Source organism: Accipiter gentilis, chromosome 30, assembly GCF_929443795.1.
Source record: "Accipiter gentilis chromosome 30, bAccGen1.1, whole genome shotgun sequence".
Taxonomy (NCBI): Eukaryota; Metazoa; Chordata; class Aves; order Accipitriformes; family Accipitridae; genus Astur; species Astur gentilis.
The window spans coordinates 20606902-20844260 of NC_064909.1; the positions used below are offsets into that span (position 1 = coordinate 20606902).

General features: G+C 45.6%; 5 protein-coding genes across 20 annotated transcripts; 3 read left to right on the plus strand and 2 right to left on the minus strand.

The window, feature by feature from the left end:
• Positions 1-4438: 4438 nt before the first annotated feature.
• CST7 (cystatin F) lies at positions 4439-11989 on the plus strand. 3 transcript variants are annotated; one of them, XM_049833847.1, is made up of 5 exons: positions 4444-4762; positions 4888-5017; positions 9434-9606; positions 9905-10021; positions 10503-11989. In XM_049833847.1, exons 1-5 carry the CDS (start codon positions 4709-4711, stop codon positions 10578-10580), a joined length of 552 nt encoding a protein of 183 aa, XP_049689804.1. In that variant the 5' UTR covers positions 4444-4708; the 3' UTR covers positions 10581-11989. The 3 variants fall into 3 exon arrangements, with proteins under 3 accessions (XP_049689805.1, XP_049689804.1, XP_049689803.1); XM_049833846.1 differs by having other exon boundaries at positions 4445-4762; positions 4849-5017; XM_049833848.1 differs by lacking the exon at positions 9905-10021 and having other exon boundaries at positions 4439-4762; positions 4849-5017.
• Positions 11990-18775: 6786 nt separating this feature from the next.
• APMAP (adipocyte plasma membrane associated protein) lies at positions 18776-35139 on the minus strand. Of its 6 annotated transcripts, none has more exons than XR_007510153.1 (10): positions 31446-34950; positions 31033-31149; positions 27274-27389; positions 25411-25503; positions 23287-23403; positions 21863-22037; positions 21271-21405; positions 20709-20901; positions 20277-20456; positions 19536-19625 (listed from the first exon to the last, which is right to left on the minus strand). XR_007510153.1 is itself a non-coding variant. In XM_049834034.1 (10 exons), the coding sequence occupies exons 1-9, from the start codon at positions 31538-31540 to the stop codon at positions 20391-20393; spliced, it is 1107 nt and encodes a 368-aa protein (XP_049689991.1). In that variant the 5' UTR covers positions 31541-34950; the 3' UTR covers positions 19536-19625; positions 20346-20390. The 6 variants fall into 6 exon arrangements, 5 of the variants coding, with proteins under 5 accessions (XP_049689990.1, XP_049689989.1, XP_049689991.1 ...); XM_049834034.1 differs by having other exon boundaries at positions 20346-20456; XM_049834033.1 differs by lacking the exons at positions 20277-20456; positions 31446-34950 and adding an exon at positions 34976-35139 and having other exon boundaries at positions 18776-19625.
• Positions 35140-37738: 2599 nt separating this feature from the next.
• ACSS1 (acyl-CoA synthetase short chain family member 1) lies at positions 37739-75949 on the minus strand. 6 transcript variants are annotated; one of them, XM_049834026.1, is made up of 14 exons: positions 75625-75949; positions 72177-72273; positions 61333-61532; positions 59648-59823; positions 56762-56914; positions 54880-55027; positions 54444-54581; positions 53774-53866; positions 49136-49248; positions 48092-48218; positions 46284-46411; positions 44737-44800; positions 44049-44167; positions 37739-42228 (listed from the first exon to the last, which is right to left on the minus strand). In XM_049834026.1, the coding sequence occupies exons 1-14, from the start codon at positions 75914-75916 to the stop codon at positions 42055-42057; spliced, it is 2022 nt and encodes a 673-aa protein (XP_049689983.1). In that variant the 5' UTR covers positions 75917-75949; the 3' UTR covers positions 37739-42054. The 6 variants fall into 6 exon arrangements, with proteins under 6 accessions (XP_049689983.1, XP_049689982.1, XP_049689984.1 ...); XM_049834025.1 differs by having other exon boundaries at positions 61333-61550; XM_049834027.1 differs by lacking the exon at positions 75625-75949 and adding an exon at positions 74798-75543 and having other exon boundaries at positions 61333-61550.
• A 9443-nt stretch (positions 75950-85392) lies between these two features.
• On the plus strand, positions 85393-207301 carry TTBK1 (tau tubulin kinase 1). 4 transcript variants are annotated; one of them, XM_049833559.1, is made up of 15 exons: positions 85393-85561; positions 102442-102600; positions 111055-111202; positions 126332-126405; positions 129901-130041; positions 131148-131252; positions 147921-147986; positions 149509-149601; positions 150333-150458; positions 161879-162033; positions 163025-163244; positions 166881-167056; positions 169801-170359; positions 196772-198366; positions 199465-207301. In XM_049833559.1, exons 2-15 carry the CDS (start codon positions 102493-102495, stop codon positions 199889-199891), a joined length of 3993 nt encoding a protein of 1330 aa, XP_049689516.1. In that variant the 5' UTR covers positions 85393-85561; positions 102442-102492; the 3' UTR covers positions 199892-207301. The 4 variants fall into 4 exon arrangements, with proteins under 4 accessions (XP_049689516.1, XP_049689517.1, XP_049689518.1 ...); XM_049833560.1 differs by lacking the exon at positions 85393-85561 and adding an exon at positions 85931-86006; XM_049833561.1 differs by lacking the exons at positions 85393-85561; positions 102442-102600; positions 111055-111202; positions 126332-126405 and adding an exon at positions 127219-127322.
• Positions 207302-217620: 10319 nt separating this feature from the next.
• On the plus strand, positions 217621-235544 carry SLC22A7 (solute carrier family 22 member 7). Its single transcript, XM_049833569.1, has 10 exons — positions 217621-218020; positions 219920-220023; positions 224026-224180; positions 225603-225771; positions 228810-228927; positions 232392-232501; positions 232588-232802; positions 233299-233407; positions 234861-235067; positions 235247-235544. The coding sequence occupies exons 1-10, from the start codon at positions 217643-217645 to the stop codon at positions 235308-235310; spliced, it is 1629 nt and encodes a 542-aa protein (XP_049689526.1). The 5' UTR covers positions 217621-217642; the 3' UTR covers positions 235311-235544.
• Positions 235545-237359: the final 1815 nt, after the last annotated feature.

Below are 237359 nucleotides of genomic sequence, written 5' to 3' on the forward strand. Positions count from 1 at the left end.
AACTGAGAGCCAGAAAAAAGCATCCTCTTGCTCAGATCCTTCATTAAAGCAAAGCCAACGAAATTAGCTGCCCTGGGGATCAGATGAAGGCCTTGAAAATGTAAAAAAGATTAAAGGGAAAAAACCCTCCACAACTATTGACACTAGTAAATGTATCTCAATTAAAACTTTCAAAAGCACAATTCAAAAACACTCCAGCCATCCTCCAAGTCCCTGCAAAAGTTAATGAGGTCGGGTTTTTTCTTACAGCCCCCCATTGATCCGTGAAGTGCAAAACTGGAGGCAGAACAAAAAATGAAATATTGTGGGTACAGAGCTAGATACTGATTGCATTTACAGGAACATAATTCCAACATGACCCCTTGCAGACCCCGCTTCCAGGAAGCCCTGGTAGCAGCTGCTGGGTTTTGCTGTGTGGCCAAAGGTCTGCCTCGAATGACAGAAGCAAAAAGCGATGCTGAAGCGTGAGAGACCGAAAGAGTTAACGACAAAATGACAGGGTTATAAAAGGACAGGAACTGAAGCCCCAGGGGCGCAAGCCCACCAAAACTGGAACCCTTCCCCTTTCCGTCCCTCTGTAATCCCTACACCTCATCCGTTTTAAGACATAAAACCTCCGACCAAGTCTGGGACTAGGAGCAGGTCCAGCCACCCCTGGGCTTCTCGCCGAGAAGGAATCTAAAAAGCAAGGGGGTCTGCTCTGAACCTCGTGACCCAACAGGAGGGCTGTCCTTATTGTTTTCCCTGAACTGAATCTCAAATAAGCAAGGCCTGTAGTATATGTTTGGTTAGCACATTACAGTTTATTGACATAGTTTCATGCCAATTTTTGTTGTGAGCATACCAATTTTTGTGGCGAGCGTGCTAGTTCTTGTTGTAAGCAAATAAAAGTTGAGTTTTGTGAGTTAAAGGATCCCTGGTGCTGTTTCATCTTACTCCTGACCTGGGAATCAGCAAACCTGAGTTGTCATCCTGAGAAATTGGGACGTGACATGAAGAAGTCCACATCATGCACCAAACGTCATGAAAATCAAACTTTGGGTACCGTGGGTTTTGCTTCTTCAATAGAAAAGGAAGATATAATTACATCTTTAATTTATGAATAATAAAAGTTGGGGTGGGTTTGGTTTTTTTATTTTAATCAAAAATTCCCCACAGTTTCCCAAGCCTCTAGTAACCCACCTCAACAGTGTGATAACGAACAGACTCTGCAAATTCCCTTGCAGAAAAAAGAGCAGACTTGGTATCCCCTGACTTGCAATACACATCCCCTACTCACGCAAAAACAAACATGAGGGTTCTTCACGCGTGCAAGTCTTTTAAGATCTGTTTAACCCAGCTTAATGCAGAAAGATCACAAACTTGATTTAGACTGGGTCAGGGCTAGCTATTTGCTTAAAGCAAATGCTCTGTTTACCCTGGGATAATCAGCAAGCCTTTCCTTGCCCACTTACTCTCATCTTCTCCCTGTTCAGGATTTCTGCTCACACAGCAACAGCCACATAATGGGAAATTTAGAGAGTGAAACTTACCCCATGGATTGCCCCACATGCCCTGTCCTGGTGTGGAGGAGATGGTCTACATATGCATTCCAGGGAAAGTGAGTGAAATTCCCACCGGTGACCCTGAGGGAGCTTCAGCAAGAAGAAATTCCCCGAGAAAAATAACAAGTATTTGCATATTGTGGGCTTGGAGGAGTTTGCTATTGTTTGTGAGTTATTTGGGTAAGGGAGTTTTTTTGGTGGGGTTTTTGGTGTTGCGTTGTTTGGGTTCTTTTACATAATAGTACCTAGCGCTATTAATACTAGTGCTCACTAGTGAGTACTCTTACTTCCTAGGAGAAAAGAACTGGAGAAAAGTCCTCAACAGAATCATAAAGGGGTCATTAGAAAAAGGAAAAGTTGATTTGGAAGAGCTGCAAACGAGCAATTTTATGGAAAGAGGTGGAGAGGGAAGGCGGCAGGAAAAACGTGCCCTCTGCAAACACACGCTAATTTCTTTAAGTCACTGTCTGGCTTTATAAACCCTATTAACAGTGAAACAGTGCTTTTCAGGAAAGAGCAGGTCCTAGAAGCAGGTCCTGAGCTCCCCGGGACGAAGTCCATAGCAGCACAGATGCCACCGCAGTAGGACAGCAGAAGGCAAGCACAAGCCAGGTTTGCATTAGACCATGGAGTTGGGTGCCCTGGGCCACCAACCATCAGACACCCAAGAGCATCAAAGCCACAGGCAACCTCCTAGGAAAGAAAAAAACCAAAAGCATTGCTAATTTTGGATGGGGTCGAAACAAAGCCACTGCCCCTGGGGTCTGTTCCCAACCCCACTGGGGACAAATTCTGCTCTGCATGAGGTTGGAACTTGCCTTTGGCTTCTGTGCAGAAGAAGGGGCTTCACACAAGGGCACCCCAATCTCCCCAGTACTCAGGTCGGAGATAAAGCAGCGGCAGCTGCTGGGGATGCTCTGTGGGTGCTTGGACCAGGCAAGTTTGGGTTCCAGCACAGTGAATTACCTTTGGGTGCCCTCTAGTGCCAACAGCTAAACAAGGTGGCCTTGGCAACTCCGGCACCCATAGCCTTCTCCTCCCACCCTGCTCTGTGCATCTCACCACCCTTCCTGCCTTCGTTAGTCATCGTCCCCGCTCTTGTCTTAAGGAAGGAGAGCATCTATACTCTAGAAAGATCCCCCCAAATGCCTCACGCTGGGACCCTTTTGACTCAAATCAAAAGGCCGTGAGCTCACCTGGAAGCAAAGAGAGAAGAGACATAGGTCCTGCAAGAAGCCTGAAGCCCTTTCTGGTGCATCGTGTGACCAGGTGACAAACAGGCTCTTGCAACACATGGGAGATGTGTTGGGATCTGGTGACGAGGGTTCCCAACCAACCCTTTCTTTGTATGTCGGAGGACTCGACTACAGCCTTCCAAAGACACTGTGTTGGAGTCTCTTGGTGAGGTAGAAACTGTAGAGCACAGTTCTTGAAGAGAAAGGGAGGGCTGAAGATACCCGATCCAGTCCCTACCTGTGCCACAGTTGAGGGACAGGCCACTGTGTGAGCTCAGAAAGAAAATAAAGGAGGGGTGAGGAGGCAAAAAAAACCCCAATATAGTCACTCTCATTCCCTTTCAATGTTCTCCACGGGCTTTGGAGTCTGATTCAGAAGCTCTGTGCAAGCAGGACTGATGATAAATGTGACTTACCACGCTTGCCCCATTCCTTCTTGGTGGAACATTTCAACAGAGGGTTTACCTAATCCCTTCCTAGAAGGAAACACTGATTATTTTCTTCAGCTTCTTATACACCACCCACACTGCCCTGCATTAGGACTTTCCTTCAGGCAGTAAGATGTCTTTGCTCAGAAAGGAGCACAGTTCATTGCTGGGGCGAGCGAAAGGCAACCATCACCTTCCTGCTCACCTGAAACAAATGCACACACAGACCGAGGTCCACCACTCTCAGCCCTTCAGCGAGACACCAGTTCATCTCCCAGTCTCCTGAATCTGGCAACCAAGCCCCTTCCCCAGACTTGCAAGCTCCTCAGCGTGGACCTACGCTGCCTGGAGAGGACCTCTCTGAAAACCAAGTACCGACCCTGCGGAATCCAACCCCAGAGCTGGAAAGCTCTGCAAGCCACAGAAAGCCAAACTACCCCTCTCCCCGTGTTTCTCTTGCTCTCTGGGGAGCACCGTCCTGGTTTCAGCTGGGATAGAGTTAACTGTCTTCCTAGTAGCTGGTACAGTGCTGTGTTTTGAGTTCAGGATGAGAAGAATGTGGATAACACGGATGTTTTCAGTTGTTGCTCAGTAGTGTTTAGACTATAGTCAAGGATTTTCCAGCTTCTCATGCCCAGCCAGGGCACAAGAAGTTGGCACAGGACACAACCAGGGCACCTGACCCAAACTGGCCAACGGTGTATTCCATACCATGTGACGTCCCATCTAGTTTTAAGAACTGGGAATTGGGGGCGGGGGATCTCCGCTTGGGGACTGGTGGGGTGTGGGTCGGTGGGTGGTGAGTAATTGCCCTGCGCATCATTTGTACATTCCAATCCTTTTATTACTACTGTTGTCATTTTATTAGTGTTATCATTATCATTCTTAGTTTCTTCTTTTCTGTTCTATTAAACCGTTCTTATCTCAACCCAGGAGTTTTACTTCTTTTTTCCCTGATTTTCTCCCCCATCCCACTGGATGGGAGGGAGGGAGGGAGCGGCTGCGTGGTGCTTAGTTACCAGCTGGGGTTAAACCACGACAAGCACCTAGAGAAAACCTCACCTCCTCTGAGCCTAACGCAGCCCTTACCTGTTGTCAAAACACCTTTTGTAAGTGTGGGGCAGAGCGTTCTCCTCTGCCACCGAAATCAAAATCCTCTTTCTACCAGCTCTGCTCTACACAGCCCCCTCGGGTAGATACCCCTAAATCTTCCTTGTCTCCCTCACCCGAACCCCACGTCTCCACCTCAGGGGAAGCAAAACCCTGGACCCCATCTTCTCCGTCAGGCTTCCGCCCATGCAGACACCCACATACGAGTCAAGAACCACATCCCCAGGGCTCGCCGCCCATTTCTCAGGGATTAAATTTCCCCGTAAACCTTAAAGCACATGACCGTTCCTCTCCTCACCCCCACACCACTTCGCGGTGTCACGTCACACGTATCTGCCCACGCTTCTGCACAAGCCCTGAGGATCACGAAGCAAAAGTCCCCTCCCGTCTGATGCGCGGCCGGTGCCGCGATCACCAAGCCAGAGCTTTGTGGCTGGACTTTGAGGTACGTGATCATCAGCAGGAGACGGTCTGCATCAGAGCTGTGATGATTCCGGGGGTTTTAGGGTGATTTTTTTTCTTTTCTCCCAGCCAATAAGAGCACTCGGAGAGGCACATCTTCCCTTGCAGGAAGAAGGGCGGTCGCTCCTTTTGCTGGCGGGCTCCTCTTCCGAAGCGGTGGAGATGGCAGCGAACTTCACCTGCAGCTTCGCCACACTTTGCTGTTTAGCGCTCTGGAGCTTCACCGGGACTTCAGGCGGTAAGAGCGGAAAGTAATTTCTGTTTTCCTTACGCTTTAGGTCCCGTGAGTGCTGCTTTCTAATGCACCGGTAAGTAACAGCCCTTCTCCACCTGCTGCCTATGCTGGCTCAGCGCTGCAGGGTTCAGGCTGCAGCTGAAAATCCAACTGCTTAAAAGACTTTCTCCCCTTGCAGCAAACCACGTTATTCAGGGACATTGTCTAAGGATTTTAAAGTCAACTTACGGTTTTAACTTATTTGTCAGTGTTTAAACTCCGCGTGACCTTGATTATTAATCGACTGTGGGTAACAATTTGACTGCTAAGTACAGATGGGCACTTGAGGGCCGATTAGCTGACTTCAATGAAACATTACTCCGTATCATTTTTTTTTTTCCTTTGCTGAGCAAGGAAACTCTCTTGATTGCAGCTGGCCTTAAATCTTTAGAATGGGAGCTGCAGACAGGAGTGTTTTCTCTCTGAAGGTTTTAGTTCTACTTCAGTTTTACTTTGGCTCCCATGCACAGAAAGTACTAATGCACTCAGGGATGGTGTTTGGTTAGCCAGTAGCTTTTTGTTTCGCCTGTGGTTTCCTTTGGGGGTTGCAAAGGCACGCAGGAACTCTGCTGTGTCTTCAACGTAAAGATAAAGCCTAGCCTTGCTCCTAGTAATGGGGAGGAGGTTTTGAAAGTACCTCATGGGAAAAAAAAAAAAAAAAACAACAAAAAACAAAAAACCAAAAAACCAAACCAAAGAACAAAAAAAAAAACCCCAACCTGTTGCAGTCAGCCTATTTGCTTCACTGCAGGCTGGGAGAGAGCATCCACAGGATTGCTCTCTCGTACTGCAGGAACAGGGCCCCCAAATTATTCCTTAATGAGAAACGCACAAGAGAACACCTCTTAATACAACATTCAACTCGTCTCTGCAAGAACAGCCCTCTCTTGCTTAATAACAGGCAGTTGCCTGTTAACTCAGAGCAAGAAAAGAGTCTACCCTACTGCCATCCAACAGAAGGAGTGGGGCCAGGATTTTCCCCTCTCTCTTCACGTTTCCAAACCCAGAAGCAAGGATGGGGTCCGAAATACAAATGCTCTGGCCCTAAGCATCTCCCTGTAGAGCAGTAAGAGCTGTTTTCTCAGGTCGTGAGATCAAATCGTCCGGGCCTCCGAGTATTGCAGATGCCTGGCCAAGCCATGCAGCACCTCTGCTCTCACCCTGGCCTGGACAACAAGTATTTCAGCAGTACTGGTATGTCTGCAGCCCTGCACTGTTTTCTGACCCTCTGGGCTATTCTGCTTTGCTCCTGGAGTGGGACCATCACCTTAAACACATTCAAATTTCTAAGGTAATGGCCATCAAGGGCCAAGCTAGGCAAGAAGCTGTCAGGAAAGGTTGCAGTGCAGAAAATCAGAACTACAGGTGCCTCAGACCAGAGAATTTCTGGGTTTTGGAAACAGAGTGGTACAAACTATTCCAAAGAGCAAAAGCAATTTCAGACCAGCGTTGCGTGCCATGCAGCGACCACCTTGAACGAAAATCAAAGCACCTAAAGAAAAACAAGTCCTAGCCTTGGGGAATCTGTGTCACCAGAGAAAAAAGGGGGTAAAATTCTCCCACAAGGCCTTGGGAGATTTTATACCCACTTTACTCTGGTACGAGTCATTCTTAACACCAAGTTACAGTGGGGGAGGAGGTGAAATGCGTGGTACCCCTTCGTGAAAGCTTGGGCAAAAATATAGTAGCCTACCACCCATCTACAACACACAGTGTATTACAAGCCTGCTACTTGTCTACAACGCGTGGTCCAGCTTACTAGACTGTGAGCCCACCTCTCCAGATGAGCATCTCGGAGGCTTTGCCATGTGTGACAATGCTGGATCTAACAGGCACTAGAGTCAGGAACAAGGACACTCAAAGCAAGAGTCAGAATCCAAAGTAACACATTTCAAAGTTTTCTTCCCATACACACAGTGTGACTTCAGCCAGCCTCACTCACCCTGCCAGCCCACACCTAAAAAAGATGTCACCACGACTCAAGATGCGTTGAGGGCTATTATGCTGAAAAGGAACCGTGTGCTAAGATTGAAAAAGCCTGCGGTTATCTCTTCCTACTACAAGGGACAGTATCTGCTCTCAACACCCCCACCACTGCCACGTCTGACTTTCCAACAGGCATAAGAGCATAAATTCAAGCAGGGTCCTGGAGAGCAGCCAGAAGAGCCCAAGCCAGGGACCTGCTCTCAGCCTGGCAGCCTCAGTTGCTAGATGAGCTTGGGAAAAAGCTGGTTTCTATAAGTTCTTGGGTTGGTATTGATGGTGCAGGAAAAAACATGGCATCCCTGAGGAAGAGGACAGCTGGTCTTATGGGCAAGACCCAAACCAAGGTCCTGCTCTGCCCCAAGCTTCTTTTCTGACTTCAGGCAGGTGCTGAATAGCCTTCTTGAATCACCTGTGGGTCCCACCACCTTACGCCCCAGGCAGAGTCCCTGTTCAGAGGACAAACAGATGCTTCGGAAAGTCTTACCCTTGAGCTGAGCACTGGGTAAGATGTGCTGCCCGACAAATACCTTCAGTCCTAGGCTGTGTGGTCATGAGTTTCTGCGAGTCTTGAATCCCACTCACCCCTGCTGCAATGGGAAAAATATAATCCCATAGATAATAGTCTCAGGCCCTACAAGTGGATTCTGGGCTGTTAAGTGAAAAAAACACTGCCAGGTTGCTCAGCACTGGCTGCACACCCGGTCCCAGCATAGATCAGATATGTGGGACACAAAAGTTTGTCACCCTCACACCAGACACAAAGCCACTTGCAGAATATCCGCTCCTCTCAGACCCATGGTCTCGGTCTCTCGGCTCCCACCTGCAAGAAAACATGGGGGGCATTAAGGTAGCTGGGGTATCAGCCTGGAAGAGATGTGAATTTGGACATTCTTGGGTTGAGGAGGGACATGGAATCGAGTCTCTCCTTTGCAGGTCAACGCTTGAATCCCTGCACAGTGTTACAAGGGGGTGCAGCAATTACCACCTGCAGGGGAGGATGTGATAGTGTAACTAGGACATACATAAGCAACCTGAAAGCTGAATTTTTGCAGCCTTCTCTGCTGATGATGCCATGTAATGCTGGGTTTGGGGTTTGTTTTTTTTTTCAAAAATACTCTGAATCACCAAGTTGCCCCTCCCTCTTCTACTCAGGCTTCTCAGTACAAACTGGCTTAAATACACAGTCTATGCTCTGTGCTTGGGTGTTAGCGAGAGGTCTAGCTGTGAAAAAAAAAAAGCTGGAGGTGATAAAAAGCTTGACTTTCACAGCAAATTTAGTACAAGCTCTATGCACATTTGTGTGCACCTGCACACGCAGGCTCACTGCCTACCTACACACAGAGCGTGAACTCCAGGGGCCACCTCCTGCATTGGCAGGTCTTGGCATCAGCGGTGGCTGCACAGTAACTTGCACAGGTTGAGGATTTTTTTCCTTTTGTTTGTGTTTCAGAAGTGGGAAAATGGAGATGAAGGCAAATGTAAAAGGGGGAGAAATAATGGCATCAACTGTAAGCTGCAAGCTGCTTTTAAATTATTGAAAAAAAAAACAAGCAGGGCATGGGGAAATTAGCTACACAACCAAGAATATACAGTAATAAGGGCTGTGTGGAAAGAAGTGCTCAAATTTGAAAGCTCATGGGTGTCCCCCGTCCCCCCCCAATCTGCATTTCCTACACACCTTGCTCCTCCACTTCATGGCTGTGCTGATAAGATGGTCCTTGGCATTTGGGTCAGGGCAACAGCACTTCAGCACCCAAAGCAGCCCGTTGCGCAGGACGGTGGGGAGCTAGTCCAAGTTCTGCCCCAGGCCCTTCCCTGTCCAGCTGGAGAACAGGGACACCCTCTCCTTTGTCAGCATGTAGAAGGAAGGTATCTTCCCCTCACCTTTATCACCACCTAAATACCCCTAAAATACAAACCTCAAGACACCATCAAAGGATTGAGGAGAGTGGGAAAGATTTACGTCTGCAAGTGAAGCTTGGCACGCCAACTAAGAACAGCAGGACTCTGCCAGCCAGTGTTTGATATGTTATCAAAATTATAGTGTACTCTGAGCAACACGATCTAGCTTTATAACTAGATTCAAAGTTGGGCCTTCTACGAGACAACAGTCATATCAGAGACTTTCTAAATAATATTCATGGTACCCTGGCTTCTTCTAAGTCAGTTTGAACTCTGCTACCACTTCTAGCAGCGTCTTTTTATGTCACTTCATTCCACAGCATTGTTTCACCATTTCAAACATATAAAGGAAAATTACTTTGTAATGGATGCGAGCAGAGCCCTTCTGAAGCACAAGTGCACTAAGAAAGTTTGGCACTGGTTCCGAGGGCTGAAGCTCCCACCATTTCAGGCACCTAACGTGTTTTGCACTCATGTCTTGTGTTGTTTCAGCTACGTATGTCCCACCACCTCATTCGACCATGAAACCTGGCTCCCCCGTCCCAATGAACACCAACAACCCTGGTGTTCGCAAGGCAGCTCGCTTTGGGGTTTACAGATACAACAACAGTTCCAATGACCTCTTTCTGTTTAAGGAATCGCAAATAAACAAAGCCATGGTACAGGTAAGTAGAGCCCAGACTTCTGGTGGTCCTCCAAACCGTTTACCAATTCACCATCCTACAAAGCACCCAAGATGTGTGAGCCCTGATCCTCCTCAGGACTGCAATGCATGCCTAAAGATAAACAGCACATGTTCCTTTATCCCATTTTTCTCCCCGACCCCCTGCCAGTAATTCAACACAAAACACTTCAATCCGCAACGCCACACACAATTCACAGATGCGGCACTTGATTCCTAGTCAAAATTTCGGCATCCCTTTCCCCTGCCCTTCCTTTAAAGGAGGAAATTACTTTCTCTAGATTGTCAGAGGGCTGAAATACATGCTCCACGTGGAAATTGGACGCACCGTGTGTGAGAAGAGGGAGCACTCCAGCCTCGACAGCTGTCACTTCCAGAGGGAAAAACCCCTGCAACAGGTCTGTGTCCAATTCCTTTGTGGTACCCAACAAGTGCAGGTGATTCTCGGCCATCTCTAGCTGTACAGTCACCTTCAGACCAGCTCTGCCATGTCCCCGTAGATGTACGAGCCTCCTCCATGCAGAACCAGCTGGGGCGAGGCAGGGTTATCAGTATAAGCAGCATAGTACCTCTCGTGCATCCAGGGCCAGCTCCTGTCTGCAAGGAATTGAACAGACACAGCCATCTAGCCCATATTCCTGGGTAACCTGAGTGAAAGTATGCAGAAATAGAGTAGATGATAAATAGCGAGATTTCCTGGGCAGGGGGAAATCCTTACACAGGCTTTCCCGCTAAGGTGTGATTACTTAGCAAATAGTACTTTTCCTAGGATAAAGGAGACAAAGAGATGCTGTTCCCTCCTGCCCCATCATGGCCCACAATGCTGAGACCAACCAGCAGCCACCTGAACTTTGTCACCAATTCCCCTTTTATTTGCAGATGCTGAGATGCTATTTTGAGGTCTGGATAACGCCTTGGTTACATAAAGCATTTGTCCCCGTTGCTCGCTGTCACTGAGTCACCTTTCCCCGTGAGAGCCTGACTTACAAGGGATCTACCACTGCGCCTTTTTCCTTGCCTGGACTGTTGAGGCCAAAACTAAAGTGGAAAACGGCTGTACAGAATCGCCACAGAGCTTTTCTCTCAAAGCACACAGTTGTTTCCCTCCCTGAGAAAGATGTTCAAAAGTGACAAAGAAAAGACCTGCCTCAACTGAATTTATTGCTAGCCAGTTGTGTATCTGTTTTTCCAAAACTAAACTGCAGATGAGAGTATGTTGTCATTCATTTAATAGAGAGCCATCTATGCTCTGGCTGAATTTCCAAGCAGTGTCAACACACCCAGGAAGCTCTGTTGGACTTACTTTATTCTGTGATGAATCTTCATGCAGCTATAATGTAAAAAAGTCTAAAACCACAGCACACGTGGCTACAACGCTGAGGAAAGCTTTACAACTACGGGATAGTTTGCCTGGGGATAGCCCCCCCCCAAAAAAAAAAATCTTAAGAGTCTCCAGTGCTAGAGAAAAGATTAGACCTATCTGTCAGGAACGCATGAGGTAGAGTTGTTCTTTCTTCAACACAAGAACATGGATAAGGTTGTCTTGAAACACACCCACAGCCCAGAAATGACACACACTAACTAGTGCTTCTACTTTAATCAAAACCTAATCTATACTACAGAAGGGCATCATTGCAAATGCTGAGACACATAAACCCAATCGTATTCCCAAAGCGTATTTTTGCTGAGATTAAACAATGCAGTTTCATTCAGGTTAATGCAAGACATTTAATCTCTGGCTGACCACAGCTTATATTCAAGCTTAGTAGAATGATAGTCATCTCTAGGTGGGCATCTGCCATTCCTTCAGGCTTCACTCTTCACGCATGGGCAGATTATTGCTTACACTGGACTAAAGCTCTTATATTTGGGATGATTTGGGTAACTGCTCCCTTAAAACAGCAATAAAGTCTGGGCCCATGTTCAGTCATACACAGACCAGCACTTAAAAATGGACAGGGCCCTGACCTAAGCTATGAACACTTTCTTTCCACAAACACCCCTTTTCTTCTGATAGTTGTTGCCTTTCTGCAGCAATATTGCAACACCCATTAGCAGTGACACTCCCGCTTTCAGCCTTTATAACAACCATTCAGTCAAGAAAGGCCAGTGAAGGGCCCCAGGCCAAAGTCCAGGGATCTTAAGACAGATATATCTATTAACAGCAGAGCTGAGGTCTCCGCTCCAAGTAATCCCAAAGCAAACCTTTGCAGGCTGGGCAAGTCTGAACTTCTGCTTCAGAAACATCACTTGTGATGAGCAGGTGGCCCAGCAGCAGCTCAAATTCAGCATCCAGTGCTGGAGAGCCAGCTGTGCTGCATCTTGTCTTTGGGGACAGCTATCTCTTAGCTGGAAAAAAAAAAGAAGTGCTCAAAAGAAACCTCCAGAAGGGCCATGAATGGATGTAGCATGGTCCTACATTCATCCATCACGCAAGCCACCACTGACAGCCTGATACCAGAGACAAGAAAAAGAAAGCCAAGTATGGTGGCTCGAGTTGTCCACAAAGCAGGAAAGCCAAGCCTCAGCTAAGTTTATAAGAGGGCAAGAGGAGCCAGGAGGAGCTGCTCTCCGAATCTCAAAGGGGTTAGCAATGGTCTCAATCCCTCTTCCACTTCAGCCGTGTGTTTCACACGATGCCAAGGGCTTACAGCCAGGCTATCAGCTCCAGCCAGCCTGGGCCCAGAACACGCCAGACAGATCCACGCTTCTTCCTTCAGCCAGCACGACAGCCTGGTGCTCAGTAGCAGATGTCATCAGCCTATCCACACGCCACAGCAGGGGTGAGAAGGCAGCACAAAATTATCTTAATTCTGTCCAGCAATTCATGCAGACAGTAAACACACCTCAGAGCGGTCTCCCACGTGTGACCCTTCAAGCCCCTGGCATAAAGGGCTTCATCTCCATCTCCTCCCCAGGTCAATTCCCCATTTGTCAAAGAAACAAAAGATAAAGCCAGGTGAACCTGGCGTCATGCAGTCTGACAAACCCAACATGCTCTTGCTGCTCTCTCAAGGAAAATGCAGCAAGATCATTTAGACCTCTCTATCCAAACAGGATACATAAAACTGTTGCCAGCATTTACTGCAACACAGATGAGCTGATTGCAGCCAATACTGTGGGGAAAGGAGACAAGCGCCTTCCGAGAAAGACACATTAGCTTTATGTTTACAGCCGCAAAGTGTTTACTCTAAGATCACAGTAAGAAAGGCACCCCGGAATGGCAGCATCCATCATCCCCCCCAGGTAGATAACAGAATTATCACGAGCACCAAAGAAAGGAGCAGAGCTAAAGTCAACTGAGGACTTTGTACCACTCCCGAGCACTCGGCTCGGGAAGGATTTGGGCAATTAAAGTCTTGCATCAAGAAGACACTGCTAGCACTGAAATAAGGAACTGCAGCTAAGTACCATTTAATCACAAGACATACAGCAGTCAAAAAGCCAACATCTCTGCCCTCTGCATCTTTGCTAGAATTTACAGCAAGGTTAACTGTTCACCAATTCGCTTCAGGGAGTTCATACCCTTGCAGAGGCTCTGACATCTACTCCAGGCTACAAAGGCAATTAAATAAAAATAAATATTTCTAGTAAAGATTTAGGGCATAAGGAGAGAAGGACAACTTGCTCCTGGCAGCCCCAGATGCTGGAGGAAAAGGAACAATCTCAGCAGTGACATTAAGAGCTTCTGGCGCAACCAGAGCTGGTGCTTCAGAGGTATGGGTTCCCGCAGGAGTGAACCCGTACCTCCAGCAAACAAGCTGAACGAGTGGCTTCCTTCAGCTTCACGTCTCTCTCCAGTATCCTGGAAGCACTGGGCTTGGTGCATGACATACTTTTGCGGCTCACGTATTTATAAGGATACTCAGCCTCCTCTGAACAAGAGTTCCCTAACAGTCTGCCACACGGAGGGACTGGCTGCACACCGAGACGACCTCCATGCACACAGCGCTACCCGAACCAAGCTACCCCGAGTTTCATCAGAGCTTCACGGTGATCCTCACACCCAGACCTGCGTTTGCTCAAAAGCTTTGCTATGCAAATATTTCCTCTCACACTCCCACTTTTTAAATTGCATAGGAAACAAACTGCCTGCCACCAAAATATAAAGCATTGCTGACTGACAGACTTTCCACTTTGCATTCTCTTCACATGAGCAGCTCCACATTAAAGACCTGGGAGGCCTTTCTGTACCTGTTGTACCCAATTTTACAACTTAACTGACTTCAGGACCCACTGACAGCTGGGGGAGTCATGTATACAGCTGTACAGAACCAAGACAAGTTTTAACTGGCAGCAGCCAGATAAGGAGACATTACTTCTGCTGGCTGGGAGGAAAAAAAAAAAAATAATATGTAACTACAATCACTTACTGCTAACTTTTTCACTCCCTACCTCAAACAAAGCAGCAAAAATGAGCTGCCCCATATGCTTATTCTTTTACAGCACTGTTTTCCAAGCAAGCTAGATGAGAAGGTCCAAGTGTCAGCATTGTCAGGTCTCTGCTGTGATCACTGAGCAGACGGACCCAGAAGCTTAGGAGGTCATTATCTCACGTGGAAAGGTTACTGCCACAAAGCAGACTCAGATTTAAAGGAATCGGATTTAAGTCAAGGCTTTGCAATCACTTTCATCAGCTGTTTGCACTGAGATAGCAACCTTTGCATAAAAGTGTCAGGGGCTATCTTCCAGCATCTCTGCTCCAGGAGAAGTCAGCTCCAGAAAAGGGACAGAGCAGTTAGCGGTGGAGTAGCATTTTAAAGGGCTTCAGCAAAATCTTCTTGATACTTGTGCCCTGCAGAAGCATCTGTTCCACCAACAAGGCAAAACAAAACATATCTTTAAAATGCACAGCAGTGGTGTACTCCACCTCAGTTCCTTTTCCTCAGGCTGTTTTACTGCAGGGCTCTATGTTAAAGCAAAGATTTCCCCAAGCCCTGCAGGAGACAGGGCACTGTTCTCTCAGTCTGTCCCATAAGAAGCTTGGGTAAGACACAGAAAGCACTCTCAAGCTCTTGTGGGAGTTGTGCAGAGGGTTTCCTCCCTTCGTAGGGAACCACAGCCCCTTTCTCCTGCCACCAAAACACAATCTTGCCCTGACAAGATCTTTGGGTACTGCTGTAAATGCTCCTGCTTCTTCCAGTGGGGAGATGTGGCCACACTAGAGAAGAGCCAGAGCTGCAAAGGTGTCATGTTCCTGTACTGATACCATCAACAGAGAAGACATAGCTTTTTTTTTTTTTCCAAGCCTGACTTGTTCCACCTTTCCCTGTTGCTCAAGGCAGATGGGTCACCATCCATCTGAAACCGTAACATGCCACTGACTCACACTTCTGTGGAAGTGGAACGAGCCTGTTAGAAGCAGTCTTCACAGGAGCACCAAGAGGAATTTATGCCAGTTTGTTCATTCCATAGGCATTTTAATGCTCCTGCGTTACTCTGAGAGGACTGCATTTGAGCAACTGTCAGATTAAATGCACCTGAGCTTCTATGAAAATACTGTTTTTAAGCACCCCTTATGCTGAGTAATTAAAAAGCTGTATGTCAGTCAACCTGTTTCATCTGGCTTCTACAGCAGACCACCCCACTTCTGCATACAAAGGTTGGACTATCAGGATCCAGCACTGCACCAGGAATGGGAATCAACACCATCTGAGCTCAGGAATGGCACTCCTTTCAGCCTCTGCAGACTTTGGGTATCCTTGGACTGGAGATACGCACGCCCTGCATTCGGATCCATGTCATAAGATCTTTAAACCGCAAAATGGCACCTCTGCCTGGTGCTGCACTTCCACCCTGGGCCCCCACCAATGTTGCAGCCATCATGACAGTAATTGGCCTCCTTTCAATTTTAGTAGCCATGGAGGCATCAGCAGTTTTGGGCCAGACATCTCTCTCACCTGGAAGCATCAAGTATACTGATTTTCTCCTAGACCTTGGTGCCTCACACACCACCACTCCACTCTTGCAGGGCCAAGCACAGTGCTGAAAAACCTTGCAGACAAGTTTCAGGTCACTATCAAAACACAGGAGATCCTCAGAAGGAGGTGATCTGGGTAAAAGACTGACCCATATTTATGTCTATAAAGCTCCAGCTAAAATGAAATGTTAAGGTTCTTATGACAAATGAAATACCAATGGCCTGGTTAAGCAGCCTGTCAACATGCAAAGTTTGTTGCTTAGAATGATATTAAATTGTGTCACCTACCACAGTTTGCATCTGGTGCTTTACAGACTTCAGTGGTTTGGGTTTTTTTTTGTTTGGGGTTGGTTTGTTTTTTTGGTGGGGGGTATGTGGTTTTGTTTTTGGTTGTTCGGGTTTTTTTTTTGGGGGGGGGGGGGGTGGGGGGGGGTGGTTGTTTTGTTTTGTTGGGTTTTTTTTTGGGGGGGTGGGGGGGGTGTTTGGGGTTTTTTTGTTGTTTTTTTGTTTGTTTTTTTTTTTTTTTTTTTTAAGGGAACTGCTGACTGACTGGACCTGTACCCAGTGAACTCTCTATTTGTAGAGGCTGGACAGATGGGCTTTATTCATTCTGAGAAATTAAATTGAGAAGAACTGAACACTCTGTCCAAAGGCTTAACCTTTAGACAAACTCATTTGGACTGACAGCTATTCAGCTACTTTCCAACAAAGCACAGACAAGAACAATGAAAAATTTCTGTTGGCCAGGGCAGACACAACAACAGGCAGGGCAAGACATCAGAAACTATAAAGATTTTTATGGGCACAAATTTCTGCTTGTCTCTGAACTCCACTCCCAGAATTCACCTCCTGCCCTCAGTGCAGAGCCTGCCTTCTGTCTGCCTGCAGTTATTTCTAATGCAGCTGTAGCTAGAGGCCCACTCTTCACAGCTGAAGAGGTCTGGCCAGCAAAGAACCCACACCACCAGCCAGAAAGAGAAGTAGCAACTGAACTCCCATCAGACACCAAGGCCAACAAAGAACTCAAGTGCCCAAGGCATTAGCTCAGCTTCCTCCATGCTACAGCACTAACCTTCACTACTGACTTTCCGGATTTTAGAGGCAAATTGCTCCCCATAGTAAGACTCTTGAGCAGAGAGCTCCAATATCCTCATGGTGTCCAGCCTCCTTTCCTGACCATGGCACTTGGCAGAACAACCCTCTCTGCTACCACAGGATTAAGAGAAAAGCTCAGAAGGCAACAGCCCCAGTGAATAAGGGCATTAATTGTCTTCAGGTTAGGGGCAGCTGCTTCTGGGCTTCAGTTCTGCCATGATTAATTGTTTCTAGACTTCTTGCACTTGCACCTGCCCCTGAGATACTTATGCCTGGCCACTGTCTGACAGTTTGGACTAGACCACTAAAAAGTCACACCAGACAAAGCCACACTCTGTTAGATCCCTCTCGTATTTGGCATTCTCTTTTCCCCTTCCCAAGAAAAGCCAGTTATGCACATGACCTCTGGGTCTGCTGTACTTGCTACAGAGGTCAGCGAGAACTAAAAAAGACTCACGAACTTTCTGGTGGGACCACAGGATCATCAGTGTACTAAGTTAGTCTCCAACAGCAGCCAGGAAGGAGTGAGGGGGTGGAAGAGTAGACAAAGGATCAGAACCAAAAAACTCCCAAGAGACAACTCTTCCTACATCTTACCCCTCTTGACCATCAGCAGCACTACAACTTACTTTCTTTACCACTTCATAACTTCAGGGACAGCGTCTTAAAAGGGAACTAGCCACACAAACGCCATCACATTTGGCATGCCAAAACAGCAGATGTCTACTTCACTACAAAAGACAGCACAAGTTACTCAGATACTTTGGCAAATAAATCACTAGAAGTAACAATGCAACAACAGGCAAAACTGTGCTTGCCCCAAGCACCAGCCCGAAACAAGCCCCAAAAAAGACTTGCTTTTGCAACCCAATTTAAGGTCCCATCAAGTTCAACTTTCATATCTCACCAGAATGGGACAAATAGCTGCAGGGGCTGGCAGAGCAACGCTAACCAGCTGCTGTTTAAACAGCCAGCCCTGTGCTGTGTTTTCCCAGAAAGAGACATTACAAGCATGTCCCATTTTCAGCCCTTCTTCAGAGTTCCCACAGCAACAAGTCTGTCCGCCCACGCATAGGTCACACCTCTCCAGCCTTTCAAACTTATCACAGTATCACTCCATCTCTGTCCACAAACTACTAAGATGGGGCTCAGCTGAACCATAGGTCAGAGCCTGCAGCAACTCATCTACTAGGCTTCTTTTGCCTCTTACTGGGCTCCCTCCCAAATCCAGTAACCACCAGGTCAAGCAAAAGGGCTTGCAGCTTCCCGTACAGGAACAAGTCAGCCTGATCCAGCAACCATCAGCTACTTGCCACAGGACTGCTGCAGCCTGGTAGTAACACAGAACAAGGTGACTCATTTCCATATCCCTCCATTAATAAAGACAAGCGCAGAAGGCCAGTGAAAGCAGATGACATTTTTAACATCATCTTCCCCTTCTCTGGTGCTTTTCATTACATATCAAGCAAATCTTGATTATTGCCTTTTCAAAGGTGAGGAAATTGAGCAATAGCGTAAGTTTATGTTTGACTATCACCCAGTGGCAGAAAGAGAGCAAAGCAGCAAAGTCTTCAACCCCAAAGCATGAATCAATCCACTAAATCACACACCTGCTGAAGTAACCCCTTTAGTTCTTCAAGATGCAAAACCTTTTCTTTAAATTGTACAGCCTTTCCTTTGTAGTGGTTGACAGAAAAGCATTCTCTGGATTTACCAAGCAGAGTATCCGTAAACAAAGGAAGTAAACCATTTCCTCTGGAGGTGCCGGAAAGCACCCATGAGCTACTACCATGTTCCAAGATTTTTCTGTCAAAGCCTTCCTCATCCACTATTACTAGATCTTACAGGGGCCTTTTCAGTCCACTTCTGTCTAGAGACACCAACCTTCCGTAAGATTGGTTCTCCATAAAAAACATGCTGAAGAGGATTCCTGAAGCTGGCCCTCTTCCCTCCCACATCTCTCAGGAATGGCCACCTACATAATGAACAGGAGACTTACAGGACCTGGTAATCACGGAGAAAATATGGCAAGTGACCCTTTTTAAACCCGCTGGAACTAGTCTTTAATAACATAGAAAATGCAACTTTCATTCATCATCTGACTACAATGCTATAAAGAAACACAGAAGTCCGTACGTAATGATCAAATTTGATTCCGCATGTTGATTAACAGTTAATTGTAGTGTCTGATGTTGATTACACAGGCTGGAATTGAAGAAACCCAAATGGTATAACTAGATTTCTAGGCATGTTCTGGATGTTGCTGCCTCTACCACAGCACCATGGTATGACATTAGAACATGCAATGTAATCACTCCTAAACAGGAGGTTCTAAAACACAAATAAACACATGCAAGACATCCTTTTCAATCCAAATCATATACAATTAAATTCTATACATTACAAATCCTTCCAGTGTAAGAAGACATACAGTTGCATTAAAGGTGACAGATGATGTCTGTTTAAGACGACTCCAAGCAGGGCTGGGTGTGGAAAAGTAATGGGCTTTCTTTAAGGAGCACATAACCATACAAAGATGCCCCACCATACTCCTCAGATATTAATAATTATGCATGCCAACTCCAAAGCAAGAGCAGTTAAACCAAGGAAGAGGACAGGTACAGCAAGCTGTACATTTCCTTATGGTAACAGAACAGTGCTACTGCACATTAACAGACTTTCACATTTTGTCCTTGGTCACACGCTGCCTCAAGCACATGCTTCCTTCGTACCTCTGGAGTATTACAGGGCAGTGGCACTTTATCATGGATGGACAGTTAAACATGCTGAAGATTAAGTCTGCAAATAAATGGAGACCGGAAGGAGCCCAGGTAAAGATATCCATTGTGCTCATGTGCCTCGCTAACATAAGCTACTGTCACTCCATTGGGATCATGAAAGCTTCTTCTGTAGGATCCCGTCTCACTAAGTTCAACAACAAGGCTATATTTTGGCACAAACTTTGTCACAGTTTCCTGGCTCAGCAGCTAAAAGAAAGAAAAGAAAAAAAGAAAATTAACAACAAGAGATTTTGTTCTCCACAATTAGATCTCAGACACTTATACAGTCAAAGACCATTCCACACTCCTTGGAAGAAGCAGCTAAGGACATAAGCACACATTTTGAGTAAACACTATTACACAGGCTTAACACATTAACATCTGAAAAGCCAACTTTAAAAAAACACCAAAAAACAAAAACCAAAACAAACCAGCAGAAGCATACTCTACTCCAGCACTAGGCTGAAAGGATGTCAATGCAGGAGACATCAGCTTGTTCTGGTGCAGTTGATGCCAAGCAGCAGACATCACGCTCTGCTCCCTGTAGCATCAGTTTGTTAAGGCTCCTGCACTGCACCAGGAGAGACAACAGGTTTTTACAGGGACAGCGCAGTTTGTTTAGCCGGAATGGCACTTCCATCCTGAACACTGCTTGTTGATTTTTTTTTTTTTTTTTGAGAGCAGAAGTATTTTCAAAGTCTTTGTATTGTTTAAAAAGCACCATGCCATTTCTTTAGCATCAGGTATCCCTTACAAAATACATCATTCTTGCTCATCCTCATCTTAAAGGGGGGTGTGACGTAACAACAGGCATATTGAGTCAGAACAAAATGTCACCTAGCAGCATACATAACATACACACTGTCTCCTAGGATGCCTAGGGTAGTCATTAGAACAGGCCAGACTTCCCAAATACTCTCCAGACACCTGGCAATAAGTAGTTTAGGCACTTCGGGTATAAAGGTGAAGTCTTCACATTTCCAAATGTAGATCCTGTGTTGCTGCATGGCTAGGGCAGAGATAGTCTCTTTTTCTTTCCTGAGATCAAGATGGAAGGCAACTTAAGAGATGTGTACCTGCTGCCCAGAGAAGCAAATGTTAGTTCTATTACCTATGAATATATAAGGACTGTTCTACCTGGGGACAACCACAACAATTTTAACCAAAGCACTAAAACAAAAATTTAAAATCTTCCTGCAAAGAGGAAGAAACAGGACAAACAAATATTTATCACTTCCATTCCTATACTAAAGGTGATTTTTTGAAAACTCTTTTCAGCTTTTTTTTTACCTTAAATATCATCCTTTTAATCCATGGTTTTTCAGACAAGAAATCCAACAAAGAAAATCCAGGATTGGGCCGGACAGCCGACATAGCTACCCAATATCCTCCAGAGCTGCTTAACCTGATATTATCTGGAAGACCAGGCATATTCTCAACAAACATATCTGCTCCACCTTTCATCAGCCCAGACACATAATACCTGAAAGTTATAAACAGTAGGATTAGGACACCTTAACTTAAGCAGTCTAAGTCATAAATAAAAGTCCCCAGAAGAATTAATTTAAAAAAATAAAAAGAAGGCGGGGTTTTTTTCCTTATTTTGGTACATGGAAATACAGCATTCCTCTCCCCAGAAAAAGTCAGCTTACTCCACTATGCTCAAGGAGCCCATGATGGAAAGATTATGCAGTCCAGATGTTTAAAGAAAAAATTAAGTTTTGAGGAAGGCCACCTTCTTTGCCATTGGTAACTAGGCATAAATAGAGTGTAGGGTTTCTTTTGTCATTCAGCTCATTTATTTAAACAATCTCTAAACAGAGAGTAATAATTTCAGCAAAGTCATACCCACCTCCTGATTCTAGCCATGGTTGTCTCCTGCACCAGGACAAAGTCTTCCGCAGGAGAGAGCTGGACTCCATTGGGAAACCTCAGTCCCACCATCAAGACTTTCACTTCTTTTGTTACTGTGTCATATTCAAGCAGGCTAAAAAGAAAGCATTATAAATGGTTTTGAGAGAAGACAAATATTTATTCACCTTGGTTTCCTTCTCCAGGCATTCTATCTTCTCTCACATGCACTTCATCTAAGTTAAAAAAGGCAGAATAGCCAGGAAGCATTTGTTTATGAACACAGGAGAATTACTAAGCCACTTGAGACTGGCAGCATTCATGAAGGATTTAGGCTGATTGTAATGCTAACTCCTTCCCTTTTAAAATAGATGTTCCATGTAAGTCCTCTTGAAGGAAGAAGAGGAATCTCATTTATTTTGCTGCAGGTCTCATTAGCAACATCCATACATTCTCTCACCCTCTCCTGGGCATTGCAGTGTTTGCACAGGTAGTTTATAAAGAGAAAAAACTTGAAGACCAAGAAAGTGGTGAAGTTCATTCCTACAGCTGAGCTTACAATAACTTAAATTCTTTGGGGAAGGGATACTTGCCGCCCATCATCTGTGCCTTCCATAATCAAGAATAAGTAGTCTCGTCTTTGCCATTTGCTACTGGAGTCAGTGAAGTAGATTTTCCTCCCATCCTGAGTCACTGTAAGATCATTCACAAATGACAACTTCTGACCTTCAATTAGTGTTTTGGTTGACACAAGCACTTTTGTTTCACCTGGTTACAAAAAGAAAGGGGAGGGGAAAAAAAGACACACAAGACAAGCTTTTGTATGTCCTGCCTTGGAAATGAGTTAAATACTAACATGAAATTAGCAGGCACTTTGCACAGAACAACTCAACACTGAACACGAATGACCAGGAGAAAATACTTTTCAGAAAAACTGACACAGTAGATGATGTTCCCTATTGATGAGTGCCAGACTTTTCAAATCTCTGAAGCTCATATGAAACAAAGAGCAAACTCAGGGCCCAACCTTGTAGAAGGATGCAGGCAACCCAATCACTACTCCCTCTTTCCCCATAAATCTGTAAGAACAAAGAGTAGTACTTTCTAAACATTAAAACATCAGCAGGTTCACTAAACTGCTCTGCCACAGTCAGCTCTGCCACATACTACCAGACAAATTAAGGTCAAATCTCTAAAAATTAACCAAAATCTATTGAAGTCATCTTTGGGCACAGGGCTTGGGTTTGTTGTTTTGGTTGGTTTTGCTGTGACTGAGCTAATATGGCAGCAGTTTGCCATCAAAAAGCAAGACCTTGATCGTACCTTTCCAGAGCCACACAGTCTGAGCCCTTCGGTTACATCTCACCTAGCACAAGGCTAGCCTCCTCCTCCCCACCTGAAGCTAATCTGGACATGTAAACTGTCAGAAAATCAACCCCACATGAAAGCAACTATTGCCTTCTGACAGCACGGCTTCTAGAACCAAGATCTGGCTCAGGGACATACAACAAAGGGCACAATGCAACAGTGCCTCCATCAGCAGGAACAAGCCACTTGATCTTCAGCTGCACCAAAATACATCTTCCTTCGCTTTCTCTAGATTGGGGTTACAGAGAAGTCAAGAGCTCTTCGCTACCACACAGTGAGGTCAAGGCAGAAACAAAAGTACAGCGAACATGACAAAAAGTTTATGTAACAGCATTTTTTTTTCTTCCCCTTATGAAAGCTAAAACAGCTACACAGAGCTTTATTCATGGATCCTGAGGTACCAATTTTGACAACCAAAAGCACATGTCACCAGAAGATAAGCCACTGGTAACGCTGATCCAGACAGAGAGATATAGAGAGGAAGTGATTGCTACAAGAAAATAAATATCAAGTTCTGGTATGGCATATTTCACCAGACAGCTCCAAACCACTTTACAAAGAAGGCAGGCATTGTTTTGCCTGCAGTGCCTGGCAAAACTGCAAATGAAGCCCAGATTTGTCAGAGAACTTCTGAGCAGAAAAGTCATACCTGTACCAGGATTAACTTCATAGAGTCCATAATAAGCATCTGCCACAAAAAGGGTGTTATTTGGCCCCACTCTGATGCCAAGTGGTCTTCCACACGTTGGCTCATCTTCACGGGTTCCTTAAGAAACAATTTTAAGATGGTTTTCCAAATAGAAATAAATACAAGGCTACCTACATAGGTCAAACTGTATCTTAAGAAAACTCTAAGGCCAGCACCACACACATTCATTAAAGAAATGATTCTTACTTTCCTAGGTGTGAGTGAAACAGATATCCCCAAGTTTTCACCAGTCTAGAGATAATCATATAATTTGCCAGGCTTGTAGCTAGTTAATAGCTGCCCCGAGTAGGGCTGAATGTCAGAAAATTGCATTTAAATAAATGCTTCTTCTCAGAAAGAAATCAGTTTTACTGCAGGTTTCCTTTACTTTTCTTTTTAAAATGAAAAATAAAAATACACAAATCTTAGAACTTTCTTTTTCTGGAAAGGTCCAACACTGTCATGAAACTGCCAGTTTCTCAAGACACAGACACTGAAGACTTCTACATAAGGAGGAAGGGTAATACTGCTCATCCAAAGAGTTTCTCTATTTGAGTCCTGAAGAACTAAGAACTTCAGAACATCTGTAGTTTGAAAGATTAGCAAGAGAAAATTCTGGAGAAGGTAGTCAGCTACAGCCTTTTCACTTCCCTCCCCAACTCAAGGAGGGCAAGAGAGAAGTCTAGGCTCCTCACCACCTCTTTGGCCCCAAAGAAATAGGGCAGCATAATCTTCCCGCCTCTCCCAAGCTTTACAAGTCCAATGGAAATAAGTAGTGGAAAGGCGATTCTTCATATCCATCCCAACCCACATTCACGCCTAAGGAGCAGCTGGAAGGCCAGCTTCCTCTCAGCTGGGAGCAGACTTTGTTGGCTGTCAGCACCAAGACTGTCCTACCAGTTAGGCAACCAAGAGAGCGCTTCCAAATCAGTCCAGAGTCTAATCACGTGAACATCCATGTAAAACTACATAGCTAAAATGATGAATGTGTCAATGTGAGCTACATAGACAAAACCAGTTCCTGTCCATAATTTCTGTCTAACTGGCAACCAGCGCAGGGCTGCAGAACCTCATGGAAGCTTCTACATCGTTACCTCAAACAAAACCACCCACAGTTCCAACAAATACCAGCCAGGCTTCTCAGACTGCCAGGCAGTACTGAGATAGCCAACATTAACCGTAGAACTATAGAAACGGTTCTGTTAATAAACAGGCCACTACCAGTTTTTCTCACTCAGTTCCAGAAACCTCATTAAATGAAGCAAATAAGTGGTTCAGAAAGAGGTGTGGAATTCAACAAGAAATAACTGCAGTTTAGCAGTGAGAAAACAGAAATATCATGACCAATGGAAGATCTCCGCTAAAGCAGGTGCAGCCATCACAACCCCCCACTGTACTTACAGAGGAAGGCAAATCAGTACAACAAAATGCAAGGCAAAATTCTGTAGATGGGGAAGGTGATATTTATTTTTTGAAAATTTCGAAATAAGTTGATCTTTCCCACTCACACATTATCTCAGAGTTCATTCACTCACACTTGTTTAGGAGTCCTCAGTTTCTATGGGTGGCCCTTCACCTCAGAATCTTGCTGACTTCAGCTTCCATAAATATTAGGCCAGGTTGCTGCCCATTTTTTTCTTGTTTAGGATACGTGCTTTTTCTAGATGGACTAACAGGAAAAGGAATGTTATTTGTGATGCACTTCAACCTTGTCTTCCTCCCGGTGTTAAGATGCAGGATCTTCTACCAACAAGCCATCCATGCTGCAGCCTTACAAGAGTGCAGGCCTTGTAGTCAGACCTAGAAAACCCGCATTCCTAAATTTTACTGCTGGGAACAGTGTTCTTTGTTATCAAGAGCACCCATTCCCATTCTTTTGGCCCTTTGCTCTGCTGTTCCTTCGAGTGCTTATATACATATTTCCACTCACACTTCATTCATACAAATATATTAATATTTCTGTTATAAATCTCTACAGAGGAAGATATGCACTTGCATGAGCAATCCAGAGAGAATATCAGTTTAATCAACATAAGCCCTGACCCAGACATTTTCAGGTACACTATGTTCAGAGCTGTCACTCACCACAAGGACCATGGCCAATTCTGGCTATTGTTTGTATTTCCCCATCTTCAATTTTGATAATCTTCCCATCAGCTGTCCCAGTAAATAGCACATCTGCAAAAACAACTGGTGTGATTAGCTTGATCACAAAACTGTAGTGGCAAACATCCTTCTATGAGTATGAAGTAGAATACGTGTTTAAGATAGAGTGAAGTAACAGTCATCTTCAGTCATAGGAAAAGAACAAGGAGAGAAGGGGAAAGATGAAGGTAAATAAAAGCATTTGGTTAGATTTCTTCTAACTCAAAAAGAAGAGGAAGGATTTAAGCCTTAGGAGTTGCGAATACAGGATATGAAGCTTTTCATCCCTAAGCGGACCAAATCCTTGGTTAAAGGTGGATGTAACAATTTAATGGCTAGTCATTGGATTGATCCCTCCGGGCAAATTTCTACATCATCATAAGATGCAATCAGGCACTGCACCCATCTTACCACTCTTCAACAACAGACTAACTAGATAAAAGTTCTCATTCTGATACAGTCCACATAGGCTGCTGGACACCTGCCAATGCTCATATTGTACCAGTTCTGGAGAAGAATTACAAAAAACATAGCAAATGAACAACCACCCAAATCAAAAGCATTGCCAAATTACATGTGATAGCATGAGACAGATTCACTAAGTACAAACAACACACAAACTTTTTCATACAACCAAATTAAGTGAAAGACCATTAGATTAGTAGAGCCCATGGCTTGGACTTTTCCATCTCCAATTTAATTTAAGTTTTCTAATTACACTGTTAAAAGGGAATAAAAAGACTTCAGCATTTATTCATACAAAACTTAATTCTTAGGGTGATTATTTCACCCATAGGTCAGTTGTCCCTTGCAGGAAGGTTTCCTTAAAGAGTTTCCAATGAGATTGACAAAACCAGGTAACAGAAAAGAATCAGTGGCTTCAGGTAATCACTTTAGCACATTGTTAACAGAGATAGGTAGAAAAAGCATAATCTGAGGAAGGAATTTACAGTAGTTTGTTGCTGGGTAAAATAATTTTTAAAAATATTTTACTAATTTATTAGACTATATAGCAGAAGGAAAATAAATGATATGGCTACTGAGCACCTCTTATACTGAAGTATGTTTCAGTAAGGGCCTTGCTTGCAACTCCCACACCCTCTCCTTTTCATATTAAAACAGTCAAGGACCCAAGTCAAGGTAGTTTCTAGCCTTACCCCCTTTAGGAGGCACAGGGAACAACAATCCCTGCACAAAGCCAGTTTCCTATTAAGTGGGTGTCATGCCACTACAAGTCTAGCCACCTCATTACAAAACTACTCAGAGGTGGCATAGGTTTGTGATTTCAGGAGAACACATATGCCATAAGATAAGTATAGGATGACGCCTGTAACACATGCAACAGTACTAAAATGTAAATATGTTATTCACCAACTTGAGATTTTTTTCTGTCATATAAGCAAAAATTAACACCACAAGACTCAGCTCCCTCAGAGGCAATGAGCATTAAAAGAGCAGGTAGTACCCTGTAAATATTAATTCCCAGTTAAGAGCTAGCCAAACAAAAAATGGGACCACTTCCTCCAAACATAAGTAGCCCCTGACTACACTGCTGATGGTTCAGTCCTGGAAGACAGAGATTGTTAATCTGGCAACAAGATTTATTTTATACTGGGGAACAAAGAGAAAAGCAGTATATAGCAGCCAGCTTCTGCTGCATAACACAATTATTTTTGTAAAAACCTGCATACTCAAAGGTAATGAACTCTGGAAGTTATTAAAAGCTATATTGCTGAACAAACCCTTATCAGCAGAGCAACATTTAAAGACCCTTCTTTAAAAGCTTATTTTGTCAGTGCTTACCGCCAATATTGACAATGGACTCTGGTCCGACCAGCTGATTTTCCCATAACCGCTCAGCTTTTCGTAACTTGATATTGGGCTCTAGCAAACCCGTCAGGAGGGGAGGTTCCTTCAAACTACAAAACAGAACACAGACCTCATGATCCTTTGCACAAACCTGCAAACACTCTTGAGCAACATACTGGATCAACTCCTGCAAACCTGACCTATGCTTTCTTTTTTGAAATATGCTGTATGTAAAACACAGCTGACAAGCTGAAAAATTGACTCTTGTTCATCAAGGATCATAATTTTCTGGTTCTGCTGATCAGAAAAGCTGCAGTTATGTGTTCCTAAGACAAAGCTGTATAGATTTACCAGATACAAGTCCAACAACACATTCCCAGTTCATCTATCTTACACAAAGGCAAAGGATTTCTGCATTGCCACAACACAAAAGAAAAAATGCTTTCTTACTCAGCTGAATGAGTTTGTACCAGAACATTTTTCCTAAGTAGATATATGCAAATTCCTAAGGAAAAAGGTTTTAAAATTTAAAAGCCTGGCATTTTACAATACACCGAAGTCTGATACTGTATAGCATTTTCATCACAGAAAAAAAAAATTTAAATTACTAAATAGCATACAACTCAGGAAAAAAGTGTTCCAGTAGTTTGAGCATTAGGATACACATGCTTTCGTACCATATTGAAACATATATTCTCCTTTGTGACTTGAATACATTTCCACAGCGCAAGACCAACTCGAAGAACTAAGTTGCACATAAACATAAAGGGTATTGAACTGAAATCTCAAAATGACAAAATAAGGCCCAATTTTGGAAGCCTTTATTCACATAAATAGCCAGGTTCAAGCCAACTGGAGTACCAACCAACTACAGAGATATGGAGAAGGGAAGTACTAAGATGCCTACACAGCTTCAACTGAATGAAGCACTGTGCTTCAAAACCAGCCTTAACTGTGCTGATAAACTCAAACACGTTTCAGCCTTTTCAGTTCTTAAAAACACACACATAAGCCACCTCAGTCTCCATGAATTAAGGATTTCAAGTTATTACTAAGAGCTGCATATATGCCCAGGGTGGTAAGCTCAGTAGGTGATCATTCACAAGAGGATGCTAAAGCTCCCTAGGCCAAGTTTTGAAAGAACTTTTCAATTCTTTTTTTTATTTTTTTTAAATAACTCCTTATATGACCATAAGCAAATGCCTTCCACCTGTAGAATCTTAAAAAGACAAGGTTTGACTCCAAAACTTGCCCAGGTTCACGGGATCCAGGACCTATTTGTCACCAATTACATTGCAACTCTATTGCTCATATGGGGAATATCGTTACAATTTCTAGAGCTTCAGTGACTGGGGGAAAAAAGTCAACTGAAACTGCGAACTATAAAAGCCATGACAATTAAGGAAAACAGGTTCACAACACAAATAATTCAGGAGAGAAAAACACATACTTTTATCTGTCTGGTTACAGACAGCAAACTTTAAGTATATACTACTGCAGTGGCAAAGGCAACTGAACTACTAGCTCCAGTCCACAGAAGATTTACAGCAGAGTTGTCTTCACAATGCTAACACAAATTCATTTTCCATCCCTTCTTCCAAGCATTAGAAAGTTTCAAATGAGGATAATAGGCTTCAGATAAGGAATTAAATTGCTGGGAACTCTGGACAGTCATGTTTGCAAGCAGAAAATCCTCCCTGGGATCAATATTATCCAAAGACAAGCTCATAGAGAAAGAACTTGAAATAAATCAAGAGTTGCAGGAATGTCACATGGAGTTTCACAGATCACATCTGCTTTCTTCTCCCCCCTCTTATTCCTCATTATTTCTAGTGGCTTACAGGAATAACATCATTATTGGCAAATGAGATTTCTATGTGTTCTTTCACTCGAGGAATTGATTCAGACAGCATCTACTTCCTCGAGCTTTTTCAAAACATTTCATAAACATCACACAGAATCATCCTATCTGTTGTACAGACTGGAACCACTTCTAGCAGTGAAGCTAAAAAGCTAATTAAGAATGTACAGCAATACAAGCCAGTGATTTGGGCAGGAAGAATAGTTCTCCCGGTCTTGTAAACAGGGACTTAAAGTAAGAAATGGAAGCATGCAGAATACTGTTACCCTGGACCAGAAGCAGACTAGCACTATATAATAGCAAAAGCATTACAGACATATCCTATCAGCTTTCAGAATTACTGCTCAGTTGCAATGTGTTTCAGGGAATTGGATTTTGTTAAACCCAACTGTCCTGGTTTCAGCTGGGGTAGAGATAATTTTCTTTCTAGTAGCTGCTATAGTGCTATGGTTTGGGTTCAGGACCAGAAGAACATTGATAACACACTGATGTTTTCAGTTGTTGCTAAAGGAGTGTTTATACCGAGTCAAGGACTTTTCAGCTTCTCATGCCCAGCCAGCAAGAAGGTTGGAGGGGCACAAGAATTTGGGAGGGGACACAGCCAGGACTGCTGACCCCCAACTGGCCCAAGGGGTATTCCATACCATGTGACATCATGCCCAGTATATAAACTGGGGGGAATTGGCCCAGGGGGATCACTGCTTGGGAACTAACTGTGCATCGGTCAGCAAGTGGTGAGCAATCGCAATGTGCGTCACTTGTTTTGTATATTCCAATTCTTTTATTATCATTATTGTCATTTTATTATTATTATCATTATTAGTTTCTTCCTTTCTGCTCTATTAAACTGTTCTTATCTCAACCCATGAGTTTTACTTTTTTTTTTTCCCCAATTATCTCCACTATCCCACTGGGTGAGGGGGGAGTGAGTGAGCAGCTGTGTGGTGCTTAGCTGCTGGCTGGCTGGGGTTAAACCATGACACCAACCACAGTAGAAAGCATTTCGTTATGATTTGCAACGAGGCAGCTTACGTCTAATAGCCTACCAGCAAGACTTGTAAGTGCTACCCTACCACATTAACAGTTTCTTTCAACTCTAAGAGATATTTACAGTGTTGTTCCTTTTCATTAAGGAATTATCAAGTTGATCATAAATATTTAGCAGACTGAGCATTTTCACTTACTTCAAAATGCCAGGAGCACTAAACAACCCGACTCCACCCTATGCTATCAGTCAAAGCATTTCACACACAACTTCTCCCAACACAGGTCACATCTTCTCATGTAGTTGATTCACTATTACACTACACAGTTGACACAGACCTCGATTCAGATGTTTATCAATTCAGACAGGGCAGAAATCACCTAGCTGCGTTGCTTTATGAGCTCTGCATTTAAATATAACATCACCATATGGTTGTGCTGGTATAAAGCACCAAATCAACCCAGAGAGGTTATCCATTTCAATTTCCATCCTCAGATAAACAGTCTTTCATTGACAGAACTATAATAGCAGGGCTACAGCTTGGTCCTTAGTGAAAATGCAGTTCTTGTCTCACAGAAGGAAGAATGTAAGAAATCACAAGCTCCACTGACAGCTTGGACAGCAGAAAATCATTTTCTAGATTAACGATCAAAGAAAGTAATTCAGCTCCTTCAACGATCAGTAGTGACACACAACTGCACAAGATGGCTCAAGAAACAGACTGGGTATGCAGAGGAAGCCATGGCAATGGATAATACTGCAATCACTCCCCAATTTCTTAATCCAGTTAGAACCACTTTACATGGCTGACTCTTCTTTGCTGAAAAAAGCCCAAAACTAAACCAAGAGAACATATAGGAGAATTTACACTTCAATAACATTTATTTCAAAACAAGCAACAATCTACCTTATAGGCTGAGGGTCTATAGGACAATCCAGTAGAACAGTTACTCCGAGCAGGGGCACAGTTAGAGATGCAGCCAAAGTCAAGAAGGTAACACGGAACACCTTGCTGCTGTAAGTACTGCAAAAACCAGACAAGAAATAGGATTAACATGCTAAGCTGTTTTAAGATACAATAGTCTTTAAAAATTCTTTAACAGCCTATCTTCTTCACAAAAGGAACCAGAAATACTTTTGCCCAACCACCATCCTGAATGACCTTTAAGGTCCATTTTGAACTTGTTAGGATAAAAGAAAGGGATATTTATCCAGTCTCAGCATACTGGCATCATATGAGGCAGAGTATTATCATGTACAGGTTTCATGCATGCTACAAGTTACAGCTGACTATATAAAAAACAAAACAAACAAAACCACCAAGAAATGGGGGAGAAGTGCTGTTGTTTGGTTGGTTGTTTTTTGGTTTCTTTTTTTTTTTCACCTTGATCTTCAGTTTTGGCAGTAGTTTCCATCCCAGCACAAACTGGATTAAAAGTTCAACTAAAACAACAAACATTAGAGGAAGTTAAATGAATGCTTGCTTAACTTAGTGAACATTGGTTTGAAACTCAAGCCCCAGCACACAAAAATTAAATATCTGCCATTTACCCATCAAAACACACCCAAAAAAAAGTAAAAACTTTTCTTCCACAGGAGAAAAACAGGTTTTGTTCTCAACAAGTTTAGAGGCATCAATCAGGCACTTACAAAGGAAAGCATAGAGCCACACTCAACAAATCCTAGCCTGGAACTACAAAGCAGCTCCCACAATTTTAGCTACTCTGAACCATTCATTGGCACAGCCAGCCAGTCTCCTTGTAGTATCAGTTAAATAAAGGCAAACAGCGCCTGATGGTTATGCATTAATCCTTGGACCACTTCCACTGTTTTGTCCTTCGTTAGCCATTCATCGAGACAGTAGGAAATATGAACTACTGCCCAGAGCACAAATTTCACAACTGGGGAGCTAACAACATGTGCTTGCAGTACCAATATCAGCATCAAGGTAACCTTTGGGATTATCTGCTGGAACAGCAAGGACAGAACTAGGATTTCATCACTGCTTGCAAGCACAATGTACAGAAGTTGCAATATTCATAATCCATTACAGCTCTTTCTTGACAGCACAACTGCTGCCAGCAGACGTAGGTGGTTAGGATGGAGGCCTGCCCCAGGTTCCCCAGCTCTGCACAGTACCCAACGGGCCATCACAAGCCACCGCACAGATCACCAGGCTATGCCGAGGTGACTGCTACAAGTGTGCTGACAGCCTGCCATGACAAAAGGTGCTGCTGCTGCTAGTCCAAAGCCACAGACAGTTCAGCCTGCTCCAAGAAGCGTTTTTAGCACTGCTGCTGTTGGTCACCAAATTTTCCCCAGCTCCCCCAAGGCACTCACCACCTCAGCCTACTTCCTTTCCACCAGCACGCCCAAGTATTCCTACTCTCAGATATATTAAAAAATAAATATTATTTCTCACGCTCAAGACCGGCGCATTCCCATCATGGACTTCAGCAGTGTTACAGCACTAAGCCCGTCTCCATCTGAGCTGGACCAGGCTGCGAAACCGCTTCAAAGAAGCTTTCTCATCTGCACTAACTTCTTCATACTTCCCAAGAGTCAGACTGCCCTAAAATTGATTAGAAGAATTCAGCGCTTCCTGCTCTACCAGTAGATGTCTTGAGGAAGCAACAAACTCCCAGCCTGTTTCCCCTTGGGTTTGGGATCAAGAGCAGGTGGTAGAGACACGAGGTGATCCCCAAGTTTACACAAAGACTTCAGCTGTCAGCCTTGTCTTTCCACTGTCCTTCAAAAGATGAAGGCTCAATACTATAAGATTAAAAGTATTGTCAGCAGACACCTCAGCATCTTTGTGACGGCTGAGAACAGCTCACACAGAAGAAAGGGGATAAAGATGAATGGGAACTCATCTGCCGAAGCCAACTTAATTAAAGCTCCTGAAAGCATGATTTAAGTAAAGGTCATATTTCTGATCCTCATCCAAACTTGCAAGGAACTGACAATAAAGGAAAAAGGCAGGAAGAACGAGGTGACAAACAAACTCACACTTCAAGCTGGCAAACTGCAAGACCTATTTTAGACGCTGCTAAAACCACAAGAATTTAAATAAATCCCCAAAACTTAAAAAAAAAAAATTAAAATGTCAGCTGCTCTGAATCCTTATAAAAGCAAACGAACAAAACATACCTGATACAGAATACTAACAACTGTAAGTTACTGACTGGTCACTGGAAAGAATCACAGAAGTAATGGTTCACCAAGACTGATAAGCAAAACAGAAATCCTTAGCTAACTGTGTCTCTGATAATTAACCCTACACAACTTACCAGGACTCCAGCTATAACAACAGCAATTTAGTTGTCACTAAGAACTAAAAAGAGAAGCCCTTGCACCAGCTTTTGGAAGACAGTAGGCTGGCGAGACAATACTATGGGTCACCATAGTCAGGGGTCCAGGCTGCCTCATCCTCGGCAGAGGAACTACTGGGGGGCCAGAGGGGAAAACAAATGTCATCAAGAGTTTCTGCCACAGCTCCCAGCCAGAAAAAGGGCAGCCTCCAGAATTTCCTCCACTGGTTTCATGCAGGACAGACTCATGAGAACAGGACCTGTGGATACTCTGGATCATTACTGGAGCGCTACAAATTCAACTGATTTGAGCAAAGCTACCAAGGGAGGCTGAAGCCAGGAAGAGCAGTCTCTCAAGCTGAGAGATGCTGATACTCTCCTTCAAAAAACAGGGGTTACGCATGCAAGCCACCATACACAGTCTTTCATTCTGATGACGCTGAAGGGCAGAGATAAGAATCTGCAAGGTACTCAAATTGGAAGAGACATAATAGATGGTGAACCAAAGCATTACAAGTCATCAACCACTCTATTCCGTGGAAGGCAAACACCACCACTTTCTTATTGCAGCTACTACCCTCAGTTACAGTGCAGCTAATTTTTTATAAATTCCTAAACAGAAAATTGTAAATGGAATCTTCTTTAACTTAGCCACAAACAAATGGACTGTTTATATGGTTATTCTACCTCAGACAAATATACACTTGTCTTTAAACTGCAGATTACTCTTTCAACTATTGCCAAATACAAACAGACTAACCAGAGTTATATAGGAGTTAATCACACCCACAATAAATCTGCGCACACCACAATGGGATAATTGTTCTTTCTTGATTAGCAAAAGATAAACTGTACTTAAAACAGACCCACTGAAAAAAAAAAAAAAAACCAGCCACAAAAAGCCACAAATAAATTTTTTGTGGTTAAAAGCTCTTCCTGCAGCTCAGCAGAAGCAGGTGTGCAGGCCCTGCCCCGAACCCTTCCCCGCAGAAGCACTGGGGAGGGAAGGCAGCCGCTGCCAAACCGGGGTGCTGGGAGGTCGGGAGGGGGGGGACCCACAGGCTGAGACCCACGGGTGCCCCAGCATCCACCCGCACCCCCAGCCAAGAGAGGGGAACGGAGGCCTCGCTCCCCACGCCCGCGGCGGCCTCCTCAGCCCCTTCCACCCCCCTCTCGCCCAGGACAACCTCTCCCAGGGCACTCTGACCCGGCCCAGCCCTCCCTCACCCGGGTCAGGCCGGGTCGGTGGAGCCTCCTCCCTCCTCCCAGCATACCTCCCAGCCGGATTTCCCTCAGGTCGGGCCTAATCCCCCCCCATACAGCCCCAGGTCAAGCGGGACCCCCAACCCCCTCGCTACGAACCCTCAGGTTCTCCAAGAGCCGGGCTTCTTCCCTCAGGTCAAGCCGAGGCCCAGCCCGGGCCCTCAGCCCCCCCGCCCGGCCTTCCTCTCCCCTCAGAGTAGGCCTAGCCCCACAGCCAACGGTCACGGCTAGGCCTCTCTTCCCTCCCCGTCTAAGGGGACCGCTCCGAGGCCCCACCTGCCCTCTTTAGCCTCCTGCGCCGGGCTATCCTCGGTGATGACCTGCGGGCGGAACGGCCGGCGTTGCCGCAACCCCTCCGCCTCATTCATCCTGCCGCCGCCGCTCACCGGCGCTCCCGGTCCCGCCCTTTCCACACATCCCCATGGAACCGCCCCCCCGTGGCTCCGCCCCAATGGCTCCTCCCCTACTGACCCTAGGCCACGCCCCCGCTCTCCCTTCAGGCGGGCGCCGCCGCCGCCGCAACGGGCGCTCCCGGCCCCGCCCTCTTCAAGTATCCCCCCCATGGAACCGCCCCCCTGTGGCTCCGCCCCCACGGGCCCCAGGCCACGCCCCCGCTCTCCCCTCAGGCGGCAGCCCCCCCCCCCCGCCCCCGGAGGTGAAGGGCGTCCCGGTCCTTCGGCCACCGCTGGGTTTATCTTCCCATCCCCGCCGCTACGGGGATCTCGGCGAGATCCACTTCTGTCTTCTGGGAGGCTTGGGGGTCCCGTGGGTAGGGCCGGTGCTGCTATCGTCCCTCCCCCGGGCGCGGCTTGGGCACGGAGAGCCCGAGCTGCAGGGCCCGCAAGATGGCGCCAGGAAACCGCGAGGGAGGGGGAGGTTGGGAAATGGTCTCCGGTGGGACGGGAGAGCGGAGGGCCGGCGGGGACCTCTGGGGGGCGGAAAGCAAATCCCTCGCTGGCTCCCGGAGCCGGTTACGGGGGTGTGAGCTGGCGGAGCAGCCGGACGCCCGTTGATGTCTTTTACGTCCCCCTCAACAACTCGTGTGCCCACGGGGTGAGTTAACCCAGATGCGAGGGGTGACACCCGCTTTTTTCAGCTCCCAGAACATCAGCTTTGCTCCTCTCTCGGTCTTTTGGGTAACACAACGTGCTGAGATCTTTCTGGTTTCTTTCCCTTGCTCAGGAGTAGCGGTGTTACGGGAAGGACCCTGCGTGCCAGCAGCGAGATCAGACCCACCACTTCGTTAACGCTGCAAAACTTGGCGTTTATCAAGTGCAGCTGAACAGACAAGGGCTGGAACAGGGGACCGCCCCAACTGCGTGCTGCCAAGGAATGGGAAAAGCTGTTTGGCATCACGCCTAGTAGCAAAATGTGGGTCTTCCACAGAAAGGGGCTGCAGCCAGGAAAGGGAGGCGCGGGATGGCTTTTCTCTCTGTTCGGGTTGAACTCGGGCAACAGGCCCAGCAGCTGCAACAGAGCTTAGCAGCACTGTTCCCGAAGGCACCCGCTTTCCTGAACAACCATCTCACCCAAGAACCTTGTGAGTAACATTCCATAACCTCTCTTCCCAACTCCTGGGGGTGCAGAAGGCTGAGGCACAGAGGAATAAAACGGCATCCCCAAGGTTCAACTGGTAGAAAAAAAAATAAAATTGAGTCTTCTGCATGCCAGGTGCAGGATGAGCACTAAAACGCACTGGGTTTCCACTCTCCCAGCTTCAACAGACCAAAAAGCCAAAGTAAGCTTTGTCACTGCAGACACAGGGAGTGCAGGCAGATACACACCAGCCACAGAGGAATATAGAAGCAAGAGTGAAAAAGCTGCTGTGGCAGATCATTCGTTACCAATGTTTGCATAGCCGTGATCATTTCCACCCCAAAAGATGGTTACGTCCCCAAATCCTTCTGGGACAAAGCAGGGCTAGGCTCACTGCCATGAAAAACATGCTGCACCTCTAGGCTCAGCCAGAAGACAATTTCTGGTCCAGAATTGTCTTGTTTTCAAGCTCAGAAAGAATCGCCTGTTCCAGCTTAGTTTAAAAACAGAAACTTGTTGCCGAAATCAGTTTCTGTGGCTTTAACTGGCCACAGAAACAGCCCCTGAATATAATTGTGTTAGGCTGGAAAACAGTCTTCATTTTACGAATAAATTTTCAGTAAATAAATCAGGGCAGCTGCAGTAGAGAAACACAAAGTGAGGAGATGGGCACCTGCCTTTCTACCTGGCCCTTTCCGTAACTTGTCAGAGACATTTGCCAGAAGGTTGCAAGAGCTAAGAGTGGCATTGGAAGCTTTCCAGAAGCAGCTGCTTGAGGCAACAGAAGTGGCTAACGAGGATATTCAGTGTCCAGCCCTGCATTACAACTATAGTGTTATCCGTGTGGTACGCAGAGAGTGAATCACAATCTTCCTCACTTCTCAACGGACAAGGCACCCTGCAGAGGATGTGTTCCTGGCACTTAGAAAAAGATCCAAGGCACCTGGAAACAAATTTCTTTTCATCTGCTCGGCTCTGGGACAGCTACACGGTCACGTTCTACACAATACTGTCTCTCATGTCGTCCCCCCATCCCATTTTCACTCCTTTTCTACTTGTGCATGCTGTGCACAAGACAAGATTAGTAGCTGAACTGTCCATATAAACTAATAGTCATTAATTGTTCCCACCAATTGTTCTCTGTTTACATCACACAAGAAAATGAGTGTAGAGCAGTGGAGCCTTGGGATTTACATGACACATGCAGCTTACTGACATGCAAATGCTAGTTCTTCAACTTTTTGAGTTGTTTTGCAGTGGCAGTTTTCTGGCCATAACTGATTTCCTGTGAGCTACTGTTTAGAGAAAAGCAGCAAAGTAAAACAGCAATTTGGACCACAAGATGACTCATCCTGATATCGAACTGTTTTGCCTTTCTTTGGTCTGTGCTGCCAGACTAAAGTAATCAGGACAGGCAGAAGCAAGTCCAATGAACTGAAAAAGTCCCAGACCCTTTAGGGGATGGAGGGCTGGACACCTATGATGCAAAGCCAACCCATCACACAGAGAAAGATATTTCCTTTAATGAAAATATGAATACAGAGATCATTGAAGAAACTGGTTTTGGTCAAGGACAATAAATGTGTTTAAAGCATGATTACAAGGAAACATAATAATGATTAAAGGCTTAACATTAGACCGTACAACACGCATCTCTAGAAAGATGGACTTTCCCTTTCTAAAATTAAAAAAATTGTCTGTCTCCCCAGTGGGGGAAAAGGCACCATGACTGTGTCTCACTGGCAAAACTGAGTGGGGAAAAAAAGCAAGCACATTTGCCCTTTGCAACAAACTGCAACAGGTGAAATTGACTCTGGATCTCTTTCAATGAAGCTACAAAGGTGATCTGGCAAATAACCCACACATTACTCACGGACACACAAAAATTTAGAAGAATTCAACACTTCTGCTTTTCTAAATGAAACAATTACCCCCAAGTTTGTCCCACGATCCTACCCTAAAGTATTCCATACATCATTACCTCTTTCACTGATTAGTGAAGATCAGCTCTTAAGACTGCATGGGGTCTTTTGCAAGCTACCTCCTTTCTAGCATTTCAAGAACTGAGGACATCAGTGCCAGTTCTGCAAGTTGAACCCCTTCCCAAACCACAAGCCTGGTGGGGGGGGCAAGGCTGCTGCGTGCAAAGAGGAAAGCACTGTTGCCACGCACCAGTGCTGATGTTCGCGACATCCGGGGAATAACAAAAATGCAAAGCTCGACTTAAGGCTTGCACTGAAGATGCAACTGCTGCAGTTAGCAGAGATCATGGGGAAAAAGAAAAAAGGGGGACTTCTCTGGCTGGAAAATTTAATCTGTTTGGCAAAGCTTTCTATGAGTAGCCTACCTGGTGAAGTACAGTATTCTTCTTTTTGTAAGAAGTACCAATTCCAAGCCCTGCCTTGATCTGTTTCTACCAGCCTCAGGGTCCTATTAGATGAACTGAGCATGGGATGTTAGCTCCAAGAGCTGATGCTGGTATACTTGGAGAAGTCCAGTTTTACCAGGAGAGGTGGGGGCTGAGGCTGCCCAGCAGGAGCTGTGTCCACTGCAGAACACCACGTGGGCGGCACATCAGCACCACGTGCTCTCTCTGAATACCCCAAGGGAGCCTCTAAGCAGATGGACATCCCAAGGACCACAGCTCAGCTGTGGAAGTGTGCAAGGAAGAGAGCAACCATCCGCGGTACTGGGTGGCAGGCATGTGGCACTCTAGTCTTGCAAATGCTGGTGACATGATTTTAGCAAAGGTGCTTGTAAGGCTTCAGAAGTTCATGGTATGAAGCCTGTTTGTAACTACAGTCTGCCCACACCATAGCTGGCATGGCTCAGATTTATTGGGGTGCTGCAGCTACCTGGTCAGTCTGTAACCTCCCTGGCAGGCATGGTCCCCAAGCCCACAAAAGTTGAGACAATAAGGATACAGGTGAGGGAGTGCACCTATCTCCCATTTTCCCTGAGCAGAGGAACTGTATGGCAAATGTCTCAATGCACCAAAGCACATTGCTCCTCACATAGCTAGTCTTCATGAGGCAGTTCAGATGAATTAGACCACGTGTCTATGACCACTGCATCACACCTTAACAAGGAAATTTCATGTCAAGAGGACAAGGAAATTCTTTATCCATAATATAGGAAATGCTTTCTTGATTAAAAGAAAAGCATATAATCTTGTTCAAAAGTCATTTTTCTTCCTCCACACTGTATTTCAGACTGCGTGGAAACAACTTGTTTAAACAAGGGACTCTACTTCTTTTGTCACAAGCACTAACTCCTGGCTACTTCCCACCTGAAAATCAGTTAAGGAAGTTGTTTTTTTTTTTCCTTTTGCAACGGCAATAGAGGATATATGTAGTGGCTGTCTCCTAAAATATTAACATCCTGTCAACTCTATCAAACCTTCCGATCTTCAACTTCCCACAAAGTCCACAGGGTGTCTATTTACCTTAAGCAAAAATGGATTGCAGTCAGAAGGATGGGAATTTTAATGAAGGATGCTATTCCCTACTGTATTACCCAGTCCCTAGAGATATTTAAAATAAATTTAAAAAAAACAACAAAAAAACAGCAAATGCAGCTAGTGTACTCAGAGGAACTATGGCATCTAAGACAACACACCTGTCCTGGGGAACACATCGTACTGCAAGTAGCCTGCTTCCCCGATTGGTACCAGAATCTCTGCTGGCCAAAAGACTCGCCACCCCTCTACCAGTCCTAGAGGATCACCTAGCCGTTTTCTTCCTGCCTTTCCTGCCTCCAGTTAGGTGCACAGATTGTCTTCCCAGTACACAGTTCCACTGGAAAAGATAGTTAAATTCAGTTAAATTAATTCAAGTTTAATTCAGCAATAAGTCACCCCTGTAAAACTAGGGCAAAAATTGGCCAATTACTCTGGGGTTTGGCAGGCCAAAACACACAGCTCCGTGAAACTAAGCAGACTGTCCTCTGAGAAAGACAGAGGCAGGACTGCAAGGTTTGATGGAATGACACCAGCCACAGCACCGGAATGGTGGTTAGCAGTCACTTGGCTTAGGCAGGTTAAGATGGAGAAGCTCTGCCTGAGCCCTTGTGGCACACACTCCCAGGATCAGCACTGCGCACGCTACACTGGCGTATACCTTGAGCTTTTGCACCCAGGGAGAGGGCAGGAGTCCTCTACCAGGCCTTCCTGGCATGCTCTGTGGCCCCTTCAACCACTCTGAACCCCTTAGCCAGCTTAACCGAAATTTAGCAGTGGCAGAAGTCTCAAAGGCATTCAGCACCTACAGGTTTTTCCATGACCTTCAGTGGTGTAGTAGAGGACAGGAGACCTGCTAGCAAACTCTTCTGAACAGCCCAAATATAAGGAGTGCTTCAATCAAAATGTGTTTGTGATAAAACGAGTCCAGAAATAAAACACTGACTATATTAGTTGCAATTCTGAAAGTATATGAAAGACAAAGGCTATTGTTCCCTGCTATTCTAAGGTTGCTGGACTGGAATGCTACCATCACTTTCCAGAAGGCATCTAAGAGACACTTCCTTCTTCTTTGCGGATTGTGCAATTTGCAGGTATGCACCTAGTACTTAACTCTTTGGAAGATCAGCACGGCAGAAGGCACAGACATACCAGCGATAAGCTTTAAGTCATAACTTTTGACAGGAGAACCAACCTACCTCCAAACTGGGTGCCTGTCTTTGTTGGAGCAAACAAAATTACAGGCCATTCAGCAGTGGGCTAAAACAACCATTCCCTGGTCAGAAATCACACAGTGCAGCAAGTCACAACAAACCCTCCAGCACATCTCTCTCAGCTTCAAACTCTCTTGAGTGCTTCAGGATTTTGTTTCCCAATGCTTCTCTGACAGACAGCAAGCAAACATCGTCCCTTATTATAGCAACTTCAAGAAATGAAGGCACCTACACAAATCACCAACTGGCAACAAAGATCTACCAGCTGTAGATCCTAATATCACTCCTAATATATAGAAGTGAACCACAATGGACAACATTGATCTAGTTGTCATCACCGATGAGGAAGAGGACAGTTACTTTAAAGATCCAGTTGGTGATTCAGTTTCTCAAGGCAGAATAAAAACATGTGGGACCAGACCCCTCCTGCAAAAGGCAATGCATCGAGGACATGTAGGAAGTCCAGCGGTAGGGTTTGTGGCTCAGTTTTGCAGCTGGAAGTGCTAGTCCTGGGTTGCCTGCATGGGACATGAAGGGACACAGGCAAGTCGCAGGACATACATATAGTGGTAGGAACAAATCCTTATGAAGAAAGGCAAAGGAGGTATTAGAACAACTGGGTAAACACAAGAAAGAATTATCAGACTAGCCACGTCTTTCTCATTTCTCTAATAACACATGTGAGACATCGACTTGCATACCCAGCACTGCTGAAAAGGCACCACAGTTGCAGTAAAATACAACTACTTGAAACTCAGGTATCCAAACTGAAGGAAAAATGGAAGAAGTGTATTCCAGGGCTTCTTTTAAAACAGCAAAAGTATTGTATAAAAGCATTTCCCTGTACAGTAACATTAAAATGAGAAACATTAATGCCTGCATCTTGCTTCAGCTAGTATTAAATTTCACCATAGCAAATGGAAACCATCAACGGCTGCTCTACAACAGCCTTAGAAGCAATGAAAGGGAGCTCACTGACTGTGCAAAACTGCAGATTGCTCCTAGCTCTGTGCATCTCAAAATATGTTGTGGAGCGGAAAATCTTGTTCCCCTAGAAGGGAACAGAGTTTTTAAAAAAACACCAAGAGAGAACTATGTTGTTTGCAACATTCCACATTTCCAGAGGAGAGAGATCCCAGAGCTGCCTGTTATGAGGAACTCTTCTCCTTGTATTTCTGGTAAGCATCCAATATCTCCTTGACAACACTTGGATCATCAAGTGTGGTGACATCTCCCATGTTGCTTGATTGTTCAGTGACTACTTTCCTCAGCAGCCTTCTCATGATCTTCCCTGATCGGGTTTTAGGAAGACGTTTCACTACCTGCACAGAAGGAAAAGACACACCTATATTAGAACCTGGGTCCTGCTGGAAACCACAAGGAAATTTGCCTGAACTGTCCTAAGCCTGGCATACTATCTCATGGTCACAGCTCCTGTGAGGATCCTGGGAAATACTAGACCTTTGAGCATAATAGTTTATGTCCAAGGAAAGAAGTGTCACTAGCATCAATTCCTTGTGCTATATTTTATTCTTATTTAAGTGGACTTTGTTCCCCATTTATGCATTGCTGTGTATCTCCAGGCTGTGTGCTGCAGGACACACAGCTCTTTGGAGAATCAGATCCTCAATAAGCTGTCAACTATTGAGCTGGAAAGCTAGTTACTCTTGAAAAATCAGGCACTGATGATGACACAGATCTCAATGCATTACCAGAACAGACATACTCCCCTTTACAGGGCAGGAATATAAAGCACACAATACTGCACACCAGTTACAGGGTCTCCTACTCAAGGGATAACACCTGTCTGCTTATGTTTCTCTTTGCCTGATTATATCTGTCAGCCTACACGCCTTCCTTCATAATCAGAAGAATGTTAAATGTCTTGGCTACACTTCCTGCAAAGGACTTAGCAGCAGATTCAAAAGCTTCAGCGTAAACTTCAGCCTGGTTGAGTTCTCAGGCACTGAACAGACAATAGCAGGTCTCATTTTGCTACAGTATCAGGCCAGCAGGCTACAAAACTCCAAAGCATTAACTAACATGCAAGGAAGGAGTTGTTGGACTTCCCTGCAGGACTAGCCCCAAACACAGGGAAACAGAGGTGTTTCCTTGCAAACCTGCAAGTTCTGGAAGCTACTGCAATCCACTGAAGATGTCCTGGGCTGTTCCAAGTTGAATGAGCCACCCTTGCCTGCTCCTGTTGTATTCTGTAACCCGTGTCTTGGTGTCCACCTTCCAAGCACGTGGCTAAAGCAGAGTCCCTCAAAGAAGTGGTCTGGTCACTGCCTCCAAGCAGAGAGTGGAATGGATACAGGAGAGCCTTGGGGGGCAGCTAAGGGGCAGCTTTGTGCACTCTCCCCAAACACACAAAGGGAGCTGCTGAAAAGTGAGGAGAGTTGAAAGAAAGCCTGGAGTTCATCAGCATTCCAGGTTCAGGCTGAACAGCTGTCAGTTATTCAACAGAAACAGCCAGTTCTTTGAGATTTGGGGTTGATGCTAATTACCAAAGCAAAATACCTGGGCAGTGGAAAGTGTCAGTCTGCCTTTCAGTGACACCGAAGATTGTAGCATCTGTCTACGGTTTGGTGGGGTTTTATCTGATCCATTGCACAAGGCCACAGAGAGCAGTGCTACATTGCTTCAGCAAGGGGTTAGCTGAGGGCAAGAGCTGTATGGAGCAGTAATGCTGTTGCATGGTGAACAGGGACATCAAGTGCATCTTGAGGCACAGGGTAGGTCTGGGGTTCCCCTCTGCCAGAGCTCTTGCCAAACATGGTGCTCTCAACACGCTGTGCATCCCATTTAAAGGGTTGTTCAGCACTTGGCCCAAATAGAGAAGCCTCAGGGTAGCTCTAAAACACGCTCTGTAACAGCCCCACTGAGAAGCTGCTCTGCAGGCTGGAGTAGCTGTAATATCCCAGCCACCCTCTGGGTCACTGCTGATCCTCAGGCATGGAGAAGGAGCACATGCACACCACTGCACCTGCCCTCCCCTACCTAGAGATCCCTCCAGCTAATTCTGTTTTCCTGCTTCTTTGTCCTGCTGGAGAGGGACAACAGCAGCACTCTAGGCAGGAAGGTGAGGCTTGCTCAATGTGACCATTCCTGCTCCTGGCACCAGTTACAGTCTCCCACTTACCAGAATGTGGTCAGGCACAGCGTATTTTGCTATCTTGGAAGCCACTATGGTTCTGAGCTCTTCTTTGACACGGTCTATATGAGCTGTCTGCTCCTTTAGCACTATGAAAGCAAAGGCACCTGGAAGACAAATGAGCAGAAGCCACATACCTCATATTAGATCCTGGCCAGAAAGACCAGGGATGCTCATTCAAATGCTAAGGCAGGTTTCAAATCATTCCTATGCGCAATCTAGGGACTGCTAAGAATCCTGTTTACAAACGGGAGTCAGACTCCAGTCCTGAAATGATGGCCCAGCCTTGTCTTGGCATCTATGGACCAGACTGATCTCAGTGACAATGACAACTCAACATAAATTACCAAAGTGTCATTGGGATCAAAAGCTGGCCAATGCAAATCAGCTATTCCCATTCTGTTCAAAGGACATCTCTGAGCACAATCGTTTTAAAGGAAGCTCTACCACAAATGGAAACACTGTGTGTGAAAACAGCTTAAGGAGTAACACCTGCACCCATCTTAGGAACATGCAGTTTATTTTCATGGCTGCCTTTGCCTCTTAGGGCTGAAATGCCAGTCAACCTATGGATAACTGCCCTCCCATTACCTAGGCACCTCCTGACACGCAGCCCAGGTTAGAAATTAAGGAAAGTGTATGTAGATGTCATGTCAGGACACTGCTTTTCACATACCTTCTCCTTTGATCTTGTGTGGATACCCAATCACAGCTGTCTCAGGGACCTCAGGGTGATCAGCCTTCACAAAAAGTGAAACAAAAATACACAGAGCATAACAACTGCTTCAAGCCCTGCAGAGTTTGCGCCGGTTGCTCTAGGAACAAAACACCTTGCCATATCTCACCCTCCCCTTGGCAGATCCTGCTGAAAGCACAACAGGAAAGCTGGACATCTCTGGGAGTAGCATTTACTCACTGGATTGGCCCTGCTTTTAAACAAACAAATAAGTACTCTTACATACACCACTAAGCCCACTGCACACCAAGCTGAATTTGCACCAGCTGGAAACCTGCTTTCTCTTTCTTTGTCTGTGCTCTTGTGTGTGCATGGCTACGGTCCCAAGTGGTGACTGGCCATGGCCAAATCAAAAGCAAAACCAGTCCTGCATTGCTCTGTGACACAGAGAACTGTTGCCAGCAGAGCAAAAATGAAGCTGCCAACATCACAGTCCACATTTGACTGGTGTTTATAAGTGCCCAAAGCACACCAGAAGGCAGAAAGAATCAGGCTTCTTTATCTTCCCAGAAGGGGGAAGGGTTGTTTTGCTGAATGCATATTTTTATTATACTACACAACAATGATTTATTCTGTCACACTTCAGTTTAATTTAACATTCTTCTGCAGTAAGAAGACAATTTGGGTGTACAGACTGCAAGAAATCGCAGATCTGAATCCCACACCAAAGACTGGATTACACTATCTTAAATTAGATTAAAATATGAAACAAAACATCACAGAGCAATCTAAGCATATAAATATATTTGCATATATACATGCATACACATACATAGAGCAGGAGAGGAACTGGATCCTCTATCTACAATCAGAAACCCACACAGACAAAAAAATTACTCACAGAGGAGAAAGTAGGATCCTGTGTGCTATGCAAAAACAGCTCAGGTTTATCAAATGTCACATTTAAGCGCCATTTGCAGGCAAGACACATAATATAAAATAAATATTCAGGTCAAGCTTTGCAGATAAATGCTCTGAGGACTTTTTGTTTTCAATTCCCTGTGCTAATATTATTTTCTCTCAAAATGACAGGCTAGCTTTGCAGCTGACATGAATCAAGGTTGCTTCATATTTAACACTGCTGAATTCTCACCCATACTCAGCTAGTTCGGATGAGCAAGAACCACAGATTTGGGAAGGAGAGGTTAGATGGTAGCAGAGTGGAAGGAAAAAACAGGAGAGACAATCCCTTATGGAGACTGCACCAGCATCCAAAATTACAGCTGCAACAGTACAATGTCACTGAGAGGAAACACAGCTCTGACAGTTCAACTGCATGGACTGCCCACAGTGTGACTCCTCTTCTTTGTCTCCTTAATAAGGGAGCTGTTTCCTTTTGCACATTTGCTGTGCATCAAGCTGTGTGTATGCAAGGGTTTGAAGGCAAGAGACCATGTGCTTGTTTAAATTCACAAAGCTTCTTTGAAAGGGCCGCCCTGCCCCACAGATATGCCCTGTCAAGGGACATCCACCTGCTTGGTACTTACCATTGCGTCTTCTATCTCTGCCGTCCCAAGCCTGTGTCCGCTGATGTTAATGACATCATCCATCCGCCCTGTTATCTGATAATAGCCTTTCTTGGTCCTGTAAGCACCATCCCCCGTGAAGTAGTAACCTACAGCAAAGACACGCGGGTGGTCAGCAGCAGGAAGTGTGCCAGCCTGTTGCTTTGGGCTCTGATGCAGAACAGACTACGCTCAGGGATGGCAAAGAGCTTAGGGTGGATCAAACAGGTCACAGGGATTCCTAAGCTTACAGCTGCGTGACCTGCCACACACCATTTCCCACTTCTCTCTGCCATCCCCAACCTTCGTCTGCTCTGCCTGGGCTGTGCTGGCTCCTGGTAAGCACCTGAGCAGCACCAAGACAGCGGAGCGGAGATCTTTGCCAAGATGGGCAAAATCACTGCAGGCAATCAGCAGTAACCAGTGGCTGACATCCCTGTAGTAAAACCAAGTCCAGCAATACAACACAGTGATGGTTTGTTGGATTTCCAAAACCAAGGGAGTCTCTCTGATCTCCCTAGGCTTTACAGGCCTACAGCTGCACAGCAACTGTGGGTTCAGGCCTGGTGCATACAGCACTAAGATAAAACCATTTCAAATGCCATTTGCCATCATGCTGTAGGCTACTGGTCAAACTCAGGCCTGCTGCTAGCTACACCTCACCACTCATGGAAAACTACAACTGTTCAGCTGAAAAAGAAGGGTTCTATTACATTTTGTACATGGGAACACTGCCAAGTTTTTTTAATCACTTACACTGGTATGGATGAAAAGCCATTTTCCTTCCTGGCTAACAAATATTCAGATCTCAGATAACAGTCCCTCTCCAGCATATAAGCATCGCAGAAACACTGCTATCAGATTAGCTGAACCCCCTCCCCACTACAATAAGCATGGTGTTTGGAGGGTCTAAAACATTTGACGGAAACTGAAAAAAAACCAACAGTGGTTCCAGTTAACTCCAGTGTCACTGAGGACACATCTGGTGACACAGATTGTGTTGGCTCTTCATCAAAGCCATGCCCGCATCTGAATTGTGGCACTTCTAAGCAGCAGCAGGCAGCTTGTGCTGTGAATCTGAAGGTGGTTTTTGCCAGGACCCATTATTGGCCAATTAATGGACTTCCAGTCATGCCTCCTGCCCTTCCAAATCAATTAAACAACTATCAACTAAATATCAACAAAATTTCAGATGCGAACATGTAGTCAGTAATAAGGGACTATGGGGTCATTCAATTTCTTCTACCAGTTTCTCATTCTTATTTTCCAACTCATTTTGTACAATTGGCAGGATTGTCTCTCTAATTGTTGTCTACTCTGTAGCTTTCAAATCCCTTTCAGTTGCTCCCCTGAGTGAAGACAGCAGTCTTGTCCCATCTCCTACAAAAAATGTTTCCCTGCCACTTCTAATTACTTGCCAGATACAACTTGACCATGTTTTAAGAAGGAAGGATGTAACACAGTCTGTGACAGCAGGGGTGAGATTCAGTGACGCAGCAGGTACTTTCCCATCCAATATGCCTATTTCCAAGTGAGACACAAATGGCCCCAAAGAAAAGATATTTGGACTATAAAATTTGGGCATTAAAATTTTCTAAAAAAATACATTCCCTTTTGACAGCTAGAAAGGTCAACACTATTTAGGACCATTAGGGCATGCTTGCAACATGTGACACACAACCCCAAGCAACCAAGATCTAGCTGGTACAGAAATATCACAAAATTCTGCTGAAAATGTTCAGTGTGCTTATACCGCAGTGCAAACTGCCTTCCCTTGGCACTTTCCTTACCTGGGTAGGCTTTGAAATAGGCATCAACAAATCGCTGGTGATCTCCATAGATTGTTCTTGCCATGCCAGGCCATGGCTGGGCAATGCAGAGCGCACCAGACACATCATTGCCTTCTATAACCTTTCCCTGCAGGTTCAAGCACAGGAAGGACAATCAGGTGAACAAAATAGGAATGGTAAGGGCTTCTGTGTCATTGACTTGGCAAGAGTCACACTGTTGCTCACTGCAGACTGCTAGTGGAGGGCCACAGGTGAAGAAAATGAATCCACTCATGTGGCTACTTACACTGCCTGTATCATGCCTTCCTCACCCCTTGAGGCCAGCAGCACAGCAGATAAGACTAAAAGAAAAGTGAGTCCTGTGATTCTCCGGAAGGCAATGCCAGCAAAGATGTGCCAAGCAGCCAGAGGATGCCTGGGATGAGGCTAGCAGGGAAATGCCTGGACCCCTGCCTTCCACTTTCTCTTTTGTTAACTGCCACATTCCCTTACCAAACTCTCTTCGGAAGAGATTACATGCTTTACTGTTTAACAGAGCACTGGAGCGCAGATGGGGATCGCTCTGCACAGCTTCACAGACCAGCACCAGTTTTCTCACAGACACACACAGTTGCAGGGCCTCATGCCTTGCATTTCTCTTGGAAACCTCCACCAGTCCTGTCGGCTGCTCCAGTCTTGCCACGTCACTGGATGTTGCATGCGCTGCTCCAACTGTTCAGCTCCCTGGTTCCCAGGAGCTGTGTGACTTCTGACTTCTCTCATAAATGGAGGCAGCAGCTCTTAATCAGAAGCAGTGTAAGACCATAAAAGTGGTGCTGAAAATGCAAACACTCCTCTAGAGATTTGCAGTCAGCTTGCAATGCCTAGCTAGCAATCTGTACGGATATTTGAGATACACTCAATACATAAATTACTCATCTATTCTACCACTTTAACGGAGGAACAAGCATCTTTCCGGATCCTGTTCCTCTGCCATCGAAAGGTGATTAAGGCAGAAACACACACCAGCTTCTCTTTTGGGCACCCAGCACAGCCTCAACTCACATTCTCATCCATCAGCACAGGCACAATCCCAAAGAAAGGTCTCATAGCCATAGCTGGAACGATCTCAGCTTTCTCCTCTGAAGGCCGTGGGGCAATGCAGATGCCACCAGTTTCTGGAAGAAGAATAACGAAAAACAAAATATGTGGGGTCCATCCAATGCTGGATGAAAGCAAATGCCAGCTCTTCTTAGTTAAAGAAAAGAATAGCGAAGCCACCTTGCAAGAAAAAGCCACTGGGAAGGAATTATGCAACACCAAGTAGCACAGCCATCTGAAAGCAGCACAGACCTGATAAACCAAGAGCTCTTTGTGAATACAAGAAAAATGTCTGGCAAGCCAGGATGACACCACTAAGGCCCCTTCTGTCTACAGGGGACATTGTAGCAGGTAGACAGCGGAGAGCTGCAGGCAGGTCCCCCCTGGTGAGCTCAGATCAAGAGCTACTCCTACTCCCTATTTGCATGGTGCCTCATTCAGTGCTGGCTTCAGAAACCACTGCCCCGTGTACACCAGTGACAAACCACAGACTGTGGCCAAGCACCCACCTCAGGGAAAGAGCAGCTCCAGAGCATCAGGATCTCTGACATCCAGCTTAGCTCTTCAAAGGCTCAGAGGAGAGCAGTACGTGGTTCTACAGTGGCTGCCTTTGCACCAGACAGCCTGCAGACCCTGCAGCAGCAGCCATGACGTGTGCGTTCAACAGCCTTCCCACACTCCCATCCGTGGCAAATCCATCAGGCACAGGGAATACCCCATTGATTCAGCCCACACGCTCTGTTCCCTACATCTGGCCCTATGTCAGCTCACAGATAAACCCATTCCCCCAGCTACCAACCAGCAACGAATGTGGGCAGCTCTAACACATACTTACACCCTTGCAGGTCCTTCTCACGCTAACAGGGCTGCCTGGTGGCGGGGGACAGTACTTACCAGCCCCATTTCCTACCCCAGAAGTGATTTGACAGGGAAAGTATAATCATGTTAGGAGATTTATCTTCCAGTGCTGTTTTTACAGCTCTCTAAGGTTAGCATGAAAAGCACTTCAGGAGTCTGAATTACTATTACTACAAAGTATGAGATTAACCCACCCCTTACAGGCAGCTTGTGCTTATTTTCTATTCAAAATGGAACCTTTTAATCACCCTTTTTCATTCCTGCTGGGATGAACACTAAATCAGATTCCAACCTTAATCAGATCTTTTCTGTTCTAAAACTAATTCAGAAACGCAAGAGAGAAACAAAAAGAAAGGAGCATTAGGCTTTTAAAAATACAGCTCTATAAATAAAGGTATGTCCTGCCATGTGGAGAGTGCATTCCTCTACCAGCTTTGCTGAGGTTGTGAAAACTGAACCCGGGGTTTGGAAAAAGCTGATTTTGACCCTGATTTTGCATCCAGCTGCCCTGACGTAGCTATGAGGAAGGGTCTCTTTGAGGAAGCCTAAGCTCCAGACTTGTAGAAAATTTTCACATGTGGCTTACACATAAAATTATTTCACATTTCATTGATGGGCATGCATCTACTTCACATGTTTCTGTTTATTTTGAAAGGGTCATCTTGAATTTTATCAGAAAAAGAAAAAAGCACCCCAGACACCTGCTGTTCTCTGTTTGCACAGACAAAATCTGCATCAGAGCAGGGAACCTGATTAAACTGATGGTTACTCTTCCTAAGCCAGTACTCATTCTAAATACAACACTCCAAGCTATGTTTCTACATGGGTTTTGCCACATCCTACACATCCTGCACACAAGGCAGTAAAGTCATATTCCTGAGAGAGCTGCATGGTGGCAAGGATGCTTTAAAAATTATTTGCATGGTAAAGACCTATTTTAAACTGGTTTGAAAGTACCAATTTTAGCCACTGACATAACAGCTAGCAAGACTTCTAGGCTCTACCCTGCCCTTATGAAGTCTGTCTCGTTAGAGACAGAGCTGGCAGAAGAAAAGCTGTATTTCCACATTACCTGTGCCCATGCTGTCACCGTAGTGCAAATCCACACAGATTTTAACCAAGGACAGCAGAGTCTGAGCAGGGAGGGTGATGTATCGAAACAGGCTCCCCTCTGCCGTGGGTAAATCACCTCTGGCAGCAGGCTGGAGCATGTACTCTCTGCCATCATTGTCTTCACCATCACAAATAGATTGGACTGACTACTTTGGGGGGAATCCATCTCAGAAGCACCAGCCCAGTTTAAATTGCTGTAAGATGATGCCAACAACAAAAGCTTCCGGGACCTATTCAGAGATGTCTTTCAAAACCAGCTTTTGTTCACAGCTGCATACAACAGCTGTACTTTTTTTATAAAACCAATGACAAAAGTAAAAATACCTAGTGTCTCTTCTGCACTGTGAAGAAAGAACTACCCCTGAAACTCAAACACAGCTTTGGTTCTATTAGTGTTAATCATAGCACAGCACTACCCAATATTTTAACAGTAAGAGCCACTGGAATTTTTCATCTCTCTCATCTGCACATACCACACTACTTAAATTGCTTCTCATAATTGCTATCTCACTCATTTGCTCAGCCAAAGACTTTCAAGTGGATTCTTAAATTGCCATTTGCTGATCTTTACGCCTACCAGGCTTTATTAGCTGGCAACATGTTGCTGCTTCGGAGAGCAACACACCATAGAGGACACTGCATAAAACAGTACAACTAACAAGCTGTATTGAAACTGTATACCAGAGGTGACACTGCAGGACCACAACCAGCATCCATCAAACTGTTTCTATGATCTCCTTCCACGCTCCCTTTATATTCAAACGGTGTATATAATGTTTCCAAGATTAATTTGGCTTCCCCTTCATTGGAAGCATCAACTGTGGAGAAAGACTGATTCTACTTTCTAACAAAATCAATTTCATGAATATTTATCATTATATTAAGCTTCCAGGAGCTGGTAACTGTTTACCTGCAAAACTATGCCTGGATCAAGGTAAAATCAAGCACTCTGCACTTACAGACTGTCCAGAAAATGTTCTTTAACCTCTCACCTGACAGTTGTTGCTCCAAAAACCCAGGAGAAATTCAGTTTAATATAAGATCTAACCCTGTACTTAAGATGAAATAGAAGACACTGCATGCACACTGCACGCACCAGTTAACTGAAGACAGACAAACAAAAAAAACGTTAAGGCAAAAAAAGATTCTTCTCAACACCGTCACTGTACAGTCATCAATTGCTTCTCCATGGTGTTTTATTTCAGAGCAGTGAGGAGGAAAGCACACAGCACCTAGCCAGTCAGCTTTCCTTCTGCTCAGCATGTGAGAACCCAGATGGTTTAAGAGACCAGTAGTTGAAGTAGATAGTACTTAACATTGCTGCTCTGAATTCTGAGGTTGTTTTATTTCAAATCTGAAAATAAAAAGAGTCTGCAAGTCTGGTCTGGATTAAATGGAACTTGGTTGTGTGCCAGAAGCTAATTCATCACATTGAGATGGGCCACAGAGATCCTGAAGAGAAAGCCTGCTAGCAGAAATAAGAAGGAAATCAGGAGCAGCTTGACTGGAAAGGGAATGAATATTCTGCCCAACAGCAGCTAGAAATTTAAGAGCAGGGATGGCTTTTTTTTCAGCAGAGGCAGAATGCCAGCAGCTGTGCTGCATCCTTTAAGTCCATGGCTCCGTGGCAAACTGTGGTTCATGACTTGAGAAGGATGTATTGCAAGACACCTTTAGCAACTCTTGAACGTTGGTGCCCAGAAGAGAAGACCAGGTGCCGAGGAAGGAGCTGGGAAGGACCTGTAGGACTTCTTCAAGCGTGGGGCTCCACCAGGCAGCACAGCCCCAGCTGAAGTGCAGTGCTGTGGCCTCTCTCCACTGCTGGCTGGGGAGGGCAGGAGGCAGGGACCAGCTCCAGGGATCTATGAGAGCCAGTCACGCTGTCCAGCAGGTCGTAAATGGAAAACAAGCCTTAACTGGTGCACACAGCGGGGCCAAGAATGTTGCCAAAACAGAAGCGCACTACTTTTTGAGGCATCAAAGGTCCAGGGCCAAAGCAGCTACAGCATACTACTTCACTCCTGGGAGAAGCTGCTTCCAGGCAGCCCTGCTGGGTGACAGCCACTGTCCCCTACCCACCTGATGCACGGCCAGCAACCCTCCACTCGCGCCCTTCCAATCTGCCAGAGCAGCTGCACTAAGGTCCCTTTGACTACACAGCCTAGTTTTCCATCCTCCTCTGACCATTCCCAGGAAGGGAAAGCACACCTTTGTACAGATTATGGCTACATGGTGCTATAAATGCCTTTTCATGTTAAGAGCGTGTCAAGGTCAGTACAGTTGGATAAATAATTGAAAATGAGGTTTCCGATTCAAGCTGCCTACTCCCAGCTTTGCCCAGAAATTCAATCTCTGCCTCCTGCTTCTAGAACCAATTAAGATTTTCCAGCATTCAAAATACCAAAGAACATTTAGAGGGGAAAAGAAAAAAAAACAACATTGCTATTGCTTTTTTATGCTGTTAAATTACTATTATGTGCTGAACTCCCCAGTGACTTTCAAAAGCTGATCAAAGTGCCAGGAGGGTTTTTTTGACAGACTTGTTGGGTTGAATTGAAATGAATTAATCCTTCCCTACCCACGACCTGTCAATGGTCAGGGCCCTCCACACTCCCCAAGGATGCCTTTTACCTGTCTGCCACCACGTGTCCACGAGGGTGCAGCGCCCTTCTCCCACCACATGGTAGAACCACTGCCAAGCTTCGTTGTTGATGGGCTCTCCCACTAGACCAAAATAAGAAAGGAAGCAGCCTGAGACTCAGGGGGTTGCAGGCAGTTCATTCTCCCTTTTGGTGCACAACACCCTGAATGCGTGATCTTTAAGCAGAAGGCTTACAGCATTTTTGCTGGGACGTGCAAAGGACTGCAACGCATTCATGTAACCGAGCACTGTCTTTTTCCAGAAAGATAAAAAGGCAAGCAATAAATATCACTGAAAATAACTAATCAATGCAGGTCATATATAAGAACCTCTAGAATCCTAAATAGTGCAGGAAAATGCTGCTTGGGTCACCTACGCCAGTAAAATTCAAAGTGATGTCATTTACCATTGGATAAATATTTTGAGCAAAGAATGTGATCCTGCAAAATAAGCTAGGAAACAGGCAATCACACTACGGTTCAATGGCCCCAACTTCAGTTTATTTCTCCTTCTGCTGAGAAAATATTTCAGCAGACAGGGAGCCTGCTTTAGCATCTGTTTTTAACCACATCCCATCTGGTCAGCTGAGCTCCTCTGGTACCTTCATTTCACCAGCTAGAACCCCTTGTCTTTTTCACATGACGATTTCACACTCCTTACCCGATCCCAAGGTCCTCAAGGACGATCTGTCATATTTCTTCACCCACTCTTCTCCATAATTCAGCAGCAAGCGTATAGCCGTAGGTGCTCCATAAAACTGATTAATTTTCAACCTTTGTACCACTTCCCAGTAACGACCTGCAAAATCACAAACAGGCTTTTTATCTGTCTAGTACTGATGTACCACTGCAAACACTCAGCAGGAAGGTTAACGGCCAAAGCTAAAGCCATGACTACTGTGAGTACAGAGCAAAACCAATGGCAACTTTTTTTATTTTTCACCCTGGATGCACAGATGTTCCTGAATGTCATAGACACAAGTTCCAAAGAAATGGAGCTTACCTCCCATGAGCAGGCAGGTCACACTGGACAGGTTTCTAAATCTCCTTTGCCACACTGCCATGTCTAGCCAAACCTTTGCCCACCACTTCCTCACCTGGGTCAGGGTACACTGGAGTGCTTTCAAACAGGACAGAGGTGGCTCCATTGCAGAGTGGTCCATACACAACATAGCTATGTCCCGTGATCCAGCCAATGTCAGCCACACAGCCAAAAACATCGCCTTGCTGGTAGTCAAATACATACTGCAAAGATAAATGTAAGGCCAGCTGACTTTCTGTTGGCAGGTGCACAGAGCTTAAAGGTAAGGTGCTGGACTGGACATCCAAGTAGGAGCAGGAGAGTGCACAGGGCAAATGGAGCCAGGCATGTAGGACGGAGCAGCACAAAGGCCAGCCCAAGGTGAGGAAGCAAGTCAGAGGGACTAGTACCAGAGCTCCCAGGCTCCTGACTGTTTCTGCAAACATACAGGGAGCATGACTGTACGAGCAGCTGCTCAGATTGGAGCAACAAAGCTACAACCAAAGCCCAGAGCCCTGGATACCTAAGGTTGCCTACTCCAGGCAGTTCACGTGGGACAGCTGACCCTGAACTGCCAGGAAACTGCAGGCCTTGGAGGCTCAGACCCTTCACCAATATCAACAGGTTTACATGAGAAAGCTGGAGAAACTGAGAGGTGTCCATGAAACATTTTCTGAGAAATGTTCTTAGCTGCTCAGCTTCTCTACCAGTGTATATCGCTTGCCAGGTGCTACACTCTCCCTGCTCATCAAATTGAAGATAAAGATCTTGGAGAACTCATTGTCTTGTCTTGGTTATGGAAAATGCTTCCCACTGTAAATCTAACTCCTCTACCATATGGTGAAGAGGTCCTGACTCATAAGGCAGAGTCAGCTTTATGTTTTAAATGAAAGAAAGTGGATCGGAACTAAAAGAAAACCCCATGAGTGTGTGGCGAGTGCCACACATGAGTGTGCAAAGACCACAGAGGCCACACAGGTCAGCTGATCCCTCTACCTAGGAGAGCCAATTCTCACCTTACTTTTGCAAGTGCCTTTCCCTCTCAGGCTCTGAAGTACCTCTAAAGGGACCACAGCTGCATACGGTGTCTCCCTGCATGTCTGCACCAGGGTGCAGGACCTACCTTCTGGACTAAGAAAGAGATGCCTTGGAGATTACACTGTCACTTAGAAAAGCTGACATAACAAATACCCTTCATGCAGAGAAGTCCAACACTCACACATTCAAATCTTCTACAAATTCAATTGTGCCAACCTAAAGAAAGAAAGCCTCTGCCTGAATTGTGTGTGATTACAAACAGGGTGATACCCCTAAAGCTGGATGGAGATCTTTCACTGCAGTCCTCTCCACGTTTCACTGTTACCTTTTCATATGCAGAGCTCAGACCAAAAGCTTCAAGAAGCAGTGCCTTGACTTTTTTTCTTTTTTCATGAGAAAGAAGGTTAAAATATTTAGACTAGACCACATAGAAAAGCAGCGCAAAGGTGCAACCACAGAGCATGAATGTAATTTTCAATCTTCAGACAACAAATGCTATGCAAAGAGGTTGTTTTAAGAGTCCAGATCCTCTCTGAAATAAAAAAGGCCAGCATGCCACTGCAAAATACTACAGTAATATCCACATTACCAATGCCAGTGAGATACTTACCAGAACCTCCTCAGCTGCATAACTTTAATGTCCACACATTCTGGCCTGCAACACTAGCATGTTTTAAATGCAAAAGTAGCAGCACTGCAGTTTCCCTCCCTTCGTAACTCCAGGCTCCGGTTTGCATAGTATTATATTCCCCAGGAATAAATCCTGAAGATTAATTACACATTCTCAGACATTTGTCAGTTTGTTTACACCCAAATTGGACAGCAAACACAGAATACAGCACACCTCACCAGTCCAAGCCCTTCTCATTACTACTGTCGGAAGGTAAGTGAACCTCTTCCAGAGGATGCAGCTGAGTTACCTTGTGCGTGAGAGCAGCATACAGCAGGTATCCAGCCTGGGTATGAACAATTCCTTTAGGTTTCCCAGTGCTGCCCGAGGTATACAGCATGAAAAGCATGTCTTCACTGTCCATACTCTCTGGAGTGCATACAGAAGCTGCCTTGGCCATCTCCTAAGGAAAAAGAGGTGGTAATGACAAAAAGACTTTGGCTATATGGAGCCAACCAACACTCCATCTCCAAGTATGTCAGCAGTGTCCAGAGACAAGAGCCACTGTTGCTGCTGCCCCCTCACAAACATCCATGGATCTATCATAGGTTATATGCGCTCACCTTGTGTAAAGGTTCCTGCGGACGCGTAGCACCTAGCCTTTCCACCAATACCTCTCCTAGGTGCAGAAGTCAAGGGGAATTGGCCAGATAAAGTAACATTTCAAGAAAAAAATGGTAGGTCATAGCTTACATTTCAAGCCTTTGCAAGCTGCTGGTAGAAAACCAAAGTGCAACTGCAAACATGAACCACACTTGACAGCAGCAGCAAGGCTGACTGGATACTGTTTAGGACCCTCCTTTTGCTTTTACAACTGCAGTGCTACAGTTAAACTGTGCGTTCTTCTCCCTTCCCTGGCCCCAGCAGTGGATGACCATCCTGTCCATTTGATCCTCAAATTCTAATTGCTCCTGCCCGTGAGAAGGAGAGTGCTTTACTCTCCTGCCTCTGTCACTCTCCTCATACTCCATTTGGCCAGGTGGGCGAGATCCTGTCCTCATCCCTGCAGTCAGAACCATGGGAGAGAAAGATGCAATGTCCTACTAAGCCACAGCAAACTTTTGGTCCAGCTTGTGTGCCCAGTCCAGCAGAGGAAGGCAAAATAATGTGGTCTGAAAGAGATGCTTGTGGTCACTAAACCTTGTAGCAGCAGAGGGCTTGTCTGCCCAGACCGTAGATTTTTCAGAACGAGGTTGAACATTTTTCTTATGCATGTACAAACTTGGAATAATCATTGTGTGTTCCAGGTGCTCAACATATGGCTGTAAAAAAAGCACAGCTGGCTTGGTTCTCTCAAGCTCTGTACTGTCCTACATGAATAGTGATTCCTGCAAGCGTTATTAGGTGGCTCTTTGAAGGCATGTCTAGGTACTGCCTTTTTACAAGTACACACTGTAAACACGCTGTATTTACAAGTGAACACCACCAATGGCAGGTCCAGTTGTTTAAAAGTGTCTGACAAACAAAGCTTAACAAAATATGAAGAGCTGATAGGGTCAGATGTAATTCTTAGCCTCTGAGTTACAGCACTCCTGCTCATCTCAGGTATTTACTGTGACATTTCAACACTGCTAATTGAGACTGCCTTGCCAGTTTTTGAAACTAAGATGGAGTTCTCATACTCTCCATTACAACATGAACTTAAATTTTGCCGTAAGCCACTGCACAAGATCTGGAAAGCACAACTGCTGTAAAGATCAGTAATGTCAGAGTTCACAGCATTAATGGTTTAATTCTTGTTACGTTTCACACCCTACAACTGACAACAGGCTGAGCTCAGCTCCTGGATCACCAAAGCACCTCAGGCTGTTTACAGTCTAAGGAACATCATCAGAATGTGCTTTGTGGAGTAAGAAGGAGTAAAACAATTTCCGAATAAAACCTGCCTTGTCTGTTTAACTTACCCTAGTAGTTGCTCCTATCTCATGTGACCAGCACAGGGACTCCTGAGTAATTATCTTGGCTGCACATGGGTGATTTCCAGGCATTATTACAATGAGTAGTTTCTGTTTACTGCTGCCGGCAAACTGATAAAACTACTTCTGCGTTAGGCTGCAGTCCCATGTGTACCAGCCAAACAAATTAGAACAACTGTTGTTTTCTTCCCCAGGAAGCACAAGTTCTAAATATTCCCAAGCCATCACTGTCCTCCCATCATGTGGTAACCACGACACTGCCCAGAGGCTATATTAAGCTTCTCCAGGAACTTGATTATTTCTGCCCTGCCTTTCAACAGTGTCCAGTCTGAGAGTGCATATGACAAACCACAATGGAGTGTCTGAACACAGTATATACCACCACCACCAATGGTTATCAGTGCACTCTAGGTCTCAGGAAACACTCATTCCTTAAATGTCAGCACTGTTTGCAAGACTACTAAAATGGAGCAGCATACCCCCTGCCCATGCTGAGATGAGTCAGACGCAGATTGAGCTGCTTCAATTCACAATCCTAGCAGACTGTAAATACAGGCAATCCATTTGAGGATGAAGATCCAGATGCCATAAGGGGCTCCTCTTCATCTGCAGAACTCAAGTCCAAAAGGCAGAGATGGGGAGAAAGATGGTCTAGCCAACACTCAGGCCTCAAAGGAGTTATCCAGAGTGCCAATGGGTGTCTGCAGAGCTACGTGACTGCAGGGACATACAGATGCTGTCACTGCAACACAGCTGTATCCACTAGCCCACTGGCATTCTGTGGCAGCACGGGAAGAGCAGCATACACTGAAAACCTGTTCCAGAGGCAGCGTAAAGGCTAGTCATTGATGGCAGGTCTGGTGCAGCTACATTAGAGTCCCAAGCTGCAGTGCAGTGGCTGCTTCATAGGCTTTTAGCCCAGCACACATACGCAAGGGAAGTATGGAGGCTGCCTGATTTTCCTTGGCTGCCGATTCCTAGTGTAGCCTACAGCAGATCAAAGACCAAAGCCAAATACCAGAGTGTGCGTGATCTACACATTCAGCAAGACTCTCAGGCACATGTTCTGAACAGCCCTGCATTGGGTCTCTCAGAGATATCTGTGTTAGCTGGTCCCTACATTTATTAGTGCACCATATTTCTCTCCCCCAGCACAGTAAACATCACATACTTCAAGAAACGTCAGGGGAAACAGGCAAGGTTTACCAACACCAACATACCTCCTCAAGGGGAATATCATGGTCACCCATCTGGACTTTGTTATCTGTCCTCTGAGCAACAAAGACATGTTTGACACTTGGACAGTTCTTCACAGCTTCATCCACAGTCGTCTTCAGCTGTACGATTCGGCCTCCCCTGACTCCCTGGTTGTAGGTGATAATTGCTTTGCATCCAGCTAAAAAGAGAAAGAATTAGCAGACATACCAGCCTGTCTTCAAGGCTAGTATGCGCACCCTGCTTTCATTACTTCTGGGGATGATGTATAGGACAACATGTGTGACAAATACTCAGAACTTCTATCAATCAAAAACCATCAGTGCTGCTGACGAAAACACATTAAAACCCGAGACTCACAGAGATTAGGGGTAGCTGGAACCTCCATAGGTTATCTAGTCCATCATCCCCACCCCAAGGCAGGGTTCACTCCAGCTAAACCATTTCTGACAGCTGCCAGTTCAATCTTCCTGAAACACTCCAATGGTAGCTCTTCCACCCTCTCCCCACCAGTCCACTCCAATGCCCATCAGGAACATGAGAAAGTCTCTCCCAATGTCTAGCCTAAGTATCACTCACTGCAATTTAAGTGCCTCCATTCCTGCCTAGCAAAACGAACATGCAGAACAGTTTCTTCCCAGTTACCTGTGTTACAGTGAATACTGCTGCTTTAGTCTAACAGCTCACACACCGAAACCAGTGCAAGACTTCCTACGACCTTAGTGAACAAGCACCTTTGCCCCTCTCTTATCCTATCTCTGGGGCTGCATATAAGTGTCCGTTGCAAACTGAAGCAAACAGCACCAAACTCAGCACCTCAACTCAGAGGCGTTACCCTGCTCTGAGACACCTGCAGCCTTCTGAAACTCACCTGTACCTTGAGGGGAAACCTCCTGGAAGCCACAGCACACAGCACCACTCTGGCAGAGCACTTCAAATTGTACCACACTACGTTATTACAGAGCTGTGGCTGCGGAGAAAAGGTTCTTTAGCCCATCACCTCCACACCTCCACACAAGTGGCTAAAAGCGAAGGATAACTAAAATGTGTACTTGTTCTCTATAGATTAACACTAATAAAGCAGAAAAAAAAAGCATGAAAATTGCTGTAAGACTTATTCCCTCACACTAGCCATAAAGAAACTGATGTGACTGCTAGGACATGAGCCACTTCACTTGCTATTTTGTTCTTCTGCTGGTATTTTTAGCATTACTTTTTACCTAATCACACTACAAGCGCTCTGGGCTAAGAACAGTTCTGTTTGTTGGTACAACGGCTAACAGAGCGGGGGCAGGCTGCCAACACTTCCAGTGCTATACATAAATCACAGTATCACAATCAAGACTGCAGAATTAGCACTGTGCAGGAGTATCAAAGAAACACTGCAATAACACTGCAAAAGAACAAATCAGGCCCCATTCCTAAGCTCTGGTTTTCCCTCCAACTTCACTGCTGTCTGCCAGTAACCCAGTGCAGACTGAATGTTAAGCGATTTATAAAGTATTTTAAGGCCAGAGGATTCTGCATCTGCTGCTAAGGAAAAGGCTCTTCACAGTACTTTGCAAAGGAGAGTGAACTGTCCCACCAGCTGAGAATGAACCTTTTCTCTTTCTGCCAAGAAAACACAGCATTGGGATATGTCTTGGAGCACTGTCCAGAGAGTTTTGTTCCCCGGTCTGCATCTACTTACAGTCTATGATCCTCCCAGCTAAGGACTCCGCGCTGAATCCAGCGAAGACCACAGTGTGAACAGCACCAATCCTGGCGCAAGCCAGCATGGCTGCCACAGACAAGGGAGACACGGACATATAGATGGCCACCTTGTCCCCTTTCTGTATCCCATATTTCTTCAGGGTGTTGGCAAGACGGCAAGTCAGATCCAGAAGTTCCCTGCGGCACAGAAGCAACCTGGTTTACGTGGGGGAGCAAAAAGAGGATGAACTTGAACTGAGCAAGGCATCGCAATCGCCTCAGGACCTTGTCATTTCAGCAGTATAGGGCACACCAGCTTTTGCATCTTAAAGAACGGTGGCCTGGGGTGCGGTGAGAGCCAGACTGCTCCTGCCATTGGGGAGAAAATAAAAGGGGGGCAGAGAGCCATGCTTGCTGCAGAAGGACAAGCGAGCAAGAGCCACAGGCACTGCCCAGAGCTGCCGGACTCTGGCATGGGTAGAGCAGCCAGCAAGCCAGTGGCTGTCCTGCGGCCTCCAGAAGTCGGTGTCCGTTTTAGCAATCCTTGATGCCTTTTTTACCTACGAGGCTCGGTCAGAAGCTACTGAGAACACATGTGGGATAACATGTTGTCCCAAGACCCCCAGCACTGTTTATGTTGGTGAACTACTGGAAGTGTTTCACAACTAGTACTTTCTCTTTAAATTGCAAGGGTAAAAAATGCATTTGCATGCATAAGGAAGAAAAGGAGAAGTCCCGAGACTCTCATCAAAGCCTGATCACCCACAGCCCTAATTCCTCTATTGTCACTTCACCCTGCAGTGCTGCAGACCACAACAGCCTTGCATAACAGAGATACTACTCCGAGTAAAACCACAGCCACTCTTGCATAGAGAAACTCAGGAACACCGACAACAGGAACAAAGGCTCTTTTCTCAGGGCTTGCCGCTGCGACGTGCTGACTTAATAGCAGAAACATTCTTCTAAGGATTGAAAAAGCAGTTTGTGGGCAAAGACTTGCACCTACACTTATTCTCATGCCTACATGGGGGATAACACGATTGCAGGCATGCCTGGGACCAAGACGCTGTCATGAACTGAACAGCTGTGTGCCTGCAGTGGAAGGGCTTTGAGAAGACAGATAACTGCACCAGGTGAGGATTGGTCTCACACCAAGGAAGGAGGTGACCCTCATGAGGGGCTGCAGAGTACCGCTTACCGGTGCCAATCATCAGCTCAGAGGAGAAGACTTGCAGAGTCTGCCAGGAATGAAAATTGTCCTCTGGGTTCAGGAACTCGCTGAGTATTGAGGCCCAGAGGAGCAAGATATCTTCTACTTGCTAGCACACTCATCTTCAACCTGTCACCTCTGAACCCTTAGGGGTCTGTAAGCTATGCCACCAGGGACTCCAAAAAACTGTTAATAAACAAATGAATTTTGGGAGTCTGCATTCCACAATAAGCTGTAAAGCATGAATCTACCAATGTATCCTTATCTCCCAGAACTGGCCATAGCTGTGAAAAAACAAACAAATTAACAAAGCCAGTTTTCAGCAGGTGGCTAAGCTGCAAATAAAATGAAATGTTGTTTCTGGTCCATCAAAAATTGTTTTCTTTTTTTAAATCAATGCAAGTTGGAAATAGGCAAAGCCCAAGTGTTCCACTTTGGAAATGTTGTAACAAAACCATGGGCTGAGAATAACTTGGCATCTTACTTCTTTAGGATAGAACTCCATCTGCACTGTGAGGGCATGAAGCAACACAGCCATAGAGGAAGTATGAAGACAGATACAGTGATGGCTGGAGGGATACCACTTCCCTGCAATCTTTTGGAGGAGAAGGAAAATTAGCCTCAAATCCCAGCCACAGCACTTTGTGTTATTTCTCTTAAGACTATTCCTGTAGCATGAAGTAAACAGACCACTCCTCAAGCACAGAAACTGAAGAGAGGTGGCCAGACATGCTCAGTGCCTGCTCTCTGGCAGTAGCTGGCAACAACTACCACCACAGAGAGGTGGCAACACTGCAGAAAGCAGATATGGAATGGCTTTACCCCACCCCAAATTTCCTCCTAATCTCTTACAGCTAGAGATCAGCGTAAACACTAAAGCACAACATTCAGTACTTCTTCCCAAGCGATTCATGACCATGCACGTTCCTGCTATCTACATAAGTGCACAGTCTGTTAGATGTATTATCTTGCTTACTTTTAGTAAGTTCATGAACTGAGCAACTCCGTGCAATAACAAATTCCCACCCAATGCTTGGTTTTGTGCCTTGTCCTAAAAGGTCACATTCTCAGGTCCAGATTTCATCTGTTGCTGCATTAGAGAAAAATCTCCTATGTGGATAAGTAGTAAAGAGCCAAAACAAAACTAAGCTGCTCAACAGCAGAGCACAGGAAGTGAAACAAGCCCCAGACAGCCACTTGTGAGAAAGCAAAATAAAAACCGCTTATCTGTGATGGAAAATACCCAAGTGCTTTCAGAGCTGCAGCCTCTTTCTCCTGAACAGAAATGCCAGAAGAGCTCTGGCTAGGGGATCCTTTCTGAGCAGCTCCATGGTTCACTTGCTTACTCAGGACTCGGTGACCGTGATGGCAGAAGCTCTCATTGTTTTTTGATGATTAACCCCAATTTAACATTTGCTTAATGAGAGTGTGTGAGCAAGCCGATAGACAATAAGGACCAAGTCTTTACCCCCAGATCCATTTGCTTTGCCTTCTCTTCTTCATGCTCTGAAAGGCTGAGATAGGAAGGTCTCAGCAGTCCCTTAGTGATGCAGCACATGGGGGAACGGGCACAAAGGCAAAAAGAAGGTGAAGCCAAGAACTCCAACAAAGAAATCCACAAATCCCTGAGCATCAGGTGTGTCTTCTGGCCCCTGTAGCAGCAACTCAGGCTTCCCCTCCAGGTCAAGAAAGGGAGTTAGCAGAAATGGTGTGTCAGGAATCCTTCCCTTGACTCCCTCACTACTTCACACACTTTGCTATCTAACAGGCATGGCGATTAGCATGCCAGCAGGTTACACATTTCCAGTACTTAATTAAACACATCCTCAGGGTGGAACAAGCACCCTGCAAGGTCACTGGCCCACAGAACTGAGTGGGACAAACCTAAATGGACTGAGCAGAAGGAAACCATGGCTGTTACCCTCTCCCTGGTACTGCTGCCAAGCTTGGTGTTGCAGTCCCTCCAGCACACAAGGTTAAAAGAGCCAAGAGCAATTCTGGCCTCAAGCCCAGCAATGCCCCACCCTTGGCACAGAGGCAATGTCACCGAATGCTGGCGGGCCGTGCACAGGGAAGGACCTGCCTCCCATCCACACCCATGAGGTGTGTTGGTAGCAAGGCATATCTACTGAAAATATACATCAGATGCTGAACAGAGCTAGATGCGGTCACCCTGGAGGCGGTGAGAGTGCAAAAGAAGGCATCTTCACTTAGCTTCTGCCCGCACTGTCACATGGGGTTTGGAAAAAGGGTAGAGGAAGCAGAGGCTTAGAGTGAAAACGTCTACCCTGAAAGGGCTCAGCTGTTGCCAGTGAAGGACAGAGGGTGGCCAGAGGCTCGGAGCAGATGTGCACTGCTTCTGAAAACCACAAGAAGAGGGAGAAAGGCAAAATCCCCAGCGATGCTTGTAGTGTTGCCACCTGCCCGCACGCCAAAGGATTTCCGTGCAGCCGCCCAAGTAGGCGGTGCAGAGCAGGGAACTATGCCAAGCAGAGACAAGCAGGATAACCACTGGAGACAGACAAAGCTGTGGGGCACACGGAGGGTCCCAGGGTGCCCAGCTCCCTGCACGCAAGCCAGGCAGACAACAGGAGGATCTCAGCAGAGCCACAGCAGGAGAAGGAAACGTGCCGCAACGAAAGGAAGCGCCCGGCCCCCTCTGCACAGAGACAGCCGAGAAACTGCAAAGTCAGTTCATGGCACAACAGTCTGCAGATCCTCTGCAAAACCAGATTGTAAGAGCTGAGAGCAAATAAAAGAGCAAAGTGGGCAGCAGAACACCAGTGGGTAAAGTATCAGGGTGGAGCTGAGAAACAGGGAAGCAGCAGCCAGTTGGACCCAGGAGGCGAGGCCGTCTGCACAGAACAAGGAACAGTATATATACTACGTGCTTTTAAAACAAAGCAAGCCAGGGAGATGGTAGGTGCATTAATGAACATAGGCAGGGAAGGACTTGCTTTTGGAAAATGTTACCTTCCAACTGAAAATGCGGACAAGTCCAACCCGTTCATTGTACTGCAGGTGTGAGGGTACACAAATTTACCCATCCCAACCATGCACCTCCAAAACCAGAGGGAAGCACCATCTTACCCCAGTGACATGCCTGCTCATGGCGCAGTTGACACACTGGCAGGCTTCAAACACCATGCACCAGAGCTCTGGGGAGAGCCAGTTCTCCCGTTGTGCCAGCAGGAAATCTGAGCAGCCCACTGATTTCCGTCAGCTTCGGAGCAAGCCCTTTGCATAGCTGTGTCATGTCACAACCTGCTGGAAAACCATCTCCTTTCAGAGACAAAGCAGTCTGCTCCTGTCATTTCCCTACAGCCCTGTAACATGGCACTGCCGTGGCAAGCAACATGCCACACATTTTGTACAGAGTTTGCAAGGTCTCAGCTTGTGATGATCACTCTGTCTGAGCTCTTCTTGAACTACCTGCAGCCTGTTTCGCCTGGTTTAGCTGTAACAGTGATTCTTCTAACTGAGCAGGTAACCATGGCTAAATTTTTTTATGCTTCTTTATTTTTTTTAAGCTACCGTCATGGGTTTACAACCCTAACATAATGAGGTAGTGTAAACAAATACAGGCCTGGTATGATAGGAAGCCTTTAGAAATAGAGGCACAGGACGTGGCATAAAGGAGAACAGATGTGGGACAAGTGATGGAGCACAGGCTGGCACTGGTGGCCCCGTGCTGCAAATGACTTGTAAAACAAAATGTGTACCTGACACTGGACAAAAGTGTGTCAGTGGTAACCAACAGGACCTCTTTCTTTCTTCTTCTGTAATAATTAGATCTTGACGAATAAGATTAGAATGTTAGGCGTTCAATTATACTAAGAATAAACTCTTGGTTTTCTCCATATAAGGTGTGCTGCCTTTTTGCCCGTAAACAAGACTTTGAGCGTTAACACTGTTCTCTTCTAGAGAATCATCACCCTTTATGCAGGCATCTCCTCAGCTATCACAGCATCACTTCTAAGCACAAGACCTGCAAGGCTGGCCCTCCAGCAAAGCGAGCAGATCACTGTTCAGGGCAGTACTTCTGTTTAATCTAACAGACGCAGCATTTCTCTCCCTATCTTTACAACATCTCTGTTCAGAAACTACCAGACCATATTTTTCCCAGATCCCTCCCCAGATACAGTGGTGCCTCTGTTTCCAAAGCCCATCACTCAGTGTCTGGAACAACGACTCCTATAAAATCCACCACCAACACATGGCATTTCTCTGACGCATTTTAGGGATGCCTGGCAGAAACATTTTTCCAAGAAGTCTGATGCTATCTTTTGCCACAGCAAGACAGCCTGCAGCTTTCTAAACAAAGGAAGCCAGTTCTTTTTACATCCAAAAAAATTGCATCAAGACCTTCTTTGGGAAGCAGCCTTTTGCAAAGCATTTCTAGACATTTTCCTAATCTATTCAATGCCGTATATGGGCTTTGACAGTGCCTGTTTAGGAGGCTCCGCACAAGCCATGTTCTCTGCTGTCTCAGCGTTACAGCTGGGTTGAGTACCTCTTGCAGCAAACAGTTTACTTCCTGGAACCACAGTTTGGATCAGGCTGAAACTATTTGAAAATTCAGGTCAAATGCCCCAAACAAGTTAGCGTAAAAAGAAAAAAAAAGAAAAAAGAAAAGAAAAAAAAAAAAAAACAACAAAAAAAAACCACAAAAAACTGAAAACCCCAGATCTGGGCATCTCTCAGCCCAGCACCCTTATATCTCACCTCCTAGCTGTTGCTCTACATGAAATACTGTGGAACAGCGGAGTTCAAAGCCTGCCTCTATACCTTGCGATCACAGCACCATGGACACTATCGTTTGAGATGTGGTTTCAAGTCCCCTGGGACACAGCAGATCTTCACACCCATCCTTTCTGCCTGGGTCGACATTCTGGCCACAAGGATAATGCACAAACCTATTCACCCTTCACTGCAGTTTCTGTGACAGTGCCCTAGTTTAACCTTTCATTTCCCTAACATTTTGCTAAATAGGGAAAACATGTGTTTCCTTTTTTCCACCAAAAGGAAAATTCAACTTTTTTTCCATTTTAGTGAGAATAGCTGAAAAATATAAAGCTCAATGTGAGGCTTTTTGGCTGTAGGTTCAATTGCTAAGCCAAGGACAATTGTCCAGCCTTCCTGCAGATATCCTGAACCCAAGGCAAGGAAAACCCCTTGTGACCTCTTTCAGCTGAGAAAATGAAAGGTCCCTGAGCTGCCTTGCATGGGGAAAGCCGAAAGCCTGGGCAAGATTACTTGCAACTTCAACTTAGGAAGCCAACGCTGGAAAGAAGGAAAAGAGTTTGCTGTCAATGAGAGACACCTTCCACATTGCACAGCCTGGTGAGTCCCCACACGGCTTCCAGCTGCAGTCTTCACTGTGATCTCTAATACAATTTCAACCATTTCAGCTCGGGCTGAGGAACCACCATCTGTTGGCTTGTTAAAGGCATAGCTGCAATGTGGCTAATGAAGATGTCCAACCACTTCTCTCCCACCTACCTAGGACCCTAAGAAACGCTACCAAGGACCCTAATTTCTGGCCCCTCAGCTTCTGCTTTTCACTCCCTACTTTGTATTTTGCATTTTGATCATTCCCTCTGCCTACACCATTTTCTGCACCAGAGCAAGCTCCTTTGTAAATTAAAACCCTTCCACTGAGACCCAACCTGCAACCCTTTGCAAAAATACGTTAGCTAACATGTACTGTTGCCCACTTCTTTGCACAGTTCCCTTTGGCAATATCCGTAGGATTTTGTAGTGCTAGGAAACACTGACTCACAGGTGGCTAAATTGTAGAGACAGTGGTAAACAAGGGAACACCAGAGAGAATAAATAACCCATGTCGGACAGGGGGAGGTCTGGCATAACTTTAGCTGCTGTCTTTAATATTCCCTGCTGCTGAGCTTATAGAAGCTGCAACCCAACAGCTTCAGCCACCAACTCTGCCTGCTTGTACAAGGCACTTGATAATATAGTGCCCTTTAAAACGCAGGGCTCAGGAACACATTGGGGAATTCCTTTGCAAGGTTTCAAAGCTCCTGGGCCCTGACAACATCCACAGAGCAGGACAAAACACTCCTAGTCGGGTTGGACCCTTCCGCCAATAAATTCAGCTGGCTACTCAGAGCAGTACACTCCTGTGGGTTAACTGCTACTTTGCCACTGTCCTACCACTGAGTTTAGCCTCCAGAGAGCCAGACCTCTTCATAACAGATTGCCATGATCTGCCTCCACTTTGCTGACTGCAGCCACCAAATCCCAGGAGGACTGAATGCCCTGTTGTCACAAAGCAGTAAAAAAACCAAAGTCTCCTGCCTTCCCATTCAAAACTGGAGATAAATTGAAACTTAGCTGAATTTCTGCATGATAAAGAGGAAATCCAGAGAAAGGAAAAAGCACAAGAGAGGCCAGGGAACTTTTTTCCCCCGAAATGCTGAGTTGCATCAGCTGGAGAGATGGCACAAAACTCAGCAGTGAAAAAGATCATCACAACTGAGCTTGTAAGGGCAGCAATCATCATTCAAGCAAAACTGAAATGTTTCACCCATGGCTTTGTTTATCTTTGCCAGTAAGGAGATGTTTGGACTCCTCTCCTAGCACGGAGCACTTGAACTCAGCTGCATAAACACAACCCACCCTGCTGACAAGCATGTATAGGGATGCAGGCTGACATAGGCACAAGCCCACCAGCTCTTTGCCCGCTGTCAGCTAGGCAGTTAGTGGGGCAGCAGACGGAAACAGAGGCTCTTGCTTCTCCCAAGGATGAGCAAGCTGGGACAGGACTTTCCAATGAAGCTGCATTTCTTGCCAGTGCATGGCAGAGGTCCTGCTGATCGAGGATTTCCCCTTCTTCAGGGAGGAGGAGCCCTTTTCCCGCACAGCCACCTGCTTGCTTTGCAGGCTGTGATGGGAACGGGGCCAGCGCTCAGCTGTTTTCTTGCCCCTGACAGCTCCCCAGAGAAGGGAGAGCACCCACACCAGCAGCCACATCTTTCCTTGTGCCACCCAGGGCTTATCTATAAAGAGAAGAAGCTCACAGCAGCAAGCTTGGCAAAGTAGATAATGCAAAAAACCGGTGCCTTGTATTTCTCTGCACGTAAGCCCTGGACACCTCCCAGCTGAGATTTCAGGACCTTCCTCAAAGCTGGTCCATTAAGGCAGTGGCCAAATTAAAGCCTTTACCTCCCTAGCGCACAACTTTAAGACAGCTGTCTCATTAACAGCACATCCAGATCCTAAGGAAACAGGCATAACTCCTCTGCCACAGACACCAGAGTTTGGGTCCTTCTGATATCCAGCATCCCTCTCCTTCCCTCTTTATACTGGGGCTGTCCTGCACTGAGGCTGGCGTGCAGAGACCACCCTGCTACAGAAGGCTCTTGGAGGATTACTCAACCAGCATCACAGCTTCTGGGCCACCTCTTTTTCTGATATGCCTTGCCTCACAAAACTTCTAGATAAAACAAGATGCTACTGCAAAAAGTTTTCAGCTAAGCTCAGTCTCAAAGGGAGGTCAGTGCCACCACATGTTGGAAAACCTTACTGCCCCATTTAAAACCTTTAAAAATGCAGCCCAAAGACCACGGAAAGGGCAAAACTTTTGATTCTCTCCTTGCATACAAACCCATATAATATCACTGTTTTCAACAAAGCTATTCCTGGCTTAATGAGAGAAGCAGAGAACCAAGTGACCTGTTTACCATGTCATAGGACCAAAGTCTCTTGAGAAACTGCGTCACTCGAATGCAGTCACATCTCACCAAGAATATCAGGCAGAAACAAGAACATGGCTCTCAAATACAAGGAGAAGTTTGAAAATAGAGGTTGCCAACTTGCCTTTTACTTGCATGTTCTTCCTTCAGGTTGCTAATTACCATATCTTTGTAAGACTGCGCAAAGAGGGATTCAATTTTCAGAAGTGAGTTACTTCTCTCCAAGCCACACAATCACAAATCCACAGGCTGAAAATGTGCTTTCTTCCAAATACATTTTGGCATGGCCAAGAGAAAAACAGTTCTGTTGCTGTTCAGAAAGGCCTTCTCATATCTCCAGAGATCCCAAGAAGATAGTTTGAGGGTCTGGAGCAGCTCAGCACATTTCAAGTAGCACAATCTGAGAGGGAGGTTAGAGTTGCCTCAAATGAGGCTGTGCCGATGGGCTGCTCTCCTTCTCAGGTTAGTAAGAGCACAATTCCCACCTGTGACCTACCCCCAGTTTCACAACTGGGACATGAAGAGAGCAGTAAAAGTACATACACCACCCCAAACTTTGTGAGAAACCTTCGATTCCATCTCCTTTTCTACCACCTGAATGGCAAAAGCAGAACTCAAAGCATTTAGCCAAGCTACCCAGTTTGTTACAACACATTTATACCACAACATGCCTACATAGCCTGTCAAATAACAATACCAAGACTAAAACTAATCCAATTCTTCCACAGCTTTACATCAGATTGTGTTTATTTCTGTAGCATGGAGCACTAACCTCTCAAAGCTATTTGTACACCCACTCCTCCCTGCTGACCAGCTTCCTCACTCCAATGAATAATGTTTTCAGGAGCTTTAATAAATTCTGGAGGTGAACCAGACCACCAGAACCTATTTAGACTCAAGGAGCTCCAGGAATCCCAACTATCAACAAGGTACAGAAAACATTTTGTAAAAGAGTCAGATGTCAGGACTTCCTATGATGCCTCTGCTTTCCAATCTAGCAGATCAAACATGTGGCTCCCCGAGATCCAGCAGATTAAACATGTGGCTCCCTAAAATAGGCACTGAGGAACGTACAAGTCTGGGAAACCTTTAGCTCTCACTAGAGAGACAGATGAGGTAAAAGGCACTTTTGCAAGCAGGCCTGCCTCCTAAATGAGGGCACATAGCAGGGAGAAGAGAAATATGCTTGAAAACTGCCATATTCTAACAAATCCTACAATCTATAGCAGCAATTACAAGTCAATGTCACTCAGAGCAGCCTCAAGGTTGCTTTAAACTGCACTGAGGATGGGGAAGAGGAACACAGGGAGCTTCACATCCCCTCCAGCCAGGACTTGGTATCATGCCATTGACCATCAACACAAGATGTTTGCACCAAGACATTTGCTGCTGTGCTGAAACCAAAAGCTGCTCACAGAAATTTTCCCATGAATGCTTCTAACAAGCAAAAAGAAAACTGGCAGGTGAGAACATAAGCCAGAGATAAAAAACAAGCCTTTCTCTTCTAAAAGCCCCCATGTAGAGAGGGAATTGCCAGGCAGGCCTGATTAACACCATAACCAGAAGATGATGCCAGATCTCAATCTGAAATTTTCAGCAGCCATCAGTAACTTACATCCACTGTACCTCTCACCCTGTAATATGTTTATTATACAAGTGCCTAAGATCAGGGAGCCCTCTCTGTGAAGAACCCAAGGGAAGAATGTAATTTCTCGGTGGTAACACGCCTGAGTTATTCAGGAGCTGTCTCATCATGACACCCCAACCTAGCCACAGCACTGCGGCTGCACATCCTGTGTGCTGGAGAACCTTGGGAGAAAGCAGAGTTTCACATAGGTCCAATTTCAGAGCAGCGTCTCTTCTCCCCACCCCACCACATTGCCAGGCATCGTAAAGCATTGTGAGAAGGTGCCATACCTGTACGTGACATGCACTGCAGTGCCAGGCTCATCTCTCTCCCAAATCAAAGCCACTTTGTTCGGAGACTTTTCGACGTGTTGATCCAAGCAATTTACTGTAAGAAAACAGAGGTTTAAACAAAGCCTGATCATATGCAATGTGCTCTGTAAACTCAGCTTGGTCAAGCGTAACAGCAAGCTAGCGTAAGATGAAACATCGTTTGTTCGCTAGCTAGCCGCATGCTCATTTATAACACTGAAAGTAACAGCATTTGTAGCACTGGTAAAGCTGTCCTTTGCTCTACCTGTAGTATGCAAATACTACAAATACTATACTTAATTGGTACAGCTGCCTTAAGAAATGGCATCACTCAGCTGATTCAGCTCAGCTTAGCTCCACTGGCTAAACTTAAACCAGCCCAAATCTCAACCCTGCTCCCAGCAGCACAAAGACAAGACACTCTTTTGATGTTTTTGCTCCCTAGAGCAGCATTTCACTACATAAATCTGACAGACTGTCTTACCCAGCTTGCATTTTTAGCACTGCATCATTTGAATTTTCTAATTAAAGCTCATATGAAACACTTTTATTCCAGGGTGTAACAGAAGAGCTGAATCTCAGCTAACTGAAAATATCTAAAACTTTAGGATCTAGGGTAAAATCACAGAGTAGACACCTACACATTACCAGACATCTGGGAAAGATGAGCATGTCTCGAGCTGTGTACTACACCTCCTAAAACTTAAAGGTTTACCAAATTACCTTTTGAAGGTGCATCTCTCCCCCCAACAACTCGAGGTGGAAGAATCCTGAACAACTACGCGAGATGCTCAAGTGGACTTAGGGAGAGCACCCACCCTGAAGAAGCTTATAGAGAATCCAACCAAGAAACCTGCCTGCACGTTCAGTAGCAACTTGCCTGATGGTTAGAGACTAACCTTGTAAAGTATTAATTCTAAGCCTAAACTATGCTTACTTATTTCATTATAATCTTCCAAATGCAGTTACTTTATTCCAATAGACAACTATTAAAAACCAGTCAGGCACACTGCTGTACATATAAGTCAGAGAAAACCCCTAAAAAATTGTTGAGTTTCAGATCATATTTCCTGGAAACGTTAATACTGGCAGGGGAGGATTTCATTTTTTCCAGATAAACTAAGTGCAAGGAAAGCTGCCTATTGCTGTCACAATTTGTGAAGTTTAAGTAAACTGCAGCCCAGGAGTCAGCTTTGGCTGTTTTATGGTCACAGCTGATTTACATAGAGGGTGGAAGTGAGCCCCTAAAGGTGCAAATCCCTCAGAATTCAGCATATTTCATTACAAGAACAACACTCAATCTCAAAAATATGAAAAAGCACTCTTCAGCTGTTTAAAGTCTTTTATATTTTAATGTAAATCTCTGCAGCAATACTATAAAAATAAAGGAGATAAAGCCATTCCTTAGACCACCCTAATATGATATGGGAGGACAAAAGCTCTAAGGGGAATGTTTTAAGCAGTTATACACTGGTTCCATCTGTCCGTAGGTAATCGGATCTGCTGCGGCTTGGTCTGTGACCCTTAGCAACTCCCACCTCCAAGCTCTTTGCAGCAACACCCTCACACATTGCACCACACTACAGTAAATCACATTAACCGGGATTCATTGCCCAAGCAGCACTTCTAACTCATGAGCAGCCATACCAGCCTTCAGAGGGAATTTCTGTTGCAGCGAGCCCCAGCTGAGCCAAGTGAGAGCTTTAGCTCTTTGCTTAGTAAGAACTGGCAGGTGAACCAGGGCCAAATGCTATTATTTCCTTCCTGATCTTAGGCTAACAAGAGCCTTTTGCTCATTTTACAAAATAGAATTTAGTGACCTTCCCCTTACTACTATATCCTAATGGTTTCTCCATGTTTTCTTGCCTCCTCAACAACGCTTGGAAACAATTCATTTTGGTAAGACATGCTCCTGAGAACCCAGTGCCCTGGTTGGAAGTGAAGTAGTTAGCCGGATTATTCTCCTGGACAGGAGTTACAGTGCAATAAACCCAGAAGCGCTGAAGCTCGCAATTGCCCCAGATCCTACCACAAGGTCTCCCCAAGCAAAAAGCAGCAGATGACTCAGTTGCCTGTGGTCCAGCTGTGTTAGGAGATGGGTACACAGGCTGCTCTGCATCAGGGACCCGAACTGTTGCCATGTTTCTGTAACCAGTGTTCAAATCAAGAGATCAAGGGACAAAACCAGAGCCTCCTAGCAGAAAACAAGCCATTCGGCTGTGGCCGAGTACCATCTTGACTGTGCTTTAAAAGAAGAAAACCATCAATAGCAAAACTGTTTAATTCTGTGCATCTGTGTTTCAGAGGTCTACGGTTTCTTTTTACCTATGGAAAGAAAACTAAGTGGCATTTAGTGCCTGCTGAAGAGCCAGATGCAAGACATGACCTAAAAGCAGGCCTAGCAATATCTGAATTTCAGACACCTGACCCACAGGGGATCTAGAAGAAGGTGCTGATCCCACTCTACAGAGGAAAGAAACAGCTCCCTGAAAGTCTCTGTGCTCAGCCAAGATTTTCCTTTCGACAGGAATCAATGAAAACAGAAGTCTGGCTACAATCCCTCTGATTGCTGGGTGCTGGAAGCAGGGCTGTACACACACCTCCATCAACTTGGGATCCACTGCTGGGAATCATCTCCTGGGAGGAGACGCTTCCCTACGTCCTCTGGAAGATCTGAGGAAGGTTTGCTCTTTTGCTGCATAAAAAGGTGGCCAGAGAGGTTATGGTGATCAAGCACTCTCCCAGGAATGGGAAATGAAGATAAGAAACGTACATCCCTGTTAAAAGACTTTGCCACCGAGTTGTACCCCGGACGGGGCTGGGACTTACTCCCACCAGATGAAGCAGAGCCACGGCACAGAAGAGCCTTCACGGCAGATACGGTGAAGTTGGAGGAAAAGACCAAGCCCCTCATTTAAGACAAAAAAGAAGCAGCAGCTTCCCCCCGATAAAGCACTGGGGTTCGCACCGTCCCCCACCTTCAGTTCACCTTTGCGTCACCGCTGCGGAGCCCACCGCAGGCCCAAGCGGCACCCTGCAGCCGGCCTTGAGGCCGACACGGCCGATGTTGAGGCATCCCTACTGGCGTGGCACCGGGGAAGCCGTGCTCCAGACATCGGGGCTGCCGCAGGGTACCCCCAAAGAAGGGCTGAGCGGCCGCCGGGGAAGCAGAGCCAGGGCGAGAGGCTTAGCCAGGTTCATCCCCTCTTCCCAAGAGCGCTTCGCAACACCCAGCGGACGCGCTCCCAACGCCGTTCCGCCAAACTCCTCGGTTTTTCCCTCAGAAGAGGAGCGCTGGTGAAAACTACCCCAGTGGGAAGGCCCTCGGCAGGCCGCGAAGGCAGAAGCGGGCAGCCCCCGGCGGGACGGGCCCTCAGGGCGGCAGGGGATGCCCGGGGTGGGGGAAGGACGGACGACGACGCCTTACCCGAGACGTTGAGGCGGCCACCGAGGAACCAGCGGGCGGCGGCGGGCTGGCCGACCTCGCAAGCCGTATGGAAGGGGCTGTCCCAGCGTAGCACCCCCCTCGCCACCTCTGCCCAGAAACCGGCTGGGTCGCGGGCCGCCCGCTCCTGCCAGACCCCGTAGCCGCCGGGCGGGAGGGAGACGGAACCCTCCGCGTCGCTGAGGTAACGCCTGGCGCTGAGCGGGAGCCGTCCCGGTGGGAGAGGGCGCCTGAGGGCTCGCAGCACCCGCGCTCGGGCCGCCACCGACGCCATCGGGGTACGGCCCTGCGCCGCCGTCGGGGCCCCGGCACCGCCCCCGCGGCCGCCGGGAGAGACCGCCCGCGGGGAGGGGCTGCCCCACAGCCGGGCGGCTCCGGGAGCGGCCCCCCGCGGCCCCCGGACCCGGGGGTGTCCCACACACCTCAGGACACCCCCGCACCCGCATGGCCCCGGGAGCGGTCCCGGAGACACTCCCGCACCGGCATGGCCCTGCGAGAACCCCAAGAGACACCCCAGCACCCACAGGGCCCGGGAGAACCCCAAGAGACACCCCTGCACCCATGGGGCCCCAGGAGAACCCCAATAGACACCCCAGCACCAGCATGGCCCTGCAAGCACCCCAAAAGACATCCCAGCACCCACAGGGTCCAGGAGAACCCCAAGAGACACCCCAGCACCCACACGGCCCAGGAGAACCCCAAGAGACACCCCTGCACCCATGGGGCCCCAGGAGAACCCCAAGAGATACCCCTGTACCCACAGGGATCCAGGAGCACCCCAAGAGACACCCCAGCACCCACAGGGCCCGGGAGAACCGCAAAAGACACCCCTGCACCCATGGGGCCCGGGAGAACCCCAAGAGACACCCCCGCACCGTCATGGCCCTGCGAGAACCCCAAGAGACACCCCAGCACCCACAGGGCCCGGGAGAACCCTAAGAGACAACCCTGCACCCATGGGGCCCTGCGAGAACCCCAATAGACACCCCAGCACTCACATGGCACTGCAAGAACCCCAAGAGACACCCCAGCACCCACAGGACCTGGGAGAACCCCAAGAGACACCCCTGCACCCACAGGGCTCCAGGAGCACCCCAAGAGACACCCCAGCACCCACAGGGCCCGGGAGAACCCCAAGAGACACCCCTGCACCCACAGGGCTCCAGGAGCACCCCAAGAGACACCCCAGCACCCACAGGGCCCGGGAGAACCCCAAGAGACACCCCTGCACCCACAGGGCTCCAGGAGCACCCCAAGAGACACCCCAGCACCCACAGGGCCCGGGAGAACCCTAAGAGACAACCCTGCACCCATGGGGCCCTGCGAGAACCCCAATAGACACCCCAGCACCAGCATGGCCCTGCAAGCACCCCAAGAGACACCCCAGCACCCACATGGCCCCAGGAGCACCCCAAGAGACACCTCAGCACCAACAGGGCTCCAGGAGCACCCCAAGAGACACCCCAGCACCCACATGGCCCTGGGACCACCCCAAGAGACACCCCCGTACCCGCATGGCCCCAGGAGCACCTTGCACCCAGTGAGATACGCCTGCACCCTCCCAGCCTTGGGAACAGCCGTAGCACTCACACAGGTACGCCGGACCCAGAGAAACGCCTACCCAAATGCACCCCGGTGTCCGTACAGCCCTGGGAACAAACCCCCTGCATCCCCAGAGTCACCCGCGGAGATACACCCTGCACCTACACCACCCTGGAAACATCACCCGCACAGACGCGCAGAGAGATTGCACCCCTGCATGCACCCTCATCACCACGCACACAGGTACAGCCACGCGCTTCGGCACACGCGGCAACGCTCGGCACACAACGCGCGCTGTCCTGCCGACAAACTGACGTCCGTCACCGCACGCCGACCACAAAGTCAGCACAGCGGCGGCACCGGCCTCAAACGGCGTTCCCGGCCCTCGCACGCGGACGCGTGGGGTGGTGGTAAACGCGTCGTGCCCTCGCGCACTGCCGCGTGTCGTACGCCTGTCCGCCCTTTGCTCAAAATGGGGTAGGTCTCTCCAAGTGGGGACGCGTCCACCGTTTTGCTTGGCAGCCCTGCGAGCATTGTCATTAACGCAACGTGGAGCTCCTGGCTTTGGTATTGTGACGCTTCTTCCTCCATCTTAATCTCAGGACCAGGTTTAACCCTGACTTTATAGGGCAAACCCTCAATAACAAGCAGTGAGATTTTACAGCAAGTAACACAGAGCTTCTTCCCCGTGCATAATGGGGACCTCTTTGCTGGCATGAAGAAACGAATTCTTTTAGGCAGTTTGGTCCAGCCTCCCAGCACCGAGTTTGAGAACTCATATTAGAGCAGCAAGGTCTGTGTATCCTTAAGAAGTGCCAAACTACCCGTGCACCAACTCGACTCACTCCCAGAGTTTGGGCAGACAAAGCACATTTCACGTTCAAGATTAAAAACTTGAAGCTACTCTTTACGCTAAGCTGAAGCTTGTTCTGGCAGTGATAGAGACAAGTAGTGTTTTGTATAACTTTTTCCTATCCTAGAAATATCACCAGATGCTTTATCTAGGTAAATAACACAGATTTTATCAGGATTTGGATTTCTGACACTTCTGACGTTTGTGGCTGTGTTTTATAGCTAAAATACGAGAATAAATATACTCTTAATTTCCTTGGAAAGTAGGTGTTACCGCACTGCTGATAGAGCTTAGTATTCCTTCCTTATGTTTTAAATGCCAGGGTTTCGGTTTGCCTAAATGTTCTCTTACAAACAACAGCACGTATGCCACCTGGTGCCAGATAGGAGTATGGAGAGCTCTTCGGCTTTCACTTGGTTTGCTTATGGATTGCTCAAAAGTTTTCTATCAACGATTACTTACATGCAAACCACACACCACCAGCACTCCCCCCAGGATTGCAGAGGAATGCTTTTCACAAAACGAGCAAATGAGTTGTCAAAAAACCCTAAGCCTGAATTTAAATTCTTTGGCCTGAAAAGCTAGCTGCTTCACTTGCAGACCTCGAAATCTTCTGGGAATGGTGCCCTTCTCTGGTTTTCTTCCACATAAAGTTGATTTTCCTTTTCCACCACCAAGTTTTATTTTTCTCCTGCTTCATCAGACCACACCCCCCCCCCCCCCGCCCCCCTTCAAGTTTTGACTGTCTTTTTCCTCAAAGAAAGCCATGACCATCATCAACACAACTCAGATGTAATCCAGCTTGGAGTCCACCCAATCGCCCTGTTCAGCTGGGCTGCTGGGCAGGACAAGCACAACCCCAAATCTCCTTTCTTGCCTCCAAGAGAGCTGAGGAGAGGGGAGATGAGTCCCTGAGATTTTGTGATGCCTACTTGTCCTAGCTATGACTTTCTGGCAGTGAAGGCTGGCATCAGGCTGTTGACTTTTGAGAACCAAGGGAATTCTCATGGCAATTCTCATTATTAAGTATGGCGCTTGAGTATGCCAGGAAAGGCTGGTGCTGGATAAAAGACAGGTTATGGAATTGCTTCCTACATTCCCTGTGTATCATAGAAGAATCGTAGAATGGCTTGGCTTGGAAGGGACCTTAAAGATCGCCCAGTTCCAAACCCCCTGCTGTGGGCAGGGACACCTTCCACTAGACCAGGTTGCTCAAAGCCCCATCCAACCTGGCCTTGAACACTGCCAGGGATGGGGCATCCACAACCTTTCTGGGCAACCTGTTCCAGTGCCTCACCACCCTCCCCATGAAGAACTTCTTCCTTACCTCTAACCTAAATCTACCCTCTTTTAGTATAAAACCATTACCCGTTAGTCCTATCACTACATGCCCTTGTAAAAAGCCCCCCTCCAGCTTTCCTGTAGGTCCCCTTTAGGTACTGGAAGGCCACTATAAGGTCTCCTGGAGCCTTCTCTTCTCCAGGCTGAACAACCCCAACTCTCTCAGCCTGTCTCCATAGCAGAGGTGCTCCAGTCCTCTGATCATCTTTGTGGCCCTCTTCTGGAATTGCTCCAACAGGTCCATGTCCCTCTTGTGTTGGGGGCCCCAGAGCTGGATGCAGTCCTGCAGGTGGGGGTCTCATCAGAGCAGAGGGGCAGAATACCCTCCCGTGACCTGCTGGTCATGCTGCTCTTGATGCAGCCCGGAATGTGATTTGCTTTCTGGGCTACAAGCACACGTTGCTGGCTCATATTCAGTTTTTCATCCACTAATACCCTCAAGTCCTTCTCTGAAGGGCTGCTCTCAAGCCACAGGCCCAGCCTGTGTTTGTGCTTGGGATGTTAAAGTGAATTATGTATATTAACGGTCTTCTGTGCTGATATCACGGCAGGCACTGATGAACCAAGCCAGTAGTGGTCTGAGCAGGGGGTGAGTTTGGCTGTGGATATCTGTTGATCAGAGCTGTAACAAAAGAAAGAAAAACAAAACAAAACAAAACCCTCAACCTCCCACATCTTTCTACTCCTATTCTTACTGCTACCAGCAGTTAGATATTAGCCTCATCTTTGAATCCTGCCAACATATACGAGGCTTATTCAATGTGGCGTGCAAGCCCTAAAAGTGCCAGCATAAAGCTGAGGTGTTTGCCGGATGGGGACCTTTGACTGGAAGCACTCGGGCACAGGATTTTCATCCCTGCCGGGTTAAAGAGCATCTGGCATCCTAGCAAGCCTGGCTGGCTTTTCCACATCCATCTCTGGAGACAGTTTGAAGTCTCAGCCTTCAGGTGAAACCATCCTGGTTAGAGCCAGAACTCCACCAGGCAGGCTAATATCCTCTCAGTAACTCTCCATGGGCTCATTTTCCATTTACCCCACAGACTACCTCTTGCTCTCTCGGGTGTGACAGCCTGGAGAGCACCAGTCCTGTGCCACTGGGGAGAGAGAAAATAGCAGGGGATTTCTGCTTCTGCCCCTCTCCCAGGCACAGCTACCCTACATCAATCCCCTTTCACTGCTTTGCTTTGCCTTTTTATTTTTTCTGTCAAAGGAGGTATTTGACATGAATTATGTTTCCCAATTGCTCATCTCGCTATTTTTTCCTTATTTCCATAAAAAGGAGAGGAAGAAGATGGTGAAATCCATGACTGCTACTTGGTTATCACTGTTCCACACCTAACTGCACTTTCCAGCTGTCTTCCCACATGGCGCGCACACAGCTGATATCTTGCCCCATAAAGAAAGGCAGGGCCATGCAAAAACATCATTATAGAGCCATGTACATGCTGGTCTGTGTTAGAAATCTTCCCAAGTCACAATTAACCCAGATCTGTCGCAGTGGGTTTGTGGGTCCGTTCAGTTCCATCTGCAGAGGCGAAGGCTCAGGGGGAGGTTTAGAGCAGGGATGAAATAAAGCTAAAACGCAGTTATTCAGGTACCACTTTAACTCAGTGGCACAGATCAGCATGGACCTTGGGTCCAAAGCAGCAGGAACTACAGCGGGTTTGAAGGAGCGGAGTACTCGAGCTAATCAGGGATATGAATCTTTGCCAGATCTGCTCACATCTAGCCACACCTGAAATAAAAGTCTAAACAGTGCGAAAAAATAAAGATTTGCTGCACTTCCATTTATGAATGTTTAATAAATGCTCAGTAACTGACAAGGGAGAAGAATAATACTTAGAAATATCCAGATAACTAAAGTGCTTTTAGACAGATGTAGACTAAAAAACATCTCTAAGATCATAGCACCGTCTTTCGAACATTTAACTCACGAAATTGCACATATTTCCCTTAAATTGGCTGCAAGGTTCGCATCTGCTGTACACAGTACAAACAACACTTCAAAGTGTTAAAAAACTCATGAACAAAAATGCCTTTCTCCCCCAAGAATGTTTCAAGATGCGTGATATAAATGCAAGATAAGGCTGTTGGGAGACCCAGTGCCCGGCTGAGCCCAGAGGCAGGTGCAGCACCTGGTGCCTGCCCGGGTGCAGGGGGCAGCACGGGACCAAGGCGCAGAACCCAGCCTTGCACCAAGAAGCAGGAAAGCGCAGAAATCTGCTGTGCAAAGTCCGGCTGCAACGTACGGCACGGGGCACGACTGCCACGTGCACAGTGGTGGCTGCACGGTGCAGGAGCACCCCGAAGGGTGCGGGTATTGGGGTGTCTGGTGCTCCTCTGCTCAGGAGTCCATGGAGGTCGTGTCATGTTTGGCATCAGAGAACCGATGTCTCAGTGGCACTGCTCAGAGCCCAGTACCTAGCGCAATTTTGGCTTCCTTCTCCTCTGAAGGCTCCTTGCCACCGCCGGTACAGTATCACGCTGGAGCAGTCAGTAGCAAAAGAGATCACCGCTTTTTCTAGGTATCTTTCCCTGCTCATGCCCATCCTCTCCATCGCACTCGTCATTAGCCTGACCAGGCCATCAGTTGCCCCATCCTCAAGAGTTTCCTGCCCAAGGCTGGATTTCAAACCAAAAGGATTCAGTGCTGTTGTTGCTACTGATGAACACTGAATAATTCCTTGCCTTTTGGCTCCTCTCCTGCACGAGCACAGTCTGCACTGGTTTTGCTATGTGCTTTGTTTCAGAAAGTCCTTGCTGATGAACCATCCCATCATGCTGCTTCTTGGGCAGCAGCTGGGGGTGCCCACGCTGAGGGGGGACTGAAGGCTTCAGCACCAAACTCTTCCAACCCCTCCAGTTTGGTATTGATGCTCTGGGCTCACTGTCCACATACAGCAGAGGTCCACTCATGGGCAGACATTTGCCTGGTGGAAACAACTGAGGAAGTCGGGAAGCCTCCAGCTCTCACTTGGCTTCCGCTTCAGCTCATCAAGTGGTATTGCCGTCCCCTTTCCATTAAGGTCAAAGAGGCACAAGTTGCAACATAAATGTGATTACGTGAAAAATTACTTTCCCGGGAGAGGGGTGGAGGGATCCAGAGAGGCTGTGGTCTCTCCATCCCTGAAGATTTTCCAGACTGACCTGGACAAGTCCCCGTTCTAATTCTGAAGTTAGCCCTCCCAGCAAGGCAAGGTTCTCCCCAGCCGGGGCCCAGTAGCACGGTACCCAAGCAAGGTGGGTGCAGCGGTGGTAGCCAGGTTCAACCAAGAGCTCAAGTCATCAGACAAGTTTGTGGTGATGAGGCAGGCGTGATGTCGAGGCAGGCGTGATGTCGAGGCAGGTGTGACGTCAAGCCAGGCAGTCAATCTACGCACCAGGATCAGGTCCAGTGATGGCAGCCTGGCTCAGATGCTGTCCAGTGATTCCTGGGCATGCCTATAGTGAAAAGACAGCTTCAAGTTCGAGCCAGGAATTCCATCCACAGGTCAGGGGACATGGACAGGTACAGCTGTGGCTGAGCTGGAGATCAGCACAGCATTGCTCAGGCAGGGACTGAAGACTAAGCTGAAATGGAGCTCATGGGCCCATGGGCAGGGTGTGGGTAGACCCCCCGTGAGGCTGGTAAGGTCCAGTAAGGCTTATTAGTGCACTCAAGACCATGAAAGTCTTTTCCAATCCAACTCTGCTGCTGGGTCTGTGCTTGGAGCTCCACCAGCCTGCCGAAAAAGGGGTCTGAAGGGCACTGAGAAGCATGTGAGAGGGCCTTTGCAGGGGTAGGCGGCTCCCCCACCTTCTCCTTTTGTTTTGCCTCCCTCGAGCCCTCTCAAACGCGGCACCAGGAGCCAGTACTTGGGGGTACAACTGATGGGGACTTGAGTTGCAGCACAAAGGGCTCATGCAGCAACTGTCAATCATCCGACAATCATAGACCTAGAATGACAGGGGCCTCGGCATGAGGATGCAACTGCCTGTGAAGGGTTGTGTTACACCCTGGGACCTGCGAGATGAGCTGCTGCAGGGCTGGAGACTCCCCAAAGTCTCTGCAGGATGCTTCTACTGAGCAAGCCCTCAATGCAGGGAGCGCAGGGCCACCTCTAGCCAGTGGAGAAACATCACGGGGGCCTGGTAGCCCTGTTCTCCCTAGTCTGAGTGGCTGGGGGTGGCCATGGTTGTGGTGGGTCTGCCTTTGCACGAGCATGTCTTCAGGGATGTCAATCTTCCTAACATATCCCCTTCTTTACCACCCTGGCCCCAAGTGACTGCTTTGGGAGGGGGGAGACTCCTGGCTAGGAGATACGTCCCACAAAGGATTTGGGAGCACTGCAGCCCTGTGGAAGCTGGTGTGACATCCCACACGTGAGATCAGATGGGCATCTCCAGCTAGGGACCAACAACAGGTTGGGTCACTCTGGTGGGGACAGGGAGAAGGCATGGGTGTGTTGCAAGTCTGCGGAGAGGGTCTGGGAGCAGCACCCCTTGCAGTGTGTTGGGTGAACATCTATAGGGCACGGGGCAGTGCACATCCACAGTTTGGGGCACAGGTACAAGGTACAGCTGGGGATATGAGTGATCTGCAGTGCACATCTGGGATGAAAGGGAACAAGAAAGCCCAGCCATGCGCGCTGCACAGCACATCTGTAGGAGCCGTGTGCTTATCTGTGCTCTGAGTACAATGTGAGTAGCGGTGAGCTGGAGCGTGGAGAATGGCACATCCCTGGAGCAGGGGTACAGCTGTGTACCTCAGGGTGGGGGAACAGGGGACTGTATGGGGACAGGCACAGTGCTCAGCTGTGTGCAGGGAGAGGCTCACTCGTGTGAGCCATTTCTGTGTGTGGTGGTTATGGTATCACTGGTGCTGTGCCCACTTGTGGGCTGTTGGGCTTGTTCCCAGCCCTGGCAGGGCAGGATGTGGCCCCGGTGCAGATGGGGACGGTGCTGGTCTTGATGGTGCAGCATCCAGCCCAATGCTGGTGGTGCTGGTCCCAGTCCCACGGTGGTGTCCAGCCCAGACTATGCTGGTGCTGGCACTGGCAGTGCAGTGTAGTGCCCCAGTCCCTTGCTGGTGGTGCTTGAGCTGGTCCTGACCCCAGAGCACTGGAGTAAACCCCAGGCCAGCCCTGATGGGGCTGACCACTGCCGGCTCAGGGCAGTGCCATCCCCACGCTGGCGACGCTGCCAGTCCCAGTGCAACCCAGTGCCCAGCCCCAGGCAGATGGGCTGATTCTGGCCTTGGTCCCAACAGTGCGGTGCCCACCTCCACACTGAAGGTGCTGGTGATAGTCTCAGGCCCAGGGGGAGAGTCCTGGTAAGACGGTCCCAGGACCAGGGTGCTGGTCCTGGTCAAAATGCAGCACCTGGCCCTGTGCAGACAGCGCCAGTATTGGTCCCAGTCCCCAGGCCGTGCAGTGCCCAGCCACATACTGGCGGTGCCAGTCCCAATCCCAGGACTGTGCAGTGCCCCCAGCTGCATACTGGGGGTGCTGGTCCCAGTCCAGGGACCGGGCAGTGCCTAGCTGCATACTGGGGATGCCGGTCCCAATCCTGGGACCATGCAGTGCCCAGCCGCATACTGGGGACGCCGGTCCCAATCCCGGGACCGTGCAGTGCCCAGCCGCATACTGGGGACGCTGGTCCCAGTCCAGGGACTGGGCAGTGCCCAGCCGCATACTGGGGATGCCGGTCCCAATCCCGGGACCGTGCAGTGCCCAGCCACATATTGGGGATGCCCGTCCCAATCCCGGGACCGTGCAGTGCCCAGCCGCATACTGGGGACGCCGGTCCCAATCCCGGGACCGTGCAGTGCCCAGCCCCGTATGCCGGCAGTGCGGTCGGTGCCCGGTGCCGGTGGCCGTGCGGCGCCCAGCCCCACGCCGGGGCCGGTTGCCGGTTGCCGGTGGTGGTGTCGGGGCGGGCCCGGGGCGGGTTCGGCCGGGCGGGGGCGGCCCGCGGGTGATGTCAGGCTGATGCTGTCGGTGCGGCGCGCGGTGCATTGTGGGCGAATCCCGCCGCCCGCCGCGGCTCCGAGGGGGAGGATGAGCTCGGGGCCGGCCCGCCCCACAGCCGCAGCCGCAACGAGCCGGGCCGGCGGCACCGAGCCCGGCGAGCCGCACTGAGGGGCGCGGGGTATGCGCTGCCCACGCCGGCCGAAGCGGGAGGCGCCGGCGGCGGCGAGGCCAGGTGAGCCGGGTCGGACGGGGGGGGGTGCGGGGGGCGGCGGAGGCCGTTGCGGTCGTTGGCGGGGGAAGGGGGCGTCCCGCTGGCGGCTGGGGAGGTGTGGGGTCGCCGGTCGCACCGGGCCGGGCCGGGCCGCTCCGCTCCGGGACTGCGCGCGGGGCATTGTGGGAACTGTAGTTCGTCCCTCCGCCCGCTGCTGGCTGCGGAAGGGGTCGGTTCCCGCGCGGAGGACTCGATTTCCCAGCGTGCCCGCGGGGCTGGGCGGTCCCGAAGCGGAGTGACGGGTGGGTCCCGCCAATAAGAAGGCGGGCCGGGGTGGGGCGAACCATCTGCCGAGAGGGGCGGTGGGGAGGTGGTGGAGGTAGGGGAGGGCGGCAGCGTGCCGGCAGCTGCAGTGCAGGGGCGGACGCGGCCACCTCCTCGGCGGGGGGAGGCGGGGCGGCCCGAGGTGAGGGGCAGGGCCGGGCCGAGATGGGGGGGCCCCAGTGCGGCGGTGGCGGCGGTTCCCCCCTCTCCGCCGCCTGCTGCCCGGACCGGCGGGTTCCGGGGCTCAGGGCGAGGCCCGGGGTTGGGGGGTGGGATGCCCGCCGGGGGAGGGGCGGGCGGTGGCCTCGCAGGGGCGCGGACGACGGTCGCGTCGTGTGAGGCCCGCGGGCGGCCTGAACGGGGGGTGCCCCCGTCGCCGTTTCCCTCCCTCCCGCTCCTCGAAAAGCTCCGCTGAGGAAGGGAGCGGTGTGTGTGTGTGGGGGTGTGATACCGGGGGGCTCCGCCGCCCGTCACGGTCCCCGGTGTCGGCGTGGGGGGCGAGGTGTGAAGGCAGCGGGAGGCCTTGGGCCTGCGGGGAGCTGTGAGGGGAACTGAGGGAGGGTGTCGGTTATTTCGGGGAGGCCAAGCTGCCCCCCCCCGGGGCGAGGGGATGAGCATCCTTCCCGGTGTCACTAGGTGCTCGTCTAACCGACTGCTAGCGAGCCAGCCGGGTTTGGAGGGGCTTTTTGGGGAGGGAGCGTGTTCAGTGTGTTATTTTGGGATAACTCTTCGGTGCTTGGGTTTGAGGCGGGAGGCTGAGAGTTTCTCCTCGTTACCTTTGGCGGGGTGGGAGATTTCACTCTGGCGTGCGTTGCCGTCTCTTCCGCAGCTTTTGAGCGAGAAGTCTTCCCGTCATTGTGCCCAAGTTTGCATTGGCGAATGTGACTAGTCACTGTGCTTTCCCTGCGTACCGGGAGAGGAGGTATCCAGTAACGTGGGTCTGACCCACTGAGAACTTTCAAGATGAACACCGTGACCTTGAAGTGCATCTTGTATTCTAACGAAGAACCAGTACGCTATATGAAGCGCTGAAGTGACACTGCCGCTCCATCAGTGTTGCTGAACTACTTGCATGCCAAGTTCAAGACCCTCTGTGTTTTTTTGGGGGTAGGGATTTCAGTACCTGCCGGTATCATTGTTTCTGAGCAGTCCAAACCAGCTGTATATTAAATTCTTTCTTCTATATTTTTTAATTTCCTTAGCCTTACAAGGAGGGAGTATAGACAATTTGAATTATAGAAGGAAAGGTTTCCTAATTTTACCATTGCACATGATTTTCTTTTATATTCCTCATACTGTCACTGAAAATGCTACCTTTCAGCAACAAACTTCTAAGTGAGTCACAACAGAGATTTTCAGCCTGAGAACTTTTTCTCTGTATGAGTGAAATTTCGCCTGATGTTATGTGTGAGATAGGGTGTGCTAATGCTCCCTCAACACTAATGCTTATAGGTGCTGTGCCTATACAGGTGGTATGACTAAAGGGGAGTGTGCATCAGCACTGTCTCACTAATAGTTATTCACCACGTTTCAGTGTATTGGCTTCTTTTGAGACTACCTCTCAGTATAAGAGGGGCAGGTTACGAATTATGTGTTAATGTTTTGGCTTTTTTTCCTTTGTGTGCCAGTGATCGTCCAGCTCATAACAAGCATTCTCATGCTGATGTATGTGGGATCAGAAACTTTTGAGATGTGATGCTCATGAATGGTGTATGTGGTGTCCACTGCTGTTACTTTTGTGTTCTGTGTGCTTTTGCATGCTTTACAATAATCTCACTCCTTCAGGAATGGGCAAAGTTCCTGGAACTGGAATTATCATTCCCTTGTAGGACAATTTTATTGGGATCAGACTTGTGGATACCTGCCTAACCTTTTTTTCTTGGAATAGTTAGCAAGAAGAAAGTTGGATCCCCATCAATGCCCTTGGTCCTCCAGAAGGGACTGTCTCTGGTGTTAGGAAATCTATTTCAACAGCTCCCAGGGTTGATGCTAGCGAAGTGGTGCTCATGACTCGTGTGTGGATTTCCTTCCCTCTCCATCCCTCTCCATCCCAACCCCAATGTTTGGTGGTGAAGGCAAGTGTATCCCTACGCTGCAGCAGGCAGCATGGAGCTCTCCTCTGATAGAAGCAGTTGGTACTCGTTGTTTTCCAAACCGTGAGTGATCAGAGAGATCCAGGAAGAGCTGAATCCCTCCTTCATCTTTAGTGCTGGGATCCCTTCATGCTGTATCTTGCCCTCTTTTACAGAAAGATTGCCACATCACTTCATAGCTTACTGGGTAGCCCGCTACTCTCTTGTGAGTTTTCTTGTGGCCTCACCTGTTCAATTGTGTCCTGTCAGTTTTCTGCCTTGGTCTTATTTAGGTATGTATCAATGTGCAGGGTCCATGTAAACTCTGTAGGAATGGCTCCCCATCCTGGGAAGGTCCTAGATTAGACTAATTTGCCAGAGCTCCATAATGACCTTCCAGTAACATTGGTTCACTTTGAAAACAGACCAAAAGACAGAAAATAGGGCCTTATAGAGGAACATGCCTTGATAAAGTCCTCAAGGGCTTTGTAAACTGTTCCCTCATTTTTAAGGGTTTGTTGGTGTCTTCTCCTTTGAACATTACGAGGCACAGCCCAGTATTTGCTGGGGTGATTGTGGAAGCGTTTGCTAAAAGGGTGTTTAAGCTCTGCTAGTTTACTCAATAAGATACAGAATGGGCACAACTAGTGCTTCCCTCCCCTTCTTCCATCAGAATTAACCAAAAAGTGGGTATTCCTCTCAGACATTCTGAAATCCCCTTAAATGTCATTGTGGGACACCATCCAATTGGAATAAATGTTAAGGTTGCTTTGGGAGAGAGCAGTAAGGAAGGCCAGCTATACGGCCTCGCTCCTTAGGGCAGAAGAAGAATGGGAGAATCTGTTGGACATTTATTGAAGCGTTAGGAAGGAGAGGTGGGAGGTGAGGAAGATGATGTGATTCTTACACCGTGTGTCTGATCCCAAATTGAGACTCCCTTGCCTGTAAGAGTCTCACCAGCTATAAACTGGGCAATAGCAGTCCTCCATGTCATGCAGGACCAACTCTTGGTCTTCTCCACAACAGTGCCCTCGTATTGATGTGTGACCCGCGACAGTTATCCCAGAAAATACAGGAAATAATCTAGCAATAGCAAATGTGACTTGGAAGTCAGTGTATCAAGTGTTTTTTCACATGAACTCTTCTGGTTTTTGGAGACCAGCAGATACACCAATACATTATACTTGATGGAGGAAAAAAAAAAATAATTGCCACCCTAGCTTTTTTTATCAGACTCCTAATCCTTTTTGGTCTTATCCAGTTCCATACTGTTTTCCATCAAGTCTTCTTTACTACTCAAGAGCTGTTTACATGGTCAAGGGTCTCTTTTGTAGTTGAGAACGAAAATGTTGACAGCATGATGGACTGTAGGTGTAATCAAATAAGATAGGCTTGGAAACCCTTTCCTTTTGGTGTCAAGCCGTGTCATCTTTAATTTGGTGAACAATATGAAAGGAACAAACCGCAGATCATAGGCTAACTCCAGCCGTACAGGCACAAGGGGGAACAGAGAGTATGCTTATGGGTGCAGGCTTCCTCTTCTCTGGAGAAATGGGACAGCCTAGCCTTAAGAAAGAGATTTAGTGTCAGCCGTGACAGATGGAAGTAAATTCCTCGCCCTCCATGCAACAGTAAATGTTAGGAGGCTCACCGTCAGCCCGGAGGCTGTATGCGTAGAAAGCTTTGGTGGCCTACCAATCAGATACGAAAAGACTGCAAAAGGGATAAGGAGAAGTTGATGTCTAGTGAAAAGGTTTTGATTATAGGATTATAAACCCGACTGCTCAGGCCAACACCCCGTATTGCACCAGTCCTTTTTCTACCAGTGACCAAGAGATGATGCTTAAGGAAAGGCTAAGAGGACATATATAACATGCTTGCCCTAGTTATACCCTTCTCGGTGTTGCAGTCTGCAGTTTTTCAGTCTTTTTATTTGTTAGCCTGAATAATTTTGTATGTACGCAAGGTGTGTAATTCCACTGGTAACAGCACTCTGTTGTGAAACCTAGCTATGCATTCCTGTGTGTTTTCCTCTCTTTTAGCCAGTTATTAGTTTTAGAGAAACTTTAGTTTTATCCTGGGACATCTTAATTTTTAAGGCCTTTGGTCTGATACCACACCAGAAGGTTTTGGCTATCCAGAGACGTTGTTAGTGAGATGGCCCTATCTGTGTGCTTATTAGGTCTTACTAAAAGCACCTAGCCTTTCCTAGTAGGTCTATAAATCCTGACTTCTCCCCCCTGCCTGCCAGTTTTATTTTTCATTTTCAGTTTTCTGAAAATGTCTGGTGCAGAAGTAAGACTGATTTTTCAGATCCTCTGTAGAGCTCTTTAAAATAAACAACCACCAAAAATCCTTGGCATCTTCTTTCTTATCTTTTCTCTGTTCACTCTTGCTATTTCTGGTCTGTCTGTCATCCAGCAGACTGGCTGGCTGGCCTCTGGTCAGGTATATGTGGCAAATATGCAGTTTTTATCTGTAGAAATTTGCTTCATTTCTTTAAAATCATCAGGAAAAAAATACCATATATAACTTAGAAGAATATGTGCTGTTTTCTTCTTTTGCACATATCTTCTATTTCTAAAAGACTTTTTGTTTGTACAGTAAGTCAGTTACAATTAAAATGAAGCAATTTAAAGGACCAAGCAGAAGTTGCACTGCAAAGACTTTTTTTTTTTTTTTCAAAGGTGATATATTTCTGTTCTTCCTCAACAAAGTTGAGTTACTGTTGAGTTATAAAGTTACTATTTAAAATTTCATCTTGGTGACATGTCCTGATCTCTGTAAGGAAACTGAAGTTCCCCATTGCTGCCTGTTTGCTAAAGGCACAGCCCATCTGTTCTCCCATGGCAAATCACCATTGCTGCTTTATTCTGGTCTGATGGGGTAGTTTTACTACTACATTTTTTCCATTTAGGCTTGATACAATTCATTTTTCTATCTCCTTTGAGTCTATTTTTTTCTTCACTATGTAGTACTATTCCTCCCCTTGAGTGACCTGGCTTTTTTCCATGTATCTTGTTCCCTGGAGCGCCGGAGAATGCCACCCTGTTAACAGGTTCCTGGGGTACATGTTACCTCCGTGTTCTCCCTTGAATCTATACATCCTAGTTCCCTACGTTACTTCTGAGACCTGTTTCATCTGTTTGGTTTTTGGGGTCCCGATTAAATATCACATACTGCTGAAACTGTTCTTTGGAAGGGGGAGTGTTTCTTCTAAAATTCTGCCTGTTTTTTCCATACCCTGCATCAGAAGTTAGAGAACTTGGGATTTCATCCAGGCTATCGTTCTTGGCCTTTATACCATTGAAAGCTATATGGATCATGCTTGCCAGCTTCTCCCTGGGGTGATACAGAAATGGTTGTTGTGGATTAAAACCCCCGGGATGTTACCTGAGACTGTGACCAACGCTGAATGCCCAGGGGAAAACTGGAGGTTGGAGTTGGTGGGCAGTGCCATTTTCCCGGAGTGCTCTCTCAGTGCTCAGTTGCTTTCAGTTTGAGGATTTTTTTGGTCAGAAATTTTTGTCATCGTATTCAGTTGCCCTCTGCTGGCTGTGTTGATGGGGTTTTTTTTGTTTTGCTTTTCTTAGTTGTTTTTTTTCTATGAATTTGTCCAGTTCTTTGGACTCAGTGTAAATGCTAACTTCCACTGTGTCCTGCAGCAGGGCGTTCCACAACTCCTCTGTGTTTTGCATTCGTTTCAAACATGCCACCTGCTAGAGTTGCCTGCTGCTGCTTCCTTAATGCATTGGAAAAAGTGGTGAACAGTCATTTCTTGTGCATCTGCTCCATGTGGAACTTCGTTGTGTAGACCTCAATCATACCGCACCTCAACTTGTTCTTTATAAGAACTTGCTGTTCTTTCACCTCGCAAATTCAGCTGTCTGCTGCCAGGTATCTTGAGCTGCCTCTGCAGCCTTCCCTTTCCTCTGCCCACTCAAACAAGGGGACGGCGTAGCTGTCTTATCCTTGTACCTTCATATAGGCATCAGCGTACTGCTCCTTTTGATTGGACACGCCATTAAATTGTGTGTTTTGTTTCCCTCATTTCATGAAGAAGAGAAAGTTGCTCATTGCTTGCTTGCTGAAGTACCTCAGTCAGAGAATAGGAGTCACCTTTGCGGTGACATTGTGTTAGGAGACTTAGAGCTTTGTGGTTTAATTACATCTTGAATTATTTAAAAAGAATCTAGCTTCATTAGACTCTAAAATGTACTGGTTTAGGGGTTATGCAAGTAAGTTATCGAAACTCACTGGTTTCTTTAAATTTTGCTTTCCTTGGATAAAAAAAAAGTTGCCCTCAGGCAGAGTTACTCCACTGCTTTTAAGCAGAAGTGGCTGAATCCTGTGATTTCATGGAAGGCCGCAGGCTTCCTGCTGAGGAGATAGACATGGAGCAGCACAGCTTGACAGAAGCTGAAATGGATCAGAGGTACCACTCCTCCGTTGTGCTGGCACTTGCATTTGACTGACCCTACAATGAACCAGTTCAAGGAGCTCTAAGCCAAGGAAATGACTTTATTTATTAGGAAGGGGAATAGTTTTTCTGCTGGTACAAGTCACTGAACTGGCCCATGGTGAAATCCTGTGTGCAGGAGTTCAGAGCTGGCAGAGAGAGGGGAACTGTTTCTCTTCATTGGAGGTAGGTTTTCAGATTGGCTAACCAGGAACCTGAAGGTGTGGATCCAGGATCGGTGTCTATAGGCTTTATGGAGAAGAGAATGTAGGTAATGCGGTGTAACAGTGCTTCCGTTGATTCTCAACTTCTGTTCCTCAGTGTCGAAGCACCCAAAAATGTGAGGTTTGGTCTTTTGTTGGTTTTGGTTTTAGTAAAATTTGCAGTAGCTAAAGCATGCCTTTTTAAAGGTGCCAGGCCTTGATGAGGAAAGAGCAAGAGGTGCCCAACCTTGATCTGAAAAGAGCAAGGGATCTAGAAACCACCATCTCTCTTGTTCTAGGTCCTGTCCTTAAGGAAAACTCCCATGAAAAACTAATTTGCAGTTGTCAGGCTTCAGCTTCTAGCAGATGAGCTGGAATGGGAGAGCCCTTCAGTTTCTTACATTTTTGTCATTGGGAGATACTTCTACACTACATTCATTTGCTTTTCAGTGTGCCTTTTGGATAAGATACATGCATTTTAAAGAGTTTAGTTTTCAGGTGGGTGGAAGGCATTTTTCAGCTGTTGTTCACCTCCGACTTTTCTAGTGACTGTAAGGCATGGGTGCTGGCCCTTTACTGGACTCCACGGGCTCTCCCCAGTTGTAGGCAAGGACGGAATTGCCTCCCTTTTTTTCTGCTTCTCTCTGTAGCGATGCTGTGCTCTGTATGCATGACCTGTATGACTTATTCATAGATGTCTGAGCATGAGTTGGTTGTATTAAGAAGCATTTTGTGGAAGATGCACTTTTTCTTTCTGCTGTTCTCTATGTGTAGAAAGAATCGGGAGTGGTTGCTTATCAAGCAGAGATGAGGCTTAAGGGGCTTTGTCTATTGAGCTAACAGGAAAAAAAAAGAAATTTTAAAAGGTGCAAATGCAAAGGGCAGGCACTAAGAGTATTTTCTTACTCTTGTGACAGTTGATGTGATGGAAATGCTAGGAGGCATTTGGGTTCTAGGGCTCAGGGCTCTCTGGTCGCGTGGGTCTCTGCAGCCTATTTTCAAGTTTGATGGCAGCTCAGAAGCTGGTATTTTTAGTGTGGTTGTTGCTTCTTTTGTGAAACAGATTTTCTTTAACCTTGCTACCTGTGTTTCTGATTGCAATGAAATGATACACATATTTTTTTTCCCCTCCAAACATCCTAGACTGGACTTGAACCAGTAATTGTTCTGTCTGTGGAGTATTATTAGAAACGTTTGCCAGTAGCCAGCTCATTCTGGCAAGTTGAGCATAGAATGCGCAATTACCCATTTCAGGTTGAGACCAGTTTGAAAAATTGTTATGAGCTTTGGCCAGCTGAGGTACAAAATTTACTTTTCTATTACTTTATTACAGCTATGAATAGAATTAAAATTATTTTTACATTCAAATATGACATAAGGTTTATGATGCTTTTTTTATATAGCAACAAATTCTGACCATCTGTGTTCTGTAATAGGAAATCCTCAGGATCCAGTTACCTGGCATAGCACTGGCAAATTAAGGCTCAAAGTACAAATATGATTTATTACAATGCATCTGCCCTGAAGAACACATTTTGAAGACTTTTTTTTTTTTTTCCCCCTGCAATTAATACTCCAAGAGATTTTTCTGTCAAGCACAATGAGCTGGTGTAAGATCTGATAGCGGAATGAGAAGACACATGCCTAAGTCATGGGACTGCTTAACTCAACAGATAGGAAAACTTATGGATGGGAAACAATTATTTGCATGGGCTGGGAGAATGCAAGCAGATACTGACAGTTGTGGGCTAGATGGCATCATTGACACATGTGGAAATGGCTTGTATAGAGGCAGCCCAGACCAGCTTGTAAAACTCTTCCATAATCTTAGTAACACCATTTCTCCTTGGAAGCTGACTCACTCACACAGCAGTGCAGAAAGAAATTAAACAGTCCGTGCTTGCATTTACAAGAGTTTTCATAATCTTTCTAGGATGTTCAGGCATAGAGAGAAACAGGTGCAGGCCACAGCCATTATCTGCCTTGATGTTATTGTCGTCTTTGTTAATACTATCTTTAGATATTAACTACAAAGGAAACAAATTCCTGAAGAACTGTAGATCCTTCAAATAGCAATGAAATTTGAGCTTCCAATCTAAAATCAAGTTTTACACCTCTGGGGGACTTTTGTCTTTGAGAAAAAAACTCGGGGAACCATTGAATATGGTTGAGAATGCACTGGGATTTCCCAAGGGTAGCAGAAAAAGTGGGTCAGCTGTGAGGACATCACCTTCGGGCAAATCACCAGCTGTCTGCAAACTGAAAAATGGTGAGGCTGCAGATCAGAGAATGAAACTGTAGATTTGCAGGGGGCAGAGGAAGGTTGAACATGCTTCCCTGAGCGTGCTCCAGCTAGGGGGGAGAGTTCCTTACAAAAATGGGAAAAATGGTTACGGAAGGGCTGTAGGGAGATGATTTAAGTGGCTAACAGTTGGCATGATAAAAGGTTTTTGCCAATGCCAGGAAATCTCTTCTGTGTAATTACAAACAGGATCTCTGCTGTGATCAACAGTGGACTTGAAAACCGCAAAAATTTTGTCCCGCTTAGTCTCTCATTTAGTCCGATACAGCATATCAGTGCAGCAAGTGGCAGTTACCTCACTAAGTTGCTAATTTTTATTAAATTTCAGAAAGTGCGTGGCAACAGGAAGTCTGTGGCAAATCTATAAATACGTGATTTTTCCCTGCAAAATGCCCTGTCTTCCAAAATTTCAATCAAAATACCAAATCTCTGATCAGGAACTTACTGTTAGGTTCCTAACCTCTGATTAGTTTTTTCACAAGTTTGTTTGATCCTTGATAATTGTGGTGACTGCATCTATCATAAAATTATTTGAATGGGTAAGATGAGCACTGTTTTCCCTGGAATGGAGGTTTAAAATGATTGATCTCAGGCTGTGAGCCTTTTAATAACCTAATATAATAGGTTATATAGAAGACCACTGAGCAACAGATGTTATCATTTTGTGGTATGGCTGAGTCGGTTACCCAAGGTAAAATACTCTTCTCCAAGAATAAGGACTCGAGGAAGATGCTGTTGACCACAGCTATGAAAAGCGACTTGGAGCGGCCACGTTTGAAGGAGGATGAGTAACAGGCTCCCCACAAAAGCACTCTGCAGGGAGAAGGGAGAGGACTTGCCTAAGAGGGACAGTTTGCATTTCCTAAGGATCAATTAAACTGGTCCAGGATCAGGCGATGAAAACATACCTCTGTGTGGTGTTTCTGGTGGTGTCAGGTGTAGATTGAGTCTGATACCATACGTATAACCTCTGCTTAGTTCTTGCTTTCATTCAGGTATAGTTGTTTTGGCCACCAGCAGACGACTCAAGCTTTGCAAGTAGTGATCTATATTGACTTTGCAGGTAGATATACTTGAGCTGCAGTTAAATGTTTATGGTAAGCAGACCATAATGTTGCCTGTTAAATTAGCAGAGGTTAAGCTGGTTATGATATTAGAGGGATTTCCTGGTGATGGATTTAATTTTCTGCTCGGATCAAAAATTGGAGCAACTGTGTCAGGGAGACTGGGGGAAGGTAATAGACTTCCCTCTCAAACTCTCCTGCTCCCCATTTTTTTAGCTTTGCTGCTGAAATGTAGTTGGAGAGGATTAGAATCACGTAAACTGCCAGTAGTGCAGGCGTGCTTATCTGGTGTGCGTTCCTAATGATTTGTTGTCGTAATTAACTGTGCTGATTCTCCCTGTAGATACGTGATTTTGGCTCAGAAATCACTGGTGTATCTGACTGCTCTGTAATGTATGTGAATGCAGTCTCTGACAGTATGAAATTATGTGTTTGGGGGTGGTGGTGTTTGTTTTGCTTAGGTTGTATGCTGTTACTTGTGTAATTGCACTGTGCAGGCAATAATACATTCAGTTGGCTGTGCAACCAGGTTGCCATAATAATGCTGTCAAGGTGCGTCTGTTGTCATATTTAATATATTTATGTACGTTCTGTTCAGTGCAGCCTCGTGTTAGGAGATAATCCGGACCTGTCTGTCTTGATTGCAGCTTTTTTGGGGGGTGTTTTTTTGTTTTGGGTTTTTGTTTTTCCCAGTCATAGCCACATCACCCCTTAACAGTCATAAACCTTTCAAAGGTGAAAAACAGTCCCAGTATCTTGCAACCTCACCTTTAGATGTTTTGTTTTTTACAGAAATGAAATGCTGTGAATAGCAAATCCAGAATTTCTAAGGCTGATGCCCTTGCATGCCTATGAGAAGAATATGTCACAGAGGAGACTTTAAGCCGCAGCTGCTAGGAGTTGAGCCGGCTCTCTAAGCAGGGTTTGCTACAGCAGAGGCAGGCAATGAAGGAAGATATGTGTCTTCAAGGAACAATTCAGAACCTTTCGAGCTCCTGCTGTCAGACCTACCCTAACAGCGTATGACTTGTTTTTAATTGCTGTTCCAAGTTCAGCAGGAGGTATGATGTATTCCAGGGCTGAGGGGCTGTTAGTCCAGTGCACTGTATTTTTCTTAATCAACTTGTTTCCTGTACTGTCATATGCATTTCTACCCTAATAACAGAACGCTAGTGCATGGTACAGCTTATTTATACAAAGATTTAAGGGGGTTTTGTTTGTTTTAATGTGAGGGATTTGATTTTTATAATTGGTATTGTGTGTTGGAAGCAGATGACGTTTGTAAAACAGTGAGGGACGCCGAGTGTGCGCAGTTAATGCTGCCATTAACTGAGCCCCAGTTCTGCTGCTCAGTTGCACTTGGAAGCTCCACTGTTTTTCTTTCTTCCTTCTGAGCACTCTCAATCCTACTTGTTATATTCTCCTCTTATTCCCCACCCCATCTGTTCCATTTTGACTTAATGCCAGTAAAGTTCATGTTGGGAACAGCTAAGTTATGCTTAAATTCTGTTTACAACATTTTTTGTTTGTTCCTCCCGTGCAAGTATTGGAGGGGGAGATTGATCTGATTTCTAGACTGCAGGTTACTGCGATTACTGATTTTGTTTTTGCAGATATCCAGCTTTGTCTCACCTAAAAAGCTGTGATTTGCATCAGCTTTCTCAAACAGCCACTGGGATCTGCTCTTAAGGTGGATCTTGTGTTCATGGTGGGGAATTTGATGAAGAGGGTCACGCGCTACAGCAGTCTAAATAAACTTCACTTGTTCTAATTGTTCTAATTTGTAGGCTTCCAGAGGTGAGGATGTGTCCTGAAATAAAGTGGGATATTGCAATTCCTCCACAGTGAGATTAAGGCACTTAAGATTATCCAAGACCTTTAGTAAGATGGTGAGAGACAGACCTCCGTAGCTTTGTTCTGCTGTTTAATAACCACCTTGCGTCTGATGAGTTTCCAACTTGATGTTTGTTTGAGTTTGGCTGTATTTTAAGCGCTGCTACCATGGTATATTGAGACTGAAGTAAGCTAACATAGGAGAGATCTCACATATACGTTAGGAATTTCCACAGGGAATGCTCCGTATTTATGAGTTTAATTTTAAGAGTGCTATGATCCTCTAAAATTAGGAAATAATTTTTCTAGTAAAGCTATTTAAAATGTTGCTTGCATGAACAGGAATGTTATAAGATAGGCAATTGGCTTGTTTATATGAGACTTTTTCTTTGATTCTTTATTTTTTGGTCTCTGACCTCCTTGAAGGGATAAAGGAGACATATATATTATTTATGCACTACTTCCTCTGAAAGTAACTGGTAAAAACCCAAGTCTGGCCATGCTGAGTCATATCACAGGTCCATCTAGGCCAGTATCCCATCCTAACTTGGCCAAGAGTGGATATCTAGGGTAGAGAATAAGAGCAGGGAAAGCATATAAAATGACTCTGCAGAATGCTCTTGCCACCTTCAGCGATTTGTGAATTGAAGGCTTCCTAAGCTAGAGATGGAATATTTGTATGTAACTGTTTAATGGTTTTTTTTAATTATTATTTTTAGTGAATTTGTCAAGTCACTTTTTGAATCTATGTAAGCTTTTAGCATCTGCAGCGAAGATTTCTTCAGCTTAACAACTTGTATGAAGTTACTTTTGCTTGGTCTAGTTTGTCTCCTGATGAACACGCGTGTGAACAAGGCAAATGCGTTTGATGTAAGACTCTGCCACACTAATTGCAGCATCAGGCCTTGCACTGAAATTCTTGCAGACTTTACTCCTAAGTTTGTTACTGTTGCCTATCCCAGTCATGCTTCTCTGCCGGGTCTTGATTTTCATGTTGGCTAAATAATTGCTGCTATAGTGCATCAGATTTTTGTAAGCTGCCTTAAAAATGAAACCATTTACCTGTGAGTGCTGTTGAATTGAAAACTGTCTTGATGCCAAATAGAAGGAACAGCTAGCAGAGCAGCAGGTCAGAATATGTAGTGGGGCCTATTAGCCTGTTTAAGCATGTTTTTTTGAATTTCTTTTTTTTAAAGTCCAAGACTAAATTTATAAAACTATGAAGATTCTCCAGTATGGGCTGGAAGAGATAGCAGTATGCAAGAGCTGATTTCACACTTCTTCATGCTGAGGTTGGCCAAGAGACAGGATTTGGTCCTCTTGTTGTCACTGTTTCTTTCTCACAGCTGCTTTCATTTCTGCTTCACTTGCTATTTCTAGGAAGCCAGTTTTACAGTATCTTAGGATTGCTCAGCTCTCTTGCCTGTCTTCATGGGAGAGGGCTACAATAATTTCTTGACATCCTGTACGTTTCCTACAGGAAAAGACAATCTGAAAGTTCTTGTCTTCTCAGTCACTATCTTCAAAATTATGTATCTTTACATTCTAAGGTCTATATGTTTTAAAGTCTTGATCACCCTTTGAATCAGGAACAGCTTTACTGGAGTTCGAGTGATGTAATCCTTCAATCTTTCCTCCAGTTCCCCGTAACACCTCTTAACGTTTAGCATGCAGAAATGATGCTCTCTGCTGTGTGTTGGGAAAGAGGCGGTAGTGCCTTACCTCTCTCCCACTGACCATCCTTCGCCACCTCCCTTCTGTAGCTACATCAGTGAATTCGGCTCTAGCAGGGGGCTGGCTGCAGGCTTTGATCCTAGTCAAACATTATTTACACTATATTTTATTGATTTAAAAGGAATTACAATAATGCAGAAGTTAAAAGCATCATTTAAATGTGCTTATGTTTTCTGCACAAAGGTAACTTTATCCCTTCTTTTGCCCTTTCTTTGTGACACTTCTGGAGATCTAGGTGAACATGTGTTACATCACGCCAAGGGTATAGGCAATGCTTCAGCGTTACTCTGGTAAACCTTGGTGCATAGGCGTGAACATGTTTCTGCAGTATTAGTACTGCCTCAGGAACAAATTTTTGATATGCTAACACTGCTTTGTGCTGCTACTGTGATCTAAAACAGCTTGAAATTTGCCTCAGGCTGTAATAAAATTGGCTTTTGGTTTGGCTGCGTCGCTCTGGCTGTACCAGAGCATATCCGTAAACTTAGTTCTGTAATTCCGTATTGCCAAATGGCTGCTATGCATGGTAGTGCCCAGGGGGATTTTGTTCTGTTTCAAAGCCAGTGAAGATTTATGTGACTCCTTTAAATAACAAACATGTTATTTTTGTACACATGTATTATAAGGTTGATAAAGGACAGTGGAATAGTGCACCAGGGAAAGCAGGCCTGCCTTGTCTAGTTTTGAGTGCTCGTAGACTTTCATGCTCTGTTTCTCCTCTAAAATTATTCCTTGGGATTACTTTCCGCCACAAGTCACTAGACTGAAATTGTCACACACATGCGTGCACTAATGTGTACATCACGTACCATACTTTTTAGGTGTTTTGCTTCAAAGCGCATGGCTGACCTTCTCTGGAAAACTCCTAAACTCCATTCTATCTGTATTTGTTGCTATTACTACGCCACATCCTGGACCTGCAGCTGTCTTTGTATCCCCTGCAATCCAGAGCCTGCATTGTGCTGTACTTGTCTTCGTGAAGTCATGCCAAGAGACCTTCAACACTAGGGAGGGGATACCTGCCTCTGTACCTGTATGTTAATGTTGGGTTTTTTGTCTTTTTGTGATGTTGAGGGTTTGGGACAGTCTGTAATTACGTGACTTTTCTTTAAATAACAGAAGAAAAGCCAGCCTTAGAAGAGATTTTTGTGGGGATTCTGTCTCCTGTGCAGTCTGCAGTGATGTGCAGGGAGGCTGGGTGCACAGCATGTGCAGAGCTCACTGGTAGCTTAGGGATATTCTAGTGAGCATAAAGGAGCCTGCGGATGGCATTAGACTTGCTTGTTAGGAGGAAGCAGCACAAATGTTGTGCTGTGAAACACAGCGTGTACTTTCTCATTGGAGAGCTTTCCAGTTTCTTACTTCAATACCTGGCGACTGAAAGGGCTGCTACCCATACAGATGCAGGACTCTTTCAATGAGAATTCGGAGCATTTTGCAGCACCTTTCTTCTGAATTTCTTTACTATTCAGTTTCTTCTTGTTTCTCTTCTATCATTTTGATTGTACTTTAGCAGATGGATCGTATGAACACTTCTCAGCAGCCCTCTTACTGCATTAGTCTGCTGCTCCTTTTTTCCCTGTAGTTATCCTCTATATCTAGAATGGAATCTTTTGTGAAGATCTTTTGAGGAGATGTCTTTTGAGATCTTTTGTTCATGTTTTGTTTGATCATCTTCTATGTCTTGCACTTTTGACATACTTCTGTCTGCGGCTTCTGTGTGCACACTACATGCTGGTCACTTCTTCCTTCTCAGTCCTTTTATTGCTAAGGAATGAGCTCTTTTCTCTACTTGAGCTTGTAATTCACTGGTGACTTTTTTCCTTTTTTGGGGCCTGAAGAAGTGTGATGGTTGAATGACCAGCTCTAGTCTTTTTTTTCTAATTTGGTATTTATGTTGTTAATCCTACTTAAGTCTGCAGTCAGAGTGCTACAGTAACGCTCATTTTTAGGAAGGAAAATATGTCATATTTTGGGGGAGGAACAATAGAACTGCCAAAAGCTTAATAAAAGATCCATGCTTAATAAAAGATCTGGCCTGCTTCTAAAGCCAGAAAAATATCTTACAGGAAGAGACAAAATGCATTAGGAAGATCTTTTATTAGTCCTGTTTCAATTCATTTTCTTCCAGGAAAGTGCAGTTAACGTGTATCTGAAAGTCATTTTTGTAGAAGAATTATAACCAAAAAACCTCAAAACAAAATTAATTTCAGCATAGGCTATCTGGAGCTCCCTATAAAAGTAGGAGAAAGGGGCGTGAGGTAGAATGCAAACACTGTAGGAACAAGGTATCTCTCTGTACTTTAATTTGATTAGTTTTAGCACTGCGTGTATGCTGTGAGGACGACTAATTAATACATGGCTGAAGCCCTTTCTAACCATCCCCATCTTCTTTGCTTGGCTGTTCATCACAATGATAGTGTCTGTAATCCTGGCTCTGTAAAGGCCCTTCTACCCTATTCAGATGCTTTTAGGCTTATTGGATGCAATACCTGGCAAACCTTTCTGATTTGTGTTGGATGTCGTCCAATGAAAACCATAAAAACTGCCTATGTAGCAGCTGCTCTGTTAAAGCAAGACCTTTTTGCCTGGTAACAATAACGCTCTTGCAGCATTTGGCATTAGGTTCTCTTTGACTTGTTGGCTGTCAGGCTCAAGAGCACTGGACTCCTGCATGGTATAGCCGGTAATTGTCACCCTTTTAGTTTGTGCTGCTGACTTGAAGCATGGTTGCGTCTGCCAAGTTTATGCATGGAGTGAGCTCAGGTGTTTGCAAGGTGAGTTTGCCTTCTTCCCTAAGAGACCGGTTCTGATTTAGTCATAAGCAAAACCTGTGGAAATGTAGCATGTACTTCTGCCGTGACCTGTACTAATTTTGTCATTCCTTCCCCCCACCCCTTTTTTCCCCAGATAAATGGCTCATTTAAATTGGGAGCTACTAAAATATTCTCTGGCTGGCAAATGCAGTGCCTAGCAGCAGTCATCAAGGACGAACCAAACATGAGCGGAGGAGGGGAACAGGTCGACATTCTTCCGGCCAATTATGTGGTCAAAGATCGCTGGAAAGTGGTGAGTAGCTCCGGCTTTGTGCTTCCTTTGGTGGCCCAAACAGATCTCCTCCTCCTGTAGTAGTGCAGAAACTTGTCTAGTTAATCCTGGGCTCTAGCAAGCAACAGTGGCGTGGTATGGTTTGACATGTTAGTAAGATAATGCAAGAAGATGTTTAATATTGCTCTAGTGCTTTTTAGACTGTCTGGTATTTTTAGAAGACTAAACCTGCCAAGGATTTTTAGGTAGGATTGAACTGTTGCAGCAGGCTGAGTCATCTTTTGGTAAGAAACTTAGATTTCGAGTCACTGTGGCAAAGAATACTTACAGGCATGCCGATAAATAAATTACAATAAAATAAAATAGTTTAAAAGCAAATGTTTAAGGCTGAAAGGTCAGCTACTTCAAAAGTCAGAAATTCCATAATTAGCTTGTTGGTACAACTTCTGTGTAGATTTATTAGGATACTTTTTAAAGTCATATCATCACATGTTAAGGATTTTAGTTCTTCATGGGACAGCTGTCTCATCTGTTGTGCAACCTGTATGGGGTACACTAAATTAGTAGCCATTTAATGTTTTATGAATTCATTGTATGGCTGGAGATCTCACTAGCCATTTAAATTCATGGCATGAGTTGGCCATTTAATCTCAGATCTTTATGTTTCTTACTGTTGTGGTGTCTGTGCCAGATATATATATAGATATAGATATATTTACTCTTTTTTTATTCATGCTTTTACCAGGTGATACAAGAGCGAACTATTTGCTTGCTTTTACAGATAGGGGTTCAAGGTTAGTTAGATCTTGATTTTTATTATTTTTTTACAGACTGGTTAACATTTATGACCAAAGCACATCTCCACTAGACATCATGGGCATCTAGGCATGCTCACCACTTCTTCTATAGGTTGGACCTGGCTGTCTTGCCTTAGGCACTCAGCAGATGAGCATGTGATTAGTGATGGCTTGTGATTAGAGACTTCAGCATCTTGACCAGAATCATGCAAGAATGCTGTGGTAGAGACATGGGGAGAATCTCGTCCTCTAGACATGTGTTTCATTGCCACCAGATTTGTTCAGAGGGTGCAGTTCCTCTTATGTATAAGGCTTTCTCTTTAGTCATAAAATGAGGTCTCTGGGATGGTGGGGGAAGTAGCATTATATTACCACCTCAGTTAAAGAAACTAGAATATAACACGTGAAAGGATCATGTACCTTTATACTTTTTGAAATTCTGTACGTGTTTTCGGAGAGTTTTTGTTTTCTGGCTTTAAAAGCTTTGCTGAAAGAGCTGAAGAAAAATTTAAATCCTATGTAAGCCATTGTGTCCGTTTTATAACTTGGATTACCAGCAGTGTCTGAATCATTAAACTCGCAGCAGAAGCCTTACTCATTTGAACTACAAGTGATTTGTAGTAGTAGCACCAAGTCATTTCTCTGTGCTAACTAGCTACGCTACAGCTGCCCTGTGAGTTTTGCAGTGGGCTCTGAAGAGCAGAGGACTAGAGACACTCAGGACTCTGAACTTGCTTCAGTTCCAGGCTGTGGATAGGTTATTTTCAACAGCCTGCTTCAGACAACATACTACCCTTTTGTTAGACTTGCCTGGTGCCTGTATCTCTTTATTGCCCTGGACAGTTCCACCTTGCTGTGTTCTTGTTACTCCCCCATTGCCTGCCTCTCTTCATCCAAGCACTTTGCTCCTGCTTTGTCCACAGCCTTAACTTTTCTGTCGGGCCTACCCCTGAACAACCTGTTTATAGTTAAGCAATTCAAACTGCTCTTCATTCTCCATGCTTCCTGAGAGCAGATGGAGAATCTCAATTTTCTCTGTGATTAGATATCAAAATGGAGACAACCCCTATCCCCCTCCCAAAGCTTTCTGGCACAGCTGAAGGAAAGTCTTGCTGTGCTCTTGCAGCTCTGGGCTGGAGCACATACACTTGTTTTGGCAGGATGATACGTGTGCAGGTTAACTGACATATAGGACTTGAAACATGCTCTGTGCTTATGGACTTCTCAAAAAATACCGCTTGCAGCTTTCATCTGACCCTTCCTGCACAAACAGAAATTTCCCAATGGCCTACAATTTGGTCAGATTGGTGCGTGTTCTTTGCAAAGCTGAATTTAGACACTGTCCTGATGCCAAGCCATTGCTTCAGGTGCATGGCTGCTAATAATCATTCTTCTCCATTCTCCTTTACCCTAGCTAGCTGCAGCTTGTACCGTTCCTACTGTTCGTCAAACTTTTGAGTTTCTCCTTCATAGATAGGAGTGCTGAAACTTCTGTAAATGGTGGGAGTATGTTTTTTAACACAGTCTAAACAAAGTAACTTTGTTCTTGGAAACAGCAGAACTCTTAAAAGCACCAAAAACTCTAAATAAAGCCTAAAATATGCTCAGTTATGCTCATAGGGGAATGTTTCAAACTAATTTTAAATTTGGTAGAGGCACTAAATGTGGGATTCAGTGACTTCATTGTTGCATGAGTCTGTGACTGGGGACTGCTACAAGCTCTACTCAGTAGCTCTGCCTTAGAAAATATAGAAATGTGCAGCTATGTTGTTAACAACAACTACCTCTAACTAGCGAAATAGCTTTTTATGTTTTATACTGTAGGCTTACAGTAGTCTTCAATACTGCGGTGAGGTCATTACCCCACTTGAAGGCCCTGGGAAGGTACATGACTGCTAAAGGGCGTAAATAGCAACGAGAAATTCTAATTCTCAGCTCTGAGTATAGCTGGGAATTTGGCCTTTTGCTGGCTCAGTTGTGTGGTGTGAGCTTTCATTGAACAGCCATTTCTGCCCCCCTAAAAGTGCACACCCTTTAGGCAGGCCTTCTGTGCTGTTCCCTTGCTGCGCTTGATGTTGGTGTGGGACCAGTCAGAATTGCAAGCTGTATGGGGCTCAAAGTAGTCTGGAAAAAAATATAAAAATATCTCTGTTGGCTCAAGGAAATGCATAGCATAGGACCAAGTGGCAGATGAAAAAGGGAGCGTATCTTAAAATGAGCATACAGCTGTTAACATCAGTAGTAGCATTTTTTATTTTATCTTAGACCTTTCAGAATCTAACCCATAGCATGCAAGCCAGACAGTCCAAGCTTTGCTGTGAGTGATGGATCCTGCTCAAGCAGGTGTGTGGCATATTTATGTGATGCTGGGGTTCAGCTGCCAGAAGGTTTTTTGTGTAATTTGTCCTCCCATTGTGACTGTCTTTGGCTGGGCATCTGCTTGAACCTTGTAGTTCTTAGTGCTGGCATACTTCCAGTATTGAACCGATTTCTAATTTTAGATCAGTGTAATGTATTCCTTGAATTCCTTTCCTCCTCTCCTCCTATATGCTGGCTGACAAAGATTTGACAAATGAAGATGTTAGTTCTCTGCAGTTAGCCTGTTGGTAGTTCATCTTCCTGCCGCTCCAAGTCAGTAAAGTTTGGCTGTCTGACAGCAATGCTATTTTTGTCTTATTTTTGGAGAAAGGCATGGATGGGGAGTGCTTATACTTTTTATCAAAACTTTTGGCCTTGAAGAAGCATTCTTTTGAGTCATCATTCTTTACTTGCAGATGTTTTTGATGATTTGACTGGGTGAAATTTGGACAGTACTGGAACCATGTGACTTTTGCTGAGACACCAGAGGGTGACTTGATCCACACGTGGTCTGAATTATGTGAACTGCTTTGTTCAGGGGTGGGGGGACAAAGTCAAGCATAACTTGTACTTGCTTTGAACTGGGTATAGATGTTAAGGCTGAATGGATGTATCTCTCTTTCACCTAAATGCTTTGTATTAGGGATTCACAACTGAGACTTATTAGCAAGACAGAGTTGGCAGCTCCTGCACTGAGCTTTGAATACAAGTGGCAACCCTTGTACATGTGTATGCTCTTTTGTCAGGTGCAATCCATGCTTCGGTTTCTGCCAGGTTTCTGAGGTTCTTGAACTGAAATTTTGGTTACACTTGTCCTTCTGTTTATTTTGGAAACCTTGCTGGAAGCCACACAAACTTCTGTGGACTCTTCACCTTGTCTTGGTCACAAAGGCCATTTATGGTTCCAAGAGGGAACCTGGGACGAGGAAGGTGCTTTGTCAGTCTTGGGGCCTGTTTTGGTCTTACTCTGTGCAGAATTGCTATAAGTGGGCTTTGGCAGGTCTTCAGATGATTTAGAATGTGGCTGGTTGACTTCTCCTTGATTGGCTTCTCAGTTCATGCCTGTTTGATATGCTAGTTTTCCCCCGAGATCAGTATAACTCCAGTCCTCCTGAGCAAGTTGAGCGGACTCTCAGAGTTTGGTGAGTGTAGGTCCACTCTTCCTCACCTATTGTTAAGTCAGATGAGGCCTGCTAGCCATTTCTGGATCAAGTAGCCCATTGAGTTGGACTGCAGGAGTTGCAGGTTTGACTATACAAGTGCTTCTAAAAGGCAGTCACAGTAGTCACTGTTTGACCTTGTCAACATTTGAAGCCCATGGGTGACAGCCTTGATCCTGGCTGAATTCACCGTAGGTCACTGGCTCTAGGTTTGGTCCTTTGCTCTGGATTCAGAGCACATGTTCTTTTTCCTGACCTTGCCACCAATCCTGAGACTGAACCACTCCTCGTGCCTTGATCCTGGAGCATTTTCCTGGGAAGGTCTAGTCTTTATATAATATCCTTGGAAGGCAGACTTTGTTTAGAGCAGTGGTGTCTTATATGCTTGCTGAATAAGAGATTAAATTTGTAATTGAAGGCTATTTTGGGAGGGGGGGGGCTTTGTTTTTTGAACTGTCCCTATGTGAGTACTGATTTCTGTTTAGTGGGAAGACTGTGTATTGGTGTGGTTTTTTTTCATAGACTCTGAAGGATTGTGCTGCAAGAGTCTTTTCAGGATAAATCCAAAATATTTCAGGAAGTCTCCTTTAAATAGACTTCAGAGGGAGCCATCTGTGTCCTGTGTAACTACTGATACATCCAGGGGGGCTTTTGGGAGTGGCTTCCCCCATCAGGACACGGTTGTTTTATGTTGGTAGTCCTGGGGGACAGTCCAGTTTGGGGAGTTTCTGGAATGCCCTAGTTGGAGACTGCCACACTGGGGGGTCAAGTAGAGTGGCTTTTTGTTAACAGTTTGCTCCAAGGACCTGACGTGTCCTGAAACCTCTTGGAATACGGAAGAAGCTCTGCAGTGAGCTGTATAGTCATTTGGCTGTTAGTGGGATGCTGAAAGGGCTGAAATCATGTCTGAGATGCAGCTTACTTAATTTTAGTTGTCTGTGTGCAAGTTCAAATAGATACCTGTGTTTCATCAGATGAATTGTTCACTTGACTGCGCAGGCTCTAGTGGAAATCTGGACAGCCAGCTCACATGCATTTAGATAGAATGAATCCTGCTGGTGTTGTCAGCCTGTATCCCAGTCTTAACAGTAAAGAGACTCGTGAAAGGTAGGAAACAGGATGAGAAGAGAGTATTCCCAGAGCAGCGAAGCTTAGCATGGGCTGGTGACTCATGATTACCACTTAGGTGATACTTGTTAGATGTTCCCTTCTCTTCCTTGACTTTGTTTAAAGGTTTCATTATTTGTTTATTTTCTTGAGTGGTATATGCCCATCTCTCCTTTGTGTCCAGCAGAAGGCTGTGCTGAGTTCACCTTAGACGGTGAATTCCCACAGAGTATCCAAGCAATGAAGAAAGGCCCATGTGGTAAGCTGCTGACCTCAGCCAAAACCTTGAGTTGCAGGATAACAACTTGCTATGCATCAGAGAAAAGTAAATGGGTGCTGGTGGCCACTGGATGTTGCTGAAAAGTCAAGGAGGATGGCAGTGCTGGTAATGGTAAATGGGACCATCTGGTCCCAGCTGGGAAAAGTATGCCAGAGAATAATTTCCATAAGAGGGTGAGAAAGGATGTGGGGAAGCAGAGGCAGCTTGAGGGCTCTTGGACAGTGAGGTGCATCCATTGGCTGGAATATGTGTATAAAATTGATTTTCTGATACAGTAGAAGCTCTGATCTTAATCTCACGTCATCTCACATTTGATGCTCTGTAGACTTATATAGGTCCTCTGATTTGGCTGTTTTCCCAGGTGAGCAGTCTCAATACCTGTACCTTCCCGAACCTGCTTCTCTGATGCACATGTTCTTTTTTGCTTACTGAGGTAGCAGTCCTAGTCTGTCCTTAGTTTTTCCAGGCTCCTGATCATTCTCTTCACCCTGAAATGAACCACTCCTAACTTGGTGATAGCCTCTAGTAGCAAGGTGATCCATATTGTGCATTGTACATGACTAACCTTCCTACAGATCCTTATAGTGCCCCTATCCCAATTATATTACTGTGTTGTTCCATTTATATTGTAGTAGCTTTGCATTTTGACAACTGTGTTGGATGTGGGAGCTGTCCCTGTTAAGGCCAGTGAATGGAAAAGGATCAATGTGTGCTTTGGTGCTGGCTCAGCAACATTTCTCCCCAGATCCATTTCTTGAATTTGCAACCCAGCAAGATGTTTGGGTAGCCTATGTTTCTTCTCCATCCCAGCTATGTTGTGTCATATTTATTACTGTTGACTTTTGCTTGTTATGTTACCCGCTTTCTCACTGAGACTTTTTAATCTTCCTCAAAGTTCTTCCAGATCCTGACTAAACTTCTTGCCTTCTGCAGCTTTTACTGTCCCTTTCCCTTCTGTGTCATTAATACATCAGGCAACAGAAAATCTTGTGTACTGAATCCTGAGGTATTAGCTGGCATGTTGTTGCTATGCTGAAGGGAGCATTGTTTTGATAGAAAGATTTTTTAGTAGCCAGCTCATTTAGTGTGAATTTCTAAGTAGAAGTAGGGCTGCACTGTAATAATTTATGAATAATATGTGGTGACCTACTTATTGGGCTGTTTACTGTACGAATATGCCTGTTTAGCCCAGTGGAAGGTTGTGAGTAAAAACAACAAGTAAAAGGAGAAGAATGGCTCCGGACAGCAACTCTCAAAGGGTTCAGAGACAATAGTCGGGCTGTTAATATGGAAAATAGTACCTTCTTCATGCAGAGCTGTTTTTCTTGACCTGGGAGCCAGAAAGCAAATGGTTTGGGTCACTTTAAGAAGGAAAAAAAACCCTGCCCTTGAGAGGCAGGGCCCTTTGTTCAGCAAACTGGACAGATGCACAGGACAGGCCTTCTGTGGCGCAGAAGACACTAAAATATTATCTAAACCTCATAAAGCGTTGTGTAAGATACATGTTTGACTACGTGCCTGATTTAAGCTTCTTTTTCCCTTCAAGTGTTATTGCTGCTGTTGGAAAGAAGCAGCGCTCGGGGCTTCCTGAGCACTTGTGAACAGAGGGAACACAAAATGCTGAAGCAAAGGGCTGCAGCAAGGTTCAATGAACAAATGCTAAGCAGATCATAGGAGCCCTGATCTAGCTCTGCTGTAAACCTGAATTTGTTCCTGGGCAGCATAGTATGCTTTAGATATATCTAAGAGAAACAAATATAAAATAATTTTCCTGGCATAGACATTGACACTTACAACACATTAGGAGTCTGTCTTATACATGCATATGTATAACTATATGTGCATATGCTGTCAAGTCTCAGCAGAAGGAGTATCAAGGAATCACCTTCCAGGAAAGGCAGAGGATTCCAGCTTGCTCTCTGAGTGGGTGGCTACTCTAGAACAGGCAGACGATCTATCTCTAGTAGGTGCATATCAAATATGCTGAAACTTAGACATCTTTAGCTTTGAGTTTATGTCAATTGAAATTGTTTTGATTTCCAAGTAGTGATATCCTTCCATTGTGAAACAGTCTTTAATTTTGCTCAGAGACACAAAAAGCATCATTTGGTGTGGTTTAAAATTAAAAAGAAAAAAAAAAAAAGAGAAAATGAGAAACAATGGAGTTGTACTTGCAGCTTGTATGTAACTGTTTTGGGGTAATGCAGTTGGCAGTTCTCTGAAATGTAATACTGAAGTAACCTCACTAGCAGAGCAGGTCAAGCATCTTGTACAATATTACCGTGGATGTTTTGTTCTGTATTTAAAATCCTGTGAATGAGATGTAAACTTCATTTAACTTATTTCCTGAAGGCGTTAGTTCCAGCTACCATGGTTGTGTTTTACTGCAGAGATGTTTGTTGAAAGGGATTGACAGTTTTTATCTACCGTGGTCTGGATAGTGGTTCTACTATCTCCTTGAAGGGTCTTTCCTTGAATTTTGGCAAGAACATTATTGAGCTAATAGGCGTTATCATTTGCTTTTAAATGTATCACGTGTCATCACTTGCTAGGCTTGTTCTTTGTTGTTACAGCAAAGAATTTATACATAGCACAGTCAAGTGGGTAGCTGGGCTTTTGCCTAGCTGTGCAGTGAAGATATTCAGGCACAGCACAGATTGGGAGCTGAGTTTGTTCTCCCTCTGCAGTAAAGAAGCTAGTGCCTGGCTCTGGGAGAGCCAATTTGATGTTGTCTCTCTTATACATTGTACCAAACCTCTTTGTACTTTTCTAGTTGAAGAAGATTGGTGGCGGTGGCTTTGGGGAGATCTATGAGGCAATGGATCTGCTGACCCGTGAGAATGTGGCCTTGAAGGTGGAATCAGCCCAGCAGCCCAAACAAGTTCTCAAGATGGAAGTGGCTGTCCTGAAAAAGCTGCAAGGTAAGGCAGAAAGCTCTTTGGAACTGCTAAAGGTCACCGTGCATGTTAACAATTAGAATCTGAAGTTGCATATGTTTTCTATAGTTTTCTCTTCAGCTTCCATCTATATGTGATGTTACATTAAGTCATTCAGCTCAGAAAGTTATTGCATTCTGCAAAGCATCCTACTCAAGTGAGTTCCAACTACAGGGACTATTTCTGTCAGCCAGGCTATAAGAACAATGGGGAGACTTAAACTGAAGTATTGGTACGCTGGTCTGTGCAGTCTAGCGATGCTGATCAGATAATAAGGAACAGAGCAAGCGATGTCTGACTAAGAAATGAGGGTAGCTGATTGCCTCCCAGAAGATCGGGACAACATTTGTGACTATAACACTGTGAGCATGATGGAGTCTCCAAGTAAAATGGTTGACTAGTAGATGAGAGCAAAAAGTGGATAACGTGAAGTATAAGGAAACCGGCAACTGGTTAATTTGTCATGTACCTGACTGTCCTGAAAGCAAAATGTGAAGTGATTTTAGGTCTTCTAGTTTTGGGAGTGGTGATTTTGAATTATGTTAATTGGAATGATATGCCTATTCTTAATTTTCCCTAACACAGTTTTATATTGGTTTGGATGTGGAAGTCAGCCCTGGGACCATCGATTTTTATAGTTGAACCTAAGCAAAGCTTAAAAAAGCAGGCTTCAAACTGACTGGGAATCGGCAAAATGGGAGCCTTCCTTGACTCATGTCCAACCCTGCTTCCACTTAAGAAATTACACTGAAGGGGTACTTGCCTTATGCCAGAATGCTGTTTTCTGTGTGCTCAGGTGAAACTATAAATAAGACTGAAAGTTAAAACTTCCTCTGCTGATCTTTAAAGTCGCAGTCATTCTCAGGAGTGAACTAGTAGAATAGGGTGAAAGAAGCCAGTCAGTATCCCAAAGGTTTTTGCAATGCTGATGAGATACAGTTTAACACCAAAAGGTGCAAGGGAGCAGTGTCGCTGCAGTTATTCCTGGCTGAAGGAACAGTGAAGGCGCTTCTACTAAAAACTGATTGCTAGGGGAGGACGTGAATAAGGAATTTCTAAATCTGCCTTTGAGGAACTGAGAACTGCTGTTTGCTGAAGTGCATTGCGCATGGATTTCCTTGTGAAGGCAAGGCTAGCTATTGACAGGGACAGTTTACATGTTCTATATAATACGCCTTTAAGGGGATGTTCCTTTTTGCAGGATTCCCACGTGGGCTGGGGAAATGCCTTCCCATGAAGCAGTGAGCCCTTATCACCAGGGCGCATGTTTCAGAGATAGCATTATGGCCCTATGTCAGTGTCTATACCTCTGCGCTTGCACAAAATCTCCACAGATATGATTGAATTAGAGGGTAAGACTGTTGCAGGTCTTGTGGAACTGGGGTTACCCAATGTTTGTGACAGATAGCCTCTAGGTAAAAGTCAGTGAATTATTTTTGAAGGTCAAATAGTTTTCCACAGTTCAGCCCTTCTAAAAGGAGGACTGATAAGGCCTTTTTTGAATATACTGTACTGTAATAGGTGCAGCTCATCTGTGTAAAGAGAACTGAAACAAAGGAGAAATCAACCCAGGTTGTTAGGGGGAAGCTTGCTGTTGATCTGTGAAAGGCCTGGATACATAGAGCTCCCAGAGAACAGCAGAGCGGGTGGCTGAGGTCTGAAAGCAATGTAGTGAGGGCAAGCAAGGCAGAGATTTATTTTTTTTCATTTGGTTGGATACTTGGAACTGCTCTGAATTAGGAGAGGGTGTGACTGTGTATGATTACCAAGAGGCAATGCTATCATGCTGGCTAGTGTCAATATGTGTTACTTCCAGGGCAGAGAATGCTTGAAAGGAATGACCTGAAGTCACCAAATCAGAACTAGCATCAGAAAATGTTCAAGGACTTGACTAATACTCGTGCTTTGCCGCCAGTGTTTATTTCTGGAAAATAGCTGAGAATACCAAATGCTTGAAAAAATACCTGCAGTTGTCCACAGCATGATCCAAGTAACTGGGGAGAGGGAGTGGTGGCGTGTGGAATTAGGAAAGTCCCTTGGCAAAGCAGTTAGCAAATATTAAGGGACAGAAAAGACAGAAGAAGCAGAATTGGCTATGCATCAGCTAACCTGCATTTAAGAATGACAAATTGCTTCAGCCATATTTTTACAAATCAAGCTGTTCTGTGAAGAATTTAGCTTTTTTGGTTCAAGGTTAATCCCCAAATGCCTTACTGAAATAAATGATAAAGTTAAAATAAGAAATAAGGTTGAGACAGTGGGGACTCATGTATTGTGTATGTTTTCTTTGTGAGCTGTTGCGAAGAGGTGAGAAACATTTCACAAAGGGAGATGCTGATTTTATCCAACCAGCTGGTGGATGGAGGAAGTTGGTATTGCCATAGGTGATATAGTTGGTTCATGGTTTTCCAGGTGAAAAGTGAGGGAACAGTGTTGTCTAAAATTCCTCTGTACTTTTCTGGTAGAATTGAGCATTGCAGTTCTTCTTAAATAGTGTGGCTTTACTGTTTTCTATTTAGGTATCACACCAACATTAAAGGACTAATGAGCTGCTGCTCTTTTCAGAGCTTGTGATCAGGGTCTTGCAAGTAGCTAGAGCTTCACAGAGTTTGGGATAGAAGAGGCTGGCCATTAGCCCATACTGCAGACCTATTTCAGGACCTGATTTGGGTGCAGCCCGACCTCTCAGTGCAGTAGCTCCTGGTCGGTTTGGACTGCAGGCTGTTGCCAACAGTCAGACTTTCTGGGACACTTTCTGGAATAGCCACATAAGGAACACAGCTGCAGGTCCCTCACAACGTCCCTTCTGCACTGGCAGTCCACAGAGAACAACTGGGGAACGAATCAGTTAATGACTCTTCTAAGACAGTCTCTATACCTTCTAATAAACACTGTGGTTTTCTACTGGGAGGGTGGTCACTTTTTTTTACTGTGCGGGTGGTCAAACACTGGCACAGGTTGCGCAGAGACGTTATGGAGTCTCTGTCCTTGGAGATATTAAAAACCCAGCTGGATGTGGCCCTGGACAACCTGCTCTAGCTGTCTCTGCTTGAACAGGGGAAGTGAACTAGATGATCTCAAGAGGTCCCTTCCAACATAAATGGTTCTGTGATACTTGTGCTTGGCTATGCGAGATCACTGCCACTTCAGTATCTCTCAACTGCCCTGTAGCGTCATTCTGTTCTGCTCGATTGGATTTTTCTAGCTGTATGGTGCTTTTTCTTTATCTGTTTAGATATTAATGTCTTTGCCAAAGACAAAGTTCTTTCTGACTTGTATTGTTACTTGCAAGGATCATAGATTATCTTCTGACAACCTTCCAAATCTTCATACTGTCTTGGGGCTGGGAAGCACCAGCAATGGTGCCCTTGTAGGCTTTGGGTGTAACATGATTGAGAAGTCAGCTTACAGAGTTTCTTGCTCAAGCGGGTGATGAGCTGAAACTCTCAGTTGTCCTGTTGTTGCACATTTACCCAAAAAGTTTCCAGCAAAATTTCTGTCTTTTTCTTGCCTTCCATGGACTATTTTAGTGAAAATCAGAACCTCTTGGTCCCACAAAGTTGCTGTAGAGTATTTCCTTGTTCAGGCTGGGCTTGAAGGGCTCAAGACATTCTGTCTGGTGCTACTCTATCTGGCCAATTCTAATCAGAGCACCACAAGATAACATTTTTTTTTCCACCTTTGTCAAGCACTCTTTGGCTTACATTGTCCTGTTGCTCCCCTCTTCTGACAGGGCCTTGGCACTGTTGAACCAAAGCTGTTTTCTCCGTGTGTGTTGGTAAGCTTGCTTGGGGAACAGGGAAATTGCATTCTCTTTTTGGTACCATTAGGAATGTTGACCTCAGTATCACAATGTGTGTTACTGTCCTTGCTGCTCAAGGAGGCCTGCATCGTCCACAGTGCCTGATTTTACCCGTACCGTCATTGCAGCATGAGCAGGTGGGATCCTTCATGATGCCAGGCCTCTTCCATGAGGAGTCACCATTTGAAAACAAGTCTTTCTTTCCAGATCCTCACCACATGGTGGCATTCAGGCAACCATACCTTGTTGTAGAACCAGTGACTGCTACAGATTACGACCTTGGACCTCTCTTTTACTTGAGATCGCACCATGTGTTTACCCACTGTCTGCTGTAGGTAAAGTCTTCTGCTCTTTATCAACACCAGCCTGAGCAACCCTTTTGGCCTGACTACAGGACTTGCTCACCACTTCTGTTGGGCTTGATTATCTCGGTTTATCTGTCCCTTCCATGGATGAAGGAGTAAGCAGGACTAAGTTTACCTGGAGGATCAGAAAATTTGCCTGCCTTGAAGAAGGCTGCTGTACAGTTCCCAGATACCGGGTGTCATGGAGAGTCCAAGGAACTGCATCAGAGACTAGACTTTTGCAGTAATAGATTCTAATATACACATTTATCTCTAAAATGTGCAATAAGTAACAAGCAATATGGAAATGATATGAAAAATTCATAGTGTACAGCAATAAGAAATGTGTGTATGTAGTTGGTAAGTATAGAGATAATAAAGTAATAGTATGAAAAAAGATAATAAGAAAAATTATTTTATAGACAGCTAATAGAGAATTACCCTACTAGGGATGAAAATCTTACCTATAACAAATTCAGAAACTGTTTCAGGGGTAGCTTGCAACATCTGCACAGGGAACTTCTGCATGAATACAGCTTCTCTGTGAGAAGAATACTATTTTAGTGCCAAGTTCTCATTTTATTACCTTAATCACTACTGTAAATTTATCTTTAAGTGAGATAATTGTATATGATTGTACCATTTGCACATAATTTTAATTTATTGGGCTTTTCTACTTTGCAGTCAAGCATTTTGAAACCACGCCTAAGCTGCATTGGCAAAATACTTCTTGCAGATACAACTTGTCTCCAGCATAGAAGGTTGCTGGTTCAGTTATATCTGCAAGTGTTTTGCTGTGCAGACAAGCCTCTTGATCACGTATGTTAAAAAGCAGATAGAAATAAGATGTGTATGACTAAGGGAATTAGCAACTTGCTTATCCAGAGAGCAAGAAGGGTCTTGGCTGGGTTTTCTGCGTTTCACCCTCTTAAGTTATGTCTACATTAGTGAGCAGTACAGTACCAACAGATCAGTGGATAGAAGCAGTTGCTCAGGCCTATACATCTCTAACATATATGGCTTGGGGGTACACTATAAACAGCATGTGTTTGGGGGATTTGCTTTGGGTTAGTTTTAATCTGGTTCCCCTGTCTGAAGGACCAGTTCTTGGTTTGGACTGTCTCCATTAGGATTTGGGGACTGTTTGGTGTGCACCTGGAATGGAGCTTCTGGGTCTGTTTGCTCAGAAAAGTTTACGTGACCCAAAGCCACTCTGTGAACAACGCTGACACATGGTAATTGCGATGATTTAAGGCAGTATGGGGGCTTGCTTTAAAACCTCATTGCTATTATAAATCAGGACTCTGAGACGCCTGTTCTTTGGAATCATGGGGAGAAAAAATGGGATGGTTTCCTGTCATTGAACATGTAGAAGGAAGAGTCCTGTCACTTCTAGAAGAGCAGATGTTTTTCCACATCTTCAATGCTTTTCTAACCCTTTAGAATACAGACAGACAGAAACCTGCCTGCTCTCTCTGTGACTTTTTTTTCCCACCCTGGATTTGCTGTGGAGCAATGTTTACATGGCAAAGGAGCATCTGTGAAATACTATCTGGACTCTGTTTCCCATCTCTGGGGTCTCTGAGGTTAATCAAAATGCAACAGCTCTGTTAGAACAGCTCTTGCACAGATTTTGAGGTGCTTGGCTTTGGCTATCAGTGTCAGTCTGCCTTTCCAACAGCAGCCTTAATTGCAGCAATAGTAAACCAGTATCCCTGATTAAATCCAGTGGATTATTTTCTCTAGCTTTTGGGCTGCTGCAGAGAGGGGTGTGGAAACCATCTTTACATGGCAAACCAGGCACTGTGTCTGCTCTAGATGCTCAGCTGGAGCTGTGTGAGGCCCAGCAGCAGACGCTTTGAATTCAGCATTCTTCCTGTCCTTACCCACTTCTTGATGGGTCTCTCTGGGAGCACTCTGAGGGCTTGTGAGACTAGGATGCAAGGCGTGCACTTCAGATGCCTTATGGTCCGCAGGCTCCCCAAAATCTGGATGTGGCCACGGCATTCAGTTTCTTTTGCTGGGATTCTCCTTGGAGCAGCCTGCCAGTGAGATTGTCAGTTAAAACGGCCAGATTTTTCTGGTGCTGAGCGCTGTTTTCTGTTTATCTGCAGTGGCAATTTTGCCCTGGCATGAGGCTACGAGTTCCCATGTACTTGCCTTTGACCTCACTCAGCAGCCAGATATTCCTAAGCACTCTTCAGTGTGTCATTTTCTTTGTAAATGCCTTCTTTTCAGTGTAACCAATCTCATTGCGTAGGACTCTGATTAATTTTATTCTGCAGTGCAGAGATCTTCTGCATATTGAGTAGTTGTGCAAGATGCAGCCTGGACACAGGCATTGTAGTTTTTGAGTACCTGATTTTATTACAGCAGATAGTGAAGCAGGTGTGTGTTGCTTGTTTCCCGTTTACTGCCAGGGGTTGGACAGGTAAGGGTTTCCTAACAAAATAAGGGAAGGAAAGGGATCTTGCTTGTTTTTTTCTCGTTTACTAGTCCTAGTCTTTTCTTTTTGCATATGTGAATTTTTCATGTTAAAGTGGTGTCTTAACTCTCTGTGATTCAGTTTCTGTTACTTTTGTAGACACGTTTTATATGTTTCTACAGTATTTTGCTAGGTTGATGTAAGCAAGCTATCTGTAAAGGCTGGAAAGGAGGGTAAATTACCTTTGGCAGGTTTTTAGGCTATCACAGGGTGGCAGATTCAGACACCTGGTGTAGCTCTGGCCTCTCTGCCCAGCGCTGCATTTTTCCATGTCGAAGAGTTGTATGGATGTTTGAATGAACTGGCATTTGGGCCACATGTTTTCTTTGTCAGCCGTGGTGTCATGGGATGCAGCAACGACATGGGATGATTTAAAACACACTTTTTTGGAGGCTCTGTTGAATTCTTACTCCTTCACTATTCTGCCTTTCCCTCTGTGAGATCTATTATCAGTTGCTCATCTTTGTTTTTAGTGGTCTTGGGGAAACAAGTGGAGGAAATTACGCCATGCAAGGTCAGGCAGTTTTACCTTTTACGGTTCGATTAGAAGCCTTTTGTTTTTATGTCCATTAGCTCATTCATTCATTACAGAAGCACTGGCAAGGCTAACCCAGTTGATTAAATCCCAGTTGATTACTATTGTATGATGTGGTTATTTAAGCCTTACTTCCAGCATAGAATTTGTTTTCCTTCATGTTCAAAAATCCTTGTCTCCAGCTGAGTTGACAAGTCCCTGAAGTCAGCTAGTTTGTCTGGTCACATAAAACTTGCTAACTGCAAAGGAAAGGAAACTGTATGCTAGTCAGCTTTGCCAAGCTACAGACACCATTTCCAAGTTAAGTTAGAAGATAGTAAAAATAACTCTCATTTCATTTTCTAGTCCTGATGGATCCTCCATTTCTTTAGAATATTTGTACAGAAGTGAATTCAATATCCCCACAATACAAAATCTGTGGTAAGCTGATAAACCTGATACTGGTGTTGACAGGTGAATAAAAAAGAGGATAGCTGTAAAATGTATATTATATCTATAACATAGAGCATGAGATACAGTTGCAGCTTTCCAAATGCCAGTGAGAGCAATTGTATAGCTAGATGTCCACATCTGTGCATATAATAGATACCGTGGCAGTGCCAAGTGCTAAAGTGGGTTATGTCACTAAGGACTTGGGCTTTTTCCTGCGCAGTTGCCTTCAGGGTCGAGCTGCTGGATGGCTGTGCCATGGTGGGTTATTTTTGGCCAGCAGTATACCGTTGGTTTTGATACTTCATGTATTGCCTGAATAAAAAGAAACTTGACTATGATTCTGGATTTAAGCTGAGCTTGTGATTAGAGAGATCAGAGGTTGCTGCTGATGCAAGAGGCAGACCTTAAAGAAAAATGAGTGTTTGACATGGACAGATCCAGAGCGTAATTTAGGCTGGTGGGGGCACCTCTGGAGGTCTCCAGTACAACCTCCTGCTCCAAACAGAAAGAAATCGATCAGGTTGCTCTGGGCTTTTTCCAGTGAAGTTTTGAATGATCTCCAAAGACGGAGATCCCGCAGCCTCTCTGTCCAGGTTTGACCACCCTCGTGGTAAAAAAGAAATGACACCTAATGGGAATTTCCCACATTGCAGCTCCTGTCCAATGCCTCTGTGCGCCTCTGAGAAAAGTCTGGCTCCATCTTCTCGGCACTATTCTGTTAGCTGGCTCCGACCAGCAGTTAGATCCTGCTCTGCTGCCTTCCTAAGGTTGAACAAACCCAGTTATCTAACACTTTCTTTGAATGTCACGTTCTCCTTTTCCTGCGACCATCCTGGTGGGCACTGCTAGACTCGCGCTGTTATGTCAGGGCTGGTCTACTGTGGAGGAAATGCAAGAATTGGTAAGGTAACAGTTATAAAAGTAACAGTAATTGCCATGAGATTTATGATAATCTATGCAGTAGAAGTTTCTTCAGTGTTTTGGGTGGACTATTAGCAATGAGACAGCTCATCTATGGAGATGAATCACAAAATAATTTTAGCATAAATTTAAAAGATTAAATTCTTGAACTCCTATGGGGAGAATAGTGGTTATTTGTTTTCTGCAAGTGAAAATGCAGGAAATATGGAGTCTGATACCAAAAATAGATACTTCAAATTGCAACAGCGTCACATATTTCTTTCTTAGTATTCATTTGATTAGTTTCATTGCTGTATTGAAAGTACATTAGGAATATTTAAGAACTTAAATGAGTAGAAGATTGGAATGAATGTTCGATTCCAGCAGTTTGAAATTGATCCATGTGGAAAAATACATTCAAAAAAAGATCATCATTTAATTTTTTAAGTGCTGTGTAATGAAAGTTTTTAAGTATGAACATGGGTTTTTTAATCATATTTCTACAAGGTGATGAATATCTATCCTAAGGTGGAAGGGTTTCCCAGATACTTGAAGTTATTTCTGTACATGAAGACATGATTATTGACTGTAATTTTTAAGTTCCTTCAGGACAGGGATGGTGAAGACCATTTTAGTAACTGAAATATTTGTATTTCTTACCCAGTATTATATGGGAGATTGTTATGTTCGTTTTAGTTTAAAGGCAGTAGGAGAAAGAATATTTTTTTGATGGGTGAACATTAAAACATTGCTTTAACTACACGCTTGGAAAAATTAATGCATATGAAATAAAATAAAACACATGTTCTCTGAAACTTTTTCTGAGGTCAGTGTTTATGAGCATCAGGCTGCCTTATTCCTCCAACTGTTTTGGGTTTGTGTGGCGGGGTTTTAGTAGCGGCAGAGGCGTTGCAGGGGTGGTTCCTGTGAGAAGGTGCTAGAAGCTTCCCCGGCTCCAAGTCGGACCCACCGCTGGCCAAGGCCAAGCTCATCAGCGATGACGGTGGTAGTGCCTCTGGGATAACGTATTTAAGAAGGGGAACCTGCAGCAGGGGAGGAGGTTGGAAGGCGAGAGAAACCCCGGTGCAGATACTGAGGTCAGTGATGAAGGAGGGGGAGGAGGTGCGCCGGAGGAGTTTGATGCCCCCACAGCCCGTGGTGAGACATCAGGCTGTCCCCCCCCAAGCCCATGGAGGGGAGTGGGGGAGCAGATGCCCACCTGCAGCCTGGGGAGAGAGGAGCCCACGCCGGAGCAGTCGGATGCCCCCCAAGATGGCTGTGACTCCATGGGAAAGCCCACGCTGGAGCAGGCTGTACCTGAAGGACTGCAGCCCACGGGAAGGACCCACGCTGGAGCAGTTCGTGAAGAACTGCAGCCCGTGGGAAGGAACCACGTTGGAGAAGTTTGTGAAGGACTGTCTCCCGTGGGAGGGAGCCCGCCCTGGAGCAGGGGAAGAGTGAGGAGTCCTCCCCCTGAGGAGGAAGGAGCGGCAGAAACACGGTGTGATGAACTGACCCCAACCGCCATTCCCATCCCCCTGTGCCGCCGGGTGGGAGGAGGTGGAGAGAACCGGGAGTGGAGTTGAGCCTGGGAAGGAGGGAGGGGTGGGGGGAAGGTGTTTTAAGATTTGGTTTTACTTCCCATTCCCCTGTTTTGATTTGATTGGTAACAAATTAAATTGATTTTGGTTTTTTTCCCCAAGTCAAGTCTGTCTTTTGCCCGTCACCCTAATTGGTGAGTGATCCCTCCCTGCCCTTGTCTCGACCCACAAGCTTTTCATTCTAGTTTCCCCTCCTCATCCCACCAGGACGGCCGCATGGTTCTTTGTTGGCTGCTGGGCTGAAACCGTGACACCAACCTGTGTTAGTTAGTTAACAGGCCAAAACTCTTTGTAATCTCTTGCTCTGTTCCTTACGTTGTTGAAAGATAACTGCTTTGTTTTAGTAATAAACACAGATATAGGACTTCCTTCCTAAAGTGATCTTCTGTAATATCAGAGTGGTTTTTCAGTGAAACAGCCTAGCAAAGGAGCAAGTGTGATCTGGCAGTTAGTGCAGTAAAATGGTTGCGAAGCTCCCCATACTAAGTATACCCGGAAAAATCTTTTTTTCCCTTTTCTTACTTTTCTGTGTTGAAACATGCTTTGCTGCTCTCTGTGCTATGATCTTCATGCTTAAGGAGGGCAGGTGTGAGAAAGAGGGCTATTTCTTGCTGCCTTAAAGGAAAGTATGACAGTCCCATCATCCTGGCTGCACAGGAGGTTATTAACAAGATTGTTCTTGTGGGCTTCCTAATTCTGATCAGCCTCAGGACTGATCTGCAGGAATCCCAAAGTCACGCCTGACTGTCAGCCTCCATCTGCTACTTCAGCATGGCATGAACTCCTCTGAGAGAGCAAACAGTTGTAACCTGGTGCCTCCTTTAGTTGTAAAACGAGTAAAAGCTTCAGAAACCCAGAGGGGTTGATGCTGCAAGCATTTATCCCATCTATATGACCAGCTGGCTGTACATACACCACTTCTAAATGTGGCCTGCTTTCTCTACACTCTGTTATATTCCTTTTGTTTCATGCAGGAATTGGCACAGGCTTCCCTCTCCCCTTTTCTTCTTTTCCTGATGTTGCTTGTGTTGCACAATAGTGTATGGGAGAGCTGTTCTAGGGAGAGCCTAAATTCCCAAGACCAACAGGTCATGTATGAGCCCACCTTAGGCTGGAAAAGAGAATTCAGTATAAAATCAAGTCAGTTTGGGGATGTGGGTCATCAAGAACTGTCAGTTTGTAATTTTAAAAAATTACAGTAAGTGGAAACATGTCAGCCTAAATGTGCATAGAATTCTCAAAGATAATAAATAAAAAATTTAAATGCTTTTTCTATCTGTAAAATTCTGTTATCCAGAAAACAATAATGTTATGTAGGAAACTGATTTAAAAAAAAAAAAAAAAGTCTCAGGAATATACTCAAAATCAGAAGAGGCAGCACTGAATTAGCAGGGATGTGCCTTAAGTCACAGTCAAGTCTATTGGACACTACCACTCCTGTTTTGCTGAAATTATTTATTTAGGTGGCCAGGTTCTCCCTGTTAGAGGTTTGGTTTTTAATGTTCTTGCCTTTAGTTTTACAGCAATAAAAAGCACACGGTGTCCTGCATATCAGTGCTTTGCAATGATTTAAAACAATAAAAACCAGTAAAAGTTGGAGTTATTTACCCTTTTTACTACACGGTAGCTCTCAGTGCCAGTAGAAACAGTCATTGTTTTGGCTGTTGCCTCAATATCCATCTCCTGGTGCTCTGAAAGGCAAAACAAAGCAAAGCAGGACTCACAGTGTGTCTGTAAGTAAGCCAGGCTGGTCTGTGTGAATCTGTACGGACTTAAAGGAGTCCGGTCTGGGATGAGTGCGGACCTGCGCTGCCCCATCCATCCTGAGCCCTGTGCAGATTGCTCGTTTGCTGAAGCACACAGGTGCCAAAAGCTCCTAAAGAAAGGTAACTGGTTCTTTCTGAGGTTATCCAGATACGTTGATGTATTGGTTTTGTCTGGCAAGGTTTTGGTAGTGGGGGGGGGTTACAGGGGTGGCTTCTGTAAGAAGCTGCTGGAAGCTTCCCCTGTGTTCGAGAGCGAGCCCAGACCAGCCGGCTCCGAGACGGACCCGCCGCCGGCCAAGGCCGAGCCAATCAGTGATAGTGGTAACGCCTCTGGGATAACATTTTTAAGAAGGAAAAAAGTTGGGAGGGAGAGAAACAGCCGCCAGAGTGAGAACGTGTAAGAGAAACAAGCCTGCGGACACCAAGGTCAGTGAAGAAGGAGGGGGAGGAGATGCTCCAGGCGCCGGAGCGAAGATTCCCCTGCAGCCCGTGGGGAAGACCCTGGTGAGGCAGGCTGTCCCCCTGCAGTCCAGGGAGGTCCACGGTGGAGCAGATCTCCACCTGCAGCCCGTGGAAGACCCCACGCCGGAGCAGGTGGGTTCCCGAAGGAGGCTGTGACCCCGCGGGAAGCCCGCGCTGGAGCAGGCTCCTGGCAGGACCTGCGGATCTGTGGAGAGAGGAGCCCACGGAGCAGGTTTTCTGGCAGGACTTGTGATCCCGTGGGGGACCCACGCTGGAGCAGTGTGCTCCTGAAGGACTGCACACCGTGGAAAGGACCCACGCTGGAGAAGTTCGTGAAGAACTGCAGCCCGTGGGAATGGCCCACGTTGGAGGAGTTCGTGGAGGACTGTCTCCCGTGGGTGGAACCCCACGCTGGAGCAGGGGAAGAGTGTGATCAGCCCTCGTCCTGAGGAGGTGAAGCGGCAGAAAATAACGTGTGATGACCATAAACCCCATCCCTGTCCCCCTGTGCCGCTGGGGGGGCTTGGTGGTGAAATCCGGGAGTGAAGTTGTGCCTGGGAAGAAGGGAGGGGTGGTGGGAAGGTGTTCTGAGATTTCGTTTTATTTCTCAGTACCTTGCTCTGGTTGATTTGTAATAAATTGAGTTAATTTTCCCAAATTGAGTCTGTTTTGCCCGTGACAGTAATTAGTGAATGGTCTCTCCTGTCCTTATCTCGACCCGCAAGCTTTTTGTTATATCTTTTCTCTCCCCTGCCCAGCTGAGGATGGGGGAGTGATAGAACGGCTTTGGTGGGCACCTGGTGTTCAGCCGGGGTCAACCCATCACGGTTGACTTTGTAGCCACAAATCTGGCTTTGGGGCTGCCTTCGCATCGGCAGGCAGCATAGCCGTCCGTATTGGGACCCGTGGTTGGAAGACATGTAGGACAGTTTGAGGCTACCTGATGGTCCCTTCTTGGTAATGCCCAGGCCAGGATGTGTGCTACGTCCAGACAGTGTCTCAACGAGTTCCCTCAGAAAACCAAAAAGCTGTATGTCAAAATCAATACTGAATTTGCAATGAATTTGTAGATAGTAGGAAACCAGTGGCACCCGGTACTCATGGGCACACACAGGGCATGGGCTTTGGATCAAGGAAGAGCGTGCAAATCGCCCTGATGTATACTGAAGAGCGTACTTTCCTGATCGCCGAGTATCTTTCCCTGAAATATCGTGGCTTGTGACACTCCTTGATGGTTTCAGCGTGGTCTTGCACACCCAGTTCTGAAACTGGACAAGGTCCTTAAGTCTGTGCCGGAGACACGAAGGATCTGCAAGCCACATAACCTTCCTGCTTACCTAACCAGATATAGGTGGATACCAGGATTTGTTGGTTGGTTTGTTTTAAGCCTCTTCTTCCAAAGGGAGTAAGGGGTAACCAAGGCCTCTGCCCCTCCAGTTCTGGTTGCCAGCATCTCTGTTATCTCTTTGTGGTAGGAGAGAGAGTGTGGGATGTCTCCTGTTCCCCTCCAGGTCACGTCTTGCTGTCCCCAAAAGTTTTTGATGCCCCAGGCCTATGGTGCACACAGTGAGAGCAGTAGCAGGATCCCGAGGGTGTTACAGGCAGTGCAGTTACTGATTTCTATGTTCACGTTCTTCCTTTTTTTATTTTAAAAGTGGGAAGTATCAAACAATAAGCTTTGGTTTAAAAACTAATTAAGATCACCGTTGCTCAAGTGCTACAAAGAAATACAGGGTAAAGCGATGTAATGATATTTGCCCTCTTCCCTGCTTAGAAACCCCACCAGGAACCAACTGTTCACCATTGTTGGTGTGCATCAACCTTTACTCTGTTATGAGTAGCCTTCTATTAGAGAAACGCATCGTACTTTCCCTTTTGCTAATACAGAGAGCATGCTATCACAAAGCCTTTACAGGTCAGGATCTGAAACCACAGCCTCTGCTCGTTCTGCCCTTTTTTTTTTCTTTTTTTTTTTTTTTAGTTAGGTCCTGCCTGGTGCCATGTGATGAAATGTAGACATTGCGACAGCAGCACTTTTGTACCACAGAGAATGAACCTAGAGGACTAGCTGAGTGTTGGGGGGGGGTTGTGGGTGTGGTTGGTTTTGATTTTGCCTGAATAGGTGTAGTTTGTACTTCTAACACCACGCCAGAACTCAACATGAAATTGCCCGGGTTTATTTCCTTCTTTTATTATGAAAATGCTTTAATGTTTCAATGGAGTTTTTCCATAAGCATCTTTCTTCTCCGGATGTTTCTGACATTAGAGTTCATCTGTGTTGAAGTAGCATTAGTTTAGCTGTTCAAGGTAAGCAATGCTAATAGGCAAGTGTAGCGGTGGTGTGTAAAAGCCAGCATTTACTGAGTAAAGTTGGTGTAATGAGCTTAAGCGTGCTGCCAGTGAACCTGTAAACCATGTGGTCGTGTGCGCTACCCGTGGTTTAGTTCAGGGATTGTGGTGGCTGTGGTGGTGTTACGTGCTCGTGGTGGGGGTATAAACTGCGGTTTGTCACACTCTGACTTGTGCCCTGTGTCAGTTTGAGGACTCAAGGATCCCTGACACTGGTTTCCACTCATGGCTATTGCACAGGTGGTTTTCTTGTTGAACGTCAGTACTACCCTGAGCTACGAGACTGAGAAGTACAAACAAAATCAGTCTGTTCTGCAAAACTCCCGGCCTGATGTCACTTATGGTTACAAGCCCTCGATCAGAAACCATTTTTCTAAAACTCGTGATCACAGGATTGTTATCTTATGTTCCATTCTGTATGTTTCTGTTTCTTTTCAGGGAAGGATCATGTTTGCAGATTTATTGGCTGTGGAAGGAATGAAAAATTTAATTATGTGGTCATGCAGCTTCAGGTGAGTTCTGTGCTTCCCCTCTCCACCCTGTCCCATGGAGATGGCATCACAGGGAAGGATTTACAGTGAGAGAATAAGGCCAAGCACTGGTGTAGAGACTGTTGTAGCTAAAAAGTGGGTGGAATGGGAGACAGTGAGAAGGGGTGATGTTGCTGTGATATCCCTTGGGATAGCTCCAGTTGTCAAGATGCACTAAGATATTTCGTAGCTCTCCTTCTCTAAAATGGCTTTCTCTCAATTTTCTGGGGAAAACACTCGATTCAGAATGCTTGCAGGAGCTACCCACAGTATCGTGCAGCAGTGGCAGCTGTTTGAAATATCTCCTGCTGAGCTCTGTGATGCAGCATTCAAAATACGTGTCTTGTATCAGAGCTCAGAGTACGGTGGGAGCCCGTGGTATCACACCAGCAGCACAGTCTTCTCTGTGAAAAGGAGTGATCTCTGGCTCCCCTGTCTCTACCAAGCTCAGCAGTAGCTTGGCTTCTGCTGTGAAGGTGTTTTCTCCTGTTTGAACGCTGCTGATATTAAGTCAGTATGGGTAAATACTTGGGTAGCTAGCACATGGGGACTGCACTGCTATGCAGCCAGCTACTCCTATCAGTTAGCCAGCTGAAGTCTTACATGAACGTCTACAGAAGCCACAGTAAGAGCAGGAGCTGCAGGGACCTCTGCATGGTTCATGAAATTTCACCAAAACCCGTATATAGTTAGATCTTCAGACCCCAAATATGGTGGTACTGTCACGAAAACAGCTTTCTTTTTCACGAAAGCGCTTTCTTTTACAGCATGCAGTCACAGGCGAAAGAGTTGGAGGGGAACAAGTGGGAAGAGATGGCTGAGTCAAAAACACATGGAAGAAAGGCCTTCAAGGAGAGGGAGATTGTCCCTGGCTCGAGGGGAATACTTTCAAACTAAAGGTGCTTCTTTCTGACACAGTTGCCTCGGAAGCTGGCCTGTTCCAGCGCCTGTCAGAAGAGTTGACAGGGAACTTGTCCTCTCGCAGCTTGTATGATCAGGCGTTTGCTGTGCAAGGCACTGTGTGATTATACAATACAAGCCTACCCTTCCCCTGAAGACCTTCCAGCCCATGTCGTGTTTCTTTATGCGTAACTTGGGCGATAGAACATGCCAAAGGAAAGTGGGAAGGTTGAAGCACTAAGTAATGAGAAGTCAGCTGCTGCATAAACTGGCAGGTTATTTTTAATTGGTGAATGCTGAATGAAGTAAAGTAGACACCAGCAGACCCCAGTACTTCTTTAAAATAAAGTTTTGATTCTTTTGAAGCATAGTTCTATGGCAAGGCAGAAGTATAAAACCAGTAAATTCCTGGTGCTTGGGTTTGCCTTTTAGGCACTGCTGGCATCCTAACTGCTGTTACAGATAGAAAAAACCTTTTGCTCTCTAACCAACCCTGGCTATTGCTGCTGCTGCAGTGTGAGTGTGAATATGATTCTTGAAAGAGCTAATCTGGAGCTCATGGAACAGCAAGGTTTCTAACCCCCCAATCCTGTCCTTAACAAGCCTGATGAAGATGACTATACCTTGGAAAAAACCTCTGCTCAGAATCTCTTACTTTCTAGCCTGTTCTTGACTATGTAGCTGAGCTCATAGAGTAGGCAGAGCTAAAAAGCCTTTCATTATTTGCACATGAAGACTTTGATACTTAAAGCATTAGCTAGTTTTGCGCCATCACTCTTCAGGCTAAAATTCTCCTTCAAGGTCTGCTGAGACATGGTTTATCATGTGTCCCTCTGACTGCTGTATACTGCAATTCTCTCCCTTTCTCTTTAGTCACTGGGACTGAGGTGTCCGCTCTAAGCTCTGCAACTCATTGAATCTGCTGTTTCTTAGACAGCCTGATGGTGTTTATTTGGAAAATAATGCTCATTTTCTGTCTTTTCCTGGAGGCGGTATTGGATATTCACGTGCCTTGGGTTGTTTCTGGAGAGCAGGTGTCTGAGACTGTCTCCCAAATCAGCTAGGAAAAGTTACGGCAGATTTCAGTGTGCGGCTCTGAGAAGAATCTGCCTTTCCCTATTACCATTGGATAAGAGAGTTGGTGTCCAAGGAACCACTTTACAGTGGAAAGAAAGATCTGCTGTCAATTCAGCAACTCGGATCTTTCAGGATAGCGGTGACAAATCTGTGCTGCCTCTAGTAAACTGTCACAGAAATTAAAAAAGATAAGCACTAGAGAAGTAGCTTAGTCTTATTTTGTTCATGCTAAGGAGCAAACCTGGGCCGGTTGCTGTGGCTTGGCTGTATCTGTATTAACTGACCTCTATCGAGTGTGGTTGTTTAAGGGACAGAGCCCTGAAGTGAAACACGGGCCAAACCAATTTGAGAAACTAGTCATACATTAAAAGAGCCAGTTGCAGTTGGCCCCTTAAAGTCTGCAAATAACTTGAGAACTGGAAATGGGTGGATGAATAGATGGCATTTCATTGGTTCGGAGAACAATCTGTGTTTTCTTGTCAAATGTTTGAAATCTTTTTTAGATCTTCTGTTGTGAATTTTGTTTGAATACATCTGGACTTGTATTATAAGCATGTATGTCTTTGCAGAAGCAGAATCAAGAGATTCTACAGTATAGTGATAATCAGCATGTCCCTATAACTTTTGTTCTTGATGCATGTTCTCTGAAACAGTGGACTCTTATTCCTAATGTTTTTGATCCGTTGATAAATGCATCAGTTCTGTGGATTAGAGGGGTACTCTGCCATAGAATATACTCATTTTAACACCTTCTTTCTCTTTACAAATCTAAAGAGGTATAGACAAAACTGAGATGACAGAAATCAAAGAATACTGTGATTTGTCTGGTGTTTAGTCTGTCCTTTTTTTTTTTTTTGCTAAATAGTCTTTATTTTCATGCACAGCTAGTAGACTGTTTTCTCCCCAGAAATTTAATTAACTGGAGGTAAATTACCAATTTTTTTTAATACGTATTTTTTAAGCCAGTGGAAAAATCCTCCTCTCCTGATTTTGGGTATGATTCTCTTGATAGACACCTTTCCCGATTGTGGTGTTGCCACAACAATGCTGACTTGAGCTTGAGCCAGACACTTGTATGCTAGGGAGTTTCTGATGAAACTGCTTCTATGAGCTGTAACAGATAGTGGCTTCGTGACCTGCTTATCATATTTGTACTGCTTTAATCTTTAGATGGCCCAGAGAACAGACAAAGGTTGTTCTTAAATCACCTTCTATATAGTCTGGGTTTAACAGTAGGGAGATGCTGGGCTCATACAGTCTGAGGCACTGCAGTCCATGCCATGCCTATTTCCCAAATAGGACATCAGCTGACTTCCCAAGATAATGGTCTGGTATCTTCTTATCAGCAAATACATCACTTAAAAGGAGGTATTGGAAGATCATATACAAGAAATAAAGGAGGCATAAGATGAGCACCTGTCTGATTAGCATTTCTGAACTTGCAGCTGTGAAATGCTATGCTTTAGTGTGATGGTTTAAGTGTTTTATTGATTATTTCAGGGGCGAAATCTTGCAGATCTCAGAAGGAGTCAGCCTCGAGGGACTTTCACGCTGAGCACAACGCTGCGATTAGGCAAACAGATTCTGGAATCAATAGAAGCCATTCACTCTGTGGGATTCCTGCATCGTGACATCAAGCCTGTATGTTGTTTTGGAAATTTTCCTTTTGGTCGTATGTCTGTCTGTTCTGCTTGGGTCAATAAAGACAGTCTGAATATAGGCAGGTCTCAGTGGAGGCATTTAGGCCTCCTTGCACGCTCCCACTGTCCAACACATTGTCTATTTTGTATGAGTACAGAATAGTAATATAGTATTGTCATTCCTTTAAGCGCATAGCAAACTAGTTTTTATCAGCAGAGGCTGCTTCATGGTGGGTTAGTAAGTGTCAGTCAGACTTGTACCAGTCAAGATCACATGACGAAGCAATCTAATTTTGAACAATCATTTGGAGTCCAACCAATTATTACTATAAAAGGGGTTCAGAAAGGATGTCTTGCTCTATGACCCATCACTTGAATAAATGCTATTTCATGTATTTGACTTAGCTAAATAGTCCTCTTAATCTTTTCTTAGCAATTGCCAAAAAAATTGGAGCACAGTTTCCAGTGTCGGAAACACTGTCACGATGTTGGTCATCTGCTTAGGTGAGGCATCAATCACTAATGTGACTGCCCAGAAATCCTTTAGCAGCCATCCATTATGGTAAAGGATATAACTTTAAGATGGGGGTTAAAAAAGAGCTGCTCCATTCGCTTGTTGTCAGTTTATTTACTAAGAACCAAACCCAGTGGTTTTTAGATGTCCGAACGTTCAAATAAATTTAGGTAATGCAATACAGCGCATGGAGATTCTGGGAGTTAGGGCAGAATAATGCATGCTAGTAGCTGAATCACAAACAGAAGCGTTTGTCTGCAATAACTCCAGCCTGTTATGCAAGTGGTGGAGCTCTAACTGCAGAGCTAGTGGTGTTAAATGTAGCTCTTTCTCATAGCAGCTGAAATTTAGCAAAGATAATGTGAATTTTAGTTATTTTGAGACTCCACAGTCACTTATCTGCAAAGTGAACTTCTTAACACGGCAGTGATTCTCTAATCATGATGTTTAAGATGTATCTTAAAATTCTTCTCTTTGACTTATGTTTCCACCAGAGGCATATGGGGCTATATGATAAAGTTTTGTTAACAAATGCACTCTTACCCAAGTTGCCAGTATCAAACTGATTTTTTTTTCTTTCTTTCTTTCTCTAGTCCAATTTTGCCATGGGCCGCTTACCTTCAACATATAGGAAGTGCTACATGTTAGACTTTGGTCTGGCCCGTCAGTATACCAACACTACTGGTGAAGTCCGGCCAGTAAGTAAATTTTAAGTAATTTTTTTTCCACTTCTGCAACTGCTTAGGCATGGAAAGATTTTGTGATTTTGTTTGTTTTGTGGTTGTTATGCTTGGTCATTATATTGGACTGCATTTTCTGCAAGGTGAGAAGCAGCAGGTGACTTCAGCTGAGTTGGGATTCTAAGAAGGAATGCTTGCTTTTGTCTTACAAGGTGTGTGGCTTTTTTTTTTTTCTTTTTTTTTTTTTTTTTCCGTTAGGATAATTATGTTTTACACAGGCTTGGAATACTTACTGAGTACCTTATGGCCAAGCAAACAGGGTGAGGCCAGTGCTGGCCATGGAAGTTCTGTAGTCCCAGAGGACTGGTCTAGTTCAGTTCTCTGCGATCTGAGGAACCGGGTCGGTGTGTTCCTAAAGCTTTTTATGAAAAAAATGCTAAAAGTTAGAGGCTGACCTGATCTCTGAAGCTGAGCTTACTGTGAACTGCAACCTGTAACGCTGTTTTCACCCTTGCCTGTTTTGTGTATATTGCCCTCTGTCCAGATTTCTTAGCAGGACTATTACAGCGTGCCTGCTTGAGGGGAGGTAAGGGCAGGGGGCATAACTTGCGCCATGTGATATGTGCATTATCTTCAGTCCTTTTACCAGCACTGTGTTATCTGGGGTCACTCATAAGGATGCAGTACGCTTCAGATGCTCTAGGTATCAGTCAGAGCATTCCTAGTTTTATTTCGGAACACAGCGCCAGCAGGGAGGGCTCAAGACAATCCCTCTGTTTATCATCCTAGGCTTATACCTTTTGGTTTGCACATCTCTTCCATCTGCAAGATAATTGTTGACAGTGTGAGAGCTAAATTCAGAGACTCTGTAGTGCAGGATATGGTTGGGGATTGGGAATAAAGCAAAGATCAGTGAGTGGATTTTGTGTCTTTAGCAGATAAACAGAGCTGGGGGATTTTTCTTCTATTTTTTCTTCTTTTTTTAGAAGTCTTTTCAGTTGGACATTGTAAGCCTTTTCTTATTAGCTGTAGATGGGAGCAGCCCTGAAGGTTGTGTGTCTGCATCTTATTCTTAAAAAGACACACACTAGGTACTACTGGTCTTCCTCGTCAATGCCGTTTGGTTTGGGGATAACCCTTCTCCATATTGCTGTTTCCAAAATGCAGCCCCACTCCTTTCCTCTTTCTGCAGTCAGAATTCAAGCCCATTAGGGATTGAAACTGGCATTTGGTTTTCTGCAAAATTTCTTCATTGCTTCAGTGAAGCAGCTATGTTTCATGGCTGTATTTCAAGTCCCATTGTTTGAATACTCTTCTTTCTTTACAATTAAAGAAGCTAATTTTTCCAGATGTCTATTCTTTTGGATCCTGTCTTTTCTTCCTTTCTCCCACTAATTTAAAATTACTTTGCTTTTATTTTGCTACATCCATAGAGAATACTCCCAGGCCCTGTTTTTGGAAACAGCACCACATCCAGCCTTGACGTTTTTTAGAGCAAAAGATTCTTCAGCTGTGTCTCGCAAGTTGTGTCCTGCTTGGGTTGGTATGGGTGAGGTGGGGCTTTGTTAGGACGCGAGACTCTGAGAAAGCCGGTCTTAACTCTGATCGTTCTGGTGGTTGGCTGCTTGCTTGTCACAGATGGGTCTTTTAGAAGGACTAATGACACATAATCTTTTCCTGAAAAAAGACATGGGAATCCCCAGAAGGGTGGGAGTATGCTCTGCTGAAAGTGGTAAAAGGTCTTGGTTTGTTTGGGATGTCGGGTAAAGTCTCATATACCTAATGTACCTATTCTGCCATGCCACACTTCAGGTGGTAAGGCTTTTTGACAACAATGATACAATAAAAAAATACATATTTACTTGAATCCCTTTTAACATTCTGTTATAGTCACCAGGCTGTTCGATCCTTTTGTGTCCCTGCTGCCTGATACCACTGTTGAGTCCCACTTACTGGACTGAGACATTTGCCTAGAGAAGCATGGTGTCACTGGTGCCCAAATAATGCACTGAGGATTAGGAAGGAGATGGGGGTAAAGGGCAGTATGACGAAAAGTGAAATGAGATTTTTTTGTGTTTTTTTCTTTTTTTTTAATTAAGAACTCTATCTTTTATTTCACCAAATTATTTCAAGCCAGTAAGGTAGACTCTTCTTCCTCCATTCTCTTTCAGTGCCTTTATCCATGAAGAATACAATTCCCAAATTTATAACACGATCATCTTGAACCTAGGTTTTTTTGTGATTTGGTTCTGAGGTACAATACACAAGATAGGTAGGGGAAGGAGCTCGCTTCTTCTGGAAGCATGTCTGAATTTTGCTGTCAATCGTATTCATTTATTAACAAACATTTTCTGCTCAAGTAGGTTCTGTGCAGTTTCCTACAGTTTCAGAAGCATTGTCATACTTCATGAATAATACCATAAAAAGTATTTGCTGTTTTCACATCCTCTGAAATTCATAACCTCGATCTTGCTTGTCAGCTTTTCAGAAAGACTCTGAATGACTTGCTAGTAATGCAGATAATGGGCCTGGCCTTTAGGATGCTGTGGTTTTATTTTGTTTTTTTGACTTAGCTTTTGCCTTCTTATTTTTGGTCACTTTTCTTGGTTTTTTGAAAACAAGTTTGATTTTGAAAAAGGGAAAAGCCAGTGATTCTGTGGAGCAAAATCCTCTAGAAAGCTGTGTTGGCACTGATTTTATGTATTTACTTTTTATGTGCAATTCACTGATGCCAAAGAGTATGAATTTCTTATATGAAAAGTCAAGGAGTTCCTTAGTAGGCACATAGCATAGACTGTCACTAAAAAGGTCTCATTCTGATTTTCTAGAGGTTGATTAAAGCTTTGAGGCGGGATCATTTCTACTCTCCGTGATCTTCATGGAGCATTAGTTCCTCCATCCTCAGCTGTTACCACTCTGGCTTTCCAGACCCTCTTTCAAGGGTTACCACAGTAGCTTTTACCTAGGGAGCTGTTATTCTGCTAAGCTTCTGATGAGTAGTATGTATTTGGTTTGTATGTATCCTCCTTTTACAGAGGATAGCTAGTTGACAGTTCAACTCGATTGCTCAGCATTTATAAAGTTATGGGCCACTTGGCTTAACGAAATCCAAATTTATTCTGAATCTGAATTTATTCTGTGCTTCTAGGAAAACAAAACTGTTCTACCTTATGTGGGATGCTAATATTAGCAGAAATGCTACTCTTTGGAAAAAAGCTGTTGTTGCACAGATTTGCTTTCATGGGAACAGTCTCGCCCTTCTACCACTTGCCCCTTGCCAGATGTTGCAAAAATCTCCTGGATAACAGTCTGTAGAAACTCATATTGCACTACGAAGACAGAAGATCGTTGGGGCCAGAATGTGTGTAAGGAAGCATCAGTAACAATTTTTCCCTCTGTTTGCAATCAGGGGAACTTGGCTGTTCTCGGCAGTCTCATTACTTGATATTCCTCTGAGGGCTGTAGAAGTCAGTCTTTGGTAGTTACTCCTTCGGACAGGTAGAGCAGATGTACATCAGTCATGTAGCCGTTTGGTGTCCGTTGTGTGTTGGGAACTGCTTAGAGCCTGGCTGAAGGCTGTTACGTTGGCTACTGTCAGCATTTCTGGCATCTGGGTCAGACTGAACATCCTGGCTAGCAGGAGGGACTCTGGCTATTATGATAAACAGGACAGACTGCTAGTGCGAAAGAATTTAATCTTTCCAGAGGGTTTTGTTTTCAAACACTTGTGAGGACAGGGAAATGAAGGAAAAGATGGGCAGCTTGACAAAGCTGCTAGAGGAGATGCTGATTTCTTCACTGCTCCCCCCACCCCTCCAAGCCCCACTTTCTCCTGTTTGAAAGGTTGCAAGTACTGGTTAAGATCTGTGATCTGTATTCAGCAGGGTATGTTTGACCTGGGATTTCCCATTTCTCAAGGGAGCACTGTCAGTGATAATTCACAAAGTATTCCTGGTCCATTACCCTTAGTAAAACATTTTGGTGCCCAATACTTACATATTTACTGAAACAGAGAGTGGAAAAATGACTTAGTCGCAGTAAACAGGGCCATCTCCAGGGCTGTGAGACTCCTGAGGTCCATTTTCCAGGGAATATGTCTTAATTTTGTGCAAAGCTATAAAGCTTCAATGAGAGAGATCGCAATACGACTGCTCCCATTCTGCCTGCGGCTTAAATATACAAAGTTTGTTGTAGTCTGCTGTCAGGTGAGAACGCAGGAACTCCTGTAGGAGAGGAGGTTATTGAACCTGAGGCTTCCAAACTTTGGGTGAATGACCTAATGCTGGAGAGAAGAAACTGTGCTCCTCTTCAGTGTTGTCCTTTTTTTGTAACTCTGAACCTTCATTTCTTGTTTTTCTGGTTCTGCTCAATGCTTACCAGAAAACTCCTGATTGCTTCACCCTGCCGTATTGCCTCTTCAGGCAGAGTTATTCAAGCCCCCTGTGAGTACCAAGGCTTGCAATTGCAAGGCTTCCTTCAGTTGTCTAAAAAGGCTTCCATCTACTTTTTCTTCCTGATCTGGCAGTCAGTAGCAGATGCTTAGCATTACCTTAGCTGTGTTAGTTGGTGCTGATCACTTACTCATCAGTAGTGACTGTCTCCTCATTGCCTGCTCCAAGGAGAGCTTCATACATACAAGCCACTCTTGTGCAAACACACCTCCTTGCCTACCCAGTCCTTCTTTCCACTGATTGCAGCACTCGAGCCGTGCGAGCTGTCCCATCAAGTCTCTGTAATCCCAGTGAGATCATAGTTTTGCAATGGCACATGGACCATTAACTCCTCCTGTTTGTTTCGCGTGTGTAGGTGTTTGTGGACAGGCATCTGAGGTGGGCCACCGGTTGTGCTGCTTTCCCAGGGGAGACATGAGAGCTTCTATCATCCTCACAGCCTTTGTTCTTCCATTTCTCTTCAGGTTATGGTTATTGTACCTGCTTTAAGCCCTCCTCACTAGGGTAGCAAGCCTAGATGCAAAGCCTTTCCAAAGATGCTCTCGCCAAATGGGTCCCTTCTTTCACCAACAGTCCTTTTTCCTTAAAGAGGGACCCATGGTTATAGAAGCCAAAGCCCTGTCTTTGATAGCTAGGTGTTGATTTGCAGGATGCATCCACTTCTACCTAAGTTTTTCCCACTCACTGGCAGGATTTAGGAGGACAGCACCCGGCCCCCTACGCCCCCAAATCAGTAGTCACTCTTAGTATTAAACTTAAGGTCAGCCCTTGAAAAACAGGTGCTTTTGGTGCTCCCATGAATGAGCAGCAAGGGTTAATAGTCAGAGGGCCACACAAACCTTGGCAATCTGTCCTTATCATCCCATATCCAGGCCCCCAACAAGCCACAAAGCTCTTGAGACCTCAAGTCAGGCCAGTAGATGGGGCTTCCATTTCCTGCAGGAAGGAGTCTTCAGTGACCATCACTTACCTTTGCTTCTTGCTAGGAGCGTTTGGTTCAGGCTCAGCTGGCTCCCCTGAGCCAGAACAGGTCTTGTTCCTCCTCACCAGTTCCCAGGTTACTAAATCCAGAGCATCTGGACCAGGAGCCTCCCTTCTGCTGCTAGCTTCCCTCCTTTTGGGAGTCTTCATCTGTTGGTCCTTTGGGCATAACTGCCAGTTGTCCCTTTTTCCTTGCATTGCAGCATTCATGAGTTTCGTTTTCAGAGGCTCTGTGAAGATTTTGTCGATCTCTTGTTCACCCTCCCTGATGCTACACAGTCTGCTCACCACTTTTCCCACCTCACCACAGCTCCTTCACCTAACAACTCCACACCTCAGCCAGAGTAATCTTAGAAATGAGGCCACTGCAGAGGCACCGGGTGCTCTCCGCAGCCCAGTGAGGATGGCCACATCCTCCCTTTGGGGCTTTTTCTGGGTTCAGGTCTCCAATGTGCTAAAGATAGTTGCATCAGCCCGTGCTGGGGACCAAGCCCCGTGGCCCATCATCACCATCGTTGCAGCCTGTCAGGCCCACACTGTCCCAAGCAAAGTTTCTGGGCCCCTTTGCACCCTTGTTTTGCTAATTGCTGTCACAGCTGTTACAGCTGTGTTAGTTGGCTATTTACTGTGCTGCTTACAAATTTCATAAATAGAGGAAAAACTAAATCAACATTTTCATGCTTTTCATGCCAAAGTTTTTGTTAAACATCAACTATCTCGCAGTTAAACTTTGATCTAAAGGAAATTGGGTTCTGAATTTGGCTGATCTTAAAACATTCTTGTCTATGATATGACAGATAATGTAACAGCAGAGGGGAAACTGAAAACGCAAATTTGACCAGGTTGTATCGTAAAGTTCTTGTTGTGTGCAGGTATTTAAGAGTTTGTTGCCTCTTTAACGGACAACTCTAATTGCCACCGCTCAAATGAGAGAGAAGCATTGTCTTTTGCAGTGTAATTTCTTAGAGTGTGAACTTTCTCAGGGACTGACATTTTTGAAAATTCAGTTGTACTATATGGGCTAGGTTGCCTTTGTCTAGATGCACAAATGTTGCAGAGAACACTGTTGGTGATGCACTACTTTCCCTTAGAAAAGCTGTGTAGACTTTTCCTATTTACCTCCCAGCTAGACACATTTCTACTGATTTTGTTCTTCAGGAGACTTTCAAGTATTCATTCTGGTGCATGGGGTCTGAACCAACATTACACCTTTTAAAAATCAGTTTGCGCATGCCAGATTAAACAGAAAGCAAGGGGACTGCATCTGCCCAACTACATGTACCCTACATGTAGGATATCCAGAAGCACCTTCTTTAGGACTGGAGGCAGGTTACCAGAAGAGATGCATCGAGCCAGTGATGCAATTGTTATGGTCCGTATGGAATACGATGATGAAAGCTACAAAACATTTTTTAGTGCCTTTATACAAATCTAGATGAGGTGACAGTTGATGATGTGTAAGATACCACCCATCCAGTTTCAAAGAACGTATTGAACAGTATTCAGAAGACACTAATGACAAACTCTCGTGACGAGGGATCGAAAAGATTGTGATTATAACCTGAGCAAGAAGGTGAATAAAAGTAATTTTATAAAAGTCTGTAAAATACTGTGAAGCCTTGAGAATTGAATGAGAGCACCTCTGTTCTCTTTGGTTACATAGGAGCAAGATACTCAGTGATAAATTTAAACCTATAAAGGGTTGCATTTATTCATGAGGCATCACTTGCTGCCGCAGGTAGTCAGCATGCATTGGGAAGAGTAATACAGCACATGCGTACAGGTCAGAGACTGGTCTAAATAGCAGCGATGGGACAGAGTGTGCTGTGGTAAAGGTAAGGGCCAGCTATAGAAAATAGTGGGGGGGGCTATAAACTGGCAGGTGAAATTGTGTAGATAAAAGGTGATGCTCATGGTGTGTGTTTGGCGGGGAGAACAGTTGTAATTTCACATATATGATAGTGACCTCTGAGCTGACAGGTATCACTGATAAGTAAGACCTTGGTGTTATGGAATAGCTTCATGAAAACATGGGTTTGATACTCAACAGCTTTAAAGAAGGTGCTCAAACATCAGAAGTCATCGGGAAGGGAATACAGGACAAATCAGAGATCACTGTTGTGACCCTTGATGAGATGGGGGTGGCTTTTCAGAGTTCTCATAGCATACCTGAGAGAAAACTAGGCAGATCTGAGGTGGACTGAGCATCTATTGGCCTTGTTCTTCCAAAGAGCCTTTCTCTTTGTGTTGGTCATAGTGTGATGCTAGCAGCAGTTGTGGAATGGGTAAATATAAAATCTGTTTAGAAACATTTAAAAAAATGGAGGTGAAAGAACTGGTGTTTTCTTCCATATCGATTGTCTTCCTGCAGAACATTTGCACTCCATTTTTGCCACGTTGGAGGAGAAAATTGGGAAATACAAGTAGGCTGGGGACAGTGTTGTGTTGGACCAATCTGACCTTTGTCCAGACTACTGATACGTAGGAAGCAGTTTTTCCTTCCCTAAATACCTAAAACAATCCCATTGCCTCATCCAAGGCCACTGTCCTTGTTTTTCAAGCTTACGTTCTGCACCCTCCCACACCCCACAATACCTTTTTATCCATGGGATCTTCCCAGGATTTGTGCTATTCTACAACTTCAGTGGCAAGGAAGCATAGTGTTTTATATGGTTATGCTGATGGGTCAAATACTTTGTTATCAGCGTGAGAGTTTCCATCCAAGTTTCAAGTGGGCAGTAGTTCAAGCCACGTGTTTCTCAGTCATGGAAGGCTTGGAGATCTGCTTAAGGGGAGATGCCTTATGGAGGGTATCTGTTAGTTCAGCTCTAGTTAATAAGTGCTTTCAGATGCAGAGGGTACTTTTTTGAGAAACAAATTGAGTTTTCTCTTTGTGGTTTTGTTTGGGTTTGGTTGGTTTTTCCCTCCCATGAAAACGTCCGTTTTGAGGTGAGTCACAAGACCTTTCATAACAAATTTGATATTACAGCTTGCAGAGACCATTTTAGGGATTTAACTATTATTTCCTCTAGATGCAGTCTTGTGCCATGGTTCAGATAAAGACATGAGCAGTTTTGTTCACTGTGATGTCCTGGTTGTACAACCCACCTTTGCGATGCAGCAGTATAAGCAGTCAGCGTTGATGCACATCTTAGGACAACAGAACTAAACAACTGGGGAGTAAATTGAAAAGTTGGGGTTTTTTAAATTGTGCAAATATCTTCTATAGAAAGTGTACAAGTTAAAATTTTTATCTTGCATTAATTTTTATAGCAGAGAGCTGGACTAGCAGAACGTGTTTGATACAGAGAACTAAGGCTGAGAAGAAAATTTGAACTTGGAGGGGAAAATAAACATGAACGCTGTTATACAGATAATATGATGAACAGCATATGCTTGTATAGTGGAGGTGTTCTGAGTTATGAAGGTCTTCTGTGCTAATGTAGGTCAGGGTTTGGACAATAACTCCTTGATCATTACTGGTCTTTGTTCAGGTCTGCTAGTTTTGTAACTAGCGTGCAATGCAGAAAGCATTATACTTTTTCTCTGCCTGTGACACCCTGCCTTCAGAAACATATTCCCTGTGGCTCCACAAATATTAATTGAAAGTGGTTAAGGGTTTAGCAGCTTGGTCTTAATTATTTATTTGAAAATAGAGGAGAGGCTGTGTTTTTCCTGGAATCTCTCTCCCGTTGCAGGATCTGGGCCGTTATGCTCAGCAAGCATTTTTTTAGCTTAGTCAGCTGCAGCCCATTGATTACATCTCGATCTCCTCGTGGCTCAGACTGCACTGCAGTAGTTTGCAGTGCCTTGCTGTAGATACTGTACATGTGCGAGGGCGGCTCTGTGAGTCAGTGGGCAGAAAGAAGATGTTGTAGGCAGGACAGTGCATAGCCTGTTCAGACGAGCATGATGAAGGCTGCAGAAATTTGTCAGCTAATTGAGAAAAAGGTATTTATTTTCCAAATGTTTGTGCATAGTATTAAAAATAAACTTTGCTGCAGTGAACAAGGCATTAGAAGAGGAGAGTATGGTATGTTTTTCTACTAAATAGTTCTCCCCCCACTGGAAAATGAGCTATAACACAAAGGATATTAAATCCTACCTCGTAAGAGCCCCAAATAATCAAACGTAGAAGCCCAGTAGCTTTTATACTTACTTTGTGCTTGAAATATATGTAAAGCAGTAATGTTATGTAGGAGATGAACATTTTGCAGTAGAATAAACAGATTTGTGGACCTGCGGTACTCGGAGTACTATATTAGCTTAGGAAGGGTTATGATTTTTGTCTCGAACTTTGTATTGTAAAAAGGTAATTGGAGAAAAGGCTGAAAGCACAGCATAGTCACATTGGTTCACAGAGAGATGGGGAAAAGAAAAAAACGGACCTATGTCTTTAAAAATATTGCACATTTAATATATTATAGAAATGCCATTTCTCTGAGTATGGGTTAGTTATAAAACAGATCATCGTGAAAATTATGTAAAGGTTCTCATTGCTACTTTCACTGTTGGAGTAGCAAATTTGGACTTGAGAAGCGAGTTCACATTCTGATTTAAAACATTACAACTACTGAAAGCCAGTGCAATTGAAATTAATGTATTAAAAGCAGACTAGCTGGTGGATCTGAAAATCTATTAGCAAGCAGGGACTCTTGTATCTTGTTGTAACTAGCTGTTTCTCTGCTTTCCTCCCCTGCAAGCCCTGGTTCAGTGAGGGTGACCTCAGATCGTCTACATCAGGTTGTCGGTGGTTTTCTTTTGTGTAGCAGCGCTCTGGTTAGAGGTCTTGTGCTACAGGGGTGAGGGAAAAGGAAGGACAACTCAGGTTCAAATCCCATATATGCCTGCAGGGAACTGAGATCCCATTTTCCATTTCCGAGCGCCTTTACTGCCGAGCTGCAGGGGGGATACAGTATGTCCAAATGTGTCATTCCTTCCAGTCGATGCTGTTCCACTTGAAGCTCTGATTATTCTTCCCACTGGACTACAGAGAGGGAACAGGAAACTATTACTGTGTCTGGTGGTGAGGGAACAGGGGCTTCACTCCCCGGGCAAGTGAATGTTGAGTTGGATTGCAGGTCAAGTCTCCCCTCCATCAGGTAAGTGCATTTGCTGCCAGGTTACAGAGTGCCTGTCATACACTTTCTCTCTCTTGGTAATAAATATTCAATTATTCTGTGCAAAAGGGATCCTTTCCAACATGGTTGTTCTTTGACTTGCATCTCAAAGCACCCTGTGGCTTAGGGGTGAGGGTGTAGTCTGGAAGGAGGGAGGTATGGTTTTCATGTCTGTGCAAGGGGTGGAGAGGTTGGAACTTAGCTCTGCTGCATCTCAGTGATTGCCACGACTGTCTTTTGTCGTCTTCTTTTTTGGTAGAAAAGGACTGTCTTCTCCCTCTGACCCCAGGAAAGCATTATGAGCTGCAAATCCCAAATGAGATGTGACTAATGCTCTCCAAAATATTGCCATTTCAGTGGTTCCCCTGCTCTGTGTTACAGTGCATGAAAAACTTGTCTTTCTTACTAAGCGCTCCCTATGTTTTCCATGGGGATATTCTGTGCTACTTGTTTCCCAATGGGACCATGCATGTAAGAAACAAGCGCAGCTCTGAGGCCAAAATTCTCTTGATAAAAATCGAATGATAATTGAAAAATAGGATTACAGCTGAAATACGCTTTTGATTTAAAAATGCTCATTCTTAGCCCTGTTTCTAATGTGAGAAAGGCATCCTCATCTAGAGCACGTATTCTGGCACAGGAACCACGCAATGAGATGGTTGGTGCATGCTATTTAGAAAGACAAAATGATTACCCTGGACTTTTCTGATGTTAAAATCCATTGGAAATCTTGAGTTCTCCGAAAGTAAAGAAGGAAAGATGGCATTTTAACTCACCTCCTTCAGGTCTTTTGCTTTGGAAGGAATAGTGGGAGACTGCTAAGTAACTTTCTCAAAACTAAATTTCACGCACAGTCTACGGAATTCTTAGAACTTGCGCATTTTTAGGGAAGAGGAATACTGAGACTCGAATAATAAACTCCATTGGGTTCATTGCTTTTTATTAGTTGATTTCTGTTGGAATAAGTATCTCTCAGCCGAGGTCTTTTCCTCAGTTTACTGAATTGAGTTTTAAGGTTATGCAATAGAATAACCTTCAATCAGGGTGGCCCTCACGTTTCTATACTGTGTGATTGACATCTTAAGATACAGTGACTGCGCACGTGGCCGAAAAGCAGCACTGACTTTCATTCTGCTCTCTTTCAAACCACCATTCTGCATCCCACCAGACAGCAGAGACCCCGCTATTTCTAGTTGGAGCCCTACGGCAGTCACCAGGGAAGGGGAAGATGCCTGAAGCTGGCAGCTGTGAAGCCTGTAAAGTTGGAAAGCCAGTGATTGTATAGAGATTGTGAGAAGGCAAGGTGGTGGTTGCAGAAAAAAACAAATATTTTGGGTGGAAACCCAAGGGGGACATCTCTGTTCGTTTTTAGAAACTTATGCGCTAACGTTAGAACTTGCTCCCCTTGTTGGTTCTTAGATCAGTTTGACTGGGGGAGGAAGGGAGGTGTAGGTATCAGATCATGTTAGGAAGGAAAATCACAGTAGAACCGTACAACTGACCTGTGGTTGGGCTGTATGCATCTCTGCTCTCAGCTTTTTTTTTATACTATTAGGTGTGATACGTGAGCAGGGCAAAGTTAGTCTCTAGAGGGACCCCTCTCACCACTTTACATAGCACTCAGAAACCACACAGGCTCACTCAACACTTTGTGTCTAAATGAAACTAAATACAGCATGAGCCAACAGCCCTGGGAAGGATGCTGGGAGATGGCAACAGCTAAACAAGAGACCCAGGTTTCTGGAGGGATACAATATTGAATTGTTTTTTGATTCATTTCTGTTTAATTTTTTTCTCATTTTGTTGTTTTTTATCATGTTTTTCTTTGGGTTTCTCTCTGTTTTACAGTTCTTTTGGGCTCTTCTTTTGAGGCTGTGTTTGATGCGTTGGCTTCCCATCCGCTGCTCGTAACCATCTCTGCTATGAGTTGTGAGTGAGCCATCACCATGCTTCTGGGTTTTCATTTTGTTTTGTGCTTTTGTTATATATGGAAGTCCGAATTACACCTGGTTTTCTTTTTTCCCTCATGATATGTTTGTTTTTCAGCAGGATCGTGACAGCTACCTAAATATGATGCAGAGGCCTAGAACACTTGGGATTCTGCCTGAGGGGCTGGCAGACATTTGGGTGGTGCCAGAGACTGTGATTTTGTCACTTCTGTGGTTTCAGAGGCAAGGGGAGGGGAGTTCTCTTATCTTACATTTTTGGCTCCAGCTTCCTCTATTCATTTCTGACTCCCCACTGGGATAAAATATGCTGCTGTCATTAATGATTCTACAAAGTGCTGCTGTTTAAATTAGCAAGTCAAAACGCATTTAAGAGGTGCAGAATTTGTCTCCACAGAAGAGGTGGAGATGCATATTCCTGCGTCTCCCCTATGAGCCTAACTAACGGAAGCAGGAGATCCCTAGAAGTCACCGAAATACTTCCTTTTAGTTCAGTTAAAGCATCCTTTCACTTTTCCTTCTTATCACAACTTTTCCAACAAGTCATTTCAATTCAAGATATATCTCCAAGTGCTTCCCATGATCTGTGGCATTTCCTCTCTCCCCTTACCACCTTCTCTTCGATCTGTGCTAACTTTCTTTTCATTTTCTTACTGCTGGAAATCCTTTTCCTGTTTCCAGGAGAGGTGGGTTAATGATCCTAGATGACAGCAGGCCTGCCAGGGGCAAAGGTGGTGGATCTCCTGAGGTGTTTGCACAGGCTTCCAGAAAGTTGGGGAGGAACCAGTGGTCATGTTTCCCACAAGTACCACAGGCATAAAAAACGGCAGGAGGAAAGTACTGACATCCAAATACAAGGTTTCAGGAAGGAAGATGAAAACTGGGACGTTCAAAATACCAGCCTAGGGACCAGTGAGGCAAGAGGAAAAATTTTAATCTCTGTGTATGAACGTGGTGTAAGGAGCAGGGATTCAGCTTAATGAGGTAATAGGAGCACTCCTGGAGTAGAGGGAGCGTATACAGGAAAGACAGATTTCATGTGAAGCATAAGGGAGACACTGTTGACACTTAAAATACAAATGATCATGAGTGTTTGAACTGAAGAATGATGAAAAGCTGATGGGTGCAAAAGAGCACAGTTTGGAACAATGCATCCACTTCATACAGGATTTTGTTACCTAAATCTGTCTTTGTGAAGTAGTGTACATTGCTAATACATTAAAAGGAACGCAGAGTATAATTTTTGCTCTGTGGTAGCAATCTAAAACATTCTCCCAAGCTAAAAGTCATTTTAAACCAGGTTCTAACACAACGCAATATACTTCATATCTCTGTCATCTCCCTGACAGCTCTGTGTAATAAGTTACTTTAGCTTTGTGCTAGACACAATCTGAATGCAGGATGAGATATACTTTAGCCTGAGTAAGATTTTTGGTAGTAATACTGATGTAGAAAAATTTAAAAATAAATCATGTATAGTTTAAAATTGTATTTCAGCCTGCTAGCTTATTGCCTTCTTATAATTCGGGGGATTCAAACCAGTTGGGTTATATATGATTCCAGAGTTTGAAGCTCCTAACTGTTAAAATTTCAGTTCTGTTTCAAATGTGGACCGGTCTGGACAGCAAGGATGCTTTATCCAAGCTCTTTTCCACTGCTGGGCAATGCAGTGGTGGTATGAAATTTGTTCACTGGAAGAAATGAGGAGTGTAAAGAAATCATCTGGAAAATTGATGAATTCAGAAGAAAAGTCAATAACAGTTGGGTGTACAGCATGTGCTACAATAAATGCTCAGGCAGGAGCTGCTTGTTTGGATGAAAAACAAGGTATCTCCACAGCCATGGAAATATTTGATGGCAGTGATTAGTGATGCAGTCAAAAGGCTTGACTAATTGCCTTGTGACTGGCAGGGCAGTCAAATAAGGTTAAAAGAGGTGAAACCTTTATGAGAAAAAGATGCTGTTAACACAGTTAGCATCTGCCTATTTTGGTCAAATCTCTCAACGTCCTGTCAAAACAATTGCAGAGTCTTGCTCAGTTGCAGTGCACTCCCTTCGCTGAGGTACCACACGAGAGAGGACTGGAGCGGGAGCCCTTTGGGTTCAGCTGCCGGACTGGCGTGGTTGTTGGCTGTGGGACAGATGCACAGTTAAAAGATGGCTGGGCTTTTGGTTTGCTTCTGAAAGAGGAGGGGAATACATTTGCAAACTGCCTAGAGTTATTTTCAGAATAGATGCAATTAAAGACTGCAAAGATAGCCTGTCTGCCAGAAATAGTAAGTATTGATCTAAAAAGATTTTCAGAGACATTGCCAACCATACTGAAACCAGCACATGCGGTATACTTGGTTCAGTACATACACAGTTGATAACTGAAGACTTTGAAGTAGGGAAAGACATGAAAGACGAACACCCATGGACTGCAAACAGTGAACGATATTTGTTCTGAAAACGTTACGGGTTGCACACTGGAATTGTTCGCAATACGCTCTTATTTTATGGCTCATGAAAAGTATCCAAACACACTAGCTTCCACTCATGATGGAAAAGCGGAATGTCCTCTTGCTTTTGAATATGTAGAGGACATTTATGGTGATGGCTGATTCCAACAGATGTATTCCAGTGGCCAGTATTCTGCTTTTCAGGAACTCAAGTCACTGAGTTCACTGGAATTCTGAAAAACACTTTGCAATCATTTGTCAGTGGAAATCCTAAATGTATGTTCCGGGAGGAATGAAGTACATGATCACGAATATAATATCTCGACTATTACCTGCTGCTAAATAAGTAGCTTACAGCTCAGGCTGGTGTCCTGCAAGATTAAATGCTGCTTAAAGTGCATGGGATATGCATAGAGGTTCTCCTTGAGGAGTATTTGATTAACATAAAGGAGTCATAAGATAGACTTGTAGCTTTTTTTGCTTGGAGTCACTATAACTTAAGAGCTGCATTATGCACCATTCAGGTCTGTGTTAGTGGCCCAGTGTTGGTGAATTTGTTTAAAAAACATTTGAAGTTTTATTCTTTCTGAGAGTATTGAAACTCAGAGCAACTTCCCTGTACCCAAAAAGAAGCAACTGAATTGTACGTATTTAAACTGACAGAAGGGTGCCCTGGAATAAAAGTGCAGAGTTTTAGGCTTAGTTCTGAAAGTGTAGGCAGAGCTGAAGGAACAACATGAATCAACTGACCTAAGTGGGACAAGTTACCAAATTAGAGTTGTTATTAATGCGATCAAATTTCTGCAAGAGTAGTAGTTCTTTGCCCAAGCTTAGCCTTATGATGGAAGGTGTCTGGACCTGAACCGGGTTTTGCCACGTGAATTTTGAAAGTACTGCTGTTAACTCTGGTGCTTCTAGCTAAGCTGAAAGGATTTGGTGGATGTCGTTATTTAAATGCAGTTTTTTCAGAACAATGAAATCCTCAGTAAGTGAACTCGCCTGGTCTGATGTTCTTGTGGAGGCAGCAGTGGAAGGAGTTGAAAGTGTTGCTCAGCCCCCAGAACAGAGAAAGCCACCAGCTTGGAGGAATAGTCATGGGAGGACTGCCTTCTGCCCAAGGCCACTAGATCAAGCCTCCAATTCCCAAGGACACAAAGAACAAGAGAATCAGAGAAAGAGAAAATAAATGTACATGGTTTAGTATATACTGGGAAGAATCTGGAAAAAAAGGCAAGAACTCTGAAACTCAGAAGTTCTTAATTAATTTAAGTCTTACAGAGGATGTTGACAATCAGTGTCAGCAAACGCATATGGTCACCTGCCGTGTGTCAGAGTAGGGGATCCCCGTTCTTGTCCTGACCAGGCTGCACTCAAGCTTTGCTTAGCTCATGTTACTCATGACTCAGTTTTGCACTTGCACTTCTTTACTAGCTTTTCCCTTGACCTGGAGTTTAAAAAGGAAAATATGATCTTGGATAATGTTCTTAGCTCTATGCCTAGACTATTACTATTCTAACCTGTCACTGTAACTACCTTGCCCTCTCCGTAAAATAAGCTTTTCTAGAAATGCAGAGTTGGAGAATGCTGTCTGTTTAGCTGGCTGCTAGAGCAGATGAAGGCAGTAAGAGCTTTGTATCCCTTGGGTACATATGGAATAACAGTATAGACAAGAGGTTCTCAGGAGTTAGCTGCATAGGGGATTTAGTAATCTGCTCTGTCTCTGATATTTTCTGTTGTCTCCCTTCAGCCTCGCAATGTTGCTGGTTTTCGAGGAACGGTCCGCTACGCTTCGGTGAATGCACACAAAAACCGAGTGAGTATTTTTGTGTTGTAAGGAGTTAACAGCAAGGTTATTTCTCCTCAGAAGCCTGTTTTCAGGAGCAGAGAAGTCAGAGGCGTGGGTTCTGGTTTGTTACCTACAGAAGTTAGTATGTCAAATGAATTCCATTAGGTAGTCAAGGCTGTTGGCCGTAAAATCAAAATTGTGATTCAGTTATTGGATCCTCTCTAGTTGGCAGCCTTAATAATTGTAATTGTTGCATTTTAAGGGAAAAAAACCCCACACTAAAGTGAAAATCAGCTAAGTGCCAGCCTGCTTGCTGCTAGTTTCTAGAAGCACTTGGCTGTGAATTACCAAATGCCGAGTCCCCAAATCCATTCTCCATCTGGAATTTTTAATATTAACATCATGCTGTCAGGTGAAGAGCCACCTAGTGAAGGCTAGGTTTATTTTTCCCTGAAAAGAGCCACTATTTACGTAGTGTCTGGCCTGTTTCATTCTAAAGACTTCCAGAAGTCTCATCCAACATTCTTCTCAAAACACTCGTTCGTCCTATTTCAGTAACATTCCTGGTTAGACAGTAAACCCTAAGTCCTCTGGTTCTGCGCTATGTGCCTTACCAGATGGAAACTATCAGCCCTCCTGCATTACCTCCAGGTTTTTGGCCTTATTTGGGATGAATCTGTAGGATGACCTGTGCCTTATGAGGAAGTTTCAAGGTTTTTTAGGGAAAGAAGTTATTGTATGCAGGAGATGGAAAGTGTGATGTGGGGAGGACAGTTGAATGCCATCATGAATTCATTCTGTTTCCTGGGAGACACTGAGAAACCTGAGGTATAATTTTTGGAAGAGCTGGATAGTGCCAGCTGTAGCTGGCATCAGCTGAAGGTATATTTAGACACAAAAATTGCTGTATAATGCATGCTATTCTTAGAAATCATGTTCTAGACATTGGATGTTGAGCACCAAGAATTATTGTATGTGCTTTGACCATTTCAGCCTTAATCCCCATGTTTCAATTTCCTATTTGCTAGGCCAGGAGGAGAGTGGTATGTGGAAATGTTACAAATCTGTACGTTGTTGTGGTGCTTGATGATGAGTGTTTTGCAAAAGTCCTTGAGTAAATGCTGTCTTGTGAAAAGAGTTTGAATGATATTTGGTTTAAAAATAGTGACAAAAAGCACTTTCTACAAAGTTTGGTTTTTTTCTTAATCTAGGTTATTCCACGTCCCATTAATAAATATTCCACTCCTGTATACTCGGTGAGGGAAAGTCCTATGGAAAACGTGTGCTTTGTTGTATGGATAAAAACCTCTTTCTTAATATATTCACAAAAAGAAAAACAAATGAGGTTATTCAGGTGACTGTATTAGACATTGCCAAGTTTAATAAATGCTTGATTTTGCATCTTTAATCTGGCTTCCTTAATCATTGAATAGGAAGTATGACTTTTCTTCCTGCTTTTTAAAATGAGGTAGCTCACCTGGAGAGCACACTTGGGACTACTGAGCAGCATGGAACTTTGCTCCTCAGTCTTCGTCTCTCTTTTCTCCAGGAGATGGGTAGACATGATGATCTGTGGTCCCTCTTTTACATGTTGGTGGAGTTTGCGGTTGGTCAGCTTCCATGGCGAAAGATCAAAGATAAGGTAGGAAACCTCGGGTCTCTGCTTAAGATAGGGTGCTACATTTTTATTATTATGACTCTTACTATTCCTCCTGCAGTTCAGTGCATCTTTTTGCTGAAGTAAAGCCAGAGCCTGCTTTTCATCAGATCTTGCTGCAAGATGCTAACCTGCTTTTGTGTGTTCTGATGCACAATGTGGAGCTTGTCTTAGTTGGAGTAACTAGATATTTTCTTATGCACGTTGTTAATCGTATTTGATCAGGTGACTTTGACTTTGTTCTTGCAAAGCAGACAACAAAAGCAGAAAGGCTGAGCTGTCCTTTTGACAGATAAACAGGGCCTTTAGAAAGGTGGAAGGATAATGCTTTGCCATGCCAAACAAGCCAAATGGGAATTGCAACTGGAAAGTTAAACAGAATAAAGCTAACTGTTCATGTTGTCTTGCAAATACTTTGTGCTAGAGAATAAAATCCCTGGAAAGAAACAGGTCACCTGTGCAGAAGGCTGTGCTAAAGGGACAGCTTCTGAAGTGTGTTTTGGACTCAGGATTCCCCTTTGGCCTTTGCCTGCAGTGATCAACCTCGCTTTGCTAGGGACACCACACAGGAGAAGTGTGTAGACACAGCACTGGGTCTAAGAAGAGGCTGTGTTCCAAGAATGATAAGACTAGATGGTATTCCAGGAATGATAAGACTGTATGAATGCAAAGCAATAGAAGAGATTCTTGGCTCTGAGATATTTTCTTTTTTCCAGGAGCAGGTTGGCATGATAAAAGAGAAGTATGAACACCGAATGCTGCTAAAACACATGCCTTCAGAATTCCACCTTTTTCTGGACCATATTGCAAGTCTAGACTATTTCACCAAGCCAGACTATCAGGTAGGCGCCTTTCTTTGTTACCGATCTGATGCATGGCACTCTGGATTGGCGTTTGAATTTTCTAACATTCCCATGCACGTGTTCATATGTGGCTGAGGAATACTTTTCCTAGGACTGGGAGAGAAAGGTTGGACTGGACAGTTCTTCAACATCTCAGAAGTTTTTTCTTCCCCTTCCACCACCCTGTCCAAAATAATCCTGTGCTTCAGACCAGAAACCTCTCCCCAAGCAACAGAGTACTTTTGGCTTTCATTAAAACACAGAAGTGTTGAGATACTCCAAATGTGACAGAATTTTATCACAGCATGCCAAAGTCTGCAGAGCCTATGCCAACAGCTTAACAGTACACACCAAGCCCTTTGTTTTCTTGCAGACTCATATGGGCCTTAGCTATTATTATCTCTCTCTTTAATACTCATCTTAACATACTTTTTTTTCCCATTCATTGTTTGCTATCAGCATGTATGTGATCGGTTACAATAGCTCAGCCAACACAATATAACTGAGGCAACTTGATTCTGTGTCCCTTTTTTTATCACAGTGGGTTTCTCTGTACATTAAAGCTAGAATGATGAAAACAACATTTTATTAGCAGATCTGTGCAGTCTTATATGAGTGCCTGCTCCTGTTGATAGTGCATCAAATGAGTGGGAAAATGGTAGGAGGGTGTTCCAGCAAACTCTCTCCAACAATGCTTTTGTATTTTAGCCACGTACATGTTGCAGCATAGCAACCACAACTTTTTAAAAAAGAAAAAAAAAGGCAAATACATTCTGGGTAGTACAGTGGAAAAATAACATTTGCCACTAAGATGGAGGGCTGTAGAGGGATGGAAGTGGACTGAGGAGATGCTGAGGGAGATGGATTTGTTTAGCCTGGAGAAGAAAAGTCAAAGAGGGGATCTGATTGCTGTTTTCCACTGCCTCAAGGACAGTTGCGGGGAGAAAAGAGGCAGACTTTTCTCAGAGGCAGCAAGGGAAATTGTGACTGAATCTTGGGGGGAAATCAGAATGAGGCTTCTTAAGTAGGGAACAGGTACCTAGAGGAGTTGTGGAATTTTTATCCTTGGGGATTTCCAAAAGTTGACTGAATGAGGAACCTGATCCGACTTTGCAGTTAGCCCTGGTTTGAGCAGATGGTTGGATTAGAGATCTCCAAAGCTCCTTTTGAACTTACATCCTCCTATATTCTATTCCAGTTAAAATAATTGTGTCCTGGCAATACTGAAAAGCCATCCTTCAGATGGAAATGGAAGGAGATGTTTCCAGACAATTTTAGTGCAGTACAAATCATGAACAGCGTTTTCACAGTAGGGGATTTGTCTGAAGCTGTGAATTGCCTCTTTACCTTCAGTTTCTTGCAGGTGCAGCTCTGGGAAGAGACTTCCAAAAGGGAACTCCCCAACAAAAGTCTGGCATCTGCAGCTTGCCACCAAACACTGATTCTTCTAGCTTGACTTGGAGGCCTATTCCAGCCAGCAAATTCTCCAAACATCTCAGCTCCAGAGATGTCTTTATATTGATTTAACTGGATTTATTACTGTGAAAGATTAAAAACTATATCAGGTGGCATCTGAATTTGTCACCAGTACCAGACCCTCAGGGAAATTAAGGAAATTGGAAAGTATGTCTGCTAATATATAAAGTCATGGTTTATTTAAAAATTGGAATGACAGGATTAGAAATAAGGAAACAGAATAAAACATATATGAATATAATTTGAATTTACAGGTCACCATTTCCCTTCTTAGCTCTTTAATATATTTCAATTTAAGATGTATGCTAATCACCAGGTGAGGATTATGACTGAATGCTGTCCTTTAGCTGGACGGGTTTGGTGTTTCATATAGCTGCCCAGCAATAGTCGACCTCTGAGTTCTCCTCTTTGAGAGAAATTATGATGAAAGGGCAGCTTCACCGGGCTGGAGAAAAGGTTTTTCTGGCCTAGTAGTGTGTCTCCAATGTTGTTAGTTGTGCAAAGATTATAGAAGAATGAGTATTTAGTGACATTTCCCCAGAAAACTCTCAAAGCTCCAGGATCAAGGATCCCTGAGGCTCACGAATCTCCTAAACCAAAAATGTCTCTATTTCAGAGCCCTCAATGAATTTGTCTTCCATGAACTTGTCCAGTCTTCTCCTGAATTCATGTAAAACCTTTAGCATCCATCATGTGGCAGGGAGGCACCACAGCTTAAGTGCTTGCTGTGAGAAGAACTACTTTGTTCTGTTTGTTCTAAATTTGCCACCTGCCAGCCTTACTTAATGCCCCTTACATCTTGGACATAACTGTGAAAACTGGTCCCTAGCCCCTCTGCCGCTTCCCAGCCACACAGAATCTTACAGGCCTCCACGGTATTGCTCTTTGGTTACTCTTTTGCCCAGACTGAAGGATCCTAGTCTACTCACTTGCTTTTTGCCCAGAAGGAAACCTTTCCACACCTTTGGGTTGTGTCCTCCTCTGAACCTTGTCCAGTTGTACCTTTGTGAGGTGGGGACTTGCCAGCATTGCATGTTCAAGACGTATGTAGCCCATGAAGTGATAAACTGCAGTTACGATGTTCTATTCCATTCCTAAGACTTCCTAATATTTTATCTGTTTTTCCAGTGGAAATGGCAGTTTTGATTGCTTCTATTTCTGTGTACCAAGTAAAGCTTTGGCTTCTTTTGTGGTAGCATGAGGTTTTGGTAAAATCCTTCCTCTCCCACCTCCATCATTTTGAAGTGAGGAATGATGCATAAACGCTGCATGTGAGCATCCAATAATAAGATCATTCTGACTGCTCCCTCCTCCCTCACTGTCTGAATTCCAATGTATTATCTCTCTAACTTCTCCTGATGTATGTCTTCTGGCTTTGCAGGGTGCTGGATATCATAGGATGCTTTTGGCTTTAGAAAGAGGCCAGACATGAATGTAAGAAGAGCCGTACTGGGTCAGCCCCTCCTTTCTTGCTCCTTTGTAAATGGGGACAAATAGGGGACTGGCCGCTGCTGCTGTCCACCTTGCTCCAAGTGGTCCATGCCCTCAAGTTTGCAATCTTTTTCTTCAGCTCTGCCACCGTCAGCATCTGGGATTGTTCATCTAAGCAGATATGCTAGTGGGAAGGATGGGAAAGGGAGAGGGGTGAAATACATCTATAGCCCTCACCACCATTGTGCAGCACACCTTAACTGATGCATGAAAGAAAAAGCAACTGCATCTGCTATCTTCAGACTTGTTTTATCACTGTCACAGGAAGAAAGTTTGAGAGGTAGAAGGCAATGCACATACTTCATCTCAGTGACCCCATCCTTCCTTCTCCGTATTGTTGTTTAAAAAAAGCAAAACAAACAAACAAAAAAACAAAACCCCATTACAAACAAACAAAAGTCCTCTCCCACCACTCAGAGACATATTTCTCTCTCTCCCATCTACCCCCTGGCCTTGCTTATGGCTTTTTCTGTCTGCGTGAATTATCTCCTCTCTGTCTCCTAGTTTTCCAATTCTCCTACTTGCATTCTTGCCCCTATGTGATTGGGTTTTTTAATTTTTTGCACTTGTTAGCCACCATGATTTTCTCTCATTTGCCTCAATTAAATAATTAAACTACTGTCTTTTCCGCTACCAGCTCTGACTGGGAAGACCGTAATCCTCCTTAAAGCATGAAAATAGCATTGCTAACACTCAGGACCTCAGCTGACGCTCTGCAGCATCCAAGTAGTTGCCTGCCTTGGGGGGAAAATGGGATTACTCCATTGTGTGTCTGCAACAGGTTTGCTCTTACTTAGCCAGTGACCTTAGCTGGGCCCAGAAGCTGATGGAATGGTGAGCCTGTTATTCCTGGACCTACTTCCCATGGCAGTGAAGGTTCCCAAGATCATACTTGGTCGCAGACTGTGGCTCTAGATCCATGGGAAGTGTGTAGTTCTTAACTATTGATATCTATGCCCCAGGGCTAAGCCATCAAATAGTGTTTGTCAGTAGTCATCTGCCTTCCCTTGCCATTTTAGATCCTCTGGAGCACACTTCACGCTTAGTGGCAATTTTATCACAGTTCTGGGCCCATGAGATCACATCAGAAGAGAGAGATACCAGGCTGTAACTGAAGACTAAGTGCGACTGGAGACCACTACTCTCTGATGGATAGATGGCACAAGCTTTGCCTAGGCATAGGTGAAGAAAATGATGGTAGAATAAAATAGAGTTGAGCTGTCGTGTGATGGATCTTGCTTACACCTTGTGTTTTTGCACTTCTTGGGCTCATGGCCTCTGACATCGGGCCTGTCCCTTTAATGGGTCATTGTCAGTATTGGTTCATGGTTAGGATCAAACTTTCAGCACTTTCACAGCAGGAGGATGTGGGCATTAGAGCAACACGTTGGGGTTTTCTGACTCATTTGACAGCAAGAGAGACATGCCTTTTCCCTGGCATAGTGAAGATAGGATGTGAGAAAGTTGCATGAAAATCTTTTCTGCTACAGTTGCATGCTGGGTCCAACTGGTAGAGGGATGGTTTCAGGTATGGTTGGGGAGGTGGCTAGCTTCTCTCCCCAGAGATCCATCTTTTTGCACTGAGTATCAGAAAAGAAATGGTGACCTTTGTACTGGAAGATTATAGAAATTGGAATGTCTTTGCCTGGGAGCCCATCAGATTCCTTCAGCTGGTGGATTGTGAATTGCATTTCACCCAAGAAAAAGTGATCACACCACCTGTGATTGTATAAGACAATGGCTGTCTTGTACACATCCAGAGCAGAGGTAGGAAGCTAAGAGCTTTGTACATGGACCTCTTCCTTTCAGATGCAGTTGATACCAGATATTGTCAGAGCATTTGGGAAGGGCTCTCTGTGGACAACCAGTGCCAGTTTGAGACCTCTCATGTTGGCCAAGTTATTGGAAGTCTTCCGTCATGGCCTTAGTGTTTTCTCCCCAGGCGTCCCTCTAGGGCTTACAATCATGTATCAGGAGTATTCCCTTATCAAAAGGGGACCCCTGCCACTTAAGAGGTGTGCCTAATATTTATTCTTTAATACTGTGTTGGGGATTACAGTGCAGATTAGAAACTTGAGCAAGAGCAGTTTGCCATGCCAGAAGTTTATGCATGTGCAGAAGTTTATGCATGTGCGTCTTCCTAGATGAGCCCCAGAGAATTCAAGGCTGGAGCATCTGGACAATCCATAACTGTTTTGGGACCTTTTTCACCTGCTGTTTCAGGATTGATTGTGATTCATTTCCTGAACCTTGGTCAGGAGAAGACATTTGACAAGATGTATCATGACCGTTTAATGGGTAATTTCTGCACAATTGGCTGCTTCTCTCTCATTCTATAAGGCATCAGCCCAAAACATGGTATGCTACTACAAAATGTGCAATCAACCTTTATGTTCTCATGGACATTAACATCTTTAATAGAGAAACGTGCTGGGTCTCTTCTTTATCCCACCAGTAGGTTTGATACTCAAAGAGTTGGAATAGCACTTTGTCTTGTGGAAGTTGACACACTCTGATGTGACATGGTCTAGACCTGGCACATGGACTGACAAGCCGTGCCCTCCCCAGTCTACATCTACTGAGTCATGAATCCTTGTCCAGTGCTCGGGGGGGGGGGGGGGGGGGAAGGTACCACAGGGGTTCCCTAGTTCCCATTGCTGTGCCGCAGTTTGGTTTATCCAGTGTATTTTCTTTACTGCTTATCCCTTTCTGTTGTTAAATCTGGCCCGGTAAGAAGCTCGTGAGTCCGAACAGCCCTAAATGGGAAAAGCTGATCCAGTCCATGCTCTGCCCCTGTTTCCATACTATTCCTCTGTGACTCTGATAGCCTTCCAAGGGGAAATTCTGTATTTCTTCTCACTGGGGTGCTGTGGATTTCTGCTTACCCTGTAGTTGGGGAAGAGGATCTGATCTGCGTCTGTAGCCATTGCCTCCTTTCTCTTTCTGGATCCTGGAGAGGTGGAGTGATTGTTGTACAATGCAGCTAGTCTGAATGAAATATACTGCCTTGTGCCTTTCGTGTTACCTCCCAGGGCTTCAGAATGGCCAACATTTCCTTTGTATATGAGGAATTCCCAGTGAGACCTATCCAAACTGCTGGTCTTCCACCACAACTTCCCTATGACTTGAAAGCTCTTTTCCAAGTAAGGCCAACTACAGGCACCATGATAACGGGTTGTTTTCATAGGTCCCTGTCTGCATGTGGTGTAGACCTGTTGGGTGTACTGGAGGTGAGTCCTGTCTGGTACCTTCATGATTTGAGCCTAATTTTTAGCTTACAATTAGGTGTACATAACTTTTTTTTTACCTTGTGCATGGATGACAGACTTATGCGTTATTCTCAAACAGTAGACAGAAACTGGAATATCTTCCTGAGTCAAGAAAGTCTTATGAGAAGATGTTACTTGGTCATCTACCACCTTTTCCTACGTTCCTTCATCACCTGAGCTCAGCCTTCCCTGAAGTCTCTTCATCTAGCCTCAAACCCCATCAAATGGTTACTCGTATAGTTTTTGAAAAAATGATAATGTTGTTCATGTATGCACATGCTTTGTCATCACTTTCCTTGTTTTTGTGTTCTGTCCAGACGCCAAAAGGCTAGGTCTGTTACTGCCAAGAAAATATGGCAAGTCAGCCTCTATCTACACTTAGGTCCATGGTATACAAACTAAAAAGTTCTTAATGGAGTGGGGTATATAGGCATAGCTATGGTGGGCATTATATTCTTGCTGAAGAGGGATGCTTGGCTCATTATGAAATAACTACTTTTGGAAGGCATGTCCAGGTACATGAAAGATTAGAAGGGGCCTGGGAAGAGCCAGCATGGATTTATCCAGGACAAAGCATACCTGACCAACCTGACCAGCCTTCTGCGAGGCGACTTCTTCTATGGATGCAGAGAGAGCAGTGAATGTTATCTACCCTGACTTTACACAGTCTCTCATAAAGTCTTCGTAGCCAGATTGTGAAGAGATGGTTTGAATAAGTGGACCACAAGGTTGGTGGCAAATTGTCTGGATTGCTGGGTGTCAGAGGTTTGTGATCAGCAATGCAAAGTTCAGTTGGTGGCTAGCCACTAATGATATCTCTCAGGATATAGTACTGGAACTAACAGTGTTCAGTGTCTTCCTTAAAGACCTGGATGATGGGACAGAGGGACAGAGCACACTCTCAGCCAGTTCACAGAAGATACCAGTTCAGGAGAAGCAGCTGATATGCTCAGAAGTAGTACTGATACTCAGAGAGACCTTGATGGGCTTACAGGGACCTCATGAGGTTCAGCAAATGCAAATACAAAGTCCTGCACTTGGGATGGCATAAACACATGGAACAGTACAGGCTGGGGATCAACTAACTGGCTAGGGAGGAGCTCTTCTTCTGCAGACCTGTATGTAGTGGTGACCGTGGAACAGTAGTGTGTCCTTGTGACAAAGCAAACGAACCATATGTTGGGCTGTATTAGGAAAAGCATAGCCAGCAGTGTAAGGGAAGCGATTATTCCCTTCTGTTAGGCACTTGTTAAATCACATCAGGAAAACTGTGTGCAGTACAAGAAAAACATACAAACTGGAGTGAGCCCAGAGGAAGGCTATCAAGATGATTGGGAGCTAGAGCACATGCCATAAGAGGAGAGGCTGGGAGAAGTGGAATTCTTTGACCTTAAGAAGGGAAGCATGAGAGGGCATCCTGGTTTTGTGTTTTGCCTTTTTCTACCTGTAGGGAAGACTGAACTAGACTCTTCCGAGGTGCACAGTGAAAGGACGAGATGCAATGGATGTCATCCACAACAACAAAGGAAATTGCAGTTAGCTATGTGGGAAAAAAAGTTATCCCCAGAAGGATGTCAAACAGTAGTGGGATCTTCATCCTTGGAGATAGTCAGAATGTAACTTGACAGGGCATTGAGCAAGCTGAGCTGACTTTGAAACTGGACCTAACTTGGAAGGTAAGCCCTGCTTTGAGTAGGGGGGGACTAGGTGATCGCCTGAGTTCTCTTGCAACTTAAAGATCTTTTGAGTTCCAGCCCTCTGCATCTGTAACGCCTCCCGCCAAGGCTCTTGCTGTGCTCCTTATCTGACATCCCGTGTAACTGAGGGATTGCTTGTCATCTTCACCTTGGCTCTGCCAGGTTAGCTGTTCTTGGGCCCAGCAGAAGGAAACTCAGTATGGGAGGCTTGCAGTGACTGTGGAAACTCTTCTGGTCCCTAATAATATTGTGTTTGCAGGCAGAGGATCCCTAGACATGATCCAGTAACTCTTTGCATGACTTCTGGGAACCGTGCTTGTTGTCGGGACTGTTCTGTGCACTTTCCCACTCCACTTTGCTCCTTGTAAAGCTTTGACCTTTCATCGGAAGTATAAAGGGTTCAGGGAAAGCTGAGAAGGCTCAAAAAGACCATGGAATAGCTTGAGAATCATGGCAGCTGAGGACTGACACTAGTATCCTTCAGCCTGCAAAAGAAGACCCTACAGGGAATACAATAGAGGTCTGTAAAATCCCAAATGGCCTGCAAAGCAAGGGTTATAGAAGAAGTTATAGCAGAAAGTAACAAAAGTTGTTGTGATTGAGTGCGTCCTTGACTGCATAAAGGAATGCTAAGAATAAGACAGCTGAACTTCTAATTTTAGCATGTGATTTCTTACTTCAGACTGCTTAAGTATCAAAGGAGTGGAAGGTGGCAGAAGCAGTACCAGTTTTTAAATGGCTTCAGAAGATCCCAGTCCCTGACACTGACATGTACATCACAAAGAATCAGAAACTGTGATAAAGACTGGGCTTAGTGGACAGATGGGTAAGGATGATCTAATGAGCAGGAGTCGGTACAGCTTTTATAAGGGCATCTGTCTACAAATGTATGGAGTTCTTGGAAGGAGTCTTTGAGGATGTGGGGATATTAATTTCTAAAAGTCATTCGACAGTAATCCTTGCCAAAGTAGCAGTTAGAAAGCAAATATAATCCTAAGAATAATTAGAGTAGTATTAGAGGGTAAACAGAGAATACCCTTATACTACAATGTACATCTGTGTGAAGCATACTCTTAAATACTGTGTGTAGTTCCATTCCTGCACCTCAGAAAGGATATCTTGAAGTCAGAGACGTTTTAGAGGAGGGTAACAAGGAGGCTAGAGATAGATTCACTTCCAGATATGGAAAGACTAATTAGACTAGAACAGTACACTGAAAAAAAAGAGAGGACTGACATGTACATGACATCTTTAAAATCAAAGGCAGAATGGCAAGTGAATGGAGAATGAGTGTTTTCTGCTTCTTCTGATATGAAAATGAGGAACTGCCAAATGAAATTAGCAGGTGGCAGGTTTGAGTGAGCAAAGATGGTTCACGTAGTTAGTGCATTCTTTGCCATAAGGTAGGAATAGTCTATATGTATTATATAGGAATAGTCTTACATGTATTCAATAAGTAATTAGGCAAATTCATGAGAAAACATCCAAGTAAGATTACTAAATACCAGAAATGCATTTACTAAAAGCAAGACTGTGACCCTTCGGTTATTCACATTCAGTTTTGAGCAAGAAATACCCTGCCAACAGCAGCAGTACAACTCCTGTTTCCATCAGAGGTGAAAGGGGGCATCGTGACATGAGGCTAACAAACAGAAACACAATCCTATCATATTAAGCTGTCACAACAGTAAAATCCCTTTCAAATCAAAGAAGCTCCTACCATTGCCATATTACGTCCACTCTCTGGAGAGGTGTTACCTGTTCCTTGGTCTGACTGATAGTCAGCTCTAGGAATTCTTTTAATCAAACATAGTGCCACTGCAGGAGTGGAGCACCTAAGTCTAGGTCAAAAAAAGGAGGAAAAAGGTGGCTCAACTGAAAGCTGCTAATAGGCATTTTACTGGAGTTTGGTGGAAGGTAGTAGGAAATGGCAGGCTCTCCTGGGCGCCTGATCATGCTGATAAACAGAACTGGAATATAAATGTAAGCAAATAGGATGTTTGTTCATGGTAATTTTTATTCACAACTTAGTGCTAATTCTATGTCATAAGCCAAATGTGTTTGTCACCATATTCTCTCTCCATATAGACTTTAGGCTGAATCCTTTAAGTTCTCCATTATTTAACTGAATAATTTTATTAGAAATGCAGGACCTCACATACGGCTGTTGGCCTATAGCATCCATTTTCCCTTTGACAGCAGAATGTCAGATTTCCCTGCATAACGCATTGATGCACAGAGCACTGTTGCCAGTAGCTTCATTCTCTCCTAAAGAATATCTGTTCTTAGAAAGCAACAAGCATAAACCATGTCAGCGTGAGCATTTGTACTTGCTATCTTATAAAGAAAATGGTATCATCCTTTTTCCAGTTTTATTTTCTTCTGCAGCCAAATGTGGCAGGCCACACTGTTGTACTGGTTTTGGCTGGGATAGAGTTAATTTTCTTAGTAGCTGGTTTTGGATCTAGTGTGAGAATAAGGTTGATAACACACTGATGTTTTAGTTGTTGCTAAGCAGCACTTATCCTAAGTTAAGGATTTTTCAGTTTTCCATGCTTTGCCAGCAAGCAGGTACACAAGAAGCTTGTGGGAGGGAGCACGGCCAGGACAGTGGACCCGAACTAGCCAAAGGGATATTCCATATCATAGAACATCATGCCCAGTATATAAACTGGGGAGAGTTGGCCAGGAGGGGCCGATCGCCGCTCAGGGACTGGCTGGGCATTGGTCAGCGGGTGGTGGGCAATTGCATTGTGCATCACTTGTTTTTCTTGGGTTTGTTTTTTTTATTATTTTATTATATTCCTTTTCACTACTGTTATTATATTTTTTTTATTATTATTGTTAGTATTACATTTAATTTTACTTTAATTATTAAATCAATCTTATCTCAACCCACAAGTTTTACTTTTTTTCTGGTTCTCCTCCCCATCCCACTGGGAGGAGGGGGACTGACTGAGCAGCTGTGCGATGCCTGGTTGCTGGCTGGGCTTAAATCATGACAACTGTGCATAAGCATATCATAGGACTTCTGACCAAGCTGCATTTAAGCCAGACACTGCAACAAGTCTGCATCCTAGGACTGCGTTTTCCTGTTTTGTTTACATCTTCTGGCAGCCCTTGAACTCTACATATCAAATGTGCTGTTCTGCATATGGGTAATTTACAGGAAAGCTGAGCTGAAGTTAAGGCTTTAGAGTTAAAGTAACAAGCCGACTGCAAGATTTCATCAAATCAGTAGATTTATAGATTTTTTTAGGTTTAAAGAAAATTTTCTGTAGATTTAAAGAAACTTCAGTTACCAAGCCAAAACCAGCCTGAGAAACAACTGATATGATTTTATGACATTTGCTTTCATTTCTTGGTACCTTTCATAGGTAAGATGGAGATTAGAAGCTGCACTTGGTCCTCATGCTCATACCTCAGATTTTTTGTGAGAGCCACCCTCAGCTACTTAACGTAAATTGTTTTTGTAAATTTATTGCAGCTAATCATGTCCGTTTTTGAGAACAGCATGAAGGAAAGAGGCATCACTGAAAATGAAGCCTTTGACTGGGAGAAGGCTGGTACAGATATCTTGTTGTCCACGAGCACCTCTACTCCACCACAGCAAAACACTAGGCAAACAGCAGCCATGTTTGGGTGAGTATTGCGGTTGCGCCAGTTGGACTATGGACATCTTCAACAAAAAGCTCAGGAACAAGTTCATTTTTGAAAGATTTCAAGGCTATTATGATCCTGGGAAGTTGGAGCTGCATGGCAGACGCTACTTGATTTGGCTTTATGTATATTAACATACATCGAAGGTGGTGGAACCCAGTTTCAGACCCTCGCTGTCCTGAAAACACATATTCTGTTGGGGCTAAGTGTGTGGGTTGGAGTTGCATTAAGGGATGTCTTGAGACTTTTGGCCAGGATTGATGGAGCCCGTATGCTTGTATATTTTGCATATTATATGGCATACATGGCTGGAGCTTCTGTGACAGTACCTGCTGTGAGGCAGTTGTTGCCTTGCTCTGGGGTGGGTTTGTGGTTGATAGTGAGCTGAACACAGCAGAGGACATGCACTCGTCACACCTCGAACACAGCTCCTCGACCTTTACAAAGTTTTTCATGCGCTGGTGCAAAGGTGCTCCAAGCTCGGTGCTCAGAGATGGAAATGAGTCCGAACAAAAGCTGATAAGGCTTAGTGCACTGGTCTGTTTTGGTGCTTTTTAGGGGGCTGACATTAGGGGATAACAATAATCGTTAGTAGTACTATAGAAGAGAAAAGCTTAGCATTATGGAAGGTAAAAGGTATAAGGCCTATTAAGCCTCATTTGCTCATGCAAAAAGGGGAAGTTTCTTCTACGACAAATATTGTGTAATGGGCACTTCTGAAGAAGTTCGCAGCCTGTGTATCAAGGGTCCCATGATGCTTTTACTGATCCATCCCACTGCCTTTGTGACTGCATGTTAGGTGGAATCCTCCTGTTCTGTTTCAGGTTGTCATATATCTGGGATAAAGATGCACTGCCTGTTTTTTCAACCTGGTAATACCCTAAAAGCTGCTAAGGAATTTCTGTGGAGCAGTGTGATAGGCCTCCTTCTTTAAGCACTGATAATTTTACCTTTCTTCTTGTCTCTTCCATAGGGTGGTTAATGTCACTCCGGTACCTGGGGACTTGCTTCGTGAGAACACTGAGGATGTCCTACAGGGTGAACATCTAAGTGATCAAGAGAATGCTCCTCCCATCCTATCAGGCCGGCCAGCGGAAGGTCTTGGTCAGACTCCAAACACCGCTTTCAATGAGGCTGAAGTTTGGGAAGAGACAGATGTGAATCGCAACAAACTCAGGATCAGCATCAGCAAAGTAAAGAACATTTATTTATTTCCTGTAGCTGTTGGTATTTAGGGCGATGGATTCATAAACTACTAGAAGCCGCATGGGCTCACTGATGTAGCATCCTGTATAGTGCAGCCTGAAAAGCACTGTGGAATTCCCCTGGGGAAATGGAAAATTACAAACAATTTTCTCACAGAGTAAAAGCCATTGGGATTAATTTGGATCTTTATGCAAATGACATTTTGGGGGCCAATAATGCTAGAGTGACTCTTTCGTACAATCATTATATCATTATCTAGGATCTTGATATTTCAGTCAATGGAATTCTAGTTCTTACATAGCTGATACAGTATTAGAAATGTCCCAGGTTTGGAAATTATAAACCAAAATTTTATCGTGTCCTAATCTCTTGGGAAAATAAATTTCATCAGAGATTCTTCATAAGCTGTATTTTTCTACGTCTGGAATCATCACTAATTTTTCTCTTCCAATTTTTTAACTTTCCTTTCTAAGGGTAGCACGATCTACAAGGAGCATCTAATGATGGTTTCACCCCTGTGAAGAGCGAGAGAAACTATCACTTAATATTCTTGTATTTCTGCATTCCAAGATCATATTAGACTTCTTAGCTTGCATAAAGTGTATACTTAGTTGGTTTTCCTCTTAATCCCTAAGATATTTCTGAGTCCTTTCTTGTAAATGTTACCTAATTTCCTGCAGGCATTCCCACTGAATGATGATTCCGTAGTAAATGTTAAGTATGAGAATCTAGCAGTTAGTGTATTTATTAGATCAACTTACATATTGTAAGTAAATTAGTATTCGTTGTGTTGATCTCAATTCTTATTTAAAAATCAGAATGTCACATGGCATGACATCAGATACATACAGAATCTGTTAGCAGAGAAACCTTCATCAAACAGGCTTAAAATATTATCAGGGCATATCAGATTCACTTCACAAACCTGTCTTTAATGGACATTTGTGGACTAGCATGTTCAATCTACCAGTCTTCTGGGTCTGACCAGAATTCACTTCAGTCTCTGCTGGCACAAAGTTAGTCCTTCTTTCAGGACTGTAGATATCTCCACTGTCCTTAGTCTTATTAGAAAATATTATTCATGGCCAAGAAATAATCTCATCTAACTTGCTTAAAATTCTCCAGTGCAAATAATTTGGATCAATGTGTTATCTGTATGGAACACTACCAGTGGCATTCCCCAATACTGAGAATTATAAACCAAGTTCAAGTCACTTCCTCATCTCTCACTGGTAAACTGTGTGTATTCCCCGAAGTTCTCATTCGAAGGCACTTGAAATAAGAAAAGCCTGGTAGAGCGGGACAGTTCTGTTTCCACAACATACAAAAAAAAAGAGTATTACAGAAAAATCCTCGTAACTCCTATGTGTTTTTCTGTTCCTTTGAACCACCAGGTGCCTTGACGCTCTTCAGTCAGACTGAGATGTGCACAAGGGAGTCCTAAACATCCTTTTCGCGTGCTAGTTGTACATCATGTCTTAGGTACCCAGCGCTGTCATTCACAAGCCCTGTCATAACAGCAGCTAGAGGCAGGAGAGGTTTCTGCAAGATCCACAGCATGACCAGGTGACTGTCCTGCCGAGGGATATGCTATTTCTTGCCGGTTTACTGGCAAAGGAGCTTAGGGCGTTAGTCAGCGTGGCAATGAACGCTTCAGTTCTGACAAGCTTAGTAGCTACGCAGAAGTCTATGAAATAGAGCCCAGGGCATCATGCTCTCCAAAGCTGAAGAAGTCCGTCCTTTCTCTCTGTGAGGGTTGTTATCTTTAGTCTGACTCTTGCCTGTCCTTTCGCTCTGCTAGGTTTATTATCTTTCGTCTGACTGTTCTCTGAGAGAGAATCAGTTTTTATTTAAGTCACAGTCACCACATGGAGGAAAAAAAGGAGGCTGCAGACTTGATACGTAAGGGCACAGCTTCACCTCTGCTTGTTATCTCAGGCATCCCTTGTGTCTTCAGAACCACAAGGGCAGCTGGTGTGTAAAACACCCTTCTGCTATTCACAGCTTCACCATCCTTCATCCTCCGGTCTTGTAGCACTAGAAGTAACTCTGGCTCTCCCTGTCTTGCTCTTTGTATTTAGGTGATGAGTAGATCTCGCTATGTTTTTTCTCCCCAGTGCCTCTCTAAGGTCATCTTTATTTCTCTGTTCACACAGTTCAGACCTCCTTCTGTCCCACTTCTCCCATTTCTATGCTAAGGACAGTTTCCTTGCTTACTGTCACTGACCTTTCTAGTTCTCATTCCTCCACTGGATCAAAGTTCTCATTCTGTATTTTTTCAGAAGCCTCTTCCCTCTCTCCCACACCATCCCCCAATTCTCTGCTCTTGGATCTTACCAAGTTGCCTGTTACCCTACAGTTACATCGGCACTTTGCTCCTTTCACAAACGCATTTGACCTTCCTTTGTCACTAACCCTCTGCTGGCCTGAATGGATTACAGATTAAATCATTATCATCTATTCTGCTTTTCCTGTAGTGCTTGAAAGTTCTCCTCCACTCTCTCTAGCTGCAAAGGCTCATTAGTTATGCATTCCAAACCCAGCCTGGACGGTTTAGATCTGCTAATTTATGGACACTGACTGACTTGCCGTAAACACAGTACACACACAAAGGCAACTGTCTTGATCAGCAGCGTTTTACTGAGAAGCCTGCTTACATTCAGAGCCTCTGGCATTAATAGAGGACAAGTGAATAGAGGGCATGTTGCAGAGAAGGGTAAACACTCACCATGCTAGGAACTTGCGCTGGCACCTCAATGCACATCCGCACAGTGTAGCAGCTGATGTTGTATGGCTGGCAGCACAACAGGGTTGAATGCAAATCCTAGACTGCTGCTGTAGCCCTTGGACCATTCTGCCTCTACGCTTTTGCCTAAGCAGGTCTCCTCTTCCAAGGGGAAGCAGCACAGTGGAAAGCAGAAGGCAGCTGTGTTACAGTCACCTACTTCGCTCCTTTGTAAGCTGCTAAATTTAAAAAAAAAAATAAAATCAGATTCACTAAGGCCATATGAAAACAGAAAATATGTACTGGTAGAGTATGAACGGTCAATGCTTACAAGTGTCCACGAGCGTGTTCAGGTACCTGCATGACCTCGGGTCTGTGGAAGGCTCTTACAGATGTTGTGGCTGACTATATGTCCTGGAGGACTTTGTTTAGAGGACCAAGACTTAAAAACACAAAACAAAAAAAACCAAACCACCCTGGGAATTAGGAGATGGCTTAGTCATATCAAGTTCGTCTGAGATAAAAGTAGGTACATTGCAATATAATGCATGGAGACTGCATAGACATGTATTGACATAGATAAGCAGTTATGGTTTGTGTATGCAGTAGGTTTGCCCATGATAACTCCTTTGGATCAGCTTTCAGTTCAGGGTAACTGAAATGCAAAGGCCACCTTGTAAAGATGTTTAAAGATTTGAATCGATTTAAACCCCATACCTTGTTTTAATACTGAGTTAATTGCCAGGGCATACGGCCCCTTGCATTCCTTCAAACATAGCTTGTGTAGATTGTGAAAATGCAGCTGAAACTGAATCCTTGAAGCACAGAGCAACAGTGAGGGATGGGAAAACAATGTCTGTGGTCAGATTTTGAGGTTCTCTGTGTTTACCCCCTACAGACTCAGTGCATGGTGGAAGAGGAGCAGAGAAATGGTGTCTGCCCCAGTTCCCCTGTCCGAGTGCCTCCGGAGTCCCCTACTGCACAAGTGCGCTCCCTAAGATACCGCCGTGTGAACAGCCCTGAGTCAGAACGCCTCTCCACCGCTGATGGCAAAGCAGATCTACATGAAAGAAGGTTTGCTCACCCTCTGTAGCCTCCTACTGCTTTTAGCAGTGTCTTGTGGATTGACTGTTGAGACCAACCTAATCACTAGATCAGCAGGCACTGGAAGTTCATTTGCGGGTGGAGGTGTTCGTGAGCTTTATGATCTTTCTGACGAGACACTCATGTCTGTTAATAAGGAGAGTTAGTGGGAATGATTCTCATCCTGTCCCTGGATGGGAAGAACTCCACAGATGGTAGGAGGGATGTTTGTCAGAGGGAAGGCAAAGCATCAGGTCAGAGATAATGTAAACAGCCAGAAAGCTTTTGGCTGGCCTGAGGTGGGAGGGAAGAATGGATCTTGTTAGGATACATACAGGGATGCATGTATTCTGGGAGCTAGCTGGCAGGTCCTGATCTGGTGGGTTTCATTATTTCATTACTTTTCATTAACAGTAATAATAGTATTCATTTCTCAGCATATAGCATTGTGCTTGTTTGCACGTGAAAAGTACGTGTTGCACCCTAATTTTGAGGGTAATAGAAATACCTTCTCTCAGATCCACAGCAAAGAAATAAACAAAAAAACAAGAATAATGAAAATAATGGAAAGAAGCTTTTTAAAGTGTTGCGTGCTGGAGAACACGTGTTACAAGACATAAGCCCTTCGTGCTGGTAACCCCCTTCTCCTCCTTTGTTACTCTGTCTTCCTCTTCCCGTTGAAAGTCAGGGCATGGAGACTGTGGTTGCAGAACGTGCTGGTGAAATGGCCCCTCTAAAAGAGGTAGGAGAGAGACAGGCCTTCTTCTCAGATAAAATCTGACAGACTTCAACCAAGAGGAACAGTCACGAGGAGACGGTAGCTGAAAATGAAGAAGGATCAAAAAGAACTAGAGAGAGGATGAGCCCCTAGCACTACCCCCAGTTTGTTAGGTACTGTTTTATTCCGGGTGGCTGGGGGAAGCTGTAATGCTTCTCTGTAATTCAGGAAAGATTGTTTGTGTTGCTGTTAATAATTTAGGGTTTGAATAACAATTCTTGGTTCTTGCTACCTCTTCTTTTGCTTGCTCAGAAGAAAAGCTCTTTAAAATAGGAAGGGAAAAATCTATATATAATAGTCAGCAACACTAGCCCTGTATATTCACTGAAAGCTTTTAACTGCTTCCTTTATTTCTCCCGCTCTTCCTTGTCTACTCAGCACCATGCTAACTTAATATAGAAAATGAGCATTATCCAAACACATCCCGTTCTCCTGCCTTCTTCCCTCAACTCCTGTTTTTAAAATCAAGATCTTTTTTCATCCTCCAAGTAGCTTGCACCAAGTATGGTGCAAATATAATTCCACTCTGCCACACAATCTTCTTTTTATTCTGTTTTTGTCTTTTTACAACACAGACCTGAGTCCCAGCAGTGGGAAATTCTTCTGTCTTTCTGCAGTAAATTCTTCCACTCCCAGAGTCTCTCCTCTGCTGGGGAATAGATGAAGTCATTGGCTAAATCCAGAGTTTCTTTTATTTTTTAGCGACAGCTGTTTAAAATCCAGTTCTTCACACACAGAGTGTAGGCCATTTTGCATTCTTACTTTGCATACTTAGTGTTCCCTATTCACAGTCATACATTTTTAAGACATTAACAAATACAGCCTTATTTCTTTCAGATCCATCAGACAGCTTTTGCTGAGATCTTTGGTTTTGCTCACAACTTTCTCTACATCAACCTCTCATGCACGTCCTTCTCTAATTCCCCTTTCCTCATCAAAAATTTTTCATTCTTGCTTGTAATTCTTTCCATCTCGGCTTTGACCTTCCACTGTGTTAAAGATACCCGGTTTTGCTTAGCAACCCTCACCCGATGGTCAGTCACTTCTCTCTTTCCCCTCATGCATAGGAGGCTTTTTCCCAGAAGAGTCTGCAAGGCTCCTGTACGGTCCCCGTTGAAATCCTTTTGTAAAACACACTGCGGCTGTCTTTTTCTGGGCAGCGGACGCTCTGGCTTTGTGCAGCAAGCTGCTAGCCTCTGTGATAGACAGAGAAGCAAAGCAAGCAGCAGGTGCAGGCCAAATGAGAAGCATGGATCGTAACACTGTGGAGCAGAAAGACAGGAGAGCCACTGGTTTTTCCAGCTGAGATGCTGCCAGGGCCATTAGGGCACAGGTTGCTTCCAGAGCCTCTTTGAAAGGTATTTCTGCATGGCTGCAGAAGCTGCTGCTATTTAGACTGCGAGCCACTGAACATTCATTATACTACCCTTTGTAAAAGGATACTTGCCGTATTTTCTTCCTGCTCCTCCAAAGTATTTTGGGGTCATCTATGCACAATGGGATCAAAGATTCTTGCTGGCTTCGAAGAATTCATGTGGCTGCCTTAGAGATAGCACAGTGCAGCTGAAGAGATTATAGAAGCCCAGCAGAGACACTGTTAAGTCAGATAGTAAATTTAGGATTTAGGGGTGTTTTGGTTGGTTTTGGTTTTTTTCACAAACCAGTAGAACTTAACAAAGGGGAAAGAGTATATCGGTGGTGTTGGGGGAAACTGTTTATCATCCTGTCATCTACAAAGAACAGAGGTGCTGAATTGGCTGTCATACTGAACCACTTCAGGGGGAACATCTTTATGCTATTGTAGCTTCTAAAGAAATATTTTTGCTTAAGCTTGTCTTTCTGAAGCGTACCAAGAAATGAGTGAGATAGACTACACAGGTTTTCTCTCAACTTTTATGATCCCTAACTTTGAGCACAAACCTGATGTATTTTTAATGGCTTCATGTTCTGTCTTTAGATCTCGAATGGATTTACCTGGCTCTCCATCACGGCTTGTATGCTCCTCCCAGCCAGCCCAGATGTTGTCCATTGATACTGGCCAGGCTGACCGGCAAGCAAGCGGTCGGATGGACGTGTCTGCTTCGGTGGAACATGAAGCCCTCAGCAATGCTTTCCGTTCAGTGCCACTCGCAGAGGAGGAGGACTTTGATAGCAAGGAGTGGGTTATCATTGACAAGGAGACAGAGCTGAAGGACTTTCACCCAGGTGCTGAGCCAAGCACCTCTGGAACCACGGATGAGGAGCCTGAGGAACTAAGACCTATTGAAGAGGGTGAGGAGAGAAGGCGTTTGGGGGCAGATGCTGCAGTCAGGCCGAAGACGCATGATGGGCGAAGTCGGGGTATGCAGCCTGTGACTGAGGAGGACAGTTCCCACAGACACGAAGGACCTTCTCAAACAGTATCTGACAGTAAACACGAACAGCAAATAGGAAGTCCAGCCCACTCCCCCCTACATTCAGCACCAGCTATCCGACAAAGGAGACGAGAATCTGAACCTACTGGTCCTCAGAGACAGGTAAGATCCCTGGGTCTGTATCTTGTTGCCTAGCATAGCATCATCTTAGGAAACCTCAGCTGTGCTGGAGAATTCTGTGATTCCAAGCATGGATGCTCTTGTGAAACTCTTTCTGACAGTGCTTGCAAATGTTGTGAACACCTTAAATGTGCTCCCTATAGCTAGTAACGTTGTCCCCTACCAAGGACACGCTGTTACCAATGTCTTTCATCCGTTTTGGTACAGGGACAAGAGGAGAGCACAGCTGTGGTTGTGAGTATCTTTAATCAGTTCTCTTATTGCTCTCCCACAGTGTTTTGTTAATAACCGCTTAGTTGTATGGAGATGTCGCTAGCAAATCTTCTCCACATAGTTTCTCAGCAGCAACAGCAGTGTATGGCAAAAGAACGCCCTCTGACCTAATCTCACACCAGCACTGGGCAGGACTGCAGCAATGCAAACCATAAAATTAACTCCCTGAAACTAAACTTTCTTCTAAATACCTAATAAAAAGCTCAGAGTAACCAGCACACACATCCCGACAAACTTACTTCAGTGACTGGCATTGTTGTTAACAGGTATTTACTCACAGAAATGTTCTTTACCTACTGTGTTTCTTCCAGATAGTTGTAGAGGGCTTTTTAAATTGGGGTTTGCTTTTTTGCTGTGGTCCTCTGAAGGTATAAAGAAGTTCAGTTTTTAGTGGGAGGTAGTTTATTAGATTACCTGGAAAAACATGATATAGTGTTAGGCTCAGAGTTCCTCTGTCATATCCAATCTTCATTTCTCAGACATTCAGAAGAAGGCTGTCCCAGAGCGTTCACTGTAAGAGACAGTAAAATTGTTCTCCTGAGGGCTTTTTCTATTTTTATGTTAATGAAGATCTCTCATGCACGTGGGATCCGTAAGCGTAGCAAAGAGCAGGAGAGTCTCGGGTCATGGACACAGTGATACTCTCCTACAGCGGGCACTTGTGCGGTCGCTTGTTCCCCTCCAGAAGATGGTAACTCCATCTCCCATTCCCTCTTGAGCTTATTCTCTAAGGGAGTGTTCACTGGACTGGAGCATGTTAAAAGAACATCCCTCCATTCAGGCCTTGCCCAGCTTCCTCTCTTCTCTGGATCCTGGAGAGGTACAAGAAAAAAAGGACTGTTAGTTTTGGCAGCAAAACATGAAGGATACAAGAAACTATATAAAAAGAATCAAACCAAATCCTTGCCTGCCAGGCGAGATGTTCCTTACTAAGGTGTATGAAGCCGCAGTATTTACAGGAAGGATAGAAATTCTGACAGCAGGCACTAGTGGGACTGTCCTGCTGAGCACGGGATAGTAGCAATCCACGCTTCTCACGGAGACTGTGTCCAGTTGCAAGGTTCCTAGGTAGCGTTTGCTGCATAAAGCCAATATGTTGAATGCCCCAGATATCTAGAGATTGCGTAGGCGAGGTCGGCAGAGTTGGAAGGGTCTGTGTCTGAATTTGCTCTGTCTGTACACTTATTGGGCTGGTCAGTGCAAGATCTGCAAGATCTGCAAGATGCGATGAACATGGCAAGAGCTGGCTGGTAAGAACCAGCTGTAAGAGCCAGCAGGGACACTTCACTGACATATTTAGCGTAGCTAAAGAAGGCTGGAGGTGCCTGCTTGGCCATAGCATGTTATACTGCTATGTGAAATGACTGGGGGAGCGGAGTGTGATGCAGTACGAGGGCTCCTTATCACTGCACAGTGATACTTAAAAAGCAGGCAAAACAGGTAGATTAATGCGATTGTGGGTGATCACTGCTAATACATTAGAGAGCCTTGGTTCTCCAGCAGACTGTGCATTTTTTTGCTCCTGTGCTCTGAAATACCCTTTAGTTACTCCTAGGCCTATCTTTGTACATACAGACCAACACTGGACTTCTTTGGCTGGCCAGGAATTAGCTGTGCTTCCTTTGATGTCTGGACCCTTCAGTTGCCTCTGTATACACAGCTTTGCAGCGACATTCATGTTTTTCCATTTGCTGTCACAAAACCAACTGCTAACTCTCAAAGGAAAAATGACTTGGTGCTTCAAGGAAAGCAGAAGCCTGTTCTCCTTAGGTACAGCAGAGATGGAGGGACAGTTGGTTGGGATGCTAATAAGAAGGTGACCAAGGACTTAATTAATGAAAATACTGAAGGCCTTACTAGCATTGACAGATGTTTCCTGTAGCTCAGGCTTGGGCTTCCTCTGGGTTTGATTGAAACTGGGATTAGATTGTGTGTGTGTGTGTGTGTGTGAGAATAAATCTTCCTTATCTTTGAATATGAACTGAGCCTTTTAAGATAGGTAAAAATGTCACTAAACACAGAACTACCATGACTAAGGTCATAGGCCTTGTTGTACCGATTTGGGACCTCATTCTGGTCTCCCGAAAACTGGTCATCATCCATTGGTGTCAGTAAAGTACTGAGAACAAATGGGTAATCCCTGCTGTAACGCTTTCTTCTGTTCCTCCATTCTCTGGCTCCAATATATAAGCCATTACTTGTTACTGGCAAAATGACAGTGACCTCTGGATTATCAATCACAGCGTGGTTGAGGTTGGAAGGGACCTCTGGAGATCATATAGTCCCATCCTGTGCTCCAAGATGGATCAACTAGAGCAGGTTCCTCAGGACGGTGTCCCATCAGAATATCTCTGAGGATGGAGACTCCACAACCTCTCTGGGCAACCTGTTCCAGTGTTCAGTCATCCTTACGGTAAAAAACTTTTCCTTCTGTTTAAATGGAATTTCCTGTATTTCAGTTTCAGCCCATTTCTTCTTGTCCTTTCACTGGGCACCACTAAGAAGAGTCTGGATCCATCTTCTTTTTCCCATCAGGTATTTGTAAATGTCAATAAGAACCCCCCTGAGTCTTCTCTTCTCCAGACTAAACAGTCCCTGCTTTCTCAGCCTTTCCTCAAACGAGAGGTGCTCCAGTCCCTTCATCATCTTTGTGACCCTTCGCTGGACTATCTCCATGTCTCTCTTGTACTGGACAGCCCAGAACTGGAACACGTCACTCCAGTTGTGGCCTCACCAGTGCTGAGTAGAGGGGAAGGACCACCTCCCTCAACCTGCGGGCAACACTCCTCCTAATGCAGCCCAGGAGGCTGTTGGCCCTTTTTGCCACAAAGGCACCTCTCTGGCTTGTGTTCAGCTTAATGTCCACCAGGACCTCCAGGTACTTCTCTGGCAAACTGCTTTCTGGACAGTTGGCCCCTGGGTGTGTGCTGTTCCTCCCCAGCTGCAGGACTTTGCACTTTCCTTTGTTGAACCTCATGAAATTCCTTTTTGCCCATTTCACCAGCCCGTCCAGGCACCTCTGAATACCAACACAACCATCTGGTGTCTCAGCCACTCCTCCCAGTTTTGTATCATCTGTGAACCAGGTCATTAACGAAGCTGTTAAACAGTAGCGGCCCCAGTATCGACGCCTGGCTACGCCACTAGTGACTGGCCTCCGGCTGGACTTTGTTTTCTGACGCACAATGCTTTGAGCCCCGCAGCTCAGTTTTCAGTCCAACTCACTGCTTATCTAGCCCATATTTCATCATTTTGTCTACGAGGATGTTATGGGAGACAGTGTCAAAAATTTTACTAAAGTCAAAATAAACAACTTGCCACCCAGTTATCTCATCACGGAAAGTGATCAGGTTCATCAGGCATGGTTTTCCCTTCATATATCCGTGCTGACTGCTCTCGGTCACCTTCTTCTCCTTCATATGTTTGGTAATGGCTTCCAGGATGATTTGCTCCATGCTCTCTGCAGGCTGACCAGCCTGTAGTTCCCTGAGTTACCCTCGTTTAGAGCTCAGATGTTTGTTCAAATATATGAATCTGTTGGAAAGAAGATATTGTAGTACAAGTGTGAGGGATGGTGGTGTCCTCATGAAACTGTGTGGGTGTAAGAGGGAACACAGTATGAACAGATGCTGCTGTGGGTAAAGTCAAATACAGAGGAGGCTCTGAATACCCTGGGGGAATTTCTGACCCAAATATTCTCACATATTAGATATCTCCCAGTTTCAGCTGACAAGAAGACAGCTGCAGTGGAGCGTAGACCTCATGGGAAGCCCTGGTATAAAGGGAAAACAGGTCTGTCATGAAACTTATGTCCTGTTCAGGCCCTTCTGTCTGTGCGCTGCTCAGTGCAGCACCAGGCACCCAGCAAGCTGTTTAACAGGACTCTTAGGGTTTAGGTCAATGTACGCATTTCAGGAATGTACTAATAAATCTCTGCTTATTTTTATGCATTAATGTGCAGATAAAGCTACAGAAATAGCTAAAAATGAGTGGAAAAAAAGATTGAACCTGCACTTCTGTTTACATATTAATCCTGACATAGGGTTGCTGTTATTGTTGGAAACTATTTATATCCACACCTAGGAATACAATTTAAAAACCTGTCAAGTTCTTAAATATGCTGGGTAAATTCACTGACACTTGGCAGAGACGGCAACTTACTGCTGCCCTCTGTGTTGGAAAGAAATACAAATGTTCATTCGTTTATGAGTTTTAGCAATTACTTCTGACTGTAGGTCCGTGCTCATAGGTATTTCTTGACTCTGAATCTCCCTTGCTGCTAGTGCAATTGGCATTGTGCAAAATATTTTGAGACTTGCCTGCCTAAAACATGCCTGTCCAAATGATGTCGCGTCTAAAAAACACAAGAAAAGTGAAGCAATAATGGGAGATCATTTTAACTCTTCCTTCCCTATTCTTGGATATATTCTGCAGAGTTCAGAGAGCATTTTGCTTACACTATGTCTTACAGTCCCATCTCCCAGAGCCAAGAGTTCATCTTTTAGAAAAGGTCCCAATGTGAAGAGGCACCGGTGTATTTCCTCACCAAGTTAGCTGCGTAGTTAGAATCAATCTTAAAATATCTCCCTTGGTGCTATATTAGGCCTCTTTTCTCCCACAGCCAGCCTTCCACAGCCAGGAGAATACCAAAAATGAACTTATTTAAAGTTGTCCATGTCTTGACCCTGAGAGGGCAGCAGCTGTGGAGCTTCTGAACCCTTCCCAGCCATACCCCACCATTGGCATCTTTGCTGAGAGATCACGCAGACATATTCGGCGCGAACACCTGTGTTGGTAATACCATGGGTAAGACAGGAGGCAGTCAGAAGCACATTGCACAGGCTTCCTGGGCCAGCTTCACCTGGGAGTCCAACTTTACCTATAATCACTGGTTTTCTTCTGTAAAAAACTGTGCTGAGCCCCTCACTGAACCAAGAAAATATTCTCTATTCTGGTGCTGAGCCCACGGGTGCTCCCATGCTCCTGAACTTCCATCATTGCCTCATCTGAGGGATGCTATAGTTGTGATGTTGCCCAACACCCTTGGGAGCAGCACAGCTGATCAGAGGACCACCACTTCAGCAACCCCAGTATGCCGTTCTCTTCCTCCATTGATTGAAGTTGGTAATGATTATTCTTCGGAAAGGGACACGGAGACACAGGAGAGGGCTGCCTCACTACAAGGACAGGGCTCCAGCATTTCGGGTGATCCGTACAGCCTCTCTGGTTCATGTGGCGTAGAGCCCTGGGTTGCCCTGGGTCTGTTACCTGGAGGAACTCTGATTTGCACTGAGGACTGAAAGCTGAGCAGGGCTTTCTCTGGGTATTATTTTGGGCCTGGTGGCCTCTGTGGCCCCAGACCCTGGAAAAGTAAGGAGGGAAATCTTTGTCCCTCCCAGAGTGCCTATAGACAGCAGGAGGAGAGGACAGAAACTACAACTTCACTGGCTCTGAGGCAGAAAGAAGAAAAGCTGGGCTGAAATAATAGAGCAACAGGTAGATGCAAAACACAGCAGGCCCTCAGGTTTATAACCCTGGGCAGAAGAGGTAGGCTGGCGGAAGAAGGCAGCAGGAAAAATGAGATGTGAAAGGGTGCTATGGGTCTTGGTGTGCTTTCCCTTCTACAGCATCGTCTGTGGGCTGCTCTGAGGGGACCTGAGGGACCATTTCTCAGTGGTGAGAAACGGGAGTTTGCAGAAGAGGGGCAGACTCTCGTTGCCCCTCACTCGGTGTAATTCCCCTTGAGCTGCACTTGGTGCCCGTTGTAGATGATGCAATTCTTTGACATTGAGCTCCGCCGGCTTCCTTCCGCATGAGAAGAGCTTGCCAGCAGGTGGAGAAGGGTGTATGTAGAGTTGGCCTCTGTCCCATACGCTCTTTAGATTCAGGGTCCCTGTCCATCCGTGTGTTAGGAATAAAGGATCAGCAAAGGGTGATACTATAAGAGAAGTAGTGCTCACGTATGCTCGTTATATATATACGGGTCATAACAATGAAAACCTTAAGCTCAGATATCCCTAATTACATTTTATATCTTTAAAATATATTGACCTCTATCAACATCACATTTTTCTGGGACTTCACATGAGAGGTGTCATACTACTCCTGTCCAAACAGAGCAGAACAGGCCTGATGGAACGTGGTTCAGCCTGATTGCGGCCAAGGGCAAAGGGCTAAAAGGGGGCAGCGCCTCCAGGGCTGACCGTGTAATTTAAGCATTAGAGCGGCAGTGAAGAAAAGTGGCGTGTCTGTAACCTCAGCTTCAGCCAGGAGGCAATACCTAAGTGTGCTTGCTGGTGGGGTGTTGCAATTTGCCCCTTCATGGCCTGGGCACGGTCCTTGGTCCTGTGCTGTAAAGGAGGTCCATTTGGGTAGTTGGAGTCATCCTTTTTGATCTGAGAAGTCTTTACCATGTTGGGATGATACATACATTGGAAATTATACAATATGCTGAGCCCAAACATGGAGCAAAAAAGTAGTAATAAGAATTCCAGTATACTTAGTTGTGCAGCCTGCAAACAGTGCACCCAAGGCTGAATTTCTACACCATCTACGCAAAGAAGAGAATATGACAAATTAGAGCTGCTGTCTAGAATTTGTCTCTCTCAGATACTCTGTATGACAGCATTACATTGTTATTATCTAAGAGTCTGATCTATGCAGTGACACGCTGTACTTTTAGGACTGTGAATAATTGCTTTTCACATTTAATGCCCACCACAAGCTGAGTAGTTCTCAGACACTTATGAAGATAAGATACCTGCCTCAAAGCACTGCAGAGATATTGAAGGTGACAGGAAAGAGATGAGACTGGATGAAGTTCAGCTCTTTTTCTCATATCATTTGCAAGGGCAACATCTCTAGTAAGGTAAGGAGAGCAGTGTTGGCTTAAGAAAATAAAATGTTGCCTTTTCACATTTCCCAGTTACATTTTGAAACCTGCAGAGACTTACTGAAAAGAAATGCAGCACAAGGAAGGGAATGGATTTGAAAGGAGAAACATAATTCCAGGAAAAATGGTCTGGTTTTGGAAATTGAGGTTGCTGACCCCCGTGACAGTGCTAGTTTCAGAGCAGGGGTAGAAAGGGGAGGAAGGGCTTAGCGTTTTCAGGGTGAAGAATCTGAAGGCATTCCCGTAACGCCTTGCTCTTCCATTCAGTGCGTAAAGGGAAGGTAGGGACTGTGATCTCCTCCTGGCATAAGCTGTCCTCTGTGAGTATACTTCCCTCCCTCTCCCGGCCACCCCAGCATCACAGAAGCAGAAAGGGGACCTAAGAGTGCGTCTTCTCCTCATGTCCTCCCGTGGCTCTGTGTTTTGAATTTCTCACTGAAAGGAGAATTATACTCTGCCTGCCTTTCCAGCTGCTGCTTACGCTCCACTTACCCAAACTGGAAGCATTAACGCTCCCCCTGCAGGTACTCGGTATAAAAGTGTATCGGGAGGCCGGCAGTGTAAGTGTGGGAAAAGGAAAAGTCCGCTAACAGCCCCCAAAAGTTGCCTTTGCAAATCCCTGGACCAAGTTTTAGTAAGACTCCTTGAAAGAGCCCCTGAGCATCCCTCACTTTTAAATACATATAATCATTTTAGCACCATTTAGGTGTTTCACCTTTCCTCGTACGCGTGGTTTCCAAGTGCGTTCAGAGTTTGACCGTTACCTGTAGGCGAGATGTATGAATAGCCTAATGACGTGTCAAGATGAGCGATGCCAGAGGAACAGAGAGGTGAGGCGTGTGGCCCGAAGAGCCAGAGGAGGGGACTGACGTAGCGGAGCCTGGCACCCCCGGTGTCGCTCGTGTCCGCGTGTGGCTGGGGAGAGCGTGGCAGGCCCCCTGTAATGGCAGGCTCCCGCGGTGCCCCCGTAGGACCCCCCGGGAATTTATAGACGCAGAGCAGTAAGTACGCCCCGCGTAGAGCAAAAGCATTTTTCATCCGCCAGCGAAGATGTCCGCAGCATGCGCATCGCAAACCAGGGGCGAGTCAAGTCTTTGCCTGACACCTTTTCCTCCACTCTTCTTGGTCTTTTTCAGTTGGAGGAGGACAGGCCTTCTCAGCACTCCCTCCCGAGGTACAGCCCCCTGAGAAGACTGGCGTCCTCCGTTTTCTCCTCCTCAACCCTGGAGACAGAACACTACCCTCACGTTGGTGGCACTTTCATACAGCGCAGCCGTTCAGCGGAGAGCAGTCCCGTTCGCATGCCCCACCGCAGGCACATGCCCCTCACGGCAGGAAACCACAGACTCATGCCTTCCGTCCTCCGCATTTCCAGGTCCCAGCTCCAGCAGGTGTGGGCCCGCTTCACACACAAAACATAGCCTGTTCAGGGAAGCAGCAGCCTCCATAATGCAATAATAGATCCCACCTGCCCACAGTGTGTCACCACTTTAATGCAATATTGAAATCCCAGACAACACATGGCCTAAGGTACTGTAACTTCCAAAGCCCCCGCAACCAGACCCCGCAGAGACTGAAAACATCTGCCTTTCTAAACCTCCCAGCAACCTGGGCGAGGGGCGGCAGCGCGGCCGAAGATGAGAACGCGGATGGCGAACGTGCGATGTGTGAAAGAGGTGGATGCCAGGGCCCGTCTCAGAGACTCGCTCGCGCGTCCCGCCGCCTCGGGGGTAGGAAGGGCAGGGCTGAACGCGCGCCATCGAGCCACAAACGTTGTCCAATTATGACTGGAGCGGAGAGACCGCGGAGGTATCGGCAAGCGTTACCTTCCCCCGGGGGCAAAGCGGTTCAAACATCTTTGTTGGTATCTTACACTGGGCCAAATCTGCAGGCGGTTTTACTCCATCTAGGTATAGGCAGACTCCCACTGGAAGCTCACCTGAGGCAGGACCTCAGGATTTGTCCCTCTTGTGGAGTTAGGATCATGTTATCTCTTTGTTGCTTTGGCTTTGGAAATCCCCTTGCTTTTGTTGCACTTTGGTTTCCATGCAGCGACCACATATTTCTGTCTCTCTGGCTTTTGCCTCTGTTACGTGACAGTGGACCTGTTTGTCTGCTCTCCACTCCTAAGCTGCTCCAAATCTGCCTGCCTTCCCCCAGAGGCGCTGACTGTCAAGAGTTGGATAGCAAGGATTTTCTTACTGATCCAGCTGTATACTACACTGTTTCTAAATTCCAGAAATTTTAGGCACCTGCAGCTTTTCAGTGGCAGAGCAGCCCTGCTTCTTGGCCTTGCTTGGAAATGCCTGTGGTAACAGAGCTCACTCGAGAAATAAATTGGCCTCAGCACTTGGTGTACAGAGCCCCTGGAGCCCTTGTCTAAAACTGACTTAAATCTCAGAGGAAAAGGGAGATCAAAGTTAATTTAAATTGTCATAAGTATTTCCCGGGTTTGCAGGGTTATATTGCCCTACTCAGTATAGCTGCAGTGTAAAACACCAGGCGGTAGGAAGACCTTCTGTAGTTGAGCGAATGTAGTAACTGACTTTTATTGAAATGAGCCCTTGGTCTGGTCTTTTGGGAGAAGAGGCAGTATGGACGTTAGGGTTAAAGGAGAAGGGGTCATTGCTGGTGCTCAGGGCTTTAGGAAAGTGCGAGTCCAAAGTCAAATACTCTGCAGAAAGTACATAAGCACAGGATACAGACAAGAAAACCTACGGAAAGCTCAGGCAGATGTGAAAATGGCATGGGATAAGTATGGGTTTTGGAAGAAAGTTGTGACACGGAGGGATTACTGCATAGGTAGGGTGTTGCCCGTGCAGTTACAATGAACGCTTCCTTCCAAACACTCGTTGCCGTAGGTGGATCTGCCCTGCCTGAGGCTCCCTTAATATCGGAGTCACCCTTCTATAAGCAACCCCAGATGCTGCAACCCCAGACGGGGTGGGTGATGCTTTCTGAAGCTCGTAGGACCCGGCCCGGTGGGTCTGCATTCCGCAGGACATCCCACAGAGCATCCTGGTGGGTGCGGGGATGGAGATGGAGGGGTCAACACACCCTCCTTGAGAAGACTGAACGTAGGCATGAGCAGTCTCTTCCCACAGTCATTCCTGAGTCAGTGACATCAATTTCTTTTTTCATTTGCCCCAAGAACGTGAGTGAACAGGACACTTTACTGGCCAGCCAAAATTTTGATCTGCAATTTGTTGATCAGTTTTATTTTTAAAAAAGGCTCTAGGCCTTGCCAGAAAAACTTGGACTGAATTAACCGGTAGCCTAATCCTATTTGGCAGTTCTTCTCTTGTCGAGCACAGAAACCAGAAAGAGCAAGGCTTTGCTTTTCTCAAAGTGACATGAGAAGGGATTTCCTTAAGCAGCCTCTGCTCTGATGTTATTTTTTCCGTGTTCAGTAGAGACTTTAATAGAACAGCAGATTGCGGAGAAAATGGAATTTGTGAAAGAAGTAGATTTTAAACCAGTAGCTCTTAATAATTTTTAGTTCGTAGTCTCCAAAACACCGATGTTCACTTTTCAAGGTCAATTTTAGGAACGAAAATTTCTGTTGTTCTATTTTTTAGAAAACAATTTTTGGTTTTGCCAGTGAGAAAAGGGAACAAACAGGATAACTGGGTATTTATAAACTCTAATCTGCCCGTTTCAGACAAAAACGATGACTAGCCAATAAGTAGCTCCATACATGAAATTTAAAGGGCAGTAATCTATCTAATGCTACTCATCATGGTTATATATAGAACTGTTCTTGCCAAGTAAACTTGATACTGTTCTTCTTCTAAGTTCGAAAGTCTGATTGGTAAAGATGGTTAGTTTATACAGACTTCAACAAGACTTTTTTCTAGTTAAAATTATTAATAAATTGAAAACCAACTAACCAAACAAAACATGTTTATATGTTGGTATCTCTTACAAATGGGGATGTTTCTCATCAGGACTCCTGATCTCCCGCCCTTAGCTCAGCACTGTTCTTTGCCTTTAGTGGCTGTCAAGAAGAAAAAAAGAAATCACTGAGGAGGAAGTTTGCAGTGACAGGAAGATGGGTGGCTTGATAAAATAGTACTGGCAGGCCAGCTCTGCAGAAAGATCCGGATCGCTTGATAAGTTGCTTGCATTCAAACTAATTACTGCATTCAGCCAGGGACAAGGTCATGTTTTGAGTACGAAGAATATAGGTCACACGCACAGAGTGGGAGAAACTGTGCCCTGGGAGGTGCTGTCTCCCAAAATGAGGTGGGAGTTTAGGGGAAATAATTAGCTGCATGTAAGTTCTCATTATGCTGCTATAGCAAAAAAAAAAAAAAAAAAAAAAAAGTATTCTTTGATGTATCAGCAGGAAAATGAAGATGTGGGCAGAGGGGAGATCTTTTGTACTGGTGAGATCACTACCAGACATCATATCCAAGTCTTGTATGGAAATTTTTTTAAAAGATTTTCAAAACCTAAAAAAGCAGAAGCAATACAAGAGTTGTTTGATTCTGTAAAACCTGCCTTGTAGAATGAGCTTGAAGAAATGCAGTCTGTCATTAAAGACAAAACTAAAAAGTGACATGATTGCTGTTAGGAGTACCTGCCTGAAGAGAGCAAGAAGGGTTTTTAATCTGCCAGGCAAAGATAAGGGTCTGAGTGGAAGATAAAGTAACAAAGGTCAAACTCGAAGATGCTCATTTTAAAGACATAGGTGGGTGGTAAGCCGCTGAAATACATTTTTAAAAGACATTGAATTCTTCACTGTTCAGATTCTATAAGGTGGGATATTGATTTCTAAACCAATCCTGTTAAACCATCAAATTTGGGCTCTATACCAGAGTAATTGGACACGTTGCTGTTGCCTGGGTTTTATGGGAAGTTTTATTTCATGATCAGTATGGCTTTCACAATTTAATTCTGAACAAATTAATTGGTGCTAATGGCTGGTATCCTGATGTTACAGTCGTATGCAAAGAGTATTAAAAATAGTCAATTTGCAGATTTTTTTAACATCTTCATCTAATGCTGTAATAATGACTATGGAATCCACATATTGTTGAGGAACAGTTGGCAAATTAAAGAAATGTGAAAATAGCTCTCTTTTTATATATATGGAAATGTAATAAATTAATATTAAAACTAGTTACAGTGCAATTCTGAAAAACCTCTGCAGGTTACATTTATATTGCATTTATTTATTGTGTTTTATTTACAATGACTGCAATTATAAATGTAAATATGTCCAAAATCAGTTGTAAAAAAAACCCCCAACAACCAGAAAGCTCAAAGGAAGTGGCAAGCAGCCATTTCTCATTGAAGTCTGCGCTTTTATGGTCAAGTTAGGGGAACAGAAGTGTTGGTTCTCTAAGAGGTACCCTCCTACCCCCACCCCATCCCATCGAGCCCTTTCAGCCCTTTCTGCTGTGCCAGTGCCCGTGTTCATGTGGCTGCATGGACCTGTACGGGGAGAAGGAAAGTTGTTTTCAGCTTTGGTTCATTTTCCTGCTTTGGTTCACCGTCCATTTGCACAACTGACAGCACTGGCAAGCCAGGGTCAGCAGGGAAAAAAGCAGCTGATGAAGGGCTGTTGACACGAAAAGTGATCATGGGGCTATGGGCTGAAAAGTTAGTTGCCCTAGTTATTTTTCCTCTTATGTTTGATAAGGTTCCTTAAATTCTTCAGCTGGGGTAAGTCAGTGTAAATCAATACTAGTGAAATAAAATTCCCTTTCAGCATCAAACTCTTAGGCAAATTGTTTTCATCAGAAGGATCCAAGAACAGGGTTTGCATCCTGAAAGAGATGTTCTTGGTTTTGCTTCCCGTTGTACATAGCACTTGTTCTCCTCGGAATCCAAAATGAGGACTGAATTGAGCATTTGCCACTCCTTTACAATACAGACATCGTTAGCATCCGAAGGACAGGTAGCTGTTTCTAGGATCTCATGCTGTACTTCAGTGAGCAAATGCACATCGATTGTATATACATACAAAAGCCATCCTTTTATATCTTGGTCTCTTGGCTCCTTTCACCTTCTTTCTATGCAGAATGGGAGATGTTTCCAATTTATCACTCTCTCCCCAGACTCCTTCCCACAGGAAGGAGCTAATGAGATGTGATTTCTGTGAAAACGTTACTGTAAATGCTTGGGTTGAGCTAGCATGTATTGGGTGAATGTAGTTATCCAGCACACGTTCACTTTCAGTGGAGAAGGTTTTGGTGGGAGGGGGTTGGCTGAAAATAAGCTATACTGACAAAGGGACAATTTTGCAGATGCCAGTGCATCTGCGTTAGGAGTAATCTGTCGATATACCCATGTTGACAAAGACCCTGGTGTGAACCTGACTTTGTCCGCCATTCCCATACTTTTTTGCCAGAGTTGAGGGGCAGGTAAGTGGAAGAGTTAACGTTGCATCACCTCTTTCACTGTTTAAAGTCTCTTTTGTTACAGTGATGACAGAACATAAGATAGAAATGCCCTGTAAGGCAGCCGTATGGGTGATATAATCCCATCCTTACGCTACCTCTTCACGATGAAAAGTATCTCTTGCTCTTCCGCTCCTTTTTTTCATTGTGGGTCTGAACCTGGACATTGTGGTGGTCAAGGCTGCTGCAAGACTGGTGCTCTGACAGGGGCAAACTGGTTCAGAAGTCGTATTTGTTGGGCTAAGTGTCTTTGTGGATCCTAGAGACTTCCAACCTGGACTGATGCTTTCCTTTCCGCGTGACAGATGTTGACTCCAAGACCTTTCCTACAACTCTTTTCCTGTAGTTCATGGGGTGATTCTTTAAGGATCCCCAAGGACAGAGGCAGATCAGCCCACCTCTCAAATCCTGTGTCCAAATGACTTTTGAGGAGTGTATAGGAAGCTGCTCTAGCTTTCAGTTAGTAGGTGCTCAGCCGAGGGTGAGAGTTTGAGCGCACCTTCTCCCTTCCAGCGCTGGGAGGCAGTTGCCACCTCCCCAGCCCAGGTTGAAGAAGTTGTACTTGAACAGTTGCTGTCCAGACTGGATTGAGATAAAGCAGCTGACTCCAGGACTGGCTGGCATTCTCCTCTGGGATCTCATCCATTGCTCCGTAAGCGGAGATATTGCTGCTCAGCTGCCACCCAATTAAGCTTATGTTTAAATCTGAATCTGGGTGCAAGAACGAGAGCAGTCAGCTGTAGCCCTGAGCTGTTGGTAGGCTTCACGTACAATGTGATGAGGAGGCAGAACCCCCTCATCTTCACCTCACTGCTTAAGAACCTCTCTTGGATCTAGTTGCCTCTTTGTACCCCTTTGCCTATCCCATCTCTTCCCCATATAGCAAAACTCTTTCTAGTCCCCCCCTGGTTGCCAGTGCGTGTCCCACCCCACACATTCACCTGCCCCTGTGGTTCAACCTCCGTTGCCGTTCCTGCTGTCTCATCCCTCGCATCCTTATTGCATCCCTGGGTAGCTGCACAACCTCCTGCCTTTGCCATTCCCAAGAGTATGCAAGGCTTGCCTCCTGCACCAGTTTCCTACCCATTGCCTATCTCACGTTGCACCATACAGTCCCTTGTAGCACTTTGATCAGCCTCTTGCCTTCCTTCTCTCTGATTTCCTTGGAGGAAACAGTGAAAAATGGCACATTTTGGCACTTGGAGCGGTCTCAGCTCTACATGGAGTCTGTGTGAGGAATAGCGCTCGTGTTGTTTAAAGGCAGTTTGATTTCAAAGGTGATAATGGAAGATACCCTCCATTTTCAGGACAGTTTCACGAGTTTCAAATCCTGGAATCCTTAGGACTTAGCGAATTCCCCCAGATTATTGTGTACACGAGCAGCTAAATTTAGAGAGCTGGCAATGCTCTTTCCCTTAAGACGCAGCTACCATCTGTGATTGCAAACCACGTAAACACCACTTCTATTGACGTGAGCTTGTCTCTAAGTTCCATTTCGGTTGGTGCCTGGTCTCTGTGGTTGAGAAAATGTCTCAACTCCAGTTGCTGTCCCCATTCTCCAGCCTGGGAGTTGGGGGTGGGAGGAATCCAAATACAAACCGAAAGAAATAGGGTGTTTCAAACAGCTAGGGCAGGGCAGTTTTAAGTGCAACAGAGCTGACACTTTGTTCATTACTTGTAAACTTTAACTCACTGGTGTTTCCTCTCATTGCCTGTCTTATCTGGAGGTATCACAGAGTGGTGGATTTTTACCTTGAGGACTGGTGTTCTTCACTTTGGCACATGTAATGACAGTTCTTCCCTTATCTACCCTGTGCCACTGGCATTAGGCCATCAAAATATCTTGTTGTTTTAAACAAGCTCCGTGTTTTTTCTGCGATCCCATTTGGCAGCTAGCTCTCCCCAGCTGCTTCTGCGGCAGTCAAACCTGGGTGTTAGATGAGAAGGTTAAGAACCAGTCAACAATCTTTTTTCCTTTTTGAGATGAAAAAACCCCAAGTTTTGATATCTCTTTTTGCATATAGGACTTCTGGAAAGAGGCCAACTGTTTCAAAGTGATCAGCGATAATAAGCAAAGGCGTCCTCAACAGCTTCCCTAGCCTGCTCACGAGGCAGAGGGGTTGAGTGACCCTTCAGCAGTCGGGCTGCGTTTCTTTTCCAAAGGTGACTCTAAAGCCACTTAACATACACCTTCTTTTCTAACTCCTGTAGGCTGTGAGCACTTCAGGATGAGAAGCAAAACAAATGTCATTTGGGATGTTTCTCTGCTCCATGCTTCAAACATTTCTTCCAAAGGGTTTACTTTGGAGTCTTTAACTACCTCATTTGTCTTTTGTTTCAGTAGCATCACCAGGCTTTGGTACCATCTTTATCACTGGCTACACTGCCCCAAAGTGTACGGCCTCTTCAGAGAGACTTGATAATTTGTTTTGTAGTAGAAGCGTTCTGCAGTCAGGTGGGAAACCAGGGCAAACACGTCGATTTAGCCTTTCCAGAGTTTATTCAGAAACAATACTAGTAGTCACAGTACTCCTACTTTCCTATGGCCTCTTAACCCAAAAGATCCCCAAGTGCTTTGTTGTTCCTGTGAGTCACTTCCCTGCTGTTTGACATGCGGGACCGCTGGAGAAAGTCAGCAGCAAATAAAGCATTTTCAGAACATGTCAGGATGAAGGCAGAAGTGAGAGTTTGATTGCACAGAGAGCATTTCAGGAGGCAGAATATTATTTCATGATGCAAAAATTGTCAGGACAGTGGGTGGGACCTATATATACCAAATATAACAAATATCATTGAGGCATTTCTTTGACTGCAAATCACCAGGAACTTCACTTGCTCTCTCATGTACAAATGCACTATTTGAATCTGGTGCTGTGATCCTATGTAAATAAATTAAGGCAAGAAAATACAACCATTGCTAGTTTAGTCCTGTATTGTAAAATAGCTCAACAATAGGATGCACTGTGAGACTGAAGATCAGAAAGCATGGAAAGATGTGTTCAGTCCTTTTCCTGTTTTCTAATGTCCTTCATTCTCACACCTCCATCATTTAATCTTCCATGATGTGTATATGTGGAACTTGGCAGCAGCACAAGATTATTCTTGAAAATACAAGGAGATTTTCTACTTCTCATCTGGAGGGATTGGTGACAGATACCCACCGTGTTTGTCCAGTGGGTCTAGCATCTCTTCCTTAGCCTACGTGGAGTCTCCGTGATATCCAGTCACATTCGTATTACAGCCACATAATACGGTGTCAGTGACCTAATTTATTTTTTATTGTAAACTGCTGGGTTAGATGAATGACACATTTTATTAATGGTTGTCAGTGGAGATTTATTCACGCCACTCTCAGAACTTTACCTGGAGCTGAGACCATTTTGCGACTTTCACATTGAATAAGAAAGGGCTCTTTTATCCCAATCTATTCAAAAGAGAAGCTTTTGTTTTTATTTTTCCTCTTTTGTTTTTCCTTTGGTAACAAATGGGGAAAGAACTATTTGGAGGTAGCTATTGTACATTTGTCTAGCTCTGCTTGGCAGTAACAGATGGGCTTCGAGGGGCTAGCTGAAGAAAATAAATTTGCATTTCCTAGCAGACAAGGTCTGAAGCCTTGAAAATCGCGGATGATTTGCAAATCCCTAAACTCCTGTTAGTGTTTATAGTGAATAAATTGCCCCAGATGTTTCTCAGCTGGAGAACATGGGGTGCTTTTCTTCTTGACCTACTTCGCCTGTAGTTGCCAGCCCTCCCCAGAGTGACTGGAGGAGACGACAGTTTCTGGAGAGACTGACCAAAATAAGCCAGATGCGCTTCCTAATCTCACTCTTGTCCCCAGGGTGGTGTTGGGATGCTTTTTGCTGGAGCTTCCATTTCTGATTGTATGTATGTATGTTTATATGTGTTCATGACCCACACGTGGAGTGTGAACGGCCACACGTGGTCATGCCTTACAGAAGCGTTTCTGGGCCGGTAATGGGCCACTTTGCGCGCATCCAAGTGCTCAAAAGGCTGTTGCAAAGAACGAATCTCAATCAGTTACAGAAAGTATCCTCGTGGTGTCTGGTTCAGATGGCACACCTGGCCTCCTCTGCACGTTGCAGGTCTGATTTTGGCAACCTGGCCCAGCCCAGTTTTCTTAATTCAGTGTCTTGTAGCATACGTATCCCTCCATTCGCCATCAGCTGGTGGCAGAGTATTCTGGCGATAGGAACGGTGCTGCCACTTGGGACGTAATTTATTAGTATGCAAACACCTATTTGGGGGAATGTTAAAACATGAAATAAAATGTGTAAATGCTGATCATTGCGGTACTACTTTCCTTTTCGTTGCATTTTTATACCATGTGTTTTGTGTTTGGGTCGCTATAACACACAGACCTGCATTTGCAGTTCCATGGGACAGCGCGAAGATTAATTTCTGGGAAATGTTTCTAAGTATTATTTGATGTATTGCAACTCCTTTGTATTACATCTGCCATTGAAAAAATGATGTTACAATGAATGTACATTTTAAACAAGCTGCTAACCGTGTAACCTGGGGATTGGAAGCAATCCCCATTTTACATTCACTTGCATGTCTTTTAGTGTTTGAAAAGAAAATTGCTTTATGTTTGGAGGTTTTATTTTTTCAAATGCAAAGTGTTTCAAGTCGGTTACCTCATCTAGTGCACTTGCCTCCTAAGAAACCCCAGGGCTTCCTCCAACAACTCCAACAAGTTTCTCAGTTTAATTATGAGTGCAATTAATTGATCTGGCAACGTGAAACACAGCAATGGCAAATTTCCTCTGAACAAGTCAGATAAGGAGGATTTCCATGGGACTCTTGCCCCTTCCGCTTGGTCCTTCCTAAAAAAAAAAAAAAGCCAGATCAGGTTCTTATTCAGCACTGCTGACTTCTGGTTATTTTTATGACTAAGGAAGATGTTTAGCTTTCAGAATCTCCTTCTTCTTCTTTCTTGCTGCTATTAAGTTGCCTTTACAATTAGGGACTAGAACAATTTTTGGATTATCATTTCCTTCCACTTTGCTCGCCATTTCCTGAGTCTCTTATGAGTGATAAAAATGAGGTGGTCCCCGTGTCTGCTCAGACAGGGAGCTCTGCGTTGGCTCTTGCTGGAGACGCTGGTGGGTGCAGAGGTGGGAAGCTAAGTGGCAGGTGTACCACCTTCACAGAGCTATTGCTTCCATCCAAGACGCTAGGAAAACTGGCACAAACCTAACAACATACGAAAGCACAAATAGGGAGGAGCAGAGCACTTATCCAGCATAGGACTGGATTGTCCTATTCACCTTGGTAAAAAAAAAAAAATAAAAACGAAGAGAAAGGCTGTGGAACATTTGATGCTAAGATGCTGGAAAGAAGAACATCTCTCTGATATTTATGGTGCTGATTCTTGGAACATGGAGAGCCTGCAAGCAAGTGTGGCAGCTCTAAACCCCTGCTATTTTTACCTCATCTGATGCTGGTTTGAAGAAAGAGCTGCTTCAGAAACTCAGATTCTAGGGTTTTTTTCCACTCACTGTTGTCAATCCTGCCAGATCTCCCAGTCCCAAACAAGCTTAGTCTATGTTGGCAGAGGATAATGTCACTTCCAGGATATGCTAAGGTCCTGATAGTATCCAAATCAAAGCTGTTACAGGGAAGACTGGACTATGGCTCTTGCTGTCTGTGTGCCATCTGCATCTCTCAGGACTAAGGCCTCTTCCCATTCCCAATGGAACAATTAACATCACGTTGGGAACTTGATTTCTGCTTCTCGGACTTTCCAGCTCCCATGAAGAATCTCAGGGACCAGCATATCCTTTCTTTGCATTACCTTGTGTCACCTGTTAGACTTCTGTTGCTGCTAAGCAGGAGAGAATCCGAACCATATTTAACCAACTGCTCTTCAAGTAGGAGGTGAATGTGGGTTTCTGTAGTCACTTCTACTGAGAGGAGACAAAAGCCGTAGGTAACCTGTTGTGCTTCCTAGTTGGCTTGAGAAACTTCATCTGCTGGGACTTGAGTTTGCTTGAAGCAGCGGGTCTCAGGAAAATCCCCTTCAAGCAGGTCTCTGGCATTAGGAGGCAGAGCAGAAGGGCTTCCTCGAGTTGCCAGAAGTCCTCATCGATTGCTAGGGACAGAAGGTTTGAAGAAGCTGTGGAAGTTCGTCTCAGGGGGAGGGCAGCAGGGAGACGGAGGGGAAGCAGCCTGCTGTAGCTTTAAAGGCGGTACTGAGTAGGGATCCATTTGGAAGGACGTAGTTGACTAAAGGGATCCAAAGCTTGTTTTCCTTGAGTCTTTTTATTCTTCCTGTATCTAATCCCTTTAGAGCCTAAGGTCAACCCCTTTTTGTACTGCAATAACACTGTAATATATGCTTGCACTAATTCTTCTGGCACACCGAGCATGCAAGACCAATTTAAAGCTTTTTTCAGAAGAAAAACACTGTATTATTGTGTATATAGAAATACTGAGAGAGAATTTGAATTCTGTCTCCTGTATAAAAGCATGCATTGATTACCTGTATGTAGACCATGCTGTAAATGCTGCAAAGTACTGTAAAATCCTACACTTGAAACCACAATGAACAGGCAATGTCATCAAAAACAAACAAAACAGAAGCTGTGCAATGGATTTTGTGCCTTTTTTAAATCCATGTATGTTAATCCAGACAATCGGAAAAAAAAAAAAAAAAAAGAAGGAAAAAAAGCTTGTATACTACCAAAACCTTATTAAAGAATCAAAGGCAGCACCTTGGTGATGGCTGGGTTTTTTTGTTTGCTTTCTTGCTTTCTTTTTCTACTCCCTTTGCTTTCCAGCTCTGGGAAGGTGTCCCCTGCTCATCCTTGGGTACATGGGAGCACTGGGCAGGGAGATGAAGGAGCTCTGGTAGAACAGTGAGAGTTTAATTATCGTTTCCTAATGTGATCACTGAAAACTTGCAGTTAAGACAGATCTGGGAATAGAAACGAAGTTCTGTGACTGTTAGAGACGACGTGTTCCGTGTACTGTGGGAAGGCCACCCTGTGAGTTCAATTTACGTAAATTTAGGCTAGTACCAATTTCACTGACTTGAACCCAGTCGTATCACAGCAGCAGGTTACAACTAGCCCCAACTTATCTTAAGTTTTTAGAGCTCTGCCTTGATGGCAGAACTGGCTAAACTTAAGCTAGAGTTTATCACATTTTTCTTGGTTTCTTACACTGGGCATCTTCCCCTGGCTGGCAGCACAGTGTGCATAGGGTGGGTGGACGGCTGTCTCCCATCAGACATTTGACAAGGTGTTCAAGAACATCTGGTAAACTTCCAGCACCTCCACCCCCCAAAACCCAAGGGAGATGGATGCAAAATTGTGGCTGTCCTGCAAATAACGTACTCCTGCCTGGGCTGCTCAGTGGATCTGACCGTGCTTGCCTTTCATCATGACTCCTATTTGAAAGCAGTCTCTGCTGTAGAGCGGCATGTGGTTCAAACCCAATTGCTGTTGGTCTGTCTGGGACCAGGTTGGAAGATGAAACATGGCAACAGACCCTGTCTGCTTTGGTGTGAAGTGCACAGTTGCTAATTCAGTGGGTTTTCTGCAAGTGGCTGAAGAAGGAGGCTGCAGGTTGTGGGTGCATGCAAAGGCTCTGGTACCTGTAGGAAGGGTGGTGGAAACTTTCCTCCTCGCAGGAGAAGCACAAGACCCCAACTCCTCCAAGGTAGAGAGCAGTTTGTGCAGGCAGGTGACAGTCTGGGAGGAAGAGCTAGGATTAAGCTGTGGTTTCTGACTTATAGGGTTGTATAGTGTGTGAGTCCCTTTTTTCTCCGGTGAATTGTATGGAAGGTCAGGATTCTCCTGAGTCTGCCTTTAGCAGGGTCCAAAGCCCTTCTGCTCCATGGTGAATGCCTCAGAGTGTGTTTTGGTTTGCCTCTGTAAGGCTGTTGGTATGCGGCAAATGTGTACGACTGTCAAACACTGCAGAAGGACGCACCGATGCCGTAGTGGTAACCACGGTCTGAGACATGGGTTAGAGCATGGTCTGAAATGGAACAGTAGATAGAAGAGATGCGGCATTTCCTGGTTTCATGTTAGGCAAATACTGTGATTTTTTTCCTGTGCCTGGTGGTTTTTTGGTTGGTTTTCTTTTTTCCCAAATTATTGCATTTAAAATGCTTAAAACCAAGAGATGGGAGAGAGGAAAAAAAAATAAAAATCCCAAATTCTACAGTCTAAGGGAAAATTGATGAGGCTCACACAGGAAACCATTCCCTTTCCCCCATGTCAGTGCGGAGCTGCTCGGGAGAGCGGGCTTTTCTGGTGGACACTGGCCCCGCTCTGTGCCACAGACTGCTCTGCTGCAGGGACATAGGAAAACTATAGGGTCTCTTCTCTGTGCCCTCACAAGTCGTGAGATCACCAGAAAGCCACACAGGCAGAGCAGATGATACTGTCATGACTCTTCATTGCTGTAGGGACCTGGGCAGAGTGTGTGCGACTTGGCATGGGGCAGGATATCTATGACCACGTTAGGGAACTGGATACCAGTACCGCTCCTGAACCCACCAGCATGAGTCTGCTCCGTGCTGCTGTCTGAGAAGAAGACATCTGGCTACATTCCTGGTTACGAGGGGACTTGGGAACTTCTCATGCGTGGTTGTAAACTTGGTGTAGCAAAGTGGAGTCTGCATCTTTGCTGATTTTTGCAGTATTTGCAGCATCACTGGGATGTAGGAACTTTACTGCTGCCCATATTGGGTGATATGAGTCTCCTCTGAGGATGTCCCAGTGCCAGGGATCCTGCTAATCTGAAACCCCACCAGTTTACAGTAATGACAAACCCCCAGACTCCTGTTCATGAGCACAGGGGCAGAGATGGACTTGAAGGGGCTGGTCTCTGCCTCTGCCAAACAGGAGCTGGTAGATCTTTTTCTCTCCTGATTCTCCTTCCTCTCTATATTTTAATTCTGGCCTCTGTGCAAAGCAGGGATATTTATTGCCTTCCAAATACATATTGTTACACAAAGTAGTTACTAGCCAAATTGAATTTAAATGCAGTCAAGTTTTATGGTGAGACAGAGGTGAAATGTGCAGACTTTGTGGGGAACGCACGCTCAGACACATATACTGCCATATGTATTCCTGGACAATTCACTGACAAGTCAAAAGAGAGCCGGGAGTAAAGATCTGAGCCCAAGCAGGTGGGAAAAAATGGTTCACTGTCCAAGGACAGGCAATGTGTCTTCTGAGAAAGTGGGGAACGTAGGCAGAGATCAGAGCTCGCTGGAGGAAAAGGAGGTCCTTTTGACTCAGATTCAGCCAGCCCTCGTGTAACTCTGCTCACTCACAGTCTTGGTTGCTTTTTAAGATGGGGTGGCTGCCTCAGCTCACGGCATAGTTCCTGCTCATGGTGGAGTGAGCCTAGCAGAGGGCCACCAAGATGATTAGGAACTAGAAACGTATGACATGAGGAGAGGCTGAGAGCTGGGTTTGTTCCGCTGTAGAAGGATTGGGGTGGGATCTTATTTCTTCCTTGAACTACGTGATGGAAGGATGATGCCAGACTGTTCTCAGAGTGGAAGGACGAGACGTGATGGTCACAAGCTGCATGAAAGGCAAATTAGATACATACAGGAATTAGATATAAAGAAAAACTTTTTCACCATGAAGAGCCTCAAATACCAGGACAGGATCCCAAAGACGTTGTGGGATCTCCATCCTTGGAGATACTCAAAACTCAGCTGGACAGGGCCTGGAGCAGCCAGCTCTAAGTTGGTCCTGCTTTGAGGGGTGGTTGGAGCCGAGACCCCCAGAGATTCCTTACACCTTTGTTACTCCACAGTTTTAAGATACAGACTAAGCCTCTCCACTCCTGATCTTCTGGCATCTTCCCACAGTTCCTCCCCATTTACCAATGCGGAGCAGCAAAGCTCTTCTCCGACCTTTGGAGACTAGTCCTAGAGCAGCTGAGTGTGCTGTAGTACAGAAGACACATGATGACTGTCAAGAGAGGACACAAATATCTCTAGTGAGGGGTTCAAACAGGGAACACTTTGTTCAGCAGGCTATCTGCTTGCAGCTAGCTGCTGATCACTTTAACTCAAGAGTGAAGACAGTCTCAGACTTTGATGCCCTAGGACAGTCTCCCTTGTTAACAGCTTCAGGTGATGATAGTAATGAAGATAAGAAAATAAGAGTTAAAATAATATTTGACCCAAGAGACATTTCAACAAAATTTCTTTTAGTTGTGTTTGTAGGTAACTCCCGTCCTCCATATTTTTGGCATATTTATGCTCTTTGGATTTTCTCCATGGTGTATTTACAGTGGCAAAACAAGCACAGTCTCGGGCTGCTTTAAGGAATGCATTCTGGCAATTTTGGGGTATTGCATGCAACAGGTTAAGTAGTCCAAGTCTCCCAAAGGTAGGTAGAAGCCAAACAATCGTTGTTATGCTTAGGGTGCAGTGTCCATGCAGGGAAATAGAAAATACATGGGGAAAATTAAATGGCAGACAGAAAGGCAGTCCATTTGCCAAATACCGCAAGGAATTTGTACAGCCAGAGGTGGAGGAACATGGAGGTTAGAAAGGTATCTACAGCACGACTCGAGGACAGCAAAGGGGAACCAGAGCAGAAGAAGGAAAGAACCGTTATTTTTATTACAACAACGTCATGCTGTCCAGCTCCGTGGCATACCTTATTGCTTAGCGCAATCTCATCTCAGACAAATTTCTGATGTCTTGCAAGGGAAAGAGCTGTTGAGGAAAGGGGGGTTTGCTGGAGACAGGGCTGCTGGTGGGACAGACTGCAGGGCACAGAAACCATATCTCTGGCCTATATAGGATGTGCACTGCAGGACTGGCTTCAGTTCTCCTTGACCAGAAAGCAGATGAGATGACACAAGTGCCTACGAGCTGAGAGGAGGTTTGAAGGTTTACATATGCGAAGAGAAACCAGCGATCCTCCAGCTGTACCATCAACCGCAGCATCTAGAAAATGGGGTGAAGTGGAGCAGCAGGTGAACTGTTGTTGGGGCTGGGGAAGCACATCTGTTTGATCAGGACTCCAGGGATAGCACTGCGGGTGTATTTCTTGGGAAAACCAAGTCCAACCAACAGGCAGAATCCAGTCTTAGGCTGCTGAATGGACTGATTTCCAAGAAATGCCTGAGGGAGGAAGCCGAGTGGGTAATTTCCTTTGCAAAGGGTGGTAAGTCCCTCTTATCAGTCCAAGTTCCACATCTGTCATCCTGATACAAAAGGTAGAGTGGGTCAGAGAAAGCCCAAATCAGGCTAATATAGGGCCATCTTCAGTGCCAGGCTTCATCTTTAATGAAAGAAGAGAAGAAGCTTTAGACTCCAGAGGCATTGCCAAAACCAGCCTGTGTTTTAATTTATAAGATATAAAAAGAAGTCTTAAATGGATAACAACTTATCACCATGCATAACAGCTTGATGCCGCCCACCAGTCTATTTGAAATGTCCCTGTTACACGTGAGCATAAAGATCTTTCATTTTTTTAGGCATACTAATAGGGCAGTTGCTCTGCACAGAATAACATGCAGATTTTCAGCACAATTTGAAATTGTGTCATCGGACTGAAAAGCTATTGAGGGCTTTCCCCCCCACCCCCAGAGACAAAAAGATCTGTTCCCATAGCCAGGTGAATGTGCTAGCTGTTGGCAGCTCTGTAGCTCACACGGTTAAATGGGCGCTTGTTTAGTCCTGTAGCCTAAATATCCTCTGATGCTGTCAAATGCCGCTTGAAAACGCAGATGTCTGGAGCCCTTCTGTTGACGATTAGGACTTTTCAAGGGTAACATGTGGTGCATTATTGACTGATTGAGTTTATGGAGAGGCTTTTGTTTTCCAGCCCTCTTAATAGAAGCGTGACCTACATGTTTTTTTTAAAACTCATTTTGTGGAGTGGTGCTGCTTTGGTTTTCATTTACAACCAATTGTTAATTAAGCCAAATGGAGAGGCATCTCCTATTTATTTTGCCCTTTTTGGCTTATTTGGTCAAGTGTGTGCATGTGTGTGTGAGCTGCTGCCTTTCTCTTATTATTTGCAAGCATTTCACAGCCCACTCCTGGCACCTTATGGGCAGTCTCTCCGCCACAGGCTGCTGCTCGAGAAACACTGCCTCCACCAACTGTCCTGTCCTCCCATTGCTTTTAATGGTTGGACACCCCAGAGTCTAATAATAATACTTTATATGTCAGCTTTCATGATTTACTTGCTGATCATTTTAGTGAAAGCAGAAGCCTGTAGAAGACAGAATTAGGAGTTGCTGGAGGGACGTGGGAGCAGAAGGGAGGTACGAATAGGACAGCAGGGGAACACAGGAGCGCTACAAGCGTTATAGCCCCCGTGACAATGTTGGATGGTACTGGAAAGTGATCGGGAAATTTATCTAGCCCAGAGGGGCCCCATGAGGTCACTGTGGCCTGGGCATAAAAGTGATTTCCTGAATGGTTCCAGTAAGGAAGTATTGAATATGTAAACGTATAAATACCTAAATAAATATATAAATACTGAAGAAGATGGGGAAACGTGAAAAAATCCTGAGGAATTGCTTGCAAACAGCTCTTTTAGGTCCAGGTTAAAGACTGGTAACAAAGGAACTCCTTTGGCACATTTTTTTGCCTTCATTGATAAGCGTTTGTGAATCTCTCCTTTCTAAGGTTTGTACGAATCGAATGATCGAGTGATCACTGCTCAGGCATGTATTTTGGAAGCGTGATGGACTAGATGCTTTCCACTGACGCTTGCCACTGCTGTTGATCCTGATGTCTTCTGTGCCAATGCTATGTCTGAACACTAACCCTTTTCTTTTGTCACATCTGTCTTCTTGCAGGCATATATACTGAAGTCATTTGAAATGAATGGTCTGCCCAAGGCGGTGCCTTTAAGTTTGCCTTATCAAGACTTCAGAAAAGATGTGTCAGACTACTGGGAAAAGCCTAAGGTATCCCAGCGGATAAAGAAAGTTGATTTCTCAAATGTTGTCTTGACTGCTCCTTGCAAACCTCTGGAGTCTTATCTGGAAATGAATGGAAAAGAGGAGGAGGAAGAAGACGAGGAAGAGGACGAGGAGGAGGAAGATGAGGAGGAGGAGGCAGAGGAGGAAGGGGATGAGATTGACATGCACAGCGGTTCCAGCAGCGACCTGAGTCAAAAAAGCACAGAGCGCAGCCAGGAGTGCGCACCATCCACGCTCCTGGCTGATGACCAGAAGGGATCCAAGGGTCGAGCGTCCACTGCTGATGGGGACCTGGAGCTGGAGGAAGGCTCAAAAACACTAGTGCTGTTTTCACCAGGTGATCTGAAAAAGTCTCCGGTGACCACAGACTTGGCTCCAGAAGTTGATCTGGGCACTCTTGCTGCACTGACACCTCAGAGCGAGCGGCCACAGCCTATGGGTAGCCAACTGGATGTATCCGAGCCAGGGACCCTGTCCTCAGTCCTTAAATCTGAACCAAAGCCTCCCGTGGCAGTGGCTACAGCTTCCTCCCCCTTTACCAAAGTTGAGCGCACATTTGTTCATATTGCTGAAAAGACCCACTTAAATGTCATGTCTTCCAGCGGCCAGCTGATGAGGCATGAGGAGTACTGCCCTCCAGGCCAGTTTGAGGAGGTCATTGTCGAAGAAGAGCTGGAGGACAACCTGGCGCTGGTAGAGAATGGAAGCATACATTCGGGGCTAGAAGGGGCAGAGACCGAGAGCTGCGCGCTTTCGGCTAATCCCATTGAAACCACCTCAGAGACAGTGGGGGAGCAGCTGGCCCTTCCCAATGGCGTAGCAAAGCCTCCCGAGGACAAGCCAGAGCTCTCCGACAAAGTGGCGCTCTCGCTGGATTTGGAAGAGCCTGGCAAGACGGTTACGAGGGAGCCCGACCTTGAGAAGTCAGCGGCGGTGGGAGAACACCTTAAGCGAGCAGAGACCCTCCTCGACACGCTGCAGCAGGGCCCCAGGAGACCTCTGGGCTCCAGGTATAGAAGTCGGATACCCATCTTGTTCTCCGAGGAGGACACCGGCTCAGACCTTTCAACTTCACTCTCGGCCAAAGAGAGGCTTTATAAGAGGGCAAAGCAACCTGACTTGGCTCGCCTAGTGATGGAGAAGAGGCAAAACCGCCTCCTTCGGCTGGCCTCGGGGGCCTCCTCCTCAGCGTCCTCCAGCGACGAGAGGCGGCGGGCCTCGGAAACGCTCTCGGCCACTGGTTCTGAGGAGGACACCCACGACTCTGATGACTCCATCCCAAGGAAGGCAGGGAAGGAGAAGGCCGCCCTCCTGGGGAAGGAAGAAAGACCCATAAGCACAAAGAGCAGAATTCCTCGGCCCATCACGCCAGTGAAAACACCAGTAGAGGCAGCAAAGTCTGAGAGCTCCATGGCCATCGCCATGGCAGTGCTGTGTAGCTCCCCGCAGGACTCGGCCGTTGCCTACAGGTAAGACCAAAACGGTGAGCAATACAAAACGTTGGACTTGTTGAGGAGGCGCAGCCAGGGCTTTGCTCACCTCCCACTGCTTTACCCTTCACTTGGCTGGAATGTGTGGTCCATCCCCATTTCCTAGTCATTTCAGCACGCCGGTGTGTGAAAGTCCCACCTCTCCGTCTTTTTTGGCTCAGTCTGGCCAAAGGGCCGAGACCCTCCTCACTTGCCCTAGCTTTGAAGCCTCCTTCCTTTCCACGAGCTCTTTCATTTGGTCTGATCCTGCTAATAGCAGATCCCTCCAGTGCTGAGCTCTCAGTTTTGCAGCATGCTTGGCACGGCCGTGACGCCGCAGGGAGACCTGGCCTGGCTATTGCAATTAGAGCTGCAAGGGCTGCGAGGTTGCCGGCTGTGATTGCCTCAGGAGTTGGCCACCATGCCAAGAGCTGGAGAGAGGGAGATGCACATGCATGGGCTTTGGCAGTGACCTGGAACACCGTGAGCCACCTCCATGTGGCCTGAATTCCCTACACATCCCTGTGCCTTGATTTTTTTGGAGGTACCTGACTCTCTTATCAAATAGGCACAGAGATGTAAGTGGAGGTGGACCCTCTGAATTCACCGGTGTTTGGCTTTTCTGCCTGGCCTTGGAGCTGGAGGTCTAGCCCAGGAGCAGAGCTGCTGCTGTGCCTCTGCCACAGGTCCAGCAAATTCTGCTCTTTCAGAGACGTGGGGTGAAAGGAGGGGATCCCTGTGGGTTGGTTTACCTTCCAGCACAGTTGCCATCAGAGGCCAACTGGTGCAATCCAGCTTTTGTTCCCAGATTGTATCTCCTGCCTTGAAAAGGTTGCTCCATCCATGTTACATGTTAAGAAGAGTCCCAGATACATGCTATCGGCCAAACCATGCCTGCGTGTTGTCCCAGAGGGTGCTGGAGGATCAGGGCAAACACTTAGTGGTTAACAGCATCAAGAGTTACAGAACGGTGTTCAAACCAGTTTCCCGTCTTGTCATCCTGGTGCTGGAGACTCCTTGTAATTACCCAGCAACATCCATGCCAAACCTGCCCTTGCAGAAGTTCCCCTTCATCCTCCCTCTTCTCTTCCCCTGCAGGCTTCAGGCACAGAGACCAGCTGGAAGCGTCCCAAACGAGTGCCGAACAGCGCAGATACAAAGTCGGCTTCCTCTTTCGCCGAGCTCCACTTCTTTTCCTCCGCGGAGCAGCTCGCGGAGGTCCAGCTGTGCATCCCCTCGGAGCCCTGTCCTTCCTTCAAGAAACCCCAGTGCTTCCCCAAGAAGCCAGCTGCCGCCTCGGAGGGAAAGTCCTTCTCCCTGCCGACAGCATAAGCCAGGGACTGCTCTTCAGCGAGTTCCTCCTTCTCCCCGACCTCAGCCCCCAGCTCCGGCCCCGGGGCCGACAGGAGAATCCCTGCCCTCTCCTGGTGTGGCCAAAAAACGACAAAGAGGAAAAACCCAGACTCAGAGTCCAGCAACCAAAGGAAAGCAGGTGTCCCTGGAAAGTAAGGCAGCTGCCAGATAATGATCTTCTTCTGCCAGCCCAACAGACTGGGTAACTTCTGCATATAGTATACACTTGAGATGCTGCAGCACAGCCTTCCATGCTGGACCCACGAGTGTATAGCAGTAGCTGTACTTCAAATGCTTCACTCACTCTCACCCCACACCGTCGCAATCAGCTCCCACGGGCCTGAGAGCCTCTGAGCCACGGAGCCTTCTTCAAGGGAGACATCCAGCCCGCAGCTCACGCTTGCTAATGCACAGCACCAAGCAGCGACCCAGGCAGCCTGCCTAGTGCCTGACCCTCCTCCCTCCCCAGGCATTCCCCTCTCTCTGTTAGCAATACCAGTCGCCAACACCGACCCTGGCTTTGGAAAGAGGAGCGGAGGTGACGAAAGCAAGGCCTGCTGGAGAGGAAGGCTCCCATCCCGCAGGCAGCTCCCTCCTGTCTCCGTGCCGGGAAAACGCCAACCTTGGCCGCCACCATCTACCTGAGTGTTGGCTCGCCTCCTGCCACCTGCGTTAGCAAGGGATGGTCACCAGCTTAGCCAAGAGGGATGGATGCGTCCTTGTGTGCAGGGGCAGGGTGGAGGGGGGCTTTTCTCTTCTTTCCAGAGATGCCTCTGCAGGTGGGAATGGGAGACAGGCAGGTCTTGCTGGATGCTCCTACCTGCTCCAGTATGGCCCACGGAGGAGGCCGTCTGGCATCGCTGCTCGGCGACGCTGCTGCTGTTTTTGGCAGACGCCTGCGCGGTGGGTATTTAGATGGAAGTAGGGATGTATTAGATTGCTGGGAAATCCAGAGCCCTTGCTAACTGATGTAGAAGGGAGCACACTGCAGCCGCTTCTGTCTCAAATACCAAACTGTGATCTGTGGAGACCACATCTCCCAACACGGGTGGTTCCTCTTGACCCGAGTGTGGTTGGTGCCACAGACCTGTAGTCCACCAAACACAGCTCCATCCTGAAGATGTGAATAGTCACTGGATGCCTTTAGCTTGGGTGCCCCTTGCACCTAAATTCCTTGTGCTTTATTGTCACGCTCTTGGTGTTTGTGAATTTTGGCACTGTGGTTGAAAGTTCCCCTACACGGCAGGGTGGGAAATTATTAGCCTGTAGTATACTCAAAAGCTGCTGCTTTGCGAGGAGAGGTTTGCTGGCACGCCGTGGGTACCTTGCGCATTTCTAGCCGAGAGTACAGCGGGTTGAGTTGCAGAGATAGGGTTTATGTCTTTTCTCGGTGCTCAGCTCTTCCACACGTTGCGTGAGAACTAACAACGTGAACATAAAAGCAAGTAATATTATCAGAGCAGAAGCTTAGCGCTCAGCTAGAACTAAACCAACCAACTTTTTAGCCCCCAGACTAATTAGGAGGGTTTGAAAACGAAAGCCAGGAGGACTGATATCTGTCTGAGCTTGATGAGATCTTGAAGTAGTCGCAAAATTTTCCCTGCACACAGGGGGAAACACTCCAGACCCAAATACTTGGGGCTTCACACCATTGTCATGCCTAAAAGAGGCTTTGCATGAGGCAGAACAGAAATATGGCTGCTCTGTACACTCATTCCCACAGCTGCAACTAGCTGCAAATATTTACTATTTGCAGACAACAAAGCTTGATAGAGGAATCTGGACAGTGATAACTTTGATTCATTTGACCATAGATACAGTCACACTGATGGCCATCGAGTCCGAGTAATCCTGAAGTTGTTCACATCTACAGGAACTGTTCTGGAAAGGAGCGTGAGAGCTGTGACGTGGTGGCTGGGAGAAAAGGGTACTCCTTGGGCATCTGAACAGGGAAACGTCTAGAAATAGGTGACAGGAATTGCCCCTTTATATGACAGTCTCGGTGTTGCCAATGCTAAGAATTTATTTCATTTAGCTCAAAGTGCTGTTTTCCATTGACGCCGTTCACCCTGGTAGAGTAAGAAGCACAGCTTCTAGTCTAAAAACATGCCCTCATCTTTGCAGAGAAGCATTGGGACCTCCAAGGTCACGTTGTGGTTTGATGGACTGAGCTGATGTTGCCACCAAATGCAGTGGTCCCTCCAAGTTCCAGCTGCTTCGTTGCACTATCCCACCCCCTTACGCTGGGGCGGCTATTTGGCGAAGTGGCTGGAAATGCTGGTCCAGCGTGACACCAAGCACTCTGGTTTGCTGGTTTGGTTTTCATCTGGTTCAGTTCATCAGTCTGGTTCAGCATCTGGTCACACAACAGAAGTGGGGGAAGGAGAGGACAGAGAGTGTGGCCACTTCTTCTGGTGGCACAATAACTTCATGTGAGTTTGAATTGTGGGTCAAACTACAATCTAAATATGCCCTGCATGTTTAGAAACTAGAAAACAGAATAAACTCAAGAAATAAATTCCAGAAATATAAACCATAATAGCACTCCTATTAGTCTGTTGGGGGACTGTTCATTTTAGAGTGCTCAGATGGTAAGACTTTGTCATGGAGCCTTTACCAGGTGCTCCATCCAGGTCTTAGATACACATGCCAAAAACAACATTGAAAGAGCTTGGAAAGAGGGCTACAGGACTATTAACGGGGTTAGCAAACCTGCCTTATCATGGGAGGCCAATAAAGCACAATCAATGTATTTATTCAAGAGAAAGTTTAAAGGAGAGTTTTCCATGGCCCAGGTATACCCATGTCAGGAAGGAAGCTCCAAGGCAGAGATCTTCCATCTGACACATGAAAGCAGGGAAGACAGAGTAGCCGAGAACGGCAGATGAAGAAGTCAGGCAGGCTTTTAGTTGCGAAGCGACTGTCCAGTGAAATCTTTCACAGGAATGTGGGGACTTTTTCTTATTAAAAGGTTTTCTGAGAAACCTAGCTGTCTTCTAAGAGGTCTTCCTACCATGACCCAACCACAAGTAGCAGGCAGGATGCTGGTGACACCAAGGTATCCTCTCTCTTTGTGGTCCAGTAGATTCCTGGTCCTGCCAGACACATGCCAAAGCTATCACACATTGGAGAGCCACCAGATGGGTCCCGCAAGTTTCAGAAAGCCAGGGAAAGATTTCCAGCGCAGAAAATAACAGCCGTTCCCAGTGTTGTTTGACAGGGCTGGGCTGAGGGTGTAGCTGGGTCTACAGAGACCTAGGACTGCCATGAACTGTCTCTCCTTGTGGTTGTGCTACCAGGCTCCCTGCCCCAGCACAGCCCTGCTTCCCAACTGTCCCTGGCACGGAGGGGAGCAGGAAAGTGCATCAACAGCATGGTGCCCCGCAGCCCGGTCATTTTGGATGAGAGTGGGCTACGCCATCAGGTATGATGGCAGTAAAAGTTGGCTGACCACAGCAATGCTTTGTCCCCAGAAAGTCTGCGCGGGAGCTGCTGGGTGCTGTCACTAAAAGGTTTCCGAGGGTTGTTCTTGCAAGGTCTGACTGTCCAACAGGTTTGGGTCTCTGGACCTTCCAAGTGGCAAGTGATGCTGTGATCTTGGCTGGATGTCACATTGCCTCTTTCATGCCTTCACTGAAGTTATTTTTTCACAGGAGCTTCGGTGGTGGGCTCTTCCAGTCAAGTGGATATCAAGAATTAGCTAACAAGAGGTGATCCTCAGAGCTGTGTTTCGTTGGCAGAGCCGGTCACAGGGTGCTGCCTGGCCCAGGCATGGTCGTAAGCCCCCATGTTAGCAGCCCACGTGCTGCAGGAGGTGATGGCTTGATCCCTCTTCCAGGTGTCAGCAGAGGGACTCGGGAAAGCCCCTGCCATGCAGGTGCTGCTCTGGATCTCCTCCCTGGCTCCGATTCTCAAGGTTTTGCCCTTTAGTTGCTCAGTGGTGAGCGTGACCTCAGGGTTCTCCTGTCACTGGGGTGCTCAGCACACCCTGGTTGCAGAAGTTTCCATTCCTCTTGTGTGTCTCTCTGGCAGGCAGGTGGACCAGCAGTGATGCTGTCTCCTAGCGTCACTGTGAAAACAGTCCTGCCAAAGGGTCAACAACTCCTCTGTGCCCTCTCATCCTCTCTTCTTCCTCCAGGGAGGCTGGAAGGGCACCTGCCGTAGCCGGAGCAAACATGGGAGATCATGGCTGGGGGCAGGAAGGGATGAGGCCGGTGATGTTAGGGAGAAGTTAGGTGGTTAAGGGATGCCAGACAATCCAGTCTGGCATCGTAGGATATGGTGGGCTGTCCCATCCTAGAAGGGCGGGAGAGGCAAGACCCCGCTGTTCTCTGCCATGAAACATGGTGTGCAAGTCAAGCCTCAAGGACACGTAGGGCTGCTCAAACGCCGCTGGTGGTGTGCGGCTGCTTCCTTGCTTCACTGCAAAGAAGAGAAGATCAAAGAGATGATCGAGCTGACCAGAGCAGACGAAATGGCTAGGAAGAATAAAGAAAACTGTTTGGGGTCAGGGGACGAGAAGCAGGTTTCCAAGCAGTTTCCCACGTTTGCAGGAATTTCAGGGAACAGCCTGACACTATGTGGTTTTGTGGTTTCCCATTGGTGTCTTTGCTGCAGGGTCTCTCCTGGCCAGCTGCAGATGGTTGTGCCCATGTGTGTTTTGAGGGACAGGCCGCCACCGTGCATGCGTGTGCATGGGTGGCAAGAACCGATAGGACTTGTTCAGGGGAGCGTTTTGGGGTCCTGTGTGTATTGGGACCATAAGTGTCTTTGGGAGCGCCTGGTATCGTACGATAAAGCGAACGCCCTGCTGAGTTGCACTTTGCTGGGGTCTGCAAAGGTCCCGCCTGCTTTCTTAGCTGCCAGCTGAGAAGATGGCACGCTGGTGAGTAAAAATGAGTCGATGGCTGCTGTCTGGCCAGGAGGTGTTTGCAAAGAAACAGGGATAGGGGAGGGATGCGCCAAGTGGCAAATCTGAAAGACAGTTCTCAGCGCTATGCCAGTGTGACGACGGGTTATTTGAGCAGAGGGAGCAAAAGGACCGATGGCATGAATCGGGTTAACGCTGTGGAAGGGCTTGGACACATGGATGGAGCTGCTTAACTGACCCGGCTGGTTGGCAGCACAAACACTTCTGCTTGTCTTGGTGCAAAAGGTGTTTTGGTAGCAGACCTCTCTGAGTCAGTTGTGCTTGGAATCTGTGAGAGGCAGGAGAGTTTGCTTGCCCTTTCTAAGTAAAGAATATTATAATATATATATTATTATAACAATATAATATAAGTAGTGCCCATTATATATAGTGGCTAAAGGTTGAAAAGGCTCCTGCTACCTTCAAAGAAGTGCCCTGATGCTATGTGACTTCTGATGTGTGCAGGACTGACTGCTGTGTGCGGTGGATGTGGATGGAGGAACAGGGTACCACTCTACCAAAGTGCATGTGAGCTATGAGGCTCCACTCGCCTGAGCATGAACCGGGGGCAAAACACCCCAGCTTGGATGGTTGGCAGCCGTCACGCTCGCCATCAGAGTTGTAGTAACTGGTGGACTGCCACATGTCTTTGTGTGGCATGGATCGGGGTCTGGAGAGTCCCTGCTCACATGGCTGCCCTTGACTAACACAATCATGGTTTGTTTGCTCATGAAACGCTTCAATCCAAAGCAAGTTGTGTTGGGGCAAGAAAATCTTTGATGTTTCTCCTTTCCAGCATGGAGGTATTTTCTCAGTGTAGATCCTCTGTAAGAAGATGGCTAAGTATCTATTGATAGCCTGACCAGCTCCAGTAGCAGCTCGATGGTCCCTTAGCACACTTCTTCTCTGTATAGTTTACTGACCCACGGCATGATCCCACCACTATTCCATGTGCACAGACACCGATGCCCACCTACGGCCTTGCCCCACACATCAATCAACTGCAGTTATATTAACCTTGTGAACACAGTAAAAGTCCCATTGTGGACATGAGTTTGGTTTCAAATGCATTTCTTCCGGCTTAACTGAAACATGCCTGTGCTCCAGCAGCGCTAGGCTGGTTTCACAAAGCACACGGGGACCGCTTGGGAATTTGCAACCACCTTCGATTCCATCTGTTTGCCAGCTCCTCCGACATCCGCACACAAGGGAGAGAGTTTGGGCTCCTGTCCAGGCCCTTTCCTCTTGTGGTGCGTGTCCGTGGGCTGCCAAGGTCCTCTACAAAACCCTGAATGGTTCTTCTGCTCTTCCTCAGCCTGTTGCTGTGCTCCGAGGGGCTGGGACCGTGCTGATAGTAACGGCAGAGCCAGCTGACGTTAAGGCAGGTTGGCGGCATCTCCATGAGCGTTGGGGTTGGTATCTTTGTGAGGCCAGAGAATAGCCCTGGTTGCAGGCTGTGGTGAGCTGTCATCCCAAGTACAGCCAGAATCCCATGGGACGACAGTGATTGGTACGCCATAACTCTCCAGTCCCCCTCATTCCTAATACACCTCCTCTAGCAAATCTTGTCTTCGAAGTCACTGTGTACTCCCTGCAGGTCCCTCTCGCTCTGGGTTATAAGACGGAACATTATCCCTTTTATTTCTGGAGCTGCAAATGTCTGGAAAGCAGGTTTGAAGTACGCATTGATGCCCTCTGTGCTAAAAGGAGGAAGGGAGCTACCACAGCAAATCCAGATGTGGGTTCCTGGTGTGGACCAAGGTGAGAACTGCTCCTGCTCTTAGCTCCTAAACCAGAGGGGGCTGCAGGGGGCGAAGATCTCTGCTTTGGCGAGGGTACTGCTGGTCTGGTATCAGCGTGGGGCTTGCCAGTAGCTGCTCTGCCTCTGGTTTGCCTCGTATTGCCTCTGAGCGCAAGGAGGTCTGACGCAAGGTTGCTGGAGGAGGCAGGGGCCGACGTTTACTCAGCACTTTGGGTAAACGGCTGCCGGGGTGCAAGGCAGAGGCTCTCGGACCATCGCCTGCAGATGGTGTGATGAGCTCCGCAGGACATGGGGGTTTAGGCGAGGAGTCCAGGTGTAACAGTGTGTGTGTGTGTGTGTGTGTGTGTGTGTGAAAACCAGTGTCAGCGACACCGCTGTGCTATGGGACCTGGGCTGCTTCTTCTCCGGACAGGAATTGGAGCTGGAAACACAGATAATTTTGTATATCTCCTTTTAACACGATAGCATGTGACTCTACACTCGGACATTGTATCTGGCACACCTACGTTGTTTTCCTTTGCCTCTGGCACAGTCTGACAAAGTCTTTTGGCCTGGAGACAGGACTTCTGCTCCTTGGTACTGCCTGCCTGGAAATGCGACTGGGTCCCAAGGCTAAATCTCTCTACATATCTTCTTTGCATTCTTTAGGAAAGCAGCTGGAGAATGTTTACACACTGCAAACAGAATGTACGACTCCGACCGAGGAACCACAATCCGGTTCAACTGCATGGCAAATTTCTTGGCCATAAAATCTGGCATGCATCACAGAGGCCCTGTCTGTGTACAGATCCACCTGGCATTTGTCATAACTTCTTTAAGATCACGTCTTAAAAAAAATAAATGATGATGCCATTTCTTGTTCATATCAGACACAGTTGTCATTAGATTTGTTATTAAAAGGGGATTCTTGATCATGCCATTAAAAGCCTGTCTACCTTTTCATTGCTGTCTTCTCCCATTTATTGGTGTTGCCACACGTGAAGCAGAAATACCACCTGAATTGCTGGCAAGGGACCTTGGCTATGATTGTGCTTGGGTTTCATTCCAGCTGTGTGGCAGCTGTGGCCCCCGTTCCTTCTCTGAAACCTCCCGCAGAGCTGTGCCCCAGATTCCCATAAAATCTCCCCACAAGGTACGTTATTTTTTCCTACATTCTGACAACTCAGTTGGCTGCGACCAATCCCCAAACACATGCCGGCAAGAACCAGGAGCGTTCCCTTGTTTCAGTATGAGCATCAAGGATGCGGCTCCTGCCTTGTGGATGGAATCAGGTACGCAAAAGCTCAGAGTTGTCCGATTTGCTGGCAGCCTTTCCCTATACCACCGTGGTAATGCTGGCTCTTTCTTCTGTGGCTTGTGATTCATGCAAGCAGGTGAGGTCAGAGGGACAGCTTGGAAGAATGCACCAGAGCGGGGCACCATGAATTTTGTTCACAACCACACTGCAGGCAGGAGGCTCAGCTATCCACTTCCAAAACAGCATCTGTCAGAGAGGAAAGCCTGCTTTTTTTAACAAAAAAAAAAAAAAAAAAAAAAATCATGCTTTTAGGGTAGAAGCCTAGGTGCCACAGCTGAGTAATATTTGTGCAGTTGTTTGCGGGACCCACGCCTGGCTGGTCCAGGCAGTCCATCTGGGACCTGCCTGAGGGATCTTCGCTGAACTCCAGACCTGGCCAGGGTCAGTGTTTTGCACGACTGGACTCTTGCTCTTCTGCTTTATGAGGTCTTCCCACGGGGATCATTACAATATTTCACTGACCCCATCTGTACTGAGACCAGCCAGCTGGGGCTGCAGTTGGACCTGCACATTAATATGCTGGAAGTGGAGCAGAAGCAAACCAGTAACTTGGCACGGTTTGACTTAATACTCTCTGACAGTCTGACATTTAAGCTGAGGACAGGACCTACAACAGTCATTTCGCCGTGTGCGAGTTGCCTAGTGGCTATCGGGTGCAGACCACATCCAGGTATGGGGAGTACAGGTTTTTTTACCTAGGTTTGGGAAAGGGGTGGTGGAAGAGGGAACAGGGCAGCTATGAAGTGCAGCGATGAAAGAGGCGCTCAGGATGACAACGAGATGGTTCCAAAGCGATGGCAAAAAGACTTCTTTATTGTCTCTTACAGCATACTTATATATTACTAAAACAGGAGCACATATCTAGCTCAGCTGGGATGTTTGCCAGTCATCAGAACAGTTAAAGATAAAAACATTCCATAGACATACTCAGCCACATCTTCCCAGGCATACACCAGGCCATCCTCCAACCTGACCTTGTAAAACTGGTTCTTCAAAGACTTGGCAAACATACAGCACAACAAATTCTAACGTTCACTCTTGAAAGCAAAAGCCGGGTGTTCCGAGCTGCTCCCACAATGAAGGATCGTCTTCATCAATTGGTAAGTTCATAGCCCTTTGCCACCTTCACTTGGGCACCTTTACCGAGCGCTTTGCAGGCAGGATTGGACACGGTTTACAAGCAGAGAACCGTCCTTTGTAGCCTGATGCAGGTAGTACGGGGTTCAAACACGTTGCCTGGCTAAATATTCTTAAACTCACGGCCAGCTTGCCGGCACGCAGCAGACATCTGCTGGCAAGTAGGTTTCAGCCTCTGTTGCTCCCTGAAACAGGCTCATTCTCCTGTTGCTCAGTTGCCATCTCAGTTTCTCTGCTGCTTTTTTTGAGCGTTTTGTCTGTGAGTCCTTGTGCTGCTCAGTGTCACCAGCTCAACAGTTTTACTTTTGCTTTTGTTTTTAGTTCTCCCCCCTGGCATTGCTTTAGCTCATGGACTCTCTCACAACGGTCTTTCCCACAACCTAGAGATATTCTCGTGAAACTCGAACCAGGGTTTGGCATCAAATCTGGTCCTTAACTCCCAGAAGCCTGAACCCTGGTCTGAGGGTTTTGAGTTGAGCCAGCAAAAATAAGAGCTAAGACACCAGTAAACACAAAGGCATTTATGCATCCTGTCCCCATGGAATGGGACGTGAACCCAGCTTGATGCTACAACCTTCTTTTGAGTTTCCTTTGAGCCACTTTGTGTCTGATTCAGATCACCTTGTCTGTAGCTATCCCCTTATTTCTATGCATGTGACCCTATTAACGCGATCAACACTACTGTCTTTCACACATAGCTTCAGGGACTGGATTTCTCTGCTCAGCTGTGTAAAGTTCCCTTTCTTTTCTTACCAAAGGACATGCATTTACAGCTAACCGGGCCAGAGGTTGAGAGGGATGGAAATGAAAGGATGGCAGACAGTATGGGAGAGGACACATCCTAGCAATGTCCAAATAATGACCATGTGGCCATTATCCAAGGATTTGGGAAGAAGAAGTAGTAGTAAGAAAGATGAATGCCTGGGAGGTTTTCACAAATCCTGCTGGTGAGGTAGGACCCAAATATTCCTGGATGTAACACCTGGTAGCTGAGATAGCATGGAGGTGATAATTTCCTGCGGGAAGAGGCATTGCCGTTTCACGTGCTAGATTTAGACCAGCTGTAGTGATTCTGTCCTGAGGGTTTTACATTTCAGACTATGTCAAAAGACAGGTTTTAATTCTGAGAACTCACTGTATTGGTGAGTTTGATGGGATTTAGAGCTGAAGAACATGAACATTGACTCACTTCTAGCAGAGGAACAAAAACTATCAGGAGTTCATATTTGGAAGGAAGACACAAAACACCCCAGGAAGAGCTCCCTAGATGATTATATTTGAACATGGCGCAAAGGACTTGAGTGCTTTGAGGTGGATCTCTTAGTGCCTTTTCCCTCAGGTGAGCATGCAGACATGAAAAAGACTTTGTACCTCTAGAAAAACATCATTGCACCTCAAAAAGAAACAAAAAGAAGGAAACCGAGAGCTGCTAGATAAGGAAGTGTAACAACTAAAGGGTTTATAAAGAGCTTTTCATCCAGCTCACTCTGTGGTGAGGTCTCTCTTTTCATGCTCGCTCCCACCAATGGTTTCAAAGGGCTCCCTGGCTTGCAGCCAGCTGTCTGCAGCACACCCAAGTCCTGTGAAAATGTCTCTTTAAGTCTCCTCTTGGATCCAGGAGCATGGCTGGTGTCTGCTCACTGATATCTGGGGATGCTTCAGGCTCCAGCTGATGGGACCCTGCCCACGTCACCCCCAGGCAGGCTCAGCTGCTCTTATGAACGATGCTCCCAGGCAACTGTCTCCCCATGGAGTCCCACTTGGGCATCCCAAAGGCATAAGGAGCGAGCATGAGGCTGACAGCGAGTATCTTGGCAGTTGTGCCGTGATTCCCACTTCATTAACACGTATTTTAAAGGACATGATAAATGCAATCCAATTAATAAAGCAGATTTACTCGCTGCTACAAAAAGTGAGCAAAGCAGGTCCATCAGCCACTGATATGGATTGCAGAGATCAAATGTTGCAGAAGTCAAAAGAAGAATTGGATTTTGCAGAGAACAAATAGTAAAATGATATTCAGCTCCATGAATAAATAAAAGACAGAAAAAAAAGGGGGGGGGGGGGGGGGGCGGGACAGGCAGGAATAAGTGTGGCCACTAGCCAGTGAAGATAGTTAGGTATTAAAAATAATCTAAATCTGGCTCAAATCACTGATTAAAATAGTGTTTACAAGGCACTAATGCTCCCAGGCAGTAGCAGGAGGAGACGGGGAGGACACGAAATTCAAATTCACTTTGTCCTAATTCCATGACTGTGGTTGAGACTGAAATACCTATTTGAAACATTTGAGTATATGGTAAAATACCTCAGCAAGCATCATTGTGGTCTAACACACCAAACGAGCGCTTTGAGATTTCAGATTATAAAAAAACTGCAGGGTAAGATTATCATCTATACCAGTCAATGTGATTTTCTGGAAGTTGGCTTTGTCAGGCAAATATGGTGGCTTCCTTTTTTTTTTTTTTTTTTTTACATTGCCTAGCTAATCATATACAGTATTTGACTAAACAGCCCAGAACACTATTTCCACATTTATACACTGAGCTGCACTGTTCACAGGTGAGAGCTGCCAACCTCCCCGTGGGCCCCAGGACACAACTAAACTGGGTTGGAAGAAAGTAACCCATGGGAATTCCTAAAGGAGCAATGAGGAGCAGCAGAAAGCTTAGTCTTCTTTGGGTACACCAATCTGACAGGAGAACACCATCAGCTCCTCTCAGCTGTGAAAAATTGGTGAGAGTGAAGAAAAGAAAAAAATGTAAGTGCTCCCTTGGAAAGATGTTCCTATGATGAGAGATTTAATTATTTTCCCTATAGCCAAAAGAAAACATAGCTGACTCTAGCATAGAATCTAAATCCACAGAAAGAAACACCAGGATCTAAGAAGCTCCTTAAAGTCCATGTCAGGAACAGGCAGATGAAAATTAAAGCTGAGCAGCATCAACTGGGAAATTGAGAAATATTTCAGAACTGCATGAACCGGCTGCCAGCAGGAGGGGTTGCTGGATGGGCATTTTACCCTCGTTGGTAAAATGAGAGGTCCTCTGGAAGGCGAGTGTGTCAGATGCAAGGTGCCGGGTACAGGGTTGGCTGAGGAACTCTGCGTTTGTCAAGTGAGAAGGCAAGCGGAGAAAGAAACTAAAACAGGCTGCTCTTACTGGAACAGTTTTAGGAAATAGGAAAAGACAGGTTTGTAAGAGGAGGCGATATCTTTTCTTGGACCAGCTGATATAGCTGGAAAAACCAAAGAGGCTTTTGGGCACAGAGATCTTTCTTCTGCAGATCTGACGCAGCCACCCTGAGATATTTCAAGACGAGAAAAGCCCCATTGTGGGCAAGGCAAGCCACGCAAATGCCTCAGCACTGCAAGGGAAGCTTGTGCTGCAGGGAAACGCAGCTCCTGCTTGTTATTCCTGGCCTTGCCTTCATCTACCCTGTAATGTCAGAGGATAGCTATGATGGACTCTCAAAGTTGGGCTCCGGAGTCAGCCAACCCCAAGGACCGCTGATGTGAGAAAGGGTCCGTCAAGCCTGTAGCTCCAAGAAAGCTGCTAAAATGTGTCTGGCTGCAGAGAGCACCTAGAGACCAACAGGCACAGCATCATACACTAGTTTCATTACTTACAAAAAAAAGCTCAAAGGCAAAGAAAATAACGCTGCGAGGTTGGGGTGGAGGTGCAGAGCACGACAGGCTGATTTGAGGGGTCGAAGCCTGAGTCAGTTCCTGCATTGCTGAAACTGCAAAGTGCAGGATCCCCGCCTAAACACAGGGCAGAAGAATAAAAACTGAAGTCACCCAAGATAGGAGCTAGGGGATGCTTGGGTTTAAATGAGAAAGTCGGTGGACGGAAGGTAATTAGTGGAGGACGGTGATCAGCGCAGGAAGGTGGAGCAGCTCTGGTACTGTATGCTGAAGGCAGCTCCCCTGGACACTCTGCAGATTTCTTTACTCCTTTTGGGGAGGAGCCCATTGGGAATTGCCCGAGAGGGGGAGGGAGGGCAGGACGGAGCTGTGGAGCCTCTGGGACATGATGAGCACACAGCCACGTGGGCAGAGAAACACCAGCAAGGCGAGTGTTAGACCTCGCTTCACCCACTCAGTAATTACCTACAAATCACTCGCAGCATCCAGTCTCCCCATCTCCTCTTTCAGTGGAAGAAAGTGTGTGACTGTGCGTGCTTTCACTCCCACACCTTTACTGTCTGCACAAGCTTTCCAAAAATAGTCTTCCAGCCAGCGCTAAAGCCTGCTCCAAGTTCCCCAGGCAGCACTGAATGACTTTTTGATGTAAAACCTTGGCACTTCATTTAAGATACAGCGTGTCAGGGCCTCACGGGCACTACTGGGTGTTAATTACCCTGCACCTGCCACCCATGCACCTTCTGGCCCAGGACTTCGTTTAAGTTCAGGCATGGGTCTCCCATCCCTGTCCGAGCTGCGTTAGATGTGTCCCTATCTCCAGCCCTGGCTGCTGCACGGACCATGGACCTGCCTTGTAGCTTTGTCTCCAGCCCCTTCTCCTGCTCCGGACCGGGCTCTCCGGAGGGACCCTGGGTTCATCCCCTCGCTGTGTCTGGGGCTGTTGATGGACCCTGTCCCCCCCTTGGCTCTACCAGCCGTGCTGAGACCCCACGGGTCTGTGCCCCGTTGGGGAGGGCATGGCCGGCGCTGGGGCTCCTGGCTCATCCCCTCTTCATGCTGCTCCCTGAACCAGCACGTGTGTGTCTTGAGCTCCCTGGCAAGGTTTTACTTCACAGGGGATTGATTATCCTCTGCAAGTGACGGTGGTTCAGTCAGATGGTATCTCACCCCAGAAAACATTTGATCCTGGCTGGACTTCCCATTCCTGCTGTGTCTTTCTTTCCCTGGCTGAAGGAGTAGTTTGGGTTTGCCCTTCCTTCATGCAGCCTAATAATTTGGGCTGAATCTCTGCTCTGCTACAGTTTCCCAACAGCACTGGTGAGATGAAAACGTAAAGAAAATAGTTCCACAAGGTGACTGCAGGAAGGGGCACGGGGCAGGTCTGCAGGGTCTGGCTAGGGAGCAGACAGGAGGCCAGCGCTGGCTGTGGACCCATGATCACACGTGGCAGAAGACATGGAAGTGGCTGTCGTTGTTTCACATTAAAGCAGGATGAACCTTCACGTTTCTGATCGCCAAGAAAAGAAGCTTTGACCAGAACCAGTTGCATTTGGACACACCGCTGCAGTATGGGGCGCCTTAGATTGACACTGCAGGCATCTTCAGCTGACTTTGGCCAACTTCGTAGGACCTCACTGTCCAAACAGCTTTTGCACGTAGTAGGAAAAAAAGGAGACTCCCTGTCTGTGGCTCATCTCCCTCCTGCAGGCATCCCAGCCTGCAGTGAGCTGCAGTTAGATGGAGACAGCTCTGCCCTCTGACAGCAAGGCTAGTCTGGCTCTTCGGCTCTGGTGGACACGTATTTTCATGGCAGTCAGGCATAACTCGGAGGGGAGGGAGGATTTCAGGATCTGCAGCTTTCGCCTAGGAGAAAATTACTATTTAAGCACCAACCTGCAACAACTGATCAGATCTCCAGCTACCCTGCAGCGGTTGGGATACCTGTGGGGTGGCTCTAATCGCTAAAGGAGCAAATCGGCTCCCTCACTACTTTCCTCATCCAGCCTGTTACAGTTCCACGCAAGGTGCTACGAAATTACTGCTTGAAACAGAGAAGCCAGCCCATTAGTGACTGAGTCATTTAAGAGTCTTCCCTCTCCCAGAGTAGTTGGCATCCCGACAAGGAGAAGAAAGAAAGGTTGTGAAAGAAAATTGTACACATGTGAAGCAAAAAGTAAACTCTTCTTTCCAGTTTTACATGTGAAAGCAGCAGCAGAGCAGTCCACCCACCCTCACCGCTGCCGGGAAAGTCCAAGCCATTCGAGTCAGGGTCTAATTAACCAGGTGGTAGGGCATAGTCAGTCACACCGTTTGCACACATGGTGGTCATTAACTAAATCTGCTGACTGGTTAAATGAGCATGTTTGGGTTAGAGAAATACAGCAATCAACTGATGCACATTTGAAGCAATTGCAGTACGAACAACAGAGCCCCAGGCATTGCAGAGCAGTGACCCGTAACCTCATTTCTGATGGGGAGGCTGGAGCTGCTTTGCAGTGTAAATATGCAACAGCATATCAATGAGAGTTTCTGTTCCTTGCTCTCAGAAGATCAGTGGTGAAGAAAAACAATTTGTCCTTTTGTTCAACTTCAGCTTAAACTGTAACCCTGGAGGTGCAGCGTCGTCGGATGTCCCCGCTTCACTCCTGTATGCTTCCTCCACGCTCGTCCCAGGATGACCACCAAAACGGTTCGTAGCAAAGACTGGGGCAGCGCATTAGTTAAACGTGGGCGACCGGGAATGCTGCTGAAAAGAGCAAAGAGCTCCTAAGGTCACAGCATGGCATCCTTTGCCTCGTAAGCCTGAGCGTATGGTGTTATCCTGCTCAGTGTGCTTTGCGCCTTTGCAGTATTTAGTATCTGGGCGACACTCAGTTTGGGCATTCGGCCACAGCAGGAGGCCCTCCGAAAAGCTTTTTCGGACCTCCTCGTCTCTACTTGCTGCACTACAGCCCTTTCTCGCTAGCCTTCTGCTGCAGGGACCAGGGCAGGCAGTTGCCGGCCAAGGCAGCGCAGACAGGCAGCTCTCGGCAGCGCCTGGCAGCGGACAGCTTTTTTTAATAAAGCAGAACTTTATCTGTACCCAGCCTCTTGATGTGCCTGCAGCCCAACACCAAAAGTCACCGCTTTCTAGGTGCATGGCTAAACTAGAGCTGCTTTAAGGCAGAGCGTGTCCCAGGATGACAATTCGGAGAAAGGTTCGGGACGACACCGAAATTCAGCATCCACAAACTCTCAAGACTGCAGGGCTGGTGGAGGAGGGAGGACACAGACTGTGAGGAGAGAGGTACGGAGTGTGAAGATACAGCAGGAGATAACCTAGAGCAAGCTGTCAGTAACTGTGCTACTTCACATGGACCCTGCAAAGGGGCTGTAGCCTTCGGTTGGGCAACGGGGTGCTGCCCCTGCTTGCTGCATGATGCACTGCTCCCTGAAACTTTTGGGACACGACTGTCTGGGATGTGTTATCCCCAGGGGCTGCTCCACGGGTCCAGCTTGTCCGGAGCACTCGCTGCAAGGGAAGCATGCCCGTGGTTTGTATGTAGACATGGCGAGGGTGTTAATGGACTTGCGGGAAAGGGTCCTGCAGGCTCTCCAGACAGAGTCAAGGTAGAACCCCTTCTCCCACTGCTTCCAGTTTAACTGCCCTAATCTCATCCTTTTTCCTAAGCTTGTTCAGTTGTGGGGCCGGGAATTGTGTCTATCTTGTCTTGAAGTGCCAGTCATCCTCCAGCCAGGTCTCTGCCAGCCGCGGAGAACGTTGTACACCTCCTGGCAATTTTGGCAGGCCTGGGGTATGTGGAGCTGCCACTTCTGGATTTTTATTTTTTTATTTTTTTATTCCTAGCTCATTGACTAGGGACTCTTCTTTGAACCATGTTGGTTGTGTGAACCAAGCTGTGCCAGCTCTGGTGCCACATCTCCCCAGTTGCTGCATTTTCCAGGCACTCCTTCTATAACTCTTCCAAAAAATTCAGCAGTTTTTCTGCTCCGTGCCACCTTGGGGCAAAAGCTTTTGCCCAGCAGCTGTGTGATATACAACTGTGTGTTACACACCTTTGATGACCAGCCACTTTTCAGCCTTTCAGATACACCATCCATTCTTGTTCTGCAGTGGCTCCGGCTGAACAAAGAGCTCATTTTCTTGGTTAAGAGCATAAGAAGAGTGGAAATTCACATTAAAGACCCACCTCTTCCAGGAAACCGCTCCCTGAAGCAGGCAGTGGAAGAACCATGATGCAAGAACCCCGTGCGGTGGTGGCAGCAGTACCGGTGGCCCTGTCAGGGGTTGCACACTCACTCCTTCGGCTGTTGCATCGGTCCCCAGAGCAAACTGGCACGTGGCTGGGACCTTGCAGGAGTAAGTCGTGGCCCCCAGCGTGGCAGGACCAGCCTCTCTGCGTGCCGGCACTGCAGCTCTCATCACTGCCTTGTACGTGGCCTGGGAAAGCGCTCTCCCAGGGTGGAGAAAGGGACTTTGTGGGGAAACATTTTCACTTTTTCCATCCTTTGGAGGACGCTGGTGAGCAGGTCGCCTCACCCACAGCTCACCTTCTCTCCCCAGGGTGCTCCCCTCCCTGTTTGCATCCATCCAGAGACTCAGTCTCTTCTGGGCACCCTCTCACTCTCTCCATACTCCCTGCTCCCAGGTCATGACTTGACACAAACCATACTAAAAAAACCCCAACACTTAGTTGATGCTTTGGTGCCCCTGGGCATCCCTACACAGTGGGTCAACCCTGCTCTGCCTATGGTCCAGCTGGGTGGTTGGTGATCACCTCACACTAGACGGAGTTTGTTGCAGCACCCGAGATGCTGCGTGGTATTCCCCCCCCTAGAAACGACACTTTTCACAGCACTTCTCCCACAGCCTCCTTTCCTAATGCGGATCACCCTCTCAAATACCACAACAGGAGAAAAGAGAAGACGCTTTGTGCTGGGTCCACTTGAAATGGATGTCGTGTGCACCCAGGATAATTTCTTTGGCTCTACCCCAAATGGAGAGTTTCATCGTGACTTTTGACAACCTTTCAGCAAGGGCTCAAAGTCCAATGAAGTGGCTATATGAAAAGCCATGGGAAGTTGAGCTCCAAGGACAGAAACCGCTTTTCAAGCTCCTGTTGCTGCTTCTTAGTACGCAGCTGCTCTGAATGAGCAAACTCCACCAAAAAAATGAAATTTGAGGATCTCTTGCTGGAAATCGATGGCTTTGGCAAATTCCAGATTTTGATTCTGTTTATCCTCTGCCTTCCAAGAATGAACCTTCCCATGCATTTCCTGCTGCACAATTTTCTTGCTGCTACCCCTTCTCATCACTGTGCAATTCCACACCAAGAGGCATTTGTGAACCTCACCACGGAGGAAGTTCTGCTCATCAGCATCCCCCGGGAGCCCGATGGCACTTTCAAGTCCTGTGAGATGTTCTCGCAGCCTCAGTTTCACCTGCTGCTCAATTCCTCTCTGCAACCAGAAAACAACTCCATCATCCAGGAGTGCCAGCACGGATGGGTCTACGACCACTCGCAGTTCACCTCCACCATTTCCACGCAGGTAACGCCTGGCCTGTGACGTAGCCGAAATGAAATTAGCTCAGTGTTTTGAGGAGCAGATGGAGAGGTGTTTGCCTGCTGCACAGAATCAGAGGGGAATCTTTGCATTGTAACTAGTGGAAATGACTTGTTTAGAGAAGATTTCCTGCGATGGGGAAGCTCTCTGAAGTTTAGAGTTAGAAGCCAACATCATTATTCTTATTCTTATTGTTGTTGTTGTTATTATCATCATCATCATCTTGCTTAGATTGATAGTTAGAAGCCAACATTTCTCGTTATAACCATCTTAATTTCTCCAGGTGACTGAGAGATCGGCAGGGGGCTGGGGGGGTGCAGGGGAAAGACACACATAGAGGATTTTCTCTGCTTGGGCCACATGGCATTTGCACAGGACTGCACCCTGTCAGGTTTTCGTATGAGCCCATGACTTGCTTTCCTGATTTTCCAAACACTTTGTAACTTCTATTCCCTTGCCCACTCCTTCTCACTGATCTCTGGCAAGATCGTGCTGCCTCTCTTCTGTACCACCAGTGTCTCTTGCTGTCAAGCCAAATGTTCTCTCCAAGGGCCTCCCGCTGAGATGCCACATGCTGGCCAGCCAGAACCTTGAGCCTGCCCAAGGTCCCTGCCCATCAAACATTAACCACCCACCTTCTGAAACACTTTGCCAGGACCAGCAGAGATACCTCTGGGTTAATGCTTTACCTTCCTTGAAAAGCAGCCCAAATCACAGGAGGTCTTAGGGAACGGGACAATTTGGTCAGATGAAAGGGGCACGGCTGGGTTGGAAATGATCGTGCTGACTGTCTCAGGGAGAGCAGGACTAAGTCCTAACCTAGAGCTGGTACCTCCTCCCCACCACCCAACCACCCCTGCTTTTGGCAGGCACGGAGGTGACGGCCAGATGTGCCCAGGCTTGGACCTTATTTTTGCACTGTTTTGGGGAGAAAAGTGTAAAGCACCCTTGGGGGAAAAAGCAGGGGAGGTACCCTGCAGCGCTGATGCTGAGCATGGAGCCTCGTGATGCTGCACCCATGGGTGCAGTGGCCTCGGGACACGGTGAAGGGGCCAGGGCTTTCTCTGGGCTCTTTTGCTCTTGCAGCAAAAGAAAGGTTGCTGAAGGTCTGGCTGGCCTTGTCAGAGAGGCTGCGAGGCTGGGTTGATGATTAAATCAAGTTTTGCCAAGTTTGCACGTATAGAAAATTAACTCTGCAGCTCGGCCGCAGCATTCTGTAATGATTAGCGACGTTTGCACCTCCAAGAAACTAAAATTATGCTCATTAACTTAATTAGGAACAATGTCTAGACCAGCTTCTCTGTAAGAAATCAGTAAGTTAGCATCAAGAGCCAAGTATTTGGTCTGACTCCCCCTCTGCCCTCCTTCCTCCCTGCATCGACAACTTCAAAGGAAACTGGTCAGGGCAAGAGTAACTGGATATCAACACGTCATTCCCTAACGAAGGCTGAGGCACATCTTACAGCTCGCTGCAGCGTGGCACCCTGCAAACGCCCATCTCAGCAGGGTAGACCCAGGAGCATGGCAGAGAGAGCTGGGGAAGACGTATACGCTGCCAGGTTGAAAGCAGCTACTGCAGGGGTCAGGAGAAGAAAAGGGGGAACTCTCCATGATAAGCGGTACCCAGGAAAACTTTCTGATGCCCAACAAGTGTCCACAGAGAGGCTGTCACAGTGGGGATAGATAACGGGAAGGCCTCGTGAGTTTTGTGAGATTTCTATTTTTCAGGACTCTGGCACTGTCCTATGTGCAGTTTAGTGCAGGGTTCTAGCCCTCAATCAGATTCGGCCAATATAAATTGCAAGACACGATAGCTGACCACCGGAGGGAAGGGGTGTGAAAAGGCAACTGGGCACTAAGTGTCATTTTGGCCTTGTGTTTCAGTGGGACCTCGTATGCGAGCAGCGCGGACTGAACCAGGCGACTGCAACCTTCTTCTTCATCGGCGTTACGATGGGGGCCGTGGTATTCGGATACCTTTCAGACAGGTTTGACCCTTTTCAAGCTTTTCCTCCAGGGCTTCAGGTTCATGATGAGAACTTCGCAAACCTGTGACCTGCAAAAGGCAATCAGAGGGGCAGAGAAAGGAGAAAACACAATCGTAAAGGGAGAATCCTGCCTCTCACATGAAAATTGGGTTAAAGTCATACCGGGAAGCAATGCAGGGGCTAAATGCTCCACAGATCGGCCAGTTAGCAGCCCACCAAAGCAGCAGCTCTGGCCTTGCTTAGAAATAAGATCCACTGCAGCAATGACCACAGTGCTGTGGTCAGTATTGCTGCAGGAACAGTAAAAACTGAAAAAAATCCACCGTCCGTGAAACCAATTTCAGAAAAGACAACTGCCTCAAAAAGGAGAAAGGTGGCTAAAACAAAACCAAAACAAGAGTTAACTCCTTGCAAGTTACATGGGAATTGGCTAAGGATACCCAAGTGAGGGTCTCAGAGCAAATGCATGCTATAGCTGAAAAAAAAAAAGAGTTTCGGGAAAGCAAGACCTGACTGTCATTACTAGAGAAGCAGAGTAAAGGAGGTTATTAGAAGCAGGGAGGCATTCCTCAAGGAAGAGCAGAGGCAACAAGGAAAACAGGAGCAGATCTGCTCTCTGTGGTTAAATGTTAGAATGTGATAATGTAAACCTGAACAAAATCGGAGTAATAACCTAGAAAGGGCATCAATTAAGAAATTAAATATTTTTGCAAGCAGCAGAGAATACGCAGTGAAGGCATGCAATCAGGATGTGCTCTTCACTGTACGCTATTCATTATTTAAAATCTGAGTTTCCTGCACAGGAAAGTGCTTCCTGATTTCCTTCCTCCGGGAGCAAAAAAAACCTTTAGGGTACAACAGGCTACAAAATCACTGCACGGCTGAGGGGAACCAGCTTCACAGTATGAAACACCCAGAGACTTTGCGCTGCTGATGGGTATTTTTGCATCTATATCTTTGCGTATGAGTGTTATCAGTATACTTTTACAAGGACCCAAGACATCTGGCTGATCTTCAAACTGTGTGTCTTGGCTTTGTTTCTAAAATGCTTTTATAGCACAGTTGGAGGGAAAGAAATTCAGAATCATGAAAAGGAGCAGGACAAAATAAGGCAGAAGAGAAGGTCTCTGCTAGAGCAAAATGAAAAATAATTTGGTTTTCAAATGGATTGTGAGGGGGAAGAGCCGGTAGAAGATAGAGGCGTAAAAGGAGCATCTGGAAATAAAAAGGCTGTAGTGTGAGACAGAAATGAGTTTGTGTTCACAGCAGGAGAATGTGTAGGGGCAGGTGTTGGAGCTGGAGCTTTGAAATAAGCTGATAGAAGGCAGCATAGAGAAATACAGCAGGTGAATGCCAGTAAAATGCCAGGAGCAGGGAGTGGTCATCCCAGGGCCCCATAGGAAATCTGGGATGAAAAAAGCTGGAACACTGTTGGCATTGTGTGACCGCCACAGCAGAGGGCTGGGAAAGTATCACGTATCAAACCAGTTTTAAACTGGTTTCCAAAAAAGATCTCGGGAACTACGTTCCAGGCAGCCTGACATCTATCTGTACCAGGCAAATTAGTACAAACTATTCTGAAAGATTGAATCAGCGGCTACATGGGTAGATATGACACACTAGTGAAGAATCAGCAGGGTTTTTGCAAAAGATCCATGCCTTACGAACATACTGGATTTCTTTGAATGCGCTAACAGGCATGTGAACAGAGGAGATATACCATCTACACAGATTTCAAGAAGTTTCCTTACCAAAGGCTCCTAAAGAAACTGAGCTGCCCTAGGATAAGAAGGAAGGTCTCTGTGTGACTAAATAATTGATTAAAAGCCAGGAAGGAGAGAGGCGATGTAAGTGTTCAGTCGGGACCTGTGGGGACCTGTGCTTGGATTTGTGTGATTTTCAGCACATTTATAAATTACTGGAAAAGGAGCGAGTGGGGAGGTGCTGCTGAGTGGCCGGGTTGGTAGAGATGAGATCTGAGTGTGGAGAATTACAGAAGGCACTTAAAGAGCTATGTGACTGGACGGGAGCATCAGATGGCGGCAGTAAATTTGGCAGATCTGTTAAACCTCAGGTGTCATGCCCCAAATCTCTCCTAAGACCCCTTAAAAGCTGACGGCCCATTAGCAGCCTTCCTTTTCTCTAACAGAGAAGAGGTCCCACTTCTTTGTGCTAACAGGAATGCAGAGATTTCACCTCTAGTCCTCCAGGGTAAAAACCATCTGGTCCTGGCATTTTGCTACAGGTTCAGTTTGTTCTAAGGCTCTACAGACATTTGGATTTGAAAACAACTCTAGTGACAAATTGTACCCTGTTAAACCCTCCAACAACCTTCACAGTGAATATATATATGCAAATACATACATATATATTGTTTCTGTTGTCTGCTCTTTTCCAAACACTCCTTTCGTACCTTGTCCTCGTACTGAATTGGCTGTATGATGCTTTGGCAGACTTCCAGATTGGGTTATTTATGAAAAGGGATTTTTTTATTCATTTTTAGGCTTGTGCAGTTTCCTCCTTTTTTGATATTTTCTACATTTAATCTTTCAGAGGTTGTGCTTTCCTGCCTCTCCCTTTGAAGACAATTTGAACAGCATTATTTCTAGCAGCCTCCCTGTAGCCTGCAGTTCACTCCTGCCAGCTCGCCTCTGGTTTCCCTAGCAGGTGGCATGCATTTGCTGAGAGAGCCTAGTAATGGGTCCATAAATAGCCGCCTTACGCCCTGCAGGGAATCTTATGGTTTTATATCCTTCTTAGTGTATTTTCAAGAAAAATCTTCACTTGAAAAATGAATCTTCTTTCTTAGACAGTTAGCCTATTGGAAACAGAAACCAGCTCTGGTGTGTTTCTGGGTGTTTGCTGCTCCGACCCAGGGGCATTATGATGACTTTTGCAAAGCGTCTCTGCTTAAATTTCAAAGCAGATCAAGCAAACTGCCTGGGCCCAAGCCACAAGTTGTTTTTTCTCCAGTAGATTCATTAACTAGCTGCTGCATGAAGTCATTTATGATCATTTTTAGGAATGTTACTGCAGCATTATGTCCCAGCACATCACTTTTTCCCCTGGAGCAATCATTCTTGCCACCGTCCTTCTCGGGTGACCACTAAGAGAGCCCTAATGCCAGAATCAGACCAGGATTTCGGTCTCCATAGACTGAACATTACCTGTTGACAGGGTTAATTCACTGCTCCGGTTTGAACCTAAGCTTTCGTCACATGCAGTGCTGATGTTCATCAGAAGACTGATGCTTTGTGCTCCATTTTGATTTTTAGATTTCCATAGGTTGTGTAGAAATACATATATGCCTATTTCTCTCTTTCTCTCTGTGTACATACATGTCCATTTGATGTTCTGTATTTCTCCATGCTGTCCACACAGGACTCTGCACCAGGGGTAAGACGGTCCTACAGCTTCCACCCCCCTTGGTGAACAACTCCTAGCAGATTCCTCATAGACCCCTTAGGACATCAGGGCTATTTGCACATGTGGGCTGACAATTGGATTCTTTTTATTTTCCTTTGGGATCTTTGTTTTCTTTCCAAGGATCAGGGTGAAAGTGTCATGGTTCTCTCCTCCTCCAGTGGCTGGTCCTGAGCGAACCACGGGAGGAGGACAATGCTGAGCCAGGCATGGGGAGAGCCATCGGAGGGAGCAGGGTGCGCCAGCACCGTGGGGTTTCAAGCTGAAATCACAGCTTTTGATGATGGCATTGAACAAGGGGAACGCGATATATAGTTTTGATCGGAGCTGCTCTTTCCATTGGAGAGCCTCGTGCCCGATGCTCGCGGGGCAGGCTGGCCCTCTGAATGGGACCGCACCGCTGTGGCACCGGCTATACGCAGAGCTGTTTCTTCCTCTCCGGGGTGTCGCATCTCGGGCTTTTTGCAGGGCAGGCAATATTTTCATTTTTTTCTTCTCGAGTCTCTGCTTTGCCCCGTTTCAAACCCTGCTCCTGGGACAGGTTTCCAGCCGCTGTAACCCAGCCTGTGCTCCTGACAGGTTCGGACGGAAAGCCATGCTCCTGCTGGCGCTTGTGTGTGCCGTCATATTTGGGATGCTGAGCGCCGCCTCCGTCTCCTACAGCATGCTGGCCATCACGCGGACCCTCACCGGGGTGGCCCTGAGCGGCGTCTCCCTTATTGTATTGCCTTTGGGTAAGTACGGGGGGGTTTGTGGGTGCCCGGTTGTACACTGGGGACTTCTGACAGGCAGCGGGTAGGAAGGGACTGGTCTACCAGACCGGGCAGAGCTAGTAGGAACAGGAGTTTGGGAATTGCTATGTGTGCAATTTCACTACAGGCAGCCAAAAGAACATCCCACTTGGGAGGATCCAACGATTACAATTTTCTGTTAGTCTAATTAATGCTTTAACAGTCTACTCAAAATATAACAACCACTTATTAGTACTTCTGTTGCAACATTAACACTTGCAATCCATGCTCCCCAATTCCTCTTAAGGATCATTAGTAGTACAATAAAAGCCATAAAGTATCTGGCCCTTTCCTCTGATACTGAGTTCTCACCCTTCAAACACGCTGCTAAGACAATTCATCAGCGTTGCCATGTCCGCAGCAGGAGGAGGACAGTCTGTCATTCACGGGGTATTTCTATCTCCCCAGTCTTGAATTTGCTCAGTTTTCATACATTCCCAATCTGTATTTTTAGAAAGAGTGGGGGGAAAGAACCACACAAAAACCCAATCATACAGAGCTAGGCAAAACCGAAGCTGAAGAATTTAGGTAATTATATAATAAACACAAGCTCCAAACTTCAGGGTACCCAAAAGAGCACTGGATGATTTTGTAGATACAGTGGGGATGGACTAGGCAAGACTCATTGTACTGAAGGGCAAGTTACAGGTACAGCAAAAATTTCCAGGATTTTTGCAGATATATCCAAAATCAAGCTAAAACGGCTTCATGACTGGAAAAGTCCACACGAAACCTGACAAATCCCAAGGCCTGCTATGGTTTTTTATTGTTAGGAACATCGATGCCTGCAAGATGAAGTAGAGCTTGGGAGGAACATTTCTGATTGTTAGAGGTTGTAGCAAGATGTCCAGATCTTTGCATGAAAACTGGCTTTTAGTTCACGCACACAAACAAGGAGACCACCATCTGTTCTGGTTTTACCTACTCCAGATAGATTCCACATGAATGACAATTCATCCTAATATATTTCTTTAATCTGGAATAATGAGTGGGCAGAGAAATGGGAAGCTGTACAGGCAAGACAATTAGGGAAAAAAAAAATTACCTCTTTGATGAAGAAGACCATTTGAATGCTATTGAATGGGATAAAAAAAAAGTATAACTTAAGGTGATTTTAGCACTGTTTCTTACTATATGTCCAGTATTTCTTCTTTTAAGGCTTTATTTTAGTTGCTTACAGCTTTGCAAGAAGTTAACCGTTGTGGATGAACGTTTTAAATGAGCCAAATGTCAGCCAAACAGTGGATCTTTCCTGGAGGAGAAGACCAGGGACGTTACCTTGCTTTGCCCTTGTTAAACAGCCCGGCAGACCCCTTCCCGGAGAAGTCCTGTGCGTCCCACCTGAACGTTGCCTCCCTCTTGCAGGGATGGAGTGGGTGGACGTAGAGCACCGCACCTTCTCCGGGATCCTGACTAGCATGTTCTGGAGCATCGGGAACATGCTGCTGGCCGCGATAGCGTACTTGGTGCGGGAATGGCGCTGGTTATTAGTGGCCGTAACGGGACCGTGTCTTCTGAGCATCGTCTGCCTGTGGTGAGTGCAGCGACCTACAGCCGGACGGCTGGTGGGGATGGGAGCGGGCCGTGATTTGCCTCCTCTGCCCTGTGAGCGGGGCAAAAGTTGCAACGCTGATCCTAGGATTGAGTCCAGCGACCCAAAGAGGAGCGGGACTCGTCTGTGTCTTGCACTCGGATTGCCCAGGGGTGGCAGCTCCAACGAGCCAAGCACCGTGGCTTTGGGGACAAGGAGGAGGCAGGACGGGGGCCGAGGCCAGGCGTTTGGGGGACAGGTTGCAGCAAAAAGGAGCAGAATTTGGTGCTGCAAGCACTGTCAGGCGTGGCTCGGAGCAAGAAAAGAGATCCGAATAAAGGGAGGCAGGACCAGGCCAGGTCCCTGCCTTTAATCCCCGGTAGGCTCAAGGTAAATAATTTATCCATCCTCTGTCCCCACCTCATTGGGGAGGATAACTTTGGTACCAATTTTTCCATATGAGGCAATGACATCTGCAGGCTAGGTGAGGTGCATTTATCTCTGCACTTCCCAGGGCCTTTCTCAGCTGTGTAACCATCCTGATGGGTCACAGACATCCATTTTCTGTGGGCTATTTCCCTCCTGTAGGGTTATTTAAGAAATGCCTGACATGTCCTTAGCCTTAAAATGGGAGATGGTTTATTTAATCAAAGAAATTAGTTTTCTTTTTTCTTTTTTTCATGCAGTAATACAGACTAGAATACAGGGTTGATTCACTGATACTGTGACTGTAATGTGAAGCGTATTGGATCAACTTATTCCATGATCCAAAACAGTCCTTTGAATAAACAGCTCCATTTCCTGGCTGGATAAAAGTCCCGTGTTGAAATAAGCAACCAGGTATTCCCACAACTGCCCCACTGAAAACATTCAGAAATGGGGGCCTGGGTCTCCTCCACCTTAAGGTGGTTGTTTAGTTCCTCTTGGACGTTGGTGTGGTGCTGGACCACACTGCAGAAATCACAGACGTGTCTCTAAGGGTGATGGGGAGCTGTAGCTGGAAACGATGCAGAATAAGCTCTGACTGTTAGACACGTGGGCCTCAAAATGCTGAGCAGAAAAAGTGATATCCAAATGCTAAAGTGCCTTTCAGAGGCCAACAGAGAGGCTTCTAGAGACTATGGTTTCCTTGCTTACTATGTCTGTCCACCAGCATGAAGCAGTAGATTAAATAGCTGCACAGATCTAGCACAAAAATCTCAAATAATACTTATGAAAAATGGGATAGGAACAAATGCTGTTGTTAATCAATGGCTCAAAAAAGATGTCTTGTTTCGCTGGTGATGAGGGGTTTCTGGCAAAGAGTAACATCTGATATTTCGCTGATCAAGTCCAACATAACTAAAATATATGTTCTGCTGACTTTTTTAGTTTGAGTTGTTTTGCTCTTTTTTTTAGGACAACCAGCCATAAAAAATTGAGTCCTGAGAAGTGCTGAAATTCACAGATACATTTGGACCCACCCTTTCCATGATAGCTGATTTTTTTTTTTCTCTTATGTTAATGCCTTTAATGGAGATTGGTTCTCCAACAAATTATACTGTAGTCTGATCAAACTTGAAGCACCCAAGAGGTCAGTGATTGCTGGATAATTAAAAGTCCCTGAAGCATGGAATCAAAATCTAATTTAGCACGCTCTGTAGATATCGTTGACACAATGTCAGAACTCAGTTGAGACATTAGACAACCAAAAGACATAATACTATACTCTGGAGATGGTGGCAATAAGTGCAAAACGCTATCTTTCATTCTTTTTATTTCCCAAGGTGCATTGGGTTATAAGCTTATGGGAAGCAGTTGAAAATTTTCCAGAAGACCAGTTCTGCAAATGTTTTTGCTCTACACATCCTCTTCAGCTACTGCTTGAATAGTGACAGCAGTTGTTCATTAGTTTTATTGTAACCTGATTTAGGGCGCATTAATCACCAACAGCTCACAGTGATCTGGTCTTGGACCACTCCAGTGGGAGACTCCAATGAGAGATTTTGACAACTGTGTGACCTCAGTAGACCTCATACCCACATACTTCTTCAAGGCTGTAAGTCCTCCCACTGACTGCACAGGATGCTCAGCTGAAAGTCTCCGTGAGAACGGCAGATTCTGTTTTCTACCTCTCTCAGGGGACAGATTTGGGTAGCAGGAGGTAGGTGTTGGCTGCTCTAGCAGGAGTTGGCCACTCTGGGGTACTTCCAACGTCTTCTGGACGCTGACTGCTATGCGAACCCAAAAAACCACCACGTACCCTCTAGGCCAGATGGGCTGCCCTGTGGCCTGGGAAGCTCCGTTCAAACAGGGCCATGTGGCCATCAGTTGCAACCAGATGCGAGATTAGAAAGAAGTCCAAGGAGACGGAGTTGCAGAGGCTAGTTTATGACAAGTGCTGGACCTTTTGCTGGAACAGACAGAAAAATAAGAGTCACAGGACTCCCACCCTACACGGGTCTGCTAAGCAGAACTCTCGGAGTTGCTAATTAGCTCTACAGCAGTACAGCACCCCTTGTCGCTCAATGACTACCATGGATACTTCACTGGGGGCCGCAGCCGCAATGGTTTAGAGCCCAGTTGACTGTCTTGTGCAGAAGGCTTTGATTACTGTGAAAAACAAACAAGTTTAGCGATTAATTAAGTATAGAGCTCACTAAATCCTTTCCACATAGTCATTTTTTTATATCCTACAATTTCAAAGTTTAAAGTGTCCCAAAAAGCATAAATCTGTAAATATAAACTCTCTGGGGCCAACTTTAAATGGTAAGAGTTTGAAACTTCAACCAGCTCAGAAAATTCAAGCTTTGATCAAAGATCACATGATAAAAATTTTGGCTAGACATACTTCATTTAGCAGACTGTATCCTTTCAGGGTAGAACACCATGTACGTGTAACAAGGGTGTCCCGTTACTCTCATTCTTATGCATCACAGTTGCTATTTTTAGCTGAAGTCGAAGTCTCACACAGAAACCCCCCTCTTTTTGGCCAGGGCCATGTATGTGGGGTGGAAAACATGGAGTGCCAACAGGAACTCTGTCTTCTCTCCTCGCTCCAGGTGGGTCCCAGAGTCTGCCCGGTGGCTCATAGCCAACGGCAAAGTGAAACGAGCTCACAGGCATCTGCTTAGATGTGCAAGAATGAACGGAAGGAAAGACTTTGCTGTCTCACCAGAGGTGAGAAACTGAAGATCTAGACACATGTTCTTCCTCTCCCATTTTCTCTCTCTCTGTTTTACTGCTATTTGATACCTGAAGTGGTCCACAGGGTGCCATGCTCCATTTTACTCTAGAAAGCAGCTACACCCACGTCTAAAGATAAAGCAGCAGCTCAGCTCCCGTAGGGCCAGAAATCCCCTTCATTGGGTGGAGTGTCTATCCATTCATTATTGCCATGGCAAGAAGCCTCAATGCACTGGACTAAATAGGCAGCGAGAGAGACGCACAGCCTGAAAAAGTGAGGCAGAGGCATCGCTCCCGTAGCAGGGAGGTGAGTGTGCAGGTGCACAAGCAATTTGTGCGACTCAGTGTTTGCCTTCTTGGTTGCCATAGCGGTTGCCAAGTGTTGGTACAGTGGTAGCGGAAAGCAAATGCACATTAATAGCGTGTAGTTAGCATATTTTCTCTCATATTGCATTCGAGATACTGCGTGTAGTGTTATCCAAAAATGCAAAAGCTAGTCCACCTTGGGCTGCGTTTGGTGTTCATGTGAAACTGGAAGATTGTCAGCCATAGTGCCCCAGTGGTGAATGTGGGTGTAAAGAACATTTGGCATAATCAACTTTTTCCCCCGGCTAAAGCTCTGCACTCAAGTCAGTCATGGCTCTGCCAGCAGTTTTAAAGGAACATGGCAAGGGTGAGGCGTTGGGCAAAGTAAGCATGTACCCACTGGTTTGAATCCGTTTTTGCTTGACCCCAGAGGTGTAAAGGATGGAGCAAAGATGCTTTCTTATCCCAGCCAGCACAAGCAATTTTTTAATATCTGTTGAAGAGGTAATTAGCCCTTTTGATTTACACCAGAAAAGTGTGAGGAGTGATGAGTTTACAGGTTGTGGCAGACAGGAGTTGAGTGTGACTCTTCCTTGACTTTAAGCAAGCCAGTAGCTCTGACTAAATATGTAGGAATAACAAGTTATAACCTTTTTCATTCAGCCTTGGCTGATGACTGTATTTCAGAGTGCAGTGCTTCATGAGGAAGGGCATGGGCTTGCACCTTCGTTCTTAGGGTTAGGAAATGTAGCTGGGGCTTCCCCACTATCACAGCCTTGCACCAAGTCACACCATGCTGTGACCACTGAACCACGATCGAGAAGGACTTGCAGCTGTGACTCCTTGCTGGATTCATGAGGTTTATAAGGACATACTTGTTTTTTCTTGTTCATATCCGAACATGGACTTAGCTGATTCAAGTTTGCTTAATTGACTTGACCAGGCATCAGTGTGTTTTGATGACTTATTCAGGTAAAAACTGATTTTCCTTAGTTCAGAAGGCTTGGAGTTTGAAAGACGTATAATCTCTGGATAATTGCACAGCACGTTACTGACCTACGCTCAGATTTAATAGCATTGTCTTAGAGAACTGATGAAGGAATTTCTCAGTGTGAAATTCTTTTTTCAGTATGAAAAGCTTTGTCACTCATCCAAAAACTGCAAAGAATAGTGTGCAATTAGAAATAAAATCTTAGCTCTTCCCTAGTGAAACATGCTGTTACTTAGAGCTATCCTCTCCCCTTTCCTAACCTTTTCTTTCATTTTGTACAATTCTTTTAACCAGAGAGGTCTTTGGGCTGGAATTTCTCTTTTATTAGATATTTCCACAAGTCCCCAGCCCCCATAACAGTTCAGCACTGTCTTAATTGTAGGTGATGCAGTAGGCCTGCAGATTCCCTCACCCTCTTCATTCCCCAGCCATCACTGACTGATGTGCATTTTAAGTTTCCCGGGGTTCTCGCTGTTCTGGCTCTCCCAGTTGTCCTTCCACATCCCAAGAAATCTGGCTAACAATACATACTAGAAGATGTTTTCCATGTTAATGTCTTTTGTTCCCCATTTTAATAGCAAGTCATGCAAATTAAAGAGAGGACAGACTGCCATCAGGGTAACTTGAATCTCATATTGAAATTCCCAGCATTGCAGAAGTAGTTTGTTATCAGTGCTATGATTCATCTTATGCATTTGGATGAAAAGACTTATTATTTGTCTGTGAAAAAAGGTTAAAAAAAAAAAAAAAGGTAAAAGTTAAAAAAAATATATAACTTACTTGCCATACTGCAGCATTAAAAAAAGTTACCAGATCCAGAAATGAGTATACAGAAATAAAAGGAAAAACGTGGGTTCAACAAACCACTAGATAATGTGGAAAAAGATCATCAAGATGCTAAACAGACAGACACCATGTCTGGTTTCAGAAAGTCCCTGAATGGCTGGAGGTGGTGCCATTTCTAGGGGACTGTCTCTACATGCTTGCCCAGCTCTTCTGCAGGCTCCACTGCAGGATGCTGTTGGAAACAAGGCACCGGAGAAGATGATCCTCTGGTCCAAGATGCTGCAGAACCTCTTTATCCATCTCAGTTGTAGGTTCCTCAGGCAGCTCAGTGGCTGGGATTAAGCGTTTATGCAAAAGCTGTGGCCAAGGCTTTGCTTTCTCTGAAGAGGATATTGATTTGAGAACACATGTAACTAGTTAGACAGACTCTCTCCTCAAGGTTTCCTGTGATTCATAACCTAATCAGTTGTAACTGTCCTACCCTGCATTTGCTGATGATTTTTGGACATGATTAAGCCAAGTTGTCCTGAGAGGAATTAATCTCTCCCAACATTAGGTGTTCACATCATCACTGTCTGCAGTCTCTTTTACAGTCTGCAATCTAACGAATAGCCGATGGAGGCTAGCACGTGGTCCTTTTGACCAAATGCTGTTGTTTGCTCTAGAATAAAATGACTCCATCCCTTCCCCTGGAGATCTCCATTACCTACACAGTGAGCCTATAGCAACTAGCTTATGTATAGCTGCCTGCATTACAGACCTGTAGTTGTGTGGATCTCTTGCAAATCTCGGCCAGTGAGTAGAACTTACGAACTCTCCTGGTCCTTACCCCTAATTCAGTTGCTAAAAGATTTTGTGAAGAAGCCCTCCCTTCTTCCTTATGTGCAGGGCTTACTTCTCAGTGCCTGACTTTGTATTTATATAAATAGAGTATAAATAATCACGCTTTTTATATAAATGCACTCATGAGAATAAAGCACGCAGCTCACTGTTAGCTCCTGCCTGAGACCTGACACAACGGCAGGCAACCACACGGGGAAGACACTGGAAGTGGCCAACGCTGACTTTGCTGACACCATGATGATCTGCCATTTTTCTGCAACCCTTTTGGCCACATGAGGTATGTAGGTAAAAGGGAAGAAGGGGCCATGGGAGAAAAAAAAAGGTCTAAAATGGTAGGCAGTCTATAAAGTTGTAGGAAGACATGCCTCTGATAATGTATGGCCAGAGAATTGTTCTGCAATGGGAACGTATGGAAAATGCAAGATGGAGATGGAGCTGGGAAGGACACAGGCCCCAACCTGTCTAGGGTTTCATGTCTGGATCCTAAATGTGTACAGCAGCTGAGCTATTTCCTTCTTTCCACCTCTCCCAGGACCTCAGAAGGATGACAACAGACAAAAAGCCAGGAGAGAATTACACTTACATCACCTTGTTCAGGACACCAGTCCTGCGGAAGATCTCTCTGTGTTCTGGGACTCTGTGGTAAGCAGTGTCACTTTGCACAGGGGATTTGTCCTGCACTTCCCAGCTGGATTTCCCTAAGCCCCATCTCCACACGCTCCTTGCAGGTTTGGTGTTGCCTTCTCTTATTACGGCATGAGCATGAACCTAACTGGCTTTGGGCTCAACATGTATCTCTCCCAGTTTGTCTTTGGCTTCATTGAGATTCCTGCCAAGATGATCATGTACGTGCTGGTGAATCGAGTTGGACGACGGCAGAGTCAGGCGTGGGCACTCATCCTGACCGGACTATGCATAGGAGCCAACATCGTCATTCCCAAGCGTAAGATTCTCTTCTGCTATACACAGTACTTTCTAGAGGGGAGGTTTCCATTCTGTGCAGTGCTAGAGAAGAAGAGTAGATCTTGCCCACAGGCAATTCTGTATGGAGATGTCCTCCTCCTAGAAGAGCAACTGTGGGACCAGGTTGCCAATGCGCGCTAGCCCTAATATCTGGTAGCAACATGGTCTCCAGTCACTGTGAAGTGGCTAGTGAGGGTCCAGTGATGGCGAGGTGAAGCGCCTATCTTTTTTACAGACATTGTCCAGCTGGAAAAGTTGGAACCTATCCTTTCATCAGTTCAGCTCCCACTTGGGCTAACAGTTACTGAACTTACTGGTCCAGACTTTTGGAGGCAGCAGTTCCAGGACTATGAAGCTCCCTGTTTTGTCTGTAGGAGCATTGAACCTTCTTCCTTCTTGTACCCGAGGCCACAAGAAGCTTCTTCCTAGAGGCTGCTCTTTGACCATTGGCATAAATGTCTTTTCTTTCCTCCCAGCCTTCACCCCCTTGCGCTCTGCAGTAGCCATTATGGGCAAAGGTTTCTCAGAAGCCGCGTTCACTACCGCCTTCTTGTACACCTGTGAGCTCTACCCCACCGTACTGAGGTAAGAGACGCCGCTTGCCCCAGTGCACAACCAGAGCCTCGGTGGGATGTCGCCCTGGGGTCTTCCACATCAGCACAGCAGGACGTGCTGTTGGCTAGCCTGCAGGACTGATGCCTTGCCTTGAGGAGATTGTAGGGATTACACATACTCACAGGAGAGGGGCGGAAAGCTACCCTTTTTTTACCTGGGTTATGTGTGGTTAGGTTATGGCGACAGGAAGATGTATAGAAAGGTGAGGAGTATTCCGTGTGGGAAGATTTTTGAACTCCATAAGGCAACTGTGCTTAGTAAATTCTTAGTTCTCTATGATAGTTTGCCAATAACCATTAAAAGACGCCCAGAACAACAATTTGAAATACCAAGTTTTATAAGGGACACCTACTACCACATGTTTGACAGCCTTCTGGACTTCAGATGATATTAAAGCAGCGATTAACTAGCCTTTCAGGAGGAAAAAGAGAGCTTCTTTGAAATATCCAGGTAATGGTGACATAAAACCAGATTTAGCATCAGCATAGTTTGGGATATGGCTAATACCGGTGGGGGGAATCGCCTCACTGGTTTCTTTGTAAAAGTCTGAAAAAACCCTCATGGATTACAGCAGGCCTCGTGGCTTACTTCACCTCTGTCCATCCCTACCCCGAGTACCATTCTCTGCCATGTAGTCCTTTAACTTTCACTGGTCTGTTGCCTGTGGAGAAAGATGCATATTTAAACTGAAGTGGGCACACTGATCTGCTACTTTTCTTCTCAGATTGGTTTTTATTTTTACATGCTCAAAGACATTGACAGATAAAGACAAAAACATTGGTTCCTTCTGCAGTACTTACTCTGCACATGCATAAGTAGATCCTGGGATCCTTGTTGTCAGCGTGAAATGCCACCCATTCCCTGAAAATTAGCAAGTGGAATAGGTCCTAGGTCTTATTTTTGGCCTCCTCTCCAAGCTCTCCTGGGCTTATAGTCACAGCAGGACCAAAGGTATCACCAGTATCTCTAGTGCATGCCACCTGCCTAGAAGTACCTGGGAGAAGGAGGGACTTAGGTTTGCTCTCAGCAGATCGAAGGACTTACAAGAGGGATGGGTAGAAAATGCACTCAGCGGTTTAGACATTTAAAGCAGAAACAACTTTAAAGCAGGTATTTTTAGTGTGGAACTGCAGCTTCTTTCTCATAATAGACATAAATCTATTTCTCACAGCAGCTACGGTTGCTCTCTGGGAAATATTACCATTGTAGGAAGATACAAAGAAATTTAGAAAAAACAACCTAGAAAAACCCTGGCAGAGGAAAAACCTGGGGGGGGGGGGGGGGGGGGGGAAGGCTTCAGCACTTATATAAAAATAGAGGGAAGGGGCAGAGGGTCTGCACTTTTTCCCAAGGTCTGATATGAAAGAAATACCCATCTCTTTCTCGCGGTGCTCTGCATCACCACGGTGCCCTACGTTTCCAGGCAGAACGGGATGGGGTACAGCTCCTTCATGGCACGCCTCGGCGGGGCTTTGGCCCCACTTGTGTTTCTGCTGGATGAGGTGTGGAGGTCTCTGCCCGAGGTGACGTACTGCGGCGTAGCAGTGTGCTGCGGCTTGGTGGCCTTCCTGCTCCCGGAGACGCTCCACGTGCGTTTGCCTGAGGGCATCGAGGACATCGAGAAGACGCAGTGAGTCAGCTCCATCCTGCCCTCCACATGGAGTCTGCTGAGAGAGGCGGGGAACATCCCTCTCCGCCGCCCGTAATTCCCCATCTGTGGGTGGCAGTGGATGGAGGGACAGCCCAGTGGGGCTGTTGGGCTTCCTGCTCTTCTGTCCATCAGCCCAAACGTGCCTTCTTTTCTTCCAGAGTGAAAAGGCCGCCACAAATCGGTGCTCCCAAAGACATGCCGCTACAGTCTCTGCTGAAGTGAGGATCCCCGTGGGACAGCCACTACATAGGACTGCAAAACTGAGCCATGCTCCGACCCGTCAATAAAAGAGCCTTTACTGTCCACCTAGTCTCTCTCTGCAGGGAAGTGGGGCTGAGGACATCGGAGGAAGGAGGCGGATCACGAAACCAGCTGGAGGGAGCTACCCCACTCTGTAGTGTGGCCAGGAGCGAGGATGCAGAGGTCTAAGAAGATGTGGAAATAAAAGCACCCCGTGCTAAGCTCTTTCCAGCCTTTGGACTTGTTGGACTAGCAGCACCTTTCAGATCACTGCACAGCCTTCCAGAAACTACAATCCATCAGTTTACACACCACGAGGAACGCAATGCAGCAATAAAAAATACTGAGTGTGAATCGTACAAAACCAAATAATCTCAAATAAATCCGACTGGATGGTGGATAAACCATAAACTGTAGCTACAAATGCTTCTTGAATTTGGAAATGGTCTTGACATTTTTCACACCAAGGCTCAAAGCCAGCAAAAAGCACATGCAGGAATCTCACTGAGATGCTGACAAATCACTGACAAATGCTTGCATTTGTCCCACATACACAAAGAAGAATAAAAGCTTTTGCAAATTATTTAAATCTAGCGTGTATGCGATAAGTATCCTTTAAGCTAAAAAAAAAAACAACAACCAAAACCAACCCACCTCGCTACAGGAACCTTTGCATGGAATATTGAATAATTCATTATTGGACTTCAGTCTGCTTACTGGTCTAACGCATTGATCTTAAATTTATGGAATGCCTTTGCTTCTTGCACTTACTCCTGCAAACAACAAAGATAAACTGTCAAATTATCTATAAATTTGGAACCCTGACAAACAGCACTTTCCTAAATTGGGAAGAGGGAAAGGCCTCAGCATCTGAGTCCCAGGGACGCCGTGGTTCCCTGGGCTGAGGTGTTTTAAGCTAAGGATAACACAAACTTGAGGATGCATCTGAAAGCGGGTGGAGAGGCCCATCCGATCCCAGGTCAGCGAGCGCCTCCTAGTAGAAATAATCTGCCTGGCAAAATTTTATACATCACCTTTTTGCTTTAAGGCAGCAAAAGGAAAGCGAACTCCTCAGAACCACCCTAAGGCTGAGACAATTTTGCATATTCTTTCTGTCTTAAAGATTGGGTGAAATAACCTGCCAAATTCCTGGGAAAAGAGCACCTCACTGTGCACTGCCTTGGGTCCATCAGCAGCAGACCAGAGTTAAAAATCATGCTAACATAGAGTGCAATAAACCTTCGAAAGTGCCACATGCAGAGCACTTGTTTGGGCATCTTTTTGGGGCATTCCCCTACCTACAGCAAATAAGTAGTTAGATACCCTAATGTGCTTGTGCCACGAGGCAGCACACAAACTGTGCCAAAGAGTAGAAATTAGCAGAAATTTCTGGGTTTGGACAAGCCCGGTATCTTTAACTAGTTCACATTTAGTAACTGCAGGAGCTTTCACATCCTCACTATATGCCTGCGAGTATAATAAATTATATGTGTAATGCTGTCATCAGTTTCTGACCTGGGAGCATTATAGCCGCACCTTATTTTGGGCATCCTGCTACCTGCCATCGGAGAGCTGAGAAAGATGGTTTTCTTTTATCAGCAGAGGAGCCTGAGCAGGCTAACGCTGCAGCACTTTCTTCTGAGCCATCCAGGGCAGGGGGGCAAAACAAGCTGTGAAATTCACTTTGTCACAACCTGGCAAGTGCCGGTCCAGGAAAACTTTGAATAAAGAAGGTAAAACTTCACTCCAGAGGAGGAGAAAGGTTGAGATTTAATGTCCTGACTTCTTCCCCATCTCTTTAATCTCACCAAAAGGATGGCAGATGAAGTCCCAAACGAATGGGGCTGAAGGCTGACAGTTCCCATTCCTGCTCTGCAGGAGCGTACCCAGAGGCTTCTCCTCACAGACCAAGGTGTGCATTAAAAAAATTACCGTGGCTCACTTCTATATGCCAGGGTTGAGAAAATATTGCTTTAAAACCCTTTTCTTTTTCTTGGTATGGTGTGTATTATATATGTGTATATATACACA

Bases quoted from the DNA above. Each gene is read 5' to 3' on its own strand.
- TTBK1 (XM_049833559.1), top strand. From the start codon at position 102,493: ATGCAGTGCCTAGCAGCAGTCATCAAGGACGAACCAAACATGAGCGGA. The intron at 131,253-147,920 runs GTAAGTAAATTT...GTCTCCCTTCAG, and splicing joins CTACTGGTGAAGTCCGGCCA to CCTCGCAATGTTGCTGGTTT. The intron at 162,034-163,024 runs GTGAGTATTGCG...TCTCTTCCATAG, and splicing joins CAAACAGCAGCCATGTTTGG to GGTGGTTAATGTCACTCCGG.
- ACSS1 (XM_049834025.1), bottom strand. From the start codon at position 75,916: ATGGCGTCGGTGGCGGCCCGAGCGCGGGTGCTGCGAGCCCTCAGGCGC. The intron at 54,582-54,879 runs GTGAGGAAGTGG...GTGATTTTGCAG, and splicing joins TCCAGTGTACCCTGACCCAG to GTCGTTACTGGGAAGTGGTA. The intron at 44,168-44,736 runs GTATGTGAAAAG...TTTGTCTTCCAG, and splicing joins ACACAAGATCAAAGGAGAAG to GTGCCTTTGCTTTCATAGTG.
- SLC22A7 (XM_049833569.1), top strand. From the start codon at position 217,643: ATGAAATTTGAGGATCTCTTGCTGGAAATCGATGGCTTTGGCAAATTC. The intron at 228,928-232,391 runs GTGAGAAACTGA...CACCTCTCCCAG, and splicing joins ACTTTGCTGTCTCACCAGAG to GACCTCAGAAGGATGACAAC. The intron at 235,068-235,246 runs GTGAGTCAGCTC...CTTTTCTTCCAG, and splicing joins GAGGACATCGAGAAGACGCA to AGTGAAAAGGCCGCCACAAA.
- CST7 (XM_049833846.1), top strand. From the start codon at position 4,709: ATGCGCGGCCGGTGCCGCGATCACCAAGCCAGAGCTTTGTGGCTGGAC. The intron at 4,763-4,848 runs GTACGTGATCAT...CTTTTCTCCCAG, and splicing joins CTTTGTGGCTGGACTTTGAG to CCAATAAGAGCACTCGGAGA. The intron at 9,607-9,904 runs GTAAGTAGAGCC...TACTTTCTCTAG, and splicing joins TAAACAAAGCCATGGTACAG to ATTGTCAGAGGGCTGAAATA.
- APMAP (XM_049834032.1), bottom strand. From the start codon at position 31,540: ATGGAAACTACTGCCAAAACTGAAGATCAAGGTGAAAAAAAAAAAGAA. The intron at 31,150-31,445 runs GTGGTTTTGTTT...TGGTTTTTGCAG, and splicing joins CACTTCTCCCCCATTTCTTG to TACTTACAGCAGCAAGGTGT. The intron at 20,902-21,270 runs GTGGGTATGACT...TATAACTTTCAG, and splicing joins ACCATGGCTAGAATCAGGAG to GTATTATGTGTCTGGGCTGA.